At 44.5% G+C, this 288358-nt stretch overlaps 1 protein-coding gene and 1 pseudogene across 2 annotated transcripts; both read right to left on the reverse strand.

Annotated features, from left to right (window-relative positions):
- Positions 1-10877: 10877 nt before the first annotated feature.
- LOC146833120 (intercellular adhesion molecule 5-like) lies at positions 10878-233033 on the reverse strand. 2 transcript variants are annotated; one of them, XM_085600743.1, is made up of 15 exons: positions 232839-233033; positions 194463-194732; positions 176215-176526; positions 174716-175000; positions 169497-169772; positions 166320-166562; positions 156293-156535; positions 153537-153779; positions 148404-148646; positions 96758-97000; positions 64839-65081; positions 62321-62563; positions 26853-27095; positions 18200-18463; positions 10878-12752 (listed from the first exon to the last, which is right to left on the reverse strand). In XM_085600743.1, exons 1-15 carry the CDS (start codon positions 232903-232905, stop codon positions 12550-12552), a joined length of 3621 nt encoding a protein of 1206 aa, XP_085456869.1. In that variant the 5' UTR covers positions 232906-233033; the 3' UTR covers positions 10878-12549. The 2 variants fall into 2 exon arrangements, with proteins under 2 accessions (XP_085456869.1, XP_085456870.1); XM_085600744.1 differs by lacking the exon at positions 153537-153779 and having other exon boundaries at positions 12416-12752.
- Positions 30513-32557, reverse strand: LOC146833121 (CCR4-NOT transcription complex subunit 7 pseudogene; annotated as a pseudogene).
- Positions 233034-288358: the final 55325 nt, after the last annotated feature.

The following is a 288358-nucleotide window of genomic DNA, read 5'->3' on the forward strand; positions in this document are numbered from 1 at the left end:
CTGAGATCACTCTTTCAGTCAAATCTGTAGATCAGGAGTCAGTACAGGAGTTTGCTGGCCTTAAAATTATCTTTTATATGCAGTGTTCAGCCGCGGCCCGTGGAGGGAGTTCCGTGGGGCGGTAAGGCGGGGCGGGGGAGGGGCAGGGTGGGGGATTCTAAAAACCGGAATATGGATAATTACAGGTAAGTAAACAAATTAAATAAATAAAACGAATTTCATAGCGCGCGCTACGAAATTCGTTTTATTTATTTAATTGTTTACTTACCAGCAATTATCCATATTCCGGTTTTTAGAACCCCCCACCCTACCCCTCCCCTGCCCCACCTTACCGCCCCACGGAACTCCCTCCACGGGCCGCGGCTGGCAGTGTTGCAAGGCCATCCAAGTAGCTTTAGCAACCTCTAAGGTCAATGGCTCTATGGCCAATCGAGTAGCCTGAATACAACAGAAAAGATGGTCTTCTTTTCAGAGTTTAAGGTTATACCCTAGTTGAAGGAGCCCTGTCTCAAGACAGACTATAGATTCTTCCTTGCACCACTACTGATGTTTAAGATATGAGAGCGCACTCACTGTAAGGACAGTCTTACAGGCCATTTATACGGTGCAGACGGACAAGACTATGCCATCATTCAATTTAAAGCATGGCTCAGTCTCTTTACTGATTTTAGCCATGCAAGATCGATCGATCAACCACCAGGCATTGATAGGCCACATTCTCTAGTGTATCCCCAGTGCATGGCCAATGGAACACTCCAATGACACACAATTGGACAGGCCATGTTACATGCTACAAGCATCAGAGAGTCAAGGCAGATCAGGAGTGGGCAGAAAGAAGTAGTCTAGGTGAGAGAGGGGTTGGTAGTACTGTGACAAAATGTAAGTGAAGGCTTGCCTATGGGATTAAGTGCCCACCATGCCTCAAACAGCCCCATCGATGCCGCCCATTCAGTTAATGGAGAGGACCAGGGTGGGTCAGCACCCAGTTTGGCACACCAATCCAACATATTTACCACTGCGGCACTGAAATCCCCTTCAATAATAGTGATCCCTTGGGGAGCATCAGCTATCAAGGAGCCCAGATCATTCAGCTTAGCCTGGGGGAGGATCATAGACATCTATAGGCATCCTGGGTCTGCCATGAAGCATACCCAACTCTATCAAATTCAACCCCCAACATTAAGAGTACGACTTTGTAACCATGAATGGGAATGACTTTTTAAGTAGGATAGCAATCGATCTAGATTCTTTAATGACCTCATCACCGAAGACCCTATTGTACCCACAGCAACCCAGGAATGTTCACGGAGTGCCTCGTAAGTGGATCTCCTCTAGCATTATAATGTTGGGAGAGTGTTGCTTAGTGAGTTGCTGCAGAGTCCCACTTTTAATGCTGTCTTTAAGCCTATTACCATTCTAGGAGATTATACGAAACATGAGGGTCAATTACAGTCTTATACATTGACATCAAGCACAAACGAACAGTATTAGGTCTATTCGGGTCTCGTTGGATGGTGTCTATCAAATATGAACTATAACACACCAATTACATGAACAAATTCCTCTCCCCCAACTTCAGTCCAGCCTAAACTGCCACTCTAGAAGTATCTTTCACCCTTAGTACACCCCATATTAAAGAACTTTAGTCCAATACCAGTTCATACAAAAGGCACATAGTCGCTTCTATGGCACAATTTGTCTCTTACTTTAGGTACAGAGGAGTTACAATTGTGGACACAACTTTTTTGGCGCACAGTTACCATAATTTAGGGCATCACATAAGTACTACTTTTATGCTTAGAATTATTATTAATTTAGGTCGAGCTTTGTTTCCAATCTTTCTTAAGCAAACTGCTCATTATTCTGGGCACGATAATACCATTATATTCATCTTGAATTTGCCACCTACTGGCCACTATTGTTGGAAGAAATCGACTGTCATTTTGACATTGGTTAGCTGATTACAGGCACATGGGGGCATATGTATAAAAATCCGTTATTGCGATTCTCAAATAGCGATTTTTTGAGAATCACTATTTGAGAATCGCAAAACGGGATGTATTTAAAAATTCGCAAATATTTTGCAATTTCTTGTTATTCCGTAATTGCGATTTGCAAATTGCGAAATCACAATTAAGGAATATCTTCCCATTCATTCCTATGGGCCAGGAGGCCCTTAGGAATGAATGGGAAGTCATTCTCAATTTGCGATTCGCAATTAGAGAATCGCAAATTAAGAATAATTTCAAGGGTGCAAGGGTGTCATAAGGACACCCTGATGCACCCCTGAAATGAGCATGTGTGTGCATATGGCGCACATAAATGCCCTAAGGGCATGTATGTGCGCCACATGGCACTTTAAAAAATGCCAAAAAGTGAATTTTTCAAAGAAATCGCAAATTACCACCAACTTGAAGTTGGTGGTAATTTGCGATTTCTTAAGGAGAAATCGCACAAATTGGTTACTTGTTACATAGCACTTAAGGAATCGCAATTTGCGATTCCTTAAATGCTTACGCAAAATTAAGGAATCGCAAAATTAGCGATTCCTTAATAATGTGATGCGAAAATGGCTCATACATCACGTTTTGCGATTGTGTATTTGCGAACGCTGTTTTTTGCGAATCACAGTGTTTGCGAATACAAAATCGTTTGATACATATGCCCCATGGTGACTCTAATTTCGTGCATCTATTGGCACTTATTTAGAGTACATATATATAGTTTCTTTGGTAACTAGTCTTCTATGATAGAACCTCTATGTAGCAAAACCTGTGCTTAATAATTGCAACAGCTGACCATCATTTAGACACAATTTGGCCATCTTTCTTGCCGAAATTGAACCCTTTGTTTTCTACTCAAACTCATCATTAGTCTAGTCTCTAATTGTAGCAAACTTTGGAACAATGTTTTAACTCTTTACAGCACTTTTTGATTATTATTTTGGGCATGAACTAGCTTTTATTTTAGGCGCTTTGACGTGATTATATTTAGAAAGCTCTCCTTAGTTGGGCATACGTTATTCACAATATGGACAAACTAAATAAAATATATTTTGACAGAATTGTAAAAGTAATATCAATGTATGTACATACTAGGTACCATTATTTGGACATATATGTAAGTGTTAGTTTGGCTTTAAATGTACCATTACTTAGTTTACTTTTGGCCTATATTTTAAGTGCACATTTAGGTCTTTATTGGAGAGGTGTTGATGATTATGTTCCACATGGATTTGCTGTATTTTGAAATCACACTAGCTTTATGTTAGACACAAACTGATGTATTAACAGAACCATGCCATTAGAAAAATATGACCCTTGTTTTTGGCACAAATAATCAGTTCACATGAGCCCCACATTTTGTTTAGTACATTTATTGATCTAGGCATGACTTTCAAACTGTTATATCAACTTTGTGAACACATGCACCCTTAGTTACTGACCTATGTTTTATAAAATGTTATTCTCTATTCGCTATTGGCAATTCCCTTGGCATCAAAGTTAGCATCATTTTGAGTTGGTGATAGATTACATTAGACCGACAATGACTAATTTGTAAATACTTTGTTTATTGTTGGAGACACAAACTAATTACTGTGGTGAGCAATGCATGATGCTTGTTTTTGCACATGCTGACCTCTACGTGTGCTCACATCACATTTATTTAGGATTAAAATGTCTATTACACGAGGTAGAAAGTTGGCAACAATATTTCTTTACTAATTAACCATTTTTCTGGGTACACGCTTTCAAATACCTGCAGCACCGTCCGCAATGGTAAAAGATCATGCACAGCATTTCCCTGCACCACCTTGCAGGCACCACGAGGTGTCTGCCACTTGGTGCAGGGAACTGCAGGGAGGTACCATGGGTAGCCCCCAGTGCATCCCCCCCACAGAGGGGGCCCGCAACGGGCCCCCAAAGCCGACGTAATGAGCTCCTATATTAGGCCATATTTCATGATTATTAAAGACTCTTTGTGAACACTGTTGCTGACATGTATTACCCATTAATGTGTGCACTCAACAATCATTGCTTTGTTCTTAAAATTATGTATAATTTACGTGCAAATAATTTTAAGCTATTAAAAAATCATTGTGAAAAACGTGATTATTCGTTTAGGTACAAATACATTACTTTGGTTATTCACTGACCCATATTCTGGGGTGATATTTGGACCCTCGTCTCAGCACCTAATAGCCCTCATGTGAGGTATATATTTGTGTTTGCTTTGAGCTGATTCATGCCACCAAGACTGATACAAATCTATTCATATTTTGGGAACAGCATGGTCCTGCCTTTAGGGAAAATTGGCACTAGTTACAGATACTATGAGGCCCTTGAGTGGGGCACATATCTTCGATTAATTGTAGCAGATTAAATATTATTTGGGTGTAAAATTATTATTGATATAGAGACTATAAGAAACCATTACTTTGATACCAGCAACTACGTTATTTAGGGAGCATATTTACCACTTATTTTGTAACTGGTTGAGCTTTGAGTTGGCCAAATTTGACTTATTTAGCCACAATTAGCTTGGAAACAGTAATCAAATTATTTTCAACTCATTCATGTAAGTAAATTAGACACATTAAATTACTATTATTTGGGCACAAATTTATCAAAATACCAGCCACAGTTTAGCCCTTGTTTTGTGTACTAAGCAGTGGAGGCTCCTCCGCTGATGTGGAGGAGCATCACCCCACTGCTCAAAGGGAAAAATACAATGATAACAACATATCGTTATTATCATTGTATTTTTCCTGTGGAAGTCAGTGGCTCGCTAGTCGGGGTGGGGCTGGGCAGCTCAGGGGGAGGAGTGGTTTGCACTACCTAAGTGTGTATGACGCTTGGCTGGCCCTCTTGGGCCGGCCAAGCAGTCATGCACACTTTGCATCTTCCCCATCAGGCTGCATTACACAGCCTGGTGAGGAACATGCAAAGCCTTCCTGTCCCCATCTGAATGCCAAACCACTGCAGTGTTGTGATTGGCTCAGCAGAGCCTGTTTGCCTGGGTTCTTCCTGCAGCTGCTGCCAGCCGAAATGGAGACAGGAAGAGGAAGAGGATGGAGGCGAGGCAGACGTCCGTCTGTTTCAGGTAAGTCCTTTTTATTTTTAAGGTTTCGCCTAGCGCAGCACGCATGCGCTGCCCTTGGAGAGGGCCTTTTGGAATCACTTCAGACTTTCAAGAGACTTCTCCATGTTGGTCTGCCTCCTCCCACACATCCCATTGGCCTTTGCGTGTGGCTTTCAATAATTGAAAATGACCAAAGACGGGTGCATGTCCAGCCTTCCCTCAAAACTTTCACACCCATGGCCTAGGGGTCTCGGGAGCGGGCAGCGGACCGCAGTGTGCTAACTACATTCTTTAAATTCCTTGCAGCCACCGTTTTATGTTTCTTTTAAAAACATCGGACATCTCCATGGAGACGTGCTTCAAAAGTCGCGCATTTACTATGCTCTCCAACGCTTATGATAGCAGTGCAGCATCTGTTAAACACTGCACAATGAAACACTAGCGCCTAGAAGATACAGCGTTGTTTGTTTCCGGTCGGCCATCACATTCTCTTCACGGTTTCTCCAGGACACAGATGCGCGTTTCGTGTTTGAGTGCTCAAAACAACCGTTGTAATATGACCATCCCCTTAAAGAGGGGGAACATTCAGGCCCTTTTCTACAGGTCAAGTGCTACGGCATAACTGGTTTAAAAAACTCCTTTCCTGTACACGTTCCTGCTTCTCCTTACACTGATGCTTCCTTCTGCCTTTTGGGGACAAAGTATCATCCCATCCCTTGAGAATATCAGGGTTTCCAACGGTAACTCTAAAGCTATAACTTCCGGTAATCTCCTCTTATTGTGGATTTTTCATGGCAGTAAAACACATCTGTGGTTATAAATGGCCAAAGTTCCACTTTGCAAAAGATGAACGCAGGGCTTTAAATGTGATAAAAGAAACGGGAGGGAGGGGTCTTTCAAAGGGGTGTGGCTGATGCAAATAAGGGCGCGGCTTAAACAGCTACGTTAAAATCTGCGTATAGCATAGTATGCTGCAGACTGGTATTTTGCTGCTCCTATCTTTGCATCCAGATATACAACTACTAACGTTACACCTACAAAAAGCCAGGACTATTGGCATTGTCAATGATTGTTAATTGCATAAGATAAACTAAGCAAAACTGTAAACCAACTTTCCACAGCCCCAATCATACCATCCAGTTCAGACATTAGATTTGGTTTAAGAATCACGAAATACATCTTTTGTTAAATTCTACCGTGGCTGATTCTGTCCTTCTATGAGTCGTGGCCGTGCAGTCCTACTGACTATGTTCTGTAACACATGTACCAGCATGGGAAATGCAGTCTTTAACCCTTACACGTTAAGTTAAACTGAGGACATTCATTTGATACACTTGCACCTGTTATGGTGCGAAGTGGCAAGGCTGCGCTTGAAAAAAACAAATAATATACAAGGACAAGATTCTCGACAGCCATTGCCTCTCCAAAGCTGGTTGGGCTGAGATGGAGTCAGTGGCATGCCAAGCAGCGCCTGACATTCATCCGACCGCTCCAGCACTCCCACCTTCTCAGATACATGCTTCATGTATAACTGAATATGTCCCAACCCTCCTGGGTTTTTAGAGCCCCATTGAGCCCATTCCAGCCCCACACCCACCGGCCTTTCAGAAAAGCCTCTGGTAACGGCCACTAGACCTAAGCAACAGGGAAGGACCAAATTATATGGCTGTGTTGACTAAATTATGTGGCATCAAAAGGTACATTTTGCAGCGTAATGCGTCACATTTTGCGACACTATTACTGCATTATTTTGTATTTTATACATGTTAACACTGTCTAAGCAAAGGTTCCACCTCAGTAGCAACAGTGTTACACTCATAGAGAAGTGTGGCTCAATGGTTAGAGCGGCAGACCCTGATGCAGAGGTCTGGCCTGGACCAGGGTTCAATTCCCGCCTCGGTGGGTCTTTGGCTCAATTTCCCCAGATCCGATAATTCTTGCCTCGGTGCCTATTCTAATCATGGGTCTCACTCTGCAACTCTGGGCAATAGCTTGCTTAATCTCCACAGCGGCCCCAAAAGCGCTAGGACGCCTGGCTTTCACCTTGGGGGTTACAAGGAGTGGGCACTTCACAGGGAAAGGCCAGGAAGGGTTCCACAGCGGTATGTGCACAGCGCCTGAGAGTCCCTTTCGGGGGTGTGTGGAGTGCTATATAAATGCACTACATTTACATACAGAACTAAGGGACTGAAATGTGGCAAGTACACTTATGTGAACGGCTCTCCACTGCATAGCAATAATATCGCCACATTTTTTATAGCTTTTAATTCATTTGAGCTAGACAAATGTTTTGGGGGGTAAAATTTTGAAATTATGGAGGAGATAATGCAATATGTGGTAAATGTTGCAAACCCATAACTATGCGGAAAACAAGGGGTTGCAGAATCGCATAATTCCATTTGCCCTACCCATTCACCCTTATACCAACAGGATATAGTCTGCTATGAAACTTCCCATATTCACTTCGCTTCCACAAAGCACATGTTCAGCTAATCAAGAGCAATGTCATCTTGGCAGACCCCGACGGTTCCAGAGAAACAACTGGTGTGGCGAGGGGGGTCCTTGTAAGAGACCAGGCGATGCATATTAAACATCAGCTCTGCTGAAATGAATCCACATTGAGATCCAAATAAAAAGTTGTATATGGAAAGCGGCATCAAGGGTGGCATTTATTGACCACTGTGTGTTAATCGAGTGGCATCTTAACATTTCATCAGCATAGTTATCTCTGCATGTTAAAGCACGTGCTGCAGAGATCTATGTATAGCAAGTGCCAGATATTTATTTCAGAAGAACTGTCAGTCTCCTGACTTCTGATGCAGATACTATGAATACTGCTGAGTTTTGCAATGCATTGATTATTAAGTGAAAAAAGACCACCTCACGTGTGCAATACAGCAGTGTTCAATAACACTGTTATACCATTTATCGACCAGGCACTAGCTTGCAAATCAGAGGAGGAGTCATAGTTTGATAAATATCTAGAATTACCCACCAGATTCTTCAGGGACACCATTTTTTCCAGCTTTTTTGAGATCTTCATCAGTTTGTCTTCTCGACCCATGGTCAGGCTCTTAGCTTCAATTAACCAAAATACATCAGCACCATCTCAGCATCAGCACAGCACCGCCTCCGCAGCAGTGCACCACCACCAGCGCAGCCCCACCTCAGCACTAACGCAGCACCCCCTCGGCATCCATGCAGCATAACCTCAGCACTGCACCAACTCGTGATCACTCAGCACCACTTGAGCATCAGTGCAGCACCACCACCTCAACATCATTCAGTAGCACCTCTGCACTAGCACACCACCACCTCAGCATCACTCAGCACTACTTCGGAATCTACCATCTATTGATTATCCTGGAGTGTCCATCCACTACTCGTAATTCAAGTACTATTTCACCGCTCTCCTGTTGTTTTCTTGTATATATAAGGTAACAAAAATGCTTATAACACTTTATTATATATTTGCAACATACTGCACTGCAGCCACAATGATCTACAACATAGTTTAAAAACATTGGCAAATCCAATAGATCTAGCTAAACACTTATTAGGTCCCAAAGGCGAGACCTATTGGCTATGCCAATGCTTGTTTCCATTCACCCCGCCCCAACACCCCCTTCCGGTAGCAGCCGCTACTGGTACTAAGTGATGAACATTTTGTACAATATGTTTCAAGAAAAGGGGGTAGAACTGGACCACTCCATTAAGTCTCTTTTGACCACTCTTTTGAAAAAAAAGACAATATTTTTGTATTACATCGATCAATGTTATGGGTGCAAACTGAAAAATATGTTCGTCTCAATAAAACTATTAACATGGAAGCTGTACGTCAATTCACATGGGCGCAAATGGATTTTTAAATAGCTATTAATTAATGTACAAATTGGCTTCAAATGAATTGGAATAAAAATATTTATTTATCTGGGCAATGATTTACATTTATCACAAAATTAACTTAATTTTAAGTGATATTTGACCTTTGTTTTGAGCAGACGCTGTCATTGATTTACGCACATAATAAATAGTATTTGGGCAAAACGTATTATTATCTAGATCTAGGAAAATGAAGGTTAAACCAAGAACGGATGGTAGAGAAAAGAGTAGGAGGAAAAAGAGGACAGAAAAGTAGATGGAGGAGGGACCAAGAAAAGGGTACCACCGAAAGGTGCACTTAAATACTAGGTACAAGCAGAACCAGGCAGGGGCAAAAAAAGGAGAGAATTGTAAGTTCAATGAGCACATAGGGGTAGGGCAAGAACAGACAGGGAAGAAGAACCAGTCATTAAAGGTGGAAGTAGAGGCCTGCCCCCGAAGAATTCCTCGCTTAAAAATAAGTTTAGAGAAAAAAAAACATTCATCAGGATTACTTCATCAATACTGGAAATGCCATTTTGTTTTTTTTTAAATTGTAAGGGCATGGGGATAAGCCTGCATTCTCATTCTCATTTGATTAGTATGAGTTTACCATTCCTGTGAGCAACCTTATGCTGCAAATGTATTTAGGTTGTTTTTTTTATTTATTGTGGCTTCTTGATCTGTTCATTTTAGTACACAATGTAGTACTGCTGTAGACAAATTACTACGACCAGCGACCGAGCTCGTCACCTATACATAGGCCACCCTTGTGATCGGCAAGCAGCCCCAAATTAACGCGGATGCCCGGATCCTCTTGCACCGGCGCCCTAATGCCTAACCATTTCTACTCAACGGAATTTTAGTTGGGTTTCACCTTGTTGGCTCTGATTGAAGCCCTACACCCCGGATATCCCTTCGTCGTTCTCCCGCGGCTATTATTCCAGGAGAGTTGCTTTTAACGCATCTACAGAATCAGCTGCGCACTCGTTCACGGCATTACATTCTCAGGCTTGTCACTAATTAGTCCTGCTGATGATCTATATATCTTGTAATAGATTGAAACGTCGTCGACTTGTTGAACAGCATGCATGTTAAACACATAAGTTAGCCTGAAAAGTCTTCAAAAAAAGTGATTGTCTTTTGAATGTTTTAAATGTTTTGTCTGTTGAATGACACAGGACTGTGTCCCACTCTATTCTGTTTTTTGTATAGCCAATTTATTACGTTGAATATTAAATCTACATGTCCGGCTGGACATTTCTAATCAATCCAGTACTGATTCTGGGCTATATTTATTGTTCTTATACTAAAGTGATTTTGAAGGACCAATTGTTTTTCGAAATAGTAGACACATTACTGAGCAATTTACAAAGCAGTAATAATATTTTTTTTTATATATGTGCCTAGCCATTCTGTCTTACAAGACATAAGGCTCGATTTAGAGTTTCGCACACTTGCTACTCTGCTGCAAATGCAAAGGAGTACCCTGCCCACCAAACCCTCAGTCCGCGCACCCCATTTATAGATGCGTGGAGGACCTTAGGTATTCCTCCGATGGAGTCTCCTTTGGTTCAGTCGCCGGAATACTTCCTCTGATGGCCGTAGAAGGAAACACATTCCACCACACGCCCTAATTATGATAGGCAGTGCAATGTCTTTTTCCTTCCTTTTTATCGTGACTAGGAAAAACCTAGTGGTGAGTTCACGAAAAAAACCCAATAATGACCCCCTCACCCTGGGAGAAAACTCCCAGCGTGGCGGGTCATTAGTTCTTTGTTTTACAGAAGCAAACTCCTACTTTGGAAGTTTGTTTCTGAAAAACTAAAATTTTTAAAAGTTTGATGGGCGACCATAAAAACTTATGGGGTCCACCCACCAGACTTTTCATAAATTGAGAGGAACCACTGGCTCTTTTAGGAGAACAGACTGTGTTTTTTTTTTCAATATACAGAGATGACTGGGCCGAAGGTCATCACTAAATTCGGTTGATAGAGTACTGTTGGGATGACGCATGTAATGTCCTCTGCCATCCTGGTTGATGCTACTCCATCCGTCACACCCTAAATTAGGCCCATAATTAATTTTACATTGACTTCTTACCCAAACAGAGAGGCTAGAGTTCAACATCTGGCATGAATAGATAACGAAACCACTTTTAACACACATTTTCTCTCTAACACAAAAACATGTCAGTCTTCATCCAGTACAAAAAATCTTATCTTGGCCTCAAGACTAAGATCCTTATGATGCCTGAGGTGAGTTACTTAATTTTAAACCAGGCAATGAAGCCAGTTACCTCAATGTCCAATTAACCTGAAAATATTCTTTTTTACGGAAGTGAAAGAACTTGAATTACCTATGCTAAAAGGTTTGGGAAGATGGATACATTTCCTTTAAAGACTATTCTGTTGAAGAGGCAAAATCATAGGAAAGCAATGTGAAGAGAATTCGAATTATTTCATTGAGGTGCCTCAATGATTGATACAGTTGCAGAAACTCAAATGCCAACTAAACTATGAGCTGGTCTATGGAGATAAAATAATACAATTTCTATGCATCAATGCATCCAAACATAATCATGGGAAGATCAAATCATAAACGTTAATTGGGATAAAAGCTTAATACGCAAATATATTAAACAGGCAATAAAAAAAACTAGCAGATAGCACTCTTGATTTTGGACATTTAACCATAACCTTTTCTTCTAAAGCAGAAAAAAGGGTCATGACAGTAATTTTATGAGATGTATAAAAACAACTTTGACCATGTAAAAGCTGGTGCCATTCTATGAAGTTATTGTTGTGTTGTAGGAGATCAAACCATCTGATTGGAGACAATGGAATACACTTCAACAGTGATCTTCCAACTTCCTTTTCAAGTTTTTAAAAACTCATTGACATGAGACCATATTCTGGCCCTTATAGAACATTATTAAGCCTTGAGTCTGAAGGTTCTCCAGGTTTTACCTGAATCATTCATAGTTAATCAGTAGCAGCTCTGTCACTAAAATTCAGAAATCAGTAAAGTCCAATTACAATATGTATCTCTTTGTTAACTCTCTTAAAACAAAGGAGAGGATGTGGTCCGTCGGCTGCGCTGCTGCCTCTGGTGCAGGAAACCAGGGTTCGAGCCTCGAGGTCGCGTCCACATCCTGTGATTCTGGGCAAATCACTTATACTCCCCGTGCCTGAATGTGTAATGTAAATACGGTGCTATGTAAAGCGCTCCAATACCCTCGGGTCGAATTCGCGCTATATAAATATGCAAAAAAAAAAAAAAAGGATGGGATGAAGTTTATTCCCCTAACACATCAGAAGGGGACGGAAAATGAGATATTTTACATTTAGTTAAATAAATAAATAAAAGGGTTAAAAAAGTGCCTATTGAAAACAAGTTACATTTGTGACAATGGCTTTTTCTGCATCCATCTTCTCCCAGCTCATCAAGACAAGCACAGCAAATCCGTCAATGTCTATGTGAAGATGTTTACTCAGCAACTTTTTTTTAAATAAAATATTTTTAAAATCCTGTTTGATTTCTCATTCCGGCACATGATACCCCTGGACTACACCAGGCATGCACATATCTTGGGTATATTTCCTTTCATGTGTCGCAGATCTGAAACTGTGCCATCTTAGTGTAAGTATTTGTCGAGTGTTCTTCTTTCGCAACACCCTGGGCTCTGGACACCTGGTATTCTTGGGATATTTCAGCTCGGTGAAGAAGGTAGATCTTCAAAGAGATGCCAGCCATCACTGCAAGTGCCAAGGCCCCAATGACGACACCAAGGATAATCGGCAAAATATCTGAAAAATAATACCACGCTTCGTAGTTTAAAAACACATTTTTATGCTGTTTTGAAAAAATTATATCTTTGGCAGACTATATTTTTTTGTTTGATTTAACACGGGATCAAATAAATAGCATGTTTTAGCTACGTAAACATGAAAGCACATTAGTAAAATATATATTATAATACAGAACAAGAAAAAAGGTCTACCATTCTGAATATTTTTTCCAATTATGACATGTAGCAATCAGCTTTAAAAAATGATTGGTATCTTGGGCGGAGGAAAATAATTTCTTTTCTGAGATTCAATATGGGTTTCGCCCCGGTCGTTCCACTGTGGAGCAGTGTCTTAATTTGTATCTTGTCTTTAACAAGTATACGGTGGCTCGTGCCTGCCCTATATACCTAGCCTTCATGGACTTGTCCTCAGCCTTCAACTGTGTGAACAGGTCCAAGTTATGGCAGCTGATGGCATCCGTCGGCATTGATAATAACATCATTTGGTTTTCGAGGGATCTTCAACGAGATTCTAGGGCAGTAGTAAGTTATTCAAAGGACTTGAAAGTGTCCAGCCAACTCAATATTAAAAGGGGGGGTGCCAAGGGTGTATCCTCGCACCCTTCCTTTTCAACTTATATATTAATTCTTTAGAGAAGGTTATTTTAGACACTAAAGTAGACACTCCTCAGGTAGGCAAGCGCAGTCTGCCGGTCCTCTTATATGCGTACGACGCAGTCCTCCTGGCGAGGACTGCAAGGGGCTTACAACTTCTTCTCAACTCTTTTGCCTCTTTTATGGAGGAGCTGGACTTATCAGTGAATCATTCTAAGTCAAACATCATGCAAGTGGGGCCCTGGTAAGGCGAAGGCAAAGCATCCCATTTTTAAATTAGGATGTTCGCCAATACCTAAAACCAATGTCTTCTCCTACCTTGTAGTAGTATTTGACGACTCCCTGAGCTGGTGACCCCTGATTAACTGCAAGAAAGGGGACTTCTGCGGCCATTTTTAACTTTGCCAGCGGAGTGGGAGGGAAGCCAATAGGGGCCCGCCTGAAGATTTACCAAGCAAAATGTATCTCTAATGTTAGTTATGGGAGTGAGATATGGGGTCATATTGAACTTGGGGCAGTGCAGAGCACCGAGAACTCATTCTTGCAAAGAGTTCTCTCTGTTCAACAATGTACTCCATCTTAATTTGTTTACGAGGAACTGGGGATGTCTTCCCTTGCTGATGATCTAGCTTTCCGCCCTTTGTCCTTGTGGCTCAAAATTTGTTCAAAGCAGGAGAATACACTTAGTAAAGACATCATACAGGATTGTCTCACACTTGATTATGTTTCGCGTATCTGATGGCTCCAGTACATAAGAGTTGGCCTCGCCAGGCTACGAAAAGTAGATCTTTATATGAACCCAGAGAGTAAAAGGGACCTTGTTTGGGTCAAGGAGTTTTTTTTAGAAATTGTCATTGTGATAGAGAGGGTAAAGAGCTGTGTAAACAGAGTGTGCGAAAATATGTCATAGTAAAACTGTGCCTGCCACTGAGCCTTACCTTTTAGGGCTCAAAAGTACCTACGACCGGTTTCTATTGACGAGGTTCCGGCTCGACATCTTTCATATATATTGGCACGCCCCCAAGGTTCCCATAGAGGTCAGTGCGTTATGCCCTGTGGCTGCGAGGGAGAGTCTCCTCAGGACATTATGTACTTTTTGTGTTTTGCACTTTTTATGTTGTACACAGAAAGTTATTTATTATCCCCATTTTAAAACAAATTGGGTTTTAGGAGGATGAGACCAGCTTTTATATTTTTACAACTTCTTTCTAGTGATACTGTTTTGCACACTCTTAGTTTTTTACGGGATGCCATTAGACTTGGGAAAAACCGCAACTAATATTTGTATTGCAAATAAAGTATTTTATTTTGTGTCTTGATTATTCGGATTTTAGTAAATCTGTGATTTTGAAACTTGTATGATGGTACCTTGTAGGCTGTTTGACTTTTATGGTTTTATACTTAAAGCCGAAAAAGGTTTCTTGATGATGATGATGTCTGTCTTATTGTCAACAGACTTGCAGTAAAATTAAGACTGTACTAGCTCTTTTTGAACTTTCTCCCATCTGACTAGGTAGCAAATGATAAAATATTACCAATTTGATATTTAAGATCTTCACAATCACAAAGTAAAAAAATGAAAAACCAATCATTTGAATATAGACTGCTAAATCAAGTGGCAAAAAGGCATTAAAATAGCAAAAAGAAGGTGATTGGGTTGGTGGTAGGCTTTACACCTGTAAATATTCAATATGGTGTTTATTACATTTATTGCTCTTGCTCTTACCTTGTGGAATAGTCCTCCGGTTGCTGCAGAAAAAGCAACACCATTGTAATTTAGATCTCTTTTTTAACTGATGCTTGTTCAATGTTCTATTTTGTGCTTTGTTTTTGTGTTTACCACTTGTCTTGCATCCACTGTAGTCACCCCACTCTTTGCCAATTATTGGAAAACAATCTACTTGTTTGTGGGTTACTAGGATGGGATCATGGTAACTGTACGGAATATTAAAGAGTGAACAAGACATCACCTGACACCATATTGCAAAGAGGGCAAACAATCTGCAAAAAAGATGGCATAAACACAAGAACAGTGCAACATGTGCTGCAGCATTATGGAAAAAAACACATGTAAATTCACAAAGCTTTTCTGGGTGCCTGATTTAAGCTTGAAAGAGGCATAATGAATACATGCATAATGTACAGTATGCACAATTCACAAAGGTGAAAGAAGTGGTGCATGTATATTCTATGTAACCATACTCTACACGACATATGCATGTGTTACGCTTGTGGGTTTTAAGGTAATTGGGATATTTAGAAGACAACTGAATCTTCCAACTTTCCTGACAGTGTGCCGGGAGTTGTGAAGGTTTTGGGATACAAATGGGCATTTTTCTTTGAAAATTACTTTGTTGAGGTGAAGGGCTGCCTAAGTGTCTAGAAGGCTTGATGTGTCATTGAGGGAGGAGTGGAGAGTTTCTACATCATCAGGAGTCAGGTGAAATGAGCGGAAGGTGTAAGAAAGATGTCAGTGGGGATCTTTTTCAAGGATTTGCTGATGGTAGCAGTGCTCACTCATTATGAAGGATTTATAAAGAGATGTTATGTTATGTGGATTTGTAGAGTGCAGCTAATCACACCAGAAGATATCAGGGGAAGAGTAAATCAGGCCCGTGGTGGAGGAGGGATCATGCCTGTTTTGTGTAGAAGATCCATATCTTGAGGTTCCTTTGGAAGTCCGTGAGGGAGAGGGAGGTTCTGAGGTGTTTCAGGAGGTCGTTCCAGGTCTTGGCTGCGGGGTATGTGAAAGAGCGTCCTCCGCAGCTGGTCTTTTTGATGTGAGGGAGGTGTATTCTTGCCTAGGACGCAGATCGAAGGTGCCTGTTGTGTTTGTAGAAGTTGAGGCGGTGGTTGAGGTAAGCTGGACTGGTGTTGTGGAGAGCTTTGTTGGTGTGGATGAGTCACTTGAACTTACATCTGGACTGGGAGCAGGTGGAGATTGTTGAGGTGTGGAGAAATGTGGATATTTCGTGGGATGATCAGGATGAGTTTGGCGGTGGTATTCTGGGTCCTTTGAAGTCAGCGTAGGATATGGGCTGAGATTGCGATCTAGAGCCCATTTCTGTTATCAAGTCTACTTGTGATAAGAGCATGGGTGACCGTTTGTCTGGTGTTCATTGAGATCCACTTTAAAATTTTGCGTAGCATCCACAGGATGTGGAGCATGATGATGAGATGGCTTTGATCTGTCTGCTTATGGAGAGGTTGGTGCCAGGATGACCCCGAGGTTCTTGGCAGGGTCCGCAGGGGTGGATGGGGGGCCAAGATCGGAGGGCCACCAAGAGGTGTCCCAGGGGGAGTGCGGCAGAGAAGAGCGAAGTGGATGGTGAAACTGAGGTTGTTCACATGGATTTTTAGACATGGGAGATACATGGCGATGAGAGAGAGAATGGGCTTAGAATTTCCCTATTGGGTGAGGCAAGTAGAAATTTGAGGGGAATTTTAAGTGTGTTGAGAGACATTAAAAGCAGATTGAGGAGGCTGAGGAGGCAAAGGGTTCTTGAAGGAATTGAGGATGATGGTAAGAACAACCTCTATTTTGGTTAGGCCCTGGGCAAGGATGAGAGTGTAGTGAAGTGTGATTAGTAATGGCAATGATCAATGATGAGGAGAGGCTAAGGCAGGTCTGAGAGACGTAGAAACTGATTTTCTAAATCATCTTGTATATAGAATGTGCCTGAATGAGTATAAAACAGAACACAGGGTATGGAAAACTGGGAGAATTTGTCTTCAGTTGAATTAGTTGGTAGGAGTTTCTTTGCAGTGGGCTGAGTACCTGAGTTTCGTGTGTGTAGACCACTGGAACAACAGTAGTGGGGAGTTGCCGCATTTCCTACATATGGGTGGATGCTTTCCTTATAAACAAAGAGAGCTTTTGGCAGAGGAGCTAGAACCCTGATTGAGGTGCATTTCGGAGATGTGGGAGTCCTTCTCAAGTTCCAAAACAGGGCCCTGGGAGGTGCGGGCAAGTCCTGTGAGGCCAATAAGAAAAACATTGCTTGTGTACTTTAATTTTAATAACTACTGACAACAGTATTGGATTTATTGGAAAACATTCAACATTTTCTTCCATCTTGTGAGTCAATCTTTTTGTTTGTATTTTGTTCATGAAAGTGCTAAATTCAAGTCATGTTTTTATGATAACCACACCAGATAAACATAGATTCAAACTATGTAAATTGAAATGATCCAGCAAATCAGCTGTGAATTAGAGTTTCATGGGCTAATATCTAAGATCTCTGGAAGTCCTCTTTATTCTTGGGATCTGTGACCATTCACTTGGTCTGGTCTTTTTGCTATCACTTTTCCCTTCTTAGTTGGCTCTTCATCATGTCCCTCTATCACTTCGTTTGCTGAGCTCAGTCTACTCTTGGAAGATAGTCCTTTACAAAACATGGCTGCCTTTTCTGTACATATGGAATTCCTCCTTGGACCCACTGTCCTACGTGTTGTACCTTGGCATTACCAGAAGAAGCTTAAGTATCATCGGTTGGAATGAAAGTGTTCTTATATCATGACCCTAAACCAGGAGCCCAGCAGTGTGATGCAAGGGGCTTTAACTGTGCCAAACTATTTGTATATAAATTGATCTCATGTAACTATCCTGCATATCTGGCCGTCTAGAATCAAAGTTCGAAATCCCTATCTTACGCCACTAACAAATGGGTTTCTTCTGATCTGAAAGCAACGTGCTTCATTGCTTTTGTGGATCAAAAGCAGGTGAAGGAAATATTGCTAGCAGGTTGACAAACTTATGGTTTAAAAGTATCTCACAGCCTACAAAAAGCCTAATAAAAGCCAGGCAGCTTCAACATGAAACCTTATTTTCACCATTCTGATTGGCATTACCTTTTACATGAATCTCTTTTTGTTGGCGGTCACTTCCATGCTTGTTCCGCACCTCGCATTCGTAGACCCCGCCATGCTGGAACTCCGCAGCCAAGATGGTGACTGTGCTGTTGTCCTGAGAATAGGTAAGAGAGGTATTGTAGGGGATCCTCCAGTGGTATGTAGGTCCTGGAAACCCTTTTGTTTGACACTTCAGGGTCACCTTTTGCCCTCGGTAAATGCTTTCTGAAGGGCTGATTTCGATGCACGAGATATCTGGCTTGTCTGAAGATGAAGAAGAAAATGTTTAATGGGCATGCTTCAATTATCTCTTGAGGCACAGATGCTGTGACAGTTTAAGTATTTGCACAGACTTCCATAATTCAGTTGTGTCAGCTATTTTGGAAGAGCTCGTAACTATGTTATACCCATGTTGACATCACCAGCCGCAAGGGGAATTAAGTTGCATTGAGTAAAACCCTCCCGACTGGTTCAGTCAACAAATCCCAAAGTGCATCAGTACCTGAATATTTATACATTTTATCTACAGTCTGTGGAGATTAATTGGTGTGTGCACAGCCAGAGTGATCCACCTGTCCCAGTAGAAGTGGATGGAGTGGAGCGTTTCCACTGGTTGAGTCTTATATGCCCCGACAAGTAAAAACCTTTGACCTTGCAATTAGTACCCCATTTGGCATCCATGTCTAAGTGATGGTTGCCTGACTTAGTGATCCTGATCTGCATAGAAGTTTAGGGGTCATTTAGAGATGGTGAAATAGTGCTTCTGCCTTAAAATGGTAGATGAACCATTACCCTAATCTTGGTGTCCCTCAGCCCGATTTATAGGTTGGAGAAACGCTGATTTCTCTCTTCCGCAAACTCTTGACTCTGCAGGCTGGGTCATAGTGATAGTCACCGCACCCATTTTAGGGCAGGTTGTCAGAAACTAATTTTCCCTATTCACGACTGCCATTCAGGACATTCCCTGTCCACTGGTGTGATGGTTAATTTGTTCTGCTAGAACAAATTCCTGTTTTGAGAGTTTGTTCTTGTAAAACAAAATTCTTTGCTGGATAGACACATCAAACATGGTGTCTACTTCACAAACAATCTGTATCATCAATGGAGCTGCCACAGGGACTGCTCCACTGTATGCACAGAAGGCACCGAGACCTTCATGAGGCAAGTAGGGGTCTCTATATCTGGGGGCGGTCATCTCCCTAGAAAGCAGAGGCCAGAGCCTCTGTGGATCTTGTGGTCAGGGGGATAACTTTAAATGAGGTCCATAGGGTTTGTTAGAGTTTGATAGAGCCGGGGCCTCACTGTAAATCAGAAAGGCTCCCGTTCCGACAAACTTAAAGTTCATCCACCTCATTTAGAAGGGAGCGTAACACAGGTTTTCCACTGGTGGAGCCCCAGCTGACTAATCCAGCAGAAAACCTTGATCTAGCAGCCCATTTGCCACTGGTCAGCCAAGTCAATTTTGCATTCTCTTGCCATAACTCCCATCTCTTTGTCCATCCTCTTCCCTGTCAACGCATTCATCTCCCCGATCCCAGTGCCTACTCTCCTTTGTCATTGCTTACTTTGCATCTCTTCGCCGCATGTCCTCTACACTGCCTTAGTTTTCCATGCTCTACAACTTTTTTCAGGTATGTGCCTTGCTTTAATGTGCTAACGCTGTGTTTTCATATGTTAGCCATTAAACCCAGATCCTTTGGATTTGCCTGTGCTTGTTGCTGCTGTCATTGTATAAAAGGTGAAATTTAAGCAGTTGCATTATGAAAATATTCCACACGATAATGCTAATGACTCAATGACTGGTCAGAGGGAAAGGTTTGACTCATCATGTACTTAAGGAATATAAACGTAATCTCAGTACTGTTTGATAAGGTGAAGAACTTCCTGTCAAAGCCTGTAAATGATAATAATTGGCTGACTAGGGTAATGGATGTCTGGAAGAAAATTTTACTTAAGTACAATAAAACAAATGATGTGTTTCGGTGACATGCTCCAGTAATCCTTGACAAAGGGGAGAGTGTTCCTCCCTAAACGCAGTGTGTTGGTGTGCAGCGGCCGGACCGGGATCCAAAACCGTCCCTGACAAAGTGCTCAGCCGCCCCCCTCCCCCCCCCCCCCCCCCCCGGGGGGGGGGGGGGGTGGGGTTGGTGGTGCGGCCGAGCTCTTTACCAGGGTCGGTTTTCGGCCGATTTTGTTACAGGGCCGATTTTGCAGCTAAGCTGCAAAAACGGCCCTGTAACAAAAACGGCCCCTAGGGGCTCGAAACCTGCACCCACCCGTGCGGCGCACCGGGAGATTGCCCGGTGCCCGCTACGGCCTGTCCGGCGAAATGCATTGAAGGCTGTTGGTTTAAATTGAACATTTTCCCATAATGATTTGCTTGTTGGTTTAAAAAAAGACGTAAAAGAAAGATTTGACAGTATCGATTTCTTTGGGAAGTGCCGTGAGCGATCGAGTACCAAATCAAGGATTGCTAAGGTGAACAAAGTTCTTCATAAGCAGGGCGCAATTCTCACTAACGTCGTGGTTAAGAAGCAGCTAGGAGTTTCGCAGTTAGCGGATTTCTCGTATTCAAAGAATACATTCCTGCCTCGGGAGTTTGTCCGCGTTTTATTTTGAGAAGGTGCATCATAAATGGTGCCTGCTCGGCAAAGGACCAGTGTCTTCAATGGGCAGTGGAACGCTTATGTGATATGCTACTTGAGAGGGGACTGAATCAAACAGCTGTAAAGATGTGGGGAACCCTCTAAAAATATTGTCCTACCCCTGGGGTCTTCATGTACGACAAATAACACGCAAACTCAGTAGCGGTCCCTGGTGAGAGAGCTGCGGGGCGGGGGAGGAGCAGGGTGGGGTATAGTAAACTACGGCATACGGCCGAACAGAGGTAAGTAAACAAATAAACAGGGCTTGAGTCGGGGTACCACGCGGGTGGACGGCGTCCCCCCACTTATTTTACCAGGTTTTTCCGGGTGGACGCCGTCCCCCCTGCCCAAAAGCTGGACAGCATTGTGTGAGCAGAGAGCCCGGGTGGGAGGGAAGTTTCCCGTAAATTACCAAAGATATCCTAATATTTGTAATTGGAGACTTTAAGTGGCACCAGTGGTGTGTGCAGGCTGGAGTGATTGGGAGGCGGAGCGAGCAGGCGTTGGCGGTTAACGCTTGGAATGTGTGTCCTTCTGTATCTTGTGCACTTTTGAGCACTTCGTTGTGCAACTGGGGCACCCCCTCGGGGGAGTGGGGGGGAGGGGGGGTTGCAAAGGACATCGAGGAACAGACCAGGGGTAGCAGTGCTGTGAAATGCCCCGTCATCTAAAGGCATATGAATACTCATGAGATTCCTGTTGTGACGTCACTTCCGGTGACAGCGTCCCCCCACTTCTTTTCATGAGATTCCTGTTGTGACGTCACTTCCGGTGACAGCGTCCCCCCACTTCTTTTTTTAGGACTTGTGCCCTGCAAATAAATAAATAAAACGAATTTCATTGCACGCGCTGCATTGCCAAATCCGATGCAGAGCACGCAACGGAATTCATTTTATTTATTTATTTGTTTACTTACCTCTGTTTGGCCGTATTCTGTAGTTTACTAACCCCCACCCTGCTCCTCCCCCGCCCCGCACCAACGCCCCGCTGCATTCCCACCAGGAACAGCTATTGCGCAAACTAAAGTACTTCTGTCCATAAATCATAATTTTCAAATCCTGTTGGGCTCTCTCACTGTCGCACCCTCAGGGCCTAATTTATTGCATTTGGATGTAGGGTAGTTCAGCAAGGCACCTTTGCTGCGGTGCCCTACGCCAAAGTGAAAGGGCAGGAATGCACTGTATTTAAGCAATACGGTGCATGCCTGTCCTTTCTGCCTGCGCGGGCGCTGTCTTCGGTGCCTGGGCCATAGTACGCACCCTTGCACCATGGTGCAAGGGTGCCTCTGTTGCAGGCTGGATTGATTTTATGCAGGAAGGGGCACCTACTGCACAAAACCTACGAGGCATTTTCCTCTTCCGATGTGTGCTGCAGAATGCAACACACATGGAAAGAGGAAAAAACGAGGAGAAATTAACATATTTCTCCTCATTGCGCTTCACCTCAGGAAGTGTATGGATTTGTCGCCTGCCCAGATTTACATCACTTCGTAAATCTGGGGCAGCGTCAAATTCCATGAGAGTTGCATTGGAAAACCCACCACAACGCTCATGGAACGCCTCCTGGGCACAGAGTAAGGTGACGCAGTTATTTGCACTGCATCGCCTTACTCATGATTTATGAGGCCCCTAAAAGCCACCCAGGGTGGCTTTACATGGTTTCATAAATCTTTATGAGAGTCCTGCATCACACATGTACCACCTTACGTGGTGCAAAAGTGACACAGGGCTCTCATAAATACGCCCCAAACTTTGTAATGGTCACATTTTATAGCGTGCTTCGAACCACGCGATGCAAAACTATTTTGGATTACCAGCTCTTGTACTTTGAAAGATTTTTCCTCATATTTGCCCCAACAGACTTTGGGGCATATGTAAGCGCTCCTTACACTGCCGGAGCATCACTTTTTGTGATGCTTCAGTGGCAGAAACAACAAAATCCTATTTATGAGACGATTCACAGCCACTTTGATTGGCTTTGAATGGCCTCATAGCTATGGAGTAAGGCTAGATAGTGCAAGGTCCTGCGTTGCCTTACTCTGCGCTAGGGAGGCGTTCCAGGGGCGCTGCGGTGGGTATTCCCACACAACATCCATGTATTTTAGAGCTTCCCCAGATTAACAAAACCATACCAACTTGGGGATGTGCCAAAATCTTACACCTCCCTTGGGGCGGTGTAACCAGCAGAAATATGTTTATTTCTCCTCTTTCTATGTGTGCTGCATTCTGAAGCCAACATAAAAAGAGAAAAATGCCTGCCATGATTGTTTTTGTGCAGGAAGGTTCCCCTTCCTGCACAAAACAATCCTGCCAACAACACAGGTACCCTTTGTAAGAAGGTAGTTTTGACCATCTGAGACGCCCAGACTTTTTGCTTTTTGAACACTTGATTTTTTAGCTTTTACTGTGGGAGAGCCTCAAAAGCTGGGACTCACCCACAGTAAACTCATGATAAAATAGACTGCATGTGGATTTCACCGGTGTCCGTCTTGTGAGATAAGGCCGCTGCACTGCAGCCAGGGTAAGGGGCATCATACTGGTTACATGTGTGCACCCATGTAAGGGCTATGCGGGGGGTATTCCTGTCGTGCGCAGACCACGAGCTGGTACAGATAGAATGGTGTGGAAGGGATTATGCATAGTTGGGTGGTGACATGGAATAGGCCTTTTAATGTGGGGAGACCCCTGTAAGGGATAGTCAGTGGGCTTTACTGTTTCACTGTAGGAACTCCACATGGGGTGGTTTCCATTCCCCAGTGCCTACAAATTCCAGACACACACCAAAGTACACTGTAAGTTGTGTAAAGAGAATTATTCTGCTGAGTTCAAAGCCATATCTCTACTGCTTATGGGTCATCCAGAAATGTCAAATCCCTCTTACTCGGCTCAGAACCAGTGTGACCCTGCCAGGCTGGATTAATTACCTCCTCCCAAGCTGTACCATCAGAGGCCCAGCCCTTCACTGCAAGCATTTCCAAGGGCGAATGTCTTCTCTCCAGGAGGGAGAGATGGGGTGAAGCTGCAGGGTATCAATCAGCAGCTGTCACCCCGTGCCAGGCACCGGGCCTGCTCTGGGCCCGGGCTGTGAAGTCAGCAGGGAGGTAAGGGGGCTTTTCAGAGAAAATGTGGCATTAGACCCCTGGAATCTGCAACTTGAAGTATCACATAGGCCTGTTCAGGAAGGAGGGATCAGGGGCAGAGAGGTGATGTGTCACTGCAGGATAGGGCAGAAGTGCATTCCTGCTAACCCCCTCCAATTTCTCTTAAAAGGTATTGCAGAGAAAGAGGATCTCTCTCTGGGGTGTGCTCTTGCTGAGGAAAACTGGTGCTGGAGCCTGGCACCATGGGCAGTTGGAAGGAAGAACCCCCTGATTGCCCCAGGACTCTGGACTGCGCCTTTCTGTGACCGATGACGAAGCTGCCGGTCTTGGATGTGCCTTCGGGGTGGGTCAGGCCGGGGGTTGCCCCCAGAAGAAGGTGATGTTGGGTAGCTCCGTCACACCCCCCGTGAAGGTGCCTATGGGGCCCAGGAGCCCACCTCCGGGCCCCCATGAAGTAAAGCGTACATGCCCCCCATGGATTGGCCCCCAGGGACCCAGGAGCCTCCATGTGAAGGTGGGAGTGGCCCAGGACCCCAACCCTGGGCCCTGGTGTCGGAGGAAAGGAGGGGGAGTGCCGTCGCAGTCCCCCGCAGCAAGAGGAATGAGGGGGAGGGCCGTCACACTCCCCCGAGGCCCGCCCGACCAGCTGCATCATCCATGTCTGCCCGCAGAAGCAGGCAGATCAGAATGAAGTGCCGTCTACCGCAGCAGCACATGAGGGTGCTTGCCAGGAGGGGAGTCAGCGAGAGCAGCCAGGGCTGGGCTTCCCAATCTGTACTCCAACTCACCTGCACGCGGGGTGCCCGGGTAGGACTGGACCCCGAAAAAGTGGAGAAGTGGCAAGAGGCCACCAGCGAAGGCAGCGCGGCTCTCCCCTGAGCAGGGGGAGAGCCGCTGCTCGAATATTCACAAGATGGGGGAAAGCGTCCCATAATGCCCTGCAGGGCACGGCTAAGTTTGGAAACAAACCTGCTTGTTTTCAGCGCGTGGTGACCCCAGGAAGATGGGATCACCACCACTTGTTTGCCAAGGTGTAGGGGGAGCTGCAGAAGCAACGCAGACTCCCCCAGCACAAAAGTGGAAAGTCTCCAGCTTAAGTCTCTGGAGACTTAGAGGAAATAACCCTTCAAAGGTTAATCCTTGTTTACAAGCCTATCTAATGCTGGAACCTTTGTTCTTCAGCTGTGAGCTGATGCTAAGGACTACACTGAGGTGTGAGAGGCTGAACATTGATTGTCTTAGTAGAGACATCCCCTGGAGGTGAAAAGGTGTAATTGAACAGGTGGTGCATTTATGTAATGTGGTTCTTTATGGGGACTGGAAGTCACATGTAATATGGGAAATGATAAGTAATTGGGAAGCATGTTGCTAGGCATTCTTGCCAGGGTGCCTTGTTGTAATTGCATAGCCATTTTAGGGGCTGTGATTGACTTGCATTACACATGTTACCAGATATGAGAAGTACCTCTCATTCCAAGGTATGTTTAGACATGTATTTTTGCTACTGCATTAGTTGAACAACCAAACTGTCAGCCACTGTAATTTTTGTGTGTATACTGTATGTTCAGTATGAGATGCTCTCAGTCAGGGTTATGTGTCGCTATCGCAGATGTTCCCATTATAAATGTTTGCTGAAATAATGGGGTGGGCCGCCACTGGGGTGGTGCCAGTGGGAAAGGCTCTCACTCCAGGTTATACTGAACCTGTCACTTTAGGGAGCAAGATGATGTTCATACAGGTGAATGGTGGTACTAGACCCCTCCCGCAGGAGGGAGGTGAATGTTTCGCAACGTCAAGAAGTATTTCCAACAGCTTATGTATATTTGTAAATCAATGCATAGTATTGAGTAGTGTGTGCGTAATAAATGTGCTCTTCCTTTTTGTAAAGAAAAGTACAGACTGGACAATCAATTATTGGTTGTTATTCCGGCGTATCTGTAAATGGCAATTACTATCCCACACTGCCTACCTTGAGTAAACCTTAGATTGCTCTGCAACGCTACCCTTTGAGAGTCAAGCGCTACAATGGTGTGTTTGGTTCCCTGTGAAGGACAAATGTAGACCCATTATTTGTGCAGGCCTCAATGGTGTAACTAGGCACTCTGTCACCCGTGATGGTCCCAGCCTTTGCCGCCCTCGGCCACGCTGAAGAGCGGAAGGGGGGTGTTTCTGGAGATAAATTCTGCGTTTGCCACCCCAGCGGCAAACACGTGTAAGAGTAGGGGGGACAGTGGTGGAGCTGTCCAAAAACTCGTGCCACCCGGGGCGGACCGCCCCGCCCTTGCTACGCCACTGGCAGGCCTCACAACTGATGCCTCGTTTTCCAAAACACGGCACTATGGTGCAAGGGTGCCTACGTTGGCACCAGGCTGCTGAAATGGCACCAGCGCAGGGGGAAAGGACAGGAATGCACCACATTGAATAAATATGATGCATTCCTGCTCTTTCACTTTGACGTAGGGCAGCGCAGGAAGGTGACTTGCTTCACTGCTCTACGCCAAAACTCCATAAATGAGGCCCTTTGATTTTGTTTTAAACATTACATATTGTATTAATATTTTTATGTTTCATAAGTCATTTACTTTAACTTCATTGCATCCTAGTACATATTTATATGCTCAGCTGCAACAATTAATGCATGACTAAACGACATACATGATATTTTATCACAAAATTGCTTACAAATAGCACATAACTGTTTCTAAGTGCTGCCAGTAGGGCAGAAATTGGTAATGAAGCACTATTTGATGAAGTGATTTGAGCAGGATCACACAAGCTAATCAAATGATGAAGCAATAACAAGAGAGCCACCTAGTAAAACCATACTTCCTTCTATTAGCCACATCTCTCGATACACCACATCTCTGTGGACATGAGTACAAGCAGGTAAATTGTGTTGTCAACTCACATTCAACAGTTACCATTACAGCCTTGACCTCGACGCCGTGTTTGTTGGTAGCAATACACTGGTAGGAGCCGGAAGCATGCCGTTCAACTCTCGGCCAGTCTCCGACTGCATACTTGCTACCATCTTTGGTGCACTCAATGTGTGGGACAGGATTTCCATTAGCTCTGCAGGAGAATGTGGCTGGTGTTCCCTCGATCCATGTTAGATGGCTTGGGCACAGGGAGTCTGTAAATTCAGGTCTATCTGAAATTAGACCAATGGAGAGCTCATGACACCAGAACACTTTCATATAGATATAGAACTACTCCCCACTGGAACAAATCTCTTTTCTACTTTACACAATTTCTCACAATATCACAGCTCCTCTTATTTATACTAATTTCCAAATGGACCACTTCTCAACAGACTAGAGAAAGGGAGAAAGGGGGAGATGTGGTGCAGTGGCCAGAGCAGATGACTCCAGAGCTCAGAGTTCATGGTGCGATACTTGGTGCCGATGGCAGCTCAGCTCAGCATCATGTAACTCTGGGCAGTAGCTCACTTAATCTCCCTGACAGCTCCCAGTGAATTCAAACCCTTAAGGGGGTGATATGTTCGCACTTTACAAATAGGAATTATTTATTAATTATTTTTACTGCATGTACACTCACTAGAAATTGCCTAGTTTTACTAAAGTATAATAAGAAAACCATGGGTACCTCAATAAGTGAACCTGGGGTGGAATATTGTTTCAGGAAACAGTGGTTCTTATGTGGCCAAAAATTGTTCCAAAAAATGGGACCCAAGGGCAACATCAGATTAAGGTAAAATGGGTTTAAGTTTCGATCGATACTGGATATCTTAGGGAGCAATAGGTAGTGTAACCAGGGACACGTCAGTCAGAGATAATGTTTGTTATTTAATTTATGAAAGTATGCAAAAAATATATAGTTCAAGTGCTCACATAGAAAAGTGACAACAAGCGTGATGTGATAAGTGGGGGTGACTTTAAAATATATACATCGCATTGACAACAGGTATGAGAACTCTTCTTTCCCCTAATCACAGCACCCACAACTTCCAAAACTGTAGCACTTCCTGCTACACTATTTTGGCCCCACCACAGCTTTCTGACCCCTTTACTGTAGAGAACACAAGGTTCACATTCCCCAGACTACTTCTCCAGACTAATTTCCTTTTCTGGCCTCCATTTCAGGCTGTTAGGGAAAAGCTTACCTTGCACCCTGATATATTTTTTATTTTAATTCAGCGGCGGTGGCAGTGAAAACAGCTGGAACCTGAAGGCTCTGGTGGCATTCAGTTTCATTGGTGTTGGGAGCACAGCCTAGCCCTCCGAGAACGATCTGGATGAGATGTTACCACTGCAAAATGGATCCCTGCTTGGAGGTCACCGCAGGAGGGTGATCCATCATGGTATCACAATGAAAGCACTGCCCCAGTCATGGGCCAGGACATTGCCCTCTCACTATGGCCTAATTCAGTCTGGGGATTTTAACCCAATTTACCTGCCTCGTGGGAGCAGAAAGCGCACTAGACACCAGGATAGAAGGAAAACATTCTAAGCCTTTATTTACAGAAGCTTTAAAAACAAATATCCTCCATTCTGCAAAAGGTTTTCTTTATTTATTTGAAAGGGTTACTCAGTTACAAATGCAGTAGATTCATGAAACACAAAAGAAGATAAAGTACTAAGCCATTGATCAGTTTGGTAAACAATCAGGGAGGCTTGCCAAAAGAACTGTACGCAGGTGACCAAGACAGCATGCTATGCGTGTACTTTCTCAATGAAGCATTCAACACCCCTAAAAACATTAGAGTTTAGGTGGTACAACGAGACACACAAATGCAAGGACTAAAAGGGGTAATACAGCTCTATAGGCAAGTGCTATCTAACTATCAGGACCAAGATGTATTTCTTCAGAATTGCTCTGTCCGAATACAACGCATGATTAAAAATAAAGTACTTTACCATGTATATATTTATATATTTAATTTGAATTTTGTTTAATTACACTCATATATATACACTCACACATACACACATACCCATACATATCATACAGTTGTGTTACACCTAGTTGCCAGTCTGAAGAACAAAACTGCCATTTGCAATTGCAAAATATTTAACAAGCCTTTGTAGCAACAGGAATTTATCTTTCAAATGTATTCTGTATACAGTACAAATAATTAATTTGTGCTCTTATCATAACATCATGGACTTGTGAAGTCCACAAATGAAGGACAGAATAAATAGGATGTGTTCAAATAAAAAAATACAATTAGGGTGAACACTGCTGGAATACAAGCTGCTTTAGCGCTGTAGGCACCCTGTACTACAATCTATTTTGGTCACCACCCCCATATGATATCCTCCATGGATTCCCTCACTACTACCCTGCAAAAGTGTCCCTCATCACTCCATAGCCCTCTCTCAAATACATTTTATTTGTTTTAAAGCGCTGGTATAGGCTGGCTTTAGTAATCCACTCAGCTATCTCCATAAAATACTGATCTGTTTTTTGAAGCAGGCATATTAACCCTCTTCACTACTTTACTGTGAGTCAAAACTGCCACTGGACAAAACTCTGATCTCTCTCTTTAGCGTGAACGCTAATCACAAGAGTAATAATGACATTTTAATTGCTGCCTGAAACCTGGGCGTACAAGGAAATCTGCAGAAAGTACTTTTAAATCCTGTGTTACTGCTTAACACCGTACCCCTCCTGAGGTCAGTGCCCCCCTCTAGGTCAGTGCCCCGCCATCTAGGTCAGTGCCCCCCCTCGAGGTCAGCTCCCCCCTCTAGGACTGTGCCCCCCTCCAGGTCAGTGCCCCACCCTCTAGGTCAGTGCCCCCCACTCTAGGTCAGTGGCCCCCCTCGAGGTCAGCTCCCCCTCTAGGTCTGTGCCCACCCCCAGGTCAGTGCCCCACCCTCTAGGTCAGTGCCTCCCCTCCAGGTCAATGTTCCCCCCTCGAGGTCAGCACCCCCCCCCCCTCTAGGTCTGTGCCCACCCCCAGGTCAGTGCCCTACCCTCTAAGTCAATGTTCCCCCCTCGAGGTCAGCACCCCCCCCCCCCCCCCTCCAGGTCAGTTCCCCCTTCCAGATCAGCGCGCAGTCGCACAGGTCGCACTGCCTGAAAGCCGGTCCTGGTAACAGGATGAAACCAAAGAAGCTGTTCGCGCTCTCATGGTACAGCAAACAAATCTTGTTTAAGATGAAAGTGAAATTCTCTTAGGTGCTTCAGTTACAGAGCATCATAGTAAAGAAAGAAAGAAAGAAAGAAAGAAAGAAAGAAAGAAAGAAAGAAAGAAAGAAAGAAAGAAAGAAAGAAAGACAGCAAAGGCAGTCGGGTCGAGTTAGCTTTGGATGAGGACTGAGACCTACTGGGCACATTTCTCAGAGCACTCCCCTTTCTTCTGCCACACTAGCCCCACATCTCCTAATTTACAGATGGGCCGAGGCTCAGGCTGCATGTAACCCAGAACGTCTTCTGCCTCCATTTGGGAATCTGGGTTCAGAATGCACATACCACAGAAGACAGAAAGGCAGAAAATAAAATGTGCTGAAAAAGCAAAGCAAGCCTCATTGCTCAAGTAATTTAACCAGATATAAAACATATAAACAAGTTAGTGTAGTCAGGAAAATCCATTTTCCCTTCCATGTCATGACTGCTGCTTGTTGGCTTCTTCTTCGTATGCATTTCCTGTACCATTTTCTACATGCGAAGAACCAGAGCCCCAGCCATGCACATGGCCGCAATATTTGGCATTGTCAATATGATCTTCTAAAAACATTTCTCTCATTTTGAAAATGGCCGATGCAGCCAGTCGAGAATCTGATCTTGCTTGATGTAGTGGTCCTAAAAATTCTAGTTCAAGATGCTCTGCGAATTCCTGCAATCCACCCTCGAGGTTTTTGCAGCTCTTCATGAGGTACTTCACATCATAGATAATGGGGAAAAACAGTCGAAGGATTTCAAAGAAGTCTATTTCTACTTCTGGCAAATTGGAATTGGTCAGGATTGTGATCAGGAAGCAAAATCATACCCACTATGAAATGAAAGCCACTTCACCCCTTCACATAGCATCACTCCTGATGTCGTTAGCACCCCAGAAGAGAGCAGAGCTTCAATTCCTTCACCTTCATGTTTCTCAAATTGAATACCCGATGACATCAGCAACTCTATAGAATCCTGTGCATACATGCCCTCTGTTAAATTAAATTTAAAATGAAACTGCCACGTTCGGGTTCCTTGGGTAAATTCCTCTTTCTCATTCATGAATGTAAGCCCTAGCTGTATTATTTTCTGTAAGTCCATGTTACAGTGCAGAAGCTGATATTGATAATCGGTTCTGCGGGTGGCAGAGATGCCATACGATGCGCTGCTCGCACTGATTTGTAGTGCCAGGAGTTTGTCCTGCACTGTAAAATCACCATGAACAGCACCACATGGTGCACCAGAAGGTGCTGCTTCTCTTTGCCGATCACGTAGATTTTCTCCCTGGCACCTGCCAACTTACCATTTGCAAACCGTGCACAAGAAAAAACTCTGCCACATGGCATTAGGATGAGTTTTTCTGAAACTCCGGCGCTATAAGTGCAGTGCAGAGTGGTCAAAACTCTGAAAGCTCTGCCGGAGGAACAGCGTTTACCACCCACCCTTAGTTGTAACCAGCTGTACATTGCGTCGTGTGATCAGAAATGTGTTTGTTTTTGCAAGATTTTATGTTGTGATTAACTGGTGATTCCTCATTATTCTAATGTAGTGTATTCAATTCAGACCTCAACAACAATTTCCAGAATTCGTTGGTTTGTTAAATGAAAAAACATGATTGTAGTATGGTGTCCCTGGTGACATGGAGCCATCTGGTAACCTCACACCTCACTTCTTGAGCATAATATGTGTGATGTTCAGTGTTTAGAGGCTGCGAGTACCAGAACAGGCAGTCTGCCCAATTGGAAAGTGAGTAGTTGAACACATGGATTTAATCAATAAGCTACTCATACCTGCCACAAGACAGCTTGACTGACTGATCGCAGCGTCAATACAGGACGGATGCCTGTTTGCCCTCCACCACAGTACCGATTCCTCCTGTACTTTTCTAGAATTTCGATGCCTGGTCCCACCCTGATTCTACCTCCAGGCCACATTTACTGCATACGTAACCAGGACCCTGCCTGGTTCAACTTGGGCTGTCACTGTCCTCCCCACGTCCTGTCCTGATGAAGACCCAACGTGACTACTGAATGGAGCACATTATGGGTTGAAACGTCGACGACCACGCAAGGCCCAGATTGACCAAGGCTCTGCTTATCAAAAGGAACATTATTAGCTAACAGAGCCATTGGATTTCCATAATTATCTGGCCTATCCTCCACATATACATAGGTTTTGATCACTCTGTATATATTGCACAATTGTTGAGCACTGAGCACATATGTCACATGATCACCATTAAGTGTAAATATTTCACCATATGTTGACAGCCTTGATCTACCTTGAAAACAAGGAGAGGGGCTCGAAGAGTCCAAAGAGACAGAGCACCAAGGTTAACGAACAAGTTGAAAAATTCCCTTTGGACTAAAAGACTTCAAATCACTCCATTCAATATCTATGCTATCACTCAATGTTACCTTTCATACTTGGAGCACCTTCATAATCAAAGACACAGTTGCTTTTAACATAAAACATAGGTGATTGAGACATGGCCTTTCTCATCACATATGTAAAGGTGAGGACCACAGAAAGACTTTACCTTAATTATGGTAATGCATCCACCCTATGGATGGTTTTTTCTCATTCAGGCTTGTATTTATTAATCCAACAGGCATGTGCCTTTTAAGCTGGTTTCCGGTCCGACTAATCAGATCTACTAAATATACTGAGATAGCAGAAGCTAAATCAAGGTAATGGTTACTCACAAATTAGTATACTAATATAGTGTGGGCAATATAATCGAATCATAGAAGGCACCACTAATATATAGATTGGCGTCCTTAGAGAAATGGGTGCCTAGATTAAATCATACAAAATTAGATTTAAAATAATATAACAATTAATAATATACCTTCACAGTCTATGAGCTGTATATATTGTGGTTGAGTTGTGTGAGTAGCAAGCATGTGGATAAAGGAACACCTTTATAGGAAATATATGGGTGCAAAATGTACTTGTTGCTTTTCCCAAAATGTAATTGTGATCAGGATGTTCTATCATATAATATCGCCCTAAAATATATGTAATGCGTAAAAGATGGCTCTTTAATACCTTGACAAAATGCTTAGGTAGACAAAACAGTTTTGTGTACAACATAGTACTGTTGCATGCATTGTGTGGTAAAAATGTTTTTTTAATTGTAAAATGTTTATGTTTTGTTCCATACACTGATTGAAACTAAGAAACAAAAGGAAGAAATATTATTTTGCTAAGTCCTGAAGAAGGTGGCATTATCGGGTTGGTCCCACCGAAACGCGTCAACGCATAAAGCTTTGTTAAATTTGAACTGGGACAAGAAGCAAAGAGGCCAGAATCCATTGTCCCTTGCCTTGTTTATAATACTCTCATATTAACCTTGCAAAGGCATAGTTTGTTTGCCTCATCTATGATCCTTCCATGTAGCATTTGATTCTTGTCATAATTATGAGTTTCTCTATGTAGGATTTATGTATTTTGATTATGCTTTTTAATTGCCTGAGGGCACTGTGTGATTCTGAAATGTTTTTATTATGCATTCAACTTGATGATTTGACACTGTGATTTTTAATCTAGAATCTTTATTAAACTTATATATTTTTTTATCAAAAAACTTTTCTGTATTCCTTATGGAGGTGTTCCAAGTATGAAAGGTAACATCGAGTGATAGCATAGATATTGAATGGAGTCATTTGAAGCCTTTTAGTCCACAGGGAATTTTTCAACTTGTTCGTTAGCCTTGAACTACTACATATGTGAATGTATATGAATGATTTAATTCAGATAAAACATAAACAGTAGACAGCAATTTTGAGTCATGTGTTTATTGTTTGAAAAGGTTTTCTTTCTCTAGGCGTTTGAGATACTGATGTTAAAAGTAAAATTGTGATACACATGTGACACTAAGTGCGCTGAACAATAGCCGATAAACCCCGACAGAACCACTCTTTGTTTACCAATATATACCCAGGTTCTGAGGAACACAGGGTCACCCCATTTTTGTTAAACCACAAGACAGTTTGAGGGCACAGGATAAATCCAGTAAATCATTTTTGCAGGAACTCTGCTGGTGGAACTAATTCCTTCATTAACTTGAGTTTTTATCAGATTGAGATTGATTCCAAGGTAGATGTAGCACTGACTGCTGAGAGAAGGCTGCCATCTGTGAGATCTTGCCTGGTATTGTATGCATTAGAAGGTCTGAGCCCACCAGAGGAAGTGCTGGTACCCGCCTCTGAGAAAGGAATAAGTTGCCAAATGTCCTTAGACTCCAATGGAACAAAATGGAATCTTTTGACGCAGGAAATGTGGTACGGCACCTCATCTGTCAACCGGAAGTGCCATGCTAAACTAGCTACTATATCGCCACCCAAACTTATAAGGATTTGTCATACACGGCCATCACCATTTTGGCTTTCAAACGAGCTTGCGAAAGCAAAATGTGTCAGCAAAAAATGTATTACGTGTCTGGCCTTTTCTACATGCCATCCTACACAAATACCACCTGGGCGATGACTTTATACACATGAACATGGCTCTCTATGCAGACCCAACAGCTAGGGTAAGAGTCAGTGGTCACGTATCCCAATCTTTCCCCATCTCCCAAGGTGCCCGCTAAGGATGCCGCATTTCCCCATTACTTTTCCTATTGGTCTTTAAATCACTCATCACTTACTTTAGGAACAACCTAAGGATCCCGGGCATCAACTTCGCTTTTGGAAGACAAGTAGTTGCTGCTTTCTGTGGACAACATACTACTGTTCAACTAGGATGCCCTGCTAGCCATTCCAATCATCATGAATGAAATAAACAGATATTCACAGGTTGCAGGCAATTCTCTTAATAAAGACAAAACAGAAGTACTCCCCCTAAATGTCCACCGCATGGCCGTGGAAATTGGGCAATCAAGCCTAAAGTGGCAACCTTTGGCCAGCAAATACCTGGATGTGTGGTTATCCCTAGACCTCAAACACTGTTGCACTGAACGAGCAACTATACTGACCAAAATGAAAGATCTCCTTTCCACATGGTCCCCTAGAAACATCACATGGTGGGGTCAAGTGGGTTTGGTGAAGATGATGATAGCTCCCCTGGTTACTTTCAAATCCAGCATGCATCCGGTGTCCTTGTCCACAGCCTTCTTTAAGTCTATGGACATCACTATCTCTGAATTCATATGGTAATCTCCATGAAAATCCTAGAGGAATAAAATCTCTGGAGGTACAAACATCCCAGACTACTAAATTGATTGCTCAGGGTGTGTGGTGGCTGAAAACAAAAGAACCTAACCCTCCTCCATGGCTTAATATTAAGGCCCACATCTTCGCACCACTTCCCCTTAGCTCTGGACTCACAGTCCACAATGTCTCGAAACTCCCTCTCTTACACTTCAACCAAATTATACTGGATACTGCAAAATCACTTCTTCTCCCTGAAAAACACTTACAAAATCGAACATGTTGCTCGACCTAAGCCTCCTTATGGCATAACCGCTCAGTTAGACTGGATGGGAAAACACTTTTTTTGTACACATGTGCTCAAAAGGGTATAAATACTAGACTCAGTCTCAGAACCCATGCCAATTCCAATCCCCTTTTCCACTCTACAAAACAACTTTAATCTACCTAATATTGGCTTCAACGGATTCCTACGACTCAAGAGTGCTGAGTAAACTGAAACCCCCCCATGAGCCAGACCTGCCCACTCTGTTAGGCACCCTTAAAATAAGAGGCCACACCGCTTCCCACCTCTATAAACTCCCTGCATACCCGCTGTGGCAGACTAAACCAGTCATGCGCACTCTGCATGCAGCCTACATAGAGAAAATGGCCTCCCTACAGGCGTCTGGCTGGGTGCTGTACGCACCAATCACAACGCTACCATTGCAGCGTTGTGATTGGCTTAGGGGAGGGGAGGGAGGAAGCCTCCTTCCAGTTCAAGGAAACCTGCAAGAAAACGCAGGACCTGGCCAGAAGCGGAGGCGGCGCAGGACCCGGTAAGGTAAGTTTTATTTTTTATTTGTTAAATTAGCCCACCCGCGCGAACACCTGCGCAACCCTAACACCCGCCCGCCCAACTGCAAGTCATGCGAGCTGCGACTGACTGAAGCTCAATTAAGTCCTCAGAAATCGGCTTGTCTGGGGTGCATCTCTGAACCCCGAGAACACAATATCATTGCTCTTCTTAGTATAATCTGTTTAGTTTATGGAAATCTGCCCAGTGCGGATTTTACTAATAGTAGACACATTCTCCTCTGTCCTGTCCCCATTGTGCAATGCATCCTTATTATCAAATATAGGTCCACGGGCTGCAAGCAACTAATGGTTATCACTGCTTGATTTGTAAAATAATAAGTGCCAGGGCCCCAACCAGGAGGCCACTGCAGCTTGCATCACCCATCTTCCCTGTCATCGCTGCCAATACAACTACTAATCATCTCTCTCACCTGCAACTGACAGTTCAGATTATTCCAGGTCCCAACAGCTAAAGGAATGGCTGGGTAGGTCGGCATTAGTCATTTTTTATATATATTGTATTCATAAACAACCGTTATTCAGTTTATCTCTAAACTAGATGAGCAGCGCCATTTTGTGGCAAAGTGAAGTGTTGACAATTGAGTGCCGCTGCTGAGCACCAGAGACCCCTGGCTCAAATTAAGCACTGTGGTTACTTCTCTTAAAGAAACATACAGTGACCAGATGGTCCTAAGTAACTGTCGTCCTATATTTACTGCTTCCTGCCACAACTAAAATTCTCGAATTTCTTGGCTTTTTTCCACTTTATTTATTAATAAAATAGAATTTCAATCAAGTTTCAGACAACAGCACCGTACAGAAATGGCTCTCCTGTCTGTTATCGATGACATACATTGGATGCTTGACGAAGGTGGCAGAGCACTTCTGATTTTATTAGATCTCTTTGCAGCCTTCCCCACAATTTGACATGACAACCTGCTAATGAGACTACATAAGGGCCACACTGGAGGCAACACAGTGGCTTGGATTAGGTGATAGACAAAAGTCAACTTGAGAAAATGTCTTTCTCTCAGTGCACGTCTGCACTGAAGCAAGGCGTACCACAGGGATCATCCTTAAGTCCGGCACTGTTTAACATCTACGTCCCCCCCAGCCCATTTATTTTGATCATTTGGCGTCACCCTTAAATCTTATGCAGATGACACTCAAAGGGCCTTCTGCCTGACAGATCATAGGGACTCTACTGAAGAGGAGTTAAAATCAATCAATTCAAATTAATCTTTATTCGGATATAAAATCCATAAAAAACACAAATGTCATACAAATTAGATCAAATTCTTGTATACATTCTAATTCTCTAACGGCAATATACCAATATAATTGGTGGCCCGCGCAGATTAGAACCTCACCTTTTCTAGTTACAGAGATAAACAAATTTGGCATCATTATTGACAACATTTAGATGGCACATCAACAGGATCACTTCCTTCTGTGTATGTACAGACTATGCTATCTTTACTGAAGATGACCCATATTACCCTGGTTTTCATGGTACCTGGTCTTAGTCTTTACTGGCTCCCCATTAAAAAAAGGATTTTTTTTAAACAAATGTATCCTTCATACAGCAGGGACCTACGTACTTAGAAGCAACATTTGGGCTCTCTCATTCACCCCAGAGACTTCCCTCTTCAGCATCACACTCGGCTGTAGTGACTATTTTGAAAATGTGTAGGGCTTGCGCCATTTGTTTATCATCCCTTAATGCAAAGAAGTGAAATGCCCTGCCTATAAGATTAAGACCTGCGAGAAATCTCTTTACTTTTAAAAAGGGATTTAAGACATGGCTCCTCTCCAAATGTTGATTTTTTTCTCTTTCATCTTGGTTACCTACACCAACAGGCAGCATAGCACTCTATAAATGAACTACCCTGGTCCCAGTGTATCCTACTTGATCAAAGTGGGTGATCTTGGGGGCCCACCTTAGATACTTCTCTTTGTTACCTGTCAAAACTGGCAATTTTTAGTAACATAATGAGCATTATTCCGTTTGCTAATATTGGTACAAAAACATTTAAATATATAGGGAATGTAAGGCAATTACTTACTGGTTTTATGTTTCTCTACTGGCCACTTGGTGGCGCCAGATCCGTAGCAAAAACTTGGAATGAACGTTTTACACTTAGCTATAAACTGCAGGATGCACACAGATTCCTGGAGCAGGCTTTATTCCTAATGCACAATGGGGCATATTATCAAGAACGTGTGATAACTACTGCAAGGGTAGTTTAACGCAACTCTCAACAGCGCAGCCTATTGCGGGCAAATTACGCTGTGCCAACCAAATATTCACAACGCAGCGGTAGCATGCGATAGTTACTAGATAACGCGTCAAATGGCCGTGTTAAAAACATCGCCACGCCGCAAAACTGCGAAACACGAACGCAAAAAAAGCTGCGATGAGGCCAAGCGCGATACAAAAAGCTGTGAAAACCAGCCACAGGCCTGCAAAGCCCAAGCGTAAGGCGGGAAAATGCACTATGAAAGCAACAAAAATAACACATCAAAATGAATACAAAATGCGGAGCAATATGGATGCACCCTGACCCAGCGCAGAGGCCAATGCGAACCCCACAAGCCCCACGGACCACCAGCAAGGAACAACGGGGTCGAGGAAGGCCAAGGAGAAGAGGGAGAGGAAGACGGGGTGCAGACCACAGGAAAACAAGACCCGCGTCACGGAAGTGACAGAACACTACCAGCAACTGACCCACAAGCAGACCATCTTGAATACAGACGGAGTGTCGAGGAGGCCAATGGATGAGGCCAAGAGGCGCTGGCATGACGTACATTGTCACACAGTCTGCATGTCCACAAGAACATTGCGCCAACAAAAATGTCAACACAATGTAAACATGCATCTCCCCTTCACATTGCAGAGGGACAAACAAAACCCCCAGCAGGTCACACCAGTCAACCTATCAGTGATGCCGGAGACGACCACCACTCCTTCGACACCGACGCCCTACAACAGCCCATGGACATCCCACGTGACCTACCACCAGGACCAGGGCAGACAAGCCACTTACAGGAGAACCCAGCCCCTACAACAGACCACACAGCATGAAGCACCCGCAAGCACGGCTGGCACAGAACACTTCCCGACCCACACATGACACACCAATGCCAGGTGTCAGAACGCCAAAAGGAGGTGGCCCAACAGGTGTAGGTGTGGTCCGAACCCATGGAAGGCGTAACAGAAAACATACGTGGGTGTCCATTACCCTTCAGGGACCACCTACACCCCACAAAGGAGACCCACACTGCCATAGAGACACATGCAGATGCACATTCCAAGTACAGAACCACGCCCAGGGGCAAACGCATATCAGTCGCACACCCACGTTGGCTCTGTGTACGATGGCACAGTCCACTTCCCTTACGAATTGAGTGTGTGATGACAAAGCTACATGTACAAGCTCTAACCCGCTGCCTGCGTTGACATGTCTGCGTCCGCTGTACACAGCACAATGTAATATCGTAGGGCCCAGGGCCCTCATGCATACAACAAGACCACAGGGACACACGCAGATATCATGTCGAACTGGCTACGGGCACGTGTGCCCTGCCCCTTTATTGGCAGGGCCACATGTACAGTGACGCCTGTGCTGCATGTGTGTGGGGTGGGGTGGGTGCTAGCCAGCCCTCAGGGAGTTGTTGGTGCTGGCAACAAATACAACAGTTAACACAATGAATATGAAACAGACAACACCAGCCTTACAGGACAACTGCGGAGCATCATGGAGGTAGCCTGAGCAAGTCCAGAGAGCACACAATGAGCAAACAGAAGTGTTTGTGAGTTGCTGTGCGCTGAGTCTGGGGCACCAGAGCTGAGCACGCTCATGTGAAGAGAATGTCTAGGATTATGTCCCTTCGGGACCTACATGATGCAGCTGCAGGGGGGGGGGGGGTCGCACCTGCATCATCTTCTTCATTGTCGTCCCAGGTCTCCCAGACCGCCTGAGGTGACAGTGCTGCGTGAACCCATCACAGTACATAACCAAGACAGTAATGGATGATGATTCGTGGTGCACTGAGTCAGTGGCACCTGGAGTGCTGAGCAGGGGATCAGGCAGAAGATGGCATCCATGACATGTGGAGACAACTCCGTCAGTCTGCCAATACGACCATTTCGACACAGGAATTTTGCAGTTGGAGTCGGTCCTGGCGGTGGTGGCGTGTGCCTCCTGCAGTGATGCAAGGTTCATGCCGGTCAGGACTCAATTTGATGTGCGAGCCCTGGTGGGCCGCAGTTGAGACCGGAGGCTGCGGACAGCGCAGGGCCACGGACACATGGTGTTGATGACTCCAAGGCCATCGCTTCAGAGGCCATCCAATATCTCAGAAGAAGAGGTCCCGGACATGACCAGCACAGAGTTAGTGGCCCCGGATGCACTGCGGCCGGCACAGACACCCAGCCACAGGACGGTGACTAGCAGTGCAGTCAGATGGGCCATGCGACCTGAGTGGGTGCTCATCAATGTCCGAGGTGTATGTTGTGTAGGGTTGCGGGGGACAGTGGAAGGTGTTCTCCAGGGCATGATGCAGAGGGTGGAAGCTATCCGGAAGCAGCAAATGGAGGGGTGGAATGGCACGGCCTCGATTTCGCCACAAAGTCAGTATCACCACCATGATGGCGACGACAACCCCAAGTCCATGGACTCAGTCGCCACCAAAGTCCTCCAGAAAGTGTCCATGGGTCTCGGGGAATAGACATAGTGGCACAGGGACTGAAAGGGGATGAAAGGGGATGCAGTCTGCGATGAGGCCTGTACAATGACATCAAATCATCCATAAATAAATCAAGGCTGCATTCAAAATTGTGTGTGACCTATTCGACCGCAGTGTTGGCCGGGGGCAGCGGTCAGCAAGGGCCCACAGCCACGTGTCGTTGGGATGCAATGCACATGGTTGCTGCCACCTGACCGAAGGGAGTACAGTGAAGTAGAATCTTCCTTTTTGTGCGTACACGGACAATGTATGATCAAGGCTCAGTTCCATTGACTCAGTCGCCACCAAAGTCCAACCAGAAAGTGTCCATGGGTCTCGGAGAATAGACATAGTGGCACCGGGGCTGAAAGGGGATGCAGTCTGCGATGAGGCCTGTACAATGACATCAAATCATACATAAATAAATCAAGGCTGAATTCGGAATTGTGTGTGACCTATTCGACCGCAATGTTGGCCAGGGGCAGCGGTCAGCAAGGGCCCACAGCCACGTGTCATTGGGATGCAATGCACATGGTTGCTGCCACCTGACCGAAGGGAGTGCAGTGAAGTAGAATCTTCCTTTTTGTGCGTACACGGACAATGTATGATCAAGACTCAGTTCCAAAAGTGTGACCTGGCTGCGCAGGGGCGGGCCTGACGGGTTCGGGGTCCAGCGGGCCGGGGTACGGCAGGCGCATAGGATCGCAGGCAACTCCGCACACGAGGACGGCGTCGTCCTTGTGGCATGGGGAGAGGTGCCGCCGGTGAGAGACATTGGGCTTTCCAGAAGAGGACCACGCCCAGGGCTACATGCTTTTAATTCTCACACCTATGCTGGCCTGGTGTATGCCGGGCCATCCCACTCCACTCACGCTTACAGGGGGGACGTAACAGGCAACATTTCCGCAAACTCCCCCACTGGCTGGGGTGACATGGTTGCGTCCACTGTCCACTACACTCCATACACCAGAGGTGTATGTCGCCATGGATATAGGTGTGTTCTGCATACTGCGGTCTGTCCAGCACATCTCCGCCACTCTTGGCATTGTGTAGTTTCCCAATCATGGTTCTCTTGCATCCTTCACACATGCCTGGTTGCCACCTCTCCCCAAATTCAGCTATTGTGTGGCTGGGGTGCCATGCCGTTGATCGCTCATGTTCACGGCTTGCCCAGGTTACCATTGTGATTTGTTCTGTCGTGTCTGGTGGGTGGGCATGTTGTTTTGCATGTTGGTTGTGACGTGGGCATTGCCAGAGTTGTGAGTCGCTTGGTTGTGGAGTTGAGGTGAGTGGGGTGTTCATTTGGAACTTGCCAAGGGGCTGTGCATTTCCCTTGGTGCCATCCTGGGAATGCTGGTTGCTGATGGACTGTCGGCGGATGAAGGAATCATGCACACTGGCTGGGTATTTGGAGGTGACATTGTTGGAGGTTCCACAGTCTTCAGATGTTGCCTGCACATTGATGTGAGACGTGTGCTTTCTGTTGCGGTGATTGTGTGCTGTGTCACCAGGGGGCACAGGTAGGACATGTATGCTGTGGATTGCCGCCAACTTTTGCGTGCATCCAGCTATGGCGTATGGTCCTTGCTTGGTCTCCAGCAGATCCTGCGCATTGTGTTGAATGTATAAGGACTGGGGTACCAGACTGATGGTAATGTCCAGGACAGGTATGAGGGACTCGGATGTGGCTGGCTGTGAGACTCCTCTGACTCTGGTGGGTGTTGGTTGGGGGGTACCAGGGGCCAACAGGTGCAGCACAGCCAGCGGCTTTGTGTGGGGTGGGATGTTGGTTGTCTCCGATGTGTTGGTGCCGTCGGCCTGTTGGGCGATGATGGTCAGAATGCGTAGGATGGGTGTCCTTTTGGTCCTGTAGTGGGCAATGACATTGGCAGGTACTGGGTCTGTGAGGCTGGTGCGTTTCCTGGGGGTCTGCTATCTTCGTCTGCGCTGCCTCTGTGGTGGTCCGGGGGGGGGGGTTCCGGGTGGGAGTTGGGGTCCTGGGGTGCTGGCGGTGGGTGTTGTGGCCCTCTTGGGTGACCTGTGGCTCCATGGCATCTGTTGCCCTTCCGATGTGGCTGTGGGCTGGGCTCCCTTTTGTGGTGCAGGCTGTCGTCCGACTTTGCACCAGGTCTGAGCCGGTGTTAATTTCCTGCTGCTACTGCGCCTTATTGCATGTTTGTGATCTTATCGCCGATCTGGCTGGTCGTTGAGAATGTTGAGGTGTGGAGTTGTCACGGCTTTTCGCACGGGAACACCTACTCTGCATCTCATTAGCAATAGTTGCGGGGGTCATCCTTGGCGATGTTTTTAGTGGCTGCCATCGCGGGTATACTGGTGCTGTGGGCTGTTAACACCAGCTTGTGATTGGGGCGATAACTTTATCGCAACTTTGGCTGTGATAAAGTTAACTCGCCGATAGATCCTGGTGAATAAGTCCCAATGTGTGTTGGGGGTAGTTGAAGGGTTGTGGGGGGAGGGTGGGGTAACTGTACTGCATATTTCTTTGTTTTTAATACACAGAGTTCTTTTATAAACAATACAAGAGACAAAAGTGCAGAAAAGAAGTAAAATGAAAGCTCGACCTAACTTCCATAATCTGAATGATGAGTGTAGGAGAGTAGGATCTGCCTCTTATGTTGCCCCCACTTTTTTCTGATGTTTAGACTGGTTTCTGGCTATAGTCTGGCTGGGACCCTGCTAATCAGGGCCCCAGCCTCTCTGTTCTCTCTAAACAACTTGGAATGCATATTAGGTGCACTAGTGATTGGATACTGTGGAACCTTATGACCCTCTAGTATATGGTACCTTAGGTACCAAGGGCATAGGTACTTCACAGGCCTACCAGGGGCTGAAGCATGTATTATGCCACCCCTGGGAAGCAGACTAAATCTGACACCACAGGCCTGTTACTGCAGCCTGGGTGAGGTAGTTTTATACATCTCCTCACTGAGATATAGGTTCACTATATCTCTCCCTGCACACACATTTAAACCTAGCAGTCACCCCTAAGGCAGGCCCTTTCAATCCTGAGGGCAGGGTGCTTGGTTTCCATGTGAGGGGGTGCCTCTGCCTGAGCAGGGCCCCTCTGCAGCTCTCAGAGTCCATTCTCTGGGGTTGTTTGTGAATGCGGTCAAACCATATACTCTTAAGTGCATTATAAACTCGCTGTAAATGCTAACTCTGGGATGGCTGCATCAAAACATGTTGTGTTTGGTGTCAAACGCTTTGGAATCATACCCCCACACCAGTAACTGGTGTGGGAGGATGATACCACCCTTCTAGAGGGATAGACTTGTACCTACTGTGGAAACACGGTAGAATCCTGAAGAGCCCTGGCATCACAAAATGGATGCCACCAGTTACAGACAGTGGGCTGCCCTCCTGCTGATGACCGAAACTCGCAGTGGAGGAGGCCCAACAATAGGCATCCTGTCACAGGGAGGTGTGGTCACCTCCCAGACAGGGTTTAGTGTATTGAGCCTGGGTGGGTGCACTCCTAGAGTGCTTTGAAGTCCTGCACTGGGGGAGCAGTAGGCTCCTCTGTGCATACACCAGTTCAAATCATCTCAGGGGCTACCTGCCCCTGCTCTGGCGCAAAACTGGACAAAGGGAAGTGGGTGTAGCCACCCACTCTCCTGACCCTCCCATAGGTGGGGTCATAGAGCTAGTACCTCCCTTCCTTCTAGTATAAGTTAGGGAACCCTTGCCATATCAAACTAGATATCCCTGGACGACGCTCTGAAGAAGAATCCTGGAACTTCGACGTTCCACTACCTCTGGAAGACTGAAGAATCTCCCTTGGAGTCAAGGAGTGACTCCCCTGCTTGGCAGGCACCAAAGTTTGCAATCAACGGTCGCAAACTTTCCCGTTCCCTCCGGAGTCCAAAGTCCCTGCAGCTCAGGAAGAGGGTTTCCTGACTTCTCCAAGGCCATCGTGAGTCCCCAGTGATGCTGAGGCAAGTGGACCCCACGAGTGATGAGGAACCACAATCCCTGGGTACCATGCACTATTTTCGAGTGCAACCCCTTCACGATGTTCTACAAACTTGTACTTTGGGCCACGTATGGTCCAAGCCTCAAGCAGGATTCCCTCCAAAGATCAGAGGCCTAGCCCATCCCAAGTGGCCGTGGGCCTCTGGTGAGTGAATCCTTCTGAGGCGTCTTTGCGATCCCTTGCTGATTGGCTTGTGGGTCCCCTGAAGACCTTTCTACAGTTCCAAAGGGCTCCCCTGAGTGCTCCAGGCCTGCCCTGACTTACCCTTGCTGGCTGAGTCCTTCAGAACTTGCTGGTCTGCACCGCTGACTTCTTACACTTTCCATGAGACTTGCTGTTACCAAGGCTTGTTGGCTCCAAACTAGTCACCGACAACCCAGTAAGCTGCAGACTTTGTGGGACACACCGAATCCAGCTCCTGGTTGTCGTCGATGCCTCTTGGACCTCGTGGCTGAAGAGTCAAGACACCAGTGATCACCTGAAATCACCCGACGACTGTGGGCATCCATCTTCCTTGCCCGAGGTCACTGCCAAGTGACTTTGAACACTGTCCCCTCTGCTTTCAGGTCTTCCTTCTTCTGAATCCAGCCTTGGATTCCACCGGACACTTCTCCCGTCTTCACAAGCAGCAAGTCTTCTTTGGCTCCCATTGAAAATGACGCCGAGACCCGACACCAAAAGACACCTATGCACCCGGCTTCCCTGGGTGAGGTAACTCCAGCACTACGGTGCTCCTGTGGGTGTTGGCTCTAGAACTACTTACCCTGTAAGTGACTTGCTTGTAGACTCTCCCGAAGTATCCTAAAACTCTAAATTTCCAATCGCGACTTGCTCCATTGAAGTTAATTGGGATCCGCAACTGTGTTCTCACACTGCATGCGTCTCCCGTGGGTCCTTTACTTACCTGCCTTGAGTGGATTAGTGAGGCCCCAGCACTTCTGAAGGCCCTAGGCTTTGTCCCCTTGCAAGTCAATATCTCTAAGTCTCTTTTTTAGTATATGGTCTGGTACGCCCCTAGGGCCCCAGCCATATTTGTGCTTAACTAGTTGTGAAATGTTGATTTGTGCATATGTCCTTGACTTCTAATCTCATAAAGAGATTAGCAGAGAGTTGTTAGTAATAAATACATATATATTTTATATATATACCTGTGTGGTGTCCTTTCATTTAGCAATTCAAGAGATTATAAGGTAAAACAAGCTGCTTTACATTCCTCTAAAGACTTAGCCTCAAGGCTGCTCTCCACAGCTACCACTAGGATAGCTTTCTTTAAAAGGTTGTCTTAAACCTACTACCATACGGGTCGAATTGTACTGGTGCAAGGTGTCCACTTTAACTAGTGAACAGCATATACCAGGCCAACTTCTCACAATGAGGAGGTGGCCATATCGGGTCAAAAAGGCGGCTATGCCACTGCTTATCATTGGTTGGCTTTATCGTCACTCATTTACCTGCTCCTTTTTGGATGGTTTGCCTTCCTCTTCTTGTCCCCCCTTGAGCATAGCCTCCTCACCATCCTTTCGATTGGATGACTTGTATTCATCCACTGCTCACATTCAGGTAAGTAGTGTTTTCTTTTTCTGTCAGCACTCCATGTCTTTTCTAGCTCTTTCCTGCATGTGTTACCTACTCCATCCAAAACACCTGCTCCTACGCTTTTCGTGTTCCTCCCTCATCTCTCCCCCTAAGTTCGCCTATTGCTTTACCCAGCCCTTCCTGACTTTTAGTTTTTGTTATTGTTTTTAGCCTCCCCAGGGTCAAGTGCTTCCAATGCACCATCACCCACTCCCCTTTCTTTCACACCACACCCACCCACTCCTTCATTGCTTCTCTAATCCCTTCTGTTTTTTTTTACATATTATTTATATATTCTCTAGGGAGGGCCTGGAAGCTGCCATTTGCTGCTGTGTTCCTCTGAGTGCAAAATAAACTTTTGTGCAACTTAAATCAATTTTTTTAATTTACAGGTCCAAATGCCACCCACCTCCTTGGAGCAGTGAATAAACAAAAAATAAAAAAAGTGCACGCATGAGTCCCTAGGTGCATCCATGCAGGGGTGAACACGTCATCACACTTACGCACGCTTGCGACATCACATGACCGTGTCATAGCGTCTTTTTTCTCGATGATGCCCAGCATTGGGAAAAATGTATTGGGAAAACTAAAAGATCAAAAAGGCTAGACCTGTTGGCCGGGAATTTTACGTATGAGAAAAGCGCATGAACATGTAGAAAATGTAGCTTTTTGGTCACAAGAATAGACTGTACCTTTTAGAATACAGCTAATACAAAATGATAATAACAACTGAGCTAATAATAGTACTAACAAGGCAAATGACCTTATAAAAACACACTTTCTATCTCATGTAGATACCTAACGGGTGAAAACAGTACACAATAATCATATGAACAGACCCAAGAAGGTGAAACAGTATACAGCACTTCTTGATGAGACATAAACCAAGAAAGACATCAAGAAACATCTCCTGAGCATGCCAGTCCTTGTGGAGACATCCCCACACAAAACAGTTCCCGAAAATACCTAACTCTAAGGTGAAACCAGTGGCGTAGCTAGAGCTTGTGGCGCCCGGGGCTATCCCTCAGATTGCCGCCCCCCCTGGGGGGGGGGGGGGGGGGCATGCACTTCAAAGAGGTCCGAGAGACACGTAGTATCGCCGCTAATAGTTACCTTGATCATGCAACTTACATGCACATACATGACACGGTCCAAGGCTACACAGTTGAAAACAGCGGTGACTGGCAGTACAAAAGGGAACACACAGACTGCATGATCTATCTGGGGACTCAGAAAAAACGCATGTGACATCCATCAGAGAGCTGCGTGAACAATTACCTGGTAATCCCCTCAGCACAATGCAAACATGCACATACATGACACTGTTCATGTAACCTTCATCTACAGCTGACATTAAATGACCATACATCATGGTCCCCCCCATTAAAGCAGTGGGGACCTGCACAAACGTGATGTGCTCTGTGGACCCAAAACTAACTTAACAGTGTGGAAGCCTGTGATTCTTTATCTTTCAAAAACAGCAAATTAATTATTCACAGGGAATGACTCACTGTGTGCCCTTAAAACTAAACGCAGCACAAAGGGGTCAGTCAGCTCCACCTTGCCAACACAGACCGGATACAAAGCCCACTCTGGTGGCCCAAAGGCAACAACCAGGGGTCGCTCCCTGTCATTACTTCCAAGCAGCAGCAACCAACTCCCTGGGAATGAAAAGACATGTGCTCTTGGTACCCAAAACCAGCTTGTAATAGTGCATCTCTCCTTCACAGCAGCCTGAGCACACACATGGTGCACAGCCTGCCTGGGGGCCCAAAGCTAAAATACAGGGAGGGGCGACACATTATGATCACAATCCTTAAACACAGTTATGGGGGCCATGGAAACTTGTTCAACTCTATCCAATTTGTAGCAACATTATTAGGGGAAGACGGATTCTTTTCAGTGAATGCTAGAATCCCCTAAGTATTTCTTCCAGGTGTGGTCTGCATTGTGGTATTTTAATTGTATGACATCTAACCTAAAAACGTTATTAAAATGATAACTATGAAGTGCCTTGTTACTCCCCTCTGAATGTTACTCTACCTCCTATGTGGTACGACGGAGGGTTGTTTTCTTGTTTGCTTTGGCCTACGCAGGATAGGGTTACCTTTCTGTGCTGTACGATTGGGATTGGATGATGGCGTGGCGCTTGTATCTGCGCATGTGTGTGTGTGTTTATGAGTGGGCTAGAAATACTTTATTGGGTCATCACGGTCCATGTTTGCATTTATGCATGATGCTCTGGGTCAAGGAATCCCTAAATGTGGGCGAACAAGAAATCAAAGCTAATGCTTTGCTGGCTAGGAGTCACGTTCCCATCTTTGATCAACTGTGTTCCTGATATAGAGGCGGCTGAACTGGCCGTCTACCTGGCTGTATGGAGAACACAACATTTGCAGTCACAGGTACACCAAGGCTGCCCGCATAGCCAGGTAAAACAATGTATTTCTGCACTCACAGAGGGAAATAACACTCATCCTCATATTCAGCCAATCCATTGAGTCTTGCGGTACTCAGCAAATGAGGTTCTACATGAGTTATTCCAAGATTCCCACTGATCTCTGTGGGACTTTCTCTCTATTTTTAGGGGCTGAGGAATGAAGAATGAGAAGCAGCCACTTTTCAGACCTGTTTACTCAAAATCACATCTGTACACCAAAATCCAGACAAGCCTAAACTCTTTGTATACGAGTACGAGACAGAGGTCGCTCCTGCATCTGTGCACGGTCCCATCATGGTCCCCATAAGGTATTATAGGGACATGTGGGGAGGTCCTTTGTCCTTGGCACTCTTTGTAGCTACATCCCCTATTCAGCGGGTTTGACTAGCACTCTGCAGCAGGTGGTGCCAGTCGCCTAAACATGTCTAGGCACAGGCTGCTGCCTATGTTGCCCATGTCTGGAAACATCCCAATTTTCAGAGTAGTCTTCATCCATGGAGCAAATGGAGCGGAGCCTCTCCTAACTTTTTCTCCTCCACCCTTCTTGGGAGCTCTACTGTGGTGACTTGCCATGCGTTACTCACATGCTGTTTACTGGGAGAACTGGAATGTCTGCTCTGTCCAGCTCCAGACCATCTTCTAGCTAACAAGCTGCAGATGCAGCAATGGGACCTCCATGATCTCGGAGAGCATGTCCGCTGATGCCCTGAGTCAGCCTAGTGCTGCACCATCAAGCCATTCGGGGCGCGAGGAGCTGGAGCTGCCTCTGCAACCTCAGCCTCTGCAACCTCTACATCTCTCATCTGGGGCTGCAAGCTATGCAGTGGCAGAGGCGGCAGTAGTGGCAGCCCGGTTCCTGAAGAATCAACAGGGCGGTGGTGCAGACTCAACGGGCTCCCCAGTCCTGCTATCCAGCATCCCTTTTAGGGTCATTCCTGCATAGAGGGATACCTGCAGTGGCAGCCCGACTCTAATCCTCAGCAGCAGGAGGAGATAAGAGGCGGGGGGATCTGGGAGGGAGCTGGAGTGCGAGCCAGGCACTGCAGAAGCTGCCCAGCTAGGTCTGGCTGCCGCCTGCGGTTGCTCTGAAGCTTCTGCTCGGGGGCCTCTCTCTCTCATCCCTCTCTGTGTTCTCTGGGAAGGTCGTGTGGGCTCCTCTCCCTTCATCCCTACATTGGCCTTTGTCCACGAGCTGGATAAGTTCGGAGGATCGCTTGTACATACAGAGGCTCACGAAGCACGAAGCGCCAGGTGCTAGCAAGATCATTGCTTTCAAGCAGCTCAACCACCCTGCGAGCTAGGGTCAGCTCTCCCTCACGCCAGAGGCAGCCATGTGGACGGGCGGACTACTTGCAAACATGCGAATTTGTGGCTCCCCTACCACAGCTCTTTAGGCTCTCCTGAGTCCTTGCAGCTCCTCAGGCGGAGAATGAGGTCAGGAAGTGAAAGGCGGTCAGTTACCACCATAATTAACAACAGGAAAAGGAAGAACAAAATGTTGGGCGTGCCTTACAAGGGCATGGCTATGACAGGATTCCTTGACCCTACGGCGCAAACCACATTGGTGACAATAAAAGGTGCCTCACGGTCACCAGCAAAGACAATCAAAACCGGCTATCAACCTAAAATATATTCAAAATGTTCATTTGTGAAAGATGCAGGGGCTTTCCTAAATGCCATGCCAGCAATCCTGAACTGAAAGGGCTCCCTTCCCCCCAATGCATCCGGAGGTCATAACCCAGTCAGATATAAAAGCAACATCCATAATATCGTCAAACGACAAGGATAAAAAAAAATACAAAGCAAGAAGAGGTCAGGAAAGTAGGAGACACAGAGGGCATTGCCGCGGCTATACAGCAAGAGGGCGTTCGGCAAGAGGGGGAAAGACAAGAAAGACAAAGACATACCTTACAAAATACTGTCCCAGTTTGCAAACATGGGCTACTATTCACTAAAGGGGGCACTTTTAGTTTAGTGCCTGGACCTATTTTTCGTCACAGTCCGACCCTGCAGACATCCCTGGGTTAGTCCCCTACGTTAAAGCCTGGATGATGGTGAATATTGTAACTTCATAATTAGGATCACTGGAAACATGTGGCAGTGGAGCACCAAATGTTATAGCAAGATTGATTAAATTATATGGGACGGAAAGGAACGTAATTTAAAATTTAAGACTTGGGGCCTAAAAAGTTCGATTTGTGATTGCTCTAAAGTATGAGTGCCTTTTTGAATTAACTGCAGCATTAAGACCAGTATATGTGATGGGAACACGAATAGTGACAAAAATGAAACCCCACAAAACAAAGGAATCATTCTTTATATTATTTTTTTACCTATTTAAGCTTTTTGTTTTCTGCTGTATACACAAGTCCTTCATTCAGTCCATATGTTTGTATAAATATTTAGTTGTGTGTGCATTAATGTACTTTTTTCTGTTTAAGGATTCGGAACAGCACAAGCAGGAAAGTGAAGTGTTTATTAGTATATACGCATCTTAATGATTATTGACCGCATACCCACACCAGTTCTCTGGGTAAACCTTGGACTGCTCTGCTTCGTTAGCGTGGTAGTCAACTACTAAAGGGGTGCTCAGTTTATGTGGGTTAACCCCAGTACATTAGAGGTATAATTCCCAAACTTTGGTGCCAGTCGAAGACCAGTCACACTCATCGGCCCTCTTGTCCCAAACCAATTCCCACTGGCTTAAAATGAAATTGCACTGTGAATGAGTTGAAATAAAAATTGTTTTCGAATTAACATTGCAAATCCAGTTTGCACAGGGCAAAATGTCTGTGCTAAGCTCATAATCCGGGCCCAACTAGCTGGGCGTCACATTTCCTGTAAAAGAGGTTGATGAAATGAACATGGAGGTGTTTTCAAAACTCAAAGCTCAAAACACTAACTTCTGGCGCCCAAAGGTGCCATAAACATATATTACACCCCTCTAAAGTCTCACTAATGTTGTAGGACTTAAAAACTGGGCCCATGAATGGACGGGATACAGCTAGTTTTCATCCCCTTACCACATAAATCAGTCATTGCACGACAAGTAAGGGCATACACTTGGGTATGAATGAATGAAGCGCAGTGCGCACAGGAAGTACGTGTCCTGCTGGGCCTGCGCATATTTTAAAAAAAGAAAAGAATTAGTAAGAAACACATTCTCTTACCTACTACTGCAGAACTTCAACTGCACTGTAACGAATTATCCTCCGCCACGGTGACGCAGCAGAGACTGCCAGTGCCCGTGCCCCCAGGCCACAAGGTCGTCACGAGAGTGCGTAGCGGTGACGCGCCTGACGCGTCACCGCTCCATTCTCATCGCGAGGGGTGGGCAAAAATGTAGCCCAGGGCCGTCATTGGTAGCGCTGGCGCGCGCTCTCCATGATTGACGGCACTGGAGCAGGCTGGGATCATGGGATGGGCCAGTCAACGTATACGCGCCGGGGCGGCGCCGCGGGCAGAGATTAACGGTCATGATCGACATCAACATCCATTGGCAAATAATCAAATTGCAAGTGCAGCAGCAGGCGCTGACGCACTGGCGCACTCCGCACAGCACTACAACCAAGTAGGTCAGTGCGCGCAGTGCGCAGCGCGCTGCTTGCAGTTGCACTCAAACTGGGCCGCCCGACTTTATAATTTATTTAGTGACACTGTGTCCCTAAGTAAATTATAAAGGCCGCCGCAGGCAGCAGCCGCCCTAAATATAGTGCCGCCTGGGGCGGTCCGCCCCCACCGCCCCCCCCTAGCTACGCGCCTGGGTGAAACCTACAAAGTATCACCTGAAGATTCATAACTCTTGAAAGAAATGAGCAAACATCCCCTGAACTTACCACTCTCTACTGTGAAAAAAGCAAACAACCCCCTTCCCCTGAAAATACCTCCCTTTAAAGTCAAATCAGGAAATAAACATCCCTTGAAACCATCAAACTCTGGTGTAAAAAAACACTTATCAAACACACATACTTTAGATAGCTAATTCTGGGGTGAAAGAAGAAAAAAAACACTCCTGAACCTTACCGTGTGATGAAATCCGCATGCAAACACCTTCTAAAGTTACCCTATTGTAAGATGAAAGTAGCGACAATCCATCATTGAAAATACCAAACTGTAGGATGAAAATAGCAAACAAACCTCACTGAAAATACCCATATCAAGGATGAGAGCACAGCTCCTGGAGACAGAAAACCCTAAGATGTGTAAATAAACACTTACCAACAGGCACTAGGGTTAGGTGAGGCAATGGCTAAAGGCTGCAGGCAGTGGAGTGTTTCAAAGCCAGTGGCATAGCCTTATAAAAACAGTAGATGAGAAGAAAAATGAAAAGTATTCAAATTACTTTGGCTTTTGTTCTGCCTTTCATCTCAGCGCCTTGAGACCCTCACGGGTGAGTAGCGCGCTATATAAACCCCCTGATTTATTGATTTCCTCTCTATTTCTAAATGAGTTTGTGTAAACTGAAATAAACGACATTAATATATAGTTTTCTTTAAAAAAAACACACCATCGCCTGGCAGGCCCAGGGTGTACTATGGATTGACAACACAAGGGGGCGGCAACAGGCAGAGATTGGGAAACAATCAGTACCTTGAGAAAATGCCAGTGACATAAGTAATGTGCCTGGAGAAAACTCATTTGGGTTAGGAATTCCGGGGGAGGGCAGGGGAGCAGTATTACCACAAAAAAAGCTGAAAGCAATTATTCCGATGTTTTCAAAGGAGTCGAAACTATTAAAAACTGGATTAATGTCAACATCTCCAGGGTTTTCCCCGAAATGAGCTTTGTTTAATATCCGAGAAGTCTCTTTTTTGAGATTAAAGTGGGGCTCTCGTCTCCTGGGAGCACAGCACCAGGGGTCCAATGTACAAAGAGGCAAGTCCACTGTGGTTACAATGGAGCATCAACTGCATGCGACTTGACTGTGATTTTGTGATGAGAACTCTGCAAGGCGTGTTGTAAAATCTCCATTCATAGGGGTCGCAGACCAACCTGCCTAATGAAAATGTATTAGGCAGATCACTGTTTGCGACCCATTGTGATTAGCTACAAACACAAAGATGGTGGCCTGCAAGGAACAGAAGACCACCAGTCCTCAATTTGCATTCCCAAACAGGAAACTCAAAGAAACAAATGCTGCTTTTACAAAAAAATACACAAAGTTTCACGTTTGAGAACCTGACGGGAAACCCAAGGGTGACCACTTCTTTCTCACCCCGGTGGCCCACCACAATTTCCAAAGGGGAAGATCTACAATTTTGGATATCGTCCCATGTGAGATTGGGCTACCATTTCCTTTGAGGAGTTAGAATTCATCTATCGACTGTGACTGTAATTGTGGCCACAAACCATTGATACATCTCAAATTTACAAATAAGAGGCAACACCTCTTTTTCTCCCCTTCCTAATTGTGATTTAGATTGAGTCAGTAAACCTAATTTATAAATTGGAAATGCTTTCTCAAATCGTAAAACAGGTTTAGCAGATATTAAAGGGTCTTTTTGGGTCACAAACCCTGTGAATTTGCCAACTACAGGTTTTGTGACTGAAAAATGGCTTTGCACATCAAGCACCAAGTCATGTGAAAACCACGTTTCTGCTACAGGGATATCTTTTTAAAAAGCTTCTGGGAATTGCAGTGGGTTTGGTTTGTATGCGAATTAATACAACTGTGACGGGAATGCTTGTATTCATTAATGTAATGTGTTTATTGTGCGTAGCCTCACGAAACAGGAGTGGTCCCTGTCTGTAAAATAATTCAACAGTTTAATAAACTGATAGAGCAAGCTGAGAGAGGCCGGATACAGGAGAAAGAAATGGTGAGGAAAGGAGTCAACGAAACAACAGAGATAAAGACAACGAGAGAGGCAGAAGGAGAGAGAGGGATAGGGAATGAAAATGTGCAAAGAAAAAGACAGACAGAAAGAGGAAAAGAAACAGAGCGAGATATAGAAATTCTATATGTACAGAGTGACAGAGAGACACATCATTGAGAGACAGGGATCGCTAGAGTGATGAAGCAAGAGATTTACTGAGGCAACGTTAATGTGACAAAGAATGAGACATAGAGAAAAAGGGAGAGAGAGTGGGAGACAGAAAGAGCGGGGATTAGAAAAGCAGCGAGGAGATGGTAATGTAAAGATAAAGAAAGTGAGGTACAATCAGCGTGAAAGATTGAAAGGTAGAGGCGGGAGAGAAAGATTTGTGCAGAGGCACAAATTGAGAAAGAGAAAGCGAGTTAGAGAGAAAGAAAGAGAAAGAGAAAAATAACGAGCAGCTGGGAGAAAGAGAGTGAGGTACAGAGAGAGAGTATGTGTGTGTGAGAGAACGAAAGGGAGCGTGAGAGAGAAAGAAAGAGGCAATGAGATGGCATGGACGGATGAAGCATGATTTTTTCATGCGTAGATGTGAGTGACTTCTTGAAACGTTAGGAAGTTCAGTTTTACTGACAACACATCCAGGCGGATGTGGTGAGGTGAGTACTTCACAAAAAGTCTCTCAGGGGGTTTTAAGGGGTTGATAAAAAAACAGCTCGAGGGAACACAGGGGTCGATTCACAGAACTAATCTGAGATAAAATCCTAAACTTACTACTTTTGGTATTCACAGAAGGCATTTAGTAGTAATAAAGTTAGGACTCTTAACTTTACTACTGATAAACTAAGACAAAATCCTAACTTTATGACTTTCGATATTCACAAAAGGCATTTAGTAGGAGTACTTTACTACTACTAAATGCCTTTTGTGAATACCGAAAGCCATAAAGTTAGGATTTTGATTCAGTTTAGTAGTAGTAAAATTACGAGTCCTAACTTTACTACTACTAATTGCCTTCTGTGAATACCAAAAGTAGTAAGTTTAGGATTTTATCTCAGATTAGTTCTGTGAATCGGCCCCACAGTGATTTGGTCAAATGAAACCAGCGTAAAGTTGTTTTAAACATTTCTATTTTGCGTCACACATTAGTTATTCCCCTGCCTGGGGTCATGGGAGCGAAATTCAGACATTTCGTTTTGTGTTGTGTTTTGTTTTATATTGCAGCTCGCCTGTTTCATGTGCTTGTTCAGCAAGACAGGCTGTGAACATTGTCCCGCTGGCAATTTTCACAGGCCCAACGCAGATGCAGGGATTTTGTCCCAGAATCCAGCCCAGACAGAGATGTCAATTTACACCCAGGAAGGGACGCCTTCTGCATTTTTTAAGTCCAAGCAAACGCCTAGAAAACCAGGGCCTTATTTATGAAGGCCTTGTGACACTTTTGCACTGCCGTTGCGTCACTTCGTGATGCAACGGCGGCGTAAACCATGCGCCACATTGCGCTATATTTACAATGTAACACATCTAGGCATATGCGTCACCTTGTAAAGCCCTGTTCCACATTATAACTGCGTCAGGTATAATGTATGCAGGGTGGGCGTTCCCACACAAGAGAGCCTCGTAGAAGTGCCACAGTGAAATCTATCAGATTTCACTGCGACAGTTCTGGGATGCCAATGCGTCAAAACCTTAGGCCTGCCTCATGACTGGCGTATGGGTGATGCAGTGCCATAGGCACAGGCCTACCTCATACATTGCTCAACTCCAGCAATGCGTGACTTTTGCGCCGATGGATACGTCAGGATTCCTGACGTATCTGTCTTTCCTAGCAACATGGAGCATCGTATATTAAATACAGCGCATCAATCGTGTCGCAAGGAGGGTGCAGTGAAAACTGTGGCGTCGCTGTTTTGTCACAGCGATGCGACAGATTTCATAAGTGAGGCCCCCATCCTTTATTGAATAAAGGCAAATAACCATCAAAGTACCTTTATCTGGCAGGGATATAATTACTCCCAGCCCATACAAAGAGGGAGTGGTGTTGTAATTTAGCTGTGCTTAAACAATTTGGAATAAATATTAAAATATAGAAACTTTACAGTACATTGGCACACAAAGGGCGCCATGAGACCCCATTAAAACAAAAACATTGTGCCTCCTGCTCCAGAGGTACATAAGAAAAGACAGGTGCTATTGGGATGAAGCAGACATTTTGCACCCACACCCCTGGTGTCATCGCACCTGTTTCACAACTGATAGCTAACCCATTGAAGCAAACAGGGGACACCCTGGTCCTCCTGCTTCTATGTTTTTATTAACCAAATTCAAGAGTCAGAGCCCCATAGGATAGGAAGTGTCCGAGCCCCTCAGAAGAGGAGGTGTCCGAGCCCCTCAGGTCAGGAGGTTGCTTAAATCAGAGCTCCTCACACTAGGAGGTACCAAGTCACTCAAACTAGGTGGTGTGCCAGACCCTTAGACTAGGAGAGGGCTCACTCAAGTCAGAGGCCCTAATATTATGAGAATTTCAGAGTCAGAGCCCACAGACTAGTAGTTGTCCGAGCCCCTCAGGCAGAGTCCCCGTGTATGCATCGGTAGCTGGGAAAAAACAAAGATCTGTGCATTATGGGCGTGTTAGTAGCCTTCAGAGGCGTGGCTATCAGTAGTACAGCAGTTACCATGGCACAGAGCCTCAGAGTGCAAAGGTACACATCACCCCAATTAGTGGTTGTTTAAAAAAAAATTATAAAACCAATAGATGTTGGGACTAATTTCCCTTCTTACTGTGCCACTGGGGACGATAGACGATTGTGAATATCAAGTGGGGATTTTCGTCATGGAAGTACATAATTACATTACATAATTACATTACATATATTTACAACTGCTATATATATATATGTGTATATATATATATATAAATATATATATATATATATATTCACTGAAAAAACCATAGGTTTCACGGGTGTTATAGTTAGCTGGACATTTCACTCGTACAAAACCATTGAAATTCCCCCGTTATAGTTAGTTCAGCTAACTATAACTCGCGTGCCCGCAATGCACTTGTGATGACGTCACATATTACATCACTCATGACATGGTCAGTGACATCACTCATGACATCACTGATGACATCTCAAATGACATCACTGATGACTTCATCCAGTGAATGTGTGTTTTACTGAAATTTAAATATGTTTTTTACATGTATATCTCAAGGTTGATGGAAGAATAAATGGGGATATAAGTGTCTAAATGTTTTTTTTTAAAATTGTTTGTATAACGGACTGATTAAGTGTATCTTAGTGAATACATGGGTTACTGAGTAATGTTTAAATATGTCAATATGTTTATCAATCTCTCACTTTTTGTATAAGTGACTGCATGGGTTGGTAAGTAGCTACATGAGTGTCTACATGGGAGCATCAGTATGAGTGTGTGAGTGTCTGTATGGTTCAGTAGGGGGTATTACTTAGTGCGTAGATGGGTGAATGAGTGACAGTGTTTGTATGTGTTGAACATAGCATGTGTGCAGGACTGTATAGGTGAATGAGTGTGTGTATGGGTGTGTTATTGAGTGAATGAGTGTCTCTATAGTGTCTTTTAAGTAACTACATTTATTTAAATTAGTATATGTGAGTATTGGTGTATATAAGGGAGTATATGTGAGAGTGAGAGATTGGAAGAGTTCCTGTATAAATAAGTATGTGTTTCTATAAGTGATTGTTTAAGAGAGTAAGTATGTGTACATTTCTGTAGAAGTAAGTGTAGTGGTGTGTGTATAACGTTATATGCAATTAAATGGATGTTTGATTCTTTATTAGCATGAGTGACTATGTGTGTGAGTAACTCTATGAATCAGTGGTGGTATGTAACAGGATGTATAGGTGTATGAGTGCATATGATGAGTGAGTATACATGTATGAGTGACTATATATGACTGTTGGTGAAGCAGTGGATGTGTATGTAGATCTTGAAATTACTGAATAGCTTGTTGTAACTGGTATTGGTATCTCCTTTTTTTGAAAATGTTAGTCTCTATTTAAGAATGTGTTTATCAAAGGTTATATTAGGGTGAGAGGAGGTCTGCCACTGTATCACAAGGATGATGTCATCAGTGATGTCATCAGTGATGTCATTTGAGATGTCATCAGTGATGTCATGAGTGATGTCACTGACCATGTCACGAGTGATGTAATATGTGACGTCATCACAAGTGCATTGCGGGCGCGTGAGTTATAGTTAGCTGAGCTAACTATAACGGGGGAATTTCAATGGTTTTGTACGAGTGAAATGTCCAGCTAACTATAACACCCCTGAAACCTATGGTTTTTTCAGTGAATTTCTAAGGTTTTTTAAATGCTAATTCCTAACTATGACATGTCTGAAACCTATGGTTTTTTCAGTGAATTTCAAAGGTTTTTTAAATGCTAATTCCCAAATTTAACATGTCTGAAACCTTTTTTTTTTGTGGTGATTTTCGAAGATTTCTGAAATGACAGTATCTTAAATGTAATAATAGCTCTATTTATTTTTTTGATATTCATTTTCTAAATTTTTTAAATTATTTATTTTTACATATTTTTTTTAATTATATTAAATATTTTTAATCTCATTAGATTTTTTTTTTAAAGTAATGAAACTCAATTTTTTTTTTGTTTAAGAATTTTTTGCAAAATACATTTAATTTATTTTCAATTTTTTGGGGGAACCGCGCACCCAAAGCGCACCTTCCTTGATCACTGCGCGGAACCTAGCCGCCATTTTAGGACTGTTGTGTAGGATCCACGTGGGATATGCGATGGGTACGTGAGAGGAATTGTGCACCCAACGCGTACACACGAGGGTCTGCAAGCGGAATCGTGCACCCAACGCGATAGGAGTCGTGCACCCAACGCGTGCACACCAGGGGGCCACGATAAGCACCGCACCTATTACTAATTTCTATTCTCCCCGGGGACCCCATCCCCCAGGGCCTATATACAACGTTGGAGACCGTGGGGGGTGCCCCAATGCCCCCACGGTCTCAGCCGACTCCCCACGTCCTTCGGGAGCCGGCATTGCTTTTCCACACGGGGAGCTGGTAACATGCAGCTCCCCATGTGGAAAAGCAATATGGTTTTCATTTTTAAAGACAGAGCAGATTTCCTGCTCTCTCTTTCAAAATCCAAATCAAGTTTGCTATGACTGGGCGGGAGCCTCGGCTCACGCCCTGCCATAGCAAACAGCAGTGTCCCGGGGGTGGGCACCCCGGGACACTGCAGGAGCCGGCCCTGGGGGGTGGCACTCCCCAGGGCCATCGACGGCTCCAGGAGGGGGTGCCACATGGCCCCCCTCCCACAATATTAAAAGCCCCGGGGGTGGTGGTCCCCGGGGCTTGGGGGGGCCTTTGAGCACCCCGCCCATTTATTTTGTAGCCCCAGGGGTGGTGGTCCCCGGGGCTCGGGGGCCCCTCTGGGCCCCCCATCAAATTTTGCGGTTTTTGCCCCCGGGATTTGACCCCCCCACGGGCTAATTATTGAAGAAGCGCAGGAGACCGCGCTTCGTAGGTTCTTTTTCACGGCAGGATCCACGCACCCAGCGCGCATTTTGACGTTTTTTCAACAAAACATTTTTTGGGTCCTTGTGGGACCCCCTAAGCTGATCTAGAGGGTCGGGGTATTTCTACCCTGCCCCCTTTATACGTTTTGCACACTTCATCCACTGATTTTTTAAGCCTCTCTTCTACCGAGGCACAAAATGGCTGCCAACACTTCCTGGTTTGGAGTGTTTACAGTCAGTTGACAGCCAATTAGCATGCAGCTCGTGATCGGGAGGGTGCACGCTGGGTGCGCATAGGGTGCGCGGATCCTCCGAGGCCATAGATACATATGTGATTTTGATTTTCTCAGCAACTACCGAACGGATTTACACCATTTAACCAAAAGGCACTAGTGTGAACCAAGGTCTACCTTTCTGCCAAATTTGGTGTAATTCCGTTCAACAGTTTGGGCTGTAGCTGCGACTAACGGTCCCTATGGAAAATTGCATGGGGAAAACATGTTCTGTATGTATCTCTCTCTCTCTCTCTCTCTCTCTCTCTCTCTCTCTCTCTCTCTCTCTCTCTCTCTCTCTCTCTCTCTCTCTCTCTCTCTCCTCTCTCTATCTATATATATATACATATATATATATATATATATATATATATATATATATATATATATATATATATATATATATATATATATATATATATATATATATATATAAAATAAAAAAAATAGGTACAGGGAGAGAAATTGATTTGCCAAAAATCACACGCTTTACAATCAGGTAATAGGATTCAAATCCATGTCCCCAGGTTCCAAAGTTAGTAGTTTAGCCACTAGACCACATCTTCTCCTTCAGACGAGGAGGGTGTCAGTGTCAGAGCCTCTCAGACCAATTCAGTTCCACTCGGCTAGTCAAATGCAACATTTACTAGTGCACACCTTGGTGCTATTTCAGCGGCATTGCTGAATTTGGAAGCCCCCAGCTGTGATACTCTACAGACAAGCAGTCAAACCCTGTTTGAACCTAAAGAAATTCTCTCAGGTGTCCATGGCCCTGACAGAGCATCACAGGCTCCCCCTGGCCCTAGAATAACATTCAAAACTCTATACATAGCTGTCTGCCGCAGTACAAGATACCTTCAGAAACAGATTCCCTGCTGCTCACCCCATATTAGCCTTACGTCATGCAACGTGTATCTAATCACCCTGACCAGACCAACCCAGACCAGACTGAACCAGAGAAAGCACAAAGGCGGACCTAAGAGAGTACAAGACACACAACTCTGGAACACCCTGAGTCCAGACCTGAGGAACCAATACAGACTATTAACCTTCAAAAGAGCATTTTCTCTCAAATTAATAAAATATTTTGAACACGAAAAAAGAGCCCTGAGAGCATTCTACTTCAAAGAAGCTCATCAAGAGTACGGGGAACAACCTTTACAACGCAACTTTTACAACGCACTACCATTACAACGAAATTGTTACAACGCGAGTGCATTGACAACGCAGGACATTACAACGCAAGTCTTTACATCGACTTGCACTAGATGGCGTGCTAACATTAAAAATAGTGTAGTTTACCATCCCAACACCTTCCCTACTGTTACGTGGACTGGAGTTGGAATAGTAAATTACACTTTTTTAGTGTTAGCACGCCATCAAGTGCAAGTCGATGTAAAGACTTGCGTTGTAATGTCCTGCGTTGTCAATGCACTCACGTTGTAAAACTTTCGTTGTAACAGCATGCGTTGTAACAGCATGCGTTGTAACGTCATACATCCCAAGAGTACACCGGCTCACCTAAAAACCCTTCCCAACCAGAATAACCCCAGGAAGATGTGTTAACACCCTTATAGAAAGGAGCTCCTGACCTTCCTCAAACCACAGTATGAAGGTTGAGAAAGGAATATTCTTTTCTTCCGCTGTGCTCAATTCCATATAACTCTCTACCTCTGCTAGGTGGCCAAATGTTACAAGAAAGAGCACTTTAAAAATAAATAAATACTTACTTAAATATATTCAGACAGGTCTCGTTAGATGAAATTTGTTGATAAAAAACAATTACAGCCTTAGAGCAATAACGAAAGCACTTTCACAACTTGTACATGGTTTTTGCTGACACAAAGGGCAGGCAGGATTCAGGAATGTAAGAGTATAATGGAGGAAACTGACTTACATTCAACCATCACCTCCACATGCCGGAACTCATAACCGTGACTGTTTTCTGCAAAGCACAGAAAGGATCCAGAGTCGTTTCTTGAAATTTTGAGCCACCGGTTCATTGGCCTGTCTATGTCATCTTTCATGCATTTGACTGTTGGGGTCGGATTGCCATCGGCTTCACAGGAGAAAGTTGCCGAAGACCCTTCAACCCATGTCAGTGGGCTTGGACAGAGTGCGTCATTGAACTGCGGTGGATCTAAAACAACAACACAAGTTATTTCTAGTCAGTCCAGGCTGATTCATAAAGCTTTCTTCCACAAGTAGATGTGCTCTACTCTAGAAATCATGAGTAAGTCCCCGATTTATATCTCGATGGGTGGCATGTTTCTTTGTCAGGGTGACAAAGTAAATTACTTCGTCGCCATGGCAAATATGCCACCTGTCGAATTTAAAAATTACCACCAAGCAGGTGGCCATTTCTAAAGCATTGGCAGGAACCAACATCATGGAAGTTCCTGTCAATGCTTTTAGCATTTTGGTGCAGGGCTTCATCAACATGACGGAGTCTTACACCAAACTGGTTTCTTTTTTACTTTCGAAAAGAAAATCCCAAAGCTGGGTTTTCTTTTTCAAAACAAAACAGAAAATGCCCACATCACACAGTTTTTACATTCAATTACCACCAGGGTTTGTAGGGTTATGAGGGATGTTTAAAAATTGGGTATTTGTCCACCCTTCCTAATTGGGCGGACAGACATGTAGCCAATTCTTGGACTGCCATTACTCCGTTGGACCGTCAGAGAAGTTTGGTTATGGCGATGGCGGGGTAGTAACCGCAGTAGCTGAACCTATATATGGTCTGCCCGCATTTGAATCAGGCAAGTGAACCACTATGTTGGCGGGGAGGGAACTCCGTCGCCATTTCGATGGAGTTCCCTTTTCACCAACATATAAATCGCCGATAAATCAATAGTAGGCTAGACAAAAGTAATTCAAGAGAAAATCAACTGTAATTCACATCTATTCACAGGAAACAATTTCTGACTCACTTACACACTTTCTAGCCCACGTGATGACTGATAAACACGCTGTGGGTTTTATGCGATAAGCTCTCAGAGATTATGCCCAAGTGCAGTCAGTTGATACCATAGGTTTTTCAGAGTGTATACCAGCCAACTCTCCCACATACAAGCATGGCTTCTTCAATGCAGATGAAGTTGGAATGCTGGTTGAGCACATGAAAGAGATTGAGAAGCAGCATTAGCAATAGTTAAATCATGCAGAAAATGGACTGTGCTAAAAGAAAGTAGAGTCCTTTGCAAATTATTATGGTTTGGAGTGCTACCAGCAGATACATTAAGGCTGCTTTCCCTAGCAGCTGTTTCTTATGCAAAGTAAGACAGGGCAAAATGCAAACAGTTCAAGGATGTTGGCTTGCCTTTCATCTCCTTAGGCCCCAAGCATCATTAACCTCACACTCTCCCTACATTGGAACTGCCATGGGCTGTAAGTGCTGTTCTCTGAGGGCCCAGATCACAAATGTTCTGTTCACTAATTGTTACTTAGGTTTTTAAAAAAAATCAATTTGAAATTCTAAATCCAATATGCCGATTCACAGACCTGGAATGCGTGAAAAGACCAAATTGTAAAATGCACTTATAACAGTGGAAAATCAGGTAGTTTATTGACCCTTCTTGCCAATCCTTGTGCTCTCCACCAACGTTTGATAGCCTTCCACAATCTATAGAGCAATTTATTCAAGATTTTCAGTTTTCTGAATAAATGTGAATTTCAGCTGAAAGACAATGGGCCTGAATCACAAAGGTATAGTTAGACCTGAAGTTCAACTTTAGACCTGAAGTCTAAGTTTAGATTTAAAGTCTATCTTTAGACCTGAAGTCTAAGTTTAGACCTGAAGTTTAATTTTAGACCTGAAGTCTAACTTTAGACCTGAAGTCTAAACTTGGACTTCATGTCTTAACTTAGACTTCAGGTCTAAACTTAAACTTCAGTTCTAAAGTTAGAGTTTAGATCTAAACTTAGGGCCTGATTCACAAAGGTAAACTTAGACCTGAATTTACACCATAAGTCTAAGTTTAGACCTGAAGTCTAAGTTTAGACCAAAAGTCTAACTTAGAGCAAACCTCTAACTAGTGTACCTTTGTGAATCGGGCCCTTAGACTTCAGGTCTAAGTTTACCTTTGTGAATCGGGCCCTTAGACTTTAGGTCTAAACTTAGGCTTCAGGTCTAAAGTCAGACTTCAGGTCTAAGTTTTCATTTGTTAACCAGGCCCAATGTTTTTAAAATAAATTGATCATGCTGTTGTTCAGTGTCAGTGTATGAAGGCCGGATCCGTTCTAGATTTTCTAAAAAACCAACGACTACATACTTGAACTCCACTTACTCTTCTTTATGTAAATGTATATTAAGTGGAAATACTGAAACCCGTCATGGATCCAGTCCCCATTAACTGACTTTGGACCCCACAATATAGGACATAGAAGTGAAACAATATATCAACCTAACTTACATTGTGTGATGAGGGTTCCATTCTTTAAAGCGATGCCATATAAGTTGCTGGCTTTACACTGATATTGGACAGAATGGGGTCTTGACATTCCAGGTTCATGGCCCCGAATGTCCGGTGTACCATCTATGGAACATTCCACATCTGGAGCTGGATTTCCATCTGCGTTGCAGGTGAGAACGTTCTGGTGGCCCTCAACCCACATCTGAGAACTGGGACAGAGGACATCACTGAATTCAGGTCCATCTACAAAACCAATAAAAATGTAAGTTATTTTTTGCACTGTGATCAAAGTTGTGGAAACTTAGAGGACCATGGGCTAGTGGGTTCATTCTGTAATGTGTTATAGAATGACCACTGCAGGCCTGGGAGTGCGTGAGTTTTAGTGGCATTGTGTGGAAATGAAGAAACAATTATAAGGAAATACAATAATCATAAATACCATATAAAGAAATAATATAATGACGGCAATAATGAACAAAAAATAAATATCATTAAGTCATTGTCATTTTTCAAACTTCTTAAAAAACATTGTCTATTAATTAAAAAGAGGGTGAGTTGAGTCTACAGGTAGGGTGAGAGTTCATAGCAGGGAGAGCTTAGTGCTGGAGATGGTATTAACAGAGAAGGTAAGTGTGAGGGTTTGGGTTGGACTTCAGGTTATGAATATTTATAAATTTAGGGTACATGAAAGGCAGCAGGAGAAGGTTTAGATTTAGAGGACGAACTAGGGAAAGGGACAGGTTTAGGGTTAGGAATATGGTTAGGGTCATGCTAAGGACTAGAAAAAGAGTAGGGGTTAGGATCGCTGCAAGGGATGGGCTTAGGGTTACAGTTATTCTTACAGTCAGCATAAAGTATTGGGCTAGGGTTAGGATAAGGGATATGGCACCTGAAAAATATTGATAATTTTTGACCTTACTAGATGAATTGGTGCATTGAGATACCTACCTTATACCCCGTTTCGTTTGTGTATTAGGATAAGGGATATGTTTAGAGTTGGAGATAGAGGTATAGTTAGGGCTAGGATTTGTTTAAGAATTAGGATTAGGGTTAATGTTAGGGGTGAAGATATATTTTCAGCATTATAGTGCTCTTGTTATGTGCTCTTCATTATTACTATCCAAGTCCAAAACTAAAAAGCAGTCAGTATGGTTTCTTGATTATGGTGTAGTCACTATGGCACTACGATAATATGGTATTTTGCACTTTCACGTCTGCTAAACTTACATACAAACATGACCTCTTCAAAGCACAGCAGTGGAAGATGGAGCATAAAGAAGATATAACGCAACTGAAGAGTCAATGGTCGTGAGTCACTGCTTCCCAAACGTTTTAGAACCACAACCCACTTTTTAGAACGCCAAACTTTCCTGATGCAGCTAACATGAATGAACGCGAGGAGGGCAACGTTTTATTGTAACTAAAGCACTGTCATTTACATGTACAGCACATTTTCCATTGAAATGCTCCCTAAATTTGCAGTGAGATACAGTTTTACTGATAAAGCTATGATACACACAAATGATAATGGGTGAAAATGGTTTTTCAGTGAATATTTATTATTTTTGCATCACCAAGTAAAGTGTTTTGATTTGTTCTGATCCGATTAAAATCTTTATTTCCCACAAGCATCAGAACCACAAAAAAGTGCTACTTTTGTTCTTTCATAACTGCTGAGTGTGCACAGTTTATTTACAGATATTTACATTTTTTTGTATGTTACATAGAATCAAAGCCTTTTCTTTCACACTCCTTGTATGCCAGCAAGATTGTCACATACTTTTATTTTTAACAACATATAACATTACAGCACATCTAATACAACACTAAACTCCTTCCACCAGGTGGGGTCCCCCCAGGTCCACGGCCACTCCACCAGGTTATGAGTTTTGGCATTGAATCTTGACTTCTCTCACAAACTCTTGTTTAATGTCCCCCATCCCATGATACATCTTATCTCCTTTATTGCCCTAATGCTGCCCCCTATGCCTCCTCCATGTCCAGGCTGTCTTCCGTCTCCATCCAAAGGGCCTGAATCTTCTCAAATTTGTGTGGGCAACCTCTAGCACGATACACCACCTCATCCACTCTTGTTTACTAGTCCATGTTCAGTGAGCATTCTGCCACCATGGGAATTTTTGCCCCCCCCCAGTGCCGGACCACATCCCTCCTGGTCACCATCAATACCACGTTACAGGGAAAGAGCTGATATCTATTCCGAGTCTGCTCCCCCAGATACCCACCATCATCAATTGAGGGGTCAAAGCAGGGGCGGTTGACACAACTTGTGGTTGGGGGTGGGTGCGGGGGGGGGGAGCTTTTGCGGGTTGCTTTAAAAAAAAATAATAAAAGAAAAAACGTACCTTGCCACCGCCGGGTCCCGCATCTTCTCTCCTGCTCGCCTTTATCCAACTCCAGGTCGGAACAGGAAGCTAGCAGCCAGGCTCCCACCCCTAAGCCAATCACAACACTGCAATGGAGTGTTGTGATTGGTCTGAGTGCTGTGACATGGCGCTCAGCCAGGGGCTGAAGTGGTGGGCATGTTCTCAATGCAGGCTGCAATGCACAGGGCCAAACAAACCCTCATTGCGCACAGGAGTGTCGACCACTCCTCCCCTGCAGCTCCGTCCCGCCCTACCCCCTCATGCACTGACGCAGCAGGATGAAAAAATAAAATGATAACAACATTCCGTTATTATCATTTTATTTTTTCCTTTCTGTGCTGCTCCTGGCAGTGGGGCCACGCTCCTCCGCCTTATGGGGAGGAGCCGCCACTGGGTCAAAGTGAGGGAGCAATCCAGAACAGATGTTATCTTACCTCACACCTTTTCCCAGTAGTCACATCACTTTGGGCCCTCCCACAGAGTGTGGAGCAGGGTGCCTTTCTGTCCACATACCCTAAGACATCGGTCATCATCCGATTGCTCCATTTGGTAAAAGTGAGTCTGCCTATAGTACGCCCTGTGGAACAGCTTCAGCTGTACCAGCCAGAAGCCCACCTGGATTGTTACCTCTCTTGGGTATCAACAAGCTACCCAACACACATCATTCTCCAGTCTCCCCAAGTCCCTCTCTCATTTATTGTGTAGGGCATTCAGGGGGCAGACTATGTGTGAGCAGGGAGGTGTTGATTTGCCATGCTGCGTGTTTGTGTAAAGGGGCCCCCAGTACTTTCCACTCTAATGGATTTCCTCCTCAATATCGTGGAAAGAGGATTTTCCTGTAACCTTGCAGGATAGCTTTCACCTGTTGATAGGAGGAGATATTGACCCACCAAAAGCTCAAATTGTGCCTGGAGTTCCGGCAACAGGATCATCTTCCACTCCCTCCACATGTCCCCCACTTTCGAGATTCCTAATAGGTCCCATTTCATGTGTCCCTCTATTTTGTTCAGGGTGCAAACGCTGCCAAGTCCCAGTGTGGGGTCTCTAGCATCATTCAGCCCTTCAAGCCCAGTGCTACCATCACTTCTTGCCATATCCTAACCATCTGTGCAGTTGGTTTGGGCAGTGAATTCCACATGTCCATCATCCATCCCATACAGCCACCTGATACAGGCCCGTGGTTCATAGCCTCGTGTTTGCGTATATTAATAGCTACAGAGGGGTCGTATATATCCAGTCATTAATTGTTCGTAGCTGGGCTGCCTTGTCGCAGAACTTCAGGCTTGGGAAGCCCACCCTCCATCCTCCAGTTCCCATGTCAAAAAGTAGATGGCGCAATTGTCGGGAAGCCCCCATCCCAGATCAGCAGTCTGTTTGCTGCATCAACTTCTTTGAAAAACTCCTCCTGGACCATAAATTGTGTGTTCTGCGAGAAGTACAAGAACTTAAGGAGGTAGATCATTTTGTAGAGGGCCTAATTCAGAGACTGGGAGCTTTTTCCAGTTGGGGACCGCCCCTTTATATTCATGCATTCATGCAGGATGCCCAACCCATTTCACAAACACCAGTCCGAAGCCCATTCACCGCAGGGCTGCTATCAAATAAAGCCACTCCACTGAATCAATCGCCTTCTCTGCATACAGAGAGAGGAGCATCATGGGCTCGCCAATTTGATCCAGTCGTGCTAGAAAACCAAACAGTTGTCGAAGATTATGTCTGGTTGCACTATAAGGCATAAAGCCCAACTGGTGAGAGGCTATTATTGCGTCTACCACCCTCATGAGTCTGGATGCCAGCACCTTGGCCAAGATTTTTGTTTCCATGTTCAGCATAGAGATCGTCCTGTAGGCGGCACAATCTTCCCGCTTTTTCCCTTCCTTGTTGATAATGACCATGTCAGCCTGCTTGAAATACCTGGGCAGAATCCCTTTCCTGATGGGCTTCCTCGAACATTGTTTGCATGGGGGCCACTATGCATGATTTCACGCCCTTATAGAGTTGTGGGGCGGGGTGGAGGGTGTGGGGGGACTCGACATGTGACGACATAGGAAAATTACATTAAATAAATAATTCATTTACCCTCAACGTCGTCTGTCGAGTCCCTGCCTCACCGTTCTTACCTGCACAGGCCGCTCCTGGAAAAGTGTATCCACAATGTGACTTGAGATACATTGAAAAGCTGACACGTGTTTTGCTTTGGCTATTTCAACCCTAAACTTCCTAAAAGTTTTGGAAACAAAATGTAGAACACAATGTAGTATAGTATGTGAAATTGAGCTTCAGGCCTTCTAGTGTACAAGAAACCATCAACAGAAGTTTAGAAAAGTTGGCGAGTACATAATTGCAAGAACTGATGTGCAAGAAAAATCTCTTTCTAGAGTTATCCTTGACATTTATATTCATATCCCAAGGTGTAGTGGCACTCCCTAGTAATTTGAATATTTGTAAAAAGCCTACACATTTTTGTGTGTGAAATAAAGGAAATACATTTAAAATTGTTTGATAGGACACAACCAATTCTTGATTTCATTGGCCAGGGGTGGACATAGAGGCACAAATAACTGGCTTAAAGTTTGAGATAGTTTCCCATAAACTGTTGCTGTTGCTCATAATGTAATCTTTGTCTGGTTCACCAAGATTCCAGTGCCAGGAACTGCATGATCTGTGTTAACAGTGAAGACCTGCAGACCAGGAATGAGATACTGATTACTTCCTTGTCCTGATAAGCTGTACCCTCTGGATAAAGTTACATGTGCAGGGGAGTACACGGCATTATGACTGGAATGATTCACACAGCTATGTGTGCAATAAATACCAGTGTGTGAATCAGATTATATGTTATTGACCAAGTGTGTTTTTTTAACCCAGAATGTAGATAGAAAAACAAAATATATATGGGGTAAATACAATATCAACCTAGGTTTCTTCATATATTGTGCTGTCATGTGTTGTCATGTGGTGCTCTTACTGCACAAAATGAAGTGTTATAATACCCGTATTTCAGAGGGGACCATGAAATGTGTGAAATATGGATTCCATAATATTAATGACAGCCCCCAAGCCACACTGAAGAGCTTGGCAAGTGTCAGGGCCACAAATATTACGCAGCATGGAGAACTAAATTAGCTGACAAGGTTACCATGGTTATCAAGATTAGTATTAGGAGTCAAGAGGCAAATATGCGGCACATTTTGTCACAGTATTATTTTCATCCGATTCAACGAAAAACATGTTTTGTGTGAAATCCACAAATTATGCAAATCACGCTTTAAATGTGGTAAACACTGAAGCCATATATTTGCATACATCCACTGGCCCGTGCCAATGTTCACTATTTTAAATCAATTTATGAAAGGTACACAAAACCTAACCAATTTAAATTCTGTCAGTGCCCATAGTTAGCTGCCGCATAAACAAAGCACACTTTTCCAGCTGCGTCAAGCGAGTCAGTCTTCATCCTCGTGGTTTATAAAGCCACCAGAACCATATATATATATATTTACTGAAAAAACCATAGGTTTCACACACGTTATAGTTAGGAATTAGCATTTAAAAAACCTTGCAAATTCACTGAAAAAACCATAGGTTTCACACATGTTATAGTTAGTGGAAATTTTACTGATAAAAAACCAATGAAATTCCCCCGTTATAGTTAGTGCAGGCAACTATAACTCACGCGACCGCAATCCTCTGCTGATGCTAATACTGTATTTAGACACTTATTTGCCCATGTCTTCTTCCATAAATTTTTAGCTATACATAGATTACAAATATTTTTTTTTCATAAAGACACATATGTCATCAGCAGAAGATTGCGGTCGCGTGAGTTATAGTTGCCTGCACTAACTATAACGGGGGAATTTCATTGGTTTTTTATCAGTAAAATTTCCGCTAACTATAACATGTGTGAAACCTATGGTTTTTTTCAGTGAATTTGCAAGGTTTTTTAAATGCTAATTCCTAACTATAACGTGTGTGAAACCTATGGTTTTTTCAGTGAATTTGTACGTTTTTTTAAATGCTAAGTTACTTTACGCCATTCGTGGCGTGCGCGCCCACTTAACGCAGTTCGTTCCGTGCGCGCACGGTGCGCTTCGCGCACCGTGCGCGCACAGTGAGCACGCGGTGCGCTTCGCGCACCGCGCGCCCACTTTACGCAGTTAGTGCCGTGCACGCACGGTGGGCACGCGGTGCGATGACAAAGCAAGAAAGCACGTCAACAAATCTGTTTCTGCTTTCCTCCGTGACTATGGTATGGGTGCCATTTACCACAACAACTTGCGTTTCAATGATGAAGGGAACAGAGTCTTCCTCTTGAACCTTAGACTCTGCATCGGTACTTACTTGTAGGTACCACTAAAAAATCATTTCATAAACACAACGGCTCTTTTTAGAGCCCCCTAATATCTAAACACTTAAATCTGATTTTCATTTTTTTTTTTTTTTTTTCTACCGTACGCTTACCGTAAGCTTACCGTACGCGTACCCCGTGATTTTTTTTAAAATCAATAAATGTTTTCTTTGTACTTTACAGTCCTTCTTTGACCCCCTCACAAATGTAAGGGGGTCTGTAACTCTCCTCATTGCCCCCTTTCCTTGTTTTCACTCTTTTTTTTCTGAGTGAAATACACAAAATGGCGGCCGCCGCTTCCTGGTTTCGGCCGATTCGAATGTTTACTAAGATCTAAGAGCCAATCAGAATCGCGCTCGCGCACGCCACCGTACGCTTACCGTAAGCGTACGGTAAGCGTACCGTAAGCGGGCTCAGATATATATATTGATTTAAAGGCTATTTTCTCAGAATCTACTGAACAGATTTACACCAAACCTACAAAAGGCACTTCCTTGACCTAGGGACTACCTCTCTGCCAAATTTTGAGTAATTCTGTTCAGCCGTTCGGGCTGTAGCTCGTTCTAAAGGTCCTATGGAAAAATGCATGGGAAAAACGCGTTTTGGGACCCCCCTTTTATCTCAGCCCCCGCTTGACGGATCCCCCCGAGACTTTCAGGGTAGGAGCGGAGCGTAGCGCCCCACCTATTTTGAGAAATTCGCGAGGATTCGTCGACCGGCGCCAAAGTTATTCAAAATAGAATGTTGAGGTTTTCCTATGGAAACGTGGTCCTAACTATAACTACCTACTGGCGACCGCCAGTAGGTAATATATATATATATATATATACATATATATATACATATATATATTCACATATATATATATATATATATATATATCTATTACCTACTGGCGGTCGCCAGTAGGTAGATATAGTTAGGACCTATTTTCCATAGGAAATCCGCAACATTCTATTTGGAATAACGTTGGCGCCGATTGACGAATCTTCGCAAAATTTTTCAAACTTTTGGCCAGCTCTGGGCCGCAACTATCCTGAAAATTTCACGGTGATTCGTCATGCGGGGGCCGAGAAAAAAGAGGGGGTCCCAAAACGCATTTTCCCCATGCATTTTCCCATAGGACCTGTTGACGCAGCTACAGTCCGAACTGCTGAACGGAATTACACCAAATTTGGCAAAGAGGTAGTCCTCAGTTCAGACTCGTGCCTTTTGCTTAAATGGTGTAAATCCGTTCAGTAGTTCCTGAGAAAATTAGAGTTAAAAAGATAGATCTATCTATGGCCTCGGAGGATCCGCGCACCCTCCCCGCACCCAGCGCGCACCCTGTCGTGCACAAGCTGTATTCTAATTGTCTGTCAACACTCCAGATCAGGAAGTGTTGGCAGCCATCTCGAGGCACAAGAAACCTGAAAAACAAACGCGAAAAACGCGACAAGGGAGCAGGGTAGAAACACCATGATCCCCCTAGGCCTGCTCAGAGGGTCCCACAAGGACCCCCAGGGCCAAAAAAAGAATAATAAAAAAAAAAAAGGCGAGATTCGTGCACCCAGCGTGAATTTCGGCCGAAAATAAAACAAAATCCAGTGTAGGCTCCCGCGCAGAATATTCTAATTTGCCCCCGGAGGCCAAATCCCGGGGGCATAATTTTTTAAAAAAGTGTGGGGGGTCCCAATCCCCCACACTGCCCCGGGGACTGCCACCCCCGGGGCTTTATTTCAATGTATGAGGGGGCCGCACGGCCCCCCCCCTGGAGCCATTGATGGCCCTGGGGACCGCCACCTCCAGGGCCGGCTCCTGCAGTGTCCCGGGGTGCCCACCCCCGGGACACTGCTATTTGCAATGGCAGGGCGGGAGCCTCGCGGCTCCCACCCTGCCATTGCAAACTGCTTTGCTTCATTGAAGCGAGAGCAGGGAAACCTTCTCTCGCTTCAATGAAGCAAAGCAGATTGCTTTTCCACATGGGGAGCAGCATATTAGCTGCTCCCCATGTGGAAAAGCAATGCCGGCTACCGCAGGAAGTGGGAGCCGGCTGGGACCGTGGGGGGATTGGGACCCCCCACGGTCCCAAACGAGGTGGCCAGGCCCCGGGGGATGGGGTCTCCGGGGCCAGTAGTGGCCCGGGAGGGGGGCTACGCGGCCCCCTCCTACAAATAGAAAAAAAAAAAAAAAAAACAGCCCCGGGGGATGTGGTCCCCGGGGCCAAAATGGGCCACAGGAGGGGGGCAAGGCAGCCCCCCTCCAAAAAACAAAAACAAAAAAGGGCCATGCCCCGGGGGGTGGGGTCCCCGGGGCAAATTATGGCCTCAGGAGCGGGGCCACATGGCCCCCTTCCCGATTTTAGTTTTTTTTTCATAAAAAAAAAATTGGGGGCAGGCCCTGGGGGATGGAGTCCCCAGGGCCAATAAATTAAAAAAAGAAGGGGGGCTACATAGCCCCCCTTCTAAAAAAAGAAGAAGAAAAAAAAAGAAGGGATTGGGCCGGAGGCCAAGCCCCCTCCTTGCACCACTCTGTAAACGCGCCCCCTGGCGCGTTTGCAGAGGGGGATCTAATTCCCCTTGAATACTGGGGGTCCCTGGGGGCCAACTAGCCCACCAGGAACCTCCAGTATGCACCAGGGGGCTGTGTTGCAGAGAGGTGTAATGAGGCCACGCCCCTTTTTACACCTCTCTGCAACGCAGCTCCGTGGCGCTTACTGGAGGTACCTGGTGGGCTAGTTGGCCGCCCGGGGACCTCAGGATTCAAGGGGACTTAATCTCCCAACTTAAAACGCGCCACGGGGCGTGTTTGCACAGTGGTGAAGGTAGGGGGCAGGGCCTGAGGTGATACTGTGCAAACACGCCCTGTGGCACGTTTTAAGTTGGGGAATTCATTCCTCTTCAATCCAGAGGTCCCCTAGGGGCCAACTAGCCCACCAGGTACCTCCACTAAGTGCCACGGAGCTGCGTTGCAGAGTGTTGTAAAAAGTGGCGTGGCCTCTGAACACCTCTCTGCAACGCTGCTCCCTGGCGCATACTGGAGGTACCTGGTGGGCTAGTTGGCCGCCAGGGGACCTCAGGATTCAAGGGGACTTAATCCCTCAACTTGAAACACCCTACGGGGCACATTTGCACAGTGGTGAAGGAAGGGGGCGGGGCCTGAGGTGATATGTGTGCAAACACGCCCTGTGGCGCGTTTTAGGTTGGGGAATTAATTCCTTTTCAATCCTGAGGGTCCCTGGGGACCAACTAGCCCACCAGGTACCTCCAGTAAGTGCCACGGAGCTGCGTTGCAGAGTGTTGGCCTCTGAACACCTCTCTGCAATGCAGCTTCCTGGCGCATACTGGAGGTACCTGGTGGGCTAGTTGACCCCCAGGGGACCTCGGGATTGAAAAGGAATTAATTCCCCAACTTAAAACGCGCCACAGGGCGTGTTTGCACACGTCACCTCAGGCCCCGCCCCGGCTGTGACCGTTGCAACCCCGTCAATCAGACCATGGCATCAAAGGGTTTGCACCTAGGCCTACTTAACTGCAGGTCGCTTGTGAAACACGCACAAGAAGTGAACCTCCTAATCACCAATAATGCCTTAGACATTCTGTTTTTAACAGAAACCTGGCTTACCTCCAGTAGCGGCCCAGACATTGTTCTAGCACTCCCCCCCGGGTACGTTATGTGCTCACAGAACAGACCAGAGGGTAGGGGAGGTGGACTCGCAATAATCCTCAAAGACACCTTCACCTGTAGAACATCTGATGGCAACATCAAGGGTTATGAAAGCTGCCACTACACCATCATAATCTCCCCTGTCACCTCGATATCAGGAACGCTGATATATCGTCCACCAGGCAATTTAGGAGACTTTCCGACCAAAATTATTGACCAGACCTCCACCAAATGCACGTCCACTACTAACTACCTATTATTAGGAGACCTGAATGTACATTTCCTGGACCCAGACGACAAACTGGCCAATGAACTACTCCAGGATCTCACCTCAATGGGCCTTGACCTCAAAAACCCACAGGCCACCCACGAAAAAGGGCAACTGCTTGACCCCATTCTTTCCAACATCCCCAACCTGAGGTCCCTTGACCATATCCCCCTTCCCTGGACGGACCACTTCTTGGTTCCCCTAGTATGGGACATTATCACTGTGCTCCCTCCACCCCCAAAAATCAGAACGTATTCCAGACGATGGCAGAAATTGGAACCAGACGTCTGGGCAGCCAAACTCCGAGAAAACGTTCCCCATCCCCCCAATAACACCTTAGTAGGGGACAAAAAATTCAGTACCTGGATTACCCAATCGCTTGACGCCATCCTGCCTAAAACCCACTCTTTCAGACACATCAAGAGAGTTAATCCTTCGCCCTGGTATACCCCGGAACTCAATCTGCTACGTAAGGCTTGCAAAAGAAATGAACGTTTCTGGAGGAAGGAAAAAACCGAGGAACGGAAAGAAGCATTCCGCACCGCGGTAAAATCCTACAAAAAAGAGCTCCGTAGCATCAAAACTAGTTTCTACGAGGACAGAATTAAAAACGCTGCCTGCTCGGCCCATGAAACCTACTCAGTTCTAAAAGAACTACTCCACGCCCCTGACCCCCCACTCAAACTCCTCGATCCCAAAGCAGCTGAAACTAAATGTAAAAAATTAGCCACCTTCTTCGACGAGAAGATTCAAAACATTCTTCTAACCATACCCCCTCCCGAACAGGACCCCATACAGCCGGATCCTACCAGCACCACCACCAATCCTCCTTTGCCGCCAGCCCCCCAACCCTCCCTGGACACTTTTGGTCCCGTAACAACGGAAGAAGTAGGAGCTACGCTGGCCGCAATCAAAAGTGGCTCCCCCCTTGACCCTGCCCCCCTCCGTTTCCTAAAAAAAGTGTCAAGTACCATCATTCCCCCCCTCACGGCCCTGATCAATTCCTCTCTCTCAGAGGGTATTGTCCCCCCCAGCTGGAAAGCGGCAGCAGTCAAAGGTCTACTGAAAAAACCCTCTTTAGACCCGCAGGATTTCGCCAACTACAGGCCCATATCCCTTCTCCCTGGAAACAGCAAGATCGCAGAGAAGCTGGTAAATAAGCAACTATCGCTTTACCTAGAAAGCAACAACCTCTTAGCGGCCTCCCAGACAGGATTTCGTCCAGGTCAGGGCACGGACATCGCCCTCCTGACAGCAGTGGAGAAGGCCAGAAGCATTCTGGACATGGGAGGATCAGTGGCAGTGATCCTCCTAGATCTCAGTGCGGCCTTCGATACTGTAGACCATGCCACCCTAATCCACCGACTGGGAGAGATCGGATTAAAGGGTATGGCCTTGAAATGGCTAGAATCCTTTTTGACTGGACGCTCCTTCCAGGTGCGGGAAAACGACAGCTGCTCATCCACCATCCCCCTCCGGTGTGGAGTGCCACAGGGCTCATCTCTGAGCCCTACACTTTTCAACGTGTACATGGCCCCACTGGAGAAGAGGGTCAGCTCGTACGGCGTGTCAGTTATCAACTACGCCGACGACACTCAGCTGGTTGTTACCCTTTCTCACCCTCACCACGCCCCATCCGACCTCCACAGCTGCCTTTCCGAAGTCCACCGATGGATGAATCTCTCCTCATTAAAATTGAACGGGTCCAAGACTGAGATTCTCCTGATGGGCCACAATGGGCCCTCTCTACCATCTCACCTTTGGCCTAAGTGCCTAGGGGACCCTCCCGCACCCAAGGAAGAGGTCAAGAGCCTTGGTGTGTGGATTGAGAAGGACATGAGTTTTAAAACCCAGGCAAAAAGAACCGCAGGGACATGCTTTGGGCTACTTAGAGCCTGCAGGAAGATCTTTCCCCTGCTCCCAGATACCGCAAGGAGGCTCCTCATTCAGGGTCTAATCCTGGCAAGATTAGACTACTGTAACGCTATATACTTGGGAGCCCCTGAAGCCACCCTGAACTCATTGCAAAAAGTCCAAAACGCCGCAGCCCGCCTACTTACGGGCACACCTGGAAGATCCTCCGCCAGGCCGGCCCTCAACTCTCTCCACTGGCTCCCAGTCAGAGAAAGGGTCGTTTTCAAAGCCCTCTGTCTGGCCCATAAAACCCTCAACAACAACGGTCCCCCACTTCTGAAAGAACTCCTAATCCCATACAAAGCAGAGAGAAATCTCCGGTCCAATACAGAAAACCTCATTGCAGTCCCTAGAGTGAGAAAAGCCAAGACCGGTGGCCGTCGCTTTTCGGTTCACACGGCCAAACGATGGAACCATTTACCCCGAAAACTCAGGACAGAGCCGAACTATCTCCAGTTCAGAAAAACCTTAAAGACCCTCCTTTTCCCGCAAATATAATTTTTACTAGTTGGCTAAAACCCCTGGAGAAGCAGATCAGCGCTGGGATGCTCTTCGGAGTTACTACGCGCTTTACAAAAACCATTAAATAAATAAATAAAATAAATAAATTGTGTGGTTATCAGTAGAAAAGTTTCTAAGTGTCCATTTTTGAAACATGCAAATATTCCTCTAAAATCAGCCGAACTACGAATTACGATTTACTCACCTGTTATCAGGAGAGAACCCAGGGCTGCATCTTTTAGACCAGCACTGACCATGAAAAGTAATTGTAAGCATACTTAACAGTAACTTGTATTTCCTTCCATAGGAATCCATTGCCTGCTTTTAAGTAGAAAAGTTTCTAAGTGTCTATTTTCCCAAACTAAAAATATTCCTAAAAAATCGTCTGTATGACTTAAACACATTCTTTCAACTGTTTACATGAGATTCACCTATGCTAGATCCAGGATCCACCACTAAGTAAGAAAAAGTAACGATAACACTACTTACCTGCTAAGTGAATTTTCTGCCATAGGATAACATTGGTGATTCTATGGGAAAAAGTTTCTAAGTGTCAACTTTTAAAATACAATAATAATCCTTAAAAATCACTACTGTAACCAAAACGCTTTTACTCAACTGTTTACAGGAGATGTCCAAGGACTGAATCTAGCATCCAGTCCTGTGGTTAGAAAAGTAATCCATAACGTAACTAATTGCATTTGACTAGAAATTTACAATGAGCTCAATGTTGCTTTGTGTTTGAAATTGTGTTGCCCATTGCAACAACTGTAACTACTGTACTTAAAAGTCTATTGCCTATTTGCAAAGTATTTAAACTAAAGTAATTCATTCTGAGAAAGTATATTTTGTATTGTAATGTATAATGTAATTAAAAAAATAAAATATCTAAAAATAAACAGTTTAAACAATGTAGTAAATCAGTATCAAAAAAATCAGTATAACAATTAATACATTAAAAATTGTCATTTACAAAACCTTTGAAATTCACTGAAAAAACCATAGGTGTCAGGCCTGATATAGTTAGGAATTAGCATTTAAAAAACCTTTGAAATTCACTGAAAAAACCATAGGTTTCAGGCCTGATATAGTTAGGAATTAGCATTTAAAAAACCTTAGAAATTCCCTGAAAAAACAATAGGTTTTAAGGGAGTTATAGCCAATCTAGTTTGGTGAAGGGTAAATCTATTGTAATACCAGAGGCAATACATGGATATCCCACTGGAAGCGACCTGCCCTGGTGATTTTGCAGCTGTATAAAGAAGACTGTACACAACAGAGGTGTTCAGTGCATGACTGTTGTAAAGTGCATTTGCACAGATGGATGTCTGATACCAAGTGCGGGCTCTTCTTATAAATGATGCATCCTTTGCAATGGCCCAGGGTTACATATTCATGTTTCAGCAGAAGACCCGGGGATTAGAAACAGCAATGTGCAAGATGGCAGGTTCCTCATTCTCTCCCCCTCGTCACCCCTCTCCATAAGTTCCCCAACCCCCCGAGAAATCAAGAGCGGGAGATTTCGCGCGGGGCAGGATATTCCTATGGGTGGAGTGGATGGGGCGTGAAGGGACTTTTGTCTGAATCTAAATGGCTTCATGTGTGCTCCAACCCTCACACCCCTGCCTCCCCCAGTCCTGTCTGGCATATACAGACAGTGGGCTTAAAATAGGGCAATAGTTGAGACAAAGGGGGCAAATATAGGGGGACCTGGTGATACCTCTAAAACTGCCCCCTCATGCATGAAGAAGGCCTGCTGTATGCTGGAAGAAGTTTATCTCACCAACCCAAGAAGAGGCAAGTAGGAATGCAAAAAATAAACATTGCAGAACCAGAAGTGCAGGTGGATAAATCTTACAGAAATCAGTGATCGATGTGCATTAAAAAAAGTATGGGAACTGTGATGCTGCATGCAATGGGGGAGTGGTTAGTGAGCGTGAGGGTGGGGTCAATGGTGTGACTAAAAAACTAAATATTCAGTACATTTTTTGGTCTTCGCCTGCAGGTAGCTCCATTCAAAATAACGTGCAGCTTAAATGAGAAATACATTTTACAAAGTTACATTAATTAATGGGAAATGCACTATATATAGTACATTATGAAACCTCTACTAGTTAATGCACTGCAGAGGTGTGTTTAACCAGAGAGCCACAGGATTAAATCTTGGTTGGTGCAGAGGAGAATAGAGACTTGTGTTTATTTAAAGGTACGTTGTCCCAGACTGACAGAAAGCACTGTCATTATTCTAAACTTACATTACACACAGTATAAGATAGACTGCTGTAAAATGCACAAAATGTTTCAAGATAAAATGGTGATTTCAAAATATATATTTGAGTAATACCCAGACTGTGGGTAATGCAATTTTTTTTATATAACTGGCCCTTAAAAGAACACACTTTACAGCTCAGCTGGTAACTCTCTTACACTACCATTCAAACGCAATAAATATTTATCATCACAAAGATTCAAGTGATTCCTTCTATTAAAGAAAGTACGGCTCCCAAGCATTTTTTACATTTGCAGATTAACCAGTTGCTCCCATTTGCATTTCTTTCAGGCAAGCAGGAACCCTGGCAAGAAGGCTTGTTTATTGTTTAGCTGTCTGCTTGCCTTCGGTTTCCCAGCACAGGAGACTCCCTGAATGACAATTCAGCGAAAGCATTTAAACTATGTAAATTAACCACCCCATGACGGTTGTCTTTTCACAAAAAGTCGGGAAATGGTTTCTCATAAATTAAAAAATTATGGGCACGTTGTGCCCCTCTGATCCCGCCCACCTTGGCCTCTTAAAAAAACGCATAAAAATCCAGAAAATACTCTAAAATGTAAAACAACGGTGGGCTGAATGTGGCAAAATGGGGCTGGTATTATACTCCGCTGGTTCTGGGATGCTGACGGCAGGGCCAGCTGGAGGGAAAAAGGGACAGTGTATAAAAACCGACTCAGCGCTTGCAGCCCAAACATGGCCAAGGGTCAGCGACAGAAAGGAACTGCCAGAGTTGAAGCCATAAAATCTGTGAGATTTCCTGAAAGAGATGAAGGGCATAGTCCAAGATTTTAACACAAGCATTGGCATAGCCAATAATTCTCGCTTTTGGGACCTTATAAGTGTTTAGCCATGCAACAGTTGCATAACTAAACACTTATAAGGTCCCAAAAGCGAGACCTATTGGCTATGCCAATGCTTGTTTTAACAGCTGCAATCTATTGAAGCCTCACGGAGAATATCAAAGCGGCCGTGGGGCCGCGAACGTGATCGCAATCAAACATCAAAGCGGCCGCGAAAGTGAAAGTAATCTCGGTAAATCGTGACTCGGGCGCCCGCGCACATGCACTGTAGGTCTAGGCTGGCCTGGTAGCACTTTTTGGAGCCCTCACAAACTGTCTCGCCAGATCAGCGCATGCGCTGGGTCAGGCGAGTCCTAAAAAAGCTGGCTATGTAAATACATGCTAAAATCGTTTGCATGTGACAATTTATTACATTGACAATGATTACACACCAGTGAGCAGAGGAAGAACTTAAATGTGTGTTTGATAAACTGAAGCCAGTTTACTGCACAAGCGAACGTTTGACTATGATATTGTGGAAATGTGGATTTTCCTGATCAGTTATGTCCCCTATCTTGGACCCCAACGGTTCTATATGCATGTTACAAGTACATGTATGTTCCCTCCAGTTCCAGTTTCTAAGACGCAAACATATGTGTGTCTACCGTCGACATGTTCTCTGTCAGATCCGCCATCACAGGGCTGGATATTCGATTCCTAAGTATGAAAGGCCACCGACTTTATATGGCTAAGTTACTTCATTTTTACAGTTCAGGCAAGTAGGCCCGATTCTGTCCTCAAGCCTTTCCCTGCTCTCTGTCTCTGACAGCTTCAGCTTGAGCTCGCATCTGTATCCATGAACTTTGTCCTACTCCCTGTGCAGCTAACGGTGCCTGCCTCGGCCAGTTTTCGCCTGTCTGCCAAGAAGTTGTATTTCACCTTCGAATTATCTATTTTGCTCTCCAGCCGATGCATTCCTGTCCAGTGATTTAGGTAAACATTTCCTTTAGCTCACAAGCAAAGGACTCAGCCTTTCCGTCCTCCTGCAAGTGATTCATAGCCCTGTTGCCATGGAAAGTTTTCTATCCCTCGCATCTCATATAGACACTTAGACGCTTGTACACGTACACAGTCAGTATAGAATAGATTCTGTCCGAGAGTCTCTTCCTTGTGGATAACATAGTTCTTTAAACATAGGATGTTAGATATGATTTGGGATTAGGTTGACTTGACCCCCAGACTTCTCGTCTCCACATGTAGGGCTAAATGTCAAGTCCCCTTCACCCCCTAGTTGCACGTCAATTACACGTCATGCTGCCGCGCGCGCATCTATGCCAAGTATTATCTTATAGATCCACCTATGTCTGATAATTCTAACCAATCATGTTTCTTTTATTCCTTATTACGCCTAGTTTCGATTATGTCACTGTTTTGTCACTTTTCTTATCAAATGTTACGCCTTCTACATTCGTTTCATTGTAATGTACTTATTATAAAAATACATGTCTGTTAATAAATTGTTGTACTTCACTTCCTGAACCCTCGTGGTGACGGAACCTGAAGGCCGCGACTCGAGTCGGCCATTTTGAATGGAATAAAGCCCATTAGAAAACCTCTTATACCACGGATTCTGCCTCTTGTTATTTTGAGCTATTTACTTTATTTTAAGATTCCGTATGAAATTCAGTCCGGTATTTTTATTTACCACATAATGGCGCCCGAACAGGGACACTTTCTCATCTCACGCGCCGGCGGTGCGTTGCAGGCCCGGTCTCCTGCCACAGCTGGACGGACCATAAACGCGTACCAGCAGGATTTCCTGTAAGCTCCCTCCGGTCAAGCGGGGGCGACTGAGGCTGCGATCAACCCAGACGAGGCGGTGAGAAGTGCGAAGTATCCCGACCAGAGCCTAGCTGAGAGAGCAAGATCCGAGGTATACAGAGGCCCACCAGGTTTTCCGAAATCCCGACGTCCAGAGGGTCCGATGTCCGCAGTTATCGAGTCCTGTCCATTCTCTGAGGCCTTCCGTTTCAAGGAGCTACTCGGTGAGTACCATCGCCGGGGAGGCGTGTTGACGCGCACATAGGTTGTGCCGGTCAAGACGGATTTGGGTACACAAATCCGGTCTGCACTGTTTAGCAGTGTATATGTACTGTTTAGCAGTATATCAAGTATTCCGAAGTATTCAGTTATTGTCAAGAATTCAGCGTGGTGATTAGTTAGGCAGACTGTCATCATTGTCGATCATTGTTATAATGTTTAATGTTTAATGTTTAAAGTATTCAGAAATGTCTTGCATATTGTGGTATGAATGACTGTTCATTGTTCACTGTTCATTTATGGTGTTTTTTGTATTAAGAAAATTCAAGAGTAAGTATCAGATCAGTTGTCAATATGCCGCTCTTCTCGAAGTTAAGACAGATTACTACCAGAAAAGGGGTGCTTGAAGAAGCAGTTCCTATTCCTCCTAGGGACACCCCAGGGCATTTTATGTACCATAAACATGGCTTAGATGCCATATTGTTTCTTGATCTATGGGTAGATTATACCAAAGGATTACCGGAAAGTCAAAGGTGGCCCATAGCGGGAACCTGGGATGCAGAGTGCATCATGAAAGTGGAGGAAGAGTTATGGAAAAGAAAGGTCAGACAGTCACAGAAAGACGCTGTTGAGTTATGGCGTAAAGAATCTCATAGACGAACAGAAAAAGCACGTAGACAAGAAGAGAGGAGTAAAGAAAGTTCAAATAAAGTTCAAGAAAATGTATTAATTGAGGAAGGTATCCGAGTGAAATCAGAACAAGTGAATAGACAAAGAAATGCTCTTATGAATGGTATGTATCCCCTTCTAGCCGAAGGACTACCTAAGGCTGTTACAGAGATGCCAAAAGACTTGCCACCCCCATTATTTCCAATTAAGGTACATCCAAAGGGGCATCCCAGAACCGCAGAAGATGTTTTTCTTTCCTCATATCTAGACGATGCAGCTCCCGAGTATGCTAACGCCACACCACATAGACCGTCTGGCGGAGGGGTTCAACGTCAGGATCAGGTATCTGTCCCCGTGCAACAGCAAGTCCCGATACAAGCTTCGGCAAGCACATCTGTTTCCGCATCTGTCTCCGCAGTCGATCCTATAGGGGTATCGACACCCATAGTTGCTGTGTCACGTTCAACGAATCCATTCACACCCGACGCCCCAGATGGGGCCACGGGAGGTGCTAGCAGTACCTTTACACCACCCAGAATAAATAAACTTGTTTTTCAAGAGTCAGCGCATTCACGTACACCTAAATTCGTAAGTGAACGTACGCTTAAGGAACTCCTTGTAAATTGTAGATATGACCCAGTGGTTGGTAAAGCGGACGAAATGGTCCTGGCATCATTACGTATCAGGCGAGCCGCAGAGTATTTAGCAAGGTTACCAGGGATGACTACGCATCTAGATAACATATATCATTTTGTTCAAACAGGACGAGATCCAGGATGTATTAACAGAGCTATGGAATTCCAGAAAGTAGAGATACAGGGGGAACTGTTACGTTTCCTCATAAACTGTGTAATCAGAAATCAAGATCGTCCGGGGGTAGACCCGAATGCAATGCTTATTCTTACAAGATGGAGTCAGAATATATCAGAAGGGAGACACGATAAGCAAAATTGTATAATAGCCATGTGCCGAAAAATACGTAAAGAAATAGAGCGTATTCATGAAGAGAGATTGGGAACAGACGAGTTTGAGCAAGATGAAGTGTCCGAATCAGGGAATTCCGCAAGACAGTCAGAGACCATAGCCTATGTAGGCAAAGGAAGATACTGTGAAAATACTAGATGTTTTTCTGATCCCATACACTCTGTATGTCCAAATAATAGCAGAACGTATCCGACGCCTGTAATAAATCTGAAATCTCCTGAACATTCGTTTCAAGCCGCAGATAAAATACTACGAGAACGAAGAGGTTACCACCTCCTCGATTCCATGGATGAGCAAGAATTAGCCAGATCAGCCGTTCACTGGATTGACAGTCCTGAAAAATACGGTGATGAGACCGTAGCACACACGTTTTTTAACCTCAGTACAGATGAACAACGTTTAGCTGGAATATATATGATTCAGCAACTCCTCATATTATATAAGAGCCAACATGCTGACCCTGGTCCTTTACCTGATATATTAACGGAACTACTCACGAACAGATGGAGAGGTTCTAGTAACAAGCTAATTAAAGAGATATTAGTGTCACGTAAGCAGTATGTCCTTTTTGTAAGTCCGGATTCTCTCTCGCTGCCCCACAGAGAAAGAGCGCCGTACTATATGGATAGACAAAATCCCCTACGAGAAGTGCACCCAATAAAAGGCGAAGACAATGAGTTTCACCGTGTATTTGTTTACACACCCATATCAAAAATGGAATTATTAGAAATGAAAAAAGTAGTACCTAGTCATGACAAAGACCCAGCGGGTTTCCACCGAGAAATTAAAGACATGTTACTGATGGGAGAGTACACCTTTCCTGATATTATGACGATATTAAAGGTGCTTTTGCCTGCTGGCATATATGAAAAACTGAAAGAAAAAGAGTGGGAAGTGGGAGACCAAAAGATAGACTGGACAGCATTAGCAGAGGAAGAAAGGGGCCGAGCTGCAGGTTCAGGGCTCGGGGATAAAGTTAAACTATTACCAGGTTTACTAGTACAGGTACTGCCACGTTTATTAACTACAAAAAAGGAAGATTGGGGTGCAATCACAGCCTGTAAACAAAAGCAAGATGAAGACACAAGCGATTATTATGCTCGATTTGAAAAATGTTTTGGTATAAATAGTGGTATAAAAGCAAGTAGTGACTCATATCCGCATTTATTTGTGACAAAATTAGTGGAAAATGCATTGCCTCCAGTGAAGAATAGAATATTGAAATTCGAGAGTACCTGGCAAAGTAACACTCCGTCGCAAATGCTACAAATGTTACAGTATCATCACAATAGAATTAGGGATGAACAAGAACACGAGCATAAACGCATGAAGGATACAAAAATGAAAATGCTAGTTTCTCAGACAGTACCAGCAGATGGTCACAAAAAGGGTGTGACACATTCTGGTGATTCTGCAGTTCCTGTAAAAGGAACCTGCAATTACTGTAAACAACTAGGCCATTATGTACATGATTGTCAAGTCCTGAAACGTAATATAGCTACAGGTATTGCAAAAGAGAGACCACGATTAGTTAGACAAGATCAGAATGAACAAGGAGCTATGCAGCATGGACAGTCCATGCCAGTTCAGCAACAGTCCATGCCAGCCTCACAGCAACCCATACAGTTTGTGCCAGCTGCACCACCGTTGCCTGCTACTGCCACACAAACCACAACACGACAAATGTATCAGACTGCACAGTATGAATACCCTGAGTATCAGCGTTACGCATGAACCAGCCTAGAGAGGGAAGTTGACTTACCGCTTATCGAGATTCCTGTAGATCAAGAAGGACCTTATGTACATAGTGAATTATTAGGTCAAGATAGAAAATTCTTACTCGATACAGGGGCAAGTCGAACAACCATAAAACGTAGTGAAGTTCCAGGGGCACCCCTCTCAGGCTCTCAAAATGTTTCCCTTGGTTTTTCGGGAAAACCTATTGTTAATGAAGTATCACAGCCTCTACCACTTACGATAGGACCTTTGACACAAACTACAGATTTATTGCTTACTAAATCATGCCCAGAAAATCTGTTAGGAATTAAGACTCTGAAAGCACTAGGAGCCATAATATGTTGTTCTCCGGAAGGAGTAAGGTTGTTTTTACGTGATTTTAAAGGTCACTATGTGTCCAGAGACATGGATCCCCGACTACAGACTTTACCAGTACATCTATGGGCACAAGGCCCTACGGATGTTGGCTGCATGAACATTACACCCTATCGAGTTACATTGAAAGCAGGAGTGGTACTACCACGAATGCGACAATACAAGTTACCGCATGATGCTGTAGTGGCTTTGCTGAAAATCATTGATGAGCTAATTGCCCAGGGAGTAGTTGTAGAAACAGACTCCAATGTATGTAATTCACCGATAATTCCGATTCTTAAACGAACTGATCCTACTGCTCCGCCAGTATACCGATTGGTTATTGATTTGCGTGAACTAAACAAGTGTATTGTACCACAATTCCCTGTGGTCCCTGATATATCATCATTGTTGACAGCAATTGATTCCGAAGCAACATTCTTTACTGTAATTGATCTCAAGAATGCCTTTTTCAGCGTCCCAATAGATCCGGAAAGCCAATACTTGTTCGGATTCAGTTTAAATGGGCGCAGCTTTAAATTCTCACGCGCTCCTCAAGGATTTACAGAAAGCCCCAGCATCTACAGCCAAGCACTGAAACGAGAACTTGACAGTATCCACATGCCAGTCAATACTGCACTGCTTCAATATGTCGATGATCTGCTGATCACCGCGAGAAGCGAGTCAGAATGTGAAAAAGCTTCTCTGACAGTTTTACATTTCCTAGCCGACAAGGGGCACAAGGTGTCCCCTTCTAAGCTGCAATTCTGTGTTCAGCGAGTTATTTATCTTGGTCACTCGCTGTCCAAGGAGGGAAGGCAGCTTACACCAGATCGCATCCAGTTAATTGCTAACATGTCAATACCCCAGACACAAAAGGAGGTGCGGGCTTTCATAGGCCTCACTTCATATTGTAGGCAGTGGATCCCTCAGTACGCATTTCTAGCAAAACCACTCATTCAGTTAACCACACAGGAGGCAGCCACATCGACTGTTCTCCCTTGGACTCAGGAACATACACAAGCTTTTGAAAGCCTAAAGGAAGCTTTATGTCAAGCACCTGTTTTAGCAACACCATGTTATAGCAAACCTTTTACACTCTTTGTTACAGAACGCGAAGGTACTGCCTTGTCAGTACTCACTCAGGATCAAGCAGGATCATGCAAGCCATGTGCTTATTTTTCCAGTACATTAGATCCCGTAGCTCAGGCTTTGCCTGCATGCCTGAAATCAGTGGCAGCGACAGCTTTAGCAATCAGACAAAGCGATGCCATAGTATTAGGACACCCATTGACAGTTCAAGTACCACATGCAGTAGAGGTTCTTGTGAACCGAACACAAACACAACACTTGACCATAGCAAGACTTACCGGTTATGAACTGACATTGTTTCAACCACACATAGAGATCCGACGGTGTAATACATTGAATCCTGCTACGCTATTACCTGTAATTGGAACAGACCCACTAGCTCATGATTGTGTTGAAATCATTGAAATAAAGACGAAACCTAGACAAGACTTGACAGACGTTCCATTGTTAGATCCAGACCTGACGTTGTATGTAGACGGATCATGCATGAGAGCAAGTACAGGAGATTTAGTGGCCGCGTATGCAGTCACAACAGACACTGAAGTTATTGAGACACATTGTATAGATACTCTGTCAGCCCAAGCAGCAGAACTTATTGCTCTAACGCAAGCCTGTATTCAAGCCACAAATAAGAAAGTTAATGTATACACTGACTCACGTTATGCATTCGGAGTTGTACACGACTTCGGCGTGCTGTGGCGAGAGAGAGGTTATCTAACGTCCCATGGTGCCCACATTCAGCACGGGCCCCTCATTCATGCTTTGTTAGACGCAATACATCTACCCACTGCTATATCGATTATGAAATGTAAAGCACACACGAAGGTTACTGATACCATTTCTCAAGGCAATGATTTAGCTGACAGAACAGCTAAACAGACTGCTCAGAATCGCACATTAGACATGACAAAGCCAATAGTTCAGACACCAACACAGTGTATGACAATTAAGGATCCCACACTTGACGTAATTGACATACAGACACATGCCACAGCAGAAGAAATAAAGAAGTGGACGGAACTAGGAGGGATCCAGACAGATCAAGGATGGATGACGAAGGAGAAATCTGTATGGTTTCTCCCTGATTCCATGGTTCAAGCCATTATAGCTACAGTTCACAGTCCAGCACATTTAGGAGAGAAGGCTATGCTAGACAGCATTCAGCACATTTGGTTCAACAAACATTTACGAGCAGCAGCTAAACAAAAAGTTCGTACCTGTATGATATGTTGTCAGTTTAATCCAGGAAAGAGTGTTCCCGTAGAGCAGGGTGGATTTCAGCCTCCTGACCATCCTTTTGAAATCCTCCAGATGGATTATATTCAGATGGAACGTTGTCGAGGATTCAAATATGTCCTCGTAGTTGTCTGCGCTCTCTCCCGTTGGACAGAGGCGTATCCCGTATCAGATTACACTGCCCCGACTACTGCCAAACAGCTAGTTCGAGAATTCTTCCCACGGTACGGTTTACCACGTGTTGTATATTCAGATAACGGTCAGCCTTTCTCATCCGAATTAATGAAACATGTCTCACTCTTGTTGGGATATCAGTGGAAATTCCACTGTGTCCGACATCCCGAAGCAGCAGGTCTCGTAGAAAGACATAACCAGACACTGAAAATCAGACTGTCCAAAATATGTAGAGAGAAAGGTGTCGACTGGATAGTAGCATTACCAGTTGCACTCTTTTACATGAGAATGGTAGCACACTCTAGAACAGGGCTATCCCCGTATGAGGTGATCTTTGGTAGACCACCGAATATGTGGGGGACGCCTATACCACGCAAAATAACTGACATTGACTGTAACATGCTGACAGATTACTTGGCTTCCTTGATGTCTGCACTACAATCTTCTCGTTCACAGGTAGCTGCAGCCTTTCCCGACAACACTGAGGCGAAACCCCATGACGTTGTTCCGGGTAATCTTGTCTTTGTGAGAAATTTCGACAGGAAAAGTCAACTGGAGCCCAGGTGGAAAGCACCCAAGTTGGTCCTGTTGACCACAAGAACAGCCGTGAAGATCGAGGGACGCAAAGGGTGGATTCATTCAAGTCACGTCAAAAAATTTCATGGACTACCTTCAGATATAGACACTGTGCCCTGCACTCCCTCACAGACTGATTCAAAACTTCCTTTTGTTGAACAGAATGACTCTCAGTGCTATAAATTAAAGCTTAGGCCCAAACAGTCGAGCAATTTGATTGTTTAAGTCCTCTCCAAGGTGAAGCGGTTGAATTGTCTCCGACATGTATCCCTTGGACCTGAGTAGAGAAAATACCCGAGAAATGTTGAAACGACAGGCGTATTGTAAATCACTGCGTAGCTACTGTATGAGGACATTATTAATTTTGTTTTTATTGAGTATTTTAGTAATTATTACGAGTGTGATTTTGCACATATATCATCCTATCTCTAGACATGTTTATAATGTTGCTGCAGAACATTCTTTTAGTGACCTACCGCCACATGAATTATCTTATAGACTTGCGCTGCGCAATAACACCTTCATTAGTATGTTACATCATTCCCATCAGACTAGTAATGCGACCAATTGTTGGGTGTGTGGCCGACTTCCTCCCTATCAGAATAACAAAGGAGTTCTGCCTTTCTTTCCACATCCATTCACACACAATGGCTCCTGTGGAGCATGGTTTAGTTTATTAAATTCCATAGACCCAGACACAGCAGTTTATCAACAACATTGGATATGGGGAAATCTGAATTTAGTTTTATTCAAAGTCTGTCACCCTAATAAGGAGGGTCACCCCAGTAGAACAGGAACTGATTTAGAAAATGAAGTGTATAAATTAGGTAATTTTACGCCTAATCTTATGATTCTGAATGTCAAATCCGAAGTTGAACTAATTCTGCCCACTATGTCAGTATTTCCAGTTAAGGGTGAATTATGTGTAAGAAAAGTTGGTTCCATACATATGGGCCATAGCCAATGCGTTACTACAGTAGAATATAGTGATCAAGGTAAATCTTCATTTAGAGCTTCTCGCCATTCTTACTTCATATGTGGTCAGACGGCATATATGCGTCTGCCTCTAGATTGGGATGGTACCTGTTACATAGCATTCCTTTTGCCACCTGTTTTCCTAGCTCCCCCTGATTATTATCGAAATGTTCATTTAGTACACAATAGAGAGCAAAGAGATCTCCCAGTTGTCGATTATACTGAGACAGCATGGGACAAGTATGTAGATTTCAATAAAGGTATCTTTCCCTATATAGGTACAATATCAAATAGTAAGCTGATACGCAGACTCACCAAGACTCTTGAAGCTGTAGTAAACGAGACTATAGCCGCCCTAGGCAATCTGACAGAGGAACAATCAGTGATGAGAATTGTTGTTCTCCAGAATCGTCTTGTCCTTGACGTCATCCTGGCCGATAGGGGCGGAGCTTGCAGGGTCATCGGATCCAGCTGCTGCATATTCATACCAGAAAATTCGCCATCTGTATATAAAGCTATAACACACCTTCATAAGATTGTAAGCCAGATACACGAAAATCCAGGCACTTGGACGTGGTCCGGGTGGTTTTGGAGTGTGATATCAGCCTGGGGATGGAGAGTTTTATCCTTCCTAGGTATTGGCCTTCTTATGCTCTTCAGTTGTTGTTTATGCCTGCAAGGTGGACCAGCGATTTGTGGTCTGTGTGCCACATCATGCATTCCACATCACAGGTCCCGTTCAGAATGCCGGAAGGAAGAAGAAATGATGCTCCATGAGCAAATCAATGGAATGATGAAGATTGATGGCTCGTGAAGGGCAAGAAGGGGACAAGGAGGGAATGTGGAAATGTGGATTTTCCTGATCAGTTATGTCCCCTATCTTGGACCCCAACGGTTCTATATGCATGTTACAAGTACATGTATGTTCCCTCCAGTTCCAGTTTCTAAGACGCAAACATATGTGTGTCTACCGTCGACATGTTCTCTGTCAGATCCGCCATCACAGGGCTGGATATTCGATTCCTAAGTATGAAAGGCCACCGACTTTATATGGCTAAGTTACTTCATTTTTACAGTTCAGGCAAGTAGGCCCGATTCTGTCCTCAAGCCTTTCCCTGCTCTCTGTCTCTGACAGCTTCAGCTTGAGCTCGCATCTGTATCCATGAACTTTGTCCTACTCCCTGTGCAGCTAACGGTGCCTGCCTCGGCCAGTTTTCGCCTGTCTGCCAAGAAGTTGTATTTCACCTTCGAATTATCTATTTTGCTCTCCAGCCGATGCATTCCTGTCCAGTGATTTAGGTAAACATTTCCTTTAGCTCACAAGCAAAGGACTCAGCCTTTCCGTCCTCCTGCAAGTGATTCATAGCCCTGTTGCCATGGAAAGTTTTCTATCCCTCGCATCTCATATAGACACTTAGACGCTTGTACACGTACACAGTCAGTATAGAATAGATTCTGTCCGAGAGTCTCTTCCTTGTGGATAACATAGTTCTTTAAACATAGGATGTTAGATATGATTTGGGATTAGGTTGACTTGACCCCCAGACTTCTCGTCTCCACATGTAGGGCTAAATGTCAAGTCCCCTTCACCCCCTAGTTGCACGTCAATTACACGTCATGCTGCCGCGCGCGCATCTATGCCAAGTATTATCTTATAGATCCACCTATGTCTGATAATTCTAACCAATCATGTTTCTTTTATTCCTTATTACGCCTAGTTTCGATTATGTCACTGTTTTGTCACTTTTCTTATCAAATGTTACGCCTTCTACATTCGTTTCATTGTAATGTACTTATTATAAAAATACATGTCTGTTAATAAATTGTTGTACTTCACTTCCTGAACCCTCGTGGTGACGGAACCTGAAGGCCGCGACTCGAGTCGGCCATTTTGAATGGAATAAAGCCCATTAGAAAACCTCTTATACCACGGATTCTGCCTCTTGTTATTTTGAGCTATTTACTTTATTTTAAGATTCCGTATGAAATTCAGTCCGGTATTTTTATTTACCACAATATGTTGGGTACTGTGGTATAACCAATCGGCTTGACTGCACAGGTTAAGAGTCTGGCCTCTTACCGGAAAGGGTTCTTGGGAGGTGAGAAAGGTACCTTGTCCCTGTTTGCTTTGCACTGTGGGAGTTCCTACCTACATGGAGACAGGGGCGGCTCCTCTGCTATGGTGCAGGAGCGTCACCCCACTGGTTTTGAGCAGTGAAGCAAAGGAAATATAAAATGATAATGACTTTTAGTTATGTTTCTTTTGCGGGCGGGTGGGAGTGCCCTGCTCTCAGGGCAGGGGAGGTGAGGCTTGCCCACTCCTAAGTGCACAATTGCCCACTCCTAAGTGCACAATGACTGTTTGGTCGGCCTTCTCGGCCGCCAAAACCAGTCATGCGCACTTTCCCAGCACTCCACGCAGGCTGTATTACAGCCTGCATGGAGAACAAGCCCAGGTCTCCATTCCCAGTTTGAGCGTTGAACCAGGATGCTTAAAACCAATCACAACGCTGCATTGCAGGGTTTTGATTGGCCAGGAGCGCCTGGGTGCTTACCAATCGTTGTGATTGGTCAGGGGAGGCTTTGCTGTGCTTCCTGTGCCTCAGTCTGACGAGGAGAGCAGGAGCAGAGAGCAGGAGCAGAGACGCAGGACCGGTGCAGCAAAGTAAGTGTTGCTTTTATTTTTTTACCGTTCCCCCCATGTGCCCGCCCAGCCACCCGCGAATAATGCCGGCTGCCACTGCATAGAGAGCGCAGCCCTTAAAAATAGAAACAGTGGGGCTACCTAGGCCAGCTGGTTAGCAGACTGCCATCACCACAATAGAAGCTCTGTTATTTCTTAGCTGTGATGAGGCCTGTCCTTGTGGACCCACACTGAGTAATAAGTGTTGACACTAACATTCTTGAGCTGAGGTCCCATCATGGTCATGTAGCATCAGTGCTTAATTTGTAAAATAAAATAAGTGCCGGGGCTCTCATCAGGAGGCCACTACAGCTTCCACCGTACAGTGCCCCTACCAGGTGCCAATGACAGTACAAACACAGCTACTACTTATCACACTCTTACAAGTGATAAAGCATGCTATTCCCGGTCTCCTAAGCTAGAAGAATAGCTTAGGAGGTAGGTATCAGTCATTGTAAATATAAATTCAACTAATAAACAGAGGTTGTTGTGCTCATACCTAAATTAGCCAGACAGCACCATAATGTGGTCGACTGTCATAATCTGGCAGTTTGGCAGTTAGGTGCTGGTGCCGAGCACCAGAAGCCACTGGCTCTAATTAAGCACTGAGCCTTATACTCCGCAGGATAACTCTGTGGCCGGAGTCCTTCTGAGGTTCAAAAATCCCTTTCTCACTGTCCCGGCCAAAGCTAGCATATTCTGCTATCTGACTGACTACTTATCAACAAGAGTATCATTTTCAATATCCTTTGGTTCACCTACCATGCTATTAACAATCCTGGTTGCCTCTGTAAAGTACACTCTGTACCCTGCTCCGCTATTGCTTCACTTGGTATCGAGATTGAACCTCATGGTGCCGCGTATCATTCGGCCCAGACAAGGCACGCACTCCTTTTCTTATTTGGCAGCTAAGCAACGGAATATGCTTCTGCTCTTCCTTTTCTCTCACAATTTTTGTAAACAGTAAAAGATGTGACTATTCCAGCAGAACTAACTCTTCTGCTCAGGCTGTCTGTCTTTAGCTCCAGGAAGCCTTTCAGCTATAAGTATTGCTCTATAGGACTATTCATCATCATCATCATCATCCTCATCATCATCCTCATCATCATCCTCTTCATCCTCATCATCATCATCATCATCCTCATCCTCATCCTCATCCTCATCATCATCCTCATCATCATGTGCCAGGCTGAGAGAAAAGAGTGAGGAGCTTCAGCTTCAGGGGAGCTCTTCACTGCTGCTTATCCAGCCCTTCTGCCAGGGCACCCTCTGGGGAGTGGAGTTGGGGCTCCCAGAGTCCGGAGTGTAAATCCGCCGCTACAGATCAGGCGGTGGACCATTGTAAAGTCTAGTTATTTTGATAAGGGGATGCTGTGGTCAAGCATGGCTGAAATTCGCCCTAATGCAAGGAATGAAAGTGGTCCTGTGAGCCCATTTCTGGGCACTAAAGTACTCCTGTATGTCAGAGGTGCAGGCTCCCCTCACCCTTGGGCCCTGGTGCCACTGCATCTTCTGCACTGCTGAGAAGCACGCTGTGTCTAGTTGTGTAGTTTTAATATTGCAGGAGACTTCTGTAAATGTCTGTAACATGCGTAAAGTATTTATGCGGTGCCAGGTCTGCAGTGGTGTGATGAGTGCCTGCTTTCTGAGTTGCTGTCCCATGCGTGGCAGAGGTGTAGGTGAAGAGGCACTCACGAACCCCTCGCGGGCCTGCATTTGACTCCTAGTTACAGCTCACACTTGTTTCTTTCTTTCCATGGGTCTGTTCACCTATTCTTTCTTTCTATGCTTGGCCTTTCTTTTCTTCCATTCTTAGCTACCTCTCTCCATCTAGGATGATCTTTCCTTTCACCATCCTCACTTCTGACCCTCCCTTCGTGACTCTTAATCCCCATATCTCAGTATCGCATCCTTCTTTTCCTCTCACTCTCTCTCCCTTCCTTTCCTTTTCTCTCACTATTCATCCCTCAGTGCCCACCATCTCCCTCTTTCTTCTCTTTCTCTCTACAAGTTACCATGTTTCACTATCTTTTTTCCCCTGAATCCTTGTGTCTTCTTTTCTTCCTTCTTTCTCTAGCTCCTCCTCTATCGTAATGCCATGGGCAAATACTGATAGTGCCGCTCCCTCTGAGAGGTGGACTTGCGTGAGGAAGGTGAAGCAGGACACCATGTTGGTTCTAAGAATAACAAGAAGGCAGAAAGTGAACATAGTGTCTGGTTCGAGACAAATCAGTGCAATGCCACTGGAAAGATGCAAGGGGAAAGCTGGAGACCACTTTGGTCCATGAGTAGAGAATCTCAATCAGTGTCGCCTTGAGCCCCCTGATAGTGATGTGCTCTGTATCAAAGGCCACACTGACCGCCTGCGGTTTGATCTTAGGCACAACAAATGATGTAACTTCTTGTGATGTCATTGTCAGGTTAAAGGTCATTTAATGTTATCATTATGCTAATTGGCATGTTTGAAACCTGAGAAATCCTACCCTTTTTTGGTCATAGAATGTTGACAAATATGTTAGGCACTTCAGTTACTCTCAAGCAAGCAACACTCAATAGTGTCATAGTTATGGAAAATATACCAGTGAGTTCAGTTCCGATGGAAAGCTTGATCCTTTTAAAACAACCTACCCATGGGATTTGAATTTGGTTGCATTAGCTGTCACCTGTGCTCATTGTGAGCCGGTGACAATCATTTTTGGGACTGGCACTTATTTTTCTACATCAGACATTTACCAAGAGCAAAATGGAATGATGGAGGAAGAGAAAGAAGGAAAAAACATGATCACAAAGGCAGAAAGCAGGAACGTGCAAGAGTGAGATAAAGTGGAAGGGAGTGTTTGGCAGTGGATTAAAGCGGCATCAGGGACTCAAGATTACGTAACCTTGGTATTCGGCACGCCGACATATAATAGTACTGGCACAGGCTTCTTTTTGAAATGTAACATTGACTGTAACCATAGAATCATTAGTGATTTGCAAGTTTCATGCGTATGTCTGTTTTTTTAGACTGCCTTTCATGTGGTAGATCCCTTTCTGTAGTTGCAATGAAGCAAAATGTGATGGAAAGGAATGCGATCAGATCAATAGAGTGATTGATATGGATCTGCTCAGGCATTTCCACTCATCTTACTGTCTCACCCTGCAATACAGACAACATGCAGTTACCTGGAGCAGAGCTGCATTATTCTTCAGCCTCTAAGATGCTGTCAATATATAACTGAAGGAGTGTGCCATTGAAAATCCATTTATGATGTGCAAACGAAATTTTGTAAGACCACAACTTACATTCAACGGTCACCGTCACATTCTTCACATCAATGCCATGCTTGTTGCGGGCGTGACACTGGTAAGTTCCAAAATGGTGTCTTGTGACGCGTCTCCAATTTGTGAATGTCTCAGTTCCTCCTGCACGGATGCACTCAATGAAGGGAACGGGAATTCCACTGGCTTGACAGGCGAGCGTGGTCTCGGTCCCTTCCACCCATGTAACAGAGCTTGGACAGAGGGTGTCACTAAATTCAGGCTTGTCTAGAAAGCATAAGGAAAAAACACTAATATTTCTCATAGCTTGTTCATATGATTCAATCAACGGCTCATTCCTACATATACTGCAGCCTGCAAATTACGGCAAAGTAGGTCCTCTATAGTAATACCTGATTTCTAGCTTTACAATCCCTTGTACCCCCACAGCTTTACTGAGAACCTCAGACAGTATTCCAGAATACAATAATCTGTGTGACAGCCCTTCTGGGGCCGTATTACATAAAGTGCCCCGGGGGCACAACGGGCATTCACACCAGCATTGCGCGCCCCCAGGGCACCTTGGTATTACAGAAGGGGCCATAGATGCTTGTGCAGCCCCTTCTGTAATACCGATAGCTGTGGCACACATAAACCGCCAGTACTATCTGCAGGGGGCATTCCCTCATTTGCCTTGGGGCGTACCCCATGCAAATGAGGGAATCCATTTGCCTCTGCACCGGCGCAGTATTACAGACGCGGGCGTAGAGGCAAAAAAAGCCTCAGGAGGCACACTGAGAGTGCAACATCTAAAAGGTAGCGCAGTGTCAGTGCGCCCCCTGATGGCAGCCTTCTGGAGGGGGTAACAGGGGTCTCATGGGCCCCCCAGACATCCCCTTGCAGGCAGGTGCAGTCACTGACTGCACCCGCTTGCAAGGGGATCTCTAATCGCCCTTTAAAAGTGCAGACAGGTTGCCGACTGCACTGTGAAAACATGGAGCGGCTGTAAAGCAGCTGCTACGCTTTCTCACAGTAATGCGCTGCCCAGGAGGCAGCGCGAGTTCCCGGCTGCCTTAGGAGCAGTGCATTCATGATAATAGGCACATTTTCACTAATTGTGCCTGGCGCACCTTTTTTAAGGTGCGCCTGGCACAAACAATGAAAATTCACATTTACCATAGTATGGCCCTTAGTCCTCATAAACAAACCATTTCCCACATGGCTACAACTGTGTTCGCTTCCTGTCTTGGCCATAAGTGTTCTAGATCAGTCAGGTAGGTCTTCTTTGGCAAGGCATGATCACACAAAGTCTGAGTCACAAAGTTATTTTATGCATCAAAGTTCAACTGAGTTGTGTAAAACTACCACTGGTAAGTGCAAAGGGCAGATCCTAATTCGAAAAAACTGGGCCTCTGGACATTAGAACCAGCAGATGGAACTTACAGCAGGGGAAAACCTGCAGGTATAAACTATACAGTCTTAGTATAGACTTAAAATAAACTGTACCCCAAACGGGCATAAATAATGTAGACAATGGGAATTAACCCAATAAGACACCCTGTGTGAGGGTAACAGTGTACGACTGGTAGGTGAAGATGGGACTAAAACCCATAACCTACCCCCAACATAAGGAGGAAAGATAATGTAAATGGAACTGACACTCATGTCCTACCCCTGGCATGAGGGCATAAGCTAATGTGAATGGTACTGGACCCAATAAGACACACTCTGTGTGAGGGTAACAGTATACGAGAAGATGGGACTAAAACCCATGACCTACCCTTGACAAGAGGGTGGTGACCTAATGTAAATGGGACTGAAACCCATGACCTACCCTTTGAAAAGAGGAAGGTAAGAAACTGATAATGGGACTGAAAACCCATAACCTACCCCCAAACATAGGGGAGGGAAGCTAACTTGAATGGTAATAAAATCCATAGAGAGATACCCTGAGAGAAAGGTAGACAGATGTGAACCCGTGATGGTGGGAGAAACATCCATAAAGAGAAATGTACGGTAAGGAAGAGGGGCTAGCACCCATTCCCATCCCTAACGTAAGGGAGCGTAGAATGTAATCAACACTTGGCATATCAGGATGTAACGCATCATCACACCAACATTCCATACAGCACATTCACACTGGCTGAGCAGGAGATGAAAATGGCAGAATAATAACATGAGCAGGATACTACAGTATGGCTGGGTGGCCTTACCATGTAATATTATCACAATACCCCAAAGATGGTCCTTGGATTCACACTTATAAATCCTTAGCTCAGTCCTGGTAGAGTGACAAAAAGCAGTCAGGCTTTACTAGAGGAGCATGTTAAGCATTTCAGAGTACTAACATGGACGACAAGTATTTGGCACGGCTCAAGATAAATACTGCACCAATTTATAAAAATAGAGTGTATTTTTATCTTAGTTTAGACACCAAAATAAATGGAATAGCATGAATATAACCAGAGTTATAGATTTCTGAAGCAATAGTAAATAGGTGCAGTAATATGCATAGATAAAATTATATTGTGGTCAATAACAAAATCCACTTGTGACAATCGGTTCTTTGCAGATCAATTTACTTGGAACCCTAATAGAGTTAAGGTCAAGCGCGCCCCAAGACCAGGCCACAACAGTCAGATACATTTTATCTAGTCTGTGGATGGTGCAGAGTTGTTCTGGCTGTTCTTGGTGCTAAACAGGAGTCTCGGGTGATGATGGTTTTACCAATTACACCGTGCTGCAAGAAACAAAATGCAAAAACACAACAGGTACAAAGCTGCTGATGTCACATGATGGTTACACAATGTTCTCTGTAGATGCAGTGTTGAGTGTGGGGGTCGGTTACAGCATTGGTGACCAACAAGCCTTGGCAGCGGTAACCAAAACGAAAAGCTTTTGGAGCTTCATTTGGTCCGGTGGAGTAACATAGCGGCCTGAAACTTGGACAGGTGAGACTACAACTCGCACAATGCACATGGCCACCTGAATTTGGGCAATCCCTCGGAGCACCCGATGGCAAGCGATTCTTTGGATCCAGAGAGTGTTTTTACCTCTCTTTGGAAGTGTCGGGTTTTAGCCATGGACGAGGATCGTTCACTCAGTTCCAAGTCTGTTGCCTCATTGGCAAAGTTTCCCTCTATTGCTTTGTGTGGTGGGCAAAGTCCTGTTGCCTGCAACATGGGTCTCCTCTTGGTCCTTCTTTGAAGTAAGTTGTTCAGATCAGAGGCTCTGGTGCCGGGGGGGTTGCTTAAATCCTAGATTTAGGGGCGGTAGGGGTGAGGGAGCCAATGGGCAGCTAGTCGATGCAGCTAGTCTTCCCCGAGGTGACCACATCCAGTGGTGTAAGTCCCAATCCCTACCCAGAACCCACTATTTCTGTCCTCCTGAAGATTGCATAAGTCGATTTTAGGTGCACAGACAAAAGACTGACCACCATAGAGGTGTGGCCAGCCTTCCTGGAGGTGTACATCTCCTGCATAGCTAATTGCCCACCTTGCCGGGGTGCAAACGCGCCTAGGGAAGGGGAGGGCTGTATCCTCCTCAGGGGGTCAGCCTAGATGCATATCAGAGATGGTGCAGCTTTTAAGCTCACCACTCTGATGTGCCAATTCACTAGCCTGCTGCGGGGGAGGAAGGTGTGACCTCTTTCCTGCCCAGCCTTTGATTTTGATTCTGATTCGTGGGAGTGATCAAACTGCCCGGCAGGAGGTCAGAATTCTGTCTTTGTGGCAGCAGGCTAGGGAAAGCTGGGCTGGGTAGCCAGAGCACAGTAAAGCTGAGGGCAACAAGGTTTTCTACCTCTAAAAAGTCACCTGGGTGCACGCCACATCACCCAGTGCATGAAAATCATGTCAGAGGTGAGAAGACATGTTGTTTGATATCGAACATGATATATTTTAATGGTGTCATAATGGAGCTGGCAATCTCGAGAGTCCATATTATCCTATGGACCGCTAACACATACTGTAGATTCCAATGGGTAATGCTACTATAGGAACATATAAGCTTGCACCTATAGGTCAACACCTTTAATATAATGGACCCTGCCTCCTGGGCTAGGGAGGCCTACTTTAGAGGTGCCTTACATGTATTAGAGTCAGTATATGTGACTGTGCCACACATGGTGAGGGCACAGTCGAGTTTGAGCAGTTTGCACTGATCATGTAGTCTGCAATGGCAGGCCTGCTGTCGGTAGTTTCTATGGGTCGCCCAGGGTGGCACAAATTTATGCCACAGCCCTGGGGACATCTATATCACCAATGCCCTGGGTGCGCCTGGTACCATATACTAGTGACTTATAAGGGGCTAAAGACTTTACCATTTGAGATTACCAAGTTGAACATAACAGTTTTAAGAGAGAGCACAGGCACTAGGTCTGGGCATCAGACTCCAGTGAACTATCAGAGTTATAACCATCAGCCTTTGGAGAAAAAAGTGGGGGGTAACCATACAAAAAGGGGACTTTCCTACAGTCACACTCAATTTGTGCTTTAAACTTGGTGCTCAAAAAGTTTGGAAAAAGTGTCTTGATTCGGTGTGAAATACACCCAGGTGCCCTCATGTTCCCTAGGGATTTAGTGGAAAGGATATCCCCTCCTGTAAAATATTTTCAAAGTAGAGAAAAATCCTGAATAATTTGATGTTTTAATGCGTATGGCATCAAAAGTCACTGCCGTGGATTGGCTACCCTGAGCTGCTGAGACCCCAATTTAGGTTCAACTACCCATTGAGGGTGCGGAGCTCATGATGGGGAGGAGGACCTATCTTCTGCTCTGAGGGGTTGCTGAGGCAGCCTAGCACCTATCACACAGGACACACTAGATAGGCAGACTTCCACTAGTCTACCCTTGGTGGCCAGATGACCTACCATAAGACTGTGCCAAAAGGGCAGCTGAGACAAACCTTGGAGATGACAGACCATGCCCTATGGAGGCTCATAAGTGCATTGCACATACAGTGAAGGTCCAGAGCTAGGAAAGGAGAGAGAACGCAAATGTCACTGCAGACTTCCTTAACCTAGAAACGGAGGTGAAACCCAAAAGGCAGACTCTTGTGGAACACAAGAAGCACACCTAGCCCTTGAAGCCTTGTTTTGTTAGACTAAGGGACCAGGACATGGGTGAGGCGGCTGAGCTGACTAACATGGTCACAGCGGAAATCAATTTTACAAACTATAAAGTTGAATCATTCAAACGTCACCATGATAGACTCAGATGAATGTGATTGAATTTATATCACATAATTTTCCTTATATCACATAATAAGGCAACACTTGTCGAGTTGTTGGTTTCACTCCTGACTCAAGACACAAGCTTAGGACATCACACAAGGGGGCAAAACAGACATGGGTTGACTTTGTAGATTAACCCCTTGCATGCTTCTGACGGAACCACTCCGTCATGAGCCACGGGCGCCGTGTGCTCATGAAGGAGTGGTTCCATCATGCTGCGGCCGTTGGCGGCCGCTCCGCCCACGCGGCGCTGTTTCCCCGCCTGTGCGGGCGATCAGCGCAAGTGGGTGGAGTCATGACGGAACCACGCCGCCATGAGCACAGCTCGCCCGTGACTCATGACGGCGTGGTTCCGTCATGAGCATGGCGGCGCCGCCAACCACCCAAACCCCCCCAGCGCTGCGGCAGAATTCGCGCCGCAGCGAAGGGATTAATTAGTGAAGGCACTGGATGGTTGGGTAAAAGGTAGCCATGTAAGTTCCTATGAGGGGCTCTATAATTTGTTGATCAAGGAGCACATCCTTACATATTACCCCTTACAAAAGTTTCACCAACATCTAGTAGACTCACAACTATCTGTCCCAAGAGAGCTGGGCAAGATAGCTAATGAGTGGGCTGGGAAAGAGTATCCAAGAAGACCTGGGGTGATCCCAAGAAGCAGGGTTTATGATCACAGAAGGAAAATGAGGGACGTGGCAAACCAACCAAAAAGGTTCCCTCAGAACACCAGAACCCTAGGAAGGGCATCTGGATCCAGCCCACCTCTAGCAAGCAGAGTAGTGAAGAGCCAGGGCTGAAGAAACTCTTAGACAAGAGGCTGTGTTTTGACTGTCAGCAGTAAGGACACCACCAAAGGGCTGCGACATGCCCCAAGAAGAAGGTTAGCATTGGGGAGGCTAGAGTAGCCTTTGAGGAGGGCACCTTAGATTAGGAGGTCCTAGTAGCTTTCAACTGGGATAAGGGTCCAGATGGTAAGCCGGTGATCCCAGAGGGTGGGAGTAGGCAATCCCACCACCTCAAGATGAATGGGATCTCAATTACTGCAGAGAGAGGCACAGGTACCAATCACGCCATGGTGGTGGGCAGGTTAGTGTTCCCATACCAGTAATTGCTAGGAAAGATAAGGAGAGTTAGGGCAACCCCAGTGGAGGTGACAGGCCACCCTATGGCCTCAGAGTCCCTGGAGGTAGGGGGTATCCTTAGCTGGTAGTCAGACCTGACCTCTCCTTAGATTGTCTCTTAGGCAATGATCTGCCAGAGATTGGTCGGAGCCCAGAGGGGCAGCTGCCTAGGGCACTGCCAGTCCCAAGGACCCTGAGGTCCTGTTTCTTAGGTTAGTAGACATAGGCCACAGAAAAGGTCAATGTAGGAGAGGAAGACCACTCTTAGTTAGAGACCCAGGGAGCCAGGGGCAACCTACCCAAGTAGAGAACGGCCCCAGGACCGGTCCTAGTAAGGCCCCTCCTGACCCCCAAAAAGTCCTAGCAATTCAGGCAACTGCTCAGATTCAGGGTGCCAACCCTAACCTGTAAGAAGAAAGTGTGGAAGTATGGTGTCTGCCACCTGAGCTACTAGCGCCCCACTCTGAAAGGTTAGATAGTCCCTACAAAACCACAGTAGCTCCTCAGGTTGCCCGTCCACCTGTCAGTGGAGAGCTCATGGTGTGTTTCACAGTTCCAGGCAGAGGGTGGAGAGAAGGTTAGCAGAGGCACAGTCCTAGCCAAGGCCCAGTTTAGGTTGGCACCTGTCATACTTGAGGTAGGTCAGCTCCCTAGAGGGGATGACCCTGGCAGAAAGATGTAAGGTAGAGAAGGTTCTGCAATGATCAGCCAGTTTCCCTGCATCCTTCCCTACTGAATAGTCAATGAGATTTACCAAAGGTCTGGTTGAGTTCTCCTGGACTTATTAGCGGGAAGAGAGGGTTTGACAGAGAAAAACTAAGGGTACTAAAGGGGTTCGTAAGGGTATTACAGGGTGAAGAGATTCAGAAGAGCCAATTGGGGCGGAAGAAGCTTCCTTGTACATACAGCAAGAACCTGAAATCAGCTGCCTCTTGCCATAAAAATCAGTCCATCTTTGAAATCTTTTAGAAAGGAAGTTAAAACCTGGCTGTTCTCCGCATAGTTCTAACAACATCTTCAAGAGACAAGGGTATATCTTAGCGCCAAGACGCCTTCGGGCATTCGCGCGCTCTATAAATTGATAAATCAAATCAAATCAAAGTGGCACAACCCAATTTCCTCTCATAAGGGTTACCCCTTTTCAGAATGGTACCTGGTAAGGGTTTTCGTTAGTCCCATATGGGGAAATCCAGAACCAATACTACTACGACGGTGGTGACCTATAACCATCTTGCAGGGGGAGGTCCAGTAACTGGCCAATAAGAGAGACTTATGTGAGAAGATACCCTACTGTCACAGTTTAGAGAGCCCATTCATGAGGCCTAAGAGCAATGCATGTATGTCTCCTGGAAAGGAAGGGGGGCATGTATTCAGCCTGGACAGAAACAGTTTTCACCCTGTAAATCCAAATCAAAATAGTTCTTGTCATAAGTCATTAAACATACCCAGCCAGTCAAGAGGAGCGTGATTTTATTCACTCCTACTCTCATCTACTGACCTTTTAAATTTTCTCTTAGCTGTACTTTCTTCTATATTATACTTACTCTTTTTTCTTTGTTTGATCTTTTTTTATTGTTTGTTCCTTTTTTTATGAATTGTCATATTTAGCTATTTTCATATCTTTAATGTTTTTTATCCTCTTGAACCTACATCACTCTATGCTTCGTTTTTTATTATTTTATTCCTTCTACCTCATTCTTCACCTTTTCTGTATTTTTCATTATTTTGATCTTTTTTCTTATCAATTTTTTTCTCACATTTTTTTACATACTTGTCTCTTTCTACATTTTGTGTCTCTTTTTCTTTACTTCTATTCTTTATCTCAATTTCCATGTCTTCTTTCTTCACAAGGTGGGCAAAAGAAACAAGCACTGACATAGCCAATGGGTCTTGCCTTTGGGACCTTATTAGTGTTTAGCCATGCAGCATATTACCCTGGGTGTTGTGCCATCAAGGACTGAAGAGCTATACAATTACTGCACACTGGGTTATGTAATTTGATTTAGTATTTCCCAGACTGTACATAATGCCGTTTTTTTTTACATAGCTGTCCCTTCAACACCTATTCAGGTTTAGTAAGTGCTAAATAAACACAATTTCAATTGAAAGCACTCATTTCACAGCTCAGTTGTTAACTCTTTGCAAAGATGCACAGGCATGATGAAAGGACGGGTAATTGGAAGGGTAGGGCATTACCAACAAGCAATTGCAATGCAATAGGTCTCGCATTTGCGAGAGTTTCAGCTATTGGCATTGTAAATGGCAATGCCTTTTATGTATGCTTTAAAAACCAATACGTAAATAAAAGGCATTGCCATTTACAATGCCAATAGCTCAAACTCTCACAACTGCGAGACCTATTTAATTGCAAATGCTTGTTTAAATTACAAACAGGTGCTCATTCTATGGCCCTCCTAATGGTCTTATTGGGTTTAAGTGGCCACTCATCATGAGGGCCTTTCTGGGGCCCCACATGACAGGTTTGACCAGGACCCTGGGGTTCTCATTGTAGAGAGGAACATATCTTTATCCAGTTTGGTGCCAGGTGCAGGGATAAAGCACCTTCAAAGTCCCTTGTGTGCAGCAGTACTTGTGGTCCGTGCTGTTTTCGGGGTGACTTGTCTACAGATGCCCCGCGGAAGGACCCCAACACTTAAGCAGCTTTTGAAAGCAGCAGAATGGGCAGGTCCACTGAGAAGCCGTCTCTGTTTGAATTTCATTTTTATCGGTCCTTCAGGGTGTTCTCTGGTCAAACCTGGGGGTGCCCACCTGGCTGGGTCAAGTTTAAACATTTTAGCCTAAGTGTAACTGCTGCGTGCGTCATTTCCTGCTCATGCTCAGCATGGTTTCAAGGGTTGCCTGTGCCATTTAAAGCCTTGGTTCCACACGTGACATTTCAGGAAAGAAATGTGAGAATTAGTTTCCTCAGAGGTTGGGGTTTTCATTTCTGTATCTGTCCCAAGGTTGTCTTCAAACTTTCTCATGACATCAGAGCCCGCACTTGTAAAACGCGTTGCCTCCGTTTTATCACGTGATCTCTATTGGAGGGCGGTCTACAATCTCTGGATACATTGGCCAAACACCACTGGCCATCACAACACAGGTACCACCAAAACATATACAAAAGCTGCATATTAATTTCGGCCTTTAGACTGCACAGCCAACCCAATCAGAAACAATACTGCAGTCTTGTGAAATGTTCGAGAACAGAGCGTCATGGCACTGAACCCCTAACAGAGCTGCAAAGTCATATGAAAAGCAATACAGTGCTATAAGAACCTTTGTAACTAAGCATACGGTTGTGTATCAGTGAGCCAGTAATATTTATAAACACCACCAGAGGGTCATTGAATTAGTTGATTGGATTGCACTTTTCATTGTGTTTTTTATTAAAAGTTTATTTGTGGTTTGTTTAAAGACAATATAATAAACCCTGTGAATATGCATGCAATACCATAATAACATAATTACAACAGCAGTGATGTTATTGGACGTGCTCCGTGTCCTCCGGAGGACGCTTTGCCGCCAGGAGCTCAGCTGCCACAGTCCGTTGCATTACAGAGCGGAGCTCTTTAAAGTCGATTTGTTCCGCTGTCACAAACGCCCCTTGATGAGTGAATGATTGAGTAACAACACTTATGTAGCGCTCGGTACTACAAGAATGAAGCATATTGGTGAACAAGTTGGCTGGAGGACAAAGGCTAATCTTTTGGAGGAGGGTGTACGGGAGCAGAGAGCGGATTTAAAATTGGCAGTCGCTCTCCATTCCATCCAGATTTTGCGCCTCTCGCCCCGGTGACACGTCCGACACAGGAGGCGCTAATTTCTTCGGAATACATCTTCCTCCAGCGACGGCGATCATTACCCATGGAGAAGGCGCTATCAAACGGGAATGGCAGGGGCGACCTTTGGAGGGGGGGGGCATGGCTTTGAAGCGCTCTCTTAACTGGGCACCGGAGATTAACGAGGATCCGAGCGCCCCACTACTGAACTTAGTAACATCCATAAAAACAACGATATATTGTGGAATGTCCAAAAAATCTTCATCTCATAAGATTACTCCAACCAACGATCAAGACCAGGAAAGTTTCCTAGTGCTCCACCAGGCTTAACAAGCACTGGCAAAGAAAATAGCTTTGGTGTTTACTCTTAGTCTTTCGGCTTTTGTTGCTTCCGTGTGAAATGGATCCAAAAATAAAGAAGAAGCCAGTGAGTGGAGCGTGCGCATGCGCCACAGCAAGCCATATGGTTTCAATTATCGCGCTTGTGTCTGGGCACGATAATTGAAACCATATGGCAGGAATGCGCGTAATAGACACCAATAGGCCATTGGTGGAACAATGCGCCCGCCTTTGGCCTATTGTGTGCTATCTTTAAAAAAAACACGCAGGCAAAGGCCAATAGCAGGCCACAAAAGTAAAAACACACGCACGAGCGTGTACAATTCCAGGGTCCGTGTCGGAACCCCGGACAAAAGGACTCTCGCTGCGCGAGCAGTGTTGCGCACTGCATCGCTAGGCGCGAGACCGAAAAATAGCAGAAAGGGCAGTGACAGACTTTCTGCATGGGATAGAGACACATGGTGGGAGGCAGAGAAAAGAGGAATTTGGAAGAAAGTGAGTGGCAGTAGGAAAAGGAGGAGCGACTGCAATATGTTATAAAGCCTTAAGATAATTTTTCTGAATTTCTCAGGTGTGAGAAAGTGTTTGATACCATTGAAAATCGTTCTCTTTTCCTAAAAAAACAAAAAAGAAATGGAAGTAACGCTGTAGAATGCCCCTGGGAGGAACTGAACACAGAATTGTAGCATTGTTTCAGGTTTTGAAGATTACCGCTCATGACTCGACAAAATGGAGCCCACCAGGCAGGACAGATGGATTTTCCCTGCATGGCTTGGCAAGGATATAAAGTATGAGTCGGCCAAGGACGCCAGTAAATGACACAGAACTGCAGGCCCTCGGTGGCTGTCTACCTGCGAGAAATAAGCAGTGGCTAAGGAAATTGGTTTGGCTTTTGGCTAATGCATGTACACAACGGCACAGAATAAGAGTGCATATGATACAACACTCAGACCAATTGTTGACAACAAACAGATCAACACACACACAGGCTTAAACTTACACAAGGTCTTACGACAAACAGCCACCCAGGAGCAAAACATACAGATCAACAGTCACACATAAGTATATGCAGCAGTGGGTACTTGGTGACGTGCATTATGGAGCAGGATGTTTGCAAACATGCAGGGTGGGGCTCTGGCCAGAGACCGGTCTTAGATGGAGCAGCGAAGAACGGGTTGGTGGAAGGGCAGTAGGGAGAAGCCTCCTGGCTGCCTTGACAGGCTTTGCCTCTGCTATTCCAAAGCTGAACAAATATAACCCGCAGGAACTCCAGCTGGGAAAGAGGTCTGGGGCAAGGGGAGGGACAGAAAGTGAGGATAGCACACAGACAAACTTGCTATTTACAGGGACATAGAGAGAGAAAATGACTTGCATACAAATGCAGCTCACAGTGGCTAAGTCTTGCGCTAGCCAGTGTCCGGGGGCCAGCGCTCATGCCACTTTGTTTATTGTGCTCTCCTGTGGCATTCCTGAGAGTTTGCAATCCAAGACAAGTCCATGCTCACCCAATAATGATGCACACAATGAGGCAGGTAGCTGTGTTGAACTGCCCGGTTCCCAATGGGCAAGCACACAGCTAAACCAATTCCCAATCTACGGAGTTGTAAGCGGCGGACCAAATATATATATATATTGCTTCCACGATTCACCCCTGGCAGCGGAAAATAAATATATATATATATATATATATATATATATTCACTTAAAAAACCATAGGTTTCACACATGTTATAGTTAGCTGGACATTTCACTCGTGAAAAACCATTGAAATTCCCCCGTTATAGTTAGTGCAGGCAACTATAACTCACGCGACCGCAATCCTCTGCTGATGACGTCAGATATTACATCACTGTATTTAGACACTTATTTACCCATGTCTTCTTCCATTATTTTAATTTTTTAGCTATACATATATTACAAATATTTTTTTTTCAGAAAGACACATATGTCATCAGTGATGTAATATCTGACGTCATCAGCAGAGGATTGCGGTCGCGTGAGATATAGTTGCCTGCACTAACTATAACGGGGGAATTTCAATGGTTTTTCACGAGTGAAATGTCCAGCTAACTATAACATGTGTGAAACCTATGGTTTTTTGAGTGAATTTGCAAGGTTTTTTAAATGCTAATTCCTAACTATAACGTGTGTGAAACCTATGGTTTTTTCAGTGAATTTGTACGTTTTTTTAAATGCTAAGTTATGTATTTATTTTTTTAAGGTTTTTCACCGTGCGCGTACCGTACGCGCACGGTGCGCTTCGTGCACATTGTGCGCGCTGTGGGCACGCGTACGCCGCGATTTTTCGCCAAAAAATTAAAGGAAATTTTGGCCCTTGGGGGTCTTTCTGGGACCCCCTGACAAAGGCTAGGGGGTCAGGAACTGTCCACCATGCCCCCTTTTCACGTTCTCCACCTTTGTTTTTCACCCCCTCAGACTGCAAGAGACAAAATGGCGGCTGACACTTCCTGGTTTCGACCGATTCGAATGTTTACTAAGACAACCAATCAGAATCGCGCTCGCGCACGTGCGCGTACGATAAGTTTTACCGTACGTGCACGGTGCGCGCTTATAGATATATATATGCTTTTAAATGCTATTTTCTCAGGAAATACTGAACCGATTTACACCAGATCTGCAAAAGGCACATCCCTGACCTGAGGACTACCTCTCTGCCAAATTTCAAGTAATTCTGTTCAGCCGTTCGGCTGTAGCTTGGACTAAAGGTCCTATGGAAAAATGCATGGGGAAAACGTGTTTTGGGACCCCCCCTTTTTCTCAGCCCCCGCTTGACGAATCCCCCCGAGACTTTCAGGGAAGGAGCGGAGCGGAGCGCCCCATCTATTTTGAAAATTTCGCGAGGATTCGTCAATTGGCGCCAAAGTTATTCCAAATAGAATGTGCCTATGGAAACACGATCCTAACTATAACTATCTACTGGCGACAGTAGTTAATATATATATTTATATATATATATATATATATATATATATATATACACACATATAAATTCATGTGTACACTTCAAAGATATCATGCTTAACTACATCACACTAACATGAGGCCTGGAGCTCCAAAGGACTTCCTATCTGACCTTTCTTTGACAAGCTTCAACAGCTATTCTGAACCACCTTAGAGGTCACTTTGCTTGTCCTGACTTCATGATAGTTTCCTTATCTGGTTGTGCAATTTGCTTACACAGAGCCGAGCCAGCCTTTTCTGGTCTGCCCATATCTAGCTGTTTATAATTGGCATGGTGCAAATCTTGCACATCCCTGTTAGCTATATTTGGCTTGGTGCCTTATTCTATTTCCGCTGACATGGCATTACTAAAATTTATATAGCACCCACAAACCAGTCACCCTGGGAAGAAGCAGTCTGAGATCCCCTAAGGCGGGAGACCTGACTTCTTCCTTGCTGATCAGCAATGATGCATGCATTTGGTACCAATAAATACATGCTATGTCTGGTGAGTTTAATTCATTTGCTTTTGGGAGGGTGCCAGTATTTCCCTAACAAAATGGCGTCAGAAGTGCAATACCTTTGCATTTAAACTAAACAGGAGACTTTAGAGAATGTTTTTAAAATTTTCTCTGTATCAATACATTAATTGATATGTGGTTTCCACTGCAGGAGAGCCTGGGATAGAGAATAATGTATGACCCCAAACATGGTTAGTAGTGAAATATCAAATTGAGGTATACCTACACATATAAAAAGTAGTGAAGAAGGGGACTGATAAGTAACTAAGCTACTTTATGTCAGTAAATTTTGACAAGTGGCAGGCTTTTCGGAGGTTAATAAGGTCCACTGCAGAAGAGCCTGTGCCAGGATGGGGTATTGATTTTCCTCAGAAAAAGAAACCCTCCCAGAATATAGTGAGTGGAGCTTCTGATTTGCGGGTTGCATTGCAACACAGGGAAATGATTTTGAAATATGCGTAGTATGTCATGGATGAATGACTGCATTTAAATAGTGTATTGATCTTCAACAGTACCGGGCCACTATGTTTCCTTGAAATGTTTCTTTGAATTATATGAAAAATAGAGCATTACTGCATTATAGAAGCAAAATGGTTTTATGTTATGTCTCTGGCTGGTCCATAACTGTTGATTTTCCTCTTTTTAACTCATTCTATCCACTACCTAACAACCTTTCCCTTGTAGGAGACCTTTTGTATTTATCTTTCAGGGTGGAAGTGCGCATTGTGAGTAAAAAGCATATTTCACAAGAGTGGATCTCAGAGGAAAATCATGGTAAGCCCATTAGAAAGTTGTTTAAAAACTGGCAGGAGAGAAAATTTAAAAACAAATCATCACCAGATAGCCCTGCAAATAAATGTAAGAATATAAATTATATAAAATATGTTAAGTAGTCCACTATGGAAAGTATAGCTGTAACAAAGTATAGATGTGTGAAGCTTCAATTATTATATTCCCAGAATGGTAAAAAATTTGAATTAAAACTTGAGGCAGAAATGCCAAGCATTCCATATTAAAAGAGAATGGACTTTGCATACATTGTCCTATGTTTCAGAGAACATATTTTATGTTTGTTTATGTACATAATTGAATTATGAAGGATTGTTCATGTTTTATGTATCTCTTGAAAATTTTATCTCATAACAAATAAAGCACTCTGATACCTTTGGGTATAGCTAGAGCTTTATAATAATAAAAATAATAATAATTGTAACATAGTAATGTTAAAAATAACTTTACCTAGAAAAAGGCTCTCAATAGGAAAAACGTAGGTCTCACAGAGAAAAACGAATTTGGGTGTTTTAGACAACTAGGACATACCAAAAATTAAAGATAGATGCCCAACCTTTTGTTAGTACTGCCTATCAGCTACCTAGTATCTTAGGGGTATCTTATATCTAGAAAAATAGGAGTTCAGAGCTTGGACAGTAGTTTCATATGCCAAGTCAAAGCAGCAGTAAAATGCGCACACAGACCTAGGGTTTCAAAAGGCTCCTGTGATAAACATTGCAGCACTCTAATGGCATAGCACTTTATAATGAAATTTCAAGTAAACTCAATATGTCAATAGTGTATACACCATGTAAGATTGTTAATAAAAAAAATAGAAAGCTAAGCTGAATTTATCATTGATGTGGCATAGATTTGACTCTCCTTAGATACATGATATTAAACATTAAAAGATATTCACATTATATGAGTGATTGGTGGCTGCTGTAGGGGTGAACTGCTCAAATAAAAGCGTCCTCCCGTTTATCACACTGCAAACGACAGATTTTGACTGGCTTGGAATGCCTGGTTTTTAATAGAATGAACAGAGCTCATTCCCAGCACCATCAAGAGAGATTAATCAGCGGCTCAAACTGTCTGTCCGAAGGGGCACGTCTGAACAGAGGAAGGTTATGAGTGGTTTATCACCCTTTTTGGGTTTCTGTGAGGACATGAGAATACAGCACATTGTTGTCATATTGGACAGCTGGGAGACTTGTATTTAAAAGGCAGTCCAAAATATACCTTTTTATTTTATTTTAGAAATAGATAACATCATAGGGGCCCTCTGTCAATAATTGTAAGACAGAATTTTGGAGCCCTGGAACTTCCCTCCTAAAAAAACACTGTGAAAGCGGACATCTGCTGGTCAAAACAAACTGCTAAATATATAAGCCAGGGTCTACCAAGACACAGGCTGCAAATAAACACTGGGAGCAGCACTAGGTTGTAAGTTAGTATGAAGTGGTACATAAAAGCACGTGCATTAAAAAGACAACTAGTCTTGAAATTTAGAAATATAGTTTCATTATTTTAGATAGAAGAAAAAGGATGAAAGTAAGGACTTTCTTTCCTGTTCCTTTCCTAAGAAGCACATTTGTGGTTCTGATGGTAAATAATACCTTATTTCGAAAGGGTGAAACAAACTTTCTATGTTTCAATAAAGCTTCTGTGCTTAGTTTTAAAAGAAGTTTTGTAGGTGTTATAAATAAATGCATTTAAAGGCAAAAGGAAAGGAATAAAACGTACTTTGCATATTTAGAAACAACAAAAGGGTTAGTGACTATTATTCAATAATGACTACATGTAAAATATAAAAATTAATTGTACTAAAATCGTTTTAGCATTTTTATGATCTTTATAATGTCTAATAACCCTACTGTAAAACATAACTACTGGAAAAAAATAGCAATGTAAAAACTCAACATGTGCAAAGTATACATTCAAATTTCTATGTCTAAATTGGTAAAAATGTTGTGTGCTAAAGTAAAAGGGCGAGTATTAATTTCTCTAACAATGCCAATATTACTGTATCTTAGTGACAAACTTAAAATATGATTTCTAGTATGGCCTAATGGCTGCAGTCTCAATTACAAAGGCTATTAAAAGTTATGCAAAGAGAGTCGCTCTAGAAACATGTGAATTACATTGCATGCCTTAATGCACAATAGTTCTAGGTGCATTCTAGCTTTCTACATTTTTGAGCCATACTGCACAGGAATAAAGAATAAAACAACAAAAGTGACATCCTACCTTTAAAATATCAGCACGGAGGCACCATCAGTCATGCTTCTGGAGAGTTACTTTGAATTGTGATGGTCACATGGGGATAACCTTGCTCAGAGAGGGGACAACAGGTTTAAGGGTCAGAGGCCAAGTTCTGTATTTAGCACTAACTAGCACTGCTGAAAGCAAAATGTGGACGAAGGGGGTTTTGAGCATTTTTTTAAATCTGAGGTTAGCCACTGTGACAGTCCTTATTTTACAATAGTTGTTAGTAGATCTCTGCTAAAATTGATTTTATCTAAATGATTTCAGAGAGTCACACGCATAAAAGGTCTCTAGTGCAAGCTAAAAGCAGTATTTATATAAATAAAATAAGTCAGAACGTTTAAAGTATCTTTAAAAAAGTGGGTGTGATTACAACTTTTAGGGGCCTACCTTAGACTATTAAAGTATCACAGTTTTTCCTGATGTATACATGTACATATATAATTGTGTAAATGCAAGTTGTACATTAGTCTATAGCCAATGTAGTAATAATAAAAATGAATAAACAGGGCTGTATTTGGTTGAACGGGAAAGATATTCCTTTTCAGCAGTTTTGCATCTATTTTGGTCTACAGCAAATGCTTCCTGTAGAAAACCTGTAACACATGTTAAGCAACCGCACACTAGAGTGCAACTGGTTCCAAATAGGAAAAAGATAGATATATAATACATGCTTGTAATGTTGAAACATAGTTTAATAATAACTTAATTCCATTGTATTAATTCAATTTCCTGATTATAGCATTGTAGGTTAAAAAAACTATGGGTAATGTAGAAAAAAGATCATAACAGTTCAAAATTGCTCATTTATAAAAATAATATAATAATAAACTTTGCTCTCATGATGTCTGAGGCTATCGTGCCTAGGAAAATTAAGGTCAAATTATTGCTCAATTCATGTTAATAATATTCATGATATCGTCATTAGTAATTTAACTACATTTAATAAACGGAAGAATTTACATAGTTATTACAATGAAATTATGGCCTTGATTAAGCCTTCCTGGAACAAGATTGGACACCACAGATCTGTTTTAGGTACCATTAGCTAAAGGAAAATTGCATATTCTATTAGGAGCAGATGGCGATATCACTATTTTCTTGAGCAATAATATCTTTGTAGGAGATATGCAGGGTGGGGTTATCCTACTGAATAATATTATCAAGGAGCGCAGCGTAGATACGAGAGAGTAGATATGAGTATGGTATCAGTGTTATTGTGCCCAGTGTTTCAGGATGAAGGTATCAGGCACACCTGAGGAGAATCTAATGTTTCCACTAAGGTAGGAGATAAAGGGATACATTTCGCAATTTTAATATGGATGAGCCCCACCAATTTGCTGGGGATATGGTCGCTCTGAAACAAATTTTGCAGCAGTATATATATTTTGGGGAATAAATGGAATTTACTCACACATACCTAAAGATATGTTAGAACATGACACTTGCAGCTTCAGTAAGGATTCTCTGTTGTATGGACCCCCTGTAGCGGACTTGTGAATGTGTTGAGAGATGATGAATGATGCTGTTAGGCTGCAGTTTAATAAATATGAAAGGGAAATGGATGTACAGATCACTAACTATAAGGTTCTAGAACTAGGGAACTGAGAGGCTTAGAAAAATTCCCTCCCCATAAAGTCATATTAAAAAAAGGAAAAAAAAGAGGTGTTGTAACCATGCTGTCCCCATAAATTGATTACCTTATGAACCTGTGGTTCCCTTAGAGCCTGTTGTGCTTGACACCAGTACTATAAAATATTTTTCTCTCCTCAGTGGATTTTAGCATTAAAGTCCATCCACAGAGTGAAAGCCTCTTTGCTGTCATGCTAAGATACCCAGTACACTTCCTTCACTGCGAGTCCCAAGGTCAATGCGCAGACACTAAAGAGAGACTTGGACCACCTCTGCCTGGAAGGTGGTAGCATCGTCTTGGAGTATGCCGATTACCTCCTTGTGACACCTTCATCACTTGAGGCTTGTGAAAGCCTGAGAAAAATGACACTGTAGTTCTGCTGAACTACCTCCAGGAGAGAAGTGTGGAAATGTGGATTTTCCTGATCAGTTATGTCCCCTATCTTGGACCCCAACGGTTCTATATACATGTTACAAGTACATGTATGTTCCCTCCAGTTCCAGTTTCTAAGACGCAAACATATGTGTGTCTACCGTCAACATGTTCTCTGTCAGATCCGCCATCAATGGGCTGGATATTCGATTCCTAAGTATGAAAGGCCACCGACTTTATATGGCTAAGTTACTTCATTTTTACAGTTCAGGCAAATAGGCCCGATTCTGTCCTCAAAGCCTTTCCCTGCTCTCTGTCTCTGACAGCTTCAGCTTGAGCTCGCATCTGTATCCATGAACTTTGTCCTACTCCCTGTGCAGCTAACGGTGCCTGCCTCGGCCAGTTTTCGCCTGTCTGCCAAGAAGTTGTATTTCACCTTCGAATTATCTATTTTGCTCTCCAGCCGATGCATTCCTGTCCAGTGATTTAGGTAAACATTTCCTTTAGCTCACAAGCAAAGGACTCAGCCTTTCCGTCCTCCTGCAAGTGATTCATAGCCCTGTTGCCATGGAAAGTTTTCTGCCCCTCGCATCTCATATAGACACTTAGACGCTTGTACACGTACACAGTCAGTATAGAATAGATTCTGTCCGAGAGTCTCTTCCTTGTGGATAACATAGTTCTTTAAACATAGGATGTTAGATATGATTTGGGATTAGGTTGACTTGACCCCAGACTTCTCGTCTCCACATGTAGAGCTAAATGTCAAGTCCCCTTCACCCCCTAGTTGCACGTCAATTACACGTCATGCTGCCGCGCGCGCATCTGTGCCAAGTATTATCTTATAGATCCACCTATGTCTGATAATTCTAACCAATCATGTTTCTTCTATTCCTTATTACGCCTAGTTTCGATTATGTCACTGTCACGTCACTTTTCTTATCAAATGTTACGCCTTCTACATTCGTTTCATTGTAATGAACTTATTATAAAAATACATGTCTGTTAATAAATTATTGTACTTCACTTCCTGAACCCTCGTGGTGACGGAACCTGAGGGCCGCGACTCGAGTCGGCCATTTTGAATGGAATAAAGCCCATTAGAAAACCTCTTATACCACGGATTCTGCCTCTTGTTATTTTGAGCTATTTACTTTATTTTAAGATTCCGTATGAAATTCAGTCCGGTAATATTTATTTTATTTACCACATAATGGCGCCCGAACAGGGACACTTTCTCATCTCACGCGCCGGCGGTGCGTTGCAGGCCCGGTCTCCTGCCACAGCTGGACGGACCATAAACGCGTACCAGCAGGATTTCCTGTAAGCTCCCTCCGGTCAAGCGGGGGCGACTGAGGCTGCGATCAACCCAGACGAGGCGGTGAGAAGTGCGAAGTATCCCGACCAGAGCCTAGCTGAGAGAGCAAGATCCGAGGTATACAGAGGCCCACCAGGTTTTCCGAAATCCCGACGTCCAGAGGGTCCGATGTCCGCAGTTATCGAGTCCTGTCCATTCTCTGAGGCCTTCCGTTTCAAGGAGCTACTCGGTGAGTACCATCGCCGGGGAGGCGTGTTGACGCGCACATGGGTTGTGCCGGTCAAGACGGATTTGGGTACACAAATCCGGTCTGCACTGTTTAGCAGTGTATATGTACTGTTTAGCAGTATATCAAGTATTCCGAAGTATTCAGTTATTGTCAAGAATTCAGCGTGGTGATTAGTTAAGCAGACTGTCATCATTGTCGATCATTGTTATAATGTTTAATGTTTAATGTTTAAAGTATTCAGAAATGTCTTGCATATTGTGGTATGAATGATTGTTCATTGTTCACTGTTCATTATTGTGTTTTTCTCGTATTAAGCAAGTTCAAGAGTAAGTATCAGATCAGTTGTCAATATGCCGCTCTTCTCGAAGTTAAGACAAATTACTACCAGAAAAGGGGTGCTTGAAGAAGCAGTTCCTATTCCTCCTAGAGACACTCCAGGACATTTTATGTACCATAAACATGGCTTAGATGCCATATTGTTTCTTGATCTATGGGTAGATTATACCAAAGGATTACCGGAAAGTCAAAGGTGGCCCATAGCGGGAACCTGGGATGCAGAGTGCATCATGAAAGTGGAGGAAGAGTTATGGAAAAGAAAGGTCAGACAGTCACAGAAAGACGCTGTTGAGTTATGGCGTAAAGAATCTCATAGACGAACAGAAAAAGCACGTAGACAAGAAGAGAGGAGTAAAGAAAGTTCAAATAAAGTTCAAGAAAATCTATTAATTGAGGAAGGTATCCGAGTGAAATCAGAACAAGTGAATAGACAAAGAAATGCTCTTATGAATGGTATGTATCCCCTTCTAGCCGAAGGACTACCTAAGGCTGTTACAGAGATGCCAAAAGACTTGCCACCCCCATTATTTCCAATTAAGGTACATCCAAAGGGGCATCCCAGAACCGCAGAAGATGTTTTTCTTTCCTCATATCTAGACGATGCAGCTCCCGAGTATGCTAACGCCACACCACATAGACCGTCTGGCGGAGGGGTTCAACGTCAGGATCAGGTATCTGTCCCCGTGCAACAGCAAGTCCCGATACAAGCTTCGGCAAGCACATCTGTTTCCGCATCTGTCTCCGCAGTCGACTCTACAGGGGTATCAACACCCATAGTTGCTGTGTCACGTTCAACGAATCCATTCACACCCGACGCCCCAGATGGGGCCACGGGAGGTGCTAGCAGTACCTTTACACCACCCAGAATAAATAAACTTGTTTTTCAAGAGTCAGCGCATTCACGTACACCTAAATTCGTAAATGAACGTACGCTTAAGGAACTCCTTGTAAATTGTAGATATGACCCAGTGGTTGGTAAAGAGGACGAAATGGTCCTGGCATCATTACGTATCAGGCGAGCCGCAGAGTATTTAGCAAGGTTACCAGGGATGACTACGCATCTAGATAACATATATCATTTTGTTCAAACAGGACGAGATCCAGGATGTATTAACAGAGCTATGGAATTCCAGAAAGTAGAGATACAGGGGGAACTGTTACGTTTCCTCATAAACTGTGTGATCAGAAATCAAGATCGTCCGGGGGTAGACCCGAATGCAATGCTTATTCTTACAAGATGGAGTCAGAATATATCAGAAGGGAGACACGATAAGCAAAATTGTATAATAGCCATGTGCCGAAAAATCCGTAAAGAAATAGAGCGTATTCATGAAGAAAGATTGGGAACAGACGAGTATGAGCAAGATGAAGTGTCCGAATCAGGGAACTCTGCAAGACAGTCAGAGACCATAGCCTATGTAGGCAAAGGAAGATACTGTGAAAATACTAGATGTTTTTCTGATCCCATACACTCTGTATGTCCAAATAATAGCAGAACGTATCCGACGCCTGTAATAAATCTGAAATCTCCTGAACATTTGTTTCAAACCGCAGATAAAATACTACGAGAACGAAAAGGTTATCACCTCCTCGATTCCATGGATGAGCAAGAATTAGCCAGATCAGCCGTTCACTGGATTGACAGTCCTGAAAAATACGGTGATGAGACCGTAGCACACACGTTTTTTAACCTCAGTACAGATGAACAACGTTTAGCTGGAATATATATGATTCAGCAACTCCTCATATTATATAAGAGCCAACATGCTGACCCTGGTCCTTTACCTGATATATTAACGGAACTACTCACGAACAGATGGAGAGGTTCTAGTAACAAGCTAATTAAAGAGATATTAGTGTCACGTAAGCAGTATGTCCTTTTTGTAAGTCCGGATTCTCTCTCGCTGCCCCACAGAGAGAGAGCGCCGTACTATATGGATAGACAAAATCCCCTACGAGAAGTGCACCCAATAAAAGGCGAAGACAATGAGTTTCACCGTGTATTTGTTTACACACCCATATCAAAAATGGAATTATTAGAAATGAAGAAAGTAGTACCTAGTCATGACAAAGACCCAGCGGGTTTCCACCGAGAAATTAAAGACATGTTACTGATGGGAGAGTACACCTTTCCTGATATTATGACGATATTAAAGGTGCTTTTGCCTGCTGGCATATATGAAAAACTGAAAGAAAAAGAGTGGGAAGTGGGAGACCAAAAGATAGACTGGACAGCATTAGCAGAGGAAGAAAGGGGCCGAGCTGCAGGTTCAGGGCTCGGGGATAAAGTTAAACTATTACCAGGTTTACTAGTACAGGTACTGCCACGTTTATTAACTACAAAAAAGGAAGATTGGGGTGCAATCACAGCCTGTAAACAAAAGCAAGATGAAGACACAAGCGATTATTATGCTCGATTTGAAAAATGTTTTGGTATAAATAGTGGTATAAAAGCAAGTAGTGACTCATATCCACATTTATTTGTGACAAAATTAGTGGAAAATGCATTGCCTCCAGTGAAGAATAGAATATTGAAATTCGAGAGTACCTGGCAAAGTAACACTCCGTCGCAAATGCTACAAATGTTACAGTATCATCACAATAGAATTAGGGATGAACAAGAACACGAGCATAGACGCATGAAGGATACAAAAATGAAAATGCTAGTTTCTCAGACAGTACCAGCAGATGGTCACAAAAAGGGTGTGACACATTCTGGTGATTCTGCAGTTCCTGTAAAGGGAACCTGCAATTACTGTAAACAACTAGGCCATTATGTACATGATTGTCAAGTCCTGAAACGTAATATAGCTACAGGTATTGCAAAAGAGAGACCACGATTAGTTAGACAAGATCAGAATGAACAAGGAGCTATGCAGCATGGACAGTCCATGCCAGTTCAGCAACAGTCTATGCCAGCCTCACAGCAACCCATACAGTTTGTGCCAGCTGCACCACCGTTGCCTGCTACTGCCACACAAACCACAACACAACAAATGTATCAGACTGCACAGTATGAATACCCTGAGTATCAGCGTTACGCATGAACCAGCCTAGAGAGGGAAGTTGACTTACCGCTTATCGAGATTCCGGTAGATCAAGAAGGACCTTATGTACATAGTGAATTATTAGGTCAAGATAGAAAATTCTTACTCGATACAGGGGCAAGTCGAACAACCATAAAACGTAGTGAAGTTCCAGGGGCACCCCTCTCAGGCTCTCAAAATGTTTCCCTTGGTTTTTCAGGAAAACCTATTGTTAATGAAGTATCACAGCCTCTACCACTTACGTTAGGACCTTTGACACGAACTACAGATTTATTGCTTACTAAATCATGCCCAGAAAATCTGTTAGGAATTAAGACTCTGAAAGCACTAGGAGCCATAATATGTTGTTCTCCGGAAGGAGTAAGGTTGTTTTTGCGTGATTTTAAAGGTCACTATGTGTCTAGAGACATGGATCCCCGACTACAGACTTTACCAGTACATCTATGGGCACAAGGCCCTACGGATGTTGGCTGCATGAACATTACACCCTATCGAGTTACATTGAAAGCAGGAGTGGTACTACCACGAATGCGACAATACAAGTTACCGCATGATGCTGTAGTGGCTTTGTTGAAAATCATTGATGAGCTAATTGCCCAGGGAGTAGTTGTAGAAACAGACTCCAATGTATGTAATTCACCGATAATTCCGATTCTTAAACGAACTGATCCTACTGCTCCACCAGTGTACCGATTGGTTATTGATTTGCGTGAACTAAACAAGTGTATTGTACCACAATTCCCTGTGGTCCCTGATATATCATCATTGTTGACAGCAATTGATTCCGAAGCAACATTTTTTACTGTAATTGATCTCAAGAATGCCTTTTTCAGCGTCCCAATAGATCCGGAAAGCCAATACTTGTTCGGATTTAGTTTAAATGGGCGCAGCTTTAAATTCTCACGCGCTCCCCAAGGATTTACAGAAAGCCCCAGCATCTACAGCCAAGCATTGAAACGAGAACTTGACAGTATCCACATGCCAGTCAATACTGCACTGCTTCAATATGTCGATGATCTGCTGATCACCGCGAGAAGCGAGCCAGAATGTGAAAAAGCTTCTCTGACAGTTTTACATTTCCTAGCCGACAAGGGGCACAAGGTGTCCCCTTCTAAGCTGCAATTCTGTGTTCAGCGAGTTATTTATCTTGGTCACTCGCTGTCCAAGGAGGGAAGGCAGCTTACACCAGATCGCATCCAGTTAATTGCTAACATGTCAATACCCCAGACACAAAAGGAGGTGCGGGCTTTCATAGGCCTCACTTCATATTGTAGGCAGTGGATCCCTCAGTACGCATTTCTAGCAAAACCACTCATTCAGTTAACCACACAGGAGGCAGCCACATCGACTGTTCTCCCTTGGACTCAGGAACATACACAAGTTTTTGACAGCCTAAAAGAAGCTTTATGTCAAGCACCTGTTTTAGCAACACCATGTTATAGCAAACCTTTTACACTCTTTGTTACAGAACGCGAAGGTACTGCCTTGTCAGTACTCACTCAGGATCAAGCAGGATCATGCAAGCCATGTGCTTATTTTTCCAGTACATTAGATCCCGTAGCTCAGGCTTTGCCTGCATGCCTGAAATCAGTGGCAGCGACAGCTTTAGCAATCAGACAAAGCGATGCCATAGTATTAGGACACCCATTGACAGTTCAAGTACCACATGCAGTAGAGGTTCTTGTGAACCGAACACAAACGCAACACTTGACCATAGCAAGACTTACCGGTTATGAACTGACATTGTTTCAACCACACATAGAGATCCGACGGTGTAATACATTGAATCCTGCTACACTATTACCTGTAATTGGAACAGACCCACTAGCTCATGATTGTGTTGAAATCGTTGAAATAAAGACGAAACCTAGACAAGACTTGACAGACGTTCCATTGTTAGATCCAGACCTGACGTTGTATGTAGACGGATCATGCATGAGAGCAAGTACAGGAGATTTAGTGGCCGCGTATGCAGTCACAACAGACACTGAAGTTATTGAGACACATTGTATAGATATTCTGTCAGCCCAAGCAGCAGAACTTATTGCTCTAACGCAAGCCTGTATTCAAGCCACAAATAAGAAAGTTAATGTATACACTGACTCACGTTATGCATTCGGAGTTGTACACGACTTCGGCGTGCTGTGGCGAGAGAGAGGTTATCTAACGTCCCATGGTGCCCACATTCAGCACGGGCCCCTCATTCATGCCTTGTTAGACGCGATACATCTACCCACTGCTATATCGATTATGAAATGTAAAGCACACACGAAGGTTACTGATACCATTTCTCAAGGCAATGATTTAGCTGACAGAACAGCTAAACAGACTGCTCAGAATCGCACATTAGACATGACAAAGCCAATAGTTCAGACCCCAACACAGTGTATGACAATTAAGGATCCCGCACTTGACGTAATTGACATACAGACACATGCCACAGCAGAAGAAATAAAGAAGTGGACTGAACTAGGAGGGATCCAGACAGATCAAGGATGGATGACGAAGGAGAAATCTGTATGGTTTCTCCCTGATTCCATGGTTCAAGCCATTATAGCTACAGTTCACAGTCCAGCACATTTAGGAGAGAAGGCTATGCTAGACAGCATTCAGCACATTTGGTTCAACAAACATTTACGAGCAGCAGCTAAACAAAAGGTTCGTACCTGTATGATATGTTGTCAGTTTAATCCAGGAAAGAGTGTTCCCGTAGAGCAGGGTGGATTTCAGCCTCCTGACCATCCTTTTGAAGTCCTCCAGATGGATTATATTCAGATGGAACGTTGTCGAGGATTCAAATATGTCCTCGTAGTTGTCTGCGCTCTCTCCCGTTGGACAGAGGCGTATCCCGTATCAGATTACACTGCCCCGACTACTGCCAAGCAGCTAGTTCGAGAATTCTTCCCACGGTACGGTTTACCACGTGTTGTATATTCAGATAACGGTCAGCCTTTCTCATCCGAATTAATGAAACATGTCTCACTCTTGTTGGGATATCAGTGGAAATTCCACTGTGTCCGACACCCCGAGGCAGCAGGTCTCGTAGAAAGACATAACCAGACACTGAAAATCAGACTGTCCAAAATATGTAGAGAGAAAGGTGTCGACTGGATAGTAGCATTACCAGTTGCACTCTTTTACATGAGAATGGTAGCACACTCTAGAACAGGGCTATCCCCGTATGAGGTGATCTTCGGTAGACCGCCGAATATGTGGGGGACGCCTATACCACGTAAAATAACTGATGTTGACTGTAATATGCTGACAGATTACTTGGCTTCCTTGATGTCTGCACTACAATCTTCTCGTTCACAGGTAGCTGCAGCCTTTCCCGACAACACTGAGGCGAAACCCCATGACGTTGTTCCGGGTAATCTTGTCTTTGTGAGAAACTTCGACAGGAAAAGTCAATTGGAGCCCAGGTGGAAAGCACCCAAGTTGGTCCTGTTGACCACAAGAACAGCCGTGAAGATCGAGGGACGAAAAGGGTGGATTCATTCAAGTCACGTCAAAAAATTTCATGGACTTCCTCCTGACACAGACAGTACTGCCCGTGTGTCTTCCCCCATTGACTCAAAGCTACCTTTGGCTGAGGCCAGTAGCACCGAACTCTATAAACAGAAACTCAGGTCCAGATCTAAACTGTCGGACGATTTGATTGTTTAAGTCCTCTCCAAGGTGAAGCGGTTGAATCTGTCCCGACATGTACCCCTTAGGTCTGAATCATGTAGAGTCCAGAATCATAATGAAACGACATGCGTATTGTAAATTACTGCGTAACCACTGTATTGTGACTTTATTAATTTTGTCTTCCTTGAGTTTTTTAATAGTTACTGCAAGTATATTGTTGCATATGTATTATCCTGTTTCTAAACGTGTTTTCAATATAACTGATGAACATTCTTTTAGTGACCTACCGCCACATGAATTATCTTATAGACTTGCGCTGCGCAATAACACATTCATTAGTATGTTACATCATTCCCATCAGACTAGTAATGCGACCAATTGTTGGGTGTGTGGCCGACTTCCTCCCTATCAGAATAACAAAGGAGTTCTGCCTTTCTTTCCACATCCATTCACACACAATGGCTCCTGTGGAGCATGGTTTAGTTTATTAAATTCCATAGACCCAGACACAGCAGTTTATCAACAACATTGGATATGGGGAAATCTGAATCTAGTTTTATTCAAAGTCTGTCACCCTAATAAGGAGGGTCACCCCAGTAGAACAGGAACTGATTTAGAAAATGAAGTGTATAAATTAGGTAATTTTACGCCTAATCTTATGATTCTGAATGTCAAATCCGAAGTTGAACTAATTCTGCCCACTATGTCAGTATTTCCAGTTAAGGGTGAATTATGTGTAAGAAAAGTTGGTTCCATACATATGGGCCATAGCCAATGCGTTACTACAGTAGAATATAGTGATCAAGGTAAATCTTCATTTAAAGCTTCTCGCCATTCTTACTTCATATGTGGTCAGACGGCATATATGCGTCTGCCTCTAGATTGGGATGGTACCTGTTACATAGCATTCCTTTTGCCACCTGTTTTCCTAGCTCCCCCTGATTATTATCGAAATGTTCATTTAGTACACAATAGAGAGCAAAGAGATCTCCCAGTTGTCGATTATACTGAGACAGCATGGGACAAGTATGTAGATTTCAATAAAGGTATCTTTCCCTATATAGGTACAATATCAAATAGTAAGCTGATACGCAGACTCACCAAGACTCTTGAAGCTGTAGTAAACGAGACTATAGCCGCCCTAGGCAATCTGACAGAGGAACAATCAGTGATGAGAATTGTTGTTCTCCAGAATCGTCTTGTCCTTGACGTCATCCTGGCCGATAGGGGCGGAGCTTGCAGGGTCATCGGATCCAGCTGCTGCATATTCATACCAGAAAATTCGCCATCTGTATATAAAGCTATAACACGCCTTCATAAGATTGTAAGCCAGATACACGAAAATCCAGGCACTTGGACGTGGTCCGGGTGGTTTTGGAGTGTGATATCAGCCTGGGGATGGAGAGTTCTATCCTTCCTAGGTATTGGCCTTCTTATGCTCTTCAGTTGTTGTTTATGCCTGCAATGTGGACCAGCGATTTGTGGTCTGTGTGCCACATCATGCATTCCATATCACAGTTCTCGTTCAAAATACCGGAAGAAGAAGGAAGAAGAAATGATGCTCCATGAGCAAATCAATGGAATGATGAAGATTGATGTCTCGTGAAGGGCAAGAAGGGGACAAGGAGGGAATGTGGAAATGTGGATTTTCCTGATCAGTTATGTCCCCTATCTTGGACCCCAACGGTTCTATATACATGTTACAAGTACATGTATGTTCCCTCCAGTTCCAGTTTCTAAGACGCAAACATATGTGTGTCTACCGTCAACATGTTCTCTGTCAGATCCGCCATCAATGGGCTGGATATTCGATTCCTAAGTATGAAAGGCCACCGACTTTATATGGCTAAGTTACTTCATTTTTACAGTTCAGGCAAATAGGCCCGATTCTGTCCTCAAAGCCTTTCCCTGCTCTCTGTCTCTGACAGCTTCAGCTTGAGCTCGCATCTGTATCCATGAACTTTGTCCTACTCCCTGTGCAGCTAACGGTGCCTGCCTCGGCCAGTTTTCGCCTGTCTGCCAAGAAGTTGTATTTCACCTTCGAATTATCTATTTTGCTCTCCAGCCGATGCATTCCTGTCCAGTGATTTAGGTAAACATTTCCTTTAGCTCACAAGCAAAGGACTCAGCCTTTCCGTCCTCCTGCAAGTGATTCATAGCCCTGTTGCCATGGAAAGTTTTCTGCCCCTTGCATCTCATATAGACACTTAGACGCTTGTACACGTACACAGTCAGTATAGAATAGATTCTGTCCGAGAGTCTCTTCCTTGTGGATAACATAGTTCTTTAAACATAGGATGTTAGATATGATTTGGGATTAGGTTGACTTGACCCCAGACTTCTCGTCTCCACATGTAGAGCTAAATGTCAAGTCCCCTTCACCCCCTAGTTGCACGTCAATTACACGTCATGCTGCCGCGCGCGCATCTGTGCCAAGTATTATCTTATAGATCCACCTATGTCTGATAATTCTAACCAATCATGTTTCTTCTATTCCTTATTACGCCTAGTTTCGATTATGTCACTGTCACGTCACTTTTCTTATCAAATGTTACGCCTTCTACATTCGTTTCATTGTAATGAACTTATTATAAAAATACATGTCTGTTAATAAATTATTGTACTTCACTTCCTGAACCCTCGTGGTGACGGAACCTGAGGGCCGCGACTCGAGTCGGCCATTTTGAATGGAATAAAGCCCATTAGAAAACCTCTTATACCACGGATTCTGCCTCTTGTTATTTTGAGCTATTTACTTTATTTTAAGATTCCGTATGAAATTCAGTCCGGTAATATTTATTTTATTTACCACAGAAGACATAAAGCCTCATTGTCAAAATGCCAGTGCTGCCAAAAAGAGGTGACTTACCTGGGTTATGTGATATTCTAAGGTACACGCCGCATGCCACCTGACAGAATAAAATTGATTCAGGGCATTCAGCTCCCGCCCACTAAGAATGGAATGATGTCCTTCCTGGGGATAATGAACTACTGCCACCAGTGGGTCCATGAATGCTGATGCTATGGCTAATGAATTGCAAACTGTTTCAAGAAATTGAAAGAAACTTTGTGTACTGCGCCATCATGGGGACTGCCCGACTACAAACTGCCTTTGCATCTCTGTGGTGTTGCCAATGGTGTGCTGACACAGCTGGAAAAGAAGGGCATGTGGGACACTACTATGTGACTGCCTTCAGCAGTGATTGTGGTTGGCAGCTGTGATGGTGGAGAGGACGGCTCTCATTGTGTTGGACTATACTTGTATTGACTAGGTGCCACATTTGGTACAGCTGTTGTTGTCATCTGGAGCGACAAAATGTTTCTGCTGGCAGGCACGCAGGTTATAATGGCACCATGTTGTCTAACTGTAATGTCATAATAAGATGCCCACCTGGTAATTTGGCAACAGTATTACCTGCAATAGGTTATTCTGACGAGATCCATTCTCTTAGAGAGAGATTAGACCCCTTAAAAATGTTGGTGTTGAGATTGTAGAAACCGGCACCGTGCCAAGATTAGACACCATTAGAAAAGGCAGACTATATGAGTGGTGCACTGATGGTTTTTTCAGCAGGCTGATAGACACTAATTACAGAGCAGGGTATGCCATAGCAATAGCAGACAACAAAGTTGAAAGTGCAGCTCTGCCACCTAGCACATCTGCCCAGTAAGATGAGCTGTATGCTGAAGGTAAAACTGTTAACATTTACACTGACTAACATTATGCTTTGCAGTTGTTATTTTTGGCCAATTGTGGAAATATCACAGATTCAGAATAGAAGCAGGGTGCCTTATTGAAAATAGTCCATTAGTAAGGAGCTTGTTAAAAGGAAAGCTATTGCACAACAGGATAGCGGTATTAAATGTGAAGCCCACACAGGAGCTAACACTAGGTAATGCCATCGCTGACACAGCATTAAATGAGAGCATGTTACAGCCAGTGCAGATGAGACAAATGAATAAAGCATTCCAAAAATACAGCTTATTCAGAGACAATTGTTGCAAACGAATGTAAAGGAAGCACAATGGTCTGCAACACCAGATGAACATAGAGGTTGGATTGATGATGGATGTGAGCCGAATAATAAAGAGAGTGTGGGCCTACCAGGATGAGATGCCTGTGGCCCCGCGCAGTATGTTCCTTTCCCTTACAAGACTGGAGCAGGGACGCTCTGATATTGCACAAGGGAGGATGAATGCACAGAGGCATTTTGCTTACCAGAAAATGGATTGAAATATTCGTTGGTGTGGCTTGATACGTTTTCAAAATGAATGGAGGTGTATCCAACAGGGAAGAATGATGGAGCAGTGGGTGCGCAGTGTTTCAGGAAAGCCATCTCTCCAAGGTTAGGGGTCCACCAGGGCATAAATAGCAATAGAGGAGATCCCTTATTGACTGCATTTATGCAAAAGATGTCAGTCAGTCAGTCAAAAAGCTTTATTTCGATAAAAGTTATCATAAAAGCATGTACAAAAGAATCATGGTAAAAATAGAAGTTCATTAGGGAACATATTTTACAAGAGATCATAATGTTGCTTGATGGCTGATTTTAAAAAAAACATTGTAAAAGTACAATTTAAAATAGGGTTAAAAATGCAGTTTTAAAAAAAAAAAAAACATGTATAAAAGCAGTTCATTAGCTCATCTGGTACAGCTATTAGGTTTATTTCTAATAATCCAGGACCAGGCCAGAAATTTGGCCACAGCACAGACTAGCACCAAACTTGTGTCGGTACGCAAAATACGTAAGGCGACACGATAGTTCGAAATGCCCAGGAGACGGCAAGCAGGAGCTAGCCATCTTTTTCTCGGGTTACTGTACGCTGGGCATTCGAACATAATATGGGCTATGCTTTCTACTTTTTCGGGGCATGTTAAGCAAGTGGCAGGGGTCTGATAAGGAGGCTTCTATTTACTGGTAAATTCACGAGTAGGGAGGGTCTCGAGTCTGAATTGAAAATACAGTGATCTGTCTCTAGGTTTTTGGATAAACTCGAGAAAAGGCTCAAAGTTAACTGTCTGCTTAAAAGTAAAAAAATCTTCAGTTAATCTACCATAACTTGAGCTACCAAGATCTCGAATATCGATCCAGGCCCAATATGCTTTTTTGAGATCCATCTTACTAATCGAGGCTCCATGCTCCCAAAGATCAATTAGACCAAGCTGGATGAGAGATTTTTTAATATTGCGAAGCCAGCTTATTTTTTGGGAGCCGGCTATATTCATGATTTCTCTCAAACCCTCTGTGAATTTGGCTAGCTCCGGGGTGCGCCATAGACGAACCCAAAATAACAAGGGGCGTAGCCTAATAATCAGTCAGTGATAACTTTATTTCGGTCGAACGACCATAAAAGTGCACATGCATACATCAACAATTACAAAGACATGATAAAACAATAAATATACATATAAAGTTAAAAAAGTTAAAAAGAATTAAACTTGAAGTTATCATACAAAGATAGTTAAGTTAAGAAGGTTTGTCTCCTACGCCACATACTGTGCAAATAGCGGGATACAGCAAAGACAATGTTGGGATGAGTATCATAGATTAGTGACCTGCAAGCCTGCTTAAAGTGGCGAAATCCCAAATTCCTACAAATAGGAGTCAACCAACATTTCCTGATTGCGTAATAGGCTGGACAGAAGAGTAGTACATGTGCAACAGACTCTGTTTTATAATTACAAGCAGGACAGCTTTCCTGATTTTGAGTCTGCCACTTAGACGAAAAGGACCGAACCGGTAAAGTACCAAATCTTAGCTGGATATACAATTTTCGTGCCAATGGGGGTTCTATTTGATCCATGAATTCCTCTAGTTTGGAATCTTGCTTAACCATGAGGAATTCTAGGGACAACCTACCCAAGGCTGAAGAGCTCGAAAAGGAAGAAAAATTCTTCATGGATATCAGGGCAAGAAGTTTTTTCCTTGTTATCCCAGGGCAACTTGCTTCCGGGTTTGCCCACAGATCTGGAAGTCCTAATTGGATACAACCTTCATTAATATGTGTAAGCCAGGGGATCTCTTTATATTTAAGAGCAGGCCAAATCTTTGCGAATTCTGACCTATAGGAGGTCAATTCAGGCACTGACCACAGCCTCTTCCAATACAAAATTGGTCTCGCACTGATGATCTCCTCTATTGGGACTAGCCCAAGATCAAGCCTAAGGGGGATCAGTGGAGTGCTAGAAGGAAGCCCCAAAAGGGATCTTAGGAAAGACTGCTCAACCTTGAGGAGAGACACTGTCTGCTTATGCCCCCAAAGTTCAGCCCCATAAATTACTGCCACTCTTGCCTGTCGACAATAAATTTCAAGGGCAGGGGAGACAGGTTTAAAAGTTGATTTTTTAAAAACTTTATTTAAACCCCCTGTCAATTGGGCAAGTTTGAGCGTAGACTTAGCAATTTGGGAATTCCAGCTAAAGTTCTCCGTTAACGTAACGCCCAGATAAACAAAAGTTTTGACCCTTTCAAGGGGAATATCAAATAAAACTGGGTTAGGACGCACCCGCTTAGGGGGGTTAAAAATCATATATTTTGTTTTCCCCAGATTTATTTCAAGTCCTCTTAGCTCACAAAACCTCGCAAAACCATTCAGTATGTTTTGTATGCCCGATGACGTTTTTGACAATAACAGAGTATCGTCTGCAAACATCAAAGCGGGCACACGACCTGACACCAATTTAGGAGCGTCATTGTCTACCACACGGTTTAGGTGGTCGACAAGACCATTTATATAAAGGCTGAATAATGTCGGGGCCAGGACACACCCTTGGCGAACGCCTTTTTGAACAGGGAAGCGTTCAGTAAGCTCACCATGCTTGCCACACCTTACTTGGGCAAAATTGTTGTTATGGAGCCTAATTAGGACGGCCAATAAGTAAGGTGGAAGGCCCAGTTCTGCCAATACTTGCCACAGTTTAGTTCGTGGGACTAGATCGAATGCCGCCCGCAGGTCCACAAACACTAGGTAGAGGCTGCCACCCTCAACCAAAGCTGTTTTCCAATACAAGACCTGCAGGCGAAAAATCTGATCTAGGGTAGAAGTACCAGCCCTAAAGCCTCCCTGAAGTGTGGAAAGAATCCCATTCTCCTCAATCCATCCCAAGACCCTGTCCAAAAGAACCCTCCCCATTAATTTTTGTGAGGTGTTTTTAATATTGCGAAGCCAGCTTATTTTTTGGGAGCCGGCTATATTCATGATTTCTCTCAAACCCTCTGTGAATTTGGCTAGCTCCGGGGTGCGCCATAGACGAACCCAAAATAACAAGGGGCGTAGCCTAATAATATCTTTAAGTGAACGCCTACCCAAGTCACTAAAGAGAGGTTTCAAGGGAGTACCTCTTGGCATTGTAACTAATTCTCTTAAAAATGTATTCTCGGACAAGGTGAGCTCTTCTATGTTTTCGAAGCCCCAGAGTTCGGCTCCATAAGTGGCCGAACCTACTGCTTTGGCCTGATAGATCATTAATGCGGGGGTAATTGTCTTGCTCCTCGAGGAGCGGTGTTCTTTGGCTATTACCCCCGTGGCTCGTTTGTGGTTGAGCAGCATTTTTTGGATGTGGGGCTTCCAGGTCATAGTGTCGGAGATCCTAATGCCTAGGTAGTCAAATAATTTGACGTATTCCAGGGGAATACCATCAGACATGATGGGTACACTGGGTGATTTCCGAGATTTAAAAGAGAGGAGCTTAGTTTTTGAAGTATTAATGACCAGTCCTCTCATTGAGCAGAACAAGTGAAATCTGTCTATCAGCTTCTGGAGCCCTGCAGGTGTTTTAGAAATCAGCAGGGTATCGTCCGCAAATAAAAGAGTGGGAACTTTTTCCCCAGCCAAAACAGGTGCGTCCGCCGGGACTTCAAGCAAAAATTTCACCACTCCATTGACGAAAAGGGAAAAAAGAGTGGGCGCAAGTACGCAGCCCTGGCGGACTCCTCTGTTGACTGGGATCTTGTCAGTTCTCTGGGCCTGACTGCCCCATCTCACCCTGGCAAAGTTCCCCTCATGGAGGCGTACCAGGAGATCAAGGATGTAAGGCGGAAGACCTAAGTCTTGGAGCACAGACCATAAGCGATCACGAGGGACCAGGTCAAAGGCCGATTTTAGATCGATAAAGGCTAGATGGAGATTGCCCCTACCAATCGATACAGTTTTCCAATATAGCAGTAGGAGCCTAAAGACCTGGTCGATCGTGCTCGTAAATGGCCTGAACCCAGCTTGGTAGTGTGACAGAATATCATTGTCAGTAACCCACAGTAGAATTCGCTCTAGCAGAACCCTGCCAACCACCTTCTGACTAACGTCAATAAGACTTATAGGTCGGTAGTTAGCAGGGTCCTCCCTATGGCCCTTCTTGAATATTGGTATGACCTCCGCCCCCCTCCATGACTCGGGGATGGGAAGCCCTTTGAGGAAGGCATTAAGTAAGATGGTAAAATACTCAGCCCAAGATTTGGGGTCATAGCGGAACAAGTCTCCCGGCAGGCCGTCTGGACCTGCAGCTTTAGCTGGGACCAATCTGTTAATAGCCGCCATAACTTCCATTTCAGTAAAGGGATCAGTGTTAGGCGGGGTAAGATCTGTGGGGATGAGAGGAAAAGAAACACTAGTACATTGCATGCTGTCGTCCGAGTACAATTTCGAGAAATGGGTAAACCATTCGTGATTGGTAATGTGATTAGGAATTAAATCAGGATCTTGGCCTTGGGAGTATCTACAAAGGTTCCAAAATGTGGTCCCGTCCCTTGCTAGGCTAGCATTTTTTAAAGCCAGCCAGTGAGATTCTTCCCATGTACGTTTTGCGTTGACTACAGCCCTCTTATAGGCAGACCTAGCGTTTTTAATTGAAGTGCAATCCTTAGATTTAATAGCGATTGCAAGCATTTTCCTGCTGGACCTGCACTCAGAATTAAACCAAGAACCGGGTGCTTTCTGTTTATAAGGGTTGTTAGCAGAGAGAGATATAAAAAAAGACCCAATTGACTCAATGGTGTCTGCGTGGATAGACACGGCCCTTGATTTCTCCTTAGCATCTGCACATGCTTGCCTAAGTTCACCAGTATTTATTAGCAATATTTCTTTAATGGAGGACAGTTTTTGTTTGTCTACTACAATTTTAGGCCATTTGAGATGTCTTTTACAATTGGATGGAATGACATCCCTTGTAAGCATTATCGGGCAATAGTCAGGGGTTAGATGGTCTAAGGTCCATAAGCTCTTTATAGTCAGGCACAAGGGATTGTGGTCACTATCGACAGTTGGAAGAATAACCATATCCTCAGCATAATGCCAGAGTCTACGGTCAATTAAGATGTAGTCGATACGTGATGGGCTAGAGATTCTATTGAAAGTAGATGCTGCGTGGAGGTCGGAAGGAAATCGACCATTAGCAGCTCTCAGCCCAAATTCCATGACCAGAGCATTAAGTTGGATTATCACTGGTGTCCACCTTGTTACTGGGGGGACAGTGAGGGATGGTATGCCCCATCTGGTATCTTCATCTGCAACTTCCAGAATATCATCAGAAGCAAGAGGTTCAAAGGTGCAATTCAGATCTCCGGCGACCAGTATGAGTGAGTTCGGGGGCAGGAGGAAAGTTCCTCTTCTAAGATGGTAACAATAGGGGACTTAGAACCTCCTGGGGTACCCCTAACATAGACGTTAAAAAGTTCAAGAGTAGGTCCCCCGTTTAACCCACTCAAGGTTAAATGCAGCACGTCCGGAGATGGACTGCGTACATGTCTAACTCTGCAGGGAAGGGCAACATTGATCCATATTATGAGGCCCCCCGAGGGGCGGCCGCGGCCAATAGTGACCGAGGGGATACAATGGCATGTGAAACCCGATTTAAATAAAGGTGTAGTGCTCCAGGTCTCTTGGAATATGCAAAGGTCGAAGGTGGCAATAAAATTATTCCAATCTGGAAGTGAGAGTTTAGTTTTCAGACCCGCAATGTTCCATGAAATGATTTTATGGGTCATATTTAATACTTGGGTAGAGGGAGTAACTGAATCCGATGTATTTGGCAACGGGGCAGCCCGTGATGGAGCACCATCACCCCTAGGCCCGTAGGAAATAGTAGAGGGCGAAGTTTGGGGAGTCAATCTACCGTTAAAAAAGGGAACAACTTGGGTTCCAGCGGTAGAAATTAGTGATATATGGGAGACAGACGTTAGTCAGTCAATTAGTCCCAGTGTTGATTTGCCCTCGAGCCTTTGATAGGACGACCCACCTCTCCACCCCTCCGGGACATGTCTTGGAGTAGGCGGGTGTCTAAACTGGATGGAAGACGAGTCGGGGGAGGAGGATCTGTACTCAAGAGCAATGAGTCCATCAGCTAGATAGTGATTAGCTAGAGTCAGCTCAATCGTGTCCGTTGGAAGATTATTAATCCTTAGTCTACGAGCCCTTAAGAGGTCATCTCTAATAAGGGATCGACAACCTCTGGAGTAGCGAATCCAATGGGTGACTTTATTCTTTAGTGAGTCTTCACACTCATACCTTTCGTTCTTGGGAACACCCACCATATGAACAATAGGCTGGTGGTTAACCCTTGGGTTTTGCGCTACAGAAGGTTGATGGAACGAGTCAAGGGCTGGAGATTTTAAAGGACGAAGAGCCGAATTAGATGTTACATTTTGATTCAACATTGGGCACATTCTTTTATTAGGAGTAGGTGGGTTAGTTCCATCTCTATTGGATAGTGATGAGTTTGATCTGGTTTGTAAGGGTAGTACTGACGGCTGGGAAAGTGTGGGTACAATGGAATCGGTGGTGGTAATAGAAGAGGTTATTGGTGGATGTGGGTGATGAGCGTTATTACTTGGAACATTAGGTGGTTGCAAAATCTGCAAGTGGGGTCTATTTACTATTGATAATAATTCCTTAACTAGCGCTTTGAGATCACTGATTTCAAGCTTCAGTGCATTTATGGAGTCCATGATTATGCCTGACGCTGGATCTGTAACTGCCACTACCTCCCGTGGGTGACTATCCGATTGCAGGGGTGGTCCAAGAACAGGATCTCCATCATTGGACAGATCTACAACAGCTGGTACAGATAAACTAGGAGTAGTGTCAAAAGATTCTACAGGATCGTTACCCAAGTCAGATAATACCTCGAAACGATTTTTACAAATGATTATAGTAGGGTCAAGAGGTACCAGGTTGACCACAGGGGTGCAAGAACTTAGGACATCAGTAGTAGCTCCAGAAATAACAGAATGGCTCTGATCGCAGTCCTGGACTGTTAGTGATAATGAGGTTAGGGCAGTTTTTTTGCTAAACATTTGGGGAATAGTAACAGGACCTGGGCGAAGATTACTTGGGGACAGCGTGGTAGGTAGGTCAGGGTCTAAAATCGTGGTGCAATCATCAACTAGGGATTCAATGCGTTGTAAAACAGAAGTAGACGTCTGTTTTTTACTTGATTTTCGGGTCTTATTTCTTTTGGCCACGCTGCCGTTAGGATCCGTTGATTTCCGTTTGCCCATTATGTCCCTAGGGCACAAGCACTAGATGACAAACAGAGTCAGAGCACTGCGGGCGTGGCAGAATGGTTCATAGGGACAGCACAGTACCTGTAGACTCCGGATGTAGAGGAGGGGACGCACAGAACCCTGGACGTAGATGACAGGGACGTGGCCCTGCCCTGCCTCCTCCTGCCCTGGACGGCCACAGACGGCCCGCCCTCTGCCCGGGCTCAGCCCGGCGCCGCCCGCGCGCGTCCCGCGATGCGGAGGGAGCCTCTGTTTAAGTAGCGCCTCCGGGCGCGCTGGTGACCGGCAGGAAGTCCGGTGTAGAGCAGAGGATGGCGGGTGCTGTAGTTCCCCCCAGCTGCGGCCAACGGTGGAGAGTGGCGGTGAGGGGAACAAGCAGCGTAGGTGTCCCACGTGTGGTGCTGCCTGCGGGTAAGTTCGCCGTCCTTTTCGCCAAATGGAATGCCCCCCGCTCCACCGAGGGAGCCTCTGTTTAAGTAGCGCCTCCGGGCGCGCTGGTGACCGGCAGGAAGTCCGGTGTAGAGCAGAGGATGGCGGGTGCTGTAGTTCCCCCCAGCTGCGGCCAACGGTGGAGAGTGGCGGTGAGGGGAACAAGCAGCGTAGGTGTCCCACGTGTGGTGCTGCCTGCGGGTAAGTTCGCCGTCCTTTTCGCCAAATGGAATGCCCGCCGCTCGACCGAGGGAGCCTCTGTTTAAGAAGCGCCTCCGGGCGCGCTGGTGACCGGCAGGAAGTCCGGTGTAGTGCAGAGGATGGCGGGTGCTGTAGTTCCCCCCAGCTGCGGCCAACGGTGGAGAGTGGCGGTGAGGGGAACAAGCAGCGTAGGTGTCCCACGTGTGGTGCTGCCTGCGGGTAAGTTCGCCGTCCTTTTCGCCAAATGGAATGCCCCACGCTCCACCGAGGGAGCCTCTGTTTAAGTAGCGCCTCCGGGCGTGCTGGTGACCGGCAGGAAGTCCGGTGTAGAGCAGAGGATGGCGGGTGCTGTAGTTCCCCCCAGCTGCGGCCAACGGTGGAGAGTGGCGGCGAGGGGAACAAGCAGCGTAGGTGTCCCACGTGTGGTGCTGCCTGCGGGTAAGTTCGCCGTCCTTTTCGCCAAATGGAATGCCCCCCCAAAAGATGTTGTTTTTAGGAATAAAATATAACATGCATATCCCATACCACCCTCCAACGTTAAGGCCAGGAGGAGTAAATGAGCTCCAAAAAAAAGTAGGTTATTAGTAAAGGCAACTGATGAAACAGGCCTGAAATGGCCTGATGCTCTGACTTTAGTACTGCCTGCAATGGGGCAAATACTTCTAAAGCAACTATGGAGACATGGTCATGGTGAGAAAAATAAAAGCGGTTTCTTTTAGTTCTAGGTGGACTGGACCACAGACAGTGATCCAATGCCATGAATGGATTAAGGGGACAAGATGCAGGCAGCACCCCAATGCCTGAGACGAAGGGACCAGAAATTGATGAACATCTGTCACCAGAGGACCTGCGCTACACAACAGTCAAGGAGAGGACAGACCAGACCATTTCTACGATTCATGAGGGCCCATCATAAAGTGTCGCAGGGATACTGACACCAACTGATGCTGTTGATTGAAGTACACAAAGAATTCTCCAAGAAAGGTGATGGTCTACACCTGCAGGAAAAATAGACTGAAGAGGACAATGCAGGGCAGGTCCGTGAAACCGCCCCTGAACAAGATGACTGCAGACCAGGAAGAGAACGAGATGACCGCTCACTACGTGCCTTTAAATTACTGACATTTACTGAAAGTGCCCGGTCGCCAGTAGGTAGTTATAGTTAGGACCTATTTTCCATAGGAAATCCGCAACATTCTATTCCCAATAACTTTGGCGCTGGTTGACGAATCTTCGCGAAAATGTCAAAACTTTTGGCCAGCTCCGGTCTGCTCTTATCCTGAAAGTCTCGGGGTGATTCGTCAAGCAAAGGCCGAGAAAAAAGAGGGGTCCCAAAACATGTTTTCCCCAATGCAATTTACCATTGGAACCTTTAGTCGCAGCTACAGCCCAAACTGCTGAACGGAATTACACCAAATTTGGCAAAAAGGTATATACATATATATATAGATATATATATATATCCATATAAATTCATGTGTATGTACTTCAAAGATATCATGCTTAGATACATCACACTTACATGAGGCCTGGAGCTCCAAAGCATGGAGCTTCCTATCTGACCTTCCCTGGACAAACTTCAACAGCTATTCTGAACCACCTTAGAGGTCACTTTGCTTGTCCTGACTTCTTAATAGTTTCCTTATCTGGTTGTGCAATTTGCTTACACAAGGCCGAGCCAGCCTTTTCTGGTCTGCCCATATCTAGCTGTTTATAATTGGCATGGTGCAGATCTTGCACATCCCTGTTAGCCATATTTGGCTTGGTGCCTTATCCTATTTCCGCTGACATGGCATTACTAAAATGTATATAGCACCCACAAACCAGTCACTCTGGGAAGAAGAAGTCTGAGAGCCCCTAAGGCTGGAGACCTGACTTCTTCCTTGCCGATCAGCAATGATGCATGCATTTAGTACCAATAAATACATGTTACTCTGTTTCTTAGCAACCTGCAATGTCTGGTGAGTTTCATTTATTTGCTCTTTGGAGGGTGCTAGTATTTCCCTTACAGGGGTGGTATGCATGAGTGTGTTGTCCTGATGAATGCTACATAGGTGTTCGAAAGAAGAGGGGGAGGCTTGCACCTGTATCACTAAATGTGCTGTGCTTCCTAAAAGAGAGCGGCAACTGAGATTCTGACAGAAACCTCCATCTAGCATGTGGACATTGAAACATAGTGTAACGTAACACTGCCCTATGCCTGCAGGCTTCCGCCCTCACACAATAGCATTATCTCATGGTTTAGCCGCTTGCATGGCTCCAGCCTACAGCAGTACAGTTCCACCACCTCTTTCCCATTGCTCACCTCCAAACACGACCAACATGCTCTGGATGCCACTGTCCCAACAATGTCCACTCCCTTAATGCCGACCTCCAAAGGCAGAGACATCCGATGGGGAAATAGTTGCTGAACTCCCATCGGCTGTATTTTCCTCAAAAGGACTTATTTGAAGAGCTGCCCTGGCAGAAGTAAGTTAAACAAGCACAAATGAGGGAAAGGGCGGGTGGGACGTTCAAGTAATGATGGGGGGCAGAGTAAGCAGCGATGACCGAAGAAGCACTAGACGACACATAAAAGAGTGTGGTGCTAGTGTATCTAAAACATTTACACCAGGCACTAAAGGCGCCCAGCCTCCCGAAGCAGTCACATTGCATGAAGGCAGGGGCTGTGCTGAAACCTGAAGTGCGGCATTCGTTTAGGGCCTAAGGGGACAGCATATGGGAATTGGTGGGTGGGAAGGTAAAGCAGTAACAGAGGACAAGCGTGAGCAAGCACGGCAAATGATGCAGTTGTTGAACACGCCAAGTAAACAAAACACAACACTTAACATGAGCAGAGGCAGACCAACAAAAAAAAGAGTGCTCTGAAAGTATTGTAAACAACATTGAGAGTAGGAGCACTTGTGACAGGGGATGTCCGTATGGGAGGTTACAAAAGCCTGAATTTACGATGGACAGTAAAATGAATCATTAAAAAGATGGGCGGTGCTTGAAGCCCATATTGTAGATGCAGCATGTCTCGAAGAGATAGCATGCTTGCGCTACCTAGAGGAGACCTAAAAAAGAAGGATCATGTTACTTACCTGTAAGTATCTGGTATTTGCATGTAGTGCTGTAGATTCAAATGCTTTGCATACTCCTGCCATCTAGTGTTGGGTCCGGAAGTGTTAAGTTGTTTTTCTTCAAAGAAGTCTTCCGAGCCATGAGGTAAGGTGACTCCTCCTCTGGGAAATAGTGCACACAGTCTTTCGACCCCATTGTTAGATTGTTTTCCAGCGAGAGAGTGAGAATGGAGTAGAAATAAGTGTAAGTAAAGAGATGTCCATGCGTATGAAATTATAGATTAGAACTGCAATGACCATAGGTGTCTGGGGAGAAGGGTGGGCGCATGTGAATCTACAACACTACATACCAAGAACAGATGCTTACAGGGTAAGTAACATAATCCGTTTGAGGCATGTGGCTGTAGATATACATGCTTTGCATAGACTATTTAGCAGTGCCCTCCAAAAACGCTGCCTAACCAGTGGACGTTTAAGTTGTTTGAAAAAATGTACGTAGCATCTCCTGTCCTACATTAGCTTGTTGGTGTGTTAGAACATCCACACAATAGTGCTTGGTAAGTGTATGTGCTGTAGACCATGTAGCTGCTTTACATATTTCAGCTATGGCAATGTTGCTTAAGAAAGCTAATATTTTGTACTGATGCATTGAGTGGATTAATTTTTTGGGTTGTTACTGTAAATGACAAATCTTTTCCATTTAGCAGCATAGCCATCTCTATTGGTAGGTTTACATGCTTCTTTAAGAATAGTCATGCATTCTGTTGGCAGATTTAGAAGCCTGAATTTTCTGATTATAGGAGCCAAATCGCAAGGTTTAGTTCCGTTGGGTTTGGATGTCTGAATTCGCCATGAATCTGAGTGAGGATGTTTGGGTTGAGGGGAAGCTTCTCATGTGAAACTACTGAAAGTTCAAATAGTGTGGGGAACCATGGTTGATGGGGCCATGTGGTAGCTACCAGAATGACGGTGAGAGACATTTGCTTGAGCTTCTGAATCAGAAATGGAAGAAGAGGGAGAGATAGAAAAGCTTAAGCAAATATTCCTGACCAGTTTATACATAGGGCATTGCCCTTGGATAGAGGAAGTGGGAATCTGGATGTGAAGTTTGGGTATTTTGTGCTCTCTGCTACCGCAAAGAGGTCTATTTGTGGAAACCCCCACTTGTGCAAGTATGGGAGGAGGGCTTGGGGGTGGGGTTTCCACTCGGGGACTTGTTGCTGCATTCTGACACAAAGGTCTGCAAAGTCAGAAGATTTTCTGTTAATAGATCGACTTTGTACATAGTACGTGGCTGTCATATTGTCCATCGGGACTAAGAAAACTTTGCCTATTAGGTGAGGTAGAAATGATTTCAGTGCTAGGTGAACAACTTGAGGCTCTAAATAATTGATATGGATATTCTGGTGTTTTGTGTTCCAGACACCCCAAACTGCCAGATATTGCAGGTGAGCACCCATTCCTGTGAGAGATGCATCTGCTGTTAGCACGACTTGTGGAACAGGGTTGATGAATAAAGCCCTGTAGGAAAGTAGGATCTGCTTTTTATGGTTACCCACACTTTTTGCTTGATGTTGCACTGTTTTTGATTAGTCTGACTGGGATCCTGCTAATCAGGACCCCAGTCTATCTGCTTTCTCCTTTAAATTGACATACATGTACTTTGGTACACTCCAGATTGGATACTGGAGTACCCTTATAAGTCCCTAGTATATGGTACACATGTACCCAGGGCATTGGTACCCCAGAGGCCTCCCATGGGCTGAAGCATGTATTATGCCAACAATGAGAGGCCATGCAAAATGGGACTACAGGTCTGCTCCTGCAACCTGTGTAAGCTGGTGATTGCACCCCTTAGTTTAGATATAGGTTCACTATATCTATTGGTCACTACACTTAAAACTTGTAAGTCACCCCTATTGCAGGCCTTATCAAACCTGAAGGTAGGGTGCTGGGTTTTATGTGAGAGGGTGCCTCTGCATGAGCAGAGCCTCTCTGCAGCCTACGGAGACCATTCTCCCGGGTTGACTGTGACTCGGCCGGACATATAGGTAGAGGTGCATTATAACCTCGTGGTGAATGCTATCTCGAAAACGGCTACATAGAAACATATTGTGTTTGGTATCAAACACCTTGGAATCATACCTCCACACCGGTAACCGGTGTGGGAGGTATGATTCCACCCTTCTGGAGCGAGCTTCGTGGGGTCACTGGTTTATCCGATGCCAGCCTTCTCGACAAAATGGATGCTGACGACCAGAGACACATTTCTGCCTTCCTGCGTTGAGCCAAGCTCCAGCAGAGGAAGGCAGCACAATACCCATCCTGTCACAGGGAGATGTGACCACTTCCCAGACAGGATTTAGTGTATTGGTGCTTGGTGGGTGCACTCTGAGAGTGCTTGAAAATCTGCACCTGGGGCACATTTGGTGTTCCTGTGCATAGTCCAGCTCCAACCAGTTCTGGGAGCTATTGGCTCCTGCTCTAGCGCGAAACTGGACAAAAGACATGGGTGTTACCACCCCTCTGTCCTGACCCTCCCCTAGGAGGGTCCCCCGAATCTGTCCAATCCCTTCCAGTGGGTACAAAAGGGCTTACCTGGTGGCAAGACTAAAGATTTTACGTGGACAAGATTCTACAAGAAGAAACCACTGACTCAAGGAGTGATTTTTATACTACTTTTTTCGACATGGTTTGGTCTCCCCCTGGAGCCCATAGTGTATCATGCTACTTACAACTGTTCTATTGATCTCGTATTGTGTGCTTTGTGTTCTATCCTTGTGTAGAGGATACTAGAGAGTGTTATATTAATAAATGCATATTTTTTATATAACTACTGTGTGGTTCTCCTTTCATTTAGTCAATATAGGAGGTGATATTCTGGTAAAACAAGCTGCTTTACTATCCTTCAAGATTAGGTCTGAAGGCTGCTCTCCACAGCTAACACTAGGATAGCTTTCCCAAGGTTATCTTTGACCTCATACATCATAAGGGTCGTTTGGAATGGTGCAAGGTGCCCACTTTAATTAGTGGACAGCATATACCAGGCCAACTTCTCACATGCCCTTTTCACAGATTTTGTGTGTTGAACACTGCACAGAGTGATGAGTGTGGCTGTCTACCAACACTATATTGTGTAATTGACCCTGTAACGAAGTCCACGGTCGTGCTTAACATTCCTGTAGAGGACGCATGTTTAGTCGTGCATGAGGCACTATGGCAATGCATGCTGCCATCATCCCCAAAAGAGGCATGGAAGTTTTGACTGTTAGATATTATTGATTGGCTTGCAATTGTGGTAGCAGTGTTTGTAAATTGTGAATCCTGGCTGTATTTGAATAGGCTGGACCTAACTGAGTGTTGAGAATAGCCCCAAGATATGGCTGTAGCTGTGAAGGTTGAAGATGTAATTTTTTAGAATTGATGATGAATCCCAGCTGATGCACAAGATTTATGGTACTTTGAGTGTGTTGATGACATAGGAGGTGTGTATTGACTTTGATAAGCCAGTCGTCTTAATACGGGAAGACATGAATGTTTTGTCTGTGTAAATGCGCTACTACCACTGCTAAGCATTTGGGGAACACTCTGAGCGCAGTGGTGTCTCCGAATGGAAGGACTTTGAATTGATAATGTTTTCCTGCAATCACAAATCTGAGGTATTTGCGATGTGCTGGATGATTGGAGATGTGAAAGTATGCGTCCTTAAAGTCTAATGCTGACATTAAGTTGCCTTGCTGTAGAAGTGGAAGCACTTGTGGAAGTGTGACTATATGGAAGTGTTCTGATAGTATATAGTAATTTAGAGGCCATAGATCTAAAATGGGCCATACAGAGATGTCCTTTTTGGGAATTAGGAAAGATGGGGAACAAACACCTAACCCTTGATGTTGTAGAGGAACTGGCTATATAGCTCCTTTGAGTAACAGAGCTTGCACCTCCTGTTTGAACAGTTGTTGATGTTCCAGAGTTATTACAGCTATAGTTGCCTCTAAAATATCCTCTAGATGAAGAGGATTGAGTTTGTGACCTATAGGAAGATGCGGAGGCATCTGTGGAAGTGATTTAGGAACCCGCTTTATAAGAGGAGCAACTAAAGGAGCCTTTAGTGTTTGAAGCAGGTTTGGCAACTTCACTATCTTTTCTCATTTGCTCTAAGGCCTCATCTACTTGCGGGCAGAAGAGATACTCTTTTTCAAAAGGGACCTTCAGTAAAGTTTGCTTGACGTCTGGCTTGAATCCAGAGATATGCAGCCAGGCATGCCTCCATATGCGAATACTTGTATTGATGCCTCTGGTGGCGGTATCAGCAGAGTCCAGTGCACATCTGATTGAAGAGTTGGAAATTACTTTTCCTTCTTGGACTAGTTATTGCTCCTTCTTTTTATGCTCCTCTCAGAGCTATCCTCCTTCTCATTCCAGTGAGTGCTGTCATACCTGGCCAACAGTGCTTGTGTATGTGCAATTCAACAATGATTGGCAGATTGTGCATCAACCTGTTTGCATCATTAAGATTTAATTCCTTATCAGGATGTGGTGTGTCTGCTGTAGTTTGTGAATATACCCTTTTTGGAGCAACCAAGGAGTCTGGTGGAAGTTGTCCTTGAGTAAAAATTGGGTCAGATGGTGTTGCTGTCTAATTTTTATCAACCCTAAGGGTAATGATGCGAGCACGTGCAGGGTCCTTAAAAGTATCATCTGCATGGCGCATCATGCCTTTCAACATTGGAAGAGATTGAGATGTCCTATGTGTGGTACATAATTTCTCAAATAAAATATCTTCTTCTATGGATTTTTTGCGTAACCTCATGGTATGCTGCTGCCCTAGCTATAAACTCCTGACATGATGAAGTATCATCAGGAGTCAAGGGTTTGGCTGATATAGGTCTGGATATGTATCCTCGGGAGGGTCAATGTCATAATCCTGCCAGGGGTCTGGTGGTGGTGGTGCCCCATAATTGTCGTCATCTCCTGCATCTGCATTTGGGTCTGTGTGTGGAGATCCCAGAGGTGTAATGTTTAAAGAATTGTGTGGTGAGTGAGGTACAGGAGGTACAGGTGATGGAGGTGGTTGTATATGAGATGGAGAAGAAGGACAAACAGGGTGCAAAGGACTGATAGCCTTGCCCTGTTTTTTCTCTTACATAGGTATTGGGAGATCAATGTCCTGTTAGTAAGAGGTTTGCCTTTTGGTAGAAGGCACTGACACTCTTTATGATAATGCGGCCAGTCTCTGGGTGTATATGGATCCGTTTTTGTTTTGGATTGAGTCTTTCCTTAATTGTCTCTAAAAATGGCTTCAGGAGTGTAGCAAGAGCCAATTTCTTTTTCCATGCTAAAGGTTTTGGAATTGAACCTGTTTTCACTTTTGGTTGGTGGAATGGTGGGAGCTGAAGGGGTGTGATCTTGGCTCGGTGCGGAGCCGGAAGTCTTCATATGTGCTTTTGTTAGCGAAGCAGAGGAGAGGCTAGCTGAAGCTGGATCTCATTGCCTACCTTAATCAGATGGCAGTGGCAGCACGGAAGCCTTTTGTTTTGTAGGAATTAAATGTTTTGGTGTGGGCAGGTGAGGGATTTGACCCGGCACCTGGACCTGGCAGAAGATCATGCGAGTCGTAGTACGAATCTTTTTTTTTTTTTTGAAAAACCTTTATTGACGTTTCAATCACTTACACGTATGGGCCTACAACCTCCCGGGGCCGGCCGCTAAGCAATCAGAACAATAAAAGCACATGTAAACACAGGCGGCACCTCGGAGAGCAAAGTCTACAATACAGTATAGTCCGGCCAATGAGCCGCTCAGGTAGGACACCAGGAGAGAAAGGGTTTTTCATTTTATAATAAAACAAAACAGTAGGATCAGGTGCCAAACAGTTTCCCAACAGCGATAAGGGGCAAGGATAAGAGACGCAAGCAGCAAGCAGCAATACATTGAATCAATGGCGCAGACACGGGAAAGTACGGATGGGGAGAAATATCAAAGATAGTTGCGCCTACAGGTCCCCGTACCTAAAGCCCAGCGAACCCCCCGGAAACTGTGGCACACATTAAGAGCAAGCGATTCACAATAAGAGAGGTGTACCGCGCTGATCCCAGAAAAACAAGCAAAAAGAAACAGAGAAGAAAAAGGAGGCCATGGAAAAAGAGATAAAGACTAAAGAGTCCCCTCCCCCATCCCCCCACCCTGCACCTCTGCGAATGAGTATGGCCCCACCCCCCAGCAGTGTGCCTGTCGCCCTGGAACTAGACCCGAAATATAGAAGAGACAGGGAAAAAAGGAGTAAGACAGAGCCCCCCCAGACGGGGGGGCGGAAGGAATGTAATAAACTGGAGGAGGGCCTTCAAAACATACCCCCGGCTTCTCCCTCCCGCACGGTGAAGTCTCCCCACAGCAAACAATTAGCAGCACCAGGTTGATCATATCAAAAAAGGAGGGGGGGAGTGGGGAGCATTATGCACCAACTATGCGAATAACCATGAGAGCACGCAACCATGAGTCCGCCTGTCTACTAGGTGACCACTCCCGAAGGATCAGCCTCAGCCTTGACCGCACTTTGCGATTCTGCCCATGCCTGCCCCTCGACCCAGCACCATGTCCGATGTCCCAAGGTACAGGAGTGTCCAAAAACAGTCGGGAAGCGACGCACACAGGTGGGGTGGAAGTCTCTGAGCATCAGCACGGACCGCTTCATGGGGGGGCGTCTTTTCCAGTGCCGCCCCAGGATCTGCACTGCACACAAGGTCCAGACAGGCTGAAGCAGTCAAATGAGACACACGTTGCTGGAATCGTCCCTGGGCCGCCGGAGACTGCGCACGGGACAAGGCCACCATCTTCCGCTCAGGTCCAATACCTCCGGAGCAGATCAAGCCCACAGTTAGCCGAACACACGGTAGCATACTGTCCGGAGTGTCCGGCTGTACACTAATCGCGGGGGGGGCCGCAACATCTTCCTCCTGTGTGCAGTGTGGAAAGCCACTGTGTACTTGTGGACCAGCATGCCGCCACTGTCCCAACGCTGATACCACACCATCTAGCTTCCTCCCCAGGACCCCGGCGCCATGAGCCAAGGAGTAATGAAGGGCACCAAGGGCCTCCAGGAGGTCGCCGTACCCCAGAGCAGCACTCTCCGATCGCTCTGCCACACTCCCGACCGTCACACACCCCCAGTCCCGCTGCGTCCCAGCGGACAGGATGGTAGGCTGCATAGTGACAAAATGGCCGCTGGGAAGGCCCGACTCGTATTGGGGCCAGGACCCCGGGACCAACGCCTCAAGGTCCACGTCGCTGAAGACAGGGATCCTGGGGGAGGAACAGATTCAACCGTTGCGCGGTCACGGGCAATAGTCGTCTCCGCCACGGACCAGCTCCCGCAAAAAGCCGGGAGCAGCCCGCAAGGATCAGGCCGAACCAGGGACGGCGTCCGGGCAGCTCACCGTCAAAGGCAGGGGCAAACACCACAGAATCCGAGAATTGCACACCCGGGCATGTCCTCGGTCCGCAGCGCTCAGCAGGGGGGGAGCGACCACAGCAAAATGCAGGCCGAAGGGAGCACCACTCCGGCGGACCGACTCCACCCAGTCACCACAGGCCGCTGTTGTTAAACTGCCGCCCGGCCAAGGCTTCGGGACCGCACGGGCCGCAAAGTTCAATCGCTGATTTCTCCGGCGGTACTGCAGTCAGAAACCTCAGGGTCACACGATCGGTTGCCACTTTCGTTTACGAACACGATCTCGTAGCGCAGAATAAGGATCTCATGCAGGATATCCGTGCGGGATGCGGAGGTTCACGGAGCCGGGAATCTACGCTGCCGTCCCGGTCGCCATCTTGGCTCCTCCCGTAGTACGAATCTTGAACTGAAAAAGCCCCTTCTACTTCAGCAGCTGACGCTTCGAGATCTCCCTCTTCTGGTTTTATGTCTTGCTGAACGATGATACCGAGTGTGTGCTCGATGTCACGTCTCTGCATTTCTCTGCATCATGCCTGACTGTCCCGTAAGATCTCTTTGAATCGAAACAACTGTCAGGTCTCACAATCTTCTTCTTTGTGCTTGGGGGACAAGCACTGATTGCAGACCTTGTGAAAGTTGGTCTGCAGGTACTTGCAGCGGCGTAGCAAGGTCAGGTGGTATCCGGTGCTGAAAATTTCTTGTCACCCCCGGCATGACAAAATGGCAAAAATATATGTTAAAAAAAATATTCTTGCCATTTTGTCACCTCCCTCAGTGATGACAACCAGGGCGGCTCCCACCCACTGCACCCTCCTTCCTACGTCACTGTGTACTTGGAACAGCACAAAGAGCAGAATCAAAATGGAATCCATTCCATCAGCAGGGTATCATTGATGGAGTCGAATGAATGTAAGATAGTGCAGACGGGTAAGGCCCAAAGCCCACGATCGGAGTGTTCAGACTCAACGAGTGAGAGTCTTCCGAATTTGGATATGCAAGCGGTGAAAATGAATTAAAAAATAACACTGACGATGGAAAAATGGATTACATACCGAAAGGATCACGGAACAGTCTCAGACCAGAGCGCCCGAACCCGATGGCAGAAAGAAAGTAATCTCACAATGGAGTCGATGCCCATGCACACTATTACCAAGAGAAGGAGTCCACCTACCGTGTGACTCAAACGACTTCTTTGAAGAAAAACAACTTGCACGCATCGTACCAAACACTAGATGGCAGGAGTATTCAAAGCATGTGTATCTACAGCCACACATGCCTCGAACACATGCTTCCTTTACTTCTTCCTTTCTCACCATCTCCCTCGCATACCCTTACCTTTACAGAATCCTTTTGTTCTTCATTTGTTACTATTTCCCAGATTTTTAGGATTAAAAGTGTACAAATTGAACTTTACTTACCCTTCACACTGTGTCCAAAATGTTAAGTACTCTGCTCAACATATGTCATAGGAATACGGTAAGAACATAACTTACATTCAACTCTGACTGCTACATTCTTCAGAGCAACACCATGTCTGTTGCTTGTGTTACACCGGTATGTGCCAGCATCGTGTCTGGTGACTGTAGGCCAAGGCCTGATTGCATTAGGGCCGCCATCTTTGGTGCATTCAACGCGCGGAGTTGGCCTTCCATCTGCCTCACAAGAGAAAGTGGCTGCTGTACCTTCCACCCACCTCAGAGTGCTCGGACAGAGGAATTCGCTAAATGCAGGTCCATCTAAATTTAAAAATATTATATCTTAAAACATATAAATACATTTCTTATGGCTGCTTATAGTTTTAATCGGAAAAGGCATGCATGTCTTAGTGCACATTTAACTTTTCAATATATGTGTAAATGTTCTGATACCCACTAAACTTTGCCACAGAACACAAAATAAATAGGTAATTTATATACAAAAAGGATGTGCAAAACCCATAAATAACTCAATACAGCAGGAAATGGTAAAAAATATAAAAAAAAAAAATCAGGCCTACTCATAATCTATTTTCCATTCACGGTTGTTTGCTAGTTCATGGTGCTACAGAGTCAAGCTACAAAGTTTTATAGAAACAGATTTATACCCTTTGTGGCATATTTATGAGAGTTTTGCATCATGCTTGCACCTTGCAAAGTGGTACATGCATGACATAAACCTCTAAGTCAGATTAATGAAGCCTCACAAAGCCACTTTGATGGCTTTGAATGGCTTAAAAAATCTGGAGGCATTGGCGCTAGGCTACCAAAACAGCACCAGCTCAAGAGAAAAGGACAGGAATGTGCTGTATTGGATAAATACAGTGAATTCCTGTCCTTTCCCAGTGACACAGGGCAGCGCAGCAAAGTGACTTGCTGCACTGTGCCACTATTTAATAAATATACCCCTTCATTTATTTGCACATATAATACAGAGTGGTGGGTGTAGCACTATAGATTTTAACAAAGCAAACCCATCGATGATTAGCGTGCGATTGTGGGACTCTGAGAGTAAAACTGTGGTTTTATTTTCTGTTTATCCGAACAGAAATTGCACACCATTTGGGGCTTATTTATGAGCCGCTTGCACCACCATAACATCACTTTTTGTGATGCTCCAGCACCGCAAATCAAACAATCATATTTATGACGTCACGCAAAGTCACTTTGTGTGGTTTTGAATGGCGTCATAGAAATGAAGTGAGGCAAGGCAGTGCAAATCGCTGCGTTGCCCTACTCTGCATTAGGGACGCATTCCATGGGTGTTACTGTGGGTGTTCCTACGCAATACTCATGGATTTTGTTGCTTCCCCAGATTAACAAAACTCATCCTCAAGTGTAAGCAGTCTATCTCTATCAACCACTGGTACTAACTCCCATAGTATTGTTCCCCAGTGTTGTGTACACACCTTCCTCATTTCTAGAGCTCTCTCATATGAAGCCAGCCACTTGATTATGACATCCCCTGGTACATAACTAGGGACAATCCCTTTGGACAGTCTGACTTGGTCACTCATGTCAGATACTTCAGTGTCTTAGTTGCTTTCACCATTCTCTTTAGGCTTCAAGCCCAGCTTGGCTCTTCTTTCTTCAAGAGACAGCTTTCTTTATTTCAGGGCTAGGGCTCTCTCCTCCACCTCTAGGGATGCCACATACTCTTGAAGGGATCTCCTGCTGCTGTGTGAGTCCCTACACTGCTGGCTGTAGAGTGCATTCTGTGCCTGGTGTTGGGGTGGAGGGCATCCTCCTCTTCCTCTTTTTCTCACCCCCCCCCCCCCCCCCCACTACCTTGGAGTATCTCCTTTCCCAGTGCTCTTGGGGCTCACAGTGACTTCCAGGAGCTTTTCAAACTTTTTGAAACTATTGGAAACTTTGTCATGGCTTATAAAACTCCTTTAAAAGTTCAGCAACTCCTTGGAAATAAAGTCTCTGAAGACTGCAGAACTCAACAAATACTTGGGAAACACAAGGACTTCTTTTCTCAGTGTCTACTTATGTGGATTCTCAGAGGTCTTAACTTCAACAACTGTATGGTACTCTAAACAAGAGTTCTGAATCCAACCGCTAGGCACTAATGTGAGGAAATGGGGTATATTCTATTGTGTGGTTGTGCAACCTCTCCATGTATTACACTTACCAGCCCCTTTATGCCCAGTAGGTTTCATCTGTAAAACCCTCAGATCAACCCTGGGCAGCTTTGGCACAGAGGAACACTAGTAAATCATTTTAGCAACACCAAAACAATTGAAGATGAGATCGACATGACACTCAAGAAATCCAATAGCAATTATACAAATAGACTGTATTTTTATAAGAATTAAGACACTAGAATAAAAAGCTCCACTAGAGGGTTCCAGATATATAGATTTTACAAGAACTAATAAATTAGAGCAAGTTCACTCAACCACAAACATGCCTTAGCAAAGTCAACGAATTGGACACAGAAAATCTTTCAAACAAAAGTTAGGTAAGTGTTGATGCAGCTGATTACTAGTATGTGGGGTAACCAACTCTGGCAGGGAGCTAGTCAGTGGAACCAGCATGGTCCTCAAGAACAGTTATCTTCCCAGAACAAGCACTCCTTCAGCAGTTCCAGACACTTTATCCATGTTGCAATGAATTACTATGGAGTGTCTCTATTGCAAGGAATGAAGGATGCTGAAGATGCTCTCAGGATGCTCTGGATATGCTACAGTCAACTGGGGCCTTCCTGCAGGTATTGCCCAGTATAGAAAGATGGTGAAGGAGTACTGCTTAAAGGGTCAACATCCCAGAAAGTCTTCTCCGGTCTGGCTGAAGTCCAGCACCACTGGACTACCAGTCGTCTATTGTCGCGATCACAGGCCAGTGTTTCCTGAGTAGATAAAGTGCTTTCTGAGGGGCCCAGCAACTCTCTGATGGCAAATCCGTGTTCAGCAAATCATGTTCAACTCTGTGCACGGTCTTGGTCCATGGTGCTGTGCTGCAGCAGCCGAAGCAACTTGAAGACTGTGGGCTACCAACTTTCCCCAACAGGCTTCTTCAGCTGGGAACAGGAGGCTAGTCAGCTGGCCCTTGGAGTTCTCTTGGCTTTACTGGGCTCTGGAGACAGCTTTGCCTTGAGAAATGCACGTCAGGTACAGTCTCTCTTTTTGCTAGCCACAATGTCCAGCAGGTGCAGGCCTCATCAGTGCAGCATGTCTTTGATGGTCCCTCGGAGCAGCAGGACAGTCCTTCTTCCAAGTCGGTCGAGCTCTGAGTTCTGGTTGCCAGGGGTGCCCTATTTGTTTACAGAAAATGCCTTCAGGGTAGGATGCTGTTCGGAGCGAGTGGGCTACCAGGTTCCCTCTCTCCTGATCTCTTCCTCGGAAGTGTGGCATCTGGCTACCCCAAGATGCACCATTCTGCCCACTCCCAATATGGCGAGACACCTCTCTCTGTAGTCAGAGCTCCCTGGCCCACCCCCAAAGGTGTAGCTCCCAAATAGCTACACGCCCCTGGAAAAAACGGTTTGACAACTGGTTTCTCCACTCCTGTCCACCGTGCCAGCTTGCCTGCCTAAACAGTAGAGTGCCACTCTCTTAAGTGTTACCAATTTGCCCTTCAAAGAAGGCTTATCATTTCAAGCTCACCTTTTGGGCTAGCACCAGTGTGGCTTCCTGCAAAAGGGAGGTAACACCTATCTCTCATGCAGGCCCCTATTGTGTCCTCTACTGGGAGTTGTTTGCACGTCTCCCCATGGGAGCAGAAAGCTGTCTGCAGGACAATCTCCATGTACATCAGTAAACTTTGGGCAACTGAATTGCAACTTCTAAAGTTGAACTTTGCCCACAAATTCGAAGTAACCATTAAAACTGATTATGTTTCCTGATTCTGTTGATACCAAACAGTGCCAACCTTAATAGTCCCATTTAGAAGTTACCAGGGCTGGACTGCTAGCCTGTAAGTTTGTACTTGCTAATAGGGTTACTAGCCTTTCCACAGTAAAAATGTAAATTTGGTGTTTTTATTGCTGAAACATCTAAAAGTACAGGTTCAACATTTTAACCTACAGCACCCTGCCTTATGGTTCATTAGGCCTGCCGCAGGGGTGACTTACATATGTAAAAAAAGGGAGATCTGAGATTTGCCATTACCTTAAATGGCAAAGTCGAGTTAGCAGTTTTAAACTGCTCTTCCAGTCTGTACTGGCAGTCTGAGAGCCATGGTTTACCTTCTCGTGCTCTACAGGAGGGGCAAATTCATGCTGGACGGCCTAAAACAAACAAAGCCAGCAAATAGAAACCAAGCAAATGTGAGTTAGGAACCACAAAGCCAATACTAAGCAATGGGTGGAATGCATTCCCAGGGAGGCTTTCCGAATGTCCCCAAGATGCCTTTAGCAAACCAGACAGCTGCGCTGTTTGGTAGACTTCCATCGACAGATCGGCCCACCGGGCCATAAAATAGGCCCACAAATAGACACAAAAAACCAGCACACACTCTGACCTGTCAGACCAGCCCATCGAACACCGCCTGATTACCCTATGAGCTAGTAGGACCTTGCTTCTTACTTACCATTACCAAGAAAGTCCTCAAATCAGCATAGATATAAGCTAGTGGGATCCTTAAAAATTGCCATTCAGAAAAAAGGCCAACATGCACCACCAGTGACTGAAACTAACTGCAACCTCCATCTTACATCTTACAAAGCCCAATACAAGCATTAATGTGCTAAAACACATAGTATTAATTAATGCCATGCAAAACAACTCGCAGTCACACACTTCCAATGACATGTTTTCTACTGGGTATAGTTCTGAAATTATTTGAAAAGGCAGTACAGATTTGATGATCAATACTTAATAATGCAAACAAAGCCATACAGAATAGGACCAAAGACAAATGTGTCACAGCCTGAAAGATGACCCCACCACCCAAGTACTGTTTAGCTGATACTGTTTTTCTTTCTATTACAGCTTTATTACTCTCTGGGAATATTCCTCAGTTGTGAGCAAACCCTTTTCCCTCCACTCAGTCCTTTTAAATGCAATGCCTTCCTATGTTTAGCACATTAGCTATTGTATTCCTGTGCTTGAAACTGTGCGTGGGAAAGAAATGGGAAAACAATATGGATTTGGACTGCTTTCTACTGCTTTGACATAGATACTGAAGTCAGTAAGCTTAACTTACATTCAACTGTCACCGTTATATTTATAGCGTCGTGCCCATGCTTGTTGGTAGCCAGGCATTGATAGATGCCCGACTGGTTTCTTGTGACCTTAGACCAATACATGCTCGCATTGACGCCAGCATCGTCGGTGCATCGAAAAAGTGGGGGTGGATTCCCAACCACTCGACAAGGGAGAATGACCTGGGTACCCTCCACCCAGGTCTGAGTGTTAGAGCACAAGGATGCATTGAACTTTGGTGCATCTAGGAAAGAACACAAAGACAGCACTGTTAAGTTAATTCCTTCATGCATGTTCATGTCGGTGGGAACATGTATGATAATCTGCTTTCTCACAAATAAGATAAACATCATAACACCACTCTCCGTTAGCAAGAGGGTTCATAAATATTTATTCATGACATTTGTTATTTTCTCTTTTATTGAGTTTTCATCCTACTGGCATGTAATATTTCCCCCCACTTCGGAATATTTTAATTTTTTAAAATACTTTTTTCCCTTATTGATGTGCTATTTTCTCTGTTCTACTTTCTATAACTCTACAATAATAGATTTTCAATTGTTGGGAGGATTCTCCAAAGCGAGAGCATTCTTCAATGAGTGGGAAGTAACTCCAATGTCCATTGATCGGGAAGTTGAACCTTAAATTAATGGGAAATGTCTTCAATGATTGGGATGGATATGCAATCAATGGAAGTGGTGTTCAACAAGTGGGATATGTTTTTGAAGAGGGTTTTTCAATCAGTGAGGGCCGGCTTTAGTGCTGGTGGCACCCTGTGCGACAATGTTTGTTGGCGCCCCCCCATGACCACCTCCACCACGGATTCTCTCACTAGCACCCTTTAACAGTGACCAAGTCTCCATAACCACACTCTCTCAGATGCATTGAGTTAGTTATATAGCGCCACTCATACCAGTGTAGGGTGTCCGAGCACTTTACATCACACGCACATTACACAGAGACAATCATACGTGTGTAAATCAGTGTATAGGAAATGTTACATAAGCCAAAGGACTAAAAGTGTAGGAGTCACATGCAATCCATACTGGTCGGCAGTATAGTTTGAGTGCTTGGTGTGGAGAAGCACAAATGCAGAGTCGAAAAAGAAACAGCATAGTTGGTAGTTTTCTTTAATAATAAGAATCGATTTCTAGCCAAATTAACCCTTTTTGCAACATTAATCAATGTTCTAATAATGTATACTTTGCAGTGTGTATGCAGTCCTCTGTTGAAAGTTAATAGCTCACTATTCTATATTAGGACTTTAAGTTATAAATTGCAAGTAACCTGCTGATCTGTTTACATCATATGCACTCTGTAATCTACATGGTACACGTTCTTTGCAGCAGGCATATTAACCCTCTGCACTAACTTCACCGAAGTCAAAACCTCAACTATACAAAATGCTGATCTCTCTCCAGGAAGATAATTAATCACACGAGTTATCTTGACATTTATGTGAGGCCTGGTAATTGCCGGGGGAAAGAAACACTGCAGCAGGTGCTTCAAAAGGATAATACACTTTCAAACAGGGCGCCCCCAGGAAGCCAGCACCCGGTGCGGTGGCACCGGTCGCACCGCCCTAAAGCCGGCCCTGATATCTACCATGAGTCTTCCAGGTCTCCTATGACCCGCAAAGTTCATGGTGTTCATCAATAAGTGGGATATATATATATTAAAGGAGCCAGTCAGGTCCACGAAGAGTGGGTCAGGCCTAAAAACTGTACATTGGGTCATCAATGAGATTGTGAAAGCAATCCTTTGCAGGTTGGCGAGCCAGATGCTGTGCGGATAGTGTGGTTGAGGTCCCAACTCTGTCACACCAGCTGTTTCTGGTTCTGCAAATATAGTATTTGGTAACACTATTTTAATATTTCTCCTCCTGCCGTGTCCTGTCACCACAGCGCCCGCCATATTCAGGGCAAAAACACTGTTGGCTAGGTCCATCAAGCACGGCAGATTTGCCCTCACTTCTGTTCTATCCGAAAGTAAACCATAACAGTAGAGTTTTTTTATTGGCAAAAACGAAACTAATGCCCCCCATGTTCACCCACCTTTGATGGGAGCTTCTCCTGGGGCACTTGAGTTATTTGTGGCTTTTTTTCTGGCCAGGATCACTATGACTGACATGTGATCGTGGCCAGGACAGATATGGGTGGGAATGGCATGAAAGGGGCTTTGGTGTGTGCAACAGGTTTCCTGACAGTAAAATCAACAGCAGCTCTGCTATCAGGAAAACCACATTGCCACAACTTCTAAAAGAAAGCAGTGAACAGTTAGTGGGCAAAGGAGAAATACTTTATTGTGAACAGATGCACTTTAACACCTTCCTCTAGATGAGGCCCAAATTCTTTAATGAAAATGCCAGGTCTTCCTTTCCATGCTTTCTTTAAATGACTTTCTCCCTTCTTTTTCTTCACATATGATGCCTTGTTTTTCACTTTTTTTCTCTCTGTTCTATGTACATTATTTCCTTCACTTTTGTCTGTACTTGTCTCACTAATTTAATCATTTTGTTGGTCTTTTGCAACGATCCTTATGTCCTTCCTTCTTTCCTTGTCCCAACAAAACTGACCCTCACTTTCAAATTTAGCTCTTCATAAGTGGAGCAAGAACTGAAAAGGATTGATTGAAAGAGGGGGATTTCCATAATTTCATATTGTTTCCAGCTCACTAGTATAACACACAAAGGTGAAAGGTTCTATTTGTCTCAAAATCTCAAATGTGTGATAGATGTAACGTACGAATAAGGCTTACATTCAACTATGACTGTAATGTTCTTCTCAGCCACACCACGTTTATTGCTTGCCTTGCAGCGGTAAGTACCAGCATCATGCCTGCTGACTACAAGTCGATGTCCGATGACATTGGTCTCCTCATCTTTGGAGCAGTTGATGTCTGGTGCTGGATTGCCATCGGCCTCACACGAGAACATGATGGTGGTCCCTTCCACCCACGTCTGAGTGCTTGGACAGAGGAAGTCACTGAATTCAGAACCATCTAAAATATATAAAAGAGTAACCGGTAAAATAAACACCCTTCAACCCATTTTTCAGATATGTTAATTTACCTGTTGTTGGGCTACCATAGCTATTAAATACTACCAGTGGTTAATTTGTCAAAAGATAAGTGCTGGGGCTCTCGTCAGGAGGTAGCGTGCACCAGCCCATTTCTCCTGTTAGTGCCGCCTTAAACAGAACCAACTAACCATGAAGTGTGGGAATGGATGTGGCATAATGCCCGGAGCCCGGGAACCAGGTTTGAGTCTCGGCTTCAGCTCAACATCCTGTGATTCTGGGCAAATCACTTAACCTCCCCTGCATAACATAAATGAATGTGAATGTATCCTTAACTGGAGCTCATGAAAAGCGCCGGTGTTGCTGACTAAGTGTTGGTGCTGAGTACCAAAAACCACCAGCACAAATTCAGCTCTGAATACTACTTTCCAATCACAGCGAAAATTGCAGCACCAAATTCAGAAGCACTTGAAAAACTAGAGGCTAACATGACTCCTAAACTAAATCCAACACTCAATAGGCATAATACAATTGTGAGTAATTGTTGGGATGGAAAAGTACTCTACCCGGTAACAGATGTTGATTTCTGAAGAGTGTGCCCCAGCTGCAGTGATATGTGCTTTTTTTTTTTTTTTTTTTTTTTGTTTGAAACCGTTTATTGCAATCTCAAATATATACAAGTATGGGCCTACAACCTTCCGGCCGGCCGCTAGAGTGACAGGAGCATATGACATACATACAAAAAAGGGCTCTTGGCGTTGCAGAGAGGTAAATCAGGAGGTATCAACGACGTGGGCCACATGACTCCGAGCCCGCAATACGGTTTCATTTTATAAGAACACAACAACACAAAAAAACCACACCCGCAAGGCAACCCGCAATCCGAAGTGACAGCACGTGCTCCTTAAGTGGGGGACCCCAACCATCCACAAGAATCTAAAGAGGGGAACGGGAAGAGAACAGGGACTGGGGGACCCTGTGCCCGGGGCCGGGGGAGGGGGTCAACTAGGGGGACGGAGCTGGCGAGGCAGCCGGCAGCAGTGGTGGCTCACAAATACCCCCGCGGTAGGCGTTCCAGGGGCCCCAAACTTTCACCCACGCCCCAGGCTTACCTCTCGCCACGTACACCACCTTTTCTCGGAACATGCACCAATCCATGTGTTCTTTCCAGGCCGACACCGCCGGGGGCCTCTGGGACCCCCACAGCTGCGCGATGTCACGCTTAGCTATCATATATCCCAGAGTCACCCACCGTGTCTGCGGAACCGAGTAGTCAGTTGGTTCCCACACATTCAGCAAGCATCTCCTCGCTTCAGGCAACAGCGCGACACGCGTAACCACTCGCAGGACCTCATGCACACCACGCCAGAATCGCTCCACCTTCGGGCATTCCCACAGAATATGCAAAAAAGTCGCCAAAGCACCACACCCACGCTTACACAGCCCATCCTCGGCATAGCCCATACGCAGAAGCCTTGGCCCCGTCATGTAAACCCGGTGGAGGATCTTTAGCTGGACGAAGCGAAGGCGGGCCGGTATGGCCACCTCCTTCGGAGAGGCCACCGCGGAAATCCAGTCCTCGTCGTCCAACTCCAGCCCATCGGCAACCCAGGCCTCGCGGAGGCCAGTCAGCAGGCCCGAGCGATCATTAATCAGTTTTTTGTATATGAGGGAGATCGTGCTGTCCGGAACATGGCCATCCAGCACTCTATCCTCCAGGGGGGATGACTCCGGAATGGAGGCGACGTCTGGGAAGACGGAGCTCAGTGCGTGGCGGACCTGCAAGTACCGAAAGTATTCACTGCCCTGCAGCTGAAACTCCGTCTGCAGCATCTCGAATGTTTTAAATCCCCCCCTCGTCCAGAGGTCCCCCACTGTACTGATGCCGATCGTGTCCCACTTCTCGAAGCCCTTCGAGGTCCACAGGGAGCCCAACCTCTCAGACGCATATAGCGGTGACGCCCGGGTCAAACGGTCCTTCCACCCCATAGCTACGTTAGCCGCGTGCCATACTCGCACCATGACACGCGTAGGTCCCGTCAGGCGGGGGTCGGGCGCGCCAGAGTAGAGCGCTCGATTGTAGTCGCCACCAGGCAGGAGCACCTTGTCCATTTCAAATGCCGGGTTTAAGGCGGGCCCGTAAAGGCCATGATTAATTGCAGCTAGCTGGGAGGCCCAGTAATACCGTTTAATATCCGGGAGGGCAACCCCCCCGTCGTACCACGGGAGCGTCAACTTCGCCAAGGCAATACGCGGCCTCCCGTCCCAGAACAAGCGACGCTGTAGACTCTCCACCTCACGGAAGTAGCGCGCCGGGACCAAGTCCATAGTGTTCTGGAGAGCGTACAGGAAGCGTGGCAACGACATCATCTTAAACAATGCCGCCCGGCCGAGCGGCGAAAGCGGCAGGCGCCGCCAACGCGCGACGTCCTCCTTCAAGCGCTGGAGGGGGTAAGCAAATTCCGCTCGTAGCGGGCCTCCGGGTCCAGAGTGATATAGATACCCAGGTACCGGAACCCCTGAGAGGCAATCTGGATCGGACAGTCCCGCGGGAGGACGGGAGCATCCCCGGAAAGCACATACACACATGATTTAGCCCAGTTGATGACAAGGCCTGAGTTGCGGCCGAATGAGCGCAAAACATCAACCAGGACAATCAGTGATTTACGCGGGGAGGCGAGGTACAAAAGGATATCGTCAGCGTATAGGGACACGCGGTCCTCATACTCGGGGGTCCAACGGAGACCACGGATGGAAGGGTGCCACCGCAGCCACTCCGCCAAGGGTTCCAAGGCCAGTGCAAACAGGAGAGGCGACAAGGGGCAACCCTGTCGCGTGCCTCGTCCCAGCGCGAATGGGGCCGAGACTCGTCCATTCACCACCACCTGCGCCAATGGGCCCGAATACAACAATTTGACCCAGCTGATGAATCCCGGTCCAAATCCAAATTTCGCCAGCATCGCCCAAATGTATGGCCACTCGAGTGTATCAAACGCCATGGTGGCGTCTAAGGACGCCAAGATGGCCGGCTCCCGCACAAACGGAACACGCGCGAGCACCCCGTGCAGGCGCCGCAGATTAAGGGCCGTGTTGCGATGGGGTATAAAGCCGGACTGGTCTTGGTGGACCAGATCACCCACCACGCCGACCAGCCGGTTGGCGAGCACCTTGGCGAGGATTTTGGGCTCCGCATTCAAGAGCGAGATAGGCCTATAGGATGTGACCCGTTCTCGGGGTCTCCCCTCCTTGTGGATCACTACGATTGTAGCCAGACGCTGGTCCGGCGGGAGGGAGCCCCGCGAGTGGGCCGCCAGGAACATCGCGCGAAGGTGGGGCGCCAGCACATCCGGTCGCAGCTTATACAGCTCGATAGGGATACCGTTTGGGCCCATGGCCTTGCCAGATGCGACCGAGCGTATTGCAAGGGCAATTTCATCCGAGGTGGGAGCAGCCTCCAACGACTCCCTGTCCTCCACCGAAAGGGAGGGCAGCGCGATGTCCCGAAGCAGGGCATGGGAATCCTCCTCCGAGCAGGGAGAAACCGGGGAATACACCTCGCGGAAATAATCCGCGGAGCAGGAGACAATGTCTTCTGGCTCGGTGACACGTACACCATCCATTCTCTCGATCAGCGGGACCACACGATTCGCTCTCTCCTTTTTATCCAACCACGCAATCAATTTACCAGCCTTATCACCCACATCATACAGTCGCCCCTGTTGCTCTCTACTGAGGCCCCTGGCCGCCTCCGTGACGAGGGCCCTATAGGCTGCCTGCTTAAGGTGTAGTACATGTAGTGCGGCATCCGTCACCCCACTCCCCAGGTCACCCTCTAGTTCAGTAATTTCGGCTTCCACCCGGGTCACCTCCTCCTGCTCGCGCCTCCGGGCATGGGAGATAAAGGAGAGGGCCTCCCCTCTAAGAACTGTCTTGAAGGCTTCCCACAGGGAGATAGCCGAAGGGACAGACCCCACATTCTCCTCAAAATACCGCTGCAAGGATTTAATCAAGTCGGCACGAATAGTGGGGTCGCGCAGGTACCATGCATTGATTGGAGCTACCCTGCCCTCCCCCCTCGGGAAGACACCAAAATGCAACAGGAGCGGGGAGTGATCTGAAATACCCCGCGCCAGATGGCGCACCTCTCCCACCCTCCCAGCATAGGCCGCAGGGACAAGGACATGATCAAGCCGCGAGAGGCTACCATGGGCACCCGAATGAAAGGTGTACTGCAGCTGCGCGGGATGTTTTAGTCGCCAGCAGTCTACCAATCCCAATGTATCTAAGAGGCCGGGCAGCCACGCCTGTGCCCGGGGGAGGTCCCTAGGGGGGTAACGATCCATAGTCCCAGAAGCCACCGCATTGAAGTCTCCCCCAACCACCAGAAGCCCCCCCGGGAGGTCAAGGAGGAGGCGCCCCAGATCCGCAAAAGTGGTAGATTGTAACCCCGGTGGGACGTACACTGATACAAAAACGACTACTTTGCCCTCCATTCTCCCCACCAAGACCGTGTAACGTCCCCTCTCATCATGGCGCACCTCATCTATTTCTAGCGGGAGCGAGTTCTTAACCATGATGCCCACCCCCCGCGAGCCCGACGTGAAGCCCGAGTGGGCCACCAAGCGATAGCCCCGCCGATTCATGGCATGAAAGGAATTACCAATAAGGTGTGTCTCCTGCAGAAAGACCACATCTGGAGAAATTCGTTTCAGATACTGCAGGACCACACCTCGCTTAATCCTATCCCCCAGTCCATTAACGTTCCATCACAACAGAGTCAAATCCCTACCCCCCATCACATACAGAAGCCATCATTTGTCCCCCCAAGAGCACCTCAAAAACACCAACACAGTAAAGGGTTTGCCTTGCGGTATAAACGAACAACACCCCACCCCAACCCACCCGTCCCAACAGAACTCCCCCCTCCCTGCACCCCTGCATGAGCCCAGACAGCCCCCCCAAAGTGCAGTGTGCCTGTCGCCCCATAGATGAAAAAACTAACTAGTCCCCCAGAGGAGGAGGGAAAGCCCCCAAGAGACCCCGCACGACCTCCACAGGAGGGGAAAATACACGAGCAGTCAATGATAACAATAATATTGTCCTGAGCAAGGCCTACTATTTGTCCCTCAGTCCTGATCCGGCGGGCCCTCCCCACCAACCGCACCCCCCCCACCCCCCCGGCCCCGATCCCCGGGCAAAGTGTCCAACCAGTCCCCGGCCGCCTCGGGACGATCAAAAAAGTGCGTGCGGCCATCCACCTCTACCCTCAGCTTAGCTGGAAAAAGCATTGCGTACTTAAGGTTCAGGTCCCGTAGACGACGTTTAACTCCGAGAAAACTCAGTCTCTGCTTTTGGACCGCCGGAGTAAAGTCAGGATAGAAATTGACGTCCATGTTGTCGAGTCTGACCGGTCCTTGTAGCCTAGAAGTCTGCAGGATAGCGTCCCTGTCTCGAAAATTGAAAATCTGGGCAATGAGAGGCCTCGGCGGGGCTCCGGCCTTAGGTCTTCCTCCGGGGACCCTGTGGGCACGTTCCACCGCAAAGAGTTTACTCAGCCCCCGGGGCTGGAGATGGGTGAGAATCAAGTCCTCCACAAAAAGATCCGCCGCCTCCTCCTCTCGTCCCTCCGGCACCCCAATAATGCGGACATTGTTCCTCCGGGCCCGACCCTCGGAATCCTCCAGTCGACGATCCATCAGGGCGCTCGCCTGGCCAAGCCGGCGCACCTCCTTTTGGAGGGCCGCCACGTCCGTAGTGAGGCCCGAGGTAGTGTGGGCCAAAGAGTCGACCCGGTCATTCGTTTTGGACAAATCGGCCCTTACCAGGCCCACATCCACGAGGACCGAGTCTATCTTCTGCGCCAGAGTGTCAAAGCGCTGGTCCACCGAGGCCTTCATTTCGGCGATGGCGCCCATGACGTCTCGGAGGGTCAGATCCGCGGGCAGAGCAGGAGCATCAGTCGGGCCCGCAGGGGACGTACGCGGCGCCTCAGGAGATCCCTTCTGGAGGGTGTAGCGGTCCATGTTGTTGGACTGATGGGCCGTGCCACGGCGGGTCGATTTCACCTTTGCACGGTCGCCATCTTGCTTTGTGGACATGGTTGCAGTCCCCAAATCGTGCCAATCTCCTCGAAGGGGCCGACAAACCAGTTCACGGGCTCCGGGGGGGGGGGCGACCACAGGTCCGCAGGCCGGATCACAGACGGCGGGTCGGCCGGGCACCCGGGCAAGGCCACACCACCGCACACCGCCCCGCAACCCTACCTCGCCCGTCAGCAAGGAGGGCGCAAAAGCGAAAGTGAAAGTGCGGGGTACGCGAGTCGCCCAGCCTTGCCCGCCGCTGTTGTTCACTTTGTCTCCGGATCGCCCCACTACTCCAATCCGGGGGGCTGGCGTGGAGAAGGCCGCAAACCTCAATCGGTGCTCCCGCCGGTGTCCGAGGTCCGATTTGGAAACGGAAAACGGGTGTCACCTCAGCTCGGGCTCACAGACACAGTCCCCTCATCTAGGACAGGATATAGTCAGGATTAATGCAGGAGGTCGCGGAGGTCCTCGGGAGCCTCGCACCTACGCGGCCATCTTGGTTGCGCGCTAGGCTCCTCCCCGATATGTGCATTCTTGGTGCATATTTTTTGTCATGGGTGAGCACAGATCGTGCATGTGCACCATGATCGAGGCCTGTCTCACAGACTGCAGCCTTGCTGGACTGAGAGGGGTGCACAAACGCTACCCTTGCAGTGGTGAAGAGCTACTGCTCTTACGAAGAGATAAGGAGAACAAGCATTGTGGTGGCAGCATACTGTGTTTTTGTAGTAATAATCAGTGGGGTGAACAACCCTTTTTACCTGTTTCACTAGAGTGGGTCCTACTGGCCCACTCATGTGAAATGCAGCTGCTGTATGCTTAACTTGCCATTGGCCTACATCATGTTAGTATGTAGCACTGTGCAGTGCAAGTGTATCTGCATGGTGTGCTGTGCTGTGTCTGTGCCTGTGTGTGGGAAAGTACATAGAGGCCTGTGGGTTCCATATTGGAAACCAGACCAGAGCTTGGGGAGGCATGTGGAGGTGGACGCTGTTTTGTGGACTACTGCTTTCCTGAGTGCTGGGCGGGACACACACTGGAGCAAGGGAGAGCCAAACACCCCTGTGCAGCTCAAAAGGGTCATTTCATTTTGAAAAGATCACTGGACCGTGAAGCCTGGCCACATTCTCAGGAAGACGTGGAATCATTTAGAGCAGGTTAGGGCCTGTATAACCTTTGTTAGGTATATTTGAGCGTGGCTAACATTCAGGTGTGATCCTCGAGTCACTCCCATGGCCTGTGTTGAGGAGCTCCCAAAGCTGGAGTCGCTCCTGCTGTAAAGGACAGAGGAGTGGGCACTTCATAGGAGGTAACACCCCCAACCCAAACTTCAAAGACTGAGACACTATAACATATCTGTGTCTGTCAATGGATTATAAAAAGGGGAGCTTGAATCTCCCCAATTGTCAAATAATGAAACGTTGATCAGTCAACAGGGGCTATATGTCCATGTGGCTAGGACTGGGGACCGAGGTCTGCCAGTCTCCCTGCTAGCCTACCTGCTGAATGAGAGGACATCATCCAGGAGAAACAAGACCACTTGCCCTGGAGTCTGGAGCACCAGTATCTGCCTGCCAGCAACACCAGAGGACCCCGCGAGGAGAAGGAGAGTGCCTGGAGGGAGTGAGGTTCAGTTAGGATCCTGGGGGCATATGTATCAAACGATTTTTTAATCGCAAACGCTGCGATTCACAAAATAACAGCGTTTGCGATTAAAAAATCGGTAATCGGGATGTATGAGCCAAATCCCATCGCAAAAATAAGGAATTGCTAATTTAGCGATTTCTTAATTTTGCGTAAGCATTTAAGAAATCGCAAATTGCGATTTCTTAAATGATATGTTAAAAGCACCCAAGTTGTGCAAATTATCCTTAAGAAATCGCAAATTACCACCAACTTCCAGTTGGTGGTAATTTGCGATTTCCTTTCAAAAAGCACTTTTTTGAATTTTACAAAGTGCCACGTGGCGCTCATACATGCCCTTAGGGCATGTATGTGCGCCATATGCACACACATGCTCATTTCAGGGGTGCATCAGGGTGTCATCATGACACCCTTGCACCTTTGAAATTATTCTCAAATTGCGATTAGCAAATTGCGATTCGCTATTTGAGAATTACTTCCCATTCATTCCTATGGGTCTCCTGGCCCATAGAAATGAATGGGCAGGTATTCCTTAATTGCGATTTCGCAATTTGCTAATCGCAATTACGGAATTTTAAGAAATCGCAAAAAGTTTGCAATTTTTTTAATACATCCCGTTTTGCAATTCTCAAATAGCGATTCTTTAAAAATCGCTATTTGAGAATCGCAAATGGTGATGTTGATACATATGCCCCCTATTGAGTAGATCCCTGAAGTGAAGTGAAGGATTCCAGCCCACTGAAGACCGATGAACCAATTGACCTCTCCTCCATGTGCCGCCGTTCGCGGCCCCCGTATGCCTGGCAAGGGCCACAGTGAAGTTTAAGGGCCAGTGCCCTGGTGCTTCTCTTTGACTGAAGAGGGCCATCACCCTTTGCAGTGCTGTGACCAGGAGGGGCCTCATGCTGTGTACTGCTGTTTGTAGCCTCCATTAGCTAGGTGGTGGCCGCGGTGAAGATGGAGAGCCATTGGCATTGTCCATCACTGTGACTGGAAGGGGCCATCACCCTGAGTGGGCTGTGACCCAGAGAGCTGTTGCCCTGTGCGCCTCATGTTCATGACTATCATATGGCAGGTGGGGACAACAGTGAAGAGAGAGAGCCATCGCACTTGAGCTGCGAGCAAAAGTGAAGCGTCTTGGGTTGTGACTAGTGTAAGCAGAGCATCAACTTATTTACCAGAACCCAGACACCACCCACGACATACCACCAGCACCAGGAGAACTTACTGCAGGAATGGAGGAGCGCCAAGGATGCCTGCCCAACCCCAGCCGGCTGCATCCAGATTACTTTTCATGGCAGGGCCATGGACAAGCGCTTGGGCTTTCCTTTGCAGTACAACAACGGGAGCAGGTAAGACTGATCGCCAGGCCGCAGAGCCTCTGGGGAAATATGATTTGACTGCAGTGCTATGGTGCTGAGAAACTTTGACCTTTAAAAAGGCCATTGTGGAATTTCTGAGGCTTTTACCCACTACTGAGGTCTAACCTGCCTCGAGTAAATGTGGAAAAGCCACCGTCTGTAGATGGGGAAGTGAGACCCTTCCGTTCGCGTTCATATATAAATGTTATTTTTTGCATAACAGCAAGTATCTGCCTGGACTTTTATTTATTGGGGTTACTGATCATATTTTGAGTCTTGTGCTCGGACCCACCTGCACCTAACTTCCCCAAGAAGCCTTGAACTGCTCGACCCGCGCCACCACTCACAGTCAAGCACTAAAGGAGCAGTATTGGCCCAGTGACACAGAGCTGATAATAGGGGTTGCCCTGGGACATCAGAAGTTAAAGGCATCAACCCCCACGCTTGGGTCCAGTAACCCTTGCCCGCTCCGTTGCTCTCTTAAGTGGATTCTGATAGCAACCAAATGTCCTGTTTCAACCATCTGTTAGCCGTGTTTTTCATTTCCTGAAAACTGTAGGTGTAAATAGATATATATATAAATGCATATTTGAGTGCTGTGGGAAACATACCTAAACTGAGCGTCTCACAACTTTGTAAACAGTTCTAGTAGTTGTAAAAGTGCACAAACACAACTTACATTCAACTGTCCATGTTATATTCTTGATGCTGTGGCCATGTATGTTGGTAGCCAGACATTGATAGACCCCAGACTGGTTCCTTGTGACTTCAGTCCAACCATTTATCAGATTTGCCCCTCCGTCCTTGGTGCATTCAACATTGGAAGGCGGGTTTCCATCAGCTTCACAGAAGAAGGTGACCCAAGCACCTTCCTTCCATGTCTGACTTACTGGACATAGGGAGGTACTGAAATCAGGTGCATCTAGAAAATATCACAGGGGAAAATACGGTAAATTGTTTTGCAAGCATCCCTAAGTGCTTCTGCGCAAAAGAGCACATATTTAAAAATGGATTGCACAAACTGTAATTTAAAAATATATGGGCCTTATTTACAAGGAATTAACGCGGCACAGTGACGCAAACCATGTGCCTGTGCCGCGCTGCGTTAATTCCAAAGCACAGGGATGCATCATATCTACAGCTATATCACGGATCCCTTTGCTTTCCCCTACGCTGTTGCACAATTAGGTGCTGTGTGCTGGCGCAGGCACCCTGCACCATTGTGCAAGGGTGCCTGCATTCAGGGGAGTGATTGTTTATGTACAGGAAGGTGTCCCTCCCTGCACATAAACAATCTGAAACAGCTTTTTGAAACTTCTATGTGTGCTGTTCAATGCAGCACGCATATAAGCTTCAAACCGTCATTTTTGATGATTGTTTATGTGCAAAAAGAGACACCTTCCTGCAAATAAACAATAACAAGAGGTGACTTCCTCGTTCTATGTGTGCTGCAGAATGCAGCATGCATAGAAAGATTAAATAAATGAGGAGAAATTAGAGCATTCCTCCTTGTTGTGCCTCCCTACGCCTCTCCTGGGGAGGCGTAGCATTCTGATGCATTTCCAGGTTTATGATTTCTCGTAAATCTTGAAATGCGGCAGAAGCCATGGGTGCTGTGTGGGAACACCCACAACAACACCCATGACACGTCCCTTTCACGCAAAGTGTTGCGTGTAAAGGGGCCATATGTACAAAGGCACGAAAAGCCACGCAGGGTGACTTTACGTGTCCTTGTAAATATGGGGCAGCAGGTTGCGCTGCTGGTGCATCACATAACGTGATGCACCGGTGGCGCAAGGGGCTTGTAAATAAGCCCAATAGTTTCCTTTAATTTAGAATTTTCTATCTTTATCTTGTGTATTATTTACCTTCCTCTCTCTGTCAATCTTACTCTTTTCTTTTTTGTTCCTCTGTCATTCCCTTTTCCTGTCCCTACACTACTGTCAATAGGTGAACGAGGTGAATAGAATGGACCACATTTTTATTGAGCAGGCATCCACAATGAAAGGATCAATGATTCGGAGTAGGATGGGTGTTCAAAGAGCAAGGAAGGCAATAATGATCAGACAGGGTCTTAAATAAATATGTCACAGCATGCTGGTTAAGATCGGGTCTTTCATTTCAATAGGTGGACCAAGTCTTCAAGTTGTCAAAGGGTGGTTCAGTTTGTCCATGAGGGGATCAGAATGTTATTTTAGTGGGATACCACTCTATGTTAGAGGGAAAAGGCTAGCATGTTCAAGGAAGTGATTATGTCTTCAATGAGCTGTGTATATCTTCAATGAGCAAATTTGAGCTTCAGTGAGTGAATCATATCTTCATTGAATTGATTCTAACCTCAATTAATGTGTCATGATTCAGAGGAGGGTCACGTTTTTAACGATCTGGTCAAGTGTTCAAAGCATTGGCTAGCCCCTCAATGAGTGGGCCAAGCATTCTCTGAGCTTACTGAGCATCCATTGCATATGTCTTGTTTTCAAACAGAGAGTCAGTATGGCATGGGTGAGTCAGGATCTCAATAGGTGGATCAGATCTTCAATGAGTGGGCCAGGCCTTCACTGATTGGACCAACTGAGTTGAATGAGTCTTCAGTGAGTTGATCAAGCTTTCATGGAGATTGTCAAGTCTCTGATGAGTGGGCTTTCATTTTTAATAAGTGGACCAAGTATTCAGTACAAAGGTCTGTCACATGGCTGATGCCTGACAGAGTCTCTGAGGCTGCTTCTAGGTCTAGACATCCAGTTCTTCACAGTCATAGTCTGAAAAAGATAAGGGCTAACTCTTTTAGGAGCCATGTTTCCTCCAACACAGGTAGTGACTAGCAGAAGGTGGAGTTGGCTAGGGTACTTGGCTCCCAAGAAGAAGGTGAAAAACCAGCAGACTTCTAAAATCGCCGACAGGATTCATGGAGTTGATCAAATTTTCAAAAAGAGGGTCACATCTTCATTGAGTAGGTAGAAATTGCTGAGCATCTCATGGTTTCAAAGAGGATTTCTTGCATTCAATCAGTGAATGACGTCAATATTTTGCCTCGATTTTTAGTGGGTGGGTTGGGTTTTCAATAATTGGGTCAGGTCTTCAGTGAGTTGGCTGAGTCTTCAATGGCTAAATGAGATCTTCACAGAGAAAGTAAACCTTTCCAATGAGTAGGTCAGATGTTTTCTGTATGGAAGGGATTTATAATAATTGTTTTGGATTTCCAATGAGGAGGTGTGTCTTCAATGAGTGTATCAGGTCTTCCAAGAATGCATTTTTAAAGGGGTTTGTCAGTTCTTTGAACTGTAACTCAGGTCATGAAAATGGGGTTCAGGTCTATTAAAAGTAGGTCTCATCTTCTAAGTGAGGCTATAGACTTCAGGTTTTAAAAGCATACATTTGCCCTACAAGGAACTTGTGCTTAATAAGGTAATGAGGTAAAGTTTGTAGGAACTCGGTCATATCTTCAATTGGTTGCAAGTAGCTATATTAGTGCATATGTATCATTAGGATTAAAATGCTACATGCCAAGACTCTAAACAATATATGTAGAAGCCTCCACACACCTCAAAAAGACTGAAACTAGGAACATAATTCAGGTGAGTTCAGTAAGGCAAAGAGCCCACTCCTGGTTTTTGGGAGCTGGGCTAACTCTTCAATGGAGATGCTCTGAATTTTGACAGCTTCTTGGAGACCACACAGGTAATTACACTTGACAAATCAGCATAAGGAACGATGGAGGAGACCAGTGAGATTGGGACAATTACGATGAATGTTTCATGAAGTGAGTTATTGGTAGAGGGTTCCTACGTAACAAGCATATGTCATGGGCAATAGAAAACAACACATATTGGTAACTAGGAACAGGCTGTTTACTTACAAGCAACATTTAGCACGAATGACGCTGTCTTTGATATATTCAGAAATCCCAGTGTGACTTCACATGTAATTGTCCTTCTGTGATCTTCTTTTTGTATTCTCAAGATGTGGTTGCATACAATCTCTGTTCTTCCTTCACAAATCTTTAACGTGGTATTGCCCCTGATTACTACTGAAGCCTCGCGTGGGTCAGATTCTGGAAACACACATGTGATATTCACGTCTTGACCAGCCAATGTATTCACATCTTGTATATTCAGGGAAGGTTCAGGAAAGCCTATAAATATATAGTTAAGAAAGATAATTAGTACCTCAACTGGGGGTATGTGAGTGTAGCCTGGAAACAGTTTATTCCCATATCATCTCTCTACAATGTAGAGGAGTGCATATCCATGCATGTGCATACTATGTGCACTGCTATTCCATTAAGGGAACGTATTGACCTTTGCTCCCTTCTGTGTTACCCTCTAATGGGAATCAGTCACAACTCTCAAACCAACAGCCTAAAATGTTCACTTATATTACATCAGCACCAAGTCGTACAAAAGTTAAATACCATGTACATGCATTGCTAGCATCTAAAATTAATTATGTGAAGGTCTGGTCAGAAAATCCCTGTTCCCTAAAATGAGAGATGTAGGCAGTTGCCTGTCCTACTCGCATATGAAAACTAGGACTAACTGCAAATTTTAGACCTCCAAAATCATGGACTTATATAAAACATCTCCATGTAAATGTCAACTTGTTTGAAAGTCCTAACTCCAGCCAAAAATCCTTACTACCTGTTTTGGGTATATTGTGGTAAACCATTGACAGTGAAAATACATGCATGTCAAGAAGATTTTTTTCACAGGAGATATTAAAGTATGATAGATATATGCATTTGAGTCAACATTGTTGCTGTTTGTGTCATATGTTGGTGAATACAGAAGGCATCTTGCTCATTCTCTACGGCAATTCTGTATTTGAAACAAATGCCCATAACACAACTCCCTTTTACTAACAAGCACAGGCAGACATTCTCCACCACACACACACAAAAAACAAACCACAGTAGGAAGCAAGCAAAGGCACCCAGTCTGCTCATGACTTGTACATAGCATGGAGCACAAACACAAGACACACACGAGCACATCCACAGCAAAATGTAACCAAAACAATCAACATGGAACGACATAGTCTGCCCATGAATTACACTCAATCTGAAGTGTTGCATACAACCAATAGTCTGCCCATAAACTACACACAGCCCAAATAAATTATGTATGCCACCCACAACTTGCCTGCAACCAAGAACTTGCCCGTGATTTCCACAGAAGGTGGTGCAATACATGTGACTCTCAAGCAGTCCATAACTTAAAGACACCAAAGTTGAAACACTTGTCCCAAACAGCTGGCCCATGACTTATGTACAGTAAAGGTGTGATACATGCCACCCATAGCCTGCCCACAACTTATACATGAACATAGCATGACGCATGGGACTACAAAATGTGCCCACTTTTGCTACCAGTCTGACATGAGAAAACAAACACAATCAGTGTGTTGAAGACCTACACAACACATGCAGCACATGATCCAGTATTGGATAGGTGGCATGACAATCAGCACCAGGATATCTTGCTGGTGATAGTGCTCGAAATAAATACACATAACATAACTAAATACACATGAAACCAGCCTGTGGTCTTGACTGACTTACCTATGGTTAAGTAAGCAAAATAGAGTCGACCCGTTCTCAAAGACAAATTAGCTATTTTTCCAGGGAACTTTATAGTAATCAAGAAAAACGATATGTTTTCTTAAAATAACCCTCATCCACCAAAATGTCCCTTGGTGGCATGCTTCATCATCGGGTTCTTCCCGCCCGCTGGAGGATGGGGCGTGCTGCGACTGACAGAGACGTGGGAGCAATTTGTAGGGTGTGACTATAAAGTGATTAGTGAGAAGAATGGTGGGGTCAAACTTGTGAGTTTAAAAGAATATCTGGCTGCGTGGAAAATAGCTTTTATTGACTCCTGTAGCTGATATTATTAAAAAGGGGGAGAGCGGAGTAACACACTGTGATGGGTGCGTATCTCCTGGTCTACATGTTTCAAGCCTACCCCTAAGGCTTTTCTTCAGGACCAAACTGAATAATCCCAAAAACCACTCCCAGAACAAAACATTATTGGTCTTCTTAATTATTATTAAGGTGAGAGATTCCCTGGGAAGGTGGCTAATTTGCCTTTGGGTATGGGTGGACTCTTTTTTGGTTACTTACATAAGAAAGGAGGTTGAGTCCACAGTAGAACCTTACCTCTCTCTCCCTTTTTGATTTGATTTCTTTTTTACCTAAGGTTAAAACATGCACTTCCTCAATATGCATGTCAAAGCCCCCCAAAAAAGCACAAGTAATATGTCAATGCACGTCCCCAACATGCATAAGACCAAGTCACAAATCTAACCAGCAATCGACAACATACTGGAGAAAAGTATTACAACAAAATAGTAAATACCAGACAACTGCGCAATACTTATAACATAGAGAGCACATTTTTGTACCTGGCACCAGCAAGCTTGAAACTTGTAACACCAAAAATGACATCAATAGCCCATAAAATAATCGGTAGAACATGAGCACCTTCACACTACTACACATTCGAACACCAATAAACAGTCCAACCCAAACTTCCAAGCCAGCCGCCCTCAGAAGAGAAATGTAAGCAACCTCTTACTGGTTTCAATATAGCCAGGCTCATCAGTGAGTTATAGCTTCAGTGTTGTGGTAGAGCGAGCATGAGACCCACATATGGGCATACCAGTCGCACTTTGGGTTTCACTGCGAGGAAAATAGAGAGGCGAATGGTAGAATGTTGGCAATGTCTCATTCACTGGCAATCACTGGGGCCACTTTCCAGTCTCTCATTTTCTTGCAATGTGTCACTTTACACAAATGATTAACCACATGAAAATCAGCCGTTGTCCTGCTCCAATAGGAATAGTCCAGCCTGAAAGTCAAGACCAGGCCCTCTCCAAATGTTTCTTTCTATCACATTGTTTGTAACAACAGGGGCCCTAAGACCAACAGATATGCCCTGATGTGGATCCCATGCTCACTGTGCCAGAGGATACAAATTACATCTCACTACTATTCAAATAGGCTAAAACCGGTCTGTGGTTGTATGCGATTCTGTCTGCAGTGGTCTTGCCCTGGAAGTTTGGGCTGGGCTTTACCTGAGTAGGGCCAAGACTGATTTGCCTAGGACTGGAGACTGTTTACTGTGGCTCAGTGGCAAAAAACAATGGACTAGAATGTGGTCAGAAGGATCGTCAGTGGCTGAGATTAATTCAAGCAACCTTTCGTAACTTCGCTATTTTCGCAGCACCAACATCTTTAATACATCTTGCCTATGCCTGATTGTATTTTTTAAATGTGAGTCAGACCGTATGTTTATAAATTCAGTATTATATGCTCTATATCATATTTCACAATAAGACTACCTAGGAGGCATTTCCTTTTTACTTTCAAATTGTTGGATTGATGCCCTTTGCTCAGTCCAGTCAATACCAACCGGAATTTTTAAAACGTGTATGCCTTTATAGGGATCTCTGATGTCAAGGTGGAGGAATGACGCTTAGGGACCAATAAGTTCTTTCATCGGAAAAATTTATTTTTTAGTCATAATAATATAATTTCTCCTACATTCTTTAGAGGCTCCAGCCTTAATCTTGGCTTCAAAATGGCCTCGAGAAGTTATTTGGCCTTTTGTGCCACTTGCGCACCTCTGTACAGAGTGTTGTGAACCCCCCTACGCTGACTAAATCAACGATAACTTGCACCTTTTCCATGCACTGTTTATTCCTTTTATATTATATCACTACCAACAGTCTTTCTATCTCAGATAGCATAATTTATAAAAACACTGTGCATGGTAGAGCGCCGAATTATAGTTGATTTAGTCTGCCTAGCGAGTTCACAACACTCTTTACAGACGTGCGCGAGTTATAGAAAGTTTCAGGTGGGTTATAACTTTAACTTTGGAATTTCTAATGTTTGTGTAGTTTAAGTTCGTTTTGTATACAAATTATTATTAGTTTTCCTAACTATAACTTATCCTGAACCTTTTTATTTAAAAAAAAATAAAATTGCATTTCAAATCTTGGAGTGGAGTGTCAAGTAAAGGTTTGTTGAGTGAAGTGTCCTAGAGTACAGTGGAGGAAAGTGTCATAGAGTGTTGTATCCTAGAATGGAGTGTCATAGGGTGCCATAGAGAGGAGTTTCATACAGTGGAGTGCCATACAGTGGAGTGTTGTGGAGTGCCGTGGCGTAGAGTGTTGTGACATGGAGTGTCATGGCATAGAGTGTCGTGGCATAGAGTGCCATGGGGTACCGTGATGTGGAATAGCATACAGTGGAGTAGAATAGAGTGGAGTAGAGTGGTGTACAGAGTAGTTGAGTAGAGTTGCTTGGAGTGGAGTTTAGAACAGAGTCGTAGAGTAGAATGGGATTTCTACAGACATATGCCATGCCACTGGAAACAGACCACGCCTCACAGTGAGCCACAGTCACTGTTCACAGTGTATGCATTTGTTAATAATACGCATGGGTCAATATTCTCTCTGAAATATGGAACCGAAAACACCCCAAAGATCTGATTTATGTGTTATACTTAAGCGTTAGTGGTTCTCCATGAAGCACAAAATTCCTCAAAATCTTTCCAGCTGAACATATTTTAAAACAAAATGCAGAATCCATTCTACAAGAAAAATGTCTACGCAAATTGATTCAGCAGATTTTGCATCTTAGCAACAAAATTCACCCATCACTAGTCAATAAGAACTATGGCAAAGCACCTAGGGATCTTGATTTTTTCTCAGTCAGGTTGATTACATTTTATTGGATTAGATACATTTCTATAGTCACTAAAGTCACATTTTTTTAAGTGATTGGAACCATTGTTTCTAAAATATTATAATATGGAATTTGTTCCAGGGGGGGTTTTGATGTCTAAATATGCGTTTTTGCCGCCTTTCGGTTTTTCATTTCCAAAATAGTGACTGAATGTCCATCAAGTGTCTCATCTGTGTCTTTTAAACCACATTATCTTTGATTACAAGTATAGCTTAGCTTTTATAGCATAATATGAGCGTGAATTTGCTGGAGAAAATAAAATAGATGTATATATTATAAATCTCTGAAGGAGCCGATTTTATCACAGTTAAAAATAAATCACTTACTGTAAATATAAACAAACCGCCGTGCTGTTTTGGCTTCTTCTGTAAGGCTTGCTGTGGCTCTGCACTCCAGCATGTGCTTCCCAGACCTGTCTGAAGGTACAGCTCCCTCCAGAGTCAGCCTGTCACCCTCCCTGGTCACCGTGATGTTCAACTCCCTGCCATCAAACAGCAGGGTCACCTCCACGTCTTCAAGTGGGAAGGCTTCGGCAACCTCGCACATGGCCATCACATCTGATCCCAACTCAATGAACTCCAAGACGTTAATAGTGGGTTCCTTTGGTAGGTCTGCAGTCAAAAATGAAAGAGAGGGAGGACTTTAGACATGGGTTAGTTGATAAAAATGGCATTTGTGGAAACAGGAAGTTGGTTCATTTCCACTTCCTGTTTTTAATAACTTTTGAGAGAGGAGGACAGGCTCATTTTTTAATTATCAGATTTCTTTACTAGACTTGAGGCCCCTGGAAGGGTGCAGTGGAAGGATGATGGTGAATGTGAGTTTCATGATCACCATCTAACAGGGAAATATCCCAGCTTTGAACTGGACTCTCCACCTCTGTTGACAGGCTGTACCCATACATTATGAATAAGCAATCCTCCCCGCACTTTAAATGCTGTTGGCCAAACATCTGCTAAACATGGAGAATACCAAAACTAATTGCTTTGTTTCTTTAGTGATTCAGATAAGGGGTCACAGATAACATTTTGGTAACTTTTCAGAACACAGTTACGTTGCCCTTCCATTGGTACTTTTTAATTCATCAGAGCTGGTGAGCAGAGACAAGGATTATTACACAATCATTGGGACTCAGCCAAAGCTTCTCTCTGAGGCACTATCAGAATGTTTGGCTTGCACTTCTAAAGAACTTTCACCCCTACACATATTCGCATTAAATTAAGTTTATTGTTTTGGCAGTGAGACACTAGTTTCCATGTACCTGTGGTTGCCCATTGAATCTGAATGCTCTAGTCTGTTTTTTGGGAAGCTGACCAGCATCTAGGCCAAGTTGTTTCGATATTTCCACTAGATGTATGAGATCTGTTTAGACTGTGTTTTATGGGTGTCCTTAAAGTTCTGGATCTGTGTTGGTCAGCTCACCCCTTGGCTAAGATCTAAGCAGAGCCTCTAGGGTTAGCTTGAGATTTTCCTGCAGACCCCTAACTTGGGAAGGCTGGTAGAGCTGGGGCAGAACCCTTTGGAATGTATTCCAGTTCGTTGTTATAGTAAAGGTGAGTAAACCACTTTATCTACTTGACTCTCTATTCCCTTGTCTGTTCCTCAAAAATCTGAAGTGGCCTAAGGCCATTTATTTTCGCTCACAATGAACTTAGGCTGAGTCCCCAAATACTAATCAACATCGAAGGTTCAATGGAGGATTTTAAGAAACGAAAAGGCCAAAAGGGGGACAACAAAGTGACAAGCAGAACTAGGATTTGAGAATATTCCTAAAGTCAACAGGACAGGGGCAGAGTCACTCAACCAATGCAAGGTGCACACATACCAAACGTATGGACAGATACACTGGCAGACTTCTCGAAGAGCTCTCCATTTGGTGTGAGATCGAGGCGGGCCAGGCAAGTGTATTCCGCTCCATGGTCAGCTCGTTGGGCGATAATGATCTGACTGTAGATTACGGCATCATTACTGGAGAAATGGAAGTGAAGGCGTTTCGCATGAAGAGTGGTATTCCCTTTCCTGATGAACAATGTGAAGTACTCCATCGGTGCAACAGCCTGTACCCTACAGGTGAGAAAGTAGTGATGCCCGACCTGCATCAATGGGGGTATGGAGATGCTCACACTCTCTGGACGTTCTAAGAGGGGACAGAATATGACAATATTGCATTCATGTAATCTAACCAGATCTGTTTTACATTATGGTGACCTACGACAACATTCCGACTGTGCCTCTTCTCTTCCCAACTTCCTGCCCATCTGACCAGATGTCAAAGCTTGAAAACTATAATGCCCTATTGTTCTGCCAGTCAGTGAAGTACTGTTCTATGTAAGATAATTCCATTCACATGGCTCCTCCTTCACTTGCTCTGAACTTTTTCCTTTTTCTTCTAGCCTGGTCGATCCTTCTCTTATCTCCTGCCCTCCTTCCCCATCAACTGGAGGTGGTTTAGAGCTCCCTAAAGAGCTTTACAAGTAAGACAATACATAACAATGAAATGAAGAGATGCAGTCTAGTGGTCAATTGTAGAAAGCTGGTCCAAAAATCCTTGGGGGCCTATTTACGAGTAGGTTTGTGTCACGTTTTCACCAAGCAACGTGATGCATGCACGACACAACCCTTAAGTAAGATTTATGAAGCCACACAAGGCCAATTTGTGTGGCCCTGAGTGGTGTCATAAATCTGGAGTAAGGCAACGGAGCACAAATCTCTGCATTGCATTACTCTGCCCTGGGAAGGCATTCCATGGGCATTGGGTGGGTGTTCCCACACAACTTCCATGGCTTTTGACACATTCCCAAATTTACCAGACCTGGGAATGCTCCAAAAAGATATATCTTCCATGGAGAGGGGTAACAAGGATAAATATCTTTATTTCTCCTCGTTACTTCCTCTTTCTATTTGTGCTGCATTCTGCACCATGGTGCAAGAGTGCCTGCGTCGGCGCCAGGCTGCCAAAAGGGCACCAGCACATGGGACAAGGCAGGAAGGTGCTGTAGTGCTTTAAATAGAGTGCATTCCTGCCCTTTCACCTTTCACGCAGTTCAGTGCAGCAAGGTGACTTGCTATGCTGCATGACTTTTTCATAAACAGGCCTCTTGGTTCTAACCTTGGTTCTGCTTTCACACTTCATCAGATTATGTCATTCTAGGAATTTCTCTACAAGTTAAGCTAAAATATTTCTGCATACCTGAGTTCAACTTAGATGCAACAATAAAGCCATCTAACTGTTGCAAATTGCACCTCCTTACTTGCAGAATCAAGATATGCGGACATTTACTACCACAAATAGAACACAGTGCCACAAAAAAAGATTTTCTGCAGGACTAAATGTAGGGTGGTACAAGAGCATGGGGGTTCTTATGAAAGGAGGAGAGGAAATATCTTACTATGTAGGTAATCACGCCTTCCAAATGGCGTTTTAACCTATTCTGCACTCCTACATTTTTGTCCAAAATAAAATGGCTCAAATTTGCAAATTGGAGGTTAAAAACCACTTTCACTGCACACCCGTATTTCTTGGGATTGTACCGAAAGCAAAATGTGCTCTATACAAACATTTTTCCTGCTTGTGTAAAGAAAGAAATAAAGTTTCCACCAGATTTAATCCTGACTAGCCATCCACCCACCCATCCTCTCTCTATCTATAACCTTATAAAACCATTAATACGTAAATGTTACACAAAATGTTAGCAAAACAGACACACAAACAGATACAGTACAAAAGTTCAACATTTTTAGACGGGTTCTGCAAATAATTTAAAAATCACATTACCTTATGTATTTTTTTATACTACATGGAAAACATAATTGCTAAATTAGTTAACTAAAGATTGCCATATTTGAATACACTCAAAATAGGACAGCCTGGATAGCCAGCATACTAAATGAACCCCATGGTGTTTTATTAACGTGCTAAATAAGTTGTGTGTCTCATTTGAGGGAAGCACTATTCCTCAGGCACTATGGGTCAGTAATACTGAATCACTTTATCAAAACTAAAACGAGCTATTCTCTCAACTATCGACATTGTAAATCAATTAATAAAGAGGGGTTTTTGATAGCTGTATTTTGCTCCTCAGGTTTGCTGAAACTTCAAGGTTTACCATGACTACAAGTCAATCATGATCATAGTTATTGGGTCAATCGATGTTCCTACTTTCCTCAACTTTCCTCCATAAAGCATTTTGTACCATAATCATATGGGGGGCTCTGTTTAATCTCATTTTGATTCTTGCCGTCTAGGTAATCATCGCGTCATTGTCATTCTGGACGGTGAGGTGTAGACGTTTGTATGCATTTTGTGAGCCTAGTGTCACCCTTTTACCATTTCAGTTTTGACCCATCACTATGTGGACCTCATGAGGACCTCTCTTTAGGTGTATTTTATTGACTACAAGGTGGCCTTTGATAGACTGAACAGAAGCGTCCTTTAGAAAATACTTGAAGATTGGGGAACTTCTAAAGTGTTTCTTTTGCCCATTAAAAGATTATAAATAGGCAAATTGGTCAGAGTTAAATTAGGTAATAACTTGCACTTCTCAAGCAAAATCTTTACTAAGTTCTGAAACATAGTTTCATGGTAGCACCTAACTTTTTGGTTTGTGTTTAGCAGTACACATAAATGTGGTAAATAAAGAAGGACTTTTCCTTCCCCAGCATGGACCAAACCATCTCATTGTTCCATGGTAAAACCATAGATATTTCTTTATGTTCTATACATATATAATAGGGCTGACAAATGTTATTGTTTACAAAACAGTTTCTGGTAATCAACACTGAATACTAGGTATATGGCATCATAATAGCACTTTGAGACGGCTCACCCACATATCACCATTTTGGATCTTGGTTTGAAGAGTGTGGAAGTCCTCAGCGTGATCTTTCAGTGATTCAAAATAAAGCTGCCTATTTAAGACTCCCTTAAAAGGATGCACACATCACCTGGTTAGCACTATTTTGTATGTTACTTGTGCGAACCCGATGTGCCTTCAGAGGCTTTCCACCGTTTGCAACCCTGTCTCAGAGATTTAGACCCAATCACAAGTCTTATCCTTAGAGATGTAATATTTAGCTATCTATTGTTTGGCATGGAAGGTTTCCATCCAATCTTTGAAAGGATTGATTTGGAAAGAGATTAATACTTCGTCTGCAGAATGGGCAATGGGTATGGGAAGTGAGGAATTTGGTAGCCTCTATGAATGATCAGGAAATGGCAAATGAATGGTCCACCTACATCCCTTTTAAAAAGATTCTCATTGAAGAGATGCTAAATTCTAAATTGATTTTTACATCTTATGAGACCGTTTTTATGACTGTTCTTTCAAGAAACACTCTAGATGACTTTTGTCATAGCAAACTACAGTGATATCCTAGTGAATTATTCTCAAGGCACACAAGCCATTTTAAATTCTTAATAGTTTATTACACATGTTAATGCCTATAAAACAAAAACCTTTATACACTCTATAAAAAAGGCAAATAGTTGTGAAGGATGCGGGTCTTTAACAAGTACCAAGTTTGCAACATTCTGTCTACTGGGAACCAAGTACCCCGTTGTAGCATTTGGCCCTCTCAGGGTAGGAAAGCAGAGCAGTCAAAGCCCTACTCAGGGGAGGAGGTGTGGGCTAACCTCAACGCTCCGGCAAGCAGAAAACACCAATCTCTGTTACACACACACTACTCAATACTATGCATTAATTTACAAATATATACTTGTCAACTGTTGGAAATAAATATGGAGAAACCCTCCTAACAGTACACACCCTAGTAAGCCCAGAATCCTAAGACCATCCATTATCCATCACCACCACATCCACTAGGCACAAAACAATGGAGGTAAATATGGTTGTCAGTGTGTCTGTCTTCTCAAAAAAAGGGAGAGAGGAAACTGAGGTCAGAGTAGCTCGTCCTCCTACCAAAGTGTAAATGCCAAAAAGAGCTCATCTGTTATAAGTGGACTAACCCTCCACAGGAAGAGAAAATAATAGGTTTTCTTACAAAACCCTCGCCCACCAGAGTTGCCTCTTGGTGGCATGCTTCATCATCGGGTCCATCCCATTTTGCTATGGAACAGGCATTCTGCGTCCTACGCATTACGTGGGAGCACTTTTTGGGGCGTATCCAATGATAAAAATGATGGTAAATAGGAGTGGGGGTCACATGTGGAAAGTGAGATTAAAAATACCTGCCTAGTAGCTTAATTACTATTTATTCTGGTTTCTAGTCGGTATGGTTAAAAACACGAGGGAAGGTATCAAATTAGGCAATGTGCCTGCCTCTGTAAATGGTCAACACGTTTCAAGCCGTAACCCATAGGCTTTTCATTTGGACCACGGAAACTAACGCCCTTACAACACTCCTGTTATGATGTATTAACTACATACACTCTGCATGAGAAAGAATACATTTATATATGTAAATACAGCACCTACTTGGTGTTACTGCTTGCAACTTTGGTGCTACTGCTTGCAACTCTGTAAAATACACAAGTTGAGAGTTGGTATGTACAACCATCCGGTCATTTTCATTATCAATCACTGTTACTACTATTGAGAGCCTTGTCTCTTTCCTCATAGTGAACACCTCAAGGTGACAAAATACAAGAGAAAACATAAAAAACGTGTTCAAAAGTAGGCACTTATAGTGTAACCCAAATCAGCCTTGGGACTGACTACACATGTAATCATTGTGAATGAACAAACATAGAGCATACAATACAAATACATTCACACCGCATACATAAATAGTGCAGACGTTTTGCAACATGGGTCCACCGGTTGAAAGGGAATCCTGTAGTCACACTCTAAAAAATAAAAGTACAACACGAGACTGTCCCGACATATCCAAAATATGCCTTCTTATTTGAATATTTAAGACGAGGTTCAAGGCGGAAAAATGCCCACACTGACCACTCCAAGACTACACCTCTGCCATTTCCAACCTACGATTAGCAGCCGGGGCCTGCATATTACCATCTTGGCCGACTCTGGAGTGTTAAATACGATGAAAACAGGTGGCCGTAGCATACTCGTGCTACAAAAAGACTCGATCATGGCCCACTTTCAAAATGGCGCCTGTGCATGGAACAATTTCCATGCTCCATTGAGGTGCACGGGCTGCACTGCCGGCTGATAATTGTAGGTTGGAAATGGCAGAGGTGTAGTCTTGTCACCTTGAGGTGTTCACTATGAGGAAAGAGACACGACATTCAATAGTAGTAACTGTGATTGATAATTTATAAAGACTAACGCTCCCCTTGTGTATTTTACAGAGTTAAAAGCAGTAACAGCAAAGTTACAAGCAGTAACACCAAGTAGGTGCGGTATCTACATATATATGTATTCTTTGGCATGCAGAGTGCATGTAGTTCATACAGCATAACAGGAGTGGTACTAGGGAGTTAGTTTCCTTGGACCTGATGAAAAGCCTATGGGGTATAGCTTGAAACCTGAAACATTTTGACCATTTAGAACGGCAGGCACAGTATTGCTAAATGTTCTACCTTCCCGATGTTTTTAACCATATTGACTAGAGGCCAGAATAAATAGTAATTCACCTAAAAGGGAGGTATTTTTAGTCTCACTTTCCACATGTGACTCCCCCATTCCTATTTACCATCATTTTTTATCATTGACAACGCCAAAAAACGTGCTCTAACGTAACACGTAGGTCGCATCACGCCCAGTTCCACAGCAGGAAGGTAGGAACCCAATGATCAAGCATGCCACCAAGAAGCAACCCTGGTGGGTGAGAGTTTTATTAGAAAACCTATTGTTTTCTTTTCCTGTGGGGGGTTAGTCCACTTTTGTCAGTATGTCACCACATTAATGAAAGCATAACATCTCATAACAAACCAATGCAACACCATTAACTTCTCTAAGGATGATACATCTTACATTGACACGTAGTAGGGTCTGTAATGACTCACTGTTAACTTTGTGATTGCCAAGAAAAACATTTCAATTACTTTTCCTAAACATTTTATGATTAACTATTAACTTTGTTATTATCAAAAATGAATTTTCAATAACGTTAATGATTTACTCATAATTTTGTTATTGTTAACATAGCATTTCAATTTCTAATAAACTGTGTGCACGAGTCTTTCTTTTACTTTTAAACATGTTGCCACAGAGTATTAGGACCCACCAACAGGAATATGCCAAAGCTTTATTGGAGAGAAGCCCAAGTTCCAGGACTTTTTTTTAAATATGCTAATATTTCTCCCGTGATCATTGGTTTGACCCCCAGGGATTTTTATGGCAACACCAGAACTTATGGCAGTCTGACACATGGTGGCAATGTTTGTCTGATTTAGAGATGAGCACCGCAACATTTGTTTAATAATTCAAAATACATTACAAATGACTAATACCTGCTGCCCGAGCCATTCTTATAGCTTTGGGGGTTTTAAAATAGTTTAGAATGTCACACTTGTGGGAGTGTAATGGTTAGTAGTTGTGTTGGTACTGTTGTTGGCACTGGCAGGGTCAATGGGTAGTGTGATCTGTGGAAGCCGCTTGACGAGGGCCCTGGCACTTATTGTTTTACAGATTAAGGACTGAGCATCTTGATGTGCCCAGAAACTTTCAAGGGAAGATAATAAAAAGTAAGATAACACTGGTGGTTAATGTACTTGCTGGAGAGATCTGTATTTTGCCTAGTGACAGTTTTGACTTACCCAAAAGTAGGTCAGATGATTAGTGGGCCTGCTGCAAAGCAACAGGCACATCACAGATCTGTATTTTATGTAGATTGCTCAGTGGGTTACAGTTTATGTCAAAGGGATCTTTTTGTTATTTGAGTTTCATAACTTACAATCTTTCTGGTAGAGCCCAGGGGGCTATGTACCTGCATCAAAGAACTACATGAAAACCATAGAATCGTTGGACCCAATTCACAAAGGCACTCGGGGCAGAATCTCCATAAATAGAATTCTCATTGCAGAGATGCCGCCCCGAGGGGCATATTTATGAGCCCCTTTGTGTCACTCTTGCCCCACGTAATGTGGTGCAAGAGTGGGGCAAATTAAAAATTTGATTTATCAGGCCACGCAAGGCCACCTTGCGTGGCCTTGCATGGCTTTATAAATCTCGAGTAATGTAACACAGCACAAATTGCTGCGTTGCATTTCTCTGTGCCAGAGAGGCGTTTCCATGGGTGTTGCGTGGGTGTTCCCATACAGCATCCATGGATTTTGACACATTACCAGATTTACAAGAACTTGTAAGCCTGGGAATGTGCAAAAAAGATACGCCTCCCCAGGAGAGGTGTAACAAGGAGAAATATCTTTATTTCTCCTCGTTTTTGTCCTCTTTCTATGTGTTCTGTATTATGTAGCACACATAGAAAGAGGAAAACGCCTCCCAGGATTGTTTTTGTGCAGAAAGGTGCCACTTCCTGCACAAAAACAATTCTGCATGCAAGGAAGGCACCTTTGCACCACGATGCAAAGATGCCTGCATTGGCGCTGGGCAACCCATTGTGGGCCAGTGCAGGTGGAAGGACACAAATGTGCTCCACTGCCTTAAATTCCTGCCCTTTCTCAGTGACGCAGCCCAGTGCAGAAAGGTGACTTGCTGTGCTGCGCCACTTTATCATAAATTTGGCCCCCAGTACAGAGACTCCTCCACAAGAGTGGAGGCCCTTTGTCAAACAGACCCTTAATGTATTTTTCTTGAATGTTTGTTAATCGAAGATTCTTAAAAAAACGTTCGTTTGAGTAATAATATATTTTTAGTAGCATAGACAACCCCAAACAAATTTTAAACCTTGAGTTTGAGTTTCTCAAACCACATAATTTCTACTAGTATGGATGACATACGACTCCTACAACTTGTATCCTTGCTTGTCTTATATAAAATGTCCTGTACTGATGTATGCACTTGTATGATTCATTGGTGTGATGTTGTTACATATCTGGGAATTGCCCCAGCATGTGGATTGGAAAACCTGCAGCATGTAGGTGTTCCAATCTACAGGCGAGACAGTTAGAAAAGAGCTGAAGAAGGGTGTATGCTCCATCCTGCTTCAGCCGGCTGGGTTTTTGATTGTACCAATAAATGTTAACTTTCACTTTGATGAACTGGTCTTCTTTACAAAGCTGGTGATGAGTTACTAACCTCAGTCATACCACGCATGTTCAAGTTGCAGTCTGTTGCATGGGAGCAGCGACCTTCTATTCAGCCGAAATCGAGCAAATACATTTTAAATATTTATACCTTCCTACAAATGGAGGCAAGCGCAGTGTTTATAATCTCCTTGTGGGATCAAGGACCATCTTGCGTACTTTAAGTGTTGTCAAGCCCTTAAACAACATTGCTCATTAAGAGGTATATTGGTACATTTTGCCAGAGTTTGTTGAAACAAATGACTTACACCTCAATTAAAGGTGTGATGAACTCTGACTCGTCAGGTGAGGAGGAAATAGACACAGATTGTGTGCTTTGTATTGATTATGATAATCCTAAAACCATCCATTATCCATCACCACCACATCCACTAGGCACAAAACAATGGAGGTAAATATGGTTGTCAGTGTGTCTTTCTTCTCAAAAAAAGGGAGGAAGAGAGGAAACTGAGGTCAGAGTGCCTCGTCCTCCTACCAAAGTGTAAATGCCAAAAAGAGCTCATCTGTTATAAGTGGACTAACCCTCCACAGGAAGAGAAAATAATAGGTTTTCTTACAAAACCCTCGCCCACCAGAGTTGCCTCTTGGTGGCATGCTTCATCATCGGGTCCATCCCATTTTGCTATGGAACAGGCATTCTGCGTCCTACGCATTACGTGGGAGCACTTTTTGGGGCGTATCCAATGATAAAAATGATGGTAAATAGGAGTGGGGGTCACATGTGGAAAGTGAGATTAAAAATACCTGCCTAGTAGCTTAATTACTATTTATTCTGGTTTCTAGTCGGTATGGTTAAAAACACGAGGGAAGGTATCAAATTAGGCAATGTGCCTGCCTCTGTAAATGGTCAACACGTTTCAAGCCGTAACCCATAGGCTTTTCATTTGGACCACGGAAACTAACGCCCTTACAACACTCCTGTTATGATGTATTAACTACATACACTCTGCATGAGAAAGAATACATTTATATATGTAAATACAGCACCTACTTGGTGTTACTGCTTGCAACTTTGGTGCTACTGCTTGCAACTCTGTAAAATACACAAGTTGAGAGTTGGTATGTACAACCATCCGGTCATTTTCATTATCAATCACTGTTACTACTATTGAGAGCCTTGTCTCTTTCCTCATAGTGAACACCTCAAGGTGACAAAATACAAGAGAAAACATAAAAAACGTGTTCAAAAGTAGGCACTTATAGTGTAACCCAAATCAGCCTTGGGACTGACTACACATGTAATCATTGTGAATGAACAAACATAGAGCATACAATACAAATACATTCACACCGCATACATAAATAGTGCAGACGTTTTGCAACATGGGTCCACCGGTTGAAAGGGAATCCTGTAGTCACACTCTAAAAAATAAAAGTACAACACGAGACTGTCCCGACATATCCAAAATATGCCTTCTTATTTGAATATTTAAGACGAGGTTCAAGGCGGAAAAATGCCCACACTGACCACTCCAAGACTACACCTCTGCCATTTCCAACCTACGATTAGCAGCCGGGGCCTGCATATTACCATCTTGGCCGACTCTGGAGTGTTAAATACGATGAAAACAGGTGGCCGTAGCATACTCGTGCTACAAAAAGACTCGATCATGGCCCACTTTCAAAATGGCGCCTGTGCATGGAACAATTTCCATGCTCCATTGAGGTGCACGGGCTGCACTGCCGGCTGATAATTGTAGGTTGGAAATGGCAGAGGTGTAGTCTTGTCACCTTGAGGTGTTCACTATGAGGAAAGAGACACGACATTCAATAGTAGTAACTGTGATTGATAATTTATAAAGACTAACGCTCCCCTTGTGTATTTTACAGAGTTAAAAGCAGTAAAAGCAAAGTTACAAGCAGTAACACCAAGTAGGTGCGGTATCTACATATATATGTATTCTTTGGCATGCAGAGTGCATGTAGTTCATACAGCATAACAGGAGTGGTACTAGGGAGTTAGTTTCCTTGGTCCTGATGAAAAGCCTATGGGGTATAGCTTGAAACCTGAAACATTTTGACCATTTAGAACGGCAGGCACAGTATTGCTAAATGTTCTACCTTCCCGATGTTTTTAACCATATTGACTAGAGGCCAGAATAAATAGTAATTCACCTAAAAGGGAGGTATTTTTAGTCTCACTTTCCACATGTGACTCCCCCATTCCTATTTACCATCATTTTTTATCATTGACAACGCCAAAAAACGTGCTCTAACGTAACACGTAGGTCGCATCACGCCCAGTTCCACAGCAGGAAGGTAGGAACCCAATGATCAAGCATGCCACCAAGAAGCAACCCTGGTGGGTGAGAGTTTTATTAGAAAACCTATTGTTTTCTTTTCCTGTGGGGGGTTAGTCCACTTTTGTCAGTATGTCACCACATTAATGAAAGCATAACATCTCATAACAAACCAATGCAACACCATTAACTTCTCTAAGGATGATACATCTTACATTGACACGTAGTAGGGTCTGTAATGACTCACTGTTAACTTTGTGATTGCCAAGAAAAACATTTCAATTACTTTTCCTAAACATTTTATGATTAACTATTAACTTTGTTATTATCAAAAATGAATTTTCAATAACTTTAATGATTTACTCATAATTTTGTTATTGTTAACATAGCATTTCAATTTCTAATAAACTGTGTGCACGAGTCTTTCTTTTACTTTTAAACATGTTGCCACAGAGTATTAGGACCCACCAACAGGAATATGCCAAAGCTTTATTGGAGAGAAGCCCAAGTTCCAGGACTTTTTTTTAAATATGCTAATATTTCTCCCGTGATCATTGGTTTGACCCCCAGGGATTTTTATGGCAACACCAGAACTTATGGCAGTCTGACACATGGTGGCAATGTTTGTCTGATTTAGAGATGAGCACCGCAACATTTGTTTAATAATTCAAAATACATTACAAATGACTAATACCTGCTGCCCGAGCCATTCTTATAGCTTTGGGGGTTTTAAAATAGTTTAGAATGTCACACTTGTGGGAGTGTAATGGTTAGTAGTTGTGTTGGTACTGTTGTTGGCACTGGCAGGGTCAATGGGTAGTGTGATCTGTGGAAGCCGCTTGACGGGGACCCTGGCACTTATTGTTTTACAAATTAAGCACTGAGAGATCTTTATGTGCCCAGAAACTTTCAAGGGAAGATAATAAAAAGTAAGATAACACTGGTGGTTAATGTACTTGCTGGAGAGATCTGTATTTTGCCTAGTGACAGTTTTGACTTACCCAAAAGTAGGTCAGATGATTAGTGGGCCTGCTGCAAAGCAACAGGCACATCACAGATCTGTATTTTATGTAGATTGCTCAGTGGGTTACAGTTTATGTCAAAGGGATCTTTTTGTTATTTGAGTTTCATAACTTACAATCTTTCTGGTAGAGCCCAGGGGGCTATGTACCTTCATCAAAGAACTACATGAAAACCATAGAATCGTTGGACCCAATTCACAAAGGCACTCGGGGCAGAATCTCCATAAATAGAATTCTCATTGCAGAGATGCCGCCCCGAGGGGCATATTTATGAGCCCCTTTGCGTCACTCTTGCCCCACGTAATGTGGTGCAAGAGTGGGGCAAATTAAAAATTTGATTTATCAGGCCACGCAAGGCCACCTTGCGTGGCCTTGCATGGCTTTATAAATCTCGAGTAATGTAACACAGCACAAATTGCTGCGTTGCATTTCTCTGTGCCAGAGAGGCGTTTCCATGGGTGTTGCGTGGGTGTTCCCATACAGCATCCATGGATTTTGACACATTACCAGATTTACAAGAACTTGTAAGCCTGGGAATGTGCAAAAAAGATACGCCTCCCCAGGAGAGGTGTAACAAGGAGAAATATCTTTATTTCTCCTCGTTTTTGTCCTCTTTCTATGTGTTCTGTATTATGTAGCACACATAGAAAGAGGAAAACGCCTCCCAGGATTGTTTTTGTACAGAAAGGTGCCACTTCCTGCACAAAAACAATTCTGCATGCAAGGAAGGCACCTTTGCACCACGATGCAAAGATGCCTGCATTGGCGCTGGGCAACCCATTGTGGGCCAGTGCAGGTGGAAGGACACAAATGTGCTCCACTGCCTTAAATTCCTGCCCTTTCTCAGTGACGCAGCCCAGTGCAGAAAGGTGACTTGCTGTGCTGCGCCACTTTATCATAAATTTGGCCCCCAGTACAGAGACTCCTCCACAAGAGTGGAGGCCCTTTGTCAAACAGACCCTTAATGTATTTTTCTTGAATGTTTGTTAATCGAAGATTCTTAAAAAAACGTTCGTTTGAGTAATAATATATTTTTAGTAGCATAGACAACCCCAAACAAATTTTAAACCTTGAGTTTGAGTTTCTCAAACCACATAATTTCTACTAGTATGGATGACATACGACTCCTACAACTTGTATCCTTGCTTGTCTTATATAAAATGTCCTGTACTGATGTATGCACTTGTATGATTCATTGGTGTGATGTTGTTACATATCTGGGAATTGCCCCAGCATGTGGATTGGAAAACCTGCAGCATGTAGGTGTTCCAATCTACAGGCGAGACAGTTAGAAAAGAGCTGAAGAAGGGTGTATGCTCCATCCTGTTTCAGCCGGCTGGGTTTTTGATTGTACCAATAAATGTTAACTTTCACTTTGATGAACTGGTCTTCTTTACAAAGCTGGTGATGAGTTACTAACCTCAGTCATACCACGCATGTTCAAGTTGCAGTCTGTTGCATGGGAGCAGCGACCTTCTATTCAGCCGAAATCGAGCAAATACATTTTAAATATTTATACCTTCCTACAAATGGAGGCAAGCGCAGTGTTTATAATCTCCTTGTGGGATCAAGGACCATCTTGCGTACTTTAAGTGTTGTCAAGCCCTTAAACAACATTGCTCATTAAGAGGTATATTGGTACATTTTGCCAGAGTTTGTTGAAACAAATGACTTACACCTCAATTAAAGGTGTGATGAACTCTGACTCGTCAGGTGAGGAGGAAATAGACACAGATTGTGTGCTTTGTATTGATTATGATATGCTAGGCCTGAATAATGACACACAAAAGAAAAACGTTTTGTTCTATCATTCTAGGTGGAATCCCTAATGAGTAGGTGGCTGATTCAGGCTCATGTTTTAGTATTGTAAAACACACAGTATGGGAAGAAAAATCTCAAAATATCCTAGGTGAAATTTTGCTAGTATCTGACGTACATTCTGCTACCTTCCCAGGCGAACCCATACCCATGGTAGGATATTGTGACCTAAGTTTTCAATTCAAAGAGAGGAAAACCGAGAGCAACCTCCATGTGGCAGATAAAGGTCCCTCAGTATTAGGATGGAGGGATCAGGGGAAGTTAGGTATTACATTGAGCCCTAACAATCCTGAACAGGTTTAAATCTGAGATTGCCCACCTTTGTGTTCTCAATCCCTTACGTTTACCCAATCATTGCAAGAGCAATTTCCAAATGTTTTCTTCTCAGGTGAAGTGGGAGCTTTAATGGATTTTTGTCATAAAAGGAAAAAGTCATACCCATGTCACACAAGGCAAGGAACATTCTGCTCAGTGCAAGAGAAGGGGTGAAATTGAGTTAGAAAAACTAGTAGCTAATGACATTATTGAAGGTATTGAATCTAGTGAATGGTTGGCTCCTTTGGTCACAGCTTGCAAGTCCAACAGCAAAATCTGTTTGTGTCTCGATCTTCGTGAATTGATTTTTAATGTATTATTGGACAAGTTTCCCTTGCCCAAAATAAACAATATGCTTGCCATGAGCAAAGGAATCGATTTGTTCACTTCACTGGATTTAACAACCGGATAGCAAACATCTCACTGCTTTCATAATGCCCTTTGGCTGCTTCCAGTTCAAAGGCATGCCATTTGGGCTTGTGTCAGCTGTAGCTGTATTTCAAAGGTTAATGTCTCAGATCTTCAAACATCTCAAAGGTGTAATCTTTTTCCAGGATGATATACTGATCATAGGGAAAAGGATGACCATGATGGGAGACTTAAGGAGGTACGGCAAATTCTTGGTTTAAGAGGTTTTATCGCAGAATTTGAAAACTGCAAATTTGTTATTTCTGTGATGTATCTGGGGCATGAAATTATTGAGAAAGGAATCGTTCCCCAAAATAACTCATTAGATGCCATACGTAATTCCCCTGTGCTTTGTTTTAAGGACAATGTGACATCCTTCTTAGGGTTAACTGAATTCTATTCTAAATTTGTGAAAGATTTTGCTACAAAAACATTTGAGTTAAGACAATTACTTAAAAAGCATATACCATTTGTGTGGGAAGAAATCCATCAATTGTGTTTTGACAGCATTAAAAATTACATCCCAATTACGTCACCATCATCAACACTGATGCTTCTGGCAAATGATTAGAGCTGTTTTGTCACAAAAGAACAACGGGGAATCTTCCATGTCATTTGCGTCACGATCCCTCACACTGGTGGAAGACAAATATTCCACAATTGAGAGGGAAATGCTAGCATGTGTATGGGGCATAGGTACATTTAGACAATATGAATGGGGATCTGAATTTATTGTCAGAGCAGATCACAAACCACTCACGCAAGTCCTTATTACAACAGATGTGAACGTCATTACACCGAAATTGGCACTCATGTCCTTATATTAGCTTGTTTATAATTTTACTGTATTTTCCTGGTGTGACAGATCTAGTAGCAGACTTTTTAAGCAGAGCACCATTATCGGAGGACTCTACTACTAGTGAAAATAAATAGGAGGGGTACGTAGTAGCAGTAGTCGAAAACGTTGAATGTGATGGTATATCTAAAGGAGTGTGGATGAGAGGATATAATTCAGATTCTGTTCTCAAAAAAGAATGTGATCTCTTATCCAATGGGTGGCCTGAAAAAAAATATGGTTGATGAAATCAGACAGTATTGGGAAATATGGAATGAATCATCTTGGGATGATCTGAGGAAGAACATTTTAGAAATTAACCACAATGGACAGTTAGAAACAAGAAAAGAATCAAAACTTTGTATTGGTGGCCCGGGACTGATGCCGAAACAGAATAATTAGTACGAAATTGTCAGTATTGTATGCATGCGGACAAGACCATGGTCACATTCAGACCGCCACTGTGTCCTAACAAGTGTCCTGAAGGTCCTTCGGAAGTTTTGGCCGTTGATATTTTGGGTCCCATTGCAAGTGCTAACAACATATCTTGTTACATTGTAGTGCTTTTAGATTTGTTCACCAAGTGGCGCGAGATTTGCACTCTTAAAGAAACAACTTCAGCTGCATGTATCACATTTTTAAATGAAGTATTTTTACGTGAGGTAATTCCCAAATCATTGTTGAGTGATAATGGCACTCAGTACAATAAAAAAATATTTTGGGGATTTTTTGAGCAGGAGCAGAATTGGATGGAAACATGCTTCTCTTTATTATACCGAAGGGAATGGTGCTGTAGAACGATTCAATAGAGTCATAATGGTTAGTATTTGCATGGCCATTAGTAATTGCAAGAGATGTTAAGAACTTTTTGCAGGCATATCGCGCTCCACCTGCTGTGACTGAGTATACCCCATTCAAATTATTGAGAGGAAGGGATCCCTGCAACAAAGGTAACCTAGCCTGGATGAAGAACCAAATCCTTAATAACTGGTCGTTGGAAAAATTTAAGGACAATATTCTTAAGTCCCAAAATTACTAGAAAGCTCACTACGATTCCAAACATGGAGTGAAAGATGTTGATTTACACTTAGGTGATTGGGTCTTGGTTAAGGAATCACTTCGGAAACTTAAAGGCATCAAGATGTTTATTGACCCCTTTCAAGTTATTAAATTATTCACGAACTCAGCAAAGCTATCTGATGACAATATGTTGCACTTCAGTAAACTGGCCAAGTGTAGCAAAGGTACAAAGGTCAAATTACAACAAAACAGGAAGAGTAGCAACAAGAATTGGTTATTTGATGGTTCTATTGGATTGAGTAACTTTGATGTGAGAGATTTTGGTATGCCAGAGAATGTGAGTGGTTCTGGAAACATGAGAGGTTCCTGTGATTATGGGAATGTATTTGACTCGTATGAACCTTGTGATATCAGGAACAGCGAGCATACTGATGCTAAGCAGTTGAGAAGTAGCATCCCCAAGAAATCAGAACGTACAGTAAATTCACAAGAATCTGTCAATAAAGGGGAAAAAGGGGGTGTTTGTGTCACTAGGTCTGGTAGGTAAACTCAATTGCGAGGAAGATTTGTAGATTTCTTAGAAGGTGTAGTTTCTAATTATCTTTAATGTATTATCTTTGATGTCTCCTTCGCTAGAGGCGTATAAAAGTGTCTAATGCATTTTATTCTTCTGTTTCACTCCTCTAAGTAACCCGTTGCCTTCTGTTATTATTTTAAATTGGAGTAGAGTTAAGTTGCCCTGATTTATCATTATTGTTTAGTTTTTCATTATGTTCATTCTGTTTATTATTAAGGTGAAAGATGTGTGGTGATGTTACATATCTGGGAATTGTCACCAAATGCTGATTGGAACACTTGCATGCAGGTGTTCCGCTCTACAGGCGAGACAGTTGGAGAAGTGCGTATGCTCCGTCCTGCTTCAGCCGGCTGGGGTTTTACTTGTACCAATAAATGGTAACTAAATCAGGGGTCTCGAACCAGTAGCTCGTGAGCTACTGTAGCTCTCCAGCTACCTCAGAGTAGCTCACCTGTGTTCAGACCAGCTTATTAAATTAGAAAGCTTTTGCTTGGTTGAATTAATATACATATAACAAAATTGAGATTATAACACACTAATAATATTAGTAGTTTAAACATTATTTAACTTGGATCATACACCGATGAGGATGATGAAGTGAGGGGGGGGGTCAAATGATGGGAAGTGTTTTAGGTGTGCAATGGAGAAGGCTGATATCACGCATATGTTTTATGACTGTACCTATTTAACTCAATGGGTGGGCCATATTGAGGGTTTTTTGTCTGAAATCACAGGAGTCGACATACATATAACAATGGATTTAATGTTAACAGGAGCTGGAGATACTCTCAAACAAGGTCAACCAGGCTATTCATTTAGATATTTAATATTCATAGCCGTGGCAATAGCAAGGCTGTGTGTAGTGTCAGTCTGGTTGCAGCAGGAAGCCCCCTTGTTCGAGATGTGGCAGGCCGAATTTTAAAATATTTTTAATTTAGATTTTAGCCTCTAGTGTTTGAAATCAATGAATAAATAAAAATTGGGTATGCAGATATGGGGGGCCATGATAGAGCATATGCAGTGAGAGTCGTTTTTACTGAGTTCTTGGTATACTTTGGTATGTTTTTTACATGCGAATGTTTTTTTTATTTCTTTTTTCTTCTCAATGTGTTGTCTCTGTAATTGATAGCCCTCATATTGCAAATCTGTTATGTTGTGTATGACTTTGTTTTTGGAAGTTATTTATGTACTGGATTATGATCGCCACTTGTTATGACTGAATAAAAAAGATGTTTAAAAAAAAATAAAAGATAAATAATATTAGTAGCTCTCAATGCGTTTCATTGAACATAAGAAGCTCTCAGTAGAGTACCCAAAGATCTACCTTGATGAACTGGTCTTCTTTACAATTGTCTCTTTGTAATATGTTTGTGTGATATAAATCTCTCTGACATCCTACAATGGACGAGACAGGCTATGGACAGATGAGAGCCACTTTTGGAGAGAGATAGAGAGAGAATCCATGGAGGACACGGTCATTAAGGAGGGGGTAGGAGGAAGGAGTCAATAAAGATTATCGCACTGTACTTCACCCACGCTAAATCTGGCGTTATCATTACTATTAAGATGCACTTTTAAGAAAATGCCCAATTATTTTTCCATTCACTGTTCGAAAAAATTTGGCATGTCAGAATCACTGTTTCTGTTTTATATTCCTTATTTGTACTAAATTTCACTACATCATGGCCGCGCTATCAAGAACTTACGATAAGCTTTGATGGTTGTATTGGTCACGGTTACGTATCCTTCCATATCTATGACGTAGCATTGTGGGTAGGACACCCACTCTTCTATGGCCACGGTAGTCCACGTCCAGTGAGATCCTTCGCTTCGCTCAGTCTTCATCAGGGAGGTCTCCCAGCCTTTCCCGAGGCTTGGACAGGTCATGGTGCAGTTCAGGGCGATGGAGTCTCCATACTCTGCAAACAGGGGGACAGGTCCCAAAATCCTGACGTCGCACCGATTTCCTGCTGACACTGAAATCACATGAAAAAAGAGCAAATACTCAATAATGACTGGCACAAGAACTAATGAGGAATTATGATCGACAATAGCTAATGGGGCATATTCAATGGCAATATAGCTGGTACAATAACAACCTGATGGGGACACTGATACAGGGAAAAAAACACAGAGGAGCATGAAAGCAGATCAAACAGCTAGTAGGGGCATTATTACTGACAAAATATCTAATGAGGCGATTACTGTCAGAATAATACCCAATTATATGGTATATAGGCATGACAACAGTACCAAACAATCCACAAGGGCATGATTATTGCAAAGTAACTCACAGACGTGATTAGTGGCTAAAGAAGAGATGGGAATGTGATTACTAAAAACTGTCTAGTTAGTGTATGAATATACTTATAAGATTACTACTAGTAGGTTTGATACTAATAAAAACTAATCAAATGTAGAATTCTGCTAAAATGTTTTAATTAATGCAGTGTTTAATTTGTAAAAAAATGAATTGTTAGGGCCCTTCTTGGAAGGCCCCTGCAGCATGCACCACCCGTGCCCTGCCAGCGCTGCCAATGGCAGTACCAACATGACACCCAACCATTGCACTCCTACAAGTGTACATTTCCAATGTATTGACTTAATAAACGGGCATAACGGGTAACACATATAAGGGTCTTATATTGCCATCTCAGTATTCTGGTGATGTTTACAATATAGTCAAATTTCGTTAATTGTAGCTATTTCAATGTTTTCTTGTCCTGTTATAGGGATCAATGTCAGTATTCCTATGGGCCAAGTGCTGCCCAAATATATCAACGGCCAGTGATAAAGTGCTTAGCGATAAATTTCTTATCGCAGACTATCTCTAGAATGTATCGCCCTGGTAGCGCGTTATTAACAACGCGTTTCTCCAGGGCGATAAAAATTCCAGAGATAGCGAGGTTATCGCCCTTTTGCAGGAAACACCGCTGGTTTTCCAGCGACGTTCTCTGCAAAACGGCGATAACCTTGCTGATACGACCCACAGGGTCGTATCAGCATAATCCACCCCCTATGTCAAACATAGGTAAGTCAGGATTTTAGCAGACGTTAGATTTTGGCGAAAACATCCGTTTTTGCCAAAATCTAACGTCTGCTAAAATCCGGTGGGCTGCCTTGTAAATATCGCGATGTGGACATCAGCGATGTTTGCAAGGTAGTCCATCTGGGGTACGCCCAGTGACATCCTCTTTGCATCTCATTAGAGATGCAAAAGGAGGCGCTGGGAAAAAGAGTGCTAACATGCGATTATGCATGTTTGCACACTCTTGTAAATAGATGATAGTTTTATCTTTGCTTTTTTGGCTTTTTAAGCCAAAAAAGCGGAGATAAAGCCCTTGTAAATATGCCCCAAAGTTCTTTCGTATCCCCTGACAGTCATTAGGAACATGGGTGAATAGGCCCTCCCTAGAGTCTCCCTTATTAGGTTTCTTTGCTTGCAGTACACTGTTAATCACGATTCTTTTAAGGATATTTTTATATCTAAATAAAGTATACTTACTTACTTACTTACTTACTTACTTATCCCATAGCAAAGAAAGTTAATCGCCATGGGGTCTACTTCTCAAATGTATTTTTCGGTCCCAGGGGAAGTAGGAGGCCATCAATTCTATTTATATTCCAGATGATATGGGGAACCTAGAGCTCCCCTTTACCCCCACTAGGAACAATCTCCAAACCTGTTAGTGCCTTCATCGCCTCTTCCTCTATATGGAGCGAGGGGAGTGTAGGGGGAGAGGCTTCCTGTCAGCTTCCTCCTCCACCTTGGATCACCACCCTGTTGGTTCACTTCTGAAGCCTCTCTAAGTGATGGATCATTTTGTATCAAACATCTATTTCATCCTTCACCCTCTCCAATATCTCTGACCCGCCTTTGTTTCGATTATGGCCGGACAGGCCTTAGCAGGCATTGGGCATTTCCCAGGGAGGCTTGAAGGGTGGGAGCTGGTTATGCAGCGGTGAGGGACGGTTTTGTTACTGGGGGCCGGTTTTGCAGCAAGCAGCAGTGCTTCACACTTGCACTCCCAGGGGCTGGTCTGACAAAATTGCCAAGGCTGCTTTGGGTTCCCAGTCCTGCCTTGGTTTCCATCATCCTTCTCTGACGTGCCACTCCGCTCAAACAGCAAAACTTGTGTTGATATTCCACCAGCAAGTTGAGACAAGAATGGCGTGGATGGGAGGGAGGGGGGAAGGTACATGATTGCCCACTACCTTGTTTATTTCAACTTGCTGAATTCCTTTATTTTATAGGGGCAGAGACTCGTAGCGCCAATTCCATGACTAATGGAGAGCCAAAGGTGACTAGTTTTATCTCATTTCCACTCCCCTTTAGTGCAAAAGCTGAGCTACGAAGAATGTGATTGGCTAGCCTGGCCATTTTTTTTCAAGGACAGAAACTCAGACTTAATACTCCCCTGCTTGCACTCTCCGGGTACATGCGCATATTTGGCAAATCAAACTTTTCCTTCTGAATCCGACTGTATTTATGTCTAACAGTAGTGGATTTTTTTTTCATCCGGAAAGTCGATTTTAGTTTCAATTCATTTTCTCGTGCACATGTCGAAGATGGCGATTCCTAAATTGTATATTTCTGCTTCTACAAAACATTCTTGCGTGTGGTATGTATGTAACTCTGACACAAAGAAGGCCGCTGCTGTGTGGCTGAAAGACTTTGTTGTGGACTCTTCCGAGGATGAGCGCTGCACTCATCCTAGGTCCTGTCTGCTTTTCATGTGACAATAATGTTGGATTTTTCTTCACATTCCCCATGGTGCCCTAAACTCTGGGCGTCATTTGCATAAGGGAGGCGGAGGTAAAAGTTGACTCACTGTGGCAATTCCTTGTTTGTGCTTATGAGTGTTTAGCAGGGTCGGCTCCTCCACTAGGGCAGAGGAGCACTGCCCCACTGCTTTCTCGCAGTGCGATTAGCAGAGACATAAAATGGTAAAACTACCATTTTATGTTTCTTTTTCTCGCACTGCAAGAAAGCAGAAGTGTTTGGCTGTGGGCGGGTGGGCAGGGCTGCTCTACGAGCAGAGCTGGGCAGGGGAGGAGTGGTGCGCCCACTCCTGAGAGAGCATAACTGGTTTGGTCAGCCCTCTGAGGCTGCCCAAACCAGTCATGCGCACTCTGCCTTTCTCCATGCAGGCTACAATGCAGCCTACATGGAGAAAATGGCTTCCCCGTAGGAGCCTGGCTCGGCAGCGTCCCCACCAATCACAACACTGCCATGGCAGCGTTGTGATTGGTTTAGGGGAGGGGAGGGAGGCTGTCTGCATCCTGTTTCTGCCGGAGGCAGGAGAGGAGAGCAGGAGACGGAGCTGTGAAAACGTGGAACCCGCACCGGCCAGCAGACAGGTACATTTAAAAAAATTAATTATTATATTTACCCCCTTCCCGCTCAACCCTCCCCGCACGACCCCCGCCCCCCTGCCCGCAATTAATGCTGTCCGCGACTGGTGTTTAGACGGTCTTTGGGGTAGAACCCCTTCTTTTCCAATGACAAGCCACACTTATAAAAGCAAGATGCCAAAGAGCCAATATTTTAAAAAGCTATAGACAACAATTTACACCTGCCCCTGAAAATAACCTTTTAACAGTATTTCCACATTTGCTTACAGAGTAATTTAATTTTTACTGCTTTGAATGTGATGCTATACACACTACTGCTAACGCATCTATTGCACAGCCTGAGACATTGTTCAGGAAACAGGGTAAGTGATTCACGTTTCTCAATAAAAGCAACAAAGAAACAAGCATTTGCAAAGCCAATAAGTTTCACCTATGCAAGAGCTATATACTTTGCTAATGTGTTTTAGCCATGTTGTACAGCAGTATGGAATGGAGTAAACTAGGGGGAGTTGAGTGGAGTGGTATGGCAAAGAGTGTTGTGGAGTGATGTAGAGTGGTGTATAGTAGAGTGAAGTGGCTTAGAGTGCAGTTGAGTAGAGTGGTGCAGAGTAGAGAGCAGTGGCATGGAGTGCAGTGGCATAGAGTGCTGTGACATAGAGTGAAGTGGTATAGAGTGCAGTGGCGTACAGTAGGGTGATGCAGAGTAAAGTGGTGAACAGTGCAGTGGCATAGAGTATAGTAGTGCAGAGTAGATTTGAGTGGCGTATAGTGCAGTGGTGTAGAGTGCAGTGGTACAGAGTAAAGTAGAGTGGCATAGAGCCCAGTGGCTTGAAGTGCAGAGTAGAGTAGTGTAGGGTAGAGTGCAGTGGTGTAGAGTGCATTGGCGTAGAGTGTATTGGCATAGAGTGCAGTGGCGTGGAGTGCAGGGTAGGAGGAGGGAGGGAAAAGACACAACATGGAAGGGTAAATGGTGGGAGGGAATAGAACTTGCTTGGACGGTGATATGGGAGACATACTGAAAACACAAGCACTCATATGAAGGGCTTGAACACAACGAAAAAAGTAGCTCCAAAATCAGGAACAGTGGAAGGACACAAGTGCTTGATCCATGATCCAAGGCAGGGTCAAACATAAGAGAACATGATGCCCGCATGCCTTGACAAATGGGGATGAAGGAAATTAGAGCGATGCTGAAGGTACCAAATGGTAAGCCACTGGTGAGCAGTAAGAACATGTCTTGCAGAGACAGCGTATTAACAAGGTAAGAAAACAACTCTGTTCATCACGCATGCCATCCACCCTCCCAAACAGGCTATTTGATAGATATTCTCTTCCATCCATGGAACTCCCATGGAGTAGCATGCTTCTCGCTCCCGAAAGTGCTTCAGCCTTTTGTCAGCAGTAAGAAGCACTATATATACACAATTTCAAATATTAAAGTAATCTTTGTAGGCATGTTATCAAGCAAAATATACATTGGGCCATAGTTAATGGCAGTACAAAAATACAAAAAACTTTCTACAGGTTTCCAGCATAGCACATTTTAAAACAAGAACACATGTGGCCTGCGCAAAATGAAGAAAGAGGCCCATCACATATGGCAACTGGGATTCCACAGACAACCAGGTTACATCTGATCAATCAACAAGGCTTTGAGAGCCAAAAGCAGCACAGTGGTGCAGAATAGAGTGCAGTGGCATAGAGTGCATTGGTGTGCAGTATAGCGGTACAGAGTAGAGTACAGTGGTGTAGTTTGCAGTGGCATAGAGTATAGTTGTGCTGAGCAGAGTGCAGTGGCATAGAGTGGTGCAGAGTAGAGTGCAGTGGTGTAGATTGCAGCAGCACTGAATAGAGTGGTGCAGAGTAGCGTGGCGTAGAGTGCAGTGGCAGAGTGGTGCAAAGAAGAGTGCAGTCACGTAGAGTGCAGTGGCATAGAATGTAGTGGTCTAGAGCGGTACAGAGTAGATTAGAGTGGTGTAGAGTGCAGTGGTGTAGAGTAGAGTAAAGTAGAATACAGTAGCATGGAGTGTGGTGATTCAGAGTTGAGTAGAGTAGAGTGTAGTAGAGTGCAGTGGCGTAGAGTGTAGTGGCATGAAGTGCAGTAGCGTAGAGTAGAGTGGTGCAGAGTAAAGTAGTGTGGCATAGAGCACAGTAGAGTGGCATTGAGAGAAGTGGAGTAGATTACAGCAGTGCAGAGTAGAGTAGTGTACAGTAGCATATAGTAAAGTGATCCAAAGTAGAGTGTTGGGGGCTAGAGTGGTGCAGAGTAGAGTTCTGTGGCAAAGAGTACAGTGGCGCAGAGTAGAGTGGCGCAAAGTAGAGTTCCATAGAGTGCAATGGTGTGGAGTACAGTGTTGCAGAGTAGAGTGCAGTGATGTAGAGGGGTGCAAAGTAGAAGGCAGTGGTGTAGAATGCAACGGCATACAGTGGTGCGGAGTAGATTAGAGTGGGGTAGAGTGTTGCGACGTAGAGTGCAGTGGTGTAGAGTGCAGTTGTGTAGAGTAGAGTGTCAGAGTGCAGTGGCATATAGTGCAGGAGTGGAGAGTAGAGTAGAGTGGCATAGAGTGCAGTGGCGTAGAGTGCAGTGTGGTGGCATAGAGAATAGTGTAGTGGTATAAAATGCAGTGGTGTAGATGGCAGTGTCGTAGAGTGGCATAGAGTGCAGTGGCATAGAGTAGAGTGGCGTGGTGTCAAGTGCAGGGGTGTAGAGTGCAGTGGCGTAAAGAAGTGCAGAGTATAGTGTGATAGAATGCAGTTATGTAAAGTGAAGTGGTGCAGAATAAAGTGGTATAGAGTGCAGTGGCATTGAGTGCAGTGGCCTAGAGTAGAGTGGTGCAGAGTAGAGTGTAGTGGCATGGAGTGCAGTGGCATAAAGTAGAGTGCTGCAGAGTAGAGTGTTGTAGAGTGCAGTGGCAAAAAGTGCAGTGGCTTGGAGTGGTGCAGAGTAGAGAGGTGTAGAGTGCAGTGGCATAGAGTGCAGTGGCGTAGTGTAGTGACCTAGAGTAGAGTGGCATAGAGTGCAGTGACGTAGAGTGCAGTGTGGTGGCATAGAGAAGAGTGTAGTGGTATAAAATGCAGTGGTGTAGATGGCAGTGTCGTAGAGTGGCATAGAGTGCAGTGGCATAGAGTAGAGTGGCGTGGTGTCAAGTGCAGGGGCGTAGAGTGCAGTGGCGTAAAGAAGTGCAGAGTATAGTGTGATAGAATGCAGTTATGTAAAGTGAAGTGGTGCAGAATAAAGTGGTATAGAGTGCAGTGGCATTGAGTGCAGTGGCCTAGAGTAGAGTGGTGCAGAGTAGAGTGTAGTGGCATGGAGTGCAGTGGCATAAAGTAGAGTGCTGCAGAGTAGAGTGTTGTAGAGTGCAGTGGCAAAAACTGCAGTGGCTTGGAGTGGTGCAGAGTAGAGAGATGTAGAGTGCAGTGGCATAGAGTGCAGTGGCGTAGTGTAGTGACCTAGAGTAGAGTGGCATAGAGTGCAGTGGCGTAGAGTGCAGCGTGGTGGCATAGAGAAGAGTGTAGTGGTATAAAGTGCAGTGGTGTAGAGGGCAGTGGCGTAGAGTGGCATAGAGTGCAGTGGCATAGAGTAGAGTGGCGTGGTGTCAAGTGCAGGGGCGTAGAGTGCAGTGGCGTAAAGAAGTGCAGAGTATAGTGTGATAGAATGCAGTTATGTAAAGTGAAGTGGTGCAGAATAAAGTGGTATAGAGTGCAGTGGCATTGAGTGCAGTGGCCTAGAGTAGAGTGGTGCAGAGTAGAGTGTAGTGGCATGGAGTGCAGTGGCATAAAGTAGAGTGATGCAGAGTAGAGTGTTGTAGAGTGCAGTGGCAAAAAGTGCAGTGGCTTGGAGTGGTGCAGAGTAGAGTGGTGTAGAGTGCAGTGGCATAGAGTGAAGTGGCATAGTGTAGTGACCTAGAGTAGAGTGGTGCAGAGTAGAGTGCAGTGGCATAGAGCGCAGCAGCATAGAGTGCAGTGGCATAAAGTAGAGTGCAGTAGCCTTGAGTGCATTGGCATTGAGTACACGGAAGGGGGTGGGAGGGGGAAAAAACAACATAGAAGGGGGACGGGTGGGACGGAAGTAAAGCTACATGGAGGTGGATATGGGAGACAGACTGAAAACATAAGCACTCATATGCAGTGGTTAAACACAAGGAAAGAATAAAGTAGCCTCAAAGCGGGAGCAGTGAATGGACACAAAATCGTTCCATGCTCCAGGGGGGAGCCAAACACAAGAGGACATGACGCCCGCATGCTGAGACAAACGAGGACAATGGAAATGAGAGCGACACTAAAACTAAGAAATGGTAAGCTATGGGCGGGCTGTAAACCAACTGTATGTAAACAACATGTGGTGCAGAACCATCACATGCACTCTCTTGGTGAAACCTAAAAAAGAAGTTTAGATGCATCTTCTGGGTGACATCCAAAAACACATTTGAAATAACGGAGGGGCTTGTCTACTAGGGTTAACAGTCAGATCCTCTGCTTTGGTTTCCCTTAACCCTTTCATCAATCAATGCCTTGTTTAAGCCCCTTCATCTCTCCTTTCCTAGCCTCAATCTTCCCCCAAATTATTCACCACAGATTCCTCTTCTTGGACCTTGCATCTCTCACTCCTGAGTGTACCACCCATCCACTCCTTGATGGACCTACTAAACCATTCTATGTTGTTTAACACTCTCTCTCCTTAACCCTCTTCTCTTTACCTTAATGTAAACAAGGCAGCAACGGTACAACAGTCGCACAACCCTACTATTTGAGAAGTAATAGAACAATGGTTCTCAAAACACCACAGCACAGCTGTTGCCAACATGTGCATGTCTGGATCAGAGAAACTCTCTGACCAGCCCCCCATAGAGAAATAAAGTAGCAGAATACTCTTAAAGTGTATCTTCTGTTTTTGTATTTAGTTCCAGGTGCAGTGATAAATGTTTTGAAACATACGCATTAGTTGAATACTTAGTTGAATACTCAAATGATATATCAGAAGCTTCCAGATGTTATAATAAAAAAGATTTCTTTACTCAGTGATAATTCTTTTGTGCACAAGCTACAGACATGTCAACACAATGATTACAACTTTACAACAAAGATTGTAGATCTGTTGACAGTGTTGAGTCTTAGATGATTCCAGCCGAATTGTGTTTCATACCTACTTAGGGACTTTTTCAAGGCTATGTACAAGTAATGCTACCGTCAACAAACATTTGTGTATGGTCGCATGGCACGCTAATTCTGGGACGATAACACACAGGGACTTATCAAGGTGCTTAACTGTTTATAGGACCACATCCTCTATCATTTATTGCAGAGCAAGGCAAGTTTTTTGGCACCCTTATACCCTTGGGATCAAACATGTTTCAGTTTTGAACACTGGAGATATATAATACAAAGTCTCCGAAGCAATTTCGGAAGAAACCATTGTAGAGCCTGTCACTAGATATGCAGGATCTAGATCTGACATTTGGCACATAGGTTTGTGCGTTCCGCATGCACAAATTTCTCTTGACAGTAGGTCTACTCGTGCATAGCCTTGAAAAAGTACCTAAGTAGGTACGAAACATGTGTCGGCTGGAATCATCTATGGATCAACACTGTCAACATATCTACAATCTTTGTTGTAAAGTTGTAATCATAGTGTTTACATGTCTGTAGCTTGTGCGCAAAAGAAACTATCACTAAGTAAAGAAATCTTTTTCATTATCACATCTGCAGGTTTCTGATATATTGAGTATCCAACTAAGTTACTAATACTTATGCTTCAAAACGTTTATTCATTGCACCTGGACCTAAATACAAAAAAATAGGATACACTTTAAAGAGTGCTGCAATTCTGTTCACTCTCACTCGAACCAAACGGTTCACTCGATAGCAGTTTCCATTTAGTTGACTCCTGCACTTCCGGGCACACTAGGCACTCATTATGAGTTGCGTCAATATCATCCTAAAACAGAGTTCTTCAAACTGGGGGGCGCACCCCTCTGGGGGGGCCCGACACCATCCTAGGGGGGGCGCGCACTCCACTCTAATTTACCTTTGTTCCCTGTCAGGTCTTCTTCGATAACTCCGGTATGGTTGGAGGGAGGAGGGAGGGGAAATCGATGGGGCACGAAGTGCCCATGCTTTTATTACGTTCACCGTCCCAGGAGGGGGTTAATTCAATCAGCTTCAGCTGCAGTGAGGAGGCAGGAAATCTCCTCTGCTAAAACCAAAGGTAAAGGAACAGACAGCCTTCACATTGGATGTTATAGTAGAGGAGACTCCTAGCCTCACACTGCAGCTGAAATGCCTGTCTGTTTGTTAGCTTTCAGTTTAAGCAGTGGAGACATCCTGCCTCTCACTGCAGCTGAAGCATTTCAGCTCTATGAATTAACCCTCTCCTGGGAGGGTTAGCGCTTCCCAGAAAGGAGACAAAGTTTCTTTTAAAACTACACAGGCAGGCGCCCAAAATGCCAGCCAGCCATGTGTTCTTTTAAACAGACTGCAAATTGCTTGTCTATAAATAAAGAAGCATGTTCCCTTTTATCAGCCATAGATTATTCAGGCATCCCTAGAACACAAGTAAAAGTTATTTTTATTTATATTTGCTGTTCAAAGTATGCATGGACAAGTACTGACATCAAAATAATGAGCTGGCAACCCTAATCATAAGACTGGGAGTTTGTTGCACGATCACCACATTATTTATTTCCTCCACCCTGATCCCTGGTTACTGCCATATTAGCAATAGTTTAACACATTTGAAACCCTATGCTGCCGTCAATAACATTCTGAGTTACTTCAAGTGTCTGGGAATGCACCTTGCATTCAGACAACTCGCTTCTCATTATCGCCCTTTACTTTCACGCTCACCCTGCACTCACACTGATCCCCATGCACTCACACCATTTACCCACTTACCCTGCACTCTCAGTGATCACTCTGCACTCACAATGCACTTGCACTGTTCACCCTATACCGCACCCTGCAGTCACAGCAGCACACTACTCAACCTGCGCTCAAGTGACACTTCACTCACCTGTCCCCCTCACTGCTCACTGCTCAATCTGCAATCTCACTCAAATAAACCCACCACTAACCATATATTCATTTGTCCCACTCTGCACTTATATCTGCAACCAAATTCATATGGTCACCTCGCTCACCCTGCAGTCACTCCTCTTACCCTACTCGCAAACTGTCGCATGGCTCACCGTGCACTCACATGAGCACTCCTGCCACCCACACAGCACAGAGGGTTAATGTGCCTGCTCCATAGAATGTGTACCATGCAGATCACAAAACTGAGTGTGAGTAAACAATGAGTCGCGCTATAACAAAATAAAGAGAGATGAGGTGCATCGTTGGTGAGTGGTAGTGAGGGAATTCATGGAGAAGGAGGAAATGTGGGAGGGGGCACCAAAAAAGACTGTTGCACTGTGTGCAACAAGTGCTTGGGCCAGCCCTGGCTGGGAGTGTTAGCCCCCACCCGAAGTTCGGGTCTAGTTGCGCCCCTGTTTACGAGTATGGGCATGTTGTCCTAAATTAAAAAACTCATTTACATGCACTGCAATCCAGCCTTCCAGGGGTCCCCTTGATAGAGACAGCTCTGTTTTTGCCCTGATGGCCTGGAATAATTCCTAAACAGATTCTTGTAAATACCGTTTTGTTTCATTTCTTTTTAATGTGATTGATGTAAGGAGTCTATTACTATGTGCAGAGAAATGTGTTTGTGTTTTCAAGCAACAACCATAAAAAAGTTTATTTTAGATCCAAGAGGGGTCCTCACATATGAGAAATTGGAGGATATCACAGATATTATCCGCTGTAAAATTAGTGGGCTGCTCCTTTGTTACAAAAGTGAAAACACACATCACTATCTATGAATATTAGATGTAAACGCTTTTAGAATTTCAACCAAAGTGCCTGTGCACCGGTAGTAGCCTGGCTAAAGAGGGTTTGGCAGAGCTGAAAGTAAATCATTTAGACTCAAAGCTGTACTGAACAGGGGCCCCCAAAATAGTTTTGGCCCAGGGCACCCAAAGTCCTTAACATGTCCCTGCCACCACAAAGTCTGTCAGACAACATTGCTCTGAAGTAAAATAGACACCATCATTAATTTATTATTAGTTCTATTTTTTTTTAAACATAAGCCCGACGTGTCCTTAACCCCAACTGCTTCAGGCAAGCAACTTATCGTACTACTAAGGAATTCTCAATTAGGTGTTCGTTCAACGCCCTCTCTGTGGACTTTCAACTTTGTCTTCGGGTCCATAACAGGTTGGTGGGCAATTATCCCATTATAATGCTGCCTAAAACGGTTGTTAATGATTTCTAGAGAAGATTTGTTTCTCGTGTACCAGCTCTGAGCTAGGGAGTGCTCGAAAAACCTGACAACACTGTCTCCCTTACAGTCCCTGTTTTGGCTGAAAATGTCTGCAGAATATTCAGCTTTGAGAGAAACTGCTATCAAAACTCTCTTGCCTTTCAGCTCGTCCTATTTATGTGAGATTGGGTTCTCAGCACTTGCTGTATTAAAGACTGGGGGGCAGATTTACAAGCGCCGTGCACCACCAGTACATCACTTTTCGTGACGTACTGGTGGCGCAGGGGGCGCCTCCATATTTACAAGGACGGGAAAAGCCACCCTGCGTGACTTTTCCCGTCCTTGCAAATACGGCCCTTTCAAACGCAGCACTTTGTGTTGAAGAGTTGTTCCATGAGTATTGCTGTGGGTGTTCCCACGCAACACTCATGGAACAAGACACATCTCCAGATTTATGAGGAATCGTAAATCTGGAAATGCGTCTGAATGCTACGCCACCCTAGAGGTGGCTTAGCGAGGTGCAACGAGGAGAAATGTTTTCATTTCTCCTTGTTTTTCCCTCTTTCAATGCGTACTGCATTCTACAGCATGCATTGAAAGAGGGAAATGCCTGTAGTGATTGTTTATGTGCAGGAAGGTGCCCCTTCCTGCACAAAAACAATCTCCCCACGACGCAGGCATCTTTGCACCATGGTGCAAGGATGCCTACGCCAGCGCATGGCTGCAGTTTGTGCGCCAGCGCAGGGGGAAGCACATAGATGCGTCATATTCTTGTAAATATGTCGCATCCCTGTGCTTCGGAAGCGCCGCAGTGTGGCGCAGCCAAAGGGCTTGCGGTGACCGTCTGTGGCAAAAAACAGGCACACCCGTCACAATTATGTTGGTGGTGTTATCAATCAATGTCATGTGTAAAACAAAGCATCCTGGTAAAAACCATTTGCGCACATTTTATCTAGGAAAATGGTGGTTTGAGCTATGTAATAATCTGTCATTTCAGCACACCCACTCACAAACCGGCACTTTACTAAACACTCTTATTATGTTGAATATTATTTGCTGGATATGGCCCAGGAAATGCGCGGGCGGTCAATTATGTAGTGTACCAGATTCCAGAAATTTCTGTCAGGTGTTGGGGGGGCCCAATAGCTAAAATAATTGAGCGGGGGGGGCTCAACCTACAAAAGTTTGAAGACCTCTGTTCTAAAAGGACTAGACGTAGTGACTTTCACAAATTCATCCTCAGGGTGGATTCTCCTCTGCTGCAGAGAAGTGCTAGAAGCCACAGACTGTGCTGAACAGAACTGTACCACTTACCTTAGATTGTGATATCAAAACGTAGGTGACGGCTTGAGTGATTGCCTGCATGGCAGCACCTGTTTTGGTTACGAGTCTTATCCATCACCCTATTTTGTTTCATGTTCAATCAAAGGTGCAGCATTAAAAACAAGGAAAGAACACAACTCTGGTCATCGCGCCCACCATCTACCCCACCGTACATGTCACTTGATAGATGTTCTCTTCCATCAATGGCACCCCCATGGAGTAACATGCTACTCGCCTGTGAAAGTGCTTCAGCATCTTGTCAGTAGTAAGAACTATATATATACACGCATTTTCAAATAATGCAGTAATTTCTGTAGGCTTTTTTACAAGCAAAATAGACATTAGGCCATGGTTAATGACAATACCATTTTTTTTTAAAACTATCCACTGGTCCCCAGTGAAGTACAGTTTCGCAACGAGAACACTGGAGCAACATACAGAAAGAGTCATACCACAATATGGCAACCAGGATTCCACAGATATCCTGGTTACATCTAATGAATCAACAAGGATTTGAGAGACAAAGACAGAGAAGTAGGACTATGGGGTTCAGGGCTCCAGACTCTAGCGATTCTTCAAGCCAAGGGCCAATAGCAACTGCTCATAAAGGAAATGGGCTCACAACTTTTATAGATGAATATGAAATAGGGGGTCTGACGTCACATACTTGGACTATAGCAACCAAAAAACATGTTTGCTCATTAATTCTACTGAGCAAACCAGTGCGTATCAGGATTTGAAAATTGTGAACTGTGTTTCACATCTAATGTTTCCTCAGTATGATGTGCATTAACCTACTGAGATTTCTTTAGACACACTCTGGCTAGATAGGTGCCTGTAGACCCCTGCAGCAGATGAATAAACCAAGTGAGAAATCTTATTTGAATTCAGTATGCTGAATAATACCGCGAGCAAAAAGAGCACGTGGGCTATCTTACAAAAACTGTAAATCTGTCGCCTTCAAAGTACTTTGAAATGAGAGATGTGATGAATGCGCGGTTTTATATCTCAAGGGGCTGTGCCATTTCATAGCATAGTTTCTGCGAGTCATGAAGGTATGGTCATGAAGAGAGTCCGGTTTACCTTCTGTAGTTCCCAATCATTTCCCACCCACCACCTTCAGGTGAAAATACGACAGCTAAAGGTGGGAGAAGCTGCCAACCCTATGATGTCATAGGAAGTCAACAGTATATGATGTCACTTTGGCATATTGGTGAATCGCCCTCCAGGGGCCCTCTCCACCAGCCCTGACCTGGTAACCAACAGCACATTGGAAGGTACAAGAAAGAAAGTCGAATACGCCCACCACATGCTCATAAGCTGAGAAAAGAATTCCTACATTGTGCCTGGTGCACTTATAAAATATTTATAAGATTTTTTCCTGAAACCCAAAACCCAGCACCTGTTGGGCACCCCCACCTCCTCCCTGGAAAGTGCAATAACCTGCTCCGTGGTCATTAGTGGTTTTCAATGACAGGCTATTCAGGGGCAACCGCAGCACTGACATAACAAAACACAAAATAATGTGTCCTCATATTTCTCTGCTAGAATCTGCTAGTGTGTCTCCTCTGTGCACGTGAGGTCACTAAGTGGTCTCTCAGTTTATGTGTTCTCTTAAAAACATGGAGAATTGTTGACTAACCCCCTTGGCGTCTTTAACTGTACACCAAGAGCACAAGGCATATGTAGAGGCAACACGACCCGGAACCCCTAAGTAAGGAGGCTTGACCGCTTTATAATTTAAGGTAATAATCTGAGCAGTCAAAAGGAAAATATTCATGGCCAGCAACAATTTGTACAATAAGTAGGAAAGATGATTACAGCAGATCGAAATCATATAACAAAAAACAAAGGCTATGCAGTAGAGCATGCTTCTCCAACCAGTAGCTTGTGAGCTACTGGTAGCTCTCCAGCAACTTGTAAGTAGCCCTCTTGATTACAGCCCGGCCTACTAAATTAGAAGCTTTTGCTTGGCTGAAGTAATATCAATATACCAAAACTGCATATATTTTTAGAGCTTGAACTGATGTTTCGAGAGAAATGGTTGAATTTCGAAAATATATCAAAAGTTTATATTTCTGTGTTAAATCACGTGGCCTTGGGAATACTTAGTGCTAATAATATTACCTTGGTGCCATGGACGCTGCAGCTATGGATCTTAACCATGTAGAGGCATTCCACATTGACACACTTTTTTTTTACATTACAACTAGCAACTCTGCCTACCTGAGGTGATCATTGCTGAAAATCTTTCAGTGTACCACTAATGTAATCTTGTCTGGTGTGGTCACTATTAGAACATTAATAATATTATTAGCTAGTTCTGATTTTCATTAAACATAATTATCTGTTATTAGACAAAAGGTGGGAGACCCTGCAGAGGGTGACATCATACTGAGGTAAACTGAGGAGGGCCAGAGCAGTCACATATTGAGAACACTTAGGGCCTGATTCTGATCTCGCTTGGAAGGGCTCCTGACGGCATCCTTCAGGGTCGAGTCCGAGTCGCGAGTGCAATTCCCGACCGACTCGTCCCCCCATGCGAGCGAGTGCGATGTGAATATCGCCGAGCGCTCCGAGCGACTCGTACCCATCAGCAAAGCCCTCCGGACGACTACAACATGGCCGTTTAACAGAAATGGGTGAAAAGGGTCTTCAGGCGCTCATGACAAATTTACAACAATATATCTAATGATAAACAGTTACATGTATAAGCAGTGCATCCAGAAGGGGAGAACCACCACCCAAATTCTCCAACTGTTCAATCATAGATTGATCAAAACATTTGACAATTACTGAAGCACACGCAGCTTCTAACAACAAAATAATGTAGTAATGTAAAGAAGAAAAAAAAAGTCTGTCTCCTTGGGCTTGTTCGGTCCTTTATTATACAAAATCTTCCACTTCCTTATGCCAATGCATTTCGTCGTCTTATGGGCATGTACCCTACGACTTCCTCAGGGCTGGAAGTAATACAAATAATTTTGTTGTAGTATATTTCAACGTTCAATACATATGCATATTGAAAGCCCAGACATAACCATTGTGCATAAAAGGGACTAATCAAACATAAAGATTGTGTGTATACCCTGTGCAGGAAAACAAATAGGTAAGGTATCAACAAGTATACAGTTTCTAATTTACTAAACATGTTCTCTACCAATACAGCCATTTATAATAAATCACCTTCATAATGGTGAGGCAACTTAAAACCTTAAAACAACCAAAGTGCCCTTAGTTCTTGATAAACCACAGGTGCTTTACATGCTCAGTTTCAACCTCAATGGCATTCACAATAAAAGTTACCTTGTTATAATATTCTTGTTTATCATCATAAATCGCCATATCCACTCTACGAGGCTTACCTCTCTATTAAATCTCCATTGCATACGAGAGTTCTGCAATCAAAATAACTCCATGTCCTTCGCAAAAGATAATTTTCAATAATGGACTAAGAGTGAAAGGATATTGAGATCTTGATCTCGCTGGTTTATCTCACCAGCGTGTATCTATGAGGATATATATACTGAGGATTGGAACTGTGGCTTTTCTAGAGACTTACGGGTAAGCAGAACTAGTGGTATATTTGGTATCAATGTCTTATGACAAGGAGATTATGAGAATTATTATGTTCTGTTACAGGGTCAATATTGAAAATTATCTTTTGCGAAGGACATGGAGTTCTGTTGATTGCAGAACTCTCGTATGCAAGGGAGATTTAATAGAGAGGTAAGCCTCGTAGAGTGGATTTGGCGATTTATGATGATAATTTGAGGCAGTGTACGACTGTCGCCTCATGCCTTTAGTACTTTAAGCTCATCCAGCCTATCAACATTTAATTTTACAGTGTTGATTCAAGAATATTATAACAAGGTAACTTTTATTCTGAATACCATTGAGGTTGAAACTGTGCATGTAAAGCACCTGTGGTTTATCAACAACAAATGGCACTTTGGTTATTTTAAGGTTTTAAGTTGCCTCACCAACATGAAGGTTATTTATTATAAATGGCTGTATTGGTAGAGAACATGTTTAGTAAATTAGAAACTGTATACTTGTTGATACCTTACCTATTTGTTTTCCTGCACAGGGTATACTCACAATCTTTATGTTTGATTAGTCCCTTTTACGCACAATGGTTATGTCTGGGCTTTCAATATGCATATGTATTGAACGTTGAAATATACTACAACAAAATTATTTGTATTACTTCCAGCCCTGAGGAAGTCGTAGGGTACATGCCCATAAGACGACGAAACGTGTTGGCATAAGGGAGTGGAAGATTTTGTATAATAAAGGACCGAACAAGCCCAAGGAGACAGAATTATTTTTTGTTTCTTTACATTACTGTATTATTTTGTTGTTATAAGCTGCATGTGCTTCAGTAATTGTCAAATGTTTTGATCAATCTATGATTGAACAGTTGGAGAATTTGGGTGGATGTTCTCCCCTTCTGGATGCACCGCTTATACATGTAACTGTTTATCATTAGATATATTGTTGTAAATTTGTCATGAGCACCTGAAGACCCTTTTCACCCATTTCTGTTAAACTGTAATCAAGGGTAGACAGCTCTACAAGTACATTACTGCTTTTGTAATCATAATGAGTGACAATTTGGATCGAGATAGGATGGCAGCTGAGATATTTGATAGCCTGTGCAAAGGGAGTACTGTAACTGATGCGGTCAAAAGTGGTAACCGCTCACAGAATGAAGGCTTACGTGATAAATTTATCAGATTGGAAAGACTAAAGCGTTCGGAGATGTCAAAGTGGTGGGACGGCACCACTTTGAAACAGTATGTTAAACTTAACAGGATCCCAAGAGGTCTTCGTTCACAGATCATACCGACATATGATGATCTGGACGAGGACCTACTTACTGTGTTGGAAAAAGAATTAACATCTAGTTCTATGAAATTAATGGATATTCTGATAGAGAACGTAGAAAGAAAAGTGGGGAAACTACAGACTGAAATAGAACAGCTTGAGTCTGAGATTGAGGCCCTTAATATGCCAGAACCTGCAGCCAAAAATTATGACATTTTGAAACAGATATTATTAAACCACCAAAATGACATAAAACAGAGAAAAGCTCGTAAATTGAAACGGGATGAAGTGGACTACAACAGTGGAAGGGTTTATACCTTCTCCATAAATATGACTTTTTAGTTCAGAGAGATAAGAACAAGCAACTGTCTGAACCAATATCTACTGGTTCTAGCAGCACCTCTCGGAGCACAATATCAACTAGCGAAACTGAAATCGAGGGGGGATCAGAAATAATAGTCAGGCAACTACACCCTTTAGGCAACGCTTCCTTTATGCAAGAGATAAACCGCATAAAACGGGGAAATCAAAATCAGACGAAAAGAATGGATATTGGAAGAAAAACAGGCGTGGGAAGAGGGGCGGGATCAGAAGGAGACAGACGGGGGATGAAAACTCGTTCCTGGGACAAGAAAAAGTAATTCCAGATGTAAGTAATGCAGTTGAGGTTGTGAATTTATCAGACCTTACACTTACAGATGGAATGATATCATTACTCAAGAAAGGACTGGGATTTTGCCCTGTATAGACTGGTGATTTATGTACTGTCAAGATTGACTTGTTCAAATTCATAAGACGCCTTAAACCAAAAAAATAGTTCTCTATGAATCCTAGATGCAATAAAGTAACTAACCCAGCAATTTTTGAAACTGTGTCCAGTACTTTAACTATTGAAGATATACAAGATACTGTTAACCTACTTTCAATTACTGAATTGGAAGAAGACCCTGTGACTATTGAGAAGGTGCTGGAAGACTTGCATATTAGACCTGATTTATCAATATCAAGTGGGCTCAAGACTTAGTCTCGTTGGTCTCCCAACCTTACTAGTGGAAATAATGTGGACATTTTTCAGAAATTGGTTACGAAAGATTTAGACAATAGTGTGGGAAAGAATGGACAGTTTAGGGGTCCTTTTAGAGATAATCTTACCCCACAAGAAAGACAGCCTCTTAAGCAGTTAAAGGCAAATTCGGACTTGACTATCAGAAAAGCTGATAAAGGGGGGAATATAGTGGTTATGATTACTGTGGATTATGACAAGGAAATCTACTCACAACTGAATAATATCCAGTGCTATGAGAAAGTTAGTCATAACCCTATATTTTCCTTAATGGCTACTATTAATGGATTTCTTAAAAAATGGCATGATAATTGTCTGCTAGATGATGATGAATATTTATATTTAAAGGTTACTCGGCCATGATTTCCGTGCTTGTACACACTGCCGAAAGTTCATAAGGACCTCCCATTTCCACCAGGGAGGCCCATCTGGAATTGGGGGACCTACGGAACGTATATCACAATAAGTGGATATGTTCTTACAGCCGATAGTGGTTAATTTACCTTCATATATAAAAGATACAACACACATTCTTAATCTACTGGGTGATATCACATGGGACCCATGTATGATCCTGGTAACTCTTGACGTGGTGTCATTGTACACTAGTATACGAAATGAACTAGGACTTAAGGCATTGTATCACTTTCTTTCCAAAAAAACGTCATGTCATTGGGAACATACACAAATGATACTCGCTATGACAGAGATTATACCTACGAATAATTTTTTCCTGTTTGAAGACCAATGGTTTAGACAAATTCAAGGCGTCGCCATGGGGTCGAAATTTTCACCGGCATATGCGAACATATTTATGGGCTGGTTGGAAGAGTTAATGATTTGGGGCACAGTAGAACATGTTTAGTAAATTAGAAACTGTATACTTGTTGATACCTTACCTATTTGTTTTCCTGCTCAGGGTATACACACAATCTTTATGTTTGATTAGACCCTTTTATGCACAATGGTTATGTCTGGGCTTTCAATATGCATATGTATTGAACGTTGAAATATACTACAATAAAATTATTTGCGTTACTTCCAGCCCTGAGGAAGTCGTAGGGTACATGCCCATAAGACGATGAAACGCGTTGGCATAAGGGTGTGGAAGATTTTGTATAATAAAGGACTGAACAAGCCCAAGGAGACAGACATTTTTTTTTGTTTCTTTACATTATTGCATTATTTTGTTCTTATAAGCTGCGTGTGCTTCAGTAATTGTCAAATGACTACAACATGGCCAACTCGCGCAGCGCAATGGGCCCGATTTGCGAGCGACCAAGTACGATGCACGCGTCGAGTAGCCGGATCCACTCCGAACCTCCGACTTGAAAACGTTTCGGGACGCGGACTTCGGGGGGCGGTAGCGGGCCCCCCTTCACCCGCAGCCCTACGACTCAGTCACAGGGGGGACCCAAGGGTTCTCCCTACACATGCATGTATGGTGTGGGAGGAACCGACATGTCCCCATGACAGGGGGCGCCCTATTCCGCTATGTACTTTATTCTCAATGGAAGCCTATGTACGCAACGTACAACAGGCTTCCATTGACTTCAATGGGGCTCTAAGCGACCCGAGTCCGTTAGCGCACACTTGCATTGTACTCGCTCGTTCGGACTTCCGAAGCAGGTTTTGCTCAGAAAGCCCTCTGGATCCAAGTCGGCCATAGGGCTTCCCGAGCAAGATCAGAATTGGGCCCTTAGTAGCAGACAGGAGAGAAAGAAGGTCAATACAACTGAAGAAGTAGCAACAAAATATGGGAGAGAACCACTATTTGCTTTGAGACAGAGCTACAACAATAGTAATAAAAATATCATTATCATGGAAGTTGTAGGCTAGCCGAAGGCCATGGATACAAGCAAAGAAGAGTGAAGGGAATTTCGGGAATAAAAAAAATCACTGAGGAAAAGAGTAATGACACAAAAATGTGTGTAAAAAAAGTACTGCATTTACAATTTGCAAAACGAACTAGTTGCACTTTTAAAAGAATTATACATTTTAAATAAATTGTGATAATTGTTTATGTATAGGGTATGGATTGGGGTGGGGTTAAACTTGTGCTTGAAGTACGGATCTGAGTGTAGTGAATCAGCCACTTTTGTGGTCTGACACCCTATGATGACCCTCAACCACCACCATTCTGTACTGACTTAAGTGTGTTCTGCCTTTTAGTGGAATAGTCTTTCCAAGAATAGAAGGTATGGGATGTTGAGGTGCAGTCTTGTGGGTGGTGGTGCACACATGTGCTCAATGTTGTATACTGAGGGATTTAGTGTATAATGTTATTTGGGTTAGGTGAATTATGACTTTGACCTATTGGCTTTGACGTGGTCTAATGTCATTCTGCCTTCTGACTTTACCTTGCTTCTAACTTTTCTGTGTGCACAGTGGTGCTTGTAAGTTGTGTGGATGAGAATTATAGGTGCTCCTTGCTTTTTTGATTCCATCTTGCTTTGGGCCTTTGTGTGCATGGCTTAACTAACTCTGAAGCCATTTTCTGTGAAGGAGAGGGCATGTTTTGCTTTCCTGCTGTTTTTCGCATTTTACTGACTAGAGAGAACTGGTTCTTATCAGAGGAATGTACATGGTTTGACTTTTAGTCATAACAGGGGCCTGATCAACCCTTGGTCTGACCTTGAAGCAGGCTGGTACTGGCTCTCATGAGAACTAGGGGGCGTGGCTTGCTAGAAGCTTCGCTGTGTTTTGAATGTGTATTAAAAAGGGGAGTCTACACTGGCTTGGTGGAAGTTCATCCGTGGAGCAGACGTGTTGTCACGGAAAGTGGGGTCACCTCTGAGCTTTCGCCCGGTTCAAGCAATGGACTCCCCTTGAGCAAAGTGGGGTGAAATGATGAGGTGAGGTGTCTCTGCTACTAACTCTCTCTGAATTCTTTCCTTTCCTTCTTATTTTCTGATTCTTAAATATATATATATATATATTTCTAAATATATATTTGTCTTGATTGAGTTTCAATCATACTATTGATATGTTAGAGTGTGCTATGTTAGGTGCATTTGGCTTACTGTGTGGTGCTATTTACAAATAAATACATCCCAGATATACCAATTCGTCTTTTCCTTGTAGGAGGAGGTGTGGACTCTTCTTGGCCAAGTATTATGTTGTAGAAGGATGGGTGAATTCCCTTCTAGCAGGTAATTGTGTTATAGGAAGTTGTTCTACTCCTGAGCAAGTGATGTGTAAATTGCATTTCACTCTAGAGAAGTGTTGTGTGTATGTTACCTTGGTCTAGAGGAGACTCATATGTTATATTGTTTTCTTGCCTTGCCTTTGGGGGAGTGTTGAAAGTTTGCCCACCTTAGGAAGTGCTGTGTATATGTTATATTCCATAAGTTTGGAACTGATATTCTCTCTCTCGCCCTGGAAAAGTGACCGTACATTCCTTGGTCCAGGGGAGATCTAAGGTTTGTCATTAAACTGAGTTAATTCTTAGGTTAAATGCGGGGTCAGAGTAATGATAGAGGTTACAGTTAAGGGTACAAATAAGCAGCGGTGTAGCGTGGGTTGACAGCACCCAGGGCAAGGCAAGTATTGCAACCCGTGGACTGTTAGCACTTCCTGGGGCAAATTTTGTAACGAAAAATAAATTGTAGTACTGATTTTTTTTCTTTTAAAGTTTTTCGCCCATAAGAATTTTGCACCGCCTGGCCCTGCCCACACTGCACCACTGGTTCAGTGTAACTTTGGAGGCCCAAGCCCGGCATTGGTCCAATATGCTTACCTCTTTGTCTCTCATGAGAAAGGAAAAGACCCCAAGAGGATTATAGGTAGACTATACTTTATGAAGTTCATTATGGAGGGCTTAAAGCCTATTTAATTTTACTTTCTTATTTTCTTTTCCTGTCAAGAAGTGGGATCCACTCGACAAGTAATGACTGAGCGGACATAGGGATAAAGGGCAGTGAGTGCTACAAACAAACAAATACAAAACAACTATTCCGGCTCTTGCTGCTTTGTCCTAACTGGCCATATTTTATCAGCACATGAAGCGTTCACATACAGCCAACATTTTAAAAGAGAAAATTGGAAGAAAGTGAAAAAAACTGGGGAAATTATTTTCACCATTTGCTAACATTAAAACGAGTCAACTTTAGGGGGTAAACATATAAACTAAAAAAAGTTTTTGCTTTAAAAATCGGGAGGGTCTGCTGGCATGAGGATGTCACAGCTACACACCTGGGCTGAGGACACTGTGGTGCGGTCACGCCATATGGTACCTGCAGCTGGGGGCGCGTGCCGCACAGACAAGCCATCCCAAGCACAGTACCGCACAGCAGGTGACTGGGGGCATGCGCCCAGGGACGTGGGTGAACAATTCAGGGGAGGGGGGGTGTTTCGAGACGCGTTCATTGGCTGGCTGCAGCAGACAGATTCTTTTTTATTTCAAATTTCAACCCCCCCCCCCCCCCCACCCCTCGGTCACAGTCTCTCCCCCTGGTCTCTATGAAGGTACCAGGCCTGACCTACTGACTGTGTCATGGCTGTCACTGCTTCCCACCCCTTTCCCTGCTTCCTAACAGCATCCCCAGTGTTACAACTGCAGCAGGAAGCGTGAGGCCGAGGGGAGGGGGCAAGAGCGATCACTCTCCAGCCTCTCTCTCGCCTTTTTCTTTTACTATTTTGCAATTTTGCACCCCTAAGAATTTTGCACCCGGAGCAATTGCCCCTGTAGTCCCGCCCTCGCTAAGCCACTGCAGATAACTGTTAGAGTAGAGTTTAGGGATAGGCATGGTTTAGGAGTGGGGCAAGTATTGGATGAAGTGAAAGCATAAAGGGTTAGGGTCGGGGTTAAGGCTGGTTTTAGGGTCAGTGTATGAGGAGGGTTAATGGCAGAGGACTGGGGTTAAGATTGGTGCTACCAAAGGGTTTAGGGTAACAGTTACAATTTCATCATAGATATACGTGGTAATAGTCGATTTTTTACCATTATATTTTTTTGTAATTCGCATTGGATTAGAGGTAATCACAATTTTGGATCACACATTTTTTACCACTACATTTCTGATCATGATTTTTGTTCATGGGGCTTTTTTACATGCATTCTTAGACATTTGGTAATCTGTGCATTGTTTACACAAGCCCTTCTACCTTTATTATTATTATTATTATTATTATTATTATTATTCCCTTTTGCATGGCCCAATAACGCTTTCATTTTGCAAGCTTGCAACACTGAAGCTCGTGTAATTGCCTGCACACAACCGTCTTACCTTATTTGTACTTTAATACTGTGAACGTTTTTATGTATTTTGAAGCTCATGATGAAAAAAAGGAAAGGAACATAAAAAGCCCTAATCAAGTGTAGTATCTTCTTGTTATGTTTATAATGTCCCCTGTTATCTGGTTCCTAGCTGCTCACCCAGCGTGAGTGTTCTGTGTGGAATGTTGGTGTGATGGACATGAGTGGAATGCTTGGGTGCCTGGTGTGAGTGTTGACAGTTGGATGATGGGATGAGCAACAGGCAGGCTTCTCCTGGTGGGGCTGCGTTCTCTGATGTGAAGAACTTAATAAATAACTTAAAAGACACTACTCGGCTATGTCTACTTCATGACATCTACGCTTGGAACATACTTGTTACATTTTGGCGACGATTTGGAGTCTAATTCATGCACAACAAGTGGTCTAAAGGAAGTTAAAGATGAGAAGCCAAGGATGTCTTTTTGTCTCAAGTTTGTTTTGGAGCTGCCAGTGGTGCTGTCTTGTTTCAAAGAACATTTTTCGGTAGTCTGTTAGCTTCCTGTGACACGCACACGTCTTTAAAGTGAATGTTGTCTCCTGTTAAAGTTCTGCCTGTCTCACATGATTGCGGTGACAGGCACACCATTGACATTGACTGATTGTTGTTTTTTAAAAATGATTGAACTAATTTTGTTTTTGGTGACATACTATAGTTGTTTGCCAGCATTTGGTTTTCTCACTTTTCTCTTTCTTTTGTGCTGGCAGTGGTTCTTTTGTAAGTCTATTTACATATGTTGGGTGGGTGTATCGTCCTTTACAGGAGGGTAGTCTTATTGTTTTTTATGTGTTTTTGGCTTCTTGTGTTGCAAAGCCTGAATCCCTTTCTTAAGGGATGGGAAGGGGTTTCAGTCCCACTTCCACGTTGTAGCCACTTTTCCCTTACTTGATGGGTGGTTTAAGGGTTGTCTTTCCCTTCATCACAGTTTATGGGTGGTAGTCCCATTTAATGCAATGTTGTCGTGTTTCTCATGTCTGTGAGTCACTTTGTGCTGCATGTTGTGTTTGTAGTGTGTGTTAGTCATGTTATGCTTCACACTTTGAGTTTGTAGTGGGTGTTAGTCCCACCTACATAGTTAGTAATGGGTGTCAGTCCCATCTACAGTTTGCGTTATGGGTTGGAGTCCCATTTTAGTATGATGGTCCCTTACATGGGGGGTGGCAAGTTGGGTTATAGTCCCTTCTCCATATTTTCTTTTCTCGGTTGTGTTCCTTAGATAGCAGTACTTACATGGGTGCGGTCCACCCATAGTAAGGAGTACGTATATAAGTGCGGTCCACCCATAGTAAGGAGTACATACATGGGTGCGGTCCACCCATAGTGTTTGTGTCAATAATAAGAAGTACATACATGGGTGCGTTCCACCCATAGTGTTTGTGTCAATTTTAAGGTGTACATACATGGGTGTGGTCCACCCATAGTGTTTGAGTTCAGGGGGGTTCTATACTCCCATGTGTCTCGTCATAGTGTTAGAGTTCTCGGAGTATGTGTCTACCGTGTTTTTCTGCACATTGTTTCACATGAGTTGTCATGTGGTATGATCTCACTATTTGTTAGTGAGATTAACGTTCTTTTGAACTTTCTCTTTGTTTTTATTTTTAAAGGGGGAGTATGGTGATAGTTTGTGAGTATCTTTTCATTCTTCTTTCCTCCTTTGTTTAGTCTGTGTTCCCTCTCGTGGTGTGGGTTTTATCATTCATCCCTTGGTTATAGACTATTGACTTCATTTGTACATTGTGTGTATAGTTGTCTTTCACTTTAGTATGGTTTAATTAATTTTAAAATTTAAGGGGAGAAGATAATGTCCTTACTATGGGTGGACCGCACCCATGTAAGTACTCCTATATAAGGAACACAGGAACAGTATCTTCTTGTTATGTTTATAATGTTCCCTGTTATCTGGTTCCTAGCTGCTCAGCCAGTGTGCGTGTTCTGTGTGGAATGTTGGTGTGATGGGCATTATGTGGAATGCTTGGGTGCCTGGTGTGAGTGTTGGCAGTTGGAAAATGGCTGAGCAGTAGGCAGGCTGCTCCTGGTGGGGCTGCTTTCTCTGATGTTAAGAACTTAATAAATAGCTTAAAAGACACTACTCGGCTACGTCTAGATCGTGACATCTACGCTTGAAACATACTTGTTACATCAAGCTTTCCCTTTCACATGACATCATCCCTTCCTGTATTTTTACTTTGTGCTTTTACTCCTGCATTTACAGCAAGAAAAATAAACTACAATTCCCAGAGTGCATTGAAAGAAGTAGGACTTGATGAGCTACTCACACCTGACATGGCACTGCATTAGAACTTCTGGACTTGGTAAGCTATTTACACCCGAACTAAAAAGAGCTTGAGTTGTCTAGACTGTGAGAGCTACACCCAACTGACATGGGACAGCTTTAGATACCTGGCCTGGGTGGGATACCCACACCTTACATGGGACAGCTTGAGATCTATGTCCTCGGTGGGCTACCCACACCTTCCATGGGACAGATTGGGAGATATCTGGCCCGGGGGAGCTACGCCCACCTTGCATGGGAAAACTTGAGATCTCTAACCTGGGCGGGCTACCCACTCCGTACATGGAACAGCTTGACATCTCTGGCCTGGGTGAGCTACTCACACCTTACATGGGACAGCTTGAGATCTCTGACCTGGGTGGGCTTCTCACGCCTTACATGGGACAGCTTGAGTTCTCTGGCCTGTGTGCGCTACCCGCACTTAAATGGGGCAGAATGAGATCTCTGGCCTGGGTGGGCTCATCTGCAGCTCCTCCGCTATGGCAGAGAAGCATCGCCCCACCCACTGCCAGTTACCTCAAAACTTCAGACAAGGAAAAATAAAAAAATAATAAACACGTTTTATTTTTCCTTTCCTGCCAAGTCTTTGGGGCGGGGCCAGCAGGATGACTGGCTGCAGGAGGAGTGGTGGGCAGCACTGTTGTCAGTAGCCGGCCATTTCAGGCTGGCCAAACCGTTATGCGCACTGAAGCTGTCTCCAACCTGAGCAACATTGTCAGGTTGGAGGCAGAAGGCACAAGCTCCCAGTCTCACTGGGAGTGCAAATTCACAGCACTCAGACCAAGCCTGAGGCTGCTTTCATGCTGCCACCAGCAGCATGATAGCAGCTTCAGGATTGGCTGCAGTGGAGTCTAGGAGCCTGTGTCTGGAGGAAATTAGCAGAAGAGTGTGATGCAGCCGGCTGCAGGTTACCTTTTTTTATTTTTTTATCGTCCCCTGATCCCCAACACACACCCCCTGCCCAGCCATTCTTGGTCAACACCAGGAGCTACCGGGTGGGCTACTCACACCTGACCTGAAAGAGCTTGAGATCTCTGGCCTGGGTGAGTTACACCCACTTTACATGGGACAGCTTGAGATCTCTGGCCTGAGTGAAATACTCATGCCTGACACGGGACCATAGAAACAAACTTCCGACTTCCCTGAGGCTGCTCAAGCCTAAGGGAAGACCTTGGAGCTAGGTGACATGATCTGAAATAAAGGACTGTGAGGTAGCTGGGCACAGAAAGAGAGATGGGCTGAGGAAACTGTTAGCGAGAAAAAGGTATAACCGGAAGCACTACAAGAGATAAGATGGCTTGAGAAGGATACCGTAAGTGAGGACGAAAGGAAGAGGTTAAGATGGGCAGGTGACCAATGGCAGCTGGAGAACTTTGAAAGTGGTGGGGTGTAATAACTGTTGCAAATTGCAATCAGCGAGGACACCAAGCATGTGAGCCCCACTGTCGCAAATGGGTTCTCTCCCAAGAAACTTTTGAAATTATGCAATCAAATGATGCATTTTACAGTACATCTTTTTTTTTTAAAATGTTTATAAAACTTTATTTTGCGTTTTCATCAGTACAAAAAGAACATGCATGAATGTACATACAGCAGTCCATAGTCATAAGCTGTCTCATCATTCCAGAATCAGCATCTTAAGCATTATAGTGATATGTTCGAATAGACACCAAGTAAGAAGACCAATGGCATTAATAATCGCTTGTCACATTTGGGTCTGTAAACCGACCCCACACATAGTTGTAAACAACAAAGAAAATTTACCCCTAACAATCACACCTCCTCCTCCCACAAAACAAACCCGCATCTCAATGTTGCGTACTTACATTTTGCATACATAAAAATAATCAATCCAAATGGTGGGACGGACTCACCCCACTCCCGCCGGGACAATTCCCTGTTCTAGCTGGGACTCGGTTTCTTGTCTAAGAGTCTCGACATACGTCTTGTAGGGTCCCCAGATATCTTTGGGGCGGGACGTACTGGGCATCATATTTGCATAGAGCTCACTATTTACATTACAGTAGGCGATACTGCGCAGCCAACCCTGGACATTTGGGGCAGTTTTCCGCCCCCAGTGCAGTGCCACCTCTCGCTTAGCTAATAAAAGACCCATTGAAACAAACCTACGGATTTTTGGGGGGAAGGTTACCGTCTAGCCTAGCAGGGCAACCTCTGGAATCGGGGTCAATGGGATGTTCAACATCTGCCCAAGCGTGTGGTGTACTCGCTCCCAATAGTCATGTAGGTTTGGTCATGTCCAAGTGAGATGTGCGAAGTCCGCATATGGTGCTGAACATTTGTGACAGTTATGTGGCTTAGATGGTCTATTTTGTGTGCGAGTGCGGAAGTAAAGTAGATGCGACGTAAAAATCTGAAATGTAGGAGTTTTTTACAGTACATCTTTCATAAAAAATTGCTAAAAAGCCATAGTCTCTGAAAAGGCAAGCAGTATATCTTCCATTGCTATGTAATCCTGACCCTCATTGGAGCGTTGCCGGAATGTCTGCTCTGAAACAATTTTGATAAAATGGTGACAAAAAGATAATTTTTTTAGCAAAATTTCCCTTTAAAGACGTCTGAAAGCCAAAGTCAATACGGGGGTGGTTCAAATATGCTATTTTGTGTGGCCCATCTTTTACCATAGTAGCAATCTACACAAGTATATTTCACTTCCTGTCACTTTTTAGGTCTCGCGCCTAGCGATGCAGTGTGCAGCACTGCTCGCGCAGGCGAGAGTCCTTTTGTGGAGGGTTCCAAAATGGACCCTGGAATTGCACACGCTCGTGCGTGTGCGATTCCTTTTGTTCCACGGTATTGGTGTTTGGGGTTGTCTTTTTCAGAAAGACAGCACGCAATAGGCCAAAGGCGGTCACGTTGCTCCGCCCATGGCCTATTGGTGTCTGTTACCCGCACGCCGACATCTGATTTCAATTATCATGCCCAGACACGGGCGCGATAATTAAAAACAGATCGCTCGCTGGAGCGCGTGTGCGTGCACCACTCATGGGCTTGTTGACTTTGGTAAAGCGGCCTTTTTGTACACTATATTGAGTCGTTAGTGTCGTTCTTGGATGCGCCGTCCCGCCTGATGTAGGTTGTTTTAACTATTTACATGTATCTAAATAGCTTTGCATCAGAAGACGACGCAGAAATGAGCATTAAAAACATTGCCAACGATTATATTTCTTTGTAGGCTATGTCGCCGTCCTTGCTTTCACCACAGGCAGATGAGGTCCCACTTATGCACTGCCGCCGTCAGAGGCGAGGTCGCATGGGCACTACCAGCTTATTGGTAGTGTTGAGCTTCATGTGTGGCTAATTGTTATTTGAAAATGTTTTCTCCCGTCGAGGCTGCCTCATTCGTATTTTATTGTTGACGCTGGGTATGGTGCAGGCAAGGGGCCTCTAGGTGGCACTGCAGCCATCACTCGCGTTAGGCCGCCTGCCGTTCAGCAACGCGACTGACATGTGCTGCTGTTGAGGTCACTGCAGCTCTCCCTTTATTGCTGCGGGCCTTGTGGACTCTGGTGCGGTGTTCCTTAACAGCGGTTGCATCCACTGACCACAGCTCTTAATGGGGCCAATGAGATGACAGGCAGCAGCTAAGCACTGCTCGCACTCCGACCTGCAGGAGTTGCCGGAATGCCGGATGCAGTCCGCCTCTTCAGGAGAGCGCTTCAGGCAGGCCTCTTACCGGCACCTCAGCGAGTGGGTGAAAGCAGAGGTGCTGGGCAGGGCCGCTAGCTCTCTCTGGGCGCAGTGTGAGGGTTGCGGGGGCACTCCGTACTCACTGCAGTGGCCGCCTGGGCCTCAGTGCAACCGTCTAGCAAAGGGGCATGGCCAATGTATTTAAGGGCATGGCTTAAAAACACGTCAGCTAAAAATCTGTGCTTAGCATAGTGTGCTGCCCAACTTGTATTTTGCTGATTCTGTCATTGCATCCAGATATATGATACATCAAGTAACATCATACCCACAACAAGTCAGGACTATTGGCTTTGTCAATGATTGTTAGTTACATAAGATAAATAAGCAGCCTGTATATGATATTGAAAAAGCCAGGACAATGTTGCTGCTCCTGAGTTTCAAAAAGACAAGGGAAATCCAGAGAGAAATTGCCTCTTTAAAGGATTTCCCTTCCCCTACAAACCTCAGCTGGCATGACGTCATGCCGTATCTTCTCCACTAGTGAGAAGTAAGCAGTGTGAGACCCGGCCCACTTAAAGCCCTGCGCTCGACTCATCTAAGGAGCAGCGATCCTGCTGGCTTGTGGGTGCATGGGTGAGTGCTTGCTTCCCGCCTTCTCAGCCTCCCTCTGTAGTCCAGCTTCCCTGTGTGTATGAGAGTCTCTGCATCATGTTGGTGGTGTCTGTGCAGTGCGTGTGTCTGTCTGTCTGTCTGGTGTCTTGCTTGGTCTCCAGCCTCCCACTGCGCTCAGCCTGTTTCCTCACTTACACCCCCGCCGCCTAGACAGGGCCGAGACCCCCAAAACCCCCGCCCCCCCAGGGAGCCTGTAAGGAGACACCCGGCCTGCAGGTGCATCTGCCAGGGGCGACGGTCGGCGACGGGCGGCGAGGGGCTCCCCCCCACCCCCGAGTACCCTGGATAAAAACATCCTGTGGAATGACATTTCGACGCTCGCTGCTGCCGGATGCGCAGACATGGACGGGCTCCGGCTTTTGGCTTTATCGTGGGATTAAAACCGAAGCGACGAATGCGGATTTAATGATGAGTTACAGGAGTACCTTCCTCCTCCTAAAAACTGCTATAAACGAGCGCGACCCAAGGGCACGGAAACATCTCAAACATGTCAAGGATGGCAGAGATGGGACTGTAACAAGGAGCAGCAGACACACTGCGGTTTATGGGTTACACAATACCACGCAGGAGATGTCCAGAACATACACCAGGGCCGCTGGTCCTGGGTGTGCAGGAGGCAAGCTTTCAACAACACAGAGGCCCCTTAGAAGCAGCACAAGAAGAAAACAAAACCAGGCCACCTCTGAACTGAAACCACACAACTCCACCCGCCAACAAGCATTTGCAATGCAATAGGTCTCGCATTTGCGAGAGTTTAATTTATTGGCATTGTAAATAACAATGCCTATTATTTATATGTTTTGAAAACCTGCAAGTGGTGTGTAAACACGCACTTTGTACTTAAAGTTGTTGCTTACAAGAAGCAAGGCTGGCAGTAACTGCGCCTCTTTTACTGCCAGCCTTGCTTCTCGTAAGCAAGGGCTATAAGTGCAAAGTACATGTTTACGCACTGCTTGTAGGTTCTCAAAATACATAGATAAAAGGCATTGTCATTTACAATGCCAATAGCTCAATCTTTCGCAAATACGAGACCTATTGCATTGCAAATGCTTGTCCTCTTTTTACTTTCCACTAATGCATGGCGAAAATAAGGAGTGACATTGCTTAATCAACCGATCTCACCCGCCTGGCAGTGCCCATGGCTTCTTGCTTAGCAGATGTGTAAGCAATTGTCAAACCCCTCTAGATTCAAACCTGAAGTACCATTCATGCACCCGCAGCTCAATGAACAACAATAGCCACCACTACAGACAAATAGCTGAACACAATACCAGCACCATTTGAACATATGTTGACTCATTCCCAGGAAGACTAACTGCTTTTACCCAGCAGATTCTTAAAATCTTCCTTTTTACTCCCATTGTTATGTGAAGCCCACAGGCCTCAAAAACCTGTAGGATATCAGAAACATCTTGCAGTCTTCAAGCCACGTTGTGTGGTTGTCACATAGCGAGGATTTGTACCACAAGTTGGTGTGTCACACAGTTTTCATACCTTCCCAAAACAGCTACAGACTAGACTAACTCTGATCACAAAAGAAGTTCTTTGAACTGTGTACATCTGACCGGATTTTTGTAAAGTGTCTCTAAGAGCTTGTGTGCCACTGAGAACTGTTGCAGGCTCAGATAATTATTCAATGTGTGTAAACAGCAGCTATTGGGACAGGGTATGGATTTAGGCCGAGCCTGGGCAGCGCACGTGCTGCTTCACGAGGCATGCTGTATTCGAGTTTGGACTTGAAGCCCCGCCAACTCCACGCTCATATTTTTCATTGGCTTGTGTCATTGTCCTTTGTAAATTCTAGCTTCCAATTAATTAATAGGCTTGTTAGTCCTTCCTTAGTACCTCCTTGTTTTCATTTGTAACCTCCGGTGGGGGTTGGCCCTTTTACTTCTGTTGTTGCATGGTATGTATCATTTAGTCTATAAGCACTATTTTCTTTAATGCTTCTCTCCTACTGCAGGCATGACATACTTTCCTGCAACTTTCAGTGTGCTGCCATGCATTCTTTCACTTCCCAATTAGCCCGGGAAAATGGCGGCCGAGGTCTCGCATTAACAAGAGTTTAAGCTATTGACATTGCAAATGACAATGCCTTTTAATCTATGTGTTAATTACCACAACAGATAAATAAAAGGCATCGTCTTTTAAAATGCCAATATCTTAAACTCTTGCAAATGCGAGACCTATTGCATTGCAAATGCTTGTTTCTCCTGCCTTTTCCAAGTGCATTTTCAGTCATGTTTTATGACTGGGAATCTCCATGGAAAAATAAAAACTACATATATTTCACATTCTCAGGCAATTGAGTGAAGAAAAACAAATTTTACAGTCTCATTTTGCAGGGATGCCGCTCACCTTGCAAACATCTTGTAGATTAGGACAGTAGATTAAACTAATCCCTCTTTCTCGGTTTTCAGGCCATGGTACCAATCGTCACTCACATATTTGCTTTAAATATATATTTTGAGGACACAATCATTCGGTCCCCAGACATCAGCTTGATCACTTATGATAATGCCCAAATTTTGCTGTCAAATACATGTTTTCATTTTTACAAAATATATGTGATTCCACAAAGACAAAATGTGTCATTTTCGTAAAAAGGGTTTGATGAAATGCTACCTTTTCACTTTACGTAACTACATTTGGTTCCCATATGTGAATTCACCATTTTCACTAAGCTTTCACATGTACTACTGCCACACACAAATAGGTTCTTCACTCCCTTATCTGTCTTTTATCACCATTTAATGGCACAAAATGCCACAGTATGTCATGAATTGCCAACATTATGCCAGAGCCAACAGTGTAGAGTCAACATGCCATAGATGTGACAAACACCCTTGACCTATCACTATTAAGCTAGTGTCAAGTTCATATAAGGGGCAGGTGACAAAAATATATCAAGGATTAACACCAAATTGCCAACACCAGCATTTTGCCCAGGGTTTTGCACCATGATGTGATGGAAGGACATAAAGGTAATTCATCAGACCGAGCATTTTGCTGCTCTCACCAATGTGGCTATGTGCCAAGAACACCAACGTGCCACTCCCTGGATCTTGCCACGGGTTCAGCACCAAAATGTCATGGATACCCCAATATGCTAGGTCCAGCATTTTGCCGAGGATGTAGCACCAAAATGCCAAGGGTGACAGTATTTTAAGAAGAACTTGTTATATATAGGGCCCAGAAATTTTCTATGGGATGGGCACCAAAATCCATTGAAGCCCCTAATGTGCCAAAATGTACCAGATATGCCTGGGACATTGCCACAACATTCACATAGACACTCATACGTATTTACTCGTCCACACACACACACACACAGACACACACACAACATAACATACCTATTATTATGAAGACCCACCATTGACAGTAAGGAAGTGTGTGTTTACTGTTCTAACTCCACATGCGCTATGATAGTAGGGTAGGTTATGAAGCAGAGTGAGGCAAATATAACTGCAATTTTCGGTTTTCGATACATCCACTCGACGGAACCTAAACAGACTACCAGTAAAGGTCCCCCTAAAGCTCTGGCCCTCACAAAGACAGTGTTCGTCTGGTTCTGTCAGGGTTTTCCCGCTATGAGGAAGAATCTGTTCCTCACAGCATGGGTTATACATGTCCACACACACACACACCAAACCCCCGCACACACAGACACGCCCTCATGCAAACACGCATAGCATTCACAACATTCCCTTCCCTGGCAGGCTACACAAGCCTGCTGCAGCTCTGGGGGAGCCAGGATTATCCTCAGCCTGGATTTCTGTGCCAACATTCTTGGAATTAAAATCAGACCAGGCTGACGCTTCTTGGGCACTCCGAGCACCTGCCTGAACTTCTCAGCTTCTTTCTAACGCTGACGGACCCCTGCAAGGATTTTGTGCCTAGGATAAGCAACATATAGAACTGCTCCAGGGAAATGCACAGTGCTGTGGCTTCATTTTTCGCAGGAGAGCTGTTTCCTCTGGTGGATATGGAACCATCAGGTTAAAAGCCCGCTGTTCACCACCCTCGCCATAGCCTCTGTAATTGTCACCCCTGCGTGGGACCACGTGAGACCCCTTAGTTTGGGATGTACTGGCATATCTAGACTGGGTGAGCCCCTCTTAGCTGACATGGGCCAGCTCAAGACCTGTTCTTGAAATGATCTCTGGTGCTTGTGTTTCACACTGTAAAGCAGTGGCCTGATGCAAAATGATGGGGCCTCCCAGCAGACTGTGACGAGAGGCCCTAAGTTTTCCATATCTCACAAATATTAATGAGTCTTGGGCTGACTGGGGTCCCTCTAAAGCCGTGGTACTCATAGTACGGCCCGCGGGCCGCCAGTGGCCAGACAGGCCTTCCTTGGTGGCCCGCGGAACTTGCAGGTAATGTACCCATGGCCCAGGCGCGCAACACACATTGGGGTCAAAGGGCTTCAGCCCCCTCATCGTGTGTGTCAGCCCGGGCTGAGACAGCTTCCGGGCACACACACAGCCGCACCCGAGCACTTCACAGGTCTTTAAAAGACCATTTGCTTGCTAACGAGGCTTTGTTGTTTTTCACCCCTTCTTAGAGGCCCTGCAGCTCCACTCTGACTATTGCTTGAAGCATTAGCCCACCCAAAATATTTTCTTAGCCCTCCCTGAAATTTGGCTCTAGTTGTGCCTCTGCCATGGCCCCCCAGAGAAAGAGAAAGTGGAGAGTGAGAGAGAGAGAGCGAGAGTGGATAGAGAGAGAGTGGAGAGAGAGAGAGAGAGAGAGTGGAGGGCGAGGGATGGAGTGGAGAGCGAGAGAGAGTAGAGAGAGAGTGGTGAGACAAAGACAGTGAAGAGAGTGTGAAAAGAGAGAGAGTGGCGAGAGAGAGAGTGGAGAGAGTAGAGAGAGAGACTGACTGAAAGAGAGACTGACTGAGAGAGACTGACTGACTGAGAGAGACTGACTGAGAGAGAGAGGCTGGCTGACAGAGTGAGACTGGCTGACATAGAGAGCAAGACCGGCTGACAGAGAGAGCGAAACTGACTGACAGAGAGAGAGAGACTGACGGTCAGAGAGAGACTGATTGACAGAGAGACTGATTGACAGAGAGACTGACTGACAGAGATTGACTGACAGAGAGAGAGAGAGAGAGAGTGACTGACAGAGAGAGACTGACTGACAGAGAGAGACTGACAGAGAAAGAGACTGACTGACAGAGACTGACTGACAGAGAGACTGACTGACAGAGACTGACTGTGTCTCTGTCAGAGACTGACTGACAGAGAGACTGACAGAGAGACTGACTGACAGAGAGAGACTGACTGACAGAGGGAGACTGACCGACAGAGAGAGACTGACTGACAGAGAGAGACTAACTGAAAGAGAGAGACTGACTGACAGAGAGGGACTGACTGACAGAGAGACAGACTGAGAGAGAGAGAGAGAGAGAGAGACTGACTGAGAGAGAGAGAGACTCACTGACTAAGAGAGGGAGAGAGAGACGGACTGAAAGAGAGAGACAGACGACTTAGAGAGAGAGAGAGATAGAGAGAGAGACTGACTGACAGAGAGGGAGTGACTGACTAAGAGAGAGAGTCAGACTGACAGAGAGAGAGAGAGAGACTGACTGACTGAGAGAGAGACTGGCTGACTCAAAGAGACTGACTGAGAGAGAGACTGACTGACAGAGAGAGACTGACTGACTTAGAGAAAGAGAGAGAGAATGACTGACCGAGAGAGAAAGAGACTGACTGACAGAGAGAGAGAGAGAGAGAGACTGACTGACAGAGAGACTGACTGACAGAGAGACAGACTGAGAAAGAGAGAGAGAGACTGACTGAGGGAGAGAGACTGGCTCATTAAGAGAGAGAGAGAGACTCACTGACTAAGAGGGAGAGATGGACTGAGAGACAGAGATATAGAGAGAGGGACTGACTGACTGACAGACTTGAGGGAGACTGATTGAAAGAGAGAGACTGACTGACAGAGAGAGAGAGAGACTGACTGACAGAGAGAGACTGACTGACAGAGAGAGACTGGCTGACTGAGAGAGAGAGAGAGAGAGACTGACTGACCGAGAGAGAAAGAGACTGACTTACAGAGAGAGAGAGAGAGAGAGAGAGAGAGAGAGAGAGAGACTGACTGACAGAGAGACGGACTGAGAGAGAGACTGACTAAGGGAGAGAGACTGAATGACTAAGAGAGAGAGAGAGACTGACTGACTAAGAGAGAGAGAGACGGACTGAAAGAGAGAGACAGACGACTTAGAGAGAGAGATAGAGAGAGAGACTGACTGACAGAGAGGGAGTGACTGACTAAGAGAGAGAGTCAGACTGACAGAGAGAGAGAGAGAGAGAGAGAGAGAGAGACTGACTGACTGAGAGAGAGACTGGCTGACTCAAAGAGACTGACTGAGAGAGAGACTGACTGACAGAGAGAGACTGACTGACTTAGAGAAAGAGAGAGCGAATGACTGACCGAGAGAGAAAGAGACTGACTGACAGAGAGAGACTGACTGACAGAGAGACTGACTGACAGAGAGCCAGACTGAGAAAGAGAGAGAGAGACTGACTGAGGGAGAGAGACTGGCTCATTAAGAGAGAGAGAGAGACTCACTGACTAAGAGAGAGAGATGGACTGAGAGACAGAGATATAGAGAGAGGGACTGACTGACTGACAGACTTGAGAGAGACTGATTGACAGAGAGAGACTGACTGACAGAGAGAGAGAGAGACTGACTGACAGAGAGGGACTGACTGACTGAGAGACTGACTGACTGAAAGAGAGGGACTGACTGACTGAGAGAGAGAGAGACTGACTGACAGAGAGAGAGAGACTGACTGACTGGGAGAGAGAGACTGACTGACTGAGCGAGAGAGAGACTGTGATGGAATTGAGGTCAAAGTGTGTATGAAGCTATGCAATGCCTCTTAAGATTGCTATTGTCAGCTAATAAAAATGTATTATCAAAATGTGCTCTTTGTAGTTACATCTGCTTTTAAAATACAGCATTGTCTAATGTTTTCAAACTGGTTTGATTTTTTTTTACTCTAGCCCCTTCCGCACTGACCCCATCCCTACCGGTGAGGCCCTCGGCCACAAACCACTCTGCAGTTTTGCCCCCCCACAGAAAGTTTGTGAGTACCCATGTTCTAAAGGGTCGGGTCCACCTGCGCCACAGGGTTCGCAGGGACCTGCCTTACACCCCTGCTGTAAAGTGCTGTGATAGCAAGTTTGGTAACAGTACCTCAGATACACACACACACATATATACATGCATACGTACATACATACATAGCTCACATAACATATACATACATACATACGTACGTACCTACGTACAAACATACATACAAGTGTACACTCACTCACCTGCCAGAAGGAGCCAAACTCCCAGGATGAAGATGCAGCGACACACAGGACCGAGGGCGCGGTTCATGGGAGCAAGCGGTAGCCGGGCAAAAAGAAAGAATGGCAGTGACAGGAATAAATTGTAAAAATAAAACAATATTTCAAAAGCGTATGACAGGGAAAGGCGGAGCAGGGAGCCGGAGAGACGGACCTGGAGAAAGGGGAAGTGAGAAAATATGCCGGATGACGTGAACGAGTGAGAGGGTGAGAATAGAATAAGTGACTGGGGGTAAGTGTGCCAGAGAACAAGTTAAGAGAGGGACAAAGAGAGAGAAGGGGCAGTCCAGGGGGCCTTCCTTTCCGGACAGGCCCTACTTGTGCTAGCCGCTTGTGGCGAGTATTTTCAGTCACGAAGGTCCCGCGGTCTTTGTGCTCGGAAGAGAGAGGGAAAAAAAGTAATGATAACAATTGAAAAAAAAAAGTGAAAACTCTCTATTCGCTAGTGCTTTCTTGGCAAGTTCTCCAAACACACGGTGGCTGCCAAGGGCGCCTGTTCCTCGAGTCCCCTCCTCTTGCACTCCCGCGGTCCTCGGAATCCCTCTCCACATCTCCCTTTCATATGCTGAATTTTTACACAAAGGGCGTTCATGCAGGCGGAGGTTCCTTGCGACCCTTTCTCGGGGGATTTGGGAACATGGATTTCCCCTAAAACAGATGTTGCAAGGTTGAAAGGGAGGGGGAGTTATGTTGATGAATAACAGGGAGACTGGCCACCCTCCCCCCACCTCGCCGCTGGGTGGAATACTCCTTACATTCTTCTCACGTTGCCAGTTTCTCGTCTCCCACTGTCGCCTTATCGGTAGTGCTAGTCTGGGCAGGGGTCTGTGCTGTCTTCTTAAAGCTGCTTCCACAGGTCCCAATTAGCCCGCTATGTCGAGTAAACCCCTCATATAGGTGCTGGGTGTTTGCGTTCTGGTACTTGCGGTTTTGAATTTTTGACAGGAAAGCAGAAACCTGCTGATCGTGAAAGCAGTAGAGGAAACAAGAACAAGGGGAATTCTACTGCAACTTTGCACTGTGCAAAAGAAAAGATCAAATCTGTTTACATTACTTTTACCGAATAGGTATCTATTTCGAGTAAACATAAAATGCTTCATTTCTGTTGCTTGTGTAAAGTTTCAAACTGATTTTGCCTCAAACATAGTTAAAGTGTTCACATTTTGGAAGATTGGAAAGTATTTGCTTCACTTCTGTGTAAACACACTAGGACTGATTCACAGAGGTAAACGTACACTTTTGTGTAAGTTTACAATTGCCGTAGTAACTTTATTATCAAGTAGGGTTTTTAAAGTGCAACTACTCACCCGTGAGGGTCTTAAGGCACTGGGGGGGGGGGGGGGCTCCATTGTGTGCTGGGGTTATAGGAAGAGCCAGGTCCTTCCTGAAAAGGGTCAGTGTGGGGCTTGCCTGAGGTGGAGGTTTTCCAGGCCTTGGTTGTTAGATAAGAGAAGGAACTTCCTCCTGTCCTGGTCCTGTGGATGCATGGGACAGAGGCCATATTGAGGTCGGCTGATCTGAGGTGTCTTTCGCGTGCGTGGAAGGAGAGGCAGTTGTTCAGGTATGATGGTCCGGTGTTGTGGAGGGCCTTGTATGCGTGGGTGAGGAGCTTGAAGGTAATTCTTCTTTCGACTGGGAGCCCGTGGAGGTCGCAGATATGTTGGGTGATGTGATTGAGTTGGGTGATGTCGAGGATCAGTCTGGCTGCGGGGTTGTGGATGGACTGGAATTTGCGTAGGAGTTTCTTGTTGACTCAGGCATAGAGGGCGTTGCCGTAGTCCAGTCTGCTGCTGATGAGAGCGTGTGTGACAGTTTTTCTGGATTGGGAGGGGATCCATCTGAACGTCTTTCATAGCATGTGGAGGGTATTGAAGCAGGTGGAGGAGACAGCGTTGATCTGGCGGTTCATTGTGAGTGATGAGTCTACTTTTTGGTATTTCCAAACTACAAGTGTCATTTTACTACTAGTAACATTACTAGTAATATAATTACACTAGCAGTCTGTAAATATAAAAACAGTAGCAACAACTTGTAGTTTGTAAATACCCAAACAATCGTAAACTTACTACAAATGGTAAGTTTAACTATGTGAATCAGGCCCAGAGGGACTGATTCACAAAGGTAAACTTAAACTTTGTTGTACGTTTTCTATTGTTTTGATGTTAACAAACTATAGGCCTAATTCACAAACGCAAACTTACATTTTTTGCTATTCACAAAGGTATTTTATGAGTATTACCTTTACGACTGTGGAGTCTCCGTCCATAAAAAGATAGGATTGTCCTATCTTTTTATGTGCAGAGACTTCGCAGTTGTAGAGACACTACTCGTAAAATATTTTTCTGAATATCAAACAATCATAAACTTACAGAAAAGTGTACGTTTTCCTTTAAGAATCAGGCCCTGCAAGTCAAATTTTACTACTAGTAATACTACCAGAAGTAAAATTACACTGGTAGTTTGTGGATACCAAAAAGTGGTAAAGTTACTACAGCAAGTGTAAACTAATGCAAAAATGTAAGTTGGGAAACAGGGGGCAAAACAAAGACCACTGACACCGGACTGCGTGAAAAAGGCCACTTTATTGAAACAGGTGCACATCCCATTAACAAAACTGGGCCTTTTGCCTTATAAAACGAAAACTTCCCTATACACCAATACTAACCTATGTTAAGCTGTGCCCTCCCCTATATGTCCCGCCCTTCTACAACACTTAATTCTGCAAGTCTCTACTTACTTCCCTGTGGACTGATCTTCTGCACTTGAGGCATCTATTAACCTCTACCTAACTAAACATCCTAATGAACGATTAACTTCCTGCCTCATCCAGGCGTGAACTTGTCCACCTGTTTTTTTTATGCCTGAATTGCCCCTGCCAACAACAATAACATTGACTAACCCCTGCCAATGTTACGACCAAACCCCACCCAGAAAAAGACCCTAGTAGACTTTTTCTGCCCCCTACCCCACTGCCGCTCACTGCTACTTCTCCAACATGCCTCACAAAACCTTTCTCAGATGAAGGATGTACAACTCCATACAATACATTGACAGGTGGACACTATTCCCCCCCCAAAAATTAGACACTGTTATACAGCAAATTTGTGTGTTCAATCCTGCCAATACCAGAATCCCTGCAAAAATTGTGCATCTCTTTGTTTATCTTGCGCCGGGCTTTGTCTAATGCCGCCAGCATGATGGCCCCACTCCAGCTCCTCCTGGGAATACATTCTGTCCACAAGATGTAGCAACCAGACCACTCGCGCTGGATTCCTTTTAAGTCTTCCTTCATAGACCGCATCAATGCTAAACCCTTCTCAACAACTAAATCGTTCTCCCCGACATACAGAACTAGAACATCAGGACATTCTCCTCTAACCAACAGACTATTAAGACAAGACAAGACCTCTCTTCACACCGTACTCCTCTTGCCTGGCCACCGAACTAGAACACTACTTGTGTCAAAACCCAGTTCTACCCCATGGCTGCTCTGGGACGCATACTTTTCTGTCCATGTTATAAACAAGTGCCCTACAATCCACACCATCAATCCAGGGACCTCTTGGCAACGTACCTGGGAAAACAGAAAAATGAGTGAGCAAGAGTGTCCCATCAATTCACAAACATAGCACCGAAAGCAATGGGAAGACCACCAACTCAGCCCAATTATGTTCTCCCAGCTCCAACCCCTCCTACCCACCTCAGTGGCCATTCCTATGCAAAAAGAGTGCATCCTATATACCGTCGCATCCATTCCGACGAATGCCAATGCTTTGCGCAAAACTGCTAAAAGCTGGAAGGCTGTTACCTGCTTACCATCATCATGCTGGAAGACCCTCCCCTCCCGTAACTGAGCTAAAGCGTGAAGAGTAGACCTCCACCTCACTGTGCAAAACCTGTATACTGGGTAAGTTCACAACAAAACTGTTCTACCTGTCCCCTCTAATCTGTTTTAGACCACTGTATCCATACCGCGATGCCCGCAACATGCCTGATCACTTCTTCCCAATGGATACCTAGCTTCCCCTTGCCCTCCAGCAATTCTGACACCCGAAACGCTCCAAAAATCATCCATGTCATCAGATTGGTGAACAACACCGCTTCGTGTTCCCTGTGACATATAGAAGGGAAACTGGAAATGGCCCCACAAAAAACGCTCCAAGTCAACAGCCTCCTCTTTGGCCCTTCATGACCCATTTCCCTGGCCCAACCTTCCAGCATCCTCTTTCCCTCCTCACCTGTCAAAGGCACATACCCCCAAAACCATTTCCCCATGAATGCCATACCTGCCAGTTTCCCCGCAATTGTAACCCTAGACTGACTTTTCTCAATTGGTGACAAAATGAACTGCACAACATCCTCTGATATGGCCCATTCTACCCCTGTGCCCCACTGATCAAGACAAGAATTTTGACCAAACCGGCACATATGCTCTCCTTGTGGACATTGCCAATGACCCTACCACCAATTGCAGCATCATTTGTTGCCTGCTGCCCAACGCACTTGTGGCATGTACGTGTCCTGTCTCTGTCTACTTTCGTAGTCAACCCATGGAATCTCTCGCACTGTGAATAAGACAAAGCATCCGCAAAGTCATTGTTCACACCTGGAACATGTTCCTCTCTGAACAAAATGTCATATTTCAAGCACCATAACACAAAAACCCAAAGCAACTTCAAAACCTGTGCATCCCTGACTGACCATCGGTTTACCACTTGCACCACCGCCATGTTGTCAATCTAAAACAATAATTTTTATGAAACAGCTACTGCCCCAATAGAGTCCCTGGTACCACCAAAGGAAAACAAAAATCAGGAAGGCACTTCTCCCCCCCTCTTGTTTCCATGCTGTGTGCCATTCTTCTGTGCACCACTTCACTTGCCAATACAGTGTCCCCACCCCACCTGCGGCATCAGAAAAATCTGTGCCTCTCAATCAACCTCCTGAAATGTCACCAGCGGTACCATGCTGAAAGATTCAAGAAAAAATGCCACATGTGCAGATGCTCTTTGACCCTCACTGACAAGCGCATAAATAAGTCCGAAAACAAGAGCCCCAAGTGCCTGCAGAAAGTTCTTCCTGCACGCTCCACCCGACAAGCAAAATTTAAGTGCCCCAGCAACACTTGAATCTCCTTGACTATCACTTTTTCCTTCACCAATATTGCATCTAGCAGCAAGCACATGGTAACTTACTTGTCTCTGGGAAGGCGGGTTTCCATTGCGACTGAATCAATTTCAGTGCTAAGGAATGACTGCACCGTACTGGGTCCCACTCTCTTCCATGGCACAAAAGGAACCCCTAGGTCCCCCATGAGCTCAAGAAAACTTGCCAGCCACTGCTGGCTGTCAAAGGAGGCAGGGTTCCCCACAAAAAAGAAATCATCAAGCTAGTGTGTGACATGTTCATGTCTCATGCACCACATTCACAACCACTGCAAGAAAGTACTGAACCTCTCAAATAGGGAGCAATATTTGGAACACCCCATGGGCAGCACTTTATCCATGTAGTAGTGGTCTCCAAATTGAATGCCCAGTAGCTGAAAACCATCTGGGTGCAATCGGAAAGCTGACTTGATGTTCCATTTTGCCTTCTGAACCCTTTTACCAGCCTTCTCCACCAAGGAGATTGGCACATCCACCGAGAAATAGGAAACTGACACCAGGTCCCCTGAGATAAGGAAATTGAAGTGCCCTCTGGCCAGGGGAGGTGTTGAATCAACCAAAACGGCCACTTTTCTTTTTTAGGTACCACACCAATGAGTGACGTGATCAGGTATGCCATGGGCCAATCCCCGAAAGGTCACGTCATCCTGCCCTCCTGTATCTCATTCTTCTACTTATCCCTCGCCACTTGTCAGTGCACACCAATGGACTTCAAATTGTTTGGCCTCCACCGTTCTCGTGGACCCTCGTACCCCAATCTGAATCCAAAATGGAAGCCCTTTTTAGGTCTCACCTGCGAATGCAGCGCATGCGCTGATTCACCTCGGCGAGATCTATTGTCGTTGCTTCTGTGTCCGGGGCCTGTGGAAGCGGGGTTGGTGTCCGCCCTGTCGGCATTAGGCCCCGCCCACCCTGCCTGCATATTTTGCGAGCATTGCTCGGGCTTTTCATTAAGCATTCTCCGCGTTTGTTTGGTTAGTAAACCTCATGCTGTGCGTTTTCCCGTCTGTGTGATAGATGAACCACCCTGCCTACATATTTTGCGAGCGTTGCTCGGGCTTTTCATTAAGCATTCTCCGTGTTTGTTTGGTTAGTAAACCTCATTCTGCGCGTTTTCCCGTCTGTCTGATAGCTTTCATCTATTCTACATAACAAAAAAAAAGCAGCCTACAAGACGCCTTGCTCGCATCTACCACTTTTTTGTGGTTCTTTTGCATTTAGTAGGTGTTATATGTCTGCTTCCATTTTCATAGCACTGCCACTTCATTGCGTCTTGGCGCATTGTTTCAATTTAGAAGGGTGCCTTTTTTTTATATTAGTAATGCTTTTGCTTCCGCGATCACAACAATACGCCCACCTTGTTGTTTCAAGGAAGCCGGCTCAAGTTTTCGTCATCCTGTTGGGGAAATGGCGTGCAACTTGAGCTGAGTGTCGGGCACAGAGCTCGGGGGTCGGTGTCTTTCCTTCCCCTCTTCTGGTTGGAATGCCATAGACAATAATTAAACACGCGGGTGCAGCGAGAGGTCAGCATGCCTCCGTCAGTGAAAATGAGGATTCTTTGCCATATACAATACTCCCTTTTTAGGTCTCGCTGAGGCCAGCGCATGCGCTGGCTCGGAGAGACATTTTGTAGTTGGGATTTTTTTAAAGTGCTGCCTGTGGCCTAAAGCTTGAATGCACGTGAGCGTGCATGCGCGCAGCCGCCAATCACTGCTGCGCACGCACCACTTGCGTGCTTGCCACACAGCGCTCCCGTCCAAGCGATCACTTTCGCTCTGATCGCGATCGCTATTACTTTCGTTTTCACGGCCGCGCGGCCGTTACTTTTACGGCCGCGCGGCCGAATGCTTGTTATTATTGCTTGTTTTGCACTCAAATACAAACACGTACCGCTTTTAATCATTTTGCACTCAAATACAAACGTGCACCGCTTTGAATCATTTTGCACTCAAATACAAACGCGCACCGATTTTAATCATTAGGCTTGTCATTGCTGCACGGCTGTCCTCGTTTAACGGGTCACGGATCCTAGCACCCAGTCCCATCACATACGCAGAACGCATCACTTCTGAAGTTGATATTTATTTTACGGGGGCATGTCTGCAAAATGATAGTAGATAGTTTTGTCTGGTTTATATGCAATGCGAGAGTTAAAAAAATGACACGTCGCAACAACATCTTCACTTCACTACATTTCTCACTGATTAAGTATTTGAAAGTACATTTTTTAAGCTTCTCCTCGATTTTCTGTTCCTGTTCTGAATTTTTTAAAGCGCCATTATACCTTGAAGTGTCATTCTCACAGGCTGCATAAAACAACTTTTTTTGTTCTATGGTATGATAGAAAACTTTACATTGAATATATGGCCTACAAATTCCAGATGAGTGAAGGCTTATACTTGACATTTCGGCACTAGCATGCAGGCCACATAAAGATTGAAATATTTGTCCAAATGCTCTCTGAGAGGCAGAGGGGCTGGACGCTGGAGGCCTCACAAGTGACCCACTCTGTCCCGGTCGCCGAGGCCTGTCGCAGACGCACAATATTCCTAAACCATCTCTCCTCGGATACGTGGCCACACCTTCTGGATGTTTTGTGGCCAGTGGGCGGCCTCATACAAATGAGGGAACAGCAGTAGCGGTCTATAAATATGCTAATGGCCTTCTACTGATAGGCGTCAGACAGTCCTGTTGTTGCGACAGAACAAAGTCGGACCTTCTGCCCCTCCCCCACCCCAACACAGTCTTCTCAATACGTTTATGGCACAGTCTGCCTCCATGCTCAGTGGCGCTCTGAAGAGGGGCCGCTGCAATCGTGTGCGCCAGCAGCTGGCTGCTGCTGTGATAAGAAGCGAAAGACAGCCGTTTGCGTCCCCATAACATGAGGCTATTTGTCTGGAATGGGTGCAAGGGAGTTGGCAGAAAATTAAAGTACTTCCACATTGAAATAAAAGCTTTTATGACACAAAGCAAGTGAGCCGATTCTTCCTTAGAAGAGCTCCCCTATATTTTCCATTCAGGCATCTATACATTAATCATTTTACCCTTCTATCCACTAGCTGATATACACCAATTCACCTTTACATTCTTACATCTATTCATTTTTGCATTCAATTAAGTCCAGACCGCAGGCCCATCTGCGCCATCAGGCCTCGGTGTGTGATTCCATGACTGTCCGCGAGGACGGGGGAGGGGATGCATTAGCACTCGGTGTGTGATTCCATGAGGGGACCTTCCAGGTCACTTGTCTGCATTACAGTAATGGCTGCTGAGCCTGGCTGGGTGTGATGGTAGCTGAGACCCCCCCCCCCCCCCCCTGTCCCCCCCACAAACACAACTTCCAGTACAATATTAGGACAAAAGAAAACTGAGGACATTTTTTATTGTGAATAATTTTTCTTATTATGGTCGTTCAGTTGTACATATTGTACATAAAGATTTCTTGGTCATATATAAGGTAACAACATGCTTCTGACACTTTTTTATTATAATTTTTCAGCATGCTGCACAGCAGCCACACTTCATTACAGCGTAGCTTAACGACATTGGCAAAGTCAATAGCTCTGACTGAACACTTATAAGGTCCCAAAGGCGAGACCTATTGGCTATGCCAATGCTTGTTTCCCTTTGAATAGGAGATTGGCTTAAAGCTGATGACTTGTGTCCTTCTTGCGAGCGTCACGGCTGGTGGGGAGCTGGGGAGTTGGCCAGGGCGCCGAGAGCAGCTACGAGTTCAGCGCTCTCCACGCACTGATTCTGTCACTCATCTGGTAACGTGCAGCCAGATCCCACACTGGGGAAGTGCATGAGCTTACTACGGTAGAGAGCTGCAAGAGAGGTGCAGAACGTGGGACCCGCGTACCAGCTGACCCGGCCTGCTAAATTCCTAAGCCGGTAAGTGCAGGATGGTGGTGACGTGTGCATGGGTGAGAACTGAAACAAGTTTACACTGCCAGGATGCAAGAGAAGCCCCCAGAGCCAGGGTAGAGTCTGACATGCCCTGCCCCGGGTCAGGGTCTGAGCCAAGGCCGGAGGCGCTGCGGTAAATGCGAGTTTGAAATCTCACCCTCTGTGTAAGTTCAGCGTGCTGTTGTGATTGTTTCTTGGAGCGTCGATCTGAGTTTTGTTGACAGTTTGCAGGCACATGCAACCTCGAGTTTGCGCAGTGATCGGCGGACTAATAGTTATAAGCATTGTTTTAAACTTTTTGCTCGCTGCAGTATTCTATGAACAGTAAGATAAATGCCATGTTTTGTTGTGTGCACACAGAGGTGCAACTATAGCCACATTTCGGGAGGGGGCTACAAAAAATTTCGTGGGGGGGGGTGCTAATTCTTCCAGCGATAGTCAGAGTGGAGATGCAGTGGCTCTAAGAAGAGGTGAATAACAACAAAGCCTCGTTAGCAAGTAAGTGGTCTTTTAAAGACCTGTGAAGTGCTTCGGTGCGGCTGTCTGTGTGCCCGGGAAGCTGTCTCAGCCTGGGCAACACACACGACGGGGGGGGGGGGGGCAGAAGCCCTGTGAGTCCAATGGGCGTTGTGCGCTTGTGTGTACATTTTCTAAATTTAGAATTCATGCACTGTTTGGGTGACTGTATGTGTTTATTTTTTGTGTTCCATAAAGTATTTTGCCTACTGTGTGTTTAGCTCCAAGGAGTGCTTTGTCGCCTGTGCATGTGCACTTGTAAGTTTTAGGAAGTGTTCTGTTATTGTAGGTTTCACACAGTACTCTACTGGCCCCTCCACGTTTGTAGCCTGTATGTATTGCACTTGTTACCAGTTGCACTGTTAACATCTGATTGTCATGTGCCCCCTGACTCGTTCCACCCAGCAAAGGTGCAGGGACAGGCAAAGCCCACAGGGATTTTAAACAGGCACAAATGGCTGAAGTTCACCCCAATGAGCACCGTTGATACTCTTTGAGGTCATTGCATAGCTTGTATTGTTGTGGGGAAGTCTTTGTCCACAGGCTTTCAATCAGAAACCCAGCATCCACCCAAGCCTTAACGTCATAACTTACAGAAAGAACATAGAGGCACTTCAGTTTGCATCAGGTAGGGTAACCAGATGACGCCATATCATAGGCAAAACACCCTTTCTTTCCTGGACTTTGTTTTTACATATCAGTGTATTCTGGGAGTTGTAGTTTTGTTTTGTTTTAATTGAGACAGTTTGACTAATACACCTGATAAATATGGTAAATGCAAAGTTTAACAACAGGAAGAGGTCCAGGTGACATGGAGCCATTTTGCCACCTGAAAAATGCATAACATTTACATACTAAGCGGAAAAAGGTCATTTAAGGGCCGACAAACAAATACAGTGTCGGAGAATCGGGTTGTGACTGGAGAACGCTTAATAAGGTGTTTAATCAATAATATGTTGACATTAGACTGAGCATCTACTTTTGATGTCGTTTGACAATTTACCTCATGAACTGAATTGAAGGAACAGTACAGATTCTCATTATGAATCTTTGTCAATCACCATTCAAACGGATCTTAATACTTTAAACTTCAACCACTGGTATTTAGCTTTAGTCAGACCCTCCACAATCAATCTGAATATCTTCTGATCTCTGGATAGTTCCATTATCAAGTGGGATACACTACCTATTCGTCACTTTTCAATTTTTGAAATCCAAAGCCTGCATTTAATTTGCTGTCACTTTGAGCCCTGAAGAAGTTCCGTTAAGAAATTGTATCTTTAAAGGAACGAAACGCGTTGGCTGTGGTTATGTATCTATCTATGTGAAATAAAAATTAAACAAAGAAAAGTAGAAAACACTTTTGGACTTCTTTTCTATGTTCAGTGCACCTCCATTTAATGTAAAAAGTTTTTTTAAACTACTAGTGATTGAAAAGGTGACGCTAATGACCTGTTATTACAGTTTATTTGCTTGTTTGTAACCTAGGACCAAGTACTCCCGTCAGATTAAACATGTTGTCATACAGCAATAGAAACCAAACTAGGATTGCATAACCTGGTTTCGCAGCACAGAGCCACACACTTATAACTTGCTCATGTGATGTTGTAATGCCAAGCAATACAATTTGGCAAAAAAGTGAAAACAGGTCATATGGCCACCTACTTTCAGCCACTCATGGCTTTTTAAGCGAGCAACATTTTGCATTCTGGGACTTGTAGTTTTGGCCAAATATCCAGGACTGGATTAAGGCATCTCGCATTAGACAGAGCCACTTACAACCTACCCACTTAAAAGAATCATGTTTTTTACTTTCCATTTGTGCTTTCCTAACTTGTGGCACTGTTTGAATAGCTATATTCAGGGCTTTAAGTGGGCTGCGTCTCAGACCTTGTAGTAATTAACAAGCATTTGCAATGCAATAGGTCTCGCATTTACGCGAGTTTGAGCTATTCGCATTGTCAAATCCAATGTCTTTTATTTATGTTTTGGTTTTAAAACATTAAACTCTCACAAATACGAGAACTATTGCATTGCAAATGTCTGTTTAACAGAGCATCCTCCTCCTCCTGGTCGTTCTGTGCCAGAAAGAACTCCAGCCTCTCCAATCTATTTGGGGTCTGAGCCTTTGCCCCCAGGTCCTTGTGCCCCCCTTCCTGCCCGGAAGCCTGACTCTTGATCATGCCATGCCGCTGCCCACACAAAAGGCATTTTCCATATGTTAGGGCAGTAATTCATCTGTACAAAAGTCATTTTCCCACTACTATGTGGTACAAATGTCGTTATTGCACTGGTCAAAAAAGCAAATGTCATTTTTTAACTGGTTGTGTTTGGTGCAAATATCTTTTTTACACATTTTGTGTGGTGCAAAAGTAATTTTTTCTACTGCAAATATCGTTTTAGCACTGGTTTGTCTCTTGAAATACTGATGCAAAACTGTCCTTCACTGGTGCAAAAGCATGCAATCTATATTTCTTTAAAATGAATGACAAGGGGGCACGGGGGGCGTGGGTTCCACAAACCTTGGAGCGGTTAGTTTGATAGAGAGGAATGTGAAGAGAAACAAGGGGGAGGAATGGCAGATTAAGCATTAGGATTTGTGAGGAGGGGGAGGGTGAAGAGTGTAGATTGGAGAAAGAAACATGAGGGCAGCAGCAGTGGGAGTCCATGCATGAATGGATTTAAAAACAAGGCCTAGGAAAAATAATTTAAAACTGAAAGAGATGTGTAGTGGGAGAAACCAAAGTGGAGAATGAGGCTGGAAAAAAACGAGACAGATCAGATCAGAATGGCGAGGAAGATAAAATAAGCTTTGGCAATGCCAGAAAATCTCACCTGTTATTTATGTTGAATAAACAAATTGTTAGTTTTGTTGAAAAATGTGTAATAGATAATATTTGTACTTAAAACTGTAGAGTGTAAATAACAAAATGGAAATGTAAGACTTGACTTTGAAAGTAAATACGTGTTTCTTTTTTCAAATAAGGTATTACTTTCTTATGCAGATATTTAGTTTAATAACGAAAACATGTTATCGAGCAGTTGTATAACATTAACAAAGTAGAGAGCAGTGGAATAGTGCTAGTAGAAAATCTTGCATTTTTATATTTGTTAAGGATAGCTGAAATGTGGGACATAGAACTGTGGTAATAATTTGAGGTGCACAGTGGTTTGTGTGAGAGTGTTGATTGATACGTTGTTAATGTAAAGTGCATACAGAGTGGATGTAAAATATTATGTTTGGTGCTGTTAGTTCATTTATTATTTATTTAAGCAATTTATAGAGCGCACAAATACCCTTGGCAGTCTCGACGCTGCGGACTGTGTAGAAGACCAAACCTGGAGCAGGTGGTTATTGGTTAAAAAGCCATGTCTTTACTAGTTTCCTAAAGGCAAACAAGGTAGGGCAGGTTTTAAAGTGAAAGGGAAGGGTGTTCCACAATTTGGCGGTGGCAACGGTGAATCTTCTGTCTCCCCAGGACACTTTTTTAGTTCGAGGGACCTTCAGGAGGTTGGCTACTGGTGAGCACAAGGGCCTGTTGGGTGTGTAGACACACAAAGCCTTCTTCAAGAACTCAGGTCCAATATTGTGGATGGCTTTGAATGCGATGCTAAGTGCTTTGAATTTAATTCGGCTTCTTATAGGTAGCCAGTGGAGTTTTCGGACTACCTTTGAAATTGGTTGATGCTTAGGGGTGCTTGTTAGCATTCTAGCGGCCGAGTTCTGCATCATCTGTAGTCTATTTATGACCTTCTTCTGAGCATTGAGGAAGAGACCATTACAGTAGTCAATTTTTGACATTACTAGGGTGCTGATAAGGGTTTTTCCGGAACTGGATGGAACGAATGGTAGAAGTTTTTTTATCATCCTAAGGGTATAGAAAGATAAGGAGACAACTGCATTGGCATGAAATGAGAAGGATAGCTTGTCGTCAAACAAGACACCTAAATTTCTGACTTTCGAGACAGGGGGCGGTGGTGGTCCCAAATTGGCTTGCCACCAAGTAGGGGACCATGCAGGAAAAAGATTGCCAAAAATCAATACCTCAGTTTTATCATAGTTTAACTTTAGGCAGTTGTTGGCCATCCAAGTACTGATGGCCAACATTCCGTCTTGGAAGCTGGCTGCAATTGCTCCTCCGTCCTTATGGATTGCGAGCACCAGTTGTGTGTCATCGGCGTAAGATGTCACTCCCATCCCGTGGGTTTTGATGATCCTAGCCAAGTCCGAGACATAGATATTAAATAAGGTCGGACTCAAAGATGATCCTTGTGGCACACCACACGGGAGGGCAAATGGAGAGGACTTAAAGTCGCCGAGACTCACTAGTTGTGTGCGGTTAGAGAGAAAAGAGGCCAGTAGATCTTTAGCCCTATGTTTGATGCCGATGGTTGAGACACAGTCGATCAGTGTAGCATGGTCGACCGCGTCAAAGTCTGCTGATAGTTCTGGCAACACTAGAACAGCAGCACCACCTTGGTCTAGTACTGTCCTGATTTCGTCTGATGCTGCTTTAATGAGGGCAGTTTCCTAAAGCCGAATTGTGTATCGCCCAGTAGGTTGTTATCCTCAATGTATTGGGCCAACTACAAGTTTTATTTTCTCAAAGATTTTTGTTGGGGATGGAAGGCTTGCGATAGGTCAGTAGTTTTTTGTTTCTGCTGAATCAAGGTTCTGCTTCTTCAGCAGCGGCTTGATGATAGCCTTTTTCCATATAGGAGGATAAATGCCTGTTTGAAACATGGCATTGCAAATATCTGTTAGGTTGGGAGCTATTAGATCCAGAATCAATTTTAAGACCGAAGAGGGGCAGGGGTCAGTGAGGGAGCCCGATTTAATGGTGGAGATTAGGTCCGTGATCTGTTTTGGTGAGACTTGACTGAAATTTGGGAAAGAAGGAGTACTTTCTTCATTGCCGGTGGCAGCCGTCCAGGGATCGGCTTTAGGTTGTGCGGCAAATTTGTCATAAACGTTGCTGACCTTCTCTTGGAAGAAACTGGCCAGTGCGTTGCAAAGATCTTGGGTGGAAGCTATTGGGAAATTTGTCCCCAACCCTGATAGTTTTGTAACTACCTGAAACAGCTGCTTGGTGGAATCCTGTGCGGATTCTATCTGACTAAGGTAGTACTTGCTTTTCTCCAGGATAATAAGCTGTTTGTACTTGGATAACGCTTCCTTGTAGAGGGTTTTATCACTGATATTGTAGTCTCTACGCCAGCGTCTCTCGAGGTTCCTGCATCGTTGTTTTTTGAGTCTAAGTGACTCAGAGAACCAAGGGGCTGAAGGAGCAGCTCTATTTTTAGAGGCATTTTTAAGTGGTACTAGAGTGTTGTAGGCATTGTGAAGCCATGCGAAGTACTTAGATGATGCAAGCACAGGGTCTAATGTGGAATCATAGTTAGTAGATGACAAATGCGTTTTAAGGAGATGCTGATCAATGCAACTCCAGGCTTTAAACTGTGAGGGTGGAATTGGGCTAATGTGCGTGGGGTTGGGTATTTTTGTCTGAATATCAAGCAGGACTGCCCAATGGTCAGTCCAACCTAGAGGCATGGTGTTCTTTAAAGAGATTTGCTTATTACTGGTGAAGAGCCCATCCAGCGTGTGACCGGCTGAGTGTGTGGGGCTGGTTACCAATTGGAGAAGGTCCACAGCCTCCAGTTCTGCAATGAGGGATAAGGTGTCATTATCATCAAAGCTCTCCAAGTGAAAATTAAAATCCCCCAGTATGGTGAAGTCAGATTCTCCCGCTAACGGTTCTAGTAAGCTGCCTAAGGTAGAGAGAAATTCCGCTCTGGTGGATGGTAAAGGAGGGTTCCTTTGAAAGTTTGTGAATGACTAAGCGTTATTGAGAAAGTCATGTTTTCACAAACCATGGAGGGAATTATCTCCAGCACAGATATTTATACCCCAAAAGTCTTTGTTCTAAAGAGTCACAAGTCACTGAACCCAACCAGAACCAGTTCTGCCCAGCCCTGGAGCACTTTGTTTACCAGGCTGCATCCTTCCTTTCAGAAAGAGGGGTTCTGCCATCAGACGCACAGTGGGAGGTGGAGCCAGCATTCACCTTGCCAGGTACAGCCCTATTCAGGTCCAGGAGCTACCCCTGCTCCAATGCAGATCTCTCTATTCAACCCAGGTCTGACTCAGCCTGCCCTGTCCCACCAAAACCAGACAGCCAATACACATAACAGCAGAGCACATTGGAAGGCTTAGGCAAGAAAATACCTACTTTCTAAAAGTGGTATTTCAAACACAGAATATAAAAATAAGCTTCACTAAAAAGATGTATTTTAATATTCTGAGCTCAGGCATACTAAATTCGTTTTTCTACCATGTTCTGTGGGTCAGTTAGGACTATATAATGTAATAGCCAAACCTCCCATTCTGGCCTAAGGAGAACGGGTAGCCTTACAGTAGTGAAAAACGAAATTGGGTGTAATTCAATACCAGGACATGCTACACACATCAGGCCATGTCCTACCTTACATATACAATGCATCCTACCATAGGGGTGGCTTACATGATGCCAAGGGAAGGTTCAGGGGCTGGGAAGTGGGTGCACTTCACAGCCAAGATGGCAGTTCTGGACTGCACACAGACACTGCAGTGGCAGGTCTGAGACACACTTTACAAGCTGCTTCTGTGGGTGGCGCAAACCAGCGCTGCAGGCCCACCAGCAGCATTTGGTTTACCAGCCCTGGGCACACACAGGCCACGCTACTAGGGACGAACAGGTAAACCAAATAAGCCAATCATGGATATACCAATTCACATGTCATCTTTACACAGGGAGCATTTGCGCTGTGGCACTGAATGGCAGTGGCACAGCGCCCAGAGCATCTATTACCAGCAAAAACAGAGGAGACAACAGCGAAAAATGGAAGGGAGACCCTCGCCAATGGTGCCAGGTCTAACAGTAGATAATTAATTGCTTTATCTGCAAAATAAGTCTCATAATAGGGGCACAATATTAAACCAAGTTGTAAAGTATAGCACGCCTAGTGCAAGTATTCAATGAAAAATAAAAAGGAGAGTTGGAAAGCAATACCTAGTGAGTGGTCATGATTTAGAAGAACAAAAGGATGGTGACGAAATCAAATGTGGAGCGTTCAGGGGTAAGAAAATAGATGAACTAGATCAGACATCTTTCTGCCACTGAGTTAATGTTGCTGTGTTCAAAGTAACTTGGAACACATTTTACATCAAGCACGTAAACAAATGGCAGTTTTGGATGCTGCTGTGCACCAAGGTGTACTGTTCAGCACATTTGTACCAAACTTGTCTTATCTGTTTCACTGTCTAAGAAGCTCTGACCCCCTGAGTTTCCGAAGACAACGTTTTAGAGATTGCGTTCATTCATTATGAAGGCCAGCTAAAGACAAATGTTGGCCGAAACGCTACAATTATAAAATCTGCAGAGCTTGCAGATGTGAGGTGACAATGTGAGAAGATGAAAATATATTCACATTTATAGGTGCGTTTGTGAGCATTGTAAGGCTCTGTGCATCTGACAAGCAGCCTGTCTTTTCGTCCTTATTTACATTTTTAAATTGAAAGCATTATGTATGTAGGTATAATGTTTACAAAAATATGTTTAGTTACATACAAAACGTTTGCAATTTAAAAATGTAAATAGGAACCGAAAAGTCACGCAGATTTTCAGATGCCCCTAAAACACATTCCTAAAAAAACAATTAGAAAAGAGACACTCAGCCTTTCAACTGGCACCATTCATTTAGACATTGAGCAACCTGGTTGTCACTATAGAAACAAGCATTGCCATAGCCAATAGGTCTCGAGATGCCTTTGGGATCTTATAAGTGTTTAGCCATGCAACAGTTGGTGTTGTTGCACCAAGGATATTGTGCTGCATAACTAAATACTTATAAGGTCCCAAAAGCGAGACCTATTGGCTATGCCAATGCTTGTTTAGTAATTCTATTGTGTCTAAGTACGCAGTATCCGTCAGGGGTTACAGTGCAGAAATCAGGTCCAGACGATGGGGCACCCCAGGTTTCTGTAATAAATAGTATGTCTAAATGTTTGTCCTTTAGAAGATCCAATATTTCATATATATGTTTGGGAAGGGAACGTGAGTTTATAAGGGCTAAGTGAGTATATTCACGATTTGTTTGCAGGGGATACATCTGCGATGGTGCGGGTTTATTGTAAGTATCAAAATTAAAAGAACAATTGGAGCAGCTGAAAGAGCGGTGAGTAGCTAATGAGCAAGTGTGCAGATAAGGACAAGAATGTAATTTGGTTTCAAGGCGAATCTCTTTCAGCTGGTTGCTAGAGTATTTTATCCTGATATCAGGTACTGCTGATGTAGAAGAGCCAGGGTTCCTGGCCCTAGGCCCGGTCCTGGCACGGACGGGTGCAGATGGGCTTGCCATTGGTGCGCCTTCGGTGCACCAGCAATGCGTCTACTGCGCGCATGGGCTGCGCATTGCAACAGTCACCTAATTTTATAGGGCAGGTATTAGCTGCTAGTCTGCTGACCTGCGGAAAGTAGCGGAAGATTCCTCACTTCCGGTGTATGTGATACTTTCCCTCCACACAATCTGAACCTTCAGTGGTGGACTGGGGAATATGCAAGTGCACAGAAGTAAGAGGTGAGCAGATTAAATCAGTTCAAATTTAAAGGTAAATGCAATGAGAGTAAAAACAATGCTGATTGACGTAGCAAGCACGATTCTCGGGAGCCCTTTACCAGGCGCTCCTGAAAGTAATACCTAGTGCTATAGCAGCTGTCTTCACGTGTATCTGCTGTGCATTGCGACAGTCATCTAATTTTATAGGGCAGGTATCAGCTGCTAGTCTGCTGACCTGCGGAAAGTAGCGGAAGATTGCTCACTTCCGGTGTATGCGATACCTTCCCTCCACACAATCTGAACCTTCAGTGGTGGACCGGGGAATACGCAAGTGCACAGAAGTAAGAGTAAGCAGTTGCTTTTTTTTGTTCTAGTGCAATTAGGAGAATATCAAATGTTACCAAGCATGAATTCACCACACATTTTACCACGCATTTGATACAATGCGTTGATCTTTCCAGCTCATTGTATTACATAAGAGGTCTCTATAAAATGGAAGCATAAGCCCATATACATATACACGTCTAAATAGACTATCTCATCCCCATACTCAGACCTACATGTTTTTTGTCATACATGCAGTGATATATATATATATGTGTATATATATATATATATATTATCTACTGGCGGTCGCCAGTAGATAGTTATAGTTAGGACCGTGTTTCCATAGGAAATCCGCAACATTCTATTTTGAATAACTTTGGCGCCGATTGACGAATCCTCGCGAAATTTTCAAAATAGGTGGGGCGCTCCGCTCCGCTCCTTCCCTGAAAGTCTCGGGGGGATTCGTCAAGCGGGGGCTGAGAAAAAGGGGGGGTCCCAAAACACATTTTCCCCATGCATTTTTCCATAGGACCTTTAGTCCGAGCTACAGCCCGAACGGCTGAACAGAATTACTTGAAATTTGGCAGAGAGGTAGCCCTCAGGTCAGGGAAGTGCCTTTTTAAGGTCTTGTGTAAATCTGTTCAGTATTTCCTGAGAAAATAGCATTTAAATCAATATATATATCTATAGGCGCGCTCCGAGCGCGTACCATAAGCTTACCGTACGCGCATGCCACCGTGCGCGAGCGCGATTCTGATTGGTTGTTAGATCTTAGTAAACATTCGAATCGGTCGAAACCAGGAAGTGTCGGCCGCCATTTTGTCTCTCGCAGTCTCAGGGGCTGAAAAACAAAGGTGGATAACGTGTAAAGGGGGCAGGCTGGACAGTTCCTGACCCCCTAGCCTTGGTCAGGGGGTCCCAGAAGGACCCCCAAGGGCAAAAATGTATTTTAAATTTTTTATGAAAAATCGCGGAGTGCGCGTAAAATTCCGCGAACTACGTAACGTGGGCGTTCGGAGCGCGAAGCGCACCGAACGCCCACAGCGCGCGCACGGTGTGCGTAGCGCACCGTGCGCGCACGGTACGCGCACGGTGAAAAACCTTAAAAATAAATAAATAAATACATAACTTAGCATTTAAAAAACCGTACAAATTCACTGAAAAAACCATAGGTTTCACACACGTTATAGTTAGGAATTAGCATTTAAATAACCTTGCAAATTCACTTAAAAAACCATAGGTTTCACACATGTTATAGTTAGCTGGGCATTTCACTCTTGAAAAACCAATGAAATTCCCCTGTTATAGTTAGTGCCGGCAACTATAACTCACGCGACCGCAATCCTCTGCTGATGACGTCAGATATTACATCACTGATGACATATGTGTTTTTCTGAAAAAAAATATTTGTAATATATGTATAGCTAAAAATTAATGGAAGAAGACATGGGTAAATAAGTGTCTAAATACAGTGATGTAATATCTGACGTCATCAGCAGAGGATTGCGGTCGCGTGAGTTATAGTTGCCGGCACTAACTATAACGGGGGAATTTCATTGGTTTTTCAAGAGTGAAATGCCCAGCTAACTATAACATGTGTGAAACCTATGGTTAAGTGGATATATATATATATATATATATATATATATATATATATATATATATATATATATATATATATATGTATATATGTATATGTATATATATTATCTACTGGCGGTCGCCAGTAGATAGTTATAGTTAGGACCGTGTTTCCATAGGAAATCTCAAAATTCTATTTTGAATAACTTTGGCGCCGGTTGACGAATCCTCGCGAGATTTTCAAAACTAATGGGGCGCTCCGTTCAGCTCCTACCCTGAAAGTCTCGGGGTGATTCGTCAAGCGTGGGCCGAGAAAAAAGGGGGGTCCCAAAACACGTTTTCCCCATGCATTTTTCCATAGGACCTTTAGTCGCAGCTACAGCCCGAACGGCTGAACAGAGTACTTGAAATTTGGCAGAGAGGTAGCCATAAGGTCAAGAAAGTGCCTTTTGCAGGTCTGGTGTAAATCTGTTCAGTATTTCCGGAGAAAATAGCATTTAAAAGCATATATATATCTATACGCGCGCAGGGTGCGCGCACCGTGCAAGCACCCTAACGTGCGCGAGCGTAATTCTGATTGGTGGTTACATGTTAGTCAACGTTCGAATCGGTCGAAATCAGGAAGTGTCGCCGCCATTTTGTTTGTTTTCAGTGCGAGAGTGAAAAAGGAAGGTGGCGAACGTGAAAAGGGGGCAGGGTAGAGAGTTCCTGACCCCCTAGCCTTTGTCAGGGGGTCCCTGAAGGACCCCGAAGGCAAAAATTATTTATTTATTTTTTTAAATCGCGGGGGTGCGCGCACAGTGCGCGCACCCTGAAAACCCCCCCAAAAAAATAATAATAATTTTTAATACGTAGTTTATTGTAAAATAAATATATAAAAATAAATAATACATACATAACTTAGCATTTAAAAAACCTTGCAAATTCACTGAAAAAACCATAGGTTTCACACACGTTATAGTTAGGAATTAGCATTTAAAAAACCTTGCAAATTCACTTAAAAAACCATAGGTTTCACACATGTTATAGTTAGGTGGATATTTCACTCGTGAAAAACCAATGAAATTCCCCCGTTATAGTTACTTCAGATAACTATAACTCGCGCGCTCGCAATCCTGTGCTCATGACGTCACATATTACATCACTCATGACATGGTCAGTGGCATCACTCTTGACATCACTGATGACATCATCCTTGTGATAGAGTAGCGGTCGCGCGAGTTATAGTTATCTGAAGTAACTATAACGGGGGAATTTCATTGGTTTTTCACGAGTGAAATATCCACCTAACTATAACATGTGTGAAACCTATGGTTTTTTAAGTGAATATATATATATATATATATATCACCACACTCTTCAATATGAAAAGTAACGCACAGACACCTTGGAAAACTGCAGTTATGTAGATTTATTGACTGCAAAAACGCAATGCGTTTCAGCTTTCGCCTTGGTCACGCTTGAAGCAAGCTTCTGTGACAACTACATTTAAACTAGTGCTCACAACATAGAAAACAGACTACTCGTAACACCAATGGTGAATAATTCATGAGAAAAGGAAAAGTGGTGGCCATCTTAGCACTATACATGATCCAATTGCACTGCCAAATAGCAATTACCACAATGCCACTGAAACTGCATTCTGGAGTGACAACATTTAATATTAATGATACTTAATGCAAAACTATTTACAAAATTAATCAATAATATAAAAATTAGTGAATTAAATAATATTCACAAAATTGATAATATACCTACATAATGCCCTAGTGGACAAGCAGCATATACATAGTTGTAGTCAAACTCCAGTTAACAATACGCAAATGTCAAAATGCCCAAGTGGGCTAATAAATCAGTAATATAATTGTGCGCAGACGGAGTATTTAAATTCATCAGTAGCCCGTTCAAAAAGTAGATACCAATACCTAAAAAAGAAAAATTAGTTACATTTTAGTATAAAACAAGATATAATTTACAACAGCAACATTTGCACATAACATAACAAATAAAGTTATTGGTAATGCAAGTGTACAGACAGTTCTTCACTTGAGTTCAACCCCTTCGGAGACATGGTCTCAAAATCAACAATATATCTAGACTCCAATTGTCTCAAATGGAGTAATTTATTTCCTCCGCACGCATCATCATAAACAGCATCAATAACCACCATTCTCAGCAGACTTTCATTCTGAAAATGCTGGTCAAAGAAATGTCGAGCAACAGGATATTGTCTGTTGTTGTGTCGTATTGCTCTAATATGCTCAAGTACTCTTTTCTTGGCACGATGAATTGTGCTGCCTATATATGCCTTGTTACATGTCATATGAGATGTCATCAGTGATGTCATCAGTGATGTCATCAGTGATGTCACTGACCATGTCATGAGTGATGTAATATATAACGTCATCAGCAGTGCATTGTGGGGGCGCGAGTTATAGTTAGCTGAACTAACTATAACTGGGGAATTTCTATGGTTTTGTACGAGTGAAATGTCCAACTAACTATAACTTTCCCTAAAACCTATGGTTTTTTCAGTGAATTTCTAAGGTTTTTTAAATGCTAATATCTAGCTATAACGTTTCTGAAACCTATGTTTTTTTCAGTGAATTTCAAAGGTTTTTTAAATGCTAGTTTGTAACTATGCCTACAGAGGTAGGACATGTGATGAAAGAAGAAACATCGCACAGAAAGAAAAAAAAGAAATGCAGAAAGATGCAACAGGAGTCCACAAAGATGAAGAAAATTGCAGGAAGAAGCAAGACGTGCAGAAAGAACCAACAGAAGAGCAGAAAGAGGCCTTGTTGCAAAATCATCATGTGCCCACAACTTTTTCCGATGGGTATTGGTGGTAACTGACTGACTAACCAGGCCTAGAACCAGTGCTATGCTAAAAGACACTTAGAATACTGTGAAAACACCTACATACACTTAGGAACACTATGCGTTGGGGTACCCCTGTGATTAGCATAACCTCCTATGTAAGACCCTAGTACATAATAGGGCAGGGGGATTTAAACTATCTCTTAAAACGCGCCACGGGGCGCATTTGCACACTGGTGAAGGTAGGGGGGGGCCTGAGGTGACGTGTGCAAACACGCCCTGTGGCCGTTTTAAGTTGGGGGATAAAGTCCCCTTGAATCCTGATGGTCCCTGGGGTCCAACTAGCCCACCAGGTACCTCCAGTAAGCGCCACAGAGCTGCGTTGCAGAGCGGTGTAAAAAGGGGCATGGCCTGGACCACCTCTCTGCAACGACGCGCAGTGGCGCTTACTGGAAGCACCTGGTGGGCTAGTTGTCCCCCAGGGGCCCTCAGGATTGAAGGAGAATTAATTCCCCAACTTAAAAGGCGCCACAGGGCGTGTTTGCACACGTCACCTCAGGCCCCGTCCTCTCCGTTCACCACTGTGTGAACACGCCCTGTGGCCGTTTTAAGTTGGGGGATTAAATCCCCATGAATCCTGAGAGTCCCTGGGGACCAACTAGCTCACTAGGTACCTCCAGTAAGCGCCACAGAGCTGCGTTGCACAGAGGTGTAAAAAGGGGCGTGGCCTGGACCACCTCTCTGCAACGCAGGCCTGTGGTGCTTACTGGAGGTACCTGGCAAGCTAGTTGGCCCCCAGGGTCCCTCAGGATTCATGGGGATTTAATCCCCCAACTTAAAACGGCCACAGGGCGTGTTCACACAGTGGTGAACGGAGAGGACGGGGCCTGAGGTGACGTGTGCAAACACGCCCTGTGGAGCATTTTAAGTTGGGGAATTAATTCTCCTTCAATCCTATAACTATAACATGTGTGAAACCTATGGTTTTTTAAGTGAAAATATATATATATATATATATATATATATATATATTACCTACTGGCGGTCGCCAGTAGGTAGTTATAGTTAGGACCACGTTTCCATAGGAAATCCGCAACATTCTATTTTGAATAACTTTGGCGCCGGTCGACGAATCCTCGCGAATTTTTCAAAATAGGTGGGGCGCTACGCTCCGCTCCTACCCTGAAAGTCTCGGGGGGATTCGTCAAGCGGGGGCTGAGATAAAAGGGGGGTCCCAAAACGCGTTTTTCCCATGCATTTTTCCATAGGACCTTTAGACAGGGCTACAGCCCGAACGGCTGAACAGAATTACTTGAAATTTGGCAGAGAGGTAGTCCTCAGGTCAAGGTAGTGCCTTTTGTAGGTTTGGTGTAAATCTGTTCAGTAGATTCTGATAAAATAGCCTTTAAATCAATATATATATCTGAGCCAGCTTACGGTGCGCTTACGGTACGCTTACCGTACGCGTACGGTGGCGTGCGCGAGCGCGATTCTGATTGGCTCTTAGATCTTAGTAAACATTCGAATCGGCCGAAACCAGGAAGCGGTGGCCGCCATTTTCTCTCTCGCACTGAGAGTGATGATGAAAATACAAAGCACAAAAACATGTAAAGGGGCTGTTTAGACAGCTCCCACACACATAGCCATGTTGAGGGAGTCCCCAAAGATCCCCCAAGGGCAAAAAAAGATTTTTTTTTTTTTCGCTAATTTTGCCGATTACGCTTACCGTACGCGTACGTTAAAAAATGATCTAAAAAAATAAATTATCCACACTCTCCCCACCCCGTGTGCAATTGGTGGCCGAAGGCCAACAATTGTGCATGGCTTATAACATATGAGATAAACTATAATATTTAAAAAAAAAAAAAATTACAAAAAAATTATCCACACTCTGTACACCCCGTGTGCAAATGGTCCCCGAAGGGCACCATTTGTGCATGGCTTATAAAAATTAAGGAAAATTAAAATATTACCTTTCAAAACGAAGTGCATCATATGTCCTCCATGTGCGCACGGTGCGCGAAGCGCATCGTGCGTACATGGCCCATCTAGCGTAACGTGGGCACGCGGTGCGCGTAGCGCACCGCGTGCCCACCGTGTGTGCACGGCACTAACTGCGTAAAGTGGGCGCGCGGTGCGCAAAGCGCACCGCGTGCTTACTGTGCGCGCACGGTGCGCGCACGGAACGAACTGCGTTAAGTGGGCGCGCACGCCACGAATGGCGTAAAGTAACTTAGCATTTAAAAAACCGTACAAATTCACTGAAAAAACCATAGGTTTCACACACGTTATAGTTAGGAATTAGCATTTAAAAAACCTTGCAAATTCACTGAAAAAACCATAGGTTTCACACATGTTATAGTTAACGGAAATTTTACTGATAAAAAACCAATGAAATTCCCCCGTTATAGTTAGTGCAGGCAACTATAACTCACGCGACTGCAATCTTCTGCTGATGACATATGTGTCTTTATGAAAAAAAAATATTTGTAATATATGTATAGCTAAAAATGTATGGAAAAAGACATGGGCAAATAAGTGTCTAAATACAGTATTAGCATCAGCAGAGGATTGCGGTCGCGTGAGTTATAGTTTCCTGCACTAACTATAACGGGGGAATTTCATTGGTTTTTTATCAGTAAAATTTCCGCTAACTATAACATGTGTGAAACCTATGGTTTTTTCAGTGAATATATATATATATATATATATATATATATATATATATATATATATATCAATCCATTGTAGTTCTCATCAGGAAAACAATGCTTCACGGCACCCAAATACTTTAAGGCAGAATTTTATTTTATTTTATTATATATATATATTCACTGAAAAAACCATAGGTTTCAGGGACTTTATAGTTAGTTGGACATTTGAGTCATATCAAACCAGAAAAATTCGCCTGTTATAGTTAGTTGAGCTAACTATAACTCGCGCGCCTGTAATGTACTGCTGATGATGTCACATATTACATCACTCATGACATGGTCAGTGACATCACTCATGACATCACTGATGACATCTCAAATGACATCACTGATGACATCATCCAGTGAATGTGTGTTTCTGCAAAGTTTAAATATTTTTCATATGTATATATGCCAAGGTCTATTCAAGAATAAGTCAATGTAAAAGTGCCTGAATACATTATTTAGTAGATGCATGACTGACTCTATAAGTCACGGATTGAATGTGTGTTACTGAATGCATGGATTAGTGACTAGACTGTGTGAATGTCTCTCTTAGTCTCCCACTTGGCATGGCTTATAAAAATTACGAAAAATTAAAATATTACCTTTCAAAACGAAGTGCATCATATGTCCTCCATGTGCGCACGGTGCGCGAAGCGCATCGTGCGTACATGGCCCATCTAGCGTAACGTGGGCACGCGGTGCGCGTAGCGCACCGCGTGCCCACCGTGCGTGCACGGCACTAACTGCGTAAAGTGAGCGCACGGTGCGCGAAGCGCACCGCGTGCTTACTGTGCGCGCACGGTGCGCGAAGCGCACCGTGCGCGCACGGAACGAACTGCGTTAAGTGGGCGCGCACGCCACAAATGGCGTAAAGTAACTTAGCATTTAAAAAACCGTACAAATTCACTGAAAAAACCATAGGTTTCACACACGTTATAGTTAGGAATTAGCATTTAAAGAACCTTGCAAATTCACTGAAAAAACCATAGGTTTCACACATGTTATAGTTAGCGGAAATTTTACTGATAAAAAACCAATGAAATTCCCCCGTTATAGTTAGTGCAGGCAACTATAACTCACGCGACCGCAATCTTCTGCTGATGACATATGTGTCTTTATGAAAAAAAAATATTTGTAATATATGTATAGCTAAAAATGTATGGAAGAAGACATGGGCAAATAAGTGTCTAAATACAGTATTAGCATCAGCAGAGGATTGCGGTCGCGTGAGTTATAGTTGCCTGCACTAACTATAACGGGGGAATTTCATTGGTTTTTTATCAGTAAAATTTCCGCTAACTATAACATGTGTGAAACCTATGGTTTTTTCAGTGAATATATATATATATATATATATATCAATCCATTGTAGTTCTCATCAGGAAAACAATGCTTCACGGCACCCAAATACTTTAAGGCAGAATTTTATTTTATTTTATTATATATATATATTCACTGAAAAAACCATAGGTTTCAGGGACTTTATAGTTAGTTGGACATTTGAGTCATATCAAACCAGAAAAATTCGCCTGTTATAGTTAGTTGAGCTAACTATAACTCGCGCGCCTGTAATGTACTGCTGATGATGTCACATATTACATCACTCATGACATGGTCAGTGACATCACTCATGACATCACTGATGACATCTCAAATGACATCACTGATGACATCATCCAGTGAATGTGTGTTTCTGCAAAGTTTAAATATTTTTCATATGTATATATGCCAAGGTCTATTCAAGAATAAGTCAATGTAAAAGTGCCTGAATACATTATTTAGTAGATGCATGACTGACTCTATAAGTCACGGATTGAATGTGTGTTACTGAATGCATGGATTAGTGACTAGACTGTGTGAATGTCTCTCTTAGTCTCTCACTTGGTGTGTAAGCAGGTGCATGGCTTGGTGAGTAGCTACATCAGTGTGTATATGTGTTTTTCATTGATTGTATGAGTATCTGTATGGGGGTCTGACTGTCTATGTGGGTGTGTGGGTGGTGTTTGACTCTGTGCATACATGTTTGAATGGCCGATTCACTGGTTCTAAAGATTCAAAAGTGCATCTCAGAAGGGCTGTAAAGATAGCTGACTGTGTGAACAGGTGTGCTGATTAGTGAATTGATGTCTCAGTTGTATATATGTGAGTTAGTATATATGTTTTTACACACTATATGTGAGTGTTGGGGTGTATCTATAGGCGCGCTCCGAGCGCGTACCATAAGCTTACCGTACGCGCATGCCACCGTGCGCGAGCGCGATTCTGATTGGTTGTTAGATCTTAGTAAACATTCGAATCGGTCGAAACCAGGAAGTGTCGGCCGCCATTTTGTCTCTCGCAGTCTCAGGGGCTGAAAAACAAAGGTGGATAACGTGTAAAGGGGGCAGGCTGGACAGTTCCTGACCCCCTAGCCTTGGTCAGGGGGTCCCAGAAGGACCCCCAAGGGCAAAAATGTATTTTAAATTTTTTATGAAAAATCGCGGAGTGCGCGTAAAATTCCGCGAACTACGTAACGTGGGCGTTCGGAGCGCGAAGCGCACCGAACGCCCACAGCGCGCGCACGGTGTGCGTAGCGCACCGTGCGCGCACGGTACGCGCACGGTGAAAAACCTTAAAAATAAATAAATAAATACATAACTTAGCATTTAAAAAACCGTACAAATTCACTGAAAAAACCATAGGTTTCACACACGTTATAGTTAGGAATTAGCATTTAAATAACCTTGCAAATTCACTTAAAAAACCATAGGTTTCACACATGTTATAGTTAGCTGGGCATTTCACTCTTGAAAAACCAATGAAATTCCCCCGTTATAGTTAGTGCCGGCAACTATAACTCACGCGACCGCAATCCTCTGCTGATGACGTCAGATATTACATCACTGATGACATATGTGTTTTTCTGAAAAAAAATATTTGTAATATATGTATAGCTAAAAATTAATGGAAGAAGACATGGGTAAATAAGTGTCTAAATACAGTGATGTAATATCTGACGTCATCAGCAGAGGATTGCGGTCGCGTGAGTTATAGTTGCCGGCACTAACTATAACGGGGGAATTTCATTGGTTTTTCAAGAGTGAAATGCCCAGCTAACTATAACATGTGTGAAACCTATGGTTAAGTGGATATATATATATATATATATATATATATATATATATATATATATATATATGTATATATGTATATGTATATATATTATCTACTGGCGGTCGCCAGTAGATAGTTATAGTTAGGACCGTGTTTCCATAGGAAATCTCAAAATTCTATTTTGAATAACTTTGGCGCCGGTTGACGAATCCTCGCGAGATTTTCAAAACTAATGGGGCGCTCCGTTCAGCTCCTACCCTGAAAGTCTCGGGGTGATTCGTCAAGCGTGGGCCGAGAAAAAAGGGGGGTCCCAAAACACGTTTTCCCCATGCATTTTTCCATAGGACCTTTAGTCGCAGCTACAGCCCGAACGGCTGAACAGAGTACTTGAAATTTGGCAGAGAGGTAGCCATAAGGTCAAGAAAGTGCCTTTTGCAGGTCTGGTGTAAATCTGTTCAGTATTTCCGGAGAAAATAGCATTTAAAAGCATATATATATCTATACGCGCGCAGGGTGCGCGCACCGTGCAAGCACCCTAACGTGCGCGAGCGTAATTCTGATTGGTGGTTACATGTTAGTCAACGTTCGAATCGGTCGAAATCAGGAAGTGTCGCCGCCATTTTGTTTGTTTTCAGTGCGAGAGTGAAAAAGGAAGGTGGCGAACGTGAAAAGGGGGCAGGGTAGAGAGTTCCTGACCCCCTAGCCTTTGTCAGGGGGTCCCTGAAGGACCCCGAAGGCAAAAATTATTTATTTATTTTTTTAAATCGCGGGGGTGCGCGCACAGTGCGCGCACCCTGAAAACCCCCCCAAAAAAATAATAATAATTTTTAATACGTAGTTTATTGTAAAATAAATATATAAAAATAAATAATACATACATAACTTAGCATTTAAAAAACCTTGCAAATTCACTGAAAAAACCATAGGTTTCACACACGTTATAGTTAGGAATTAGCATTTAAAAAACCTTGCAAATTCACTTAAAAAACCATAGGTTTCACACATGTTATAGTTAGGTGGATATTTCACTCGTGAAAAACCAATGAAATTCCCCCGTTATAGTTACTTCAGATAACTATAACTCGCGCGCTCGCAATCCTGTGCTCATGACGTCACATATTACATCACTCATGACATGGTCAGTGGCATCACTCTTGACATCACTGATGACATCATCCTTGTGATAGAGTAGCGGTCGCGCGAGTTATAGTTATCTGAAGTAACTATAACGGGGGAATTTCATTGGTTTTTCACGAGTGAAATATCCACCTAACTATAACATGTGTGAAACCTATGGTTTTTTAAGTGAATATATATATATATATATATATCACCACACTCTTCAATATGAAAAGTAACGCACAGACACCTTGGAAAACTGCAGTTATGTAGATTTATTGACTGCAAAAACGCAATGCGTTTCAGCTTTCGCCTTGGTCACGCTTGAAGCAAGCTTCTGTGACAACTACATTTAAACTAGTGCTCACAACATAGAAAACAGACTACTCGTAACACCAATGGTGAATAATTCATGAGAAAAGGAAAAGTGGTGGCCATCTTAGCACTATACATGATCCAATTGCACTGCCAAATAGCAATTACCACAATGCCACTGAAACTGCATTCTGGAGTGACAACATTTAATATTAATGATACTTAATGCAAAACTATTTACAAAATTAATCAATAATATAAAAATTAGTGAATTAAATAATATTCACAAAATTGATAATATACCTACATAATGCCCTAGTGGACAAGCAGCATATACATAGTTGTAGTCAAACTCCAGTTAACAATACGCAAATGTCAAAATGCCCAAGTGGGCTAATAAATCAGTAATATAATTGTGCGCAGACGGAGTATTTAAATTCATCAGTAGCCCGTTCAAAAAGTAGATACCAATACCTAAAAAAGAAAAATTAGTTACATTTTAGTATAAAACAAGATATAATTCACAACAGCAACATTTGCACATAACATAACAAATAAAGTTATTGGTAATGCAAGTGTACAGACAGTTCTTCACTTGAGTTCAACCCCTTCGGAGACATGGTCTCAAAATCAACAATATATCTAGACTCCAATTGTCTCAAATGGAGTAATTTATTTCCTCCGCACGCATCATCATAAACAGCATCAATAACCACCATTCTCAGCAGACTTTCATTCTGAAAATGCTGGTCAAAGAAATGTCGAGCAACAGGATATTGTCTGTTGTTGTGTCGTATTGCTCTAATATGCTCAAGTACTCTTTTCTTGGCACGATGAATTGTGCTGCCTATATATGCCTTGTTACATGTCATATGAGATGTCATCAGTGATGTCATCAGTGATGTCATCAGTGATGTCACTGACCATGTCATGAGTGATGTAATATATAACGTCATCAGCAGTGCATTGTGGGGGCGCGAGTTATAGTTAGCTGAACTAACTATAACTGGGGAATTTCTATGGTTTTGTACGAGTGAAATGTCCAACTAACTATAACTTTCCCTAAAACCTATGGTTTTTTCAGTGAATTTCTAAGGTTTTTTAAATGCTAATATCTAGCTATAACGTTTCTGAAACCTATGTTTTTTTCAGTGAATTTCAAAGGTTTTTTAAATGCTAGTTTGTAACTATGCCTACAGAGGTAGGACATGTGATGAAAGAAGAAACATCGCACAGAAAGAAAAAAAAGAAATGCAGAAAGATGCAACAGGAGTCCACAAAGATGAAGAAAATTGCAGGAAGAAGCAAGACGTGCAGAAAGAACCAACAGAAGAGCAGAAAGAGGCCTTGTTGCAAAATCATCATGTGCCCACAACTTTTTCCGATGGGTATTGGTGGTAACTGACTGACTAACCAGGCCTAGAACCAGTGCTATGCTAAAAGACACTTAGAATACTGTGAAAACACCTACATACACTTAGGAACACTATGCGTTGGGGTACCCCTGTGATTAGCATAACCTCCTATGTAAGACCCTAGTACATAATAGGGCAGGGGGATTTAAACTATCTCTTAAAACGCGCCACGGGGCGCATTTGCACACTGGTGAAGGTAGGGGGGGGCCTGAGGTGACGTGTGCAAACACGCCCTGTGGCCGTTTTAAGTTGGGGGATAAAGTCCCCTTGAATCCTGATGGTCCCTGGGGTCCAACTAGCCCACCAGGTACCTCCAGTAAGCACCACAGAGCTGCGTTGCAGAGCGGTGTAAAAAGGGGCATGGCCTGGACCACCTCTCTGCAACGACGCGCAGTGGCGCTTACTGGAAGCACCTGGTGGGCTAGTTGTCCCCCAGGGGCCCTCAGGATTGAAGGAGAATTAATTCCCCAACTTAAAAGGCGCCACAGGGCGTGTTTGCACACGTCACCTCAGGCCCCGTCCTCTCCGTTCACCACTGTGTGAACACGCCCTGTGGCCGTTTTAAGTTGGGGGATTAAATCCCCATGAATCCTGAGAGTCCCTGGGGACCAACTAGCTCACTAGGTACCTCCAGTAAGCGCCACAGAGCTGCGTTGCACAGAGGTGTAAAAAGGGGCGTGGCCTGGACCACCTCTCTGCAACGCAGGCCTGTGGTGCTTACTGGAGGTACCTGGCAAGCTAGTTGGCCCCCAGGGTCCCTCAGGATTCATGGGGATTTAATCCCCCAACTTAAAACGGCCACAGGGCGTGTTCACACAGTGGTGAACGGAGAGGACGGGGCCTGAGGTGACGTGTGCAAACACGCCCTGTGGAGCATTTTAAGTTGGGGAATTAATTCTCCTTCAATCCTATAACTATAACATGTGTGAAACCTATGGTTTTTTAAGTGAAAATATATATATATATATATATATATATATATATATATATTACCTACTGGCGGTCGCCAGTAGGTAGTTATAGTTAGGACCACGTTTCCATAGGAAATCCGCAACATTCTATTTTGAATAACTTTGGCGCCGGTCGACGAATCCTCGCGAATTTTTCAAAATAGGTGGGGCGCTACGCTCCGCTCCTACCCTGAAAGTCTCGGGGGGATTCGTCAAGCGGGGGCTGAGATAAAAGGGGGGTCCCAAAACGCGTTTTTCCCATGCATTTTTCCATAGGACCTTTAGACAGGGCTACAGCCCGAACGGCTGAACAGAATTACTTGAAATTTGGCAGAGAGGTAGTCCTCAGGTCAAGGTAGTGCCTTTTGTAGGTTTGGTGTAAATCTGTTCAGTAGATTCTGATAAAATAGCCTTTAAATCAATATATATATCTGAGCCAGCTTACGGTGCGCTTACGGTACGCTTACCGTACGCGTACGGTGGCGTGCGCGAGCGCGATTCTGATTGGCTCTTAGATCTTAGTAAACATTCGAATCGGCCGAAACCAGGAAGCGGTGGCCGCCATTTTCTCTCTCGCACTGAGAGTGATGATGAAAATACAAAGCACAAAAACATGTAAAGGGGCTGTTTAGACAGCTCCCACACACATAGCCATGTTGAGGGAGTCCCCAAAGATCCCCCAAGGGCAAAAAAAGATTTTTTTTTTTTTCGCTAATTTTGCCGATTACGCTTACCGTACGCGTACGTTAAAAAATGATCTAAAAAAATAAATTATCCACACTCTCCCCACCCCGTGTGCAATTGGTGGCCGAAGGCCAACAATTGTGCATGGCTTATAACATATGAGATAAACTATAATATTTTAAAAAAAAAAAATTACAAAAAAATTATCCACACTCTGTACACCCCGTGTGCAAATGGTCCCCGAAGGGCACCATTTGTGCATGGCTTATAAAAATTAAGGAAAATTAAAATATTACCTTTCAAAACGAAGTGCATCATATGTCCTCCATGTGCGCACGGTGCGCGAAGCGCATCGTGCGTACATGGCCCATCTAGCGTAACGTGGGCACGCGGTGCGCGTAGCGCACCGCGTGCCCACCGTGTGTGCACGGCACTAACTGCGTAAAGTGGGCGCGCGGTGCGCAAAGCGCACCGCGTGCTTACTGTGCGCGCACGGTGCGCGCACGGAACGAACTGCGTTAAGTGGGCGCGCACGCCACGAATGGCGTAAAGTAACTTAGCATTTAAAAAACCGTACAAATTCACTGAAAAAACCATAGGTTTCACACACGTTATAGTTAGGAATTAGCATTTAAAAAACCTTGCAAATTCACTGAAAAAACCATAGGTTTCACACATGTTATAGTTAACGGAAATTTTACTGATAAAAAACCAATGAAATTCCCCCGTTATAGTTAGTGCAGGCAACTATAACTCACGCGACCGCAATCTTCTGCTGATGACATATGTGTCTTTATGAAAAAAAAATATTTGTAATATATGTATAGCTAAAAATGTATGGAAAAAGACATGGGCAAATAAGTGTCTAAATACAGTATTAGCATCAGCAGAGGATTGCGGTCGCGTGAGTTATAGTTTCCTGCACTAACTATAACGGGGGAATTTCATTGGTTTTTTATCAGTAAAATTTCCGCTAACTATAACATGTGTGAAACCTATGGTTTTTTCAGTGAATATATATATATATATATATATATATATATATATATCAATCCATTGTAGTTCTCATCAGGAAAACAATGCTTCACGGCACCCAAATACTTTAAGGCAGAATTTTATTTTATTTTATTATATATATATATTCACTGAAAAAACCATAGGTTTCAGGGACTTTATAGTTAGTTGGACATTTGAGTCATATCAAACCAGAAAAATTCGCCTGTTATAGTTAGTTGAGCTAACTATAACTCGCGCGCCTGTAATGTACTGCTGATGATGTCACATATTACATCACTCATGACATGGTCAGTGACATCACTCATGACATCACTGATGACATCTCAAATGACATCACTGATGACATCATCCAGTGAATGTGTGTTTCTGCAAAGTTTAAATATTTTTCATATGTATATATGCCAAGGTCTATTCAAGAATAAGTCAATGTAAAAGTGCCTGAATACATTATTTAGTAGATGCATGACTGACTCTATAAGTCACGGATTGAATGTGTGTTACTGAATGCATGGATTAGTGACTAGACTGTGTGAATGTCTCTCTTAGTCTCCCACTTGGCATGGCTTATAAAAATTACGAAAAATTAAAATATTACCTTTCAAAACGAAGTGCATCATATGTCCTCCATGTGCGCACGGTGCGCGAAGCGCATCGTGCGTACATGGCCCATCTAGCGTAACGTGGGCACGCGGTGCGCGTAGCGCACCGCGTGCCCACCGTGCGTGCACGGCACTAACTGCGTAAAGTGAGCGCACGGTGCGCGAAGCGCACCGCGTGCTTACTGTGCGCGCACGGTGCGCGAAGCGCACCGTGCGCGCACGGAACGAACTGCGTTAAGTGGGCGCGCACGCCACAAATGGCGTAAAGTAACTTAGCATTTAAAAAACCGTACAAATTCACTGAAAAAACCATAGGTTTCACACACGTTATAGTTAGGAATTAGCATTTAAAGAACCTTGCAAATTCACTGAAAAAACCATAGGTTTCACACATGTTATAGTTAGCGGAAATTTTACTGATAAAAAACCAATGAAATTCCCCCGTTATAGTTAGTGCAGGCAACTATAACTCACGCGACCGCAATCTTCTGCTGATGACATATGTGTCTTTATGAAAAAAAAATATTTGTAATATATGTATAGCTAAAAATGTATGGAAGAAGACATGGGCAAATAAGTGTCTAAATACAGTATTAGCATCAGCAGAGGATTGCGGTCGCGTGAGTTATAGTTGCCTGCACTAACTATAACGGGGGAATTTCATTGGTTTTTTATCAGTAAAATTTCCGCTAACTATAACATGTGTGAAACCTATGGTTTTTTCAGTGAATATATATATATATATATATATATCAATCCATTGTAGTTCTCATCAGGAAAACAATGCTTCACGGCACCCAAATACTTTAAGGCAGAATTTTATTTTATTTTATTATATATATATATTCACTGAAAAAACCATAGGTTTCAGGGACTTTATAGTTAGTTGGACATTTGAGTCATATCAAACCAGAAAAATTCGCCTGTTATAGTTAGTTGAGCTAACTATAACTCGCGCGCCTGTAATGTACTGCTGATGATGTCACATATTACATCACTCATGACATGGTCAGTGACATCACTCATGACATCACTGATGACATCTCAAATGACATCACTGATGACATCATCCAGTGAATGTGTGTTTCTGCAAAGTTTAAATATTTTTCATATGTATATATGCCAAGGTCTATTCAAGAATAAGTCAATGTAAAAGTGCCTGAATACATTATTTAGTAGATGCATGACTGACTCTATAAGTCACGGATTGAATGTGTGTTACTGAATGCATGGATTAGTGACAAGACTGTGTGAATGTCTCTCTTAGTCTCTCACTTGGTGTGTAAGCAGGTGCATGGCTTGGTGAGTAGCTACATCAGTGTGTATATGTGTTTTTCATTGATTGTATGAGTATCTGTATGGGGGTCTGACTGTCTATGTGGGTGTGTGGTTGGTGTTTGACTCTGTGCATACATGTTTGAATGGCCGATTCACTGGTTCTAAAGATTCAAAAGTGCATCTCAGAAGGGCTGTAAAGATAGCTGACTGTGTGAACAGGTGTGCTGATTAGTGAATTGATGTCTCAGTTGTATATATGTGAGTTAGTATATATGTTTTTACACACTATATGTGAGTGTTGGGGTGTATAATTGACTACGTGAAAGACAGTGATTGCAAGAGTGTCTACATACACAAATGTATACATGTATTAGTGATTGTATAAGAGAGTAATTATGTGATAGTATCTATATAAATAAAGAAAGTGATGTGTGTATAAATAAGGCAGGTGTTGTGTATATATCTGCATAGGTGAGTACATGGGTGTATGATTGATTTTTGGCATGACTGAATAGATGTGTGAGTAACTCTATGGATCAGTAGCACTGTGTAAATATATATATACAGGTATGAGTGGATATTATACTGATGTAATGATGAGTGACACCATGTATGAGTGACTGTATCAGTGTATATCTGGCTCACAATACATAGATAGGAATCAGTGGATGGATATCTAGTATCTGGTATTGGTGTGTCTATGCTTTTCAAAATGGTAGTCTGCATTTTAAAATGCGTCTATCAAAGGTTATATTACAGTGTGAAGAGGTGTGTTAGACTATCACGTGGATGATGTCATCAGTGATGTCATCAGAGATGTCATCAGTGATGTCATGAGTGATGTCACTGACCGTGTCATGAGTGATGTAGTGTGTGACGTCATCAGCAGTGCATTGCAGGCGCGCGAGTTATAGTTAACTCAACTAACTATAACAGGCAAATTTATATGGTTTTATATGAGTCAAATGTCCAACTAACTATAACGTGGCTGAAACCTATGTTTTTTTCAGTGAATTTCTAAGGTTTTTTAAATGCTAATTCCTAACTTTAATGTCTGTAAAACCTATGGGTTTTTCAGTGAATTTCTAAGGTTTTTTAAATGTTAATTTCATATTTTAATATTTATAAAACCTATATTTTTTCAAATTGTTTTTTAATATTTTGCAACTCAATCATCCTTTTTTTAAACTTTACAAATTATGTAATCTTTTATATCTTCTCCACAAAATATGTATATCTTTTTTTTGGGGGGGAGAAAACTACAGTGCCGTACCTGTAGTCTACCAAGCTCGATCAACATGCGAATCCTATCCACCACATTTAAATGATGTGCATTTCGTATCCGACGGGTTTGTGGCACCGCGTCCTGCGTAACAACATGTACATATGAGGTCGCGCCAGCTGCTACTTTGGTATGCGACGGGTACGCACTACCAAGCTGCGCGTTACGTCATGTACGTATAGGGTTGCGCCCTCTGCGTGTTGCGTATGCGACGAGTGCACGCTGCCACGCCCTGTGTTACGTCATAGACGTACAATGTCGCGCCGCATACGCCATTCCCTAATTTATTTTGTCTAAAAACTATATCTACAAAACTTTAAAGTGTATATGACAGCAAGCGATAATTAAAAATATTTTAAACAGTTATATATTTCTAACTCTAATAAAGTTATATTATAATAAATATATTATCTCAAAATCACATCGGGTGCGGTCTCATTGCTCACTGGCTGCGTTATTGCCATGTAACCATAAAAAAAGCATTTCATTAGTTCATAACATTTCCCATTGTAACAGTTCGAAAACGCCACCCATTGTAGTCAATATCTGTACTGCATTTCATGAGACACACCTCTTCTGCTTAGAGAGCTTTGTTCAAAACGTTTTGCAATATACACATATCTTACACTACACACAACATGCAACCATCATTTTCATCAATATTCATGCTCTGTAACGTAGCCTTCCACCTATGATACCCATACACCTAAAAGTTATATTACCAAAATTTTCTCCAATGCTACAGGTAACATGGTTCAATACGCTGTCCACAACACAACGTAATATAGTACGACCCAGAGACAGTATCATGCATAGATAATGAACACACGGACACAGATGGATAGTGGAAGTGGATACGGGCACGTACGCTCGTTTCCTTTTCATTACCATGGTGACATATCCAGTGACGTCTGTGCTGGATGTGTGTGCGGTAAGTCTAAACCAGCCTTCAGACAATGGTTGCTGCTAGCATCAACTACAACAGTAATCATTGGATCACACACCGAGATTCAATATTAAAAGAATCAATAATTTATGCTGCAGGTAGGGACAGTGGATGTGAAATAATACAGAAATAATTCCATCGTAAAAGAACAACTTGTAGTATACTGACACACAATCAATAGATCTGAAATAATACACATAAAGATTATACTATAAACGCTCCATCAGTTCTAGTGCACTCACATAACTACATCAAAAGCATTCAGCATGTGCACAGCCACCGATAATACGTGCTGTAGACAGGCCGTACTAGGAGCATATCTGTTGCCATCAACACTGCATCATCTGCAATACCGACTCAATCTAAATTATGAACACTGCTGTCTGCAGTGTAGGCCATAGAGAGCGGACACAAAGGACACACAGATACGTAAAGTGACTTCACCTACCCAGTTTGTCATCAGCGAAGCAACAAAAAAGAGTCTGCAAAGCCTGCAATGATGCATATGAGTGGTGCAGACAGAGCACACTGGATATCTTTTCCTACAGGACTGCATCATCTACAATACCGACTCAATGTCAAATGTGGACACAGAAGTCTGCAGTATAGGTCAGAGAGAGCATTCAGCAAGGGCCCACAGCCACGTGGCATTGCCTTGACCTCTACACTTTGCAATACATGAAGCAAAAAAAATGTGTACAGAGCCTACAATGATGCGTATGAGTGCTGCAGACAGAGCACACTGGAGCAATGTCTTTTCCTACAGAACTACCTAATCTACAATAGCGACTCCATCTGAATTCTGAACACTGCTGTCTGCAGTGTAGGCCAGAGAGAGCAGTCAGCAAGAGCCCACAGCCACCTGGCATTCACTTGAGCTCTACAGTTTGTAATACACAAAGAATAAAAACGTGTGCAGATCCTGCAACGATGCATATCAGTGGTGCAGACAGAGCGCACTGGAGCAATGTCTTTTCCTACAGGACTGCATCATCTATAATACCGGCTCAATGTCAAATGTGGACACTGAAGTCTGCAGTATAGGCCATAGAGAGCGTTCAGAAAGTGCCCACAGCCACGTGGCATTGACTTGAGCTCTATGTTTGCAATACATGAAGCAAAAAAAAAGTGTGTAGAGCCTGCAATGATGCGTATGAGTGGTGCAGACAGAGCACACTGCAGCAATCACTTCTCTTACAGGACTGCATCATCTACAATAGCAACTCGATCTGAATTGTGAACACTACTGTCTGCATTGTTAATTAAAAGCAGTACTCACACACACAACCATCAATACTTTTTCTCACTCCCTCTTTACAAAATAAAACAACATAAATTACAGAGAACTCTACAATGAATAACTCAAAACAATTCGAATTGGGATTTCATCTCTCCACAGTCTACACTATTCACTGTTCCTTTGGACTTCCAAGATAAATTTGGTAATTTCACTAAACCTATAACTGATATAAAAAAACTTCTTGAAGCAAGTATACTAAAACAATATTGTGTAGTTTCAATAAAAGTTCTAATTACTTAACTACTGGATTCTGTAATTAAACAATCACCACGCAATCTAAATTGTGAACCCTGCGAACTGCAGTCTACACCAAATCCAGTGGTCATTCACAACTCACAGCCACATACCGTTGGATTCAGAAGCACAGAGTCGGTTGCACCTGATCAGAGGGGGTACACAAAAATCATCACAGACTTTAACTTATGACATCCTCAATCATAGAATCAAGACCCCATTTCACTGTTTGGACCTGCTCTACCGCGGTGTATTCCAGCAATACCAGTCAACTAAGCCCAACAGATGGAGTTTTGTGAAAAACCAGCAACAGCTAATATCGGACATCGTCCATTGTGTGATCAAGCACCATTCCACTGTTTGTACCTAGAGTTGGTTGCGCCTCATCAGAAGCTATACACAAAAATCATCACACACTTTAACTTCTGACATCCTCAATCATAGAATTAAGACCTTGTTTCACTGTTCGAACATGCTGTACCGCTATGTACTCCAGCAACTGCAATAAACCATGCCTAATAATCATGTGCAGCAGTTAACTACAGAAGCACAGAGTCTAATCCACCTCAACGGAAAGAGTTCTGTAAAAATTAAGCAGAATGTAATATCGGACATCTTCCATTGTGGAATCAAGACAACGTTCCACTGTTGCAACCTAGAGTTGGTTCCACCTGGTCAAAGGGAGTACCTTCATCTCGACTCTCAGATGCAGTTCTAACATAATCCATTATGGCATCAAGACACCGTTCCACTGTTGGGACCCAGAGTTGGTTGCAGCTTGTCAAAGGGAGTACCTCCATCTCCACTCGCAGATGCAGTTCTAACATCGTCCATTGTGGGATCAAGACACCGTTCCACTGTTCGGACCTACAGTTGGTTGCACCTGATCGGAGGGGGTACCTTCATCTCCACTCTCAGATGCAGTTCTAACATCGTCCATTGTGGTATCAAGACACCGTTCCACTGTACGGACCTGCTGTACAGCGGTGTACTCCACCGACTGCAGTCAGCCAACCCCAATAATCCTGTACAGCAGTTAGCTACGGAAGCACAGAGTGTGATGCACCTCAATGGAGGGAGTTCTCTGAAAACTCAGCAGCAGGTAATATCGGATATCGTCCATTTTGGGATCAAGACACCGTTCCACTGTTGGGACCCAGAGTTGGTTGCAGCTGGTCGAAGGGAGTACCTTCATCTCCACTCTCAGATACAGTTCTAACATCGTCCACTATGGTATCAAAACACCGTTCCACTGTCGGTACCTGTCGGACTACTGTGTTACTATTATACAGAGCACTCCACGCTCCTGGGCCTCAGGCTGGGCTCTGTGTGCCTGTGTCGCGGTAGCCAGCGTTAATCTCAGGAGCCTTCTGAGCTCGCAGACCTCAGCCCAGGACCTCCCGTCGGCACGTGGTTGGCCCTCTTTCACATACAGCGGTGTCGAAAGGTGAACTGTGGGGCATGTATGCGTCACAGAGCCATGACGGTTTCTGAGTACCAGCAGGCTGAGAGCATCATTCACGCACACACCTTCGCTCACAGCGTCAGCTCCGTGGCGCTGTAAGCTGCGCAGACCTGGCAGACACGTTCGCCAATCCGGAAGAGAACCACACCCAAAGAAACGTGCCTTTTATTCATACCCCTAGGCTAACCTTGCGTACGGCGAGCCAGTCCAATTCCCTAAACATTTGGGGGGGGGGGGGGGAGGCACGTATGCGCTACCATTCCGTAATCTTCCCTACTGACTGTACTATCATGGCTGCATCCACTGTCCACTTCACTCAATAGACCATCAGTGTATGTTGACATGTACATGTCTGTGCTCTGCATACTCAAGTATGTCCAGCACATCCCTTCAAGACTTTGCATTGTATACTTTTATAATGGAGAATTACTTGCCACCTTCGCACATACTTTGCTCCCATCTCTCCCCGCATTGTGTGGCAGAGGTGCCATGCCATATTTACTTTGTGTAGAAAACCTATAAAGGGTTCTGGCTCGAATGGCAGCAAGGCCAAACCAATTATAATGAAAGAACAAAAGCAGACGCCAATGCTGCATGTAACTTACCTAGACTTTGAATAGTGAACTGAGTGAAACAGTGACACTAACAACCACTTGTTCCGTTGGATTTAATCTTGAAATTATTTTTCAGTTTACATTTGAATGCATTTTCAATTGACAAAACATATTCATTACAAAAACATAAATACAATTACCACAACAATATCGACATTTGTGCTGAAATTTGTACAATTGGACACCACTATAATCAATATAACACTCACCCATGAGAACAACAATCATACTACTCATGCATCCTCACTCAACAACATACAAAATGAAACATTGATGCTCAATAAATAAATCGCTATACGAAGGCCATCAACAAACAAAACTGTGCATAGTTGTGAATCTCTGTACTATATTTTACACAGAAACAACTGGACTAAAGAAAAAATCAAGGTTCTGCCCCCCATCCTCTAAGGTCCCCAAAGAGGTTATAACTTTTGAAAAGGTGATTCTTTCAGCAATAGCTGAAGTTGAGAAACAAAAAAAGAAATATGTTAAACCCAATATCACCAAGGCTCAAAAAGAGGCTTTACTTGACTTGAAAAATGACTCTTCAATAACAATTAAACAAGCGGACAAGGGAGGATCAATCGTCATATGGGCAACCGAAAGGTACACTACTGAAGTGAATAGACAACTTTCCAACCAACTCTGTTACAGGAAGATAACAAAAGATCCCACATGTGAATTACAAAACAAACTTTTTCACACGCTCCAAAAAGGTTTCGACCAAGGATTTCTGGGTAAAAAAGAATTTGAGTATTTGAAAAACATCCATCCCCGCACCCCCATTTTCTATGTACTTCCTAAAGTACATAAAGATCAACATCATCCACCAGGGAGACCAATAGTCAAGATTAAATCCAACGGAACAAGTGGTTGTTAGTGTCACTGTTTCACTCAGTTCACTATTCAAAGTCTAGGTAAGTTACATGCATTATCTCCACTTATGCAATATGCGTACAACCATCGTTTGATTGCAAAACTTGCCCATTCGACTGGCGAACACCTCAACAATCGCTCCAGATATCCAGCAGGTAATGGAGTATCTTGAAAACCATGAACGTGATTGTTCTGGCAGCGGAGCAATGGCGAATGCAATGCAAAAAGGAATTGCAGCGCAATGGGATTTCTGCGCAGCCGCGAAAGATCTCCTGCAACGTGTGACCTTTCACAACATCGCAGATTGCCTGCCCATTCAAATGACCGCTCCAACATTTGAGGAACATTACTGTCCCTTCGAGGATATGAATTGGATCGCTTCGCTTTTCTCACACGATGGCAACAAAAGCCTCTTGGAACATTACGCATCTCAAGCAGCTGAAGAACTTCTGGACTGGAATCTCCAAGACTTGTAAGAAGCTCACATTATTCTTGAATGGATTTTTTTCCATCTTTTTGACTTTTTCCTTTACATTTTTCATAATACACTTCAATCCTACTACTTTGATATAATAACTTTCTAAGTATACTCAGACATTTGAACTCTATCCTCATTATTCCCCCTTACGTCTCCAGTCTAACCAGGAATCGGTGATGTATGGCCTATGCAAATACGCTATTTACTTCCCAAATTAACCTAAACCCGACACCCATTTAGAAACCACGTCTATTCTTTGTGCACACACCTCTCTGCCTGCCTGTTATTCACAAAGCCCATTCACACAATTTTACTCAAAGTCAGCCTCTGCTCAGAACCTCACGATAAAAATTTAAAAAGACGACTTTGTTTAGGAACTGGTTGGCACAGTGTGATAATCGTAAACTACCTTTATTTTCATTATACAATGTATTTATTCATGTCTAATAGCTATTCTGTAGGTCACATAGAACTGTAACATATAATGTGCAATTCACTGATGCAGGAGCTTCGATTTGACTACAGCAGAAGAAATTGGAGTTTGTCTAAGCTCGATGCCTTAACTCTCTACACAAGAATGTTTTTTTGAAACAGCTGAAGACAATAATGTACGAATTGACTACAAAGGTACCGAATGTCCTTTTCAGAAGCGAAATGTTTGTATTCATTCTCAAAGTTCCAATATGGGTAGAACTAGTACCAATTCTGACATGCACCACATTGAATCTAATGTTTGCTAACTATTCTACTGTTGTTAATTTTGTGTTACAAAAAAGCACTGCCAAGGTACATAAAATGTTTGATGAATATATTTTGCAATTAATTTTTTCTTTCTTTCTTTTCTTAAATGATAAATGTACTAATCGTATCCGACCTTTATTTTCTTTATAGAATGTAGAGTCATTCAAGTGTAATAGCTATTGCTTATTTCACATGCCACTGTAACATGTAATATACAATTCACCGATGCCGGAGCTTACATTTGAATACAACAGAAGTGGTTCAACTTTGCATCAGCTGAATACCCTAGCTCTTGCACCAGTGGGTCCAATTATGGCACTGAACTAAAGACACTTTCTATATAATTTTCAAACTCCATCCCTTTATTACACACAACCACTTTCTTAGACACAACTCATTTTACCATTTTCCTTCACTAGCATTGCAACATTCTGCATTATATTCTTCATGATTATTCCTTTATTCCTGCTTCCTAAAACACTACATTCCACTCTTCAGACCAATAGGGATGAGTAGTTCGTTTCACACTCCCTGTATAGAATAAACGCACACTAACACTACTTACACAGGTATGCTACAGCGGCCAGTATCCTACAGCACCCACAGCACATCACTTCACAGCAATAATCTCACGACTTACACTCACAGTTTCATCCCAGAGTCTTGATACCGATACCACTAAGTACTTTGCTTCACACTCCCGCTATACTCTAAATGCATACTAACACCACCTGCACACATATGCTACAGCGCCCACTATGCTACAGCGCCCAGAGCACATCACTTTACAGCACTCAGCTCACAGTTTAGACGCACGGTTTCATCCCAGACTGTACTGGAACCTCACCTCAGCACCATCTCACATTGGGCAAAACAGCACTTTCACACCAGTAGGGATAAATAATTCACTTCACACTCCCTGTATAGCACACCCTACCCTCCCTACAAACCTCACAGCGCTCCTACCCTCCTCTTTCCCACGTTTTTCTCCCTTTTTTCCCTTACTCGCTTCAACGGAATCACAAAATGGCAGCCAACACTTCCTAGTTGCAACCGCTCGCACCGCTCGCAGCCAATCACCAGCAAGCTCGTGCTCGTAACGCCTCAGCCAATCAGATGGCAGAATTCCCAAATATCTATATCTGTAAATTTCGATATTTCTCAAAAACTACTGAACGGATTTACACCAAATAAAAGCGTGCTTTCTAGACCAAGACCCTTCTCCCTTCCAAATTTGGGGTAATTCCATTCACCCGTTCGACCTGTAACCTTGTCTAAAGTTTCCTATGGAAATTACCAATGAAAAAACATGTTTTGGGTCCCCCCCTTTTTTCTCGGCCCCCCCTTCACGAATTAACCCCAAACTTTCAACATAGGAGCTGATCTCAACAAAGAATTAGTCTTGAAAATTTTGCGAAGATTCGTCAATCAGCGCCAAAGTTATTGGAAATAGAATGTTGCCATTTTCCTATAGTAACTAGGTCCTAACTATAGGTACCTACTGGCGACCGCCAGTAGGTAATTATCTACTGGCGGTTGCTAGTAGATAGTTATAGTTAGGACCTAGTTTCCATAGGAAAAGCCATTTTGCTTTTCCCAATAACTTTGGCACCGGTTGACGAATCTTCGCGAAATTTTCAGAACTTGTGGACCGCTCCGGTCAACTCCTATCCTGAAAGTTTTGGGGTGATTTAGACACGACTACAGCCCGAACTGCTGACCGGAATTACACCAAATTTGGGAAAAAGGTAGTGCTTGGTTCATAAAGTGACCTTTTTTAAAAATGGTGTAAATCCGTTCAGTAGTTTGAGATATTAAAGGAAAGAAATCTTTATATATCTGGGCGGGACCTAACTACACAACCACGAGCTTGGCTCTAATTGGCTGCCAACACTTCAATCCAGGAAGTGTTGGCAGCCATATTGGTGCAATGCTTTTTAGGTCTCGCCTAGCAACGCAGTGCATGCGTTGCCCACTACTCAAACACCACTGCACTGCCCTTAACCCCAAAACACTACCCCAGCACGACCCCCTACACTGCATGAACACCACTGCACTGCCCTGCCCTACACCTTACAACACTACCCCAGCACAACACCCTACACTGCCTGAACCCCACTGCACTGCCCTAAACCCTGAAACACCAGCCTCAGCACGACCCCTACACTGCACGAAAACCACTGCACTGCCCTAAACCCAGAAACACCAGCCCCAGCACGACCCCTACACTGCCTGAACACCACTGCACTGTCCTAAACCCTGAAACACCAACCCCAGCACGACCCCCTACACTGCCCGAACACCACTGCACTGCCCTAAACCCTGAAACACCAGGCCCAGCACGACCCCCTATACTGCAAGAACACCACTGCACTGCCCTAAACCCTGAAACACCAGCCCCAGCAAGCCACCCTACACTGCCCGAACACCAGTGCACTGCCCTAAACCCTGAACCACCAGCCCCAGCAAGACACCCTACACTGCCCAAACAACACTGCCCTAAACCCCAAAACACTACCCCAGCACGACCCCCTACACTGCACGAACACCACTGCACTGCCCTGCCCTAAACCTTACAACACTACCCCAGCACAACACCCTACACTGCCTGAACCCCACTGCACTTCCCTAAACCCTGAAACACCAGCCCCAGCACGACCCCTACACTGCACGAAAACCACTGCACTGCCCTAAACCCAGAAACACCAGCCCCAGCACGACCCCCTACACTGCCTGAACACCACTGCACTGTCCTAAACCCTGAAACACCAACCCCAGCACGACCCCCTACACTGCCCGAACACCACTGCACTGCCCTAAACCCTGAAACACCAGGCCCAGCAGGACCCCCTATACTGCACGAACACCACTGCACTGCCCTAAACCCTGAAACACCAGCCCCAGCAAGACACCCTACACTGCCCGAACACCCGTTCACTGCCCTAAACCCTGAACCACCAGCCCCAGCAAGACCCCCTACACTGCCCAAACAACACTGCCCTAAACCCTGAAACACCACCCCCAGCACGACCCCCTACACTGCCCAAACACCACCTCCAGCATCCCCCCTACACTGCCCGAACACCACTGCACTGCCCTGAACCCTAAAACACCACCCCAAGCACGACCCCCTACACTGCCTGAACACCACTGTTCTGCCCTAAACCCTAAACCATTACCCCCAGCATGACCCCTACAATGCCCGAACACCATTGCTCTGCCATAAACCCTGACACACTACCCCCAGCACGTCCCCCTACACTGCCCGAACACCACTGCACTGCCCTAAATCCTGAAACACCAGCCCCAGCACGACACCCTACACTGCCCGAACACCACTGCACTGCCCGAAACCCTGAAACACCAACCCCAGCACGACCCCCTACACTGCCCGAACACCACTGCACTGCCCTAAACCCTAAAACACCAGCCCCAGCATGACCCCCTACACTGCCCGAACACCACTGCACTGCCCTAAATCCTGAAACACCAGCCCCAGCAAGACACCCCACACTGCCCGAACACCAGTTCACTGCACTAAACCCTGAACCACCAGCCCCAGCAAGACCCCCTACACTGCCCAAACACCACTGCCCTACACCCTGAAACACCACCCCCAGCACGACCCCCTACACTGCCCAAACACCACCCCCAGCATCACCCCCCACACTGCCCGAACACCAGTTCACTGCCCTAAACCCTGAACCACCAGCCCCAGCAAGCCACCCTACACTGCCCGAACACCAGTTCACTGCCCTAAACCCTGAACCACCAGCCCCAGCAAGACCCCCTACACTGCCCAAACAACACTGCCCTAAACCCCAAAACACTACCCCAGCACGACCCCCTACACTGCACGAACACCACTGCACTGCCCTGCCCTAAACCTTTCAACACTACCCCAGCACAACACCCTACACTGCCTGAACCCCACTGCACTTCCCTAAACCCTGAAACACCAGCCCCAGCACGACCCCTACACTGCACGAAAACCACTGCACAGCCGTAAACCCAGAAACACCAGCCCCAGCACGACCCCCTACACTGCCTGAACACCACTGCACTGTCCTAAACCCTGAAACACCAACCCCAGCATGACCCCCTACACTGCCCGAACACCACTGCACTGCCCTAAACCCTGAAACACCAGGCCCAGCAGGACCCCCTATACTGCACGAACACCACTGCACTGCCCTAAACCCTGAAACACCAGCCCCAGCAAGACACCCTACACTGCCCGAACACCAGTTCACTGCCCTAAACCCTGAACCACCAGCCCCAGCAAGACCCCCTACACTGCCCAAACAACACTGCCCTAAACCCTGAAACACCACCCCCAGCACGACCCCCTACACTGCCCAAACACCACCCCCAGCATCCCCCCTACACTGCCCGAACACCATTGCACTGCCCTAAACCCTGAAACACCAGGCCCAGCACGACCCCCTATACTGCACGAACACCACTGCACTGCCCTAAACCCTAAAACACCACCCCAAGCACGACCCCCTACACTGCCTGAACGCCACTGCTCTGCCCTAAACCCTAAAACATTACCCCAGCATGACCCCTACAATGCCCGAACACCATTGCTCTGCAATAAACCCTGACACACTACCCCCAGCACGTCCGCATACACTGCCCGAACACCACTGCACTGCCCTAAATCCTGAAACACCAGCCCCAGCACGACACCCTACACTGCCCGAACACCACTGCACTGCCGAAACCCTGAAACACCAACCCCAGCACGACCCCCTACACTGCCCGAACACCACTGCACTGCCCTAAACCCTGAAACACCAGCCCCAGCATGACCCCCTACACTGCCCGAACACCACTGCACTGCCCTAAATCCTGAAACACCAGCCCCAGCAAGACACCCCACACTGCCCGAACACCAGTTCACTGCCCTAAACCCTGAACCACCAGCCCCAGCAAGACCCCCTACACTGCCCAAACACCACTGCCCTACACCCTGAAACACCACCCCCAGCACGACCCCCTACTCTGCCCGAACACCACTGCTCTGCCCTAAACCCTAAAACACCACCCCCAGCACGACCCCCCACACTGCCTGAACACCACTGCTCTGCCCTAAACCCTAAAACATTACCCCCACCATGACCCCTACAATGCCCGAACACCATTGCTCTGCCCTAAACCCTGACACACTACCCCCAGCACGTCCCCCTACACTGCCCGAACACCACTGCACTGCCCTAAATCCTGAAACACCAGCCCCAGCACGACACCATACACTGCCCGAACACCACTGCACTGCCCTAAACCCTGAAACACCAACCCCAGCACGACCCCCTACACTGCCCAAACACCACTGCACTGCCCTAAACCCTGAAACACCACCCCCGCATGACCCCCCTACACAGCCCGAACACCACTGCACTGCCCTAAACCCTGAAACACCACCCCCAACACGACCCCCTACACTGCCCAAACACCACCCCCATCATCACCCCCTACACTGCCCGAACACCATTGCACTGTCCTAAACCCTGAAACACCACCCCCAGCACGACCCCCTACTCTGCCCGAACACCACTGCTCTGCCCTAAACCCTAAAACACCACCCCCAGCACGACCCCCTACACTGCATTAACACCACTGCTCTGCCCTAAACCCTAAAACATTACCCCCAGCATGACCCCTACAATGCCTGAACACCATTGCTCTGCCCTAAACCTTGACACACTACCCCCAGCACATCCCCCTACACTGCCCGAACACCACTGCACTGCCCTAAATCCTGAAACACCAGCCCCAGCACGACACCCTACACTGCCCGAACACCACTGCACTGCCCTAAACCCTGAAACACCAACCCCAGCATGACCCCCTACACTGCCCGAACACCACTGCACTGCCCTAAACCCTGAAACACCACCCCCGCATGACCCCCTACACTGCCCAAACACCACTGCACTGCCCTAAACTCTGAAACACCACCCCCAGCATGACCCCCTACACTACACGAACACCACTGCACTGCCCTAAACCCTAAAACAACACCCCCAGCACGACCCCCTACACTACCCGAACACCACTGCACTGCCTAAACCCTAAAACACTACCCCAGCATGACCCCTACATTGCCCGAACACCACTGATCTGCCTTAAACCCTGAAACACTACCCATGCATGACCCCCTACACTACCCAAACACCGCTGCACTACCCTAAACCCTAAAACACTATCCCCAGCACGACCCCCTACACTACAAAACACCTCTGCACTACCCTAAACCCTAAAACAGTACTCCCAGCATGACCCCCTACACTACCCAAAGACCACGGCACTACCCTAAAGCCTAAAACATGATCCGCTACACTACACAAATACCGCTGCACTACCCTAAACACTAAAACACTACCCCCAGCATGACCCCCTATACTACACAAACACCACTGCACTACCCTAAACCTTAAAACACTACCCCTACACTACACAAACACCACTGCACTACCCCAAATCCTAAAACACTACCCCCAGCATGACCCCCTACACTACCCAAACACCACTGCACTACTTTAAACCCTAAAACACTACCCCCAGCAGTACCCCCTACACTACCCAAAGACCACGCCACTACCCTAAAGCCTAAAACACGACCCCCTACACTACACAAATACCGCTGCACTACCCTAAACACTAAAACACAACCCCCAGCACGACCCCCTATACTACACAAACACCACTGCACTACCCTAAACCTTGAAACACTACCCCCTACACTACACAAACACCACTGCACTACCCTAAACCCTAAAACACTACCCCCAGCAGTACCCCCTACACTACCCAAACACCACTGCACTACTTTAAACCCTAAAACACTACCCCCAGCAGTACCCCTTACACTACCCAAACACCATTGCGCTACCCTACACCCTAAAACACTACCCCCAGCAGTACCCCCTACACTACCCAAACACCACTGCACTACCCTAAACCCTAAACCACTACCCCCAGCACGACCCCCTACACTACCCAAACACCACTGCACTACCCTAAACCCTGAAACACCAGCCCCAGCATGACCCCTACACTGCCCGAACACCACTGCACTGCCCTAAACCCTGAAACACCACCCCGCCCGACCCCCCTACACTGCCTGAACACCACTGCACTGCCCTAAACCCTGAAACACCACCCCACATGACCCCCTACACTGCCCGAACACCACTGCACTGCCCTAAACCCTGAAACACCACCCCCAGCACAACCCCCTACACTGCCCGAACACCACTGCACTGCCCTAAACCCTGAAACACCACCCCCAGCAAGACCCCCTACACTGCCTGAACACCACTGCACTGCCCTATACCCTGAAACACCACCCCCAGCAAGACCCCCTACACTGCCCAAACAACACTGCACTGCCCTAAACGCTAAAACACCACCCCTGCATGTCCCCCTACACTGCCCGAACACCACTGCACTGCCCTAAACCCTAAAACACCACCCCAGCATGACCCCCTACACTGCCCAAACACCACTGCACTGCCCTAAACTCTAAAACACCACCCCCAGCACGACCCCCTCCACTGCCCGAACACCACTGCACTGCCCTAAACCCTAAAACACTACCCCAGCACGATCCACTACAATACCCGAACACCACTGCACTGCACTAAACCCTAAAACACCATCCCCAGCACAACCCCCTACACTGCCCGAACTCCACTGCACTGTCCTAAACCACCACCCCCCAGCACGACCCCCTACACTGCCCGAACACCACTGCACTGCCCTAAACCCTGAAACACCACCCCCAGCACGACCCCCTACACTGCCCGAACACCACTGCACTGCCCTAAACCCTGAAACACCACCCCCAGCAAGACCCCCTACACTGCCTGAACACCACTGCACTGCCCTATACACTGAAACACCACCCCCAGCAAGACCCCCTACACTGCCCAAACAACACTGCACTGCCCTAAACCCTAAAACACCACCCCAGCATGTCCCCCTACACTGCCCGAACACCACTGCACTGCCCTAAACCCTAAAACACCACCCCAGCATGACCCCCTACACTGCCCGAACACCACTGCACTGCCCTAAACCCTAAAGCACCACCCCCAGCACGACCCCCTACACTGCCCGAACACCACTGCACTACCATAAACACTAAAACACTACCCCCTACACTACACAAACACCACTGCACTACCCTAAACCCTGAAACACCAGCCCCAGCATGACCCCTACACTGCCGAACACCACTGCACTGCCCTAAACCCTGAAACACCACCCCACATGACCCCCTACACTGCCCGAACACCACTGCACTGCCCTAAACCCTGAAACACCACCCCCAGCACGACCCCCTACACTGCCGGAACACCACTGCACTGCCCTAAACCCTGAAACACCACCCCCAGCAAGACCCCCTACACTGCCTGAACACCACTGCACTGCCCTATACCCTGAAACACCACCCCCAGCAAGACCCCCTACACTGCCCAAACATAACTGCACTGCCCTAAACCCTAAAACACCACCCCTGCATGTCCCCCTACACTGCCCGAACACCACTGCACTGCCCTAAACCCTAAAACACCACCCCAGCATGACCCCCTACACTGCCCAAACACCACTGCACTGCCCTAAACTCTAAAACACCACCCCCAGCATGACCCCCTACACTGCCCGAACACCACTGCACTGCCCTAAACCCTAAAACACCACCCCAGCACGATCCCCTACAATACCCGAACACCACTGCACAGCACTAAACCCTAAAACACCATCCCCAGCACGACCCCCTACACTACCCAAACACCACTGCACTACCCTAAAACCTAAAACACTACCCCCAGCACGACCCCCTACACCACACAAACACCACTGCACTACCCTAAACCCTAGATAAGTAACCACCACCCCATGCCCAAACCCCCTTACCTCTCACTCCTCGTGGATCCGCTCTCCTCGTGGTTCCTGCTTCATGTCGTCTCTGAGGGGCGGTGCACGTCGTTGTGAGGAAACGGAACAGCCTCTGTTTCCTTACAGCGACGTGGATCGTCTACATTTTTTTAGAACTCATGGTCATTTACCATACATATCTTTACCACAAAATTCGTTCTAAAGGCATGCGTGGTAAATGACCATGCGTTCTAAAAAAATGCATAGTAATGACTTCGCGATGTAATGCATGCGTTGTAATGGTATCCCTAAGTAAAAAAGTAATTGTAACGGCTGTTTACCGATCGAAGCTGGCCCCTGTTCTTCAGTGAGTCGTTTATTTGACAATTTAGGAGGAAGAAATGTGATTTTTTTACCGAAAAGTGCATTACCGGCTGTTGTATTGTGAACGTGTCCGCGTGGCCTGGTTTCACTTCCGGTGAGAGAGTGGAAGAGTCTGTTTGGATCTAAAGGGGTTCTGCTGTTGGACGGGGCCGGCGCGACACGTCATCAGAACACACAGCTAATGGAAAGCGTTGTCCCCGAAATGTGGAGCAGTGCCATGAGAGGTCAACGAGTGTGCATCCCACCACAGTATGACCGTACCGAGTGACCCATGTGCCGCCTCCACTGTACGGAAGGCAGAAGCGGCATCCATCGCAGGTCCTCTTGAAGACCGTTGTAGCACTAATTCTACATTTTGGAACTAGGGCATTTTAACCTTGTTGTTCCTGCCGGATACAAAGAGAAGATCCTGTGTTATTCAGTGCCCTCGTTACCTTTTCTGTGGGTAGTGGTGCTTGTCACTTTGCTGCCCCGCCGGTGCACACGACTGGGCTCCCCACCTCGTGTGCCATCTGCAGGGCCTCTGCCCTTGGATCACTGGTTTCGGTTTCTGGAGTGGCAACATAAACAGTTGCTTCCAAAGGACTAGCCTGAACACTTAGGTGAATATCCCCTGCGCCAGCATTCCGCGGAAATTCTTTATTAGCTCTTCCACGTCGATAACGATGTCATAATAGCACGGCTCCACTCGCAACACCGTATGACATCATCGGAGCCATAAGAGGACCTCGGCGGCGTGCTGACGTCAGTTCCACCCATTTTTTACATGCCACCAAGGTAAACAGGTGACTGACACATTTTCACATGTATACATAGTATACTAATATATATATATATATATTCACTGAAAAAACCATAGGTTTCACACAAGTTATAGTTAGCTGTACATTTCACTCCTAAAAAAACAATGAAATTCCACGTTATAGTTAGTGCAGGCAACTATAACTCATGCGACCGCAATCCTCTGCTGATGCTAATACTGTATTTAGACACTTATTTGCCCATGTCTTCTTCCATTAAATTTTAGCTATACATATATTACAAATATTTTTTTTTCATAAAGACACATATGTCAGCACGAGGATTGCGGTCGCATGAGTTATAGTTGCCTGCACTAACTATAACGTGGAATTTCATTGGTTTTTTACGAGTGAAATGTACAGCTAACTATAACTTGTGTGAAACCTATGGTTTTTTTCAGAGAATTTGCAAGGTTTTTTAAATGCTAATTCCTAACTATAACGTGTGTGAAACCTATGGTTTTTTCAGTGAATTTGTATGGTTTTTTAAATGCTAAGTTACTTTACGCCGTTCGTGCCATGCGCGCCCACTTCACGCAGTTCGTTCCGTGCGCGCACGGTGCGCTTCGCGCACCCACTTAACGCAGTTCGTGCCGTGCACGCACGGTGGGCACGCGGTGTGCTACGCGCACCGCGTGCCCACGTTAGGCTGGATGGGCCATGTACGCACGATGCCCTTCGCGCACCGTCCGCACACGGAGGACATATTATGCGCTTCGTTCTGAAAGGTTTTCTATTAAATGTTCATTAAATGGTAAAATGCCATGCACAAAAGGTGCCCTGCGGGCAGCTTTTGCACACGGGGGGGGGAAATATGGATTTTTAATTAATTTTTTACTGTACGCGTACGGTAAGCGTATTCGGCGTTTTTAAAAAAAAAAAAAAACATTTATTTTTTGCCCTTGGATGGCCTTCTGGCACACCATAACCAAGGCTAGGTGGTTAGGAGCTGTCTAGCCTGCCCCCTTTTTATGATATCCAACTTTGTTTTTCCTCCACCCCTCCGAGTGCGAGAGAGAAAATGGCGGCCGACACTTCCTGGTTTCGACCGATTCGAATGTTTACTAAGATCTAACAGCCAATCAGAATCGCGCTCGCGCACGGCACCGTACGCGTACGGTAAGCTTACGGTGCGCGCTCGGAGCGCGCTTACAGATATATATATTGATTTAAATGCAATTTTCTCAGGAACTACTGAACAGATTTACACCAGACCTACAAAAGGCACTTCCTTGACCTGAGGACTACCTCTCTGCCAAATTACAAGTAATTCTGTTCAGCCGTTCGGGCTGTAGCTGTGTCTAAAGGTCCTATGGAAAAATGCATGGGGAAAATGCGTTTTGGGACCCCCCTTTTTTCTCAGCCCCCGCTTGACGAATCCCCCCGA

This window comes from Triturus cristatus, chromosome 4_2, assembly GCF_964204655.1.
Source record: "Triturus cristatus chromosome 4_2, aTriCri1.1, whole genome shotgun sequence".
Taxonomy (NCBI): Eukaryota; Metazoa; Chordata; class Amphibia; order Caudata; family Salamandridae; genus Triturus; species Triturus cristatus.

Excerpts from the sequence above, each read along its gene's own strand:
- LOC146833120 (XM_085600743.1), bottom strand. The coding sequence starts at position 232,905 with ATGAACCGCGCCCTCGGTCCTGTGTGTCGCTGCATCTTCATCCTGGGA. Across the intron at positions 176,527-194,462 it reads TACAACCATCAAAGCTTATC|AACGTCCAGAGAGTGTGAGC; the intron begins GTAAGTTCTTGA and ends GTCCCCTCTTAG. Across the intron at positions 18,464-26,852 it reads TGTAATGGTAACTGTTGAAT|ACAAGCCAGATATCTCGTGC; the intron begins GTGAGTTGACAA and ends CTTCATCTTCAG.